The 284,219-nt window shown below is 39.9% G+C and overlaps 18 protein-coding genes, 3 long non-coding RNA genes and 1 pseudogene across 34 annotated transcripts in view; 7 read left to right on the top strand and 15 right to left on the bottom strand.

The window, feature by feature from the left end:
* The window catches only part of LOC137173703 (myelin-associated glycoprotein-like), a 4,556-nt pseudogene extending 3,062 nt beyond the window's left edge, over nt 1-1,494 (bottom strand).
* Nucleotides 1,495-5,684: 4,190 nt separating this feature from the next.
* Nucleotides 5,685-6,583, top strand: LOC137173394 (uncharacterized). The gene is made up of 2 exons (XR_010925174.1): nt 5,685-5,779; nt 5,862-6,583. It is a non-coding gene; the product is annotated as an uncharacterized lncRNA (long non-coding RNA).
* A 1,334-nt stretch (nt 6,584-7,917) lies between these two features.
* Nucleotides 7,918-13,449, bottom strand: LOC137173704 (sialic acid-binding Ig-like lectin 10). Its single transcript, XM_067578686.1, has 8 exons — nt 12,347-13,449; nt 11,913-11,988; nt 11,281-11,661; nt 10,493-10,798; nt 10,138-10,392; nt 9,461-9,554; nt 9,291-9,327; nt 7,918-8,672 (listed from the first exon to the last, which is right to left on the bottom strand). The coding sequence occupies exons 1-8, from the start codon at nt 12,359-12,361 to the stop codon at nt 8,622-8,624; spliced, it is 1,215 nt and encodes a 404-aa protein (XP_067434787.1). The 5' UTR covers nt 12,362-13,449; the 3' UTR covers nt 7,918-8,621.
* A 6,139-nt stretch (nt 13,450-19,588) lies between these two features.
* On the bottom strand, nt 19,589-25,712 carry LOC137173700 (myelin-associated glycoprotein-like). 2 transcript variants are annotated; one of them, XM_067578683.1, is made up of 8 exons: nt 25,644-25,712; nt 25,205-25,280; nt 24,566-24,949; nt 22,871-23,176; nt 22,375-22,647; nt 22,197-22,290; nt 22,027-22,063; nt 19,589-21,404 (listed from the first exon to the last, which is right to left on the bottom strand). In XM_067578683.1, exons 2-8 carry the CDS (start codon nt 25,275-25,277, stop codon nt 21,402-21,404), a joined length of 1,170 nt encoding a protein of 389 aa, XP_067434784.1. In that variant the 5' UTR covers nt 25,278-25,280; nt 25,644-25,712; the 3' UTR covers nt 19,589-21,401. The 2 variants fall into 2 exon arrangements, with proteins under 2 accessions (XP_067434784.1, XP_067434783.1); XM_067578682.1 differs by having other exon boundaries at nt 19,602-21,411.
* A 1,075-nt stretch (nt 25,713-26,787) lies between these two features.
* LOC137173695 (sialic acid-binding Ig-like lectin 12) lies at nt 26,788-40,175 on the bottom strand. Of its 5 annotated transcripts, XR_010925228.1 has the most exons (9): nt 39,790-40,050; nt 39,369-39,444; nt 38,746-39,129; nt 37,953-38,258; nt 37,598-37,852; nt 37,378-37,471; nt 34,149-34,206; nt 32,068-33,829; nt 31,747-31,819 (listed from the first exon to the last, which is right to left on the bottom strand). XR_010925228.1 is itself a non-coding variant. In XM_067578669.1 (8 exons), the coding sequence occupies exons 2-8, from the start codon at nt 39,439-39,441 to the stop codon at nt 27,218-27,220; spliced, it is 1,419 nt and encodes a 472-aa protein (XP_067434770.1). In that variant the 5' UTR covers nt 39,442-39,444; nt 39,790-40,175; the 3' UTR covers nt 26,788-27,217. The 5 variants fall into 5 exon arrangements, 4 of the variants coding, with proteins under 4 accessions (XP_067434770.1, XP_067434772.1, XP_067434771.1 ...); XM_067578669.1 differs by lacking the exons at nt 31,747-31,819; nt 32,068-33,829 and adding an exon at nt 26,788-27,466 and having other exon boundaries at nt 39,790-40,175; XM_067578671.1 differs by lacking the exons at nt 31,747-31,819; nt 32,068-33,829 and adding an exon at nt 26,802-27,466 and having other exon boundaries at nt 37,378-37,468; nt 39,790-40,049.
* A 5,555-nt stretch (nt 40,176-45,730) lies between these two features.
* LOC137173698 (cell adhesion molecule 3-like) lies at nt 45,731-62,025 on the bottom strand. Of its 4 annotated transcripts, XM_067578676.1 has the most exons (8): nt 61,870-62,018; nt 61,443-61,518; nt 53,345-53,722; nt 52,523-52,828; nt 52,168-52,422; nt 51,948-52,038; nt 46,568-46,625; nt 45,731-46,248 (listed from the first exon to the last, which is right to left on the bottom strand). In XM_067578676.1, exons 2-8 carry the CDS (start codon nt 61,513-61,515, stop codon nt 46,030-46,032), a joined length of 1,380 nt encoding a protein of 459 aa, XP_067434777.1. In that variant the 5' UTR covers nt 61,516-61,518; nt 61,870-62,018; the 3' UTR covers nt 45,731-46,029. The 4 variants fall into 4 exon arrangements, with proteins under 4 accessions (XP_067434777.1, XP_067434778.1, XP_067434779.1 ...); XM_067578677.1 differs by lacking the exons at nt 61,443-61,518; nt 61,870-62,018 and adding an exon at nt 53,947-54,017; XM_067578678.1 differs by lacking the exons at nt 45,731-46,248; nt 46,568-46,625; nt 51,948-52,038; ... (1 more) ...; nt 52,523-52,828; nt 53,345-53,722 and adding exons at nt 55,839-57,160; nt 59,404-59,500; nt 59,627-59,881; nt 59,982-60,287; nt 60,881-61,264 and having other exon boundaries at nt 61,870-62,025.
* Nucleotides 62,026-62,168: 143 nt separating this feature from the next.
* LOC137173706 (uncharacterized) lies at nt 62,169-67,667 on the top strand. Its single transcript, XR_010925229.1, has 2 exons — nt 62,169-64,827; nt 65,503-67,667. It is a non-coding gene; the product is annotated as an uncharacterized lncRNA (long non-coding RNA).
* Nucleotides 67,668-68,796: 1,129 nt separating this feature from the next.
* Nucleotides 68,797-77,057, bottom strand: LOC137173808 (cell adhesion molecule 3-like). The gene is made up of 7 exons (XM_067578885.1): nt 76,986-77,057; nt 76,348-76,731; nt 75,438-75,743; nt 75,068-75,337; nt 74,860-74,953; nt 69,798-69,855; nt 68,797-69,479 (listed from the first exon to the last, which is right to left on the bottom strand). Exons 1-7 carry the CDS (start codon nt 77,047-77,049, stop codon nt 69,285-69,287), a joined length of 1,371 nt encoding a protein of 456 aa, XP_067434986.1. The 5' UTR covers nt 77,050-77,057; the 3' UTR covers nt 68,797-69,284.
* Nucleotides 77,058-82,767: 5,710 nt separating this feature from the next.
* LOC137173699 (sialic acid-binding Ig-like lectin 12) lies at nt 82,768-87,272 on the bottom strand. Of its 2 annotated transcripts, none has more exons than XM_067578680.1 (8): nt 87,132-87,272; nt 86,830-86,895; nt 86,214-86,594; nt 85,673-85,978; nt 85,315-85,572; nt 84,882-84,975; nt 84,234-84,273; nt 82,768-83,968 (listed from the first exon to the last, which is right to left on the bottom strand). In XM_067578680.1, the coding sequence occupies exons 2-8, from the start codon at nt 86,870-86,872 to the stop codon at nt 83,744-83,746; spliced, it is 1,347 nt and encodes a 448-aa protein (XP_067434781.1). In that variant the 5' UTR covers nt 86,873-86,895; nt 87,132-87,272; the 3' UTR covers nt 82,768-83,743. The 2 variants fall into 2 exon arrangements, with proteins under 2 accessions (XP_067434781.1, XP_067434782.1); XM_067578681.1 differs by having other exon boundaries at nt 84,882-84,972.
* A 3,492-nt stretch (nt 87,273-90,764) lies between these two features.
* Nucleotides 90,765-96,020, bottom strand: fen1 (flap structure-specific endonuclease 1). Its single transcript, XM_067578601.1, has 12 exons — nt 95,923-96,020; nt 95,339-95,430; nt 94,846-94,948; nt 94,603-94,705; nt 94,144-94,207; nt 93,827-93,936; nt 93,145-93,281; nt 92,485-92,551; nt 92,135-92,266; nt 91,891-92,042; nt 91,235-91,349; nt 90,765-91,070 (listed from the first exon to the last, which is right to left on the bottom strand). Exons 2-12 carry the CDS (start codon nt 95,418-95,420, stop codon nt 90,993-90,995), a joined length of 1,143 nt encoding a protein of 380 aa, XP_067434702.1. The 5' UTR covers nt 95,421-95,430; nt 95,923-96,020; the 3' UTR covers nt 90,765-90,992.
* Nucleotides 96,021-96,157: 137 nt separating this feature from the next.
* tm9sf1 (transmembrane 9 superfamily member 1) lies at nt 96,158-106,014 on the top strand. Its single transcript, XM_067578599.1, has 9 exons — nt 96,158-96,644; nt 98,557-98,768; nt 99,564-99,695; nt 100,434-100,556; nt 100,733-101,091; nt 102,146-102,300; nt 102,571-102,756; nt 103,970-104,243; nt 104,797-106,014. Exons 2-9 carry the CDS (start codon nt 98,562-98,564, stop codon nt 105,188-105,190), a joined length of 1,830 nt encoding a protein of 609 aa, XP_067434700.1. The 5' UTR covers nt 96,158-96,644; nt 98,557-98,561; the 3' UTR covers nt 105,191-106,014.
* A 276-nt stretch (nt 106,015-106,290) lies between these two features.
* On the bottom strand, nt 106,291-109,272 carry nanog (nanog homeobox). Its single transcript, XM_067578600.1, has 4 exons — nt 108,663-109,272; nt 107,628-108,013; nt 107,328-107,471; nt 106,291-106,999 (listed from the first exon to the last, which is right to left on the bottom strand). Exons 1-4 carry the CDS (start codon nt 109,066-109,068, stop codon nt 106,661-106,663), a joined length of 1,275 nt encoding a protein of 424 aa, XP_067434701.1. The 5' UTR covers nt 109,069-109,272; the 3' UTR covers nt 106,291-106,660.
* Nucleotides 108,394-123,183, top strand: ipo4 (importin 4). Of its 2 annotated transcripts, none has more exons than XM_067578597.1 (30): nt 108,394-108,558; nt 113,304-113,390; nt 113,532-113,611; nt 113,731-113,772; nt 113,918-114,047; nt 114,226-114,405; nt 114,641-114,706; nt 114,828-114,929; nt 115,048-115,131; nt 115,252-115,407; nt 115,505-115,558; nt 115,849-115,958; nt 116,141-116,249; nt 116,848-116,977; nt 117,151-117,264; nt 117,621-117,734; nt 117,876-117,999; nt 118,280-118,391; nt 118,483-118,607; nt 118,717-118,794; nt 118,903-118,960; nt 119,901-120,006; nt 120,234-120,427; nt 120,520-120,570; nt 120,713-120,838; nt 121,259-121,485; nt 121,612-121,744; nt 121,857-121,961; nt 122,432-122,501; nt 122,642-123,183. In XM_067578597.1, the coding sequence occupies exons 1-30, from the start codon at nt 108,409-108,411 to the stop codon at nt 122,770-122,772; spliced, it is 3,348 nt and encodes a 1,115-aa protein (XP_067434698.1). In that variant the 5' UTR covers nt 108,394-108,408; the 3' UTR covers nt 122,773-123,183. The 2 variants fall into 2 exon arrangements, with proteins under 2 accessions (XP_067434698.1, XP_067434699.1); XM_067578598.1 differs by lacking the exon at nt 108,394-108,558 and adding an exon at nt 112,582-112,967.
* A 1,022-nt stretch (nt 123,184-124,205) lies between these two features.
* si:ch211-196f5.2 (uncharacterized protein LOC556372 homolog) lies at nt 124,206-124,901 on the bottom strand. Its single transcript, XM_067578602.1, has 3 exons — nt 124,770-124,901; nt 124,570-124,669; nt 124,206-124,481 (listed from the first exon to the last, which is right to left on the bottom strand). Exons 1-3 carry the CDS (start codon nt 124,895-124,897, stop codon nt 124,335-124,337), a joined length of 375 nt encoding a protein of 124 aa, XP_067434703.1. The 5' UTR covers nt 124,898-124,901; the 3' UTR covers nt 124,206-124,334.
* A 3,069-nt stretch (nt 124,902-127,970) lies between these two features.
* rec8b (REC8 meiotic recombination protein b) lies at nt 127,971-140,702 on the bottom strand. The gene is made up of 18 exons (XM_067578337.1): nt 140,509-140,702; nt 140,293-140,361; nt 139,098-139,240; nt 137,782-137,857; nt 137,150-137,267; nt 135,576-135,651; nt 134,763-134,830; nt 133,722-133,803; nt 133,114-133,171; nt 132,539-132,731; nt 131,932-132,066; nt 131,387-131,462; nt 130,786-130,970; nt 130,465-130,504; nt 130,256-130,331; nt 130,050-130,151; nt 128,802-128,908; nt 127,971-128,529 (listed from the first exon to the last, which is right to left on the bottom strand). The coding sequence occupies exons 1-18, from the start codon at nt 140,562-140,564 to the stop codon at nt 128,438-128,440; spliced, it is 1,752 nt and encodes a 583-aa protein (XP_067434438.1). The 5' UTR covers nt 140,565-140,702; the 3' UTR covers nt 127,971-128,437.
* Nucleotides 140,703-142,662: 1,960 nt separating this feature from the next.
* Nucleotides 142,663-161,967, top strand: pdcd6 (programmed cell death 6). Its single transcript, XM_067577968.1, has 6 exons — nt 142,663-142,857; nt 148,359-148,420; nt 156,618-156,662; nt 157,723-157,881; nt 160,386-160,495; nt 161,081-161,967. The coding sequence occupies exons 1-6, from the start codon at nt 142,775-142,777 to the stop codon at nt 161,177-161,179; spliced, it is 558 nt and encodes a 185-aa protein (XP_067434069.1). The 5' UTR covers nt 142,663-142,774; the 3' UTR covers nt 161,180-161,967.
* Nucleotides 161,968-162,112: 145 nt separating this feature from the next.
* Nucleotides 162,113-212,121, top strand: zgc:101569 (uncharacterized protein LOC449822 homolog). 4 transcript variants are annotated; one of them, XM_067578259.1, is made up of 8 exons: nt 162,115-162,484; nt 163,964-164,134; nt 167,465-167,562; nt 168,394-168,538; nt 177,840-177,989; nt 179,682-179,797; nt 180,100-180,235; nt 211,993-212,121. In XM_067578259.1, the coding sequence occupies exons 1-7, from the start codon at nt 162,343-162,345 to the stop codon at nt 180,205-180,207; spliced, it is 930 nt and encodes a 309-aa protein (XP_067434360.1). In that variant the 5' UTR covers nt 162,115-162,342; the 3' UTR covers nt 180,208-180,235; nt 211,993-212,121. The 4 variants fall into 4 exon arrangements, with proteins under 4 accessions (XP_067434361.1, XP_067434360.1, XP_067434359.1 ...); XM_067578258.1 differs by lacking the exon at nt 211,993-212,121 and adding an exon at nt 182,694-182,804; XM_067578260.1 differs by lacking the exon at nt 211,993-212,121 and having other exon boundaries at nt 162,113-162,484; nt 163,970-164,134; nt 180,100-180,307.
* bmp6 (bone morphogenetic protein 6) lies at nt 184,281-229,637 on the top strand. Its single transcript, XM_067578255.1, has 7 exons — nt 184,281-184,689; nt 211,993-212,185; nt 216,665-216,813; nt 216,938-217,135; nt 227,086-227,162; nt 228,284-228,394; nt 228,908-229,637. The coding sequence occupies exons 1-7, from the start codon at nt 184,281-184,283 to the stop codon at nt 229,055-229,057; spliced, it is 1,287 nt and encodes a 428-aa protein (XP_067434356.1). The 3' UTR covers nt 229,058-229,637.
* A 2,749-nt stretch (nt 229,638-232,386) lies between these two features.
* txndc5 (thioredoxin domain containing 5) lies at nt 232,387-240,213 on the bottom strand. The gene is made up of 10 exons (XM_067578256.1): nt 239,795-240,213; nt 238,416-238,568; nt 237,245-237,350; nt 237,039-237,135; nt 236,065-236,180; nt 234,808-234,894; nt 234,356-234,511; nt 233,905-233,987; nt 233,474-233,603; nt 232,387-232,606 (listed from the first exon to the last, which is right to left on the bottom strand). Exons 1-10 carry the CDS (start codon nt 239,977-239,979, stop codon nt 232,484-232,486), a joined length of 1,236 nt encoding a protein of 411 aa, XP_067434357.1. The 5' UTR covers nt 239,980-240,213; the 3' UTR covers nt 232,387-232,483.
* Nucleotides 240,214-241,462: 1,249 nt separating this feature from the next.
* On the bottom strand, nt 241,463-246,538 carry LOC137173204 (uncharacterized). Its single transcript, XR_010925127.1, has 3 exons — nt 244,059-246,538; nt 242,600-242,637; nt 241,463-241,856 (listed from the first exon to the last, which is right to left on the bottom strand). It is a non-coding gene; the product is annotated as an uncharacterized lncRNA (long non-coding RNA).
* A 9,843-nt stretch (nt 246,539-256,381) lies between these two features.
* Nucleotides 256,382-260,284, bottom strand: bloc1s5 (biogenesis of lysosomal organelles complex-1, subunit 5, muted). Its single transcript, XM_067578209.1, has 5 exons — nt 260,056-260,284; nt 259,603-259,685; nt 258,427-258,556; nt 257,838-257,896; nt 256,382-257,369 (listed from the first exon to the last, which is right to left on the bottom strand). The coding sequence occupies exons 1-5, from the start codon at nt 260,072-260,074 to the stop codon at nt 257,196-257,198; spliced, it is 465 nt and encodes a 154-aa protein (XP_067434310.1). The 5' UTR covers nt 260,075-260,284; the 3' UTR covers nt 256,382-257,195.
* Nucleotides 260,285-280,162: 19,878 nt separating this feature from the next.
* eef1e1 (eukaryotic translation elongation factor 1 epsilon 1) overlaps nt 280,163-284,219 on the bottom strand; it is a 7,303-nt gene continuing 3,246 nt past the window's right edge. Inside the window, exons 3-4 of the mRNA XM_067577957.1 lie at nt 283,236-283,331; nt 280,163-281,157 (exon numbers count right to left, since the gene is read on the bottom strand). Coding sequence (XP_067434058.1) covers nt 281,014-281,157; nt 283,236-283,331 — 240 coding nt within the window. The 3' untranslated portion in view covers nt 280,163-281,013. The remainder of the gene's footprint in view (nt 281,158-283,235; nt 283,332-284,219) is intronic.

Genomic DNA, 284,219 nt, shown 5'->3' with positions numbered 1-284,219 from the left:
TGATTCATTTAGACTTTGTCCCTCAATGAATATGGAGGATTTGAAATAACTTGATACTGATTAAATGTATAAATATTCAGATATTATTCAACTGTGAGTCAGGACATTCAAACCAATGACTATGTGTTCACAGGCTGGTTTCTCTCACATTTCACCACAGCTGAGTTTTCTTTGTAGTCTACATCAGATATTTAATTTCACAGTAAAGGTTAGGGCCATGGTGTTTGCTGTTCAGACCAAAGCTGCAACTGATTTCCTTTTTATTCTAAACAACAATATGACTGAAAAAACAAAACTCTCTTACCTTTGACTGTTATTTGAACAGGATCACAAACAGCTGTTGATCTGAATTCATTGCTCTCAATTCTGAAGTATTATTTGTCTGTATATGTTGTGTTTAAACTGGAAAACAGAGTGGTGCAGTTTTTCTGACTCAGGTTTCCAGTAATGTTCATTGGATAGGTGTTAACTGTCTGACTACTTTTAAAAATCACATTTCTTGGATAGTATCCAAATCTGTGGTCATTTTTAATCCACACTCCAAAGGTTGTTCTCCTGCTGTCAAATCCTTGTCTTGGTCGACCACTAAAGTTACACGGGATTTGCAAACAAGATCCACTCAGTGCTTCAATCTTCAGCGGTGCAGTAATGAAGAAGTCTGAATCATCAGGACAAGCAGCCAAAGCACCTGTGAGATCAGAGTCATGATTAACATAAAGTAGAAAAATCTCCATGATGAGATGGTTCATGATACAATAAATACAGTTCAGCAGCTGTATGTTGCATGTTTTCTTGTCCTGTTAACAGTTTTAAAATAAAACATTTGACGTTGCAGTCAGGATGTGAACAGTTGTAAGAAGTTTCTGGTCTTTCTGCTTTGTTTCAGAGTGTAAATGATTTGAGTTAATGTCTCCAAATAAAACTGAGTGAACAAACAGCTCACCTGTAAGAAAGAAGACACTCAGTAACATGTTGTCTGTCAACATCTTTGTAAACAGGGCTGCCATGAATCTCATCACCTGGATTTACAAACATAAAAAATGCAGGAATATTTTCTTCTTTTAACGATTTTATGGCATTTTTATTCATTATATTAAAACTAATTCTTCTCTTAAAATTCACACATTCAAACCAGGGATGTAAATCTGCAGAACTATGAAATATTATATTTAATGTAAATTCTAAATAATACCAAAGTAGTGAGATTATGGTATCTGTTAATGGTAAAATGTTACAGTGATCTTTCATTTCTTAGATGCCATTTCTGCTAAAACAAAGCCCAACAAATAAGATGTTATATCAAATATTTTCCACTCAGTTCATGAGGAGTAACAGAATAATATAATTCTCTGGGTTAAAAAGTTAAGAAGGTCTTACCCAACAAGCCCACATCAAAAACAGAGCAGCAGTAAGATCCTTTGACTGGTGATTTCAAGTGAAATCTTTCAGTTTATTAAGCTGAGCTGTGATGCAACAGACAAACTGACCGACTTCCCTTTTTAGCCTTTGCAATTTAAAACTGAGTTGACTTCCTGTGTTTTAAGACCTACAGAGGAAATTCATTTGAAGTTTACGACAAATACAAACAGTTCTCACCCTTACTGCTAATATGCTGAGTATTTTAACCACATGACTCACTGCAGGTCTATATTCATTAATATGTAGAATATATTATATAAATCACTAAAATGTATTGATTTGAACAGATGATATGTTAACTTCATGTATCGTACACATATACTCAGTTGTTGTTGCTGACTTGTGTGCTGCTGCTCTGCATTACTGGACCGATGAGAAAACCTCAGTGATGAAAATGTTTCTTTCACTTCACATGTGTTTATTTGTGTTATTACAATTTCATCACTAAATAAGTGACACAAGTCAGTTGTAAGTTGTTTCAAAATGTAACTTTTACAGAGCTACCATTGTGCTGGATGACACATTAAATCAGCAGTCAACTACACAGCTGTCATAACCTTTGTATATGTGCTCAAACACAAATGATGATGTAAGTGATGAAAATGGTTTTCTCTTTGACATTGTCTACTTCCTCATAATTAAAATGTTTAAATGTTTTAATTTTAAGTGTTCTTTGTTTTGTTATATACATATTTGGCTCTATGGATGACAATGTCTGTCTGTCGGTCCGTCACTTTGGTCCAGACTCAAATATCTCAACATCTCGTGCATGGATTGGCACAAAACTTTGAACAGACATTCATGGTCCTCAGAGGAGGAATCCTACTGACTTTAATGATCCACTGACTTTTCATCTAACGCCTCAGATCAAAACTTACATTTGTCCAATAATTTGGTTTACAACAAACTGACAAACAACTTTCCCATCAGCCTCAGCTGTTTAGTGCTAATTGGTCAAACTAACATGGTGAACATGGTTAACGATATAATTGCTTGGTATCAGCATGTTAGCATTATCATTATGAGCATGTTAGCATGACATTAGAAGAGCTGCTAGCATGAGTGAGGCTAAATAAAAGAATCATTTGTTTAATCTTCTTGATCATCCAAGTGTGGCCGTATGATGTAGTGGCTCTCCATGCCACCGTGTAGCACTGTGCCAGTTCTTAGCGCGCTGTTGCTGGGTGGCACCAAGCGCACCTATATAGGCAGGTGCCTGATCGCACCTCTTCCTCTCGATCCTCCCTTGGATGATCCTGTTGTGTGGTGGCTGCAGCCTGGCGTGGTGGAGCAGTGTGGGCATTTTGGCGTGTTTGCTTGCCGCCAACGTGCTTCACTGTTATTCAAAGGTAATGCGCTCTGCCAGTGTACCCTCTCCCATTTAAGTGCGCAGTCGGTGCTGTGTGCGCACTGGTAGCGCTGGTGTTTCTGTGTTTGTGCAGTTGGCTGTTGGTGTGGAGGGACTGCTTGGCCCACTCGGGGCCCGGCGTGGTCGCTTCTTGTTTCCCTTGGTGAGTCGGCGTTGTCCGCCTTTCTTATACAACAGTGCGTGTGGCTCTCAGCTGACTGGCATGTTGATTGCTGCCTTGCAGCAAAGCAACGCTACAGGCCAACTTCTCCCTCCTATCGTCGGGGAGGCTGTGCTGGTGCCCGCTGGTAGGTAGTAACCATGAATGGAACTCACCTTAAAATAATCATTCACCAGATTTAATAAAAATCATTTGTGCCCTTTTTTATAGAGGCTGTAGAGGTGCGTGGCTTAGCACTGTCCACCACCCCCTAAATACGGCTGCGGCTTTGATGCTGTCTCCGTTGTGGCTGTTTCAACTATTGTTTCACCGCTGCTGCTTCACAGCTGATGCCCTGCGGCTCAGCTGTCCGGCTGACCGAGCTGCGTGGTGACTCCTGCGTACAGGCCGCTCAGTCTGTACCTTTTTTAGATTGGTCGTTTTCTTGTTTGTATTTTATTTTTCTGACATAATTACTCCCCTTAGTTATTTTCTTTGATTTGTGTTAAGAATGAAAACAATTTGGTTTATTTGGGTGTTTCATTCTGTAAATATTAATTTGGGGCCTATGTAATTGTGTCAGATTGTAGTGTCACCACCAGGGCTTTTGTATTGTTTTGTTTGCTGAATATTAATTTTCTTTCTATTTGACAGGTGCTGGGGACCCAGGCAGCAGTCCACTCCCCCAGTGGTGGGTTTCCTTCGCACTCTCGATTTTGTTCGCTGGTTTGCTTTGTCACAAGTGTTTTTTCTTTTGTTGTGAATTTCCCTGCCTTGGTTTGATCCGTGCTGCCTTGGTAAGCCTCAGCCCTGTCTCCAACCCCTTTTTTTGGTTCGCCTTCCTGTGCCATTAATTCCTGGGTTCCGCTGTGGTGGCTGACATTTTTAACGAATTACCCTTTGATTGTTTTTCTCATATTTTGTTTAATGAAGTATTTTTAATTGAACACGTTCTCTGTTTAAGTGGAATTTATAATTGAACTCTAAAAAAACATTTAACAGAACTCATTGCACGCCTGTATGCTTAATCTTCTTTATTATTGATATGTATAGAATATATCACATGAATTACAATAATGACACAATTAATCAGCTGAAATCATAACAATATTTTTTGCACACAGTTACCACAGTGTCTTTGCTGACTTCTGTGCTGTAATTATGACATTAAGAAATCCGTCATCTGCAGCTATCATCAACCTCTACCTTTGTAAATGTGCTAAAACAAATGACAGAATAAGTGATGAAAAAATGCTTTTCTCCTAAACACTACATGAAAAGCTTCTTGGCAAGAAATCTGAAAGTTCACATTTTAACGGTCATTTCATTTCATTACTAATTAATTGTATTAATAACATGGTCTAATTATGTTTTTCACATATTAAAAACAAAAGAAAAACTACTGGTGCCATGAATCAGTCCAACATTAGTAATGAAGATGTTATGTTGACTCTCAGAAGAGTCACTGTGTTGACATAGTCTGCTTCTACTGTGTCCTGTGGAAATGAAACAGCACAGAGACAGTGGGGTCTTAGTGATTTGTAGTGAATTTACTGCAGCTGAAAGAGTTTTATCATCAGTGAAAAAATCCAAATCAGTTCATTAGCTGGTTGATCAGTAAGTCTCACACAGGACCAAATGAGTCAACACAAAAGCTCCAACTCTAATTTCCTGCCTGTTCATGTAACAAAGTGTTGACTGTAAGGTCGCCTTTGATTCAGCAGATTAATGTGACAAAGATAAACTGTGATGCTAGTTTAGGACAACAAGACTAAGAGTCTACAGCCATGCAAGCTGCTCTGTGAGGCTGTACTTTGACCGTGCTTTAAGCTGACATCAGCATGTTAACATGCTCACCGTGACGATGCTGATGTTTAGAAGGTATAATGTTCACCATGTTCACCATCTTAGTTTAGTATGTTAGCATAACATTTGTGAGTTACTGTAATGGTTTATTAAAACAACACTTGTACTCAGAAGTAGGACAGGATAAGATGACTGGTGATTTCAAGTGAAATCTTTCAGTTTATTAAGCTGAGCTGTGATGCAACAGTCCAACTGACCGACTTGTCTTTTTAGCTTTTGCAATTTAAAACTGAGTCAACTTCCTGTGTTTTAAGACCTACAGAGGAAGTTCATTTGGACTTGAGTGACACAAGTTTACAACAAATACAAACAGTTCTCACCCTTACTGCTAATATCCTGAGTATTTTAACCACATGACTCACTGCAGTTCTATATTCATTAATATGTAGAATATATTATATAAATCACTAAAATGTATTGATTTGAACAGATATGTTAACTTCATGTATCGTACACATATACTCAGTTGTTGTTGCTGACTTGTGTGCTGCTGCTCTGCATTACTGGATCGATGAGAAAACCTCAGTGATGAAAATGTTTCTCTCACTTCACATGTGTTTATTTGTGTTATTACAATTTCATCACTAAATAAGTGACACAAGTCAGTTGTAAGTTGTTTCAAAATGTAACTTTTACAGAGCTACCATTGTGCTGGATGACACATTAAATCAGCAGTCAACTACACAGCTGTCATAACCTTTGTATATGTGCTCAAACACAAATGATGATGTAAGTGATGAAAATGGTTTTCTCTTTGACATTGTCTACTTCCTCATACTTCAAATGTTTAAATGTTTTAATTTTAAGTGTTCTTTGTTTTGTTATATAAATATTTGGCTCTATGGATGACAATGTCTGTCTGTCGGTCCATCACTTTGGTCCAGACTCTCAGCTGACTGGCATGTTGATTGCTGCCTTGCAGCAAAGCAACGCTACAGGCCAACTTCTCCCTCCTATCGTCGGGGAGGCTGTGCTGGTGCCCGCTGGTAGGTAGTAACCATGAATGGAACTCACCTTAAAATAATCATTCACCAGATTTAATAAAAATCATTTGTGCCCCTTTTATAGAGGCTGTAGAGGTGCATGGCTTAGCACTGGCCACCACCCCCTAAATACGGCTGCGGCTTTGATGCTGTCTCCGTTGTGGCTGTTTCAACTATTGTTTCACCGCTGCTGCTTCTCAGCTGATGCCCTGCGGCTCAGCTGTCCGGCTGACTGAGCTGCGTGGTGACAACTGCGTACAGGCCGCTCAGTCTGTACCTTTTTAGATTGGTCGTTTGTGTGTATTTTATTTTACTGACATAATTACTCCCCTTACTTAGTTAGTTTCTTCTTTGATTTGTGTTAAGAATGAAAACAATTTGGTTTATTTGGGTGTTTCATTCTGTAAATATTAATTTGGGGCCTATGTAATTGTGTCAGATTGTAGTGTCACCACCAGGGCTTTTGTATTGTTTTGTTTACTGAATATTAATTTTCTTTCTATTTGACAGGTGCTGGGGACCCAGGCAGCAGTCCACTCCCCCGGTGGTGGGTTTCCTTCGCACTCCCAATTTTGTCTGCTGGTTTGCTTTGTCACGGGTGGTTTTTCTTTTGTTGTGAATTTCCCTGAATTGGTTTGATCCGTGCTGCCTTGGTAAGCCTCAGCCCTGTCTCCAACCACTTTTTTTGGTTCGCCTTCCTGTGCCATTAATTCCTGGGTTCCGCTGTGGTGGCTGACATTTTTAACGAATTACCCTTTGATTGTTTCTTTTTCTCATATTTTGTTTAATAAAGTATTTTTAATTGAACACGTTCTCTACCTAAGTGGAATTTATTATTGAACCTGTGTCTTGCTTATTTGCTTGGAGCTAACTCCCAATTTAATAATTTCCGGGGTGAAATCCCCCCGGTGGCGTTGTCGAGGCAATTTACGGCACCACTCTGCCACACAAGCTTTAATCAGATAAGAGAATATTAGTCTTTTCATCTTAAAATGGGAGACAAAACATGAAAATAGGCAAGAAATCAGCCCAACCTTATACAGATTATTGATGAAGCTGTCTGTATTTTGTGTTGTCAATACAGGAACAAATTGCAGAAAAAAGCATAGTGTGTTCTACTTGCTCTCCTGACAAAAAGATAAAAATTTAGATTAATTTAGCAAGGCTAATCATGGAGTTCATCTTTCCACACTAAATAATACCATTTAATGTCTATCGGCCAAAAAACTGATCCACCAGAATATCATTTTTAATAAGTATCACACAAACAAGTAGAATTAAGAATAAAAAATAATACATAATTTTATTGATAGTGAACATTATATCTTATGTCTCATGATACTTGGATCTCAATCGCTCTGTTGACATTCTGCTTCTACTGTGTCCTGTGGAAATGAAACAACTCATAGTGTCGTTTGTGATCTGCGGATGATGTGCTGCAGCAGATAACGTGCATTCTTGTTTCTTTGTGAACAGAAGCACGTTTTTTTACGGGGCAGTTGTACAGAGCTGTGAATAGTAGGAATGATATATATATATATACAGGTGAATCGCTATAGTAACAGTCATCGGAGTGTGGCGGACTCACTGAATGTCACTTGCAGTTTAATTTTGTTAAGAAAAACTGGAAAAATGAAATGTGAGGTCTGAACCATAAACTGCCTCTTTGTGGTCAACAGTGTCGCCTGGTGGAGAGTGATGAGAACACAACAATAATAAGTGAGGCCCGCAAATACAGTAACACAGTAATCAGAAGTGGCAGATCTAGAAAGTTTTACATGGGGTGGCAACGGAGAAATGTATTTATCACTTCTGCAGGTAAATGGTGACAGAAAATAGGCAAAAACTACTTTACTGAGTGTGTCTTTGTTCTGGAAATGATGTAAACAGAGAGAAAACACACCACAAGGTGTAAAGTGTCTCTCAGTCTTTATCTCTCCCCATCAGCTTCTGTCCCTCTCATTCTTCTTCTGTTTCATTAAAAAGCTTCTGGATATCATCTGATCTTAGAGATTAAAACACTACATACAAACAGTTCAAATGATATCCTGTGAGGAAGGAAGTCAGATATTGTGAAAACTTAAGTTTTCAAATGACAAATTCACTCTAAAAAACGTTTAACAGAACTCATTGCACGCCTGTATGCTTAATCTTCTTTATTATTGATATGTATAGAATATATCACATGAATTACAATAATGACACAATTAATCAGCTGAAATCATAACAAGGTTTTTTGCACACAGTTACCACAGTGTCTTTGCTGACTTCTGTGCTGTAAATGTGACATTAAGAAATCCGTCATCTACAGCTATCATCAACCTTTACCTGTGTAAATGTGCTAAAACAAATGACAGAATAAGTGATAAAAATACTTTTCTCCTAAACACTTCATGAAAAGCTTCTTGGCAAGAAATCTGAAAGTTCACATTTTAACAGTCATTTCTTTTCATTTCATTACTAATTAATTGTATTAATAACATGGTTTAATTATGTTTTTGACATCTTAAAAACAAAAGAAAAATTACTGGTGCCATGAATCAGTCCAATATTAGTAATGAAGATGTTATGTTGACTCTCAGAAGAAAAAAGAAGAAATGCACTGCAGAAACAAAACTACTTTAACATGCTGATGAAGTCTGGGATCATCTTGTTCATCTTTCAAAGCTTATACAAAGTAAGACTATTTCATATTTACTGCCCTGGAGGAAGCAGTTATCTGCCTTCTTGTAAGTGGAACACTAACAAATGCAAATGATGAATAAGCATGTAATACAGAATAGACAATACTGGATATCATGTAATTCTACTGATAATGAACATGTGGTCTTCCTCTCCTCGTGGCTCATGATGACAACTCCATCACCCCGTTGACATAGTCTGCTTCTACTGTGTCCTGTGGAAATGAAACAGCACAGAGACAGTGGGGTCTTAGTGATTTGTAGTGAATTTACTGCAGCTGAAAGAGTTTTATCATCAGTGAAAAAAATCCAAATCAGTTAATTAGCTCGTTGATCAGTAAGTCTCACACAGGACCAAATGAGTCAACACAAAAGCTCCAACTCTAATTTCCTGCCTGTTCATGTAACAAAGTGTTGACTGTAAGATCACCTTTGATTCCGCAGATTAATGTGACAAAGATAAACTGTGATGCTAGTTTAGGACAACAAGACTTAGAGTCTACAGCCATGCGAGCTGCTCTGTGAGGCTGTACTTTGACCGTGCTTTAAGCTGACATCAGCATGTTAACATGCTCACCGTGACGATGCTGATGTTTAGAAGGTATAATGTTCACCATGTTCACCATCTTAGTTTAGTATGTTAGCATAACATTTGTGAGTTACTGTAATGGTTTATTAAAACAACACTTGTACTCAGAAGTAGGACAGGATAAGATAAACACAATGTTTACTGAGTAGATCTCACAGGCAACATACTGTAGCTGTGGTCAGTCAACTGGGAAACATTTTAAGATGGATTTTTGAAAGTCAAGCATATAATTAATTTTTATTACCTTCACTGGTTTGGTGGAGCGTCTTGTTCTGAACCAGCTGGGAAAAAAAGAGATGGAAAGAAGTTTTTTGATTATATTGTGATAATAATGATCTATCTCAAACATCCAAACCACATTTAACATCATACAAATTTGTCTGCAGTTGCAAAGTATCAAAAAGTTTGCCTCACCACTCAAAGATGATCACTGTACTGACCAGTATTACAATTCCCACAGTCTTCAGTATAATGTGGACATCAACCAATTTCCCAGACTTTTCATCTCCTGTAACACGACACCATGGTCACATTCTCCTTAATGGAAAGTGTTAAGTTTCTAAAACATCACAAATTTTAAACAAACATCATTCCTGAGTCTGGAAGACTTGACGTGGAGAGATTTTTGAGTGATGGGAAAAGATTTGTAAAGCGGAAGAAGAATATATCATTGTAAAAGAAGACTCTTTGAGGTGAAAGGTGATGTTATTTGTAAATCACAATGTGTGAAATATGAATTTTCTCTACAAATGCTGCATTTTAACATCATACAGATGCAACAATAATGTGACACCTTATTAATCTTTTTAACAAAATTCTCTTGGCTAATGGAAGATTAGGCTCAGCTGCAACAGCACACTTTGATTGATGACGTTCATGCTCAACAACATCTCATCAGGGCTGTTTTTAAGGAGCCTTCAGTTGTCTTCAGAAAATAAATTTAAATTACGTCTTGAAACATTGAGAATAAGTTTTTACTCTGCTGCCTTGACATCTTTTCCTTCATTCACAGGATATCTGGCAGAACAAGTGATGTGCACCCACTTTTGGAGTCCCACATTAGAGTGGATTCAGTACAGTCTTGCATTTACCTTTAATAGTCAGATGGATCTCTGACGTCTGATTACCAAGATCATTTGTGGCCACACAGTGATAAACTCCTCCATCTGTCACACTGAAGCCGTAAAAGTCTCCTTCAGATACTTTCATGGGTCCATCTTTGCTGATCTTGTACCAGGTGAAGTTGGCAGCAGGTTTGGCTCTGCTGGAGCAGGTCAGGTTCACCCAGCTACATGGTGACACCGAACCTGGTGGACTGATCCTCACTGAAGTGTCTTTGGGAGCATCTGAAGAAAATGTGATTATTTTTATTCATTAAAAATCAGCTGACATCCCATAAATCATCATGTTTTGACAGGATCCAATAACAAACTCTGGTTGCCTTACATGAAACACTGAGAGTCACTTTTTCCTCTGCTGACTTAGCATTTTGTCCTTCATTCACAGAGTAGCTGGAAGAACAGGTGATGTTGTATCCGTCGTGCTTGTCAGACAGAGTGACGGTCGTCTGGATTTTAGTCGTAAAGGTTCGATCTGCGTTTTCCTCTATGTTGTTGTGAGCGTCTTGTTGGAGATTCCAGGTGAGTTTAGGAGGGGAGTGTGGACAGGGAGTGAAAGCTGAGCAGGTTATAGTGACAGACTCCTTCTCCTTCAGCTCACCTGAGATTTCAATTCTGGGGCTCGGAGGAGAATCTGTGGTTTAAATCAAACACAGACTTTACACTACATGTCAGTGTAAGTTATTTTACAGCTAATTTTCATCCATTTGTAAAAAAACACATCATGGGACATGAAACTGTCAGAGGTTGTTGAGTATTGTGAGCATTAATTGAGACAGTAAGTGTCAGAATCAGCAATTTAAGCAAACTAAGACTAATTTAAACTTTGTCCATCAATGAATATGGAGGATTTGAAATAACTTGATACATATTAAATGTATAAATATTCAGGTATTATTCAACTGTGAGTCAGGACATTCAAACCAATGACTATGTGTTCACAGGCTGCTTTCTCTCACATTTCACCACAGCTGAATTTTCTTTGTAGTCTACATCAGATATTTAATTTCACAGTAAAGGTTAGGGCCACGGTGTTTGCTGTTCAGACCAAAGCTGCAACTGATTTCCTTTTTATTCTAAACAACAATATGACTGAAAAAAACAAAATTCTCTTACCTTTGACTGTTATTTGAATAGGACTACAAGGAGCTGTTGATATGAATGGTCTGTTCTCAATTCTGAAGAAGTATTTGTCTGTATACGTTGTCTTTAAACTGGAAAACAGAGTGGTGCAGTTTTTCTGACTCAGGTTTCCAGTAATGTTCATTGGATAGGTGTTAACTGTCTGACTACTGTTGAAAATCAAATTCTCTGGATGGAGTGCAATTCTAGAGTCCTTTTTAATCCACACTCCAAAGGTTGTTCTGCTGCCATCAAATGTTTGTCCCGGTGCAGCACTAAAGTTACACGGGATTTGCAAACAAGATCCACTCAGCGCTTCAATTTTCCACGGCACATTAATAAAGAGGTCTGAATCAGGACAAACAGCCAAAGCACCTGTGAGATCAGAGTCATGATTAACATTAAGTAGAAAAAAAATCTCCATGATGAGATGGTTCATGATACAATAAATACAGTTCAGCAGCTGTATGTTGCATGTTTTCTTGTCCTGTTAACAGTTTTAAAATTTGACGTTGCAGTCAGGATGTGAACAGTTGTAAGAAGTTTCTGGTCTTTCTGCTTTGTTTCAGAGTGTAAATGATTTGAGTTAATGTCTCCAAATAAAACTGAGTGAACAAACAGCTCACCTGTAAGAAAGAAGACACTCAGTAACATGTTGTCTGTCAACATCTTTGTAGACAGGGCTGCCATGAATCTCATCACCTGGATTTACAAACATAAAAATGCAGGAATATTTTCTTCTTTTAACCATTTTATGGAGTTTTTATTCATTATATTAAAACCAATTCTTCTCTTAAAATTAACACATTCAAACCAGGGATGTAAATCTGCAGAACTATGAAATATCATATTTAATGTAAATTCTAAATAATACCAAAGTAGTGAGATTATGGTATCTGTTAATGGTAAAATGTTACAGTGATCTTTCATTTCTTAGATGCCATTTCTGCTAAAACAAAGCCCAACAAATAAGATGTTATATCAAATATTTTCCACTTCAGTTCATGAGGAGTAACAGAATAATATAATTCTCTGGGTTAAAAAGTTAAGAAGGTCTTACCCAACAAGCCCACATCAAAAACAGAGCAGCAGTAAGATCCTTTGACTGGTGATTTCAAGTGAAATCTTTCAGTTTATTAAGCTGAGCTGTAATGAAACAGACAAACTGACCGACTTCCCTTTTTAGCTTTTGCAATTTAAAACTGAGTTGACTTCCTGTGTTTTAAGACCTACAGAGGAAGTTCCTTTGGACCTGAGTGACACGAGTTCATGACAAATAGACAAACAGTTCTCACCCTTACTGCTAATATCCTGAGTATTTTAATCACATGACTCACTGCAGGTCTATATTCAGTATTATGTGGACTATATTATATAAATCATTAAAATAATGTATTGCTTTGAACAGATGATATGTTAACTTCATGTATTGTGCACATATACTCAGTTGTTGTTGCTGACTTGCTTACTAACCAACTTGTCTTTTTAGCTTTTCTAATTTTAAAAGTGAGTTGACTTCCTGTGTTTTAAGACTTACAGAGCAAGTCCATGTGGTTTGTTGTAAAGCTGAAGATCAGCTGACCTGAGGGATGTAAATATCTGACAAATACAAACAGTTCTAACCTTCATTGTTCACATCCTGTGAGTATTTTAACCCATTTGAACAGATGGAAATGTTGACTTCATGTGTTACACATATATTCTAGTTTCCAGTGTTGTTGCTGCTGCTCTGCATTACTGGACTGATGAGAGAACCTCAGTGATGAAAATGCCTCTTTCACCTCACATGGTTCTATTTGTGTAATTACATTTTTTTTCACTAAATAAGTGATAAAATTACATAGTTTGTTAGTTTGAGTTTTTTCAAAATATAATTTTTACAGAGCCACCATTGTGCTGGATTACACATTAAATCAGCAGTCAGCTACACAGCTATCATGACCTTTGTGTGTGCTCAAACACAAATGATAACATGAGTGATGAAAATGGTTTTCTCTTTGATATTGTCTACTTCCTCATAATTTAAAGGTTTTAATTTTGCTCTTTTATGAAAATATTTGGCTCTATGGATGACGATGACTCTGTCTGTCAGTCCATCACTTTGGTCCAGACTCAAACATCTCAACATTTCCTGCATGAATTGGCACAAAACTCTGAACAGACATGGTCCTCGGAGGAGGAATCCTACTGACTTTGTTGATCCACTGACTTTTCATCTAACACCACCATCAGATCAAAATTTAAATTTGTCCAATGATTTGGTTTACAGCGAAATTCCTGCAGAACTTTCCCATCAGCCTCAGCTGTGCTAATTGGTCAAACTAACGTGGTGAACATGGTTAACAATATAATTGCTTGGTATCAGCATGTTAGCATTATCATTATGAGCATGTTAGCATGCTGACATTAGAAGAGCTGCTAGCATGAACGAGGCTAAATAAAAGAATCATTTGGTTTGGCAGTTTTCTTGATCATTCAAGCTTTAATCAAATAAGGGAATATTAGTCTTTTAATCTTAAAATATGGGACAAAACATGAAAAAAAGAAAAATGTATGCAGAAAAAAAGCATACAGTATGTTTTACTTGCTCTCCTGGCAAAAAGGCGGATTTTATACTAAGAAAAGTTTAGATTAAAATATAATTCAGCAAGGGTAATCATATTGTTCATCTTTCCACGCAAAGTAATACCATTTACTACTTATTGGCCAAAAAACTCTGATCCTGCAGAATATACATTTTTATAAGTATCAAACCAACAAGTAGAATTAAAAATAAAAAATAATACATCATTTTATTGATAGTGAACATTATATCTTTCTTGTGTCTCATGATACTTGAATCTTAATTGCTCTGTTGCTCTGTGTCCTGTGGAAATGAAAAAACTCATAAATAGTGGCGTTTGTGATCTGCAGAGAATGTACTGCAGCCAATAACGTGCATTCTTGTTTCTTTGTGAACAGAAGCAAAACGTGGCTGCTTACAGCTGTAGCAAAATACTGCTAAAGCCAGGTTCCTCTGTATGTTCTAGGTCCTTTGCACGTATGATTGCTAGTTTACATCCCACCACTTCTCTTTGACACAACTTCCCTGTTTCATCAGTCACATACAAACGTCATTGCTGACACACTTTTCACCACTTTTAAGCATCAACAGCATCAAATACTGTGAGAAACTAGAGTGTCAAGACAAGTGGTTGCTTTTTTAGTTTCACTTCAGTCTTTTCTCTCAGACTTTATGTTAATGTAGAAAATTGTTTATTATGTATCTATATATGTATCTATTACAGATACATTATTACCGGAACATTTAATTGGCATTAAAGGAACTACATTAAGCTGGTTTAAATCCTATTTATTAGATCAATTTCAGTTTGTACACGTTAACAATGAATCCTCCATGCACATAAAAGTTAGACACAGAGTTCCACAAGGTTCTGTGCTTGGACCAACACTATTCACCATATATATGCTTCCTTCAGGTAATATTATTGGGAAACACTCCATGAATTTTCATTGCTATGCAGATGATACCCAATTATATTTATCAATGAAGCTAAAGAAACTCCAAACATGCCTTAAGGACATAAAGACCTGGATGACCTGCCATTTTCTGCTACTAAACCCAGACAGAACTGAAGTTATTGTTCTTGGCCCTTAACACCTTAGAAACACATTATCTAATGATATAGCTCCTCTAGATGGCATTGTCCTGGCCTCCAACATCACTATTAGGAATCTGGGAGTTATCTTTGATCAGGATATGTCCTTCAACTCCCACATAAAACAAATTTCAAGGACTGCCTTTTTTCACTTACTTAATATTGCAAAAATCAGGCACATCCTTTCTCAAAAAGATGCAGAAAAATTACTCCAGGCATTTGTTACTTCAAGGCTGGATTATTGCAATTCCCTATTATCAGGCTGCCCTAACAAGTCTCTAAAGACTCTCCAGCTGGTCCAAAATGCAGCTGCATGTGTACTGACAAAAACTAGAAAAAGAGATCATATTTCTTCCATTTTAGCTTCGCTGCATTGGCTTCCTGTAAAATCCAGAATAGAATTTATAATCCTTCTCACCTACAAAGCCCTTAATGGTCAGGCACCATCATATCTTAAAAAGCTCATAGTACTCTATTACCCCACTAGAACACTGCGCTCCCAGAATGTAGGCTTACTTGTGGTTCCTACAGTCTCCAAAAGTAGAATGGGAGGCAGAGCCTTTCCATATTAAGGGAATGTAGCCTTAAGTAAAGGTCAGATTAAAAATGTGTACAAGAGATGCAGTAACAACAGGAGCACTGAGATGTAGGAGCCAGAGGTCAAATTATCTTCACCAGGTGACTTTCTTGTTCTTATGTTTATCAATGTTTTAATTACTTCTGAGTATGTGACAGATCTGAGTTGAAATTTGTCACTATGGTTTAAGTCAGGAGGAAGGGAACGATCTAGTGATTTTGATTATTTTGAGTGTTGCCTTTGATGGTGTGTGTGGACAGTAGGGGTGTACCTGAATACAAATACGTTATTCAGCAAAGCACAAATAGTGGGTTTTTCATGAATACTTTTTTCATACAAATATTTTAAGAATTTTTTTTTTTTTCGGAAAAAAAACATGTCAAATACCAGTTCACAGGTAAATTACATTGCTATCTCAGCCTCTCTCCTCTGCTCTGCTGTTACGTCTGTCAGCAGGTCTCATGAGGGGAGTCACATCCACCTGCTACATTTCCTAATTTGGACATCACTCCCGGGGATGGGGTGTTCCCCAGAGAGAAAGCTGAGCTACTGACACACATGAAGTGCTCCCTAGGGACTCTCCATAACCTGTTATTCCCCTTCTCCTTTCCACAATGTTAGGTTGTAAAAAATAGACAATAAATGAAAAGTGCAAAGCAATAATTGCCTTTGAAGTTCCTGCCTACACATTACACTGTATGCATGTTACTCTGTGTTATGGGTATACAAATAGGTAGAGGTCTGTCTGCAAAAAGGTGATTAGTAGAGTTTTAGCTCAGTAGCCAGTGGAGTCATCTTTGATCTGGGAAACTCCAGTTCGAGACCCGGTTGGGACTTCCTTCGTAAGGTAATTTTGAACACTTATTGTAAAATGTTTAATTTCCTAAAATTAAAAGCGTAATTATATCAAAAACAGGATTTTTAAGCCTCTCTCCGCTTTTATTCGAATACAAATACAAATAATTCTGCTGCCTCATCAATATAGATACAAATTCAAATACTGGGCTCTCTGCACATCCTTAGTGTTTTGTGCTAGTTGGCAAAACTAACATGGTGAACATTATAATTTCTTGGCACAATATCTCACCTACCAGTGCAATAAAACTTTGGAGAAATACCTTCACACTAATCAACATTGTCTCTCTTTCAATCCACAACTGAACAAATTATCAAAATGATTAAACAAATTTGTGTTTTGTGACACATTGATGTTGTAACTGCATTTTAGCTGGTTGAAAGGCGAAACCAGGTCTTAGATGTTCAGACTGAATATCACCCAGTTTTCAACTAGAAATCAATGTTGAAATCCTGGTTAGTGCTCACTGGAACATAATTGTAGATTTTTTGTGTCCACATAAAAATGGCCATTACAGTTGAAAAATAACTTATTTCTATGTTTGCATTGGGTGACAAGGCTCAGGGTGCAACTGGATGATGGTTGGTCCTCTCCTATCTCTCACCACATATTTGTGGAGAACCTGGTGCTAAATCACTTTGACGACGTGATTCTGGGTCAGAATTTTGTATGTAGTGGAGCAGCTCCCTTGCTGTGATGCATTGATCTACAAAAGGGCACAAACAGGAGTGGATTTGTCTGGTTAATTCTGATAACCCTGTGCCTCACTTGAAAATACGATCAACAGAGCATAAAAAGGTCCCCATCGAAAACTGCCATAACATTTTATGTAAATATTTTTTTCCACTTTCGCTGAGATAATATTTTTAACCAACTTCGGTCCTGATCATAACTACCAAATATTCATTAATTTTCAGAATGTGAATCCTTTAAATACCAGTTTTTGTGATGATAACACTAATTTTTATTTAAAAAAAACAAAACAAAAAAAAAAAAAACCACAAAAATTGAAATATTGTCTAGGTACTAAACGCAAGTGGGAAAATTGTTTTTTGATTATCACAGTCTGGGATATGCCAATGATTAGCAACGACATTGAAATGTATGCATTATTATTTTTTGTGTAGTATAAGATTAAAGTAGAGAATCTTACCTGTTACCTTATAGTCTATGTGAAGTGTCCTATCACTCTTCAGAGTTTTTACTTTCTAATAGCATATCACCTTATTTTGCTCTAGAAATAAAGCATAAATACAACATCACTTTGAATATTTATTTTTCAAAATTTAACAAAATTCAACATTTAAAAATTTAACAATTCAGAACAGAAATGAATGAGTGAGTGAGTGAGTGTGTGCGTGCATACGTGCATGTGTGTGTGTCACAGGTACGAAATGCATACCTTTGGAGCTGGCTGTATGTATAGATTTAGGTATGACTGCAGCTACATAAACAAACTGATGGTTTGTTTCAACAACAACAGTGTTGCCTGGTGGAGAGGGATGAGAACACAACAATAATAAGTGAGGCCCGCAAATACAGTAGTACAGTAATCAGAAGTGGCAGATCTAGAAAGTTTTACATGGGGTGGCAACGGAGAAATGTATTTATCACTTCTGCAGGTAAATGGTGACAGAAAATAGCCAAAAACTATTTTACTGAGTGTGTCTTTGTTCTGGAAATGATGTAAACAGAGAGAAAACACACCACGAGGTGTAAACTGTCTTTCAGTCTTTATCTCTCCCCATCAGCTTCTGTCCCTCTCATTCTTCTTCTGTTTCATCTTTCTCACTCAGTTCCTCATCCCTCACATTCAGTTCTTCTCCATCTCACTTCTTCTCTGATTTCCTGATCTCTTTCCTCTCTAAGTTTATCATTCTGTCTCTCCTTCCAGTCTCTCCTTCTCCATCTCTTCCTCCTGCCCAGCCTACAGCATTGCTTTTGCAGAAATTGGTGATAAAGCCTCTTTTGCCTTTCCTTTTCATTTTCTGTCAGAGGGCCAGTCCATTTGAACATGACCTGATTATTGAAGTCAAACTTTCATAGAGGAGTTACATTCATTTCTGACTTGATTACTGTTAAACTTCAAACAGAGAAACTCTGACTTCACCTCCAGATGCATCAGCAGCTCTCAGTCGTTCCGTCTGTTGTTTGCAGGCTGACAGTGACTTCCCATAACTGAATGTGAATATGAATTATGGATTTCTTTCTATTTCTTGCTTATGTCAAGACTGTCCTGTTTCAGTACTGTAAGACACAAGCAAGTAATATATATATATAATTTTTTTCCACACTGTTCTATTTAAATTTGTATTTACAGTACTGTGCAAAAGTTTTAGGCACTAAAAGTAAAGTGAGAATGCTTACAAAAATATTTCTATAAATTGTTTTAATTTATCAATTAACTTCTTACAAAGTTGAGTAAACAGCAGAAACCTAAATGAAATCAATATTTGCTGTGAGCAGCTTTGCCTTTAAAACAGCAGCAGTTCTCCTCGGTACATTTTAACACAGTTTTTCATGGTAATTTGCAGGTAGGTTGTTGTAACCATCCTGGAGAAAGAATGTTCTTCTGTGGATTTATTATTTAGGCCGTCTCAGGTGCTTCTTCAAGCAATCCCAGATTGACTCCATGATGTTGAGATCAGGGCTCTGTGGGGGCCATACCATACCATCCGTTGCAGGACTCATCAATCTTCTTGTTGCTGAAAATAGTTCTTAATGACTCTAGCTGTATGCTTGGGGTCATTGTCATGTCATGAATAAATTTGGAACCGATCAGACACCTCCCTGATGGTATTGCATAATGGATAAGAATCTAAACATCTAGGGTGCCTAAAACTTTTGCACAGTACTATACGTTTGGAGTTGATCTCTCAGTAATGGATTTCTTCTTCTTCTGTTATTCTGATTGGTTGTTAAAGAGCCAGCTCTTCACCTGTTAGACTGATGTAATAAAGTGATGATCATCAGAATAACTGCTATTATTGGACATAGCAACAGAAAATCTCCAATATCTGTAATAGCAAAAGGTTGAAAAACTGAAGTTCTGCCAACTCTCAGAACTGAGGACGCCTTTTGGATTAGAGGCAAAAATTCTCAGAGAATCTACATGCCCATTTGCTCTTAACTCAAGGTTTTTGGATATACCATGACCTGGATGACTGAGAACCTTCACAGGCATTCTCAATATCAAATCTGACCTTGTTGTTGTAAAACTGTAAAGAAAATCTGGGGATTTGTGATGATTTTGTTATTTATTGATAAAACATATGAAGGAGTAGAAGACGGTCACTTTGATTTTCCTATTTCAAGTCTGGTCATATGACCAGGTATGCTTTTTAATAGTATTGCAAAAAAAAAAAGAAATACAAAGACAGATATTCAGGACATTGAAAATGACCATCTGATCATAGGTTCGTCTTAGACATTTTGTTTTACAGTAAAGGAGCCAAGAAGTAAAGTTCTCCTCATCAAATGAGTCCACCACTAAACAATGAGGGGAAACATCTAATTTCGTTATTTTGAAGTGAAGTGAGGCAATTTGTGACTTTTGTAGAATTGTAATCAGAGATGTATCAACTTCCCTCTTCAGATAAACCTCTCTCAGTTCACCTTTTTTGGTTAAAAAGCTTCTGGATATCATCTGATCTCAGAGATTAAAACACTATATTCAAAGAGATTACATGCAACTGATATCCTGTGAGGAAGGGAGTCAGATATTGTGAAAATTCAAGTAATCAAATGACAAATTCACTCAATACATGTAACTCAACTCATTGCAAGCCTGTATTTTTAATCTTCTTTATTATTGATATGTATAGAATATATCACATGAATCACAATAATGACACAATTAATCAGCTGAAATCATAACAATGTTTTTTGCACACAGTAACCACAGTGGCTTACTTCTGTGCTGTAAATGTGACATTAAAAAATCCGTCATCTGCAGCTATCATCAACCTTTGTGTAAATGAGCTAAAACAAATGGAGTTTAGCGTAAATTCAGGCAGGAAGACTATCTTTAACCAGTCATTCATTTCCCACTCCTCTCTCTCTCCCCTGCTCCTCCTGCTTTCACATCAGCTGTTTAGGGCGTCACTCCTAGTTATCAAATCAGATTACTCCACAATCTCTAACCACCAATCACGGCTCAGTGGCCAAACTTTAAAATCTGTTTCCAGAGCAATCATCGCGACACTCCTCCGCCTCATCCGCCTCCACAGCCGTGTCCTGGAAGCTCACTCCTCTCCTCTTCATCCCAGATCACCATCGTGCCTTCTCCACTCCATTACTTCAGCACCAGGCCCGAGTTTAACAAAAACCACTACCTACACCGCCAAAATCTACACCTATCCATCACCACCACCACTGTATAGACTCCATTGGGGGGTTATCCTATTCTACTCTTGCATTCATCTCCCCCTTTCATATCCGGTGACATCAGAATCTATCATGCTTGTTCAATAAATGTCACTTACTTTCGTAAAGAAATTGAGTCTCTCCTGATTGAAATGACAGAATAAGTGATAAAAATGCTTTACTCCTAAACACACATGAAACATGAAAAACCGTCTTGGCAAGAAATCTGAAAGTTCTAATATTAACAGTCATTTCATTTCATTACTAATTAATTGTATTAATAACATGGTTTAATTATCTTTTTGACATCTTAAAAACAAAAGAAAAACTACTGGTGCCATGAATGACTCTCAGAAGAAAAAAGAAGAAATGCACTGCAGAAACAAAACCACCTTCACATGCTGATGAAGTCTGGGATCATCTTGTTCATCTTTCAAAGCTTATACAAAGTAAGACTATTTCATATTTACTGCCATGGAGAAAGCAGTTATCTGTCTTCTTGTAAGTGGAACACTAACAAATGCAAATGATGAATAAGCATGTAATACAGAATAGACAATACTGGATATCATGTAATTCTACTGATAATGAACATGTGGTCTTCCTCTCCTCATGGCTCATGATGACAACTCCATCACCCCGTTGACAAAGACTGCTTCTACTGTGTCCTGTAGAAATGAAACAGCACAGAGACAGTGGTCTTAGTGATTTGTAGTGAATTTACTGCAGCTGAAAGAGTTTTATCATCAGTGAAAAAATCCAAATCAGTTAATTAGCTGGTTGATCAATAAGTCTCACACAGGACCAAATGAGTCAACACAAAAGCTCCAACTCTAATTTCCTGCCTGTTCATGTAACAAAGTGTTGACTGTAAGATCACCTTTGATTCAGCAGATTAATGTGACAAAGATAAACTGTGATGCTAGTTTAGGACAACAAGACTAAGAGTCTACAGCCATGCGAGCTGCTCTGTGAGGCTGTACTTTGACCGTGCTTTAAGCTGACATCAGCATGTTAACATGCTCACCGTGATGATGCTGATGTTTAGAAGGTATAATGTTCACCATGTTCACCATCTTAGTTTAGTATGTTAGCATAACATTTGTGAGTTACTGTAATGGTTTATTAAAACAACACTTGTACTCAGAAGTAGGACAGGATAAGATAAACACAATGTTTACTGAGTAGATCTCACAGGCAACATACTGTAGCTGTGGTCAGTCAACTGGGAAACATTTTAAGATGGATTTTTGAAAGTCAAGCATATAATTAATTTTTATTACCTTCACTGGATTGGTGGAGCGTCTTGTTCTGAACCACCTGGGAACAAAGGAGACAGAAAGAAGTTTTTTGTTTATATTGTGATAATAATGATCTATCTCAAACATCCAAACCACATTTAACATCATACAAATTTGTCTGTAGTTGCAAAGTATCAAAAAGTTTGCCTCACCACTCAAAGATGATCACTGTACTGACCAGTATCACAATTCCCACAGTCTTCAGTATAATGTGGACATCAACCAATTTCCCAGACTGTTCATCTCCTGTAACACGACACCATGGTCACATTGTCCTTGATAGAAAATATTATTGATCATAAACGTTACAAACCCTCACTTGTCTGTTACCTTCAAATATGAACTCATATCCAGATGAGAATTGTATATCCACTGAATTTTGACATCCACAATAGTACAACCTGTCTCGATCACTGCTGGTCACATTAAAGCTGTAAACCTGCTGATCATATTTGATCAGCTCCAATCTGCCATCATTGATCATCATCCAGGTAAAGTTAACAACAGGAGGGTTTGCTCTGCAGAAGCAAGTCATGTTCACCATGCTGCCAACTGACCCTGGACTAGTGGGACTGATGACCACCGCAGTGTCCTTGGGAGAATCTGGAAGATTTGACGTAAGACATTTTTGAATAGAGAAAAGATTTGTGAAGTGGAAAAAGAATATAACATCATAAAAGAAGATTCTTTGAGGCCAAAGGCAATGTTATAAGTAAACCACAATGTTTGAAATATTAATTTTCTCTAAAACTGCAACAAAATCAGCTGACATCCCATAAATCATCATGTTTTGACAGGATCCAATAACAAACTCTGGTTGCCTTACATGAAACACTGAGAGTCAGTTTTTCCTCTGCTGACTTAGCATTTTGTCCTTCATTCACAGAGTAGCTGGAAGAACAGGTGATGTTGTATCCGTCGTGCTTGTCAGACAGAGTGATGGTCGTCTGGATTTTAGTCGTGAAGGTTCGATTTGCATTTTCCTCTATTTTGTTGTGAGCGTCTTGTTGGAGATTCCAGGTGAGTTTAGGAGGGGAGTGTGGACAGGGAGTGAAAGCTGAGCAGGTTATAGTGACAGACTCCTTCTCCTTCAGCTCACCTGAGATTTCAATTCTGGGGCTCGGAGGAGAATCTGTGGTTTAAATCAAACACAGACTTTATATTAAAGAATACAGTAAATGTTATAAATTTAGGTCCGAAGGTGTTTTTGACTGTCAACACTTTTAAAGGGAGTAGCAGGAGATTGTCCCAAATGCAGGACGCATGAGGCAGCAGATACTTTAATCCAAATGTAGCAGGCAAAGTAGAACAAAACATAACAAGACTGAACTGAAAACCAGGACTTAAATACAAACTGAACTAATGAAACAACAAGAAACAGGTGGCAAGACACAAGGGAAGGCTGGGAGCTGATATGCTGGGGAAGACACAGGGAGCAAGGCAGGGCTAACGAGACTGATGCAGGGTAGGTATGAAGGGAGATGTGGCAAGAGAAGTAGGTTGGGGGCACAGGAGGAAAAACTCAGGGCAAACAGAAAACCAAAAACACAATTCTCTTATCCAATAAGGCCATCTAAGAATATACATGAATACACTCAAATACAGAATTACACTGTAACCAGCAATCTCTTATTTACAATTAATTAATTTCATAATGATGTAGTTCTTCTCACATGGCACACAAAGGCTGTAAATGCAAATTATTCAAATATACAGAAACAAATGTTAACAAACTCTTCTTTTCATAATGTGTTGAGGATGAGTTAAACAGAGTTCAGCCATTGAACAAACACCTGTCAGTCTCTGGATAAGAAGGTCTGCTAAATGCCCTGAATGTAAATACAGAAGACGTGGAATGAAGTGACTGGTGTATAGATTGCTGCATCCTACTGACCAACTGCCACTCACTCCAGTTCAACAAATGGGGAAAAGGTCTAAGAGCACCGGGTGGACTGGTGGAGGAACATACAGTGTAGCAAGACTGGGATAGAACCACGACAACATTGACACTATTGTATTGCAACTGTTTGGAAAGTTTGGACCAGTTAATGTCAGTGTTAGTTATTTTACAGTGAAACTGAAACTAAAATGTTTCACCCTAATTTTCATCAATTTGTAAAAACCACATCATGGGACATGAAACTGTCAGAGGTTGTTGAGTATTGTGAGCATTCATTGAGACAGTAACTGTCAGAATCAGCAATTTAAGCAAACTAAGACTAATTTAAACTTTGTCCCTCAATGAATATGGAGGAGTGAAAATAAATTGATACTGATTAAATGTATAAATATTCAGGTATTATTCAACTGTGAGTCAGGACATTCAAACCAATGACTATGTGTTCACAGGCTGGTTTCTCTCACATTTCACCACAGCTGAGTTTTCTTTGTAGTCTACATCAGATATTTAATTTCACAGTAAAGGTTAGGGCCATGGTGTTTGCTGTTCAGACCAAAGCTGCAACTGATTTCCTTTTTATTCTAAACAACAATATGACTGAAAAAAAGAAAACTCTCTTACCTTTGACTGTTATTTGAACAGGATCACAAAAAGCTGTTTCGCTGAATGGTCCGTTCTCAATTCTGAAGTAGTATCTGTCTGTATATGTTGTGTTTAAACTGGAAAACAGAGTGGTGCAGTTTTTCTGACTCAGGTTTCCAGTAATGTTCATTGGATAGGTGTTAACTGTCTGACTACTGTTGAAAATCACATTTCTTGGATAGCTTTTAAATCTGTGGTCATTTTTAATCCACACTCCAAAGGTTGTTCTGCTGCCATCAAATGTTTTTCCCGGTGCAGCACCAAAGTTACACGGGATTTGCAAACAAGATCCACTCAGTGCTTCCATCTCCAGCGGTGCAATAATGAAGAGGCCTGAATCATCAGGACAAGCAGCCAAAGCACCTGTGAGATCAGAGTCATGATTAACATAAAGTAGAAAAATCTCCATGATGAGATGGTTCATGATACAATAAATACAGTTCAGCAGCTGAATGTTGCATGTTTTCTTGTCCTGTTAACAGTTTTAAAATAAAACATTTGACGTTGCAGTCAGGATGTGAACAGTTGTAAGAAGTTTCTGGTCTTTCTGCTTTGTTTCAGAGTGTAAATGATTTGAGTTAATGTCTCAAAATAAAACTGAGTGAACAAACAGCTCACCTGTAAGAAAGAAGACACTCAGTAACATGTTGTCTGTCAACATCTTTGTAGACAGGGCTGCCATGAATCTCATCACCTGGATTTACAAACATAAAAATGCAGGAATATTTTCTTCTTTTAATCATTTTATGGAGTTTTTATTCATTATATTAAAACCAATTCGTCTCTTAAAATTCACACATTCAAACCAGGGATGTAAATCTGTACAACTACAACATGAAATCTTATATTTAATGTAAATTCTACATAATACAAAACTGGTGAGATTATGGTATCTGTTAATGGTAAAATGTTGCAGTGAAATACCATTTCTTAGGTGCCATTTCTGCTAAATAAAAAAATTATGGAATATATATGGAAAAACTATTTTCCACTTCAATTTCACGAGGAGTAACAGAATAATATAATTCTCTGGGTTAAAAAGTTAAGAAGGTCTTACCCATCAAGCTCACATCAAAAACAGAGCAGCAGTAAGATCCTTTGACTGGTGATTTCAAGTGAAATCTTTCAGTTTATTAAGCTGAGCTGTAATGCAACAGACCAACTGACCGACTTCCCTTTTTAGCTTTTGCAATTTTAAAGTGAGTTGACTTCCCGTGTTTTAAGACCTACAGAGCAAGTCCATTTGGTTTGTTGTAAAGCTGAAGATCAGCTGACCTGAGTGATGTAAATATGTGTGTGTAAATGTCTTTGTTGATGTTACTATGTTGATTGTTTTGTATCGCTGGGTTGTTTAATCTACTCTGTATATGTATTTTTTATTTTTTTGTTGTTTTTTGTTTAAATGTTTGTAAATGTTCATGTTTTGAGCCTGAGGACCACCTGAAAAACGAGATGGTACATCTCAAGGGATTTATGTGCTTATTACATTTTGAAAAAAATAATATTTTACAAGTACAAACAGTTCACGTCCTGTGAGTATTTTAAATAATTTTAACAGATTAAAATATTGATGAAAATGCTTCTTTCACTTCACATGTTTTTGTTTTATTACAATTTTTTATCGTTGAATAAGTGACACAAGTTAGTTTGTGAGTTCTCTCAAAATATAATTTTTACAGAGCCACCATTATGCTGGATGACACATTAAATCAGCAGTTAGCTACACAGCTATCATAACCTTTGTGTATGTGCTCAAACACAAATGATGATGTAAATGACATTCATGTCCCCTCTCAGGATGAAGTGTAATAATAACTTTGGTGAACCACTGACTTTTCATTCAGTGCCGTCATCAGGTCAAAGTTTCATTTCGTTCTGTACTTTGATTTATAACAAAATACCTGCAGAACTCACCCATCCCATCAGCCTCAGCTGTAATTTGTGTTTAGTACTCATTGGTAAAACTAACAGTCAACATGGTCTTCAATACTACAGTAATCAGTGAATTTGTTGTTGAATTAAGCAAATACAATCAATGATGTGTAAATTAAATGAAATAATTAGAGGAGTAGAAAAGTAGGCTTTTCTACTTTCTGTCATTTGATGTCAGCATACATTATTAGAGCAGACGGTTTCTGTGAGGATCACACCCAAAGCTTTTTCCTGTTACTGGTGATTCAGACCTTTTCACTATAAATTCAGTTCCGTAAAACACAAGGAAGTAGTTGATATCATTTCTTCACTGCACTGGTCTAGTTTCATATGTATGGGTTTTCATTTCAGTGCAATTCAGGACAATTGTTGAATGCATAAAAATATTTTAATCTTCACTTTTGCAAACTTAGACACAAACATTTCAAATTAAACATAATCTTGTACTACAGTGTTAATGTGTGTGCAGACCTGCTTCTGGTGTCTTTTAGTCTCGTTCTCCATTTAGAGCTTTGGGAGTGGAAGTTTTGAGCTTGCTGTCTTTGATCAGTAAACAGTGACAATAATGTTTTTCTGTCCAGGCTCCAGTGTCTTTTTCTATATTAACTGACTAAAAAGAACATTGTGTATAGATAAACATAAAGAAACATTTGATATAAATTCTTCTCAAATGTCTTTCTTTTAACAATAAAACAACTCTCAGTTTTTCTTCATTTGAGCATACAGGACCTTTGGGCCATCAGCAGTCTGTGTTAATCTGTTTGATGGCTCGGACGCTTTGACCTGTGCATACATCATATCCTGCTGCTGTCTGATGTCCTGCACTGAGTCACAGGACGGTTCAGGTTCCAGTCTGAAGAAGTCAATCTCTCGATAATGGATGTCTTCTCTTCCTTCCTTTTCTTTTTCTTTTTCTATTTTACTGGCTGGCTCCTCACCTGTTTGACTCTGCAAAAAATTCACCAAAGAAGAAAAGTTATGAGGAGATGGAGGGGGACCTTCATCTGGATTTGGAAAATGATTCATTCAACCTCTGACTTGGCTCTCACTTATATAAAGCAGATAAGATCAGAACAATCTGCTGTCACTGTTTGCAGCAACAAAACATCTTATATTGTGTCACAAAAGAGCTAAAAGATCAATTGTCCATTCTTTTGTGTGTTGTTCAGTCTTGGAGAGTGAATACTCATAATCTTCTACCACAGCAGGTTGCTAACATGATGTTTTGTCAGATTTGTTGTGTTTTCAAAGTTCAGAATTTTCCCACCTGAGTTTGTTGTGGAGTTGGATTTGTCGACCGGTACCACTTCAAATACACAAGAATGCTGTAAAATAAAGGAAATAATGTAGATATAATAATGTAGAATGTAGAAACATTTTGGTAACACTTGAAATTACAGCCAATATTTACCAATTGTTTAGTAAACAGTATATGAATTTAATATGTACTGTCTGTAAATACAAGTGAAGAAGACCAGAGGTTAGATAATGAAGGGGAAACAAATTTGTGTTTTAAACTTACTTGACAAATTAAACTGTAAGAATTTTTTAGGTACAGCAAAATAATTATTGGATAACAAGACAGGAACAGTGGGGAAAATGGAGTAATAGTGCTTATGTTGCAATCATTTTATGATCATGATCTATTTAAATATGTTTTAAATGTGGAGTAATTACTTTGTTGACATAGTGTATGAGCTATGAAATAGCTGTTTATGTTTTTTTTTAAAGTGATGATAAAATAGTGGGAGCTGTGATGGGATCCAAAGCATAATCCACCTGAAGATTAAAAACTTTATAGACTTTACAAAGTAAAAACAATAGTGTGGCGAGCTATTCATAGATTCAACAAATAAATGTCAGTTTTTCCTACATTTTTACACGTGCTAAATAAAAAACAAAATCTGAGGCCCTAGATGGCCTAATGGTTGAGGTGCGTACCACGCAACCACAACATCTGTGGTTTGACTCCCGGCCACAGGATCCTTGTTGTTATACCTTCAGACTGTATATAAAGATCTTTTCTGTTTGGAGCCAAGATCTTCCAAATAAAGAGTGCAAGGTGTTTCCTTTCAAACTCTGGAAACACGCCCCGCTACCTCAGGCCCAAGCTAACGCTTGCTTTCTGGGAACACACTGGGTACCCCTGGGCTAATGTAAGTTACTTCTGCCAAATTGTGTTAACAGGACATCATGATCAAGAAACATTAAATTTACTGAAATATTGCAACTATAGTCCGATTCAGAGCGAGTCCCAGAGCCAGGGAGAGCAGCAGGTGAATAAACTGTCAATCACACAGCAGACATCAAAGCTACTGTAAGTCTTCAAATCTTATTGATGGAGCAATAATTTCCAAAATGACCACCAGCACACTTATTAGAGGATCTGAATTTAAAGATTGAGACCATAACGACTTGATAAAAAATGATTGACTTAGTATTTCCAGAGAGAAGTTGATGTTTTTTGAATGGGAGGCAGTTGGAGCCAGGTACTTAACCATTGGCTTCAGCCTCAAGATACCGCCTGATCATGCCCCTATTTCTCTCTCCATCTCTCTCCACTGACAGTCAATTAAAGACAAAAGACACCCCCCCCCCCCCCACCCCACCAGATGTGTTTTAAGATATATAATAATACTCTTCTGTTATAGGCCCAAGTAATCTAAACATCAAGGAAAGAGAGTGAGACACTTCACTCTGGTACTTCACTACTTCCTCTTTTCTCAGTTTCTTTCCAAACATGCAGCACAACATCCTGTGGTCTACAGTGACCTCTATTGAGTAAAAAGTAACTGAATACACAACTTCTTCTTTGTCTAATATGTCTAATATGATTTTCCAAATCCAAAAGTTCAATTACCTAATTAAGATCCTTAAAATGACATATACTCCTTATTCTTCATTACATCCAGAATCTATAAATATGCAAATATATATTTTTCATTTCAGAAGTTTAACTGCTGAACACAAGATGTTTCCTGCTTCACTGTAAAGTTCATTCTCAGCACTGGAGGCTTCAAGTCTCCTGATCACACTTGTGTAAGTTGTTTACTGGACCATGATTGGCTCCGATCTAGTTGTGATGTCACCATTCATGCTCGTAGATACACACTTTAAGGATAGCACAGAGAAACTTGAGGAGTTGAAAGTGTCAAACTCTGTACATACAGCACCAGTCATTCAAGTGAAGGGAAATGTGTGTCCAAACTTTTAACTGGTTCATTCTGCACAGTGAAGCTAAAACATCCAACTGAAGTAACAAGAAGAGAAACACATTTTTGAGGAGAGGAAGACTTTAAGTGATGTGATTTTTGTGTCTGGTAGGATTGTTATTATTAAGGGGCAATGAGAACTCTTTCCACTTTTTTCTTTCCACTTTTCACTTTCTGTATCTACAGTTTCATACCTTCCTCTTTTGGTTGCCTGTACAATGAGAGTCATTGTATCATATTGTATGGTGAAGTTTATAATAAGTTTTAAGTTTTTTTTTTTACTAAATCAAAGGTGCCACAAGAGATAAACAGGTTAAGACCTGACAGATCACAAAATCTTCATTTGGAATGTGGCTGCAGCTGAAATTTCAGCCAGAAACTGAGTCATATTAGCTGCTTTAATGTGTGATACTCACCACACACAGACAACCAGGCAGATGAGTACGATGATCCCAATGATTCCTCCAAGAACCGCCCACCGCTGAAAAGATCCATGAGAATCTGGTCCTGCTCATAGACACAAAAGCAATATAAGTGACTAAACAAAAACAAAGGGTGAATGTGGACATATCATAGCTGGTGCAACCACTTCTGGAGTCCCACATTAGAGTGGATTCAGTACAGTCCTGCATTTACCTTTAATAGTCAGATGGATCTCTGACGTCTGATTACCAAGATCATTTGTGGCCACACAGTGATAAACTCCTCCATCTGTCACATTGAAGCTGTAAAAGTCTCCTTCAGATACTTTCATGGGTCCATCTTTGCTGATGTTGAACCAGGTGAAGTTGGCAGCAGGTTTGGCTCTGCTGGAGCAGGTCAGGTTCACCCAGCTACCTGGTGACACCGAACCTGATGGACTGATCCTCACTGAGGTGTCTTTGGGAGCATCTGAAGAAAATGTGATTATTTTTATTCATTAAAAATCAGCTGACATCCCATGAATCATCATGTTTTGACAGGATCCAATAACAAACTCTGGTTGCCTTACATGAAACACTGAGAGTCACTTTTCCCTCTGCTGACTTAGCATTTTGTCCTTCATTCACAGAGTAGCTGGAAGAACAGGTGATGTTGTATCCGTCGTGCTTGTCAGACAGAGTGATGGTCGTCTGGATTTTAGTCGTAAAGGTTCGATTTGCATTTTCCTCTATTTTGTTGTGAGCGTCTTGTTGGAGATTCCAGGTGAGTTTAGGAGGGGAGTGTGGACAGGGAGTGAAAGCTGAGCAGGTTATAGTGACAGACTCCTTCTCCTTCAGCTCACCTGAGATTTCAATTCTGGGGCTCGGAGGAGAATCTGTGGTTTAAATCAAACACAGACTTTACATTAAAGAATACAGTAAATGTTACAGATGTAGGTCAGAAGGTGTTTTTGAAGGCCAACATTAAGAATATTGTATTGCAACTGCTTGTAAATTACAGTTTGGACCAGTTAATGTCAGTGTTATTTATTTTACAGCTAAACTGAAACTAAATTGAATGTTTCCCTCCAATTTTTACCCATTTGTAAAAACCACATTGAGCATTGTGAGCATTCAATGAGATAGTTACTGTCAGAATCAGCAATTTAAGCAAATTATGACTAATTCACTTAAACTTTGTCCCTCAATGAATATGGAGGAGTGGAAATAACTCGATACATGACTGATTTCCTTTTTTTAAATTTTAAACAACAATATGACTGAAAAAAAGAAAACTCTCTTACCTTTGACTGTTATTTGAACAGGATCACAAAAAGCTGTTTCCTTGAATGGCCCGTTCTCAATTCTGAAGTAGTATTTGTCTGTATATGTTGTGTTTAAACTGGAAAACAGAGTGGTGCAGTTTTTCTGACTCAGGTTTCCAGTAATGTTCATTGGATAGGTGTTAACTGTCTGACTACTGTTGAAAATCACATTTCTTGGATAGCTTTTAAATCTGTGGTCATTTTTAATCCACACTCCAAAGGTTGTTCTGCTGCCATCAAATGTTTGTCCCGGTGCAGCACCAAAGTTACACGGGATTTGCAAACAAGATCCACTCAGTGCTTTTATCTCCAGCGGTGCAGTAATGAAGAGGCCTGAATCATCAGGACAAGCAGCCAAAGCACCTGTGAGATCAGAGTCACGATTAACATAAAGTAGAAAAATCTCCATGATGAGATGGTTCGTGATACAATAAATACAGTTCAGCAGCTGTATGTTGCATGTTTTCTTGTCCTGTTAACAGTTTTAAAACTTGACGTTGCAGTCAGGATGTGAACAGTTGTGAGAAGTTTCTGGTCTTTCTGCTTTGTTTCAGAGTGTAAATGATTTGAGTTAATGTCTCAAAATAAAACTGAGTGAACAAACAGCTCACCTGTAAGAAAGAAGACACTCAGTAACATGTTGTCTGTCAACATCTTTGTAGACAGGGCTGCCATGAATCTCATCACCTGGATTTACAAACATAAAAATGCAGGAATATTTTCTTCTTTTAATCATTTTATGGAGTTTTTATTCATTATATTAAAACCAATTCGTCTCTTAAAATTCACACATTCAAACCAGGGATGTAAATCTGTACAACTACAACATGAAATCTTATATTTAATGTAAATTCTACATAATACAAAACTGGTGAAATTATGGTATCTGTTAATGGTAAAATGTTGCAGTGAAATACCATTTCTTAGGTGCCATTTCTGCTAAATAAAAAAATTATGGAATATATATGGAAAAACTATTTTCCACTTCAGTTTCACGAGGAGTAACAGAATAATATAATTCTCTGGGTTAAAAAGTTAAGAAGGTCTTACCCATCAAGCTCACATCAAAAACAGAGCAGCAGTAAGATCCTTTGACTGGTGATTTCAAGTGAAAATTGTTCAATTTATTAAGCTGAACTGTTGTGTAACACATCAACTTCCCTTTTTAGCTTTTGCAATTTTAAAGTGAGTTGACTTCCCGTGTTTTAAGACCTACAGAGCAAGTCCATTTGGTTTGTTGTAAAGCTGAAGATCAGCTGACCTGAGTGATGTAAATATGTGTGTGTAAATGTCTTTGTTGATGTAACCATATTGAATGTTTTGTGTCCTTGAATTGTTTAACCTTTTTTGTATATGTGTTTTTTTGTTGTTGTTGTTGTTGTTTTTTGTTTAAACGTTTGTTAACGTTCATGTTTGAGCCTGAAGTCCCCTTTGAAAATGAGATGGTGCATTTCAGGGGTTTATCTGCTCATCAAATTTGAAAAAAATAATATTTTACAAGTACAAACAGTTCACATCCTGTGAGTATTTTAACCCATTTGACCAGAATAAAATATTGCTGAAAAATGCTTCTTTCACTTCACGTGTTTATTTGTGTTATTACAATTTTTATCATTGAATAAGTGACACAAGTTAGTTTGTGAGTTCTCTCAAAATATAATTTTTACAGAGCCACCATTATGCTGGATGACACATTAAATCAGCAGTTAGCTACACAGCTATCATAACCTTTGTGTATGTGCTCAAACACAAATGATGATGTAAATGACATTCATGTCCCCTCTCAGGATGAAGTGTAATAGTAACTTTGGTGATCCACTGACTTTTCATCTAGTGCCATCATCAGGTCAAAGTTTCATTTCGTCCTGTACTTTGGTTTATAACAAAATACCTGCAGAACTCACCCATCCCATCAGCCTCAGCTGTAATTTGTGTTTAGCGCTCAAAGACAACAGCAGCTGTTGCAGTTGCAGTGGCAGGATGTGAAAGTTTTGAGCTTCCTGTCTTTGATCAGTAAACAGTGACAATAATGTTTTTCTGTCCAGGCTCCAGTGTCTTTTTCTATATTAACTGACTAAAAAGAACATTGTGTATAGATAAAAATAAATAAACATTTGATATAAATTCTTCTCAAATGTCTTTCTTTTAACAATAAAACAACTCTCAGTTTTTCTTCACTTGAGCATACAGGACCTTTGGGCCATCAGCAGTCTGTGTTAATCTGTTTGTTGGCTCAGACACATTGACCTGTGCATACACTGTATCCTGCTGCTGTCTGATGTCCTGCACTGAGTCAGAGGACGGTTCAGGTTCCAGTCTGGAGAAGTCAATCTCTCCATAATGGATGTCTTCTCCGCCTCCACCTGTTTGACTCTGCAAAAAATTTACCAAACAGGAAAAATTATGAGGAGTTGGAGGGGGACGTTCATCTAGATTTGGAAAATGATTCATTCAACCTCTGACTTGGCTCTCACTTATATAAAGCAGATAAGATCAGAACAATCTGCTGTCACTGTATGCAGCAACAAAACATCTTATATTGTGTCATAAAAGAGCTAAAAGATCAATTGTCCATTCTTTTGTGTGTTGTTCAGTCTTGGAGAGTGAATACTCATAATCTTCTACCACAGCAGGTTGCTAACATGATGTTTTGTCACATTTGTTGTGTTTTCAAAGTTCAGAATTTTCCCACCTGAGTTTGTTGTGGAGTTGGATTTGTCGACCGGAAACACTTCAAATACACAAGAATGCTGTAAAATAAAGGAAATAATGTAGATATAATAATGTAGAATGTAGAAACATTTTGGTAACACTTGAAATTACAGCCAATATTTACCAATTGTTTAGTAAACAGTATATGAATTAAATAATTACTGTCTGTAAATACAAGTGAAGAAGACCAGAGTAGATAATGAAGGGGAAACAAATTTGTGTTTTAAACTTACTTGACAAATTAAACTGTAAGAATTTTTTCAGTACAGCAAAATAATTATTGGATAACAAGACAGGAACAGTGGGGAAAATGGAGTAATAGTGCTTATGTTGCAATCATTTTATGATCATGATCTATTTAAATATGTTTTAAATGTGGAGTAATTACTTTGTTGACATAGTGTATGAGCTATGAAATAGCTGTTTATGTTTTTTTTTTTAAGTGATGATAAAATAGTGGGAGCTGTGATGGGATCCAAAGCATAATCCACTTGAAGATTAAAAACTTTATAGACTTTACAAAGTAAAAACAATGGTGTGGCGAGCTATTCATAAATTCAACAAATAAATGTCAGTTTTTTCTACATTTTTACACGTGCTAAATAAAAACAAAATCTGAGGCCCTAGATGGCCTAATGGTTGAGGTGCGTACCACGCAATCACAACATCCGTGGTTTGACTCCCGGCCACAGGATCCTTGTTGCATGTTATACCCTCAGACTGTATATAAAGATCTTTTCTGTTTGGAGCCAAGATCTTCCAAATAAAGAGTGCAAGGTGTTTCCTTTCAAACTCTGGAAACTTGCAAAAGACAGACTGAAACACACCCTTCTTGCTTCCTTAAAGCGAAGTAAGAGGCTTAAGTCTGGGGAAAGATAGGTGAATAAAGTGTGTTATTTTCAGCTTTATTGCTGTTGTTTGTTGTGAAGTTAAATGGACTGAGTCCCGTTATTGCTGCTGATGATACTGAAGTAGTGTTGTTGTTTGCTGCTTGTCTGGTTGTGTTAACCACACTAAACTGATTTGTGTCTATCTAACTGCTTGGACTGCTTTGTGTTAGCTCACCATCATGTGTGAGACTGTGGGTTGCATTTTATTTGTTGAAATCAGACCATGGCCATCAAATAAGTATGTTTTCATGCCACGTCTCTGTGTAAATAAAAGCAAATACCACTTCTCCTCACAATTGCTGAAATCTTTTGTTCTTCGGTGCTTCCACCTCCTTTCCCTCTTACTAACTACACACATACACGCTCCTACAGGCACACACACGTGGTGAGCAGATAACTCTGTACCAGAGCTTAGCCCTGTCCCCAAGTTATCTCATTGTTAGAGACACCTGTTGAGCTGGCAGATGCCATAAACCATTGTCTCTGTTCAAATCTCACAGTCACACCCACCATCTTGACCAGAAATCTCACATGACATAACACCACATGGTTCAGGTCCGCCATCTTGTTCCTCCTCCTTCCTCTCTCATTGATTTTTAATAATTAATAATCATTTTATAACTATTAATTAACTATTAATTATTGCTAATAACCAAACCTGCTCCTAACTGAGTACACTGGTATTATATATGATGTATTATATAAGTTAACTTCACGGGACTAGGTGAGAATGGACTCTTTGGATGTTGCTGAGGTGGCTATGGATATAGCTATGGTAGGCTTGGGAAGACCGGCAGCCGAGAATTTTGATTGTGTGGTCCAGGATTCCTTGTCTGGAAGCGGTTGAAGCGACTCCTACTCGGAAGGAGTGACCAGAGGATAATGAAATTCCTGACTTGGACAGAACTTAGCAGAGATGGTGGTGGAACCAGAAGTGTGTGGCTACGCTGCTGGATTCGGTGGTTAAGAGTGGGTCTTGAGGAGAAGCATGGTGGGTTAGTCTCTGGTTTACGTAAGTATGAATGGGTTCGAAAGGGCTCAGATAAGAGTTTAAACAGAAGAGGAAAATGGGGTGAGAAATGCAGAGCTGGTTTGTTTTGCTTCATTTGAGGTTAAATCTGAGGATGTCGTAGGTTGTAGGTGGATGAGGTGGTGGTGGATTCTGAGCATTGTAAAATAAACTGAGAATGCTAGGAGGAACATAGATTCAAGTGTTGAGTTAATCGATGGGAACGAGCATCCTGCACGGAGGGTTTGGATACAACAGGTGAGGAGGTCTGCTATCAGGGGTAGATGTTTTGTTGCGAGCAGAGGTTCTGTCTTTCTTAAGCCTTTGATTAACATGACGTGTGGGTGAGAAATCGAAGGGGCTGGAGCTCCTGAAAGCAGTTTGATGAAGAAGTTTATATCACTCGGGTACATTTGGATAGTGGATGAAAATGGATCAGAGTCCCCTCTGCTTGCTGCTGCTGAAGCACTGCCCACACACACCAAAATAACACCAAAAATAATCTGGCCCAACCAAATAATCTCAAAACAAGAGAAAACTATATCAATCATTGGAATGAAACTACCAAATCACAAAGAAAATTAGAATTCTATTTGACCCTAAACAGAGAGTACATGGTGGCAGAGTACCTGACTACCATGACTGATAAAGGAAAATATTGACAATGTACAGACTGAGTGGACAAGCCTGGCCATAGAAACATGCTGTTACAGGCAGAACAGGGAAGGCAGGTTGTGTTGACATTTTCAACCTCAAGAGAAGTGGAGACAGAATCTCACTTCCTATTATACAACTGGACTTGGCATGGGCGCTGCCACAGAAAGAGCAGGTATGGGCATGGTATTAAAGATGTGCGGAGCAATAGGAATAGGAGGAAATGGAGTGGGTCCAGAAGAGTGAACATCATGACCCAGGGTTAGACACACCTATATATGAGTGCACAGGTGATTTGGATTAGTGAGAGAGTGGGTCATGGTCTTGTTCCTGAACTTTAGTTATAATAACTCTTTTTGGTAGGATTGTTATTATTAAGGGGCAATGAGAACATGTCTACACAGTATCATAGCTTCTTCTTTCAGGTGTCTGTACAATGAGAGTCAGTGTATCATATTATATGATGAAGTTCAATAATAAACTTTAATTATATAATAAATAAATAATATAATTTAATGAAGTCAAAAGTGCCACAAGAGATAAACAGGTTAAGATCTGCTAGATCACACATCTGCGCCTTCATCTTGAATGTGGCTGCAGCTGAAATTTCAGCCAGAAACTGAATCATGTTAGCTGCTTTAATGTGTGATACTCACCACACACAGACAACCAGGCAGATGAGTACGATGATCCCAATGATTCCTCCAAGAACCGCCCACTGCTGAAAAGATCCATGAGAATCTGGTCCTGCTCATAGACACAAAAGCAATATAAGTGACTAAACAAAAACAAAGGGTGAATGTGGACATATCATAGCTGGTGCAACCACTTCTGAAGTCCCACATTAGAGTGGATTCAGTACAGTCCTGCATTTACCTTTAATAGTCAGATGGATCTCTGACGTCTGATTACCAAGATCATTTGTGGCCACACAGTGATAAACTCCTCCATCTGTCACATTGAAGCTGTAAAAGTCTCCTTCAGATACTTTCATGGGTCCATCTTTGCTGATGTTGAACCAGTTGAAGTTGGCAGCAGGTTTGGCTCTGCTGGAGCAGGTCAGGTTCACCCAGCTACCTGGTGACACCGAACCTGGTGGACTGATCCTCGCTGAGGTGTCTTTGGGAGCATCTGAGGAAAATGTGATTATTTTTATTCCTTAAAAATCAGCTGACATCCCATGAATCATCATGTTTTGACAGGATCCAATAACAAACTCTGGTTGCCTTACATGAAACACTGAGAGTCACTTTTTCCTTTGCCGACTTAGCATTTTGTCCTTCATTCACAGAGTAGCTGGAAGAACAGGTGATGTTGTATCCGTTGTGCTTGTCAGACAGAGTGATGGTCGTCTGGATTTTAGTCGTAAAGGTTCGATCTGCGTTTTCCTCTATTTTGTTGTGAGCGTCTTGTTGGAGATTCCAGGTGAGTTTAGGAGGGGAGTGTGGACAGGGAGTGAAAGCTGAGCAGGTTATAGTGACAGACTCCTTCTCCTTCAGCTCACCTGAGATTTCAATTTTGGGGCTTGGAGGAGAATCTGTGGTTTAAAATCAAAGACAGACTTTACACTACATGTCAGTGTTAGTTATTTTACAGCTAATTTTCATCCATTTGTAAAAAAACACATCATGGGACATGAAACTGTCAGAGGTTGTTGAGTATTGTGAGCATTTATTGAGACAGTAACTGTCAAAATCAGTGTCTTAAACAAACTAAGACTGATTCATTTAGACTTTGTCCATCAATGAATATGGAGGATTTGAAATAACTTGATACTGATTAAATGTATGAATATTCAGGTATTATTCAACTGTGAGTCAGGACATTCAAACCAATGACTATGTGTTCACAGGCTGGTTTCTCTCACATTTCACCACAGCTGAGTTTTCTTTGTAGTCTACATCAGATATTTAATTTCACAGTAAAGGTTAGGGCCATGGTGTTTGCTGCTCAGACCAAAGCTGCAACTGATTTCCTTTTTATTCTAAACAACAATATGACTGAAAAAAAGAAAACTCTCTTACCTTTGACTGTTATTTGAACAGGATCACAAACAGCTGTTTCCTTGAATGGCCCGTTCTCAATTCTGAAGTAGTATTTGTCTGTATATGTTGTGTTTAAACTGGAAAACAGAGTGGTGCAGTTTTTCTGACTCAGGTTTCCAGTAATGTTCATTGGATAGGTGTTAACTGTCTTACTACTGTTGAAAATCACATTTCTTGGATAGCTTTTAAATCTGTGGTCATTTCTAATCCACACTCCAAAGGTTGTTCTCCTGCTGTCAAATTCTTGTCTCGGTCGACCACTAAAGTTACACGGGATTTGCAAACAAGATCCACTCAGTGCTTCTATCTCCAGCGGTGCAGTAATGAAGAGGTGTGAATCATCAGAACTAGCAGCCAAAGCACCTGTGAGATCAGAGTCACGATTAACATAAAGTTGAAAAATCTCCATGATGAGATGGTTCATGATGCAATAAATACAGTTCAGTTTGCATGTTTTCCTGTCCTGTTAACAGTTTTAAAATTTGATGTTGCAGTCAGGATGTGAACAGTTGTAAGAAGTTTCTGGTCTTTCTGCTTTGTTTCAGAGTGTAAATGATTTGAGTTAATGTCTCCAAATAAAACTGAGTGAACAAACAGCTCACCTGTAAGAAAGAAGACACTCAGTAACATGTTGTCTGTCAACATCTTTGTAGACAGGGCTGCCATGAATCTCATCACCTGGATTTACAAACACAACAATGCAGGAATATTTTCTTCTTTTAACCATTTTATATAAAATTTATTTTAAAGCAAATTATCCTCAAATTCACACATTCAAACCAGGGATGTAAATCTGTACAACTATACTATGAAATCTGATATTTAATGTAAATTCTAAATAATACCAAAGTAGTGAGATTATGGTATCTGTTAATGGTAAAATGTTACAATATCCTCTAATCTATGAGGTGCCATTTCTGCTAAACTAAAGCTCAACAAATAAGATATATCAAATATTTTCCACTTCAGTTCACAAGGAGTAACAGAATAATATAACTCTGGATTAAAAAGTTAAGGTCTTACCCAACAAGCTCACATCAAAAACAGAGCAGCAGTAAGATCCTTTGACTGATTTCAAGTGAAAATCCTTCACAGTTTATTAAGCAGAGCTGTAATGAAACATACCAACTTCCCTTTTTAGCTTCTAATTTAAGACCTACAGAGCAAGTCCATTTGGTTTTATTGTAAAGCTGAAGATCAGCTGACCTGAGTGATATAAATATCTGACAAATACAAACAGTTCTCACCCTCACTGCTCACATCCTGTGAGTATTTGAACAGATGGAAATATTGACTTCATGTATTACATATATACTCTAGTTTCCAGTGTTGCTGCTGCTGCTCTTCATTACTGGACTGATGAGAGAACCTCAGTGATGAAGATGCTTCTTTCACTTCACATGTTTTTATATGTGTTATTCTAATTGTTATCATTGAATAAGTGACACAAGTTAGTTTGTGAGTTGTTTCAAAATATAATTGTTACAGAGCCACCATTATGCTGGATGACACATTAAATTAACAGTTAGCTACACAGCTATCATAACCTTTGTGTATGTGCTCAAACACAAATGATGATGTAAATGACATTCATGTCCCCTCTCAGGATGAAGTGTGATAATAACTTTGGTGATCCACTGACTTTTCATCCAGTGCCATCATCAGGCCAAAGTTTCATTTCGTCCTGTACTTTGGTTTATAACAAAATACCTGCAGAACTCACCCATCCCATCAGCCTCAGCTATAATTTGTGTTTAGTACTCATTGGTAAAACTAACAGTCAACATGGTCTATAATACTACAGTAATCAGTGAATTTGTTGTTGAATTAAGCAAATACAATCAATGATGTGTAAATTAAATGAAATAATTAGAGGAGTAGAAAAGTAGGCTTTTCTACTTTCTGTCATTTGATGTCAGCATACATTATTAGAGCAGATGGTTTCTGTGAGAATCACACCCAAAACCTTTTCCTGTTGCTGGTGATTCAGACCTTTTCACTATAAATTCAGTTCTGTAAAACACAAGGAAGTAATTGATATAATTTCTTCCCTACATTGGTCCAGTTTCATATTGTGGCAAGAGAATAGTATATAGGGCACTAACCAGTGTAATCAAAGGAATCCAACTACACCACCCTGGGGGTTTTACCCAGGGACAAATGTTACCTCAGACCAGTACCAATAAGGCAATCAGGTTCGTTATACTACGAGGCAAGACACATGGTTACATCCATCAATAAATCTTTATTTTTAACAATAGCAAAAATTGGTGAAAAAAAAAAGAATAATTAAGCATACCATCCAAACATGTATTAAAAGGGGGGCAGGGGAATTGCTCAGTTGAACATAGCACACAGGAAAGGAGGAACCGCCACCTACAAACACCAACCCCACCACCGTGGGCGCTCAGCTTCTGAAAAATAAAAAGGAATACAAAATCAGTAAAGTGTTCAACCAAACAAACAAACAAAAACACCATGCAGTTGCCCTGATGTTGAAACACTTAACACTAGTTATCAACAGCTATAGAAAAAAGGCCTCCTGCCAGTGGTGTAACAAAAGGAAAGGAAAGAAAAATAAAAAAAATGAACAAACAAATCTAGACTAAAGAAACACTCTCCCAAACAATATCAGTCGGTCAGATGGCCAGAATTGCAGCAGCAGCTTCCAAGTGAAACTGCTAAATACTGACCAAGACCCACAGTCCTGTGATACATAATGAAATATTAAATTAAAACAAAAATGACTACTACCAAAATAAATAAAACTAGCTAGATGTGAGATTGTGACCTGTTATTGACTTTATTTTATTATTGCAGTTATATTTTGGGTTGTCGTGTTTTGAGTTGCATGCATTACAACCTATGTTTGCTTGTTTTGTCTTGGTTTAGTTATGATTATTTATATAAATTTTATTATGGTTTTCTAACTTTTTTTGCATGTATTGTTTTGAATTTTAGTGTGTGTAGTTTGTGTTGATTTCCACATGGCTACATGCCATCAGTAAAACTGAACACACTTGTAAGGAGGTAATCAGCGGGGCGGGAGCACAGATAAGAGTCATCATTGCTGCCGGAGGAGTGAAGGAAGGAAGGAAGCGGGAGTGGAAGACGGGAAAGCACGAGTCTGGAGGGACTACGGCGGAAGGCTGAGGAGGGGGAGCAGCAGTCAACCCTGCCTGCGGTCGCGGTAAAAGCCAGGTGTGGGCGGCTGTGCCGATGGCAATGTGAGTATCTTTCTTTCCCCTTTGCGTACCTAGGGGCGTACCATGGGGGAAGTGGGGAGAGAGAGGGAGAAGGCCCGAGCTGCCTCACCACGGCGAAAAGGGACCATGGGCGGGGTGATGCTCCCCAGCTCCCTAGAGCGCCGTTCTCTTCCAGACGACCAGAGGACGTCCAGGTGAGGGAGTGGAGCCAACGAGCAGTCCGAGGAGCTGAGGAATCGAGTTATTCCCATGGGCGTCGCAGCCGAGGGTGTTGAGGTAACACCCGCACTTTCACAGAAACATAATGCTTTTGTAACTTTGTCTTGTTATGTAATGTGTCAGTTCAGCTAACATTATTGAACATAAATGAAGTAGGCTATCCTAAATGTAAGCCAGGTGGCAAATTTGGTTTTTAGTTACTTCTGTTGTCGTTTTTAAATAGTTATAGACAAAGGTGAGCATTCATATTTTCAGATGTGTAACATCTATCTGTCTTATGGCAATGTGTTGCTTAATGGTAAAGTCTTAACCAAATTAATGTTTATTAGCATGCTAATCACTAATCGTGAGTTAAGCTAATCGCTAATTAGCCACCAGGCTGGGTGGACTTCAGCAAGAATATGTACAATATGTACTGGTCAGAAATGACTCTTACTGATTTGTTACCAGGGTTCAATTTGTTTTGCATCTATAAGTATCCATTTCATTGTAATGGAAGTGTAAGTTTCCTTTCATTTCATGTCTATAAGGTATGTAAGGAAGTAGAATAAAGATACTCTGTGATTATCTTAAATATAATAAGGATAGCTATGCTCCAGTATAGCAATTCATACAAACAACTGGATGTAAGTAGTAAACTGCTATGAGACCCTAAATACATTCTGCTGAGTTGTTACACTTGTTGTTGGGGGGGGGGGGGGGGGGGGGGGAGTTGGTTGCCATGCTCATGTCCCACCCCTAGAACCTCCACACTTTTAAAATCGCTGCTCCACCCCTGGACATCAGGGATACATCCACCATACGTCCACAGAAAGACACGACCCGTCACACTAGGCTCTCTCCGGGGTGGCTTTTTTTTTTTTTTTTACAAACCTCTTCCCTGGTCATATACATACCAATCAGGTAGCGTCTGAAAGCTCAGGGGAGGTGAGAGTTTATGGTGCCTAAGCTGGCTACTACACTCAGGGACCTAGAAACAAAACACCCATTTACTACACGCAACATAATAAAATTGCGGAGCGAGAGAGGAGTGAACCTACTGACACCAGTCCGTGAGAGGGTCATCTCTGAGGGAGGCGAGGACAGCACAGGACCAGCACAGAAACTACTCCCATACCTGCAGCAGTTGCGGAAATCCGGTGAACTGAACGCACCACCTGCGTCAAGGGAGCGCTCAAAAAACAACTACCTTACAGAAGTGCGGGGGGCAAAAAGTTTCCGTGTGCGTGTGTGTTTCTGCGGACACAGACGCACTCCACACGTGCGCACTAATAAACATGGTTGCAGCGTGATAATTTTCCAGAATTGTGAATATTACCGCTGAAGTGTTTTTCTGACCAGCCTTTAAATGCAATAATCTATTATTCCAACCGGACTGCTGGATCATAGTTCATTGTCTCACCGACTCTTCAAACAACACGCCCGCACCAACGCGGCTCCTTATCGTTTTACACAGGACTGTTTTTTTCACCATAAGGGCTTCTTTATTACAAACAATTCCAACATATAAACCTGGAATCTGTGTGTAACAGCTGACCTCTTTATATAAAGTCAATGGTGTTGATGTGTAGCAGAGCACAGAACATTAATTACCGTCAGATCCTGACTTATCCTTTCAATGAAGTTACTGCTGCTGTGCTACGTGCGTAAATGCGCACATCACTCCCTCAATTTAAAGACGCACATATCGTTTCTGTGGCTGTGTGATGCTATAGGTGTTTAATAAGGTCAAAGGAAAGAATGTGACACACAGCAGCTGTGAGCTAAAAACAGAACATCAGTACTAATGTTTCTGCGAAATCCCGGATACATTCAGTGACACCTGAATGATATTGTAGTGAAGTTGGGTTGTAATATTCTGCGACGGTGTTGACAATAAATTAAAGACTATGGGTTTCACCTGATCTGGACTGTTGCCGCTGACAAAGACTCGGTGAGCCGATTGTTCTCAGCTGGCCTTGATTGTGGAGGTGGCGAACTGGTAAAGGGGCTGTCGAGAGAGCGGGAGCGAGTCCTGGGGAGCGGAGCATGTATGTCGCAGGTAGTTTGCCCGGCGAAGCTACTGATACTGCACTCACGGTAGGGGGGCGGGTGCCGTTCGTAGCCGTCTAGGGCTGCCGGCGGCGAAGGCAGATAGGACAGGGGGAGATGTTCCTGTGGTAGGGCTGAGTTTAGTCAGGGACTGGGGAACACTAGGAGTGCCTTGCCGCTTCCCAGCTTTATGTTGGAGCGTCTGACACGCTGTCAGCCGCTCCGCTGTTCCGGTGCTGGACCGACAATTCCCCCACGGGCTCTTGCTGCATATGGGCCGTGTTGGACCAGCGCCATAAGCCTAGACCCCAGGGGAGGGTCTCGTTTGACCGGACAGTTTAAGTTGTCATTTTAAATAAGGACATTTTAAGTGTTTTTGTGTTTAGTTTTGTCTGTTACTGTCCTGGTTTATTCTATGGTTATTTGTGACTTTTTATAGATCTTAAGAGCAGCAGCAGTGTATTGGTGGCAACCGAGGCAAACTGGGGGAAAGATAGCTGATAGGTATGGGGGAGATACATGTCTGTCTCGGCTAGGTTGGTCTGCACGCCCCATAGTGGTGTGAGATCAAGTTTGCCTATTTAGGGTGGAATCGTGTGGTTTTCACTGCGTTAAGTCTAATGTGTTTTCTTAAATGCTTCTTGCAACAGGACGTGTGGGTGTGTGTGTACCCACCTGTCAGCTGTTACAATGTGTTACTTGTGTGGGGTGGTTTTGTGTGCTGTGACACTTAAGGCGGCTGTTTAGCTGGGGGACAGACTGTCTGAGGGGGGTATGTTATAGCTTGGCCAGTATTATCCTCGGTCCATGAAAATGCTATTGTCTGAACTCATTGCTGTAAAATAAAGTCTTTTATATTTATATATATATATATATTGTTGTCAGTGTGCAACTTTCTCAGATCTCTGACACCGGACCATACCGGGGAAAAAGGTGGTGGCAGCAGTAACTTTTCAGCCAGTCCAGTATTAAATGTTCATACCTACAGCCAGGTTTATTACAATATTAATGTAAGATTCAGACATTAATCTGACACGTTTCAGACCTGAGTCACATTAATAGCTGTATTTTGACATTTCAGTAGATTATGTTATAGATGTGAAATACTAGAGAAGTAAAAGAAGCAAAAGGAAGATGTTTTTTGGTTGTGAAGAGCTCTGTTGTAACAGAGTCAACTATGCAGCATATGTATTAAAATTACACAAAATTTGTAAATATTTACATCCTGACGTGCTACTTCTCCAGGGTCAATATGTGGAACATTTAAGACTCAGTTCATTGTACCCCTACATTCACTTTTGATGTCCCCCGCCTTTACCTCTCCCCTTTTCTTGTTGTACTTCATGGGAGAGGTAAGCGACGTTGTGCCCTCCCTTTGAATTACGGGTATAAGTTTGTTTATTAGCTTGGACGTCTTGTGCGGTATGCTAACACATTTCTGTTATTTAATTTGTGTAGGAGCCTGAGTTAGCATCACAATTGACCGGAGGGTTTTTTTTATTTAGGCCTACTTCTGTCGTCAGTTGCCGAAAGAAATGGTTGCCTCCATAGACACCCTGGTCTGAGTCTCTTCCTCATAACACAACGCTAGAAACTATCGGTTAAACTGTCTTAGATCAATAAACAGTGATAATGACATTTTTCTGTCCAGGCTCCAGTGTCTTTTTTTATATTAACTGACTAAAAAGAACATTGTGTATAGATAAACATAAAGAAACATTTGATATGAATTCTTCTCAAATGTCTTCCTTTAAACAATAAAACAACTCAGTTTCTCTTCACTTGAGCATACAGGTCCTTTGGGCTGTCAGCAGTGTGTATTAGCTGTTGGCTCGGACACATTGACCTGTGCATACACTGTATCCAGCTGCTGTCCGCTGTCCTGCGCTGAGTCAGAGGACGGTTTAGATCCCAGTCTGGAGAAGTCAATCTCTCCATAATGGATGTCTTCTCCGCCTCTCTCTACTTTTTCTTCTTCTGTTTTACTGGCTGGCTCTTCAACAGCTGGCTCTTCACCTGTTTGACTCTGCAAAAAATTCACCAAAGAAGAAAAGTTATGAGGAGATGGAGGGGGACCTTCATTTGGATTTGGAAAATGATTAATTCAACCTCTGACTTGGCTCCCACTTATATAAAGCAGTGAAGATCAGAACAATCTGCTGTCACTGTACGCAGCAACAAAACATCTTATATTGTGTCATAAAAGAGCTAAAAGATCAATTGTCCATTCTTTTGTGTGTTGTTCAGTCTTGGAGAGTGAATACTCATAATCTTCTACCACAGCAGGTTGCTAACATGATGTTTTGTCACATTTGTTGTGTTTTCAAAGTTCAGAATTTTCCCACCTGAGTTTGTTGTGGAGTTGGATTTGTCGACCGGTACCACTTCAAATACACAAGAATGCTGTAAAATAAAGGAAAAAATTTAGATATAATAATGTAGAATGTAGAAACATTTTGATAACACTTGAAATTACAGCCAATATTTACTAATTGTTTAGTAAACAGTATATGAATTAAATAATTACTGTCTGTAAATACAAGTGAAGAAGACCAGAGGTTAGATAATGAAGGGGAAACAAATTTGTGTTTTAAACTTACTTGACAAATTAAACTGTAAGAATTTTTTAAGTACAGTAAAATTATTATTGGATAACAAGACAGGAACAGTGGGGAAAATGGAGTAATAGTGCTTATGTTGCAAATAAATTATTTACGCTATTTAAAAATGTTGTAAATTAATAAAATAATGGGAGCTGTGATGGGATCCAAAGTATAATCCACCTGAAGATTAAAAACTTTATAGACTTTACAGTAAAAACAATAGTGTAGCGAGCTATTCATAAATTCAACAAATAAATGTCAGTATCCCCCTAACACACACACGCACACGCAAAAAGGGGACCCGCTTGTAAAAACTTTGTTCCATAGCTACTAGTGGCCCCAAAGTCCAGGAGATACCTTTAAGATCCCCTCCAGATGTGTTTTAAGATATATAATAATACTCTTCTGTTATAGGCCCAAGTAATCTAAACATCAAGGAAAGAGAGTGAGACACTTGACTCTGGTACTTTACTACTTCCTCTTTTCTCAGTTTCTTTCCAAACATGCAGCACAACATCCTGTGGTCTACAGTGACCTCTATTGAGTAAATAGTAACTGAATACACAACTTCTTCTTGAAATAAAAATTTGTCTAATATGTCTAATATGATTTTCCAAATCCAAAAGTTCAATTACCTCATTAAGATCCTTAAAATGACATATACTCCTTATTCTTCATTACATCCAGAATCTATAAATATGCAAATATATATTTTTCATTTCAGAAGTTTAACTGCTGAACACATGATGTTTCCTGCTTCACTGTAAAGTTCATTCTCAGCACTGGAGGCTTCAAGTCTCCTGATCACACTTGTGTAAGTTGTTTACTGGACCATGATTGGCTCCAATCTAGTTGTGATGTCACCATTCATGCTCGTAGATACACACTTTAAGGTTAGCACAGAGAAACTTGAGGAGTTGAAAGTGTCAAACTCTGTACATACAGCACCAGTCAAAAGTTTGGAGACACTTTCTCATTCAAGTGAAGAGAAATGTGTGTCCAAACTTTTAACTGGTGTTGGGCTCATACTCCATGTGCATGAAGAGAAAGGCAGGCCTGCACGCAATCACAAAGCCTGATAACAAAGAAAGGCGCCAAGTCAAACAAAAGAACTCCGAACAGACTTCAACTCCCATCCTGCTCTGCTCAACTCACACCTAGTTGTGAAATCCGGCAGAGTCAAACTCTCGGCTCTCTCCCCTGCTGTGCATCACCGAGAATATAAACACTCCACTCGCCCCTTGAAGTACACCTCCCGCTGCCCACACAGCTGATGAAAGGACATGACTCCTGTACGTACATTAAATGTATGTACAGGACATACATACATTAGTCTGCATGATCTCAACCTCACTGAACGAGTAGAGATTTCTCTAACCGCTGTTGCAACCTAGCGCTCCCTGTTTGCCTGCAGAAGGAAGAAAAGAATTTCTACACGAAGATGTGGATAACTTCTATGCCCTGCTGTTTTCAAACTGAGTCGACTCTGCTGTTTTCTCCGCAACACCCAGACAGAGACAGAGCGAGAGGACAGCTCCGTCAGGAACCGAGCTGGACCCAAAAGACAGACTGAAACACAACCTACTTGCTTCCTTAAAGCGAAGTAAGAGGCTTAAGTCTGGGGAATGATAGGTGAATAAAGTGTGTTATTTTCAGCTTTATTGCTGTTGTTTTTGTGAAGTTAAATGGACTGAGTCCCGTTATTGCTGCTGATGATACTGAAGTAGTGTTGTTGTTTGCTGCTTGTCTGGTTGTGTTAACCACACTAAACTGATTTGTGTCTATCTAACTGCTTGGACTGCTTTGTGTTAGCTCACCATCATGTGTGAGACTGTGGGTTGCATTTTATTTGTTGAAATCAGACCATGGCCATCAAATAAGTATGTTTTCATGCCACGTCTCTGTGTAAATAAAAGCAAATACAACTTCTCCTCACAATTGCTGAAATCTTTTATTCTTTGGTGCTTCTACCTCCTTTTCCTCTTACTAACTACACACATACACGCTCCTACATGCACACACACGTGGTGAGCAGATAACTCTTAGCCCTGTCCCCAAGTTATCTCTTTGTTAGGGACACTTGTTGAGCCGGCAGATGCCATAAACCATTGTCTCTGTTCAAATCTCGCGGTCACTCCCACCATCTTGACCAGAAATCTCACATGACGTAACACCACATGGTTCAGGTCCGCCATCTTGTTCCTTCTCCTTCCTCTCTCATGGCCCCCACCCCCCGCCACACACATACACTCACACATACACATCTGTAAGTGCTGTATATTGTCATGCTGTTTATAACCACTGTCATTTATTGTTGCTTGTGTTCATAGTTGTATGACAGATGTTTATTAATTGAAGAGTTATTGATTTATAATTGATATTGCTAAAGTTAATACATTCTGTTGTGCATTTAAAGAGAAGTTTCCTGTGATTGTTTGCATACATACTGTGATAACAGCTTGTTGATGGAGTCAGTGCTCAAATTCAAACCTTCACTGTTCACCTTATAAATGTTAATGTTTCTCAGATACTGACAATTTTAAGGTGAACACAACTTTTTGAGACTGTTTTCACTGTTTGGTTATTAGTTTATTATCAATTCACACTGACAATTTATTGATTTATAATAATTAATAATCATTTTATAACTATTAATTAACTATTAATTATTGCTAATAACCAAACCTGCTCCTAACTGAGTACACTGGTATTATATATGATGTATTATATAAGTTAACTTCACGGGACTAGGTGAGAATGGACTCTTTGGATGTTGCTGAGGTGGCTATGGATATAGCTATGGTAGGCTTGGGAAGACCGGCGGCCGAGGATTTTGATTGTGTGGTCCAGGATTCCTTGTCTGGAAGTGGTTGAAGCGACTCCTAAGCGGAAGGAGTGACCAGAGGATAATGAAATTCCTGACTTGGACAGAACTTAGCAGAGATGGTGGTGGAACCAGAAGTGTGTGGCTACACTGCTGGATTCGGTGGTTAAGAGTGGGTCTTGAGGAGAAGCATGGTGGGTTAGTCTCTGGTTTACGTAAGTATGAATGAGTTCAAAAGGGCTCAGATAAGAGTTTAAACAGAAGAGGAAAATGGGGTGAGAAATGCAGAGCTGGTTGGTTTTGCTTCGTTTGAGGTTAAATCTGAGGATGTCGTAGGTTGTAGGTGGATGAGGTGGTGGTGGATTCTGAGCATCGTAAAATAAACTGAGAATGCTAGGAGGAACATAGATTCAAGTGTTGAGTCAATCGATGGGAACGAGTATCCTGCACGGAGGGTTTGGATACAACAGGTGAGGAGGTCTGCTATCAGGGGTAGATGTTTTGTTGCGAGCAGAGGTTCTGTCTTTCTTAAGCCTTTGATTAACATGTTGTGTGGTGTATTTTCATTAAATGTCATTGGTGTGCTTAAAGACAATATTAAGCTATGCAGATTGATTTTATAAATTTTATAAACAATAAGTGCTATTGTTTAGAATCCTATTGATGATGTATTTGTAATCTCATGAATCACATTTAATCACGATGTACGTATAGAAGCACGGTAAAAGAATCATAATCATACACTGGAGAAATTTGAGTGTGTTTGTATTACATGTCACTTTGCTTGGGTCTGCATTAAAGTCTTCACCTTTTTTAAAAATACACTCTGGAGGAGATCAAGAAATAAGGATGTAAAGTGACTAGAATAACTAAAAAAATAAAGGCCAGAAGACAACTTGGCAATAATGGTGTAAAATGATCCCCAATACTTATATAAAAAAATTGGACATAACCAGATAGAATTGAATATGCCAGTACATATCCACGACAGCTCAAAACCTGTCTTGAAGAGTTTTGACCAACAACGAGTGACGAAGATAAAATATAATAGTGTAATTGGCCAAAAAATGAGGAGGACGGACGATAGGTGTGAACTATGCCTACCCAAAGGTATAAAAACTACGCCCTGAAGGAAAAAACCTTCAGAGCGACCTGGTTCATCTTGTATGCGCTAATTTGCTCTCCTTTATTGCCGGCATTAAAGAACACTTTGCTGCTTGGACCTCTGACTCCTGATTTTTATCTTCAAAAAGCAGTTTTTGATCAGGTGTTTTCTTCAACTGTCTTCCATCGATTTGACACAACAGTTGACATGTGGGTGAGAAACAGCAATGACATATGCGGTAGCTGGGTGTGAAGGAGCCCCGCACAAGTTGCAAGCCAAGGAAGACCATGCTGCGAACACGTGGCAGTATAGCTCTGGGTTGAGGGCACCCCAGTAGGTGCCCTGGTTGAACTGCTAGAGGCAACCTGTGGCCTGGGATGTGAGAAGAACATGGTATGTATAAAAACTGGCAAACCGCAGAGCCAAATCCGAGATGGTGTATAGGTAGTCATCCAGCTCGGCCCTGCAGTCTGAACAGCAAGATGAAGGGTGCCTGAGCTGGGCTGCACCATGGGGTGTTGAGATCAACCTAGGACTGGTAATAGCATAAGTGGATGGCTGGAGGAGCTGAGCGAGGTCAACATAGGAACCTGACAATATCTGCTGCCTGAAGGAAGATTAAATGGGAAAGGGTCGTGCAGCCAGAGGGGGACGAACAGGCGGAACGGCGGAGGCCAAGGTGAAATCACAGGTGGTCATGATATTTAAGATGTGCGGAGCAATAGGAATAGGAGGAAATGGAGTGGGTCCAGAAGAGTGAACGTCATGACCCAGGGTTAGACACACCTATATATGAGTGCACAGGTGATTTGGATTAGTGAGGCAAAGGTGTTTGAATTAGTGAGAGAGTGGGTCATGGTCTTGTTCCTGAACTTTAGTTATAATAACTCTTTTTGGTAGGATTGTTATTATTAAGGGGCAATGAGAACATGTCTACACAGTATCATAGCTTCTTCTTTCAGGTGTCTGTACAATGAGAGTCAGTGTATCATATTATATGATGAAGTTCAATAATAAACTTTAATGATATAATAAATAAATAATATAATTTAATGAAGTCAAAAGTGCCACAAGAGATAAACAGGTAAATATCTGCTAGATCACACATCTGCGCCTTCATCTTGAATGTGGCTGCAGCTGAAATTTCAGCCAGAAACTGAGTCATATTAGCTACTTTAATGTGTGATACTCACCACACACAGACAACCAGGCAGATGAGTACGATGATCCCAATGATTCCTCCAAGAACCGCCCACCGCTGAAAAGATCCATGAGAATCTGGTCCTGCTCATAGACACAAAAGCAATATAAGTGACTAAACAAAAACAAAGGGTGAATGTGGACATATCATAGCTAGTGCAACCACTTCTGAAGTCCCACATTAGAGTGGATTCAGTACAGTCCTGCATTTACCTTTAATAGTCAGATGGATCTCTGACGTCTGATTACCAAGATCATTTGTGGCCACACAGTGATAAACTCCTCCATCTGTCACATTGAAGCTGTAAAAGTCTCCTTCAGATACTTTCATGGGTCCATCTTTGCTGATGTTGAACCAGGTGAAGTTGGCAGCAGGTTTGGCTCTGCTGGAGCAGGTCAGGTTCACCCAGCTACCTGGTGACACCGAACCTGATGGACTGATCCTCGCTGAGGTGTCTTTGGGAGCATCTGAAGAAAATGTGATTATTTTTATTCATTAAAAATCAGCTGACATCCCATGAATCATCATGTTTTGACAGGATCCAATAACAAACTCTGGTTGCCTTACATGAAACACTGAGAGTCACTTTTTCCTCTGCTGACTTAGCATTTTGTCCTTCATTCACAGAGTAGCTGGAAGAACAGGTGATGTTGTATCCGTCGTGCTTGTCAGACAGAGTGATGGTCGTCTGGATTTTAGTCATAAAGGTTCGATCTGCGTTTTCCTCTATTTTGTTGTGAGCGTCTTGTTGGAGATTCCAGGTGAGTTTAGGGGGGGAGTGTGGACAGGGAGTGAAAGCTGAGCAGGTTATAGTGACAGACTCCTTCTCCTTCAGCTCACCTGAGATTTCAATTCTGGGGCTCGGAGGAGAATCTGTGGATTAAAATCAAACACAGACTTTTCTTTACATGTCAGTGTTAGTTATTTTACAGCTAAACTGAAACAAAATTTTATGTTTCCCCTTAATTTTTATCCATTTGTAAAAACCACATCATGGGACATGAATCTGTCAGAGGTTGTTGAGTATTGTGAGCATTTATTGAGACAGTAACTGTCAAAATCAGTGACTTAAACAAACTAAGACTGATTCATTTAGACTTTGTCCCTCAATGAATATGGAGGATTTGAAATAACTTGATACTGATTAAATGTATAAATATTCAGGTATTATTCAACTGTGAGTCAGGACATTCAAACCAATGACTATGTGTTCACAGGCTGGTTTCTCTCACATTTCACCACAGCTGAGTTTTCTTTGTAGTCTACATCAGATATTTAATTTCACAGTAAAGGTTAGGGCCATGGTGTTTGCTGTTCAGGCCAAAGCTGCAACTGATTTCCTTTTTATTCTAAACAACAATATGACTGGAAAAAAGAAAACTCTCTTACCTTTGACTGTTATTTGAACAGGATCACAAACAGCTGTTGCTATGAATGGTCTGTTCTCAATTCTGAAGAAGTATTTGTCTGTATATGTTGTGTTTAAACTGGAAAACAGAGTGGTGCAGTTTTTCTGACTCAGGTTTCCAGTAATTTTCATTGGATAGGTGTTAACTGTCTGACTACTGTTAAAAATCACATCCTGTGGATAGAGTGCAAATCTGTAGTCATTTTTAATCCACAGTCCAAAGGTTCTGCCATCAAATGTTTGTCCTGGTCCAGCACTAAAGTTACACGGGATTTGCAAACAAGATCCACTCAGTGCTTCTATCTCCAGCGGTGCAGTAATGAAGAGGTGTGAATCATCAGGACAAGCAGCCAAAGCACCTGTGAGATCAGAGTCACGATTAACATTAAGTAGAAAAATCTCCAGTTCAGCAGCTGAATGTTGCATGTTTTCTTGTCCTGTTAATAGTTTTAAACTAAAACATTTGACGTTGCAGTCAGGATGTGAACAGTTGTAAGAAATTTCTGGTCTTTCTGCTTTGTTTCAGAGTGTAAATGATTTGAGTTAATGTCTCCAAATAAAACTGAGTGAACAAACAACTCACTTGTAAGAAAGAAGACACTCAGTAACATGTTGTCTGTCAACATGTTTGTAGACAGGGCTGCCATGAATCTCATCACCTGGATTTACAAACACAACAATGCAGGAATATTTTCTTCTTTTAATCAGTTTTTAATAATCGTGCAATTTATTTTAAAGCAAATTATCCTCAAATTCACACATTCAAACCAGGGATGTAAATCTGCATAACTACACTATGAAATATTATATTTAATGTAAATTCTAAATAATACCAAAGTAGTGAGATTATGGTATCTGTTAATGGTAAAATGTTACCATATCTTCTAATTTATGAGGTGCCATTTCTGCTAAACTAAAGCTCAACAAATAAGATATATCAAATATTTTCCACTTCAGTTCACAAGATGTAACAGAATATTATAACTCTGGGTTAAAAAGTTAAGGTCTTACCCAACAAATTCACATCAAAAACAGAGCAGCAGTAAAATCCTTTGGTAAATTCAAATGAAATCATTTATCGAGCTGTGCTGTAATGAAACATACCAACTTCCCTTTTTAGCTTCTAATTTAAGACTTACAGGGCAAGTCCATTTGGTTTTGCTGTAAAGCTGAAGATCAGCTGACCTGAGTGATATGAATATCTGACAAATACAAACAGTTCTCACCCTCACTGCTCACACCCTGTGAGTATTTGAACAGATGGAAATATTGACTTCATGTATTACATATATACTCTAGTTTCCAGTGTTGCTGCTGCTGCTCTTCATTACTGGACTGATGAGAGAACCTCAGTGATGAAGATGCTTCTTTCACTTCACATGTTTTTATATGTGTTATTCTAATTGTTATCATTGAATAAGTGACACAAGTTAGTTTGTGAGTTGTTTCAAAATATAATTGTTACAGAGCCACCATTATGCTGGATGACACATTAAATTAGCAGTTAGCTACACAGCTATCATAACCTTTGTGTATGTGCTCAAACACAAATGATGATGTAAATGACATTCATGTCCCCTCTCAGGATGAAGTGTGATAATAACTTTGGTGATCCACTGACTTTTCATCTAGTGCCATCATCAGGTCAAAGTTTCATTTCGTCCTGTACTTTGGTTTATAACAAAATACCTGCAGAACTCACCCATCCCATCAGCCTCAGCTATAATTTGTGTTTAGTGCTGATTGGTAAAACTAACAGTCAACATGGTCTTCAATACTACAGTAATCAGTGAATTTGTTGTTGAATTAAGCAAATACAATCAATGATGTGTAAATTAAATGAAATAATTAGAGGAGTAGAAAAGTGGGCTTTTCTACTTTCTGTCATTTGATGTCAGCATACATTATTAGAGCAGACGGTTTCTGTGAGGATCACACCCAAAACCTTTTCCTGTTGCTGGTGATTCAGACCTTTTCACTATAAATTCAGTTCTATAACACACAAGGAAGTAATTGATATCATTTTTCCCTACATTGGTCTATTTTCATATGAAAATTCTTTTGAATGTATTAAACATGTTTTAATCTTCACCTTTGCAAACTTAGACACAAACATTTCAAATTAAACATAATCGTGTACTACAGTGTTAATGTGTGTGCAGACCTGCTTCTGGTGTCTTTTAGTCTCGTTCCCCATTTAGAGCTTTGGGAGTTTTATTTGTGTGTATCTGGTATTATATATAACAAATCAGTCAACAGCAGCTGTGTGAGGTCAGCACACACATATGAACAAGCTGATCATTGACATGAAAAAACCTGCAGGATGAGGAAGTTTTGAGCTTCCTGTCTTTGATCAGATAACAGTGACAATAATTTTTTTCTGTCTAGGCTCCAGTATCTTTTTCTATATTAACTGACTAAAAAGAACATTGTGTATAGATAAACATAAAGAAACATTTGATATGAATTCTTCTCAAATGTCTTTCTTTAAACAATAAAACAACTCTTTTTTCCTTCACTTAAGCATACAGGTCCTGTCGTGGAAATTTTTCATTGTTGCTGAAGAACCACACAGAGACATAAAAAAAGCATCAAACATTGTTACTTGTTGAAGCAGTTGTAGATACTGTACAATCCATCACACCATCAGTAACAATTATACAAATGTCCACACACAAAACACAAAACAAAAATACAGTCATCTTGTATTTTTGGAGAGAAAGCATGTTGTTCAGCTGCCCTTTCCCTAAAGATTGTGCACCCAAACCAGACAGCTTTATACTTCTCCAGAAGCAAAGTTAAAAACAGTCCCTAAATGGACACTTCCACAAACTGTTACACCTTCTTACAAACAACTATGGTCATACGCTGATCCCACATAGACCTCATGGTCAATCAATAATTTCAAACAAAGACATCCTTCAAATGTAGCTTATCTAGGTACCTCATGATCCACAAAGTCTCTAAAACAGTAGGCTTAAGACAAAGATATCTCGAGCTAACCCCAGAGGTCAGCAAACAATCTTGAAATAGAAAGAAGTTCAAGAGTTCAACTAGCCTAGGAGTAGGATTTCTTCACAAACATGTATACCAGAATGACAATGACATTACATCACATTCAGTTAAAAACAAACATTTTTAACATATATACAAAAGATTTATAAAATGATAACCCATTATTCAATTTTCTCTCACAGTCCTTTGGGCTGTTAGCAGTCTGTGTTAAGCTGTTTGTTGGCTCGGACATGTTGACCTGTGCATACACCCCATCCTGCTGCTGTCTGATGTCCTGCGCTGAGTCAAATGACAGTTTAGGTCCCGGTTTGGGGAAGTCAGTCTCTCCGTAATGGATGTCTTCTCCTTTCTCTTCTTTTTCTTCTGTTTTACTGGCTAGCTCTAAACTGGCTGGCTAACTGGCTACAAAAAAATTTTACCAAACAGGAAAAATTATGAGGAGAGGGGAGGGGGAACTTCATCTAGATTTGGAAAATAATTAATTCAACCTCTGACTTGGCTCCCACTTATATAAATCAGATAAGATCAGAACAATCTGCTGTCACTGTATGCAGCAACAAAACATCTTATATTGTGTCACAAAAGACCTAAAGGATCAATTGTCCATTCTTTTGTGTGTTGTTCAGTCTTGGAGAGTGAATACTCATAATCTTCTACCACAGCAGGTTGCTAACATGATGTTTTGTCACATTTGTTGTGTTTTCAAAGTTCAGAATTTTCCCACCCGAGTTTGTTGTGGAGTTGGAATTGTCAACTGGAACCACTTCAAAGACACGAGAATGCTGTAAAATAAAGGAAATAATGTAGATATAATAATGTAGAATGTAGAAAAATTTTGAAAACACTTGAAATTACAGCCAATATTAACTAATTGTTTAGTAAACAGTGAATTTACAGACACTGTTTACTACAGACAGTGAATTTAATTCGCACTGTCTGTAAATACAAGTGAAGAAGACCAGAGTAGATAATGAAGGGGAAACAAATTTGTGTTTTAAACTTACTTGACAAATTAAACTGTAAGAATTTTTTAGGTACAGCAAAATTATTATTGGATAACAAGACAGGAACAGTGGGGAAAATGGAGTAATAGTGCTTATGTTGCAATCATTTTATGATCATGATCTATTTGAATATGTTTTAAATGTGGAGTAATTACTTTGTTGACATAGTGCATGAGCTATGAAATAGCTCTTTATGTTTTGTTTTTTTTAAAGTGATGATAAAATAGTGGGAGCTGTGATGGGATCCAAAGCATAATCCACCTGAAGATTAAAAACTTTATAGACTTTACAAAGTAAAAACAATAGTGTGGCGAGCTATTCATAGATTCAACAAATAAATGTCAGTTTTCTCTTCATTTTTACATGTGCTAAATAAAAAACAAAATCGGAGGCCTTAGATGGCCTAATGGTTGAGGTGCGTACCACGCAACCACAACATCCATGGTTCAACTCCCAGCCGCAGGTTCCTTGTTGCATGTTATACCTTCAGACTGTATATAAAGAAGAATGTGGCGAGGTGTGTAGGTTCGCACTGGAGCCAGTTGGGAGCCCAGAGATGTGGTGCCATTGCCCCTGTGACTGCTATCCCCACTAACAATTCACTTGGGATTCGTGAGTACTAACTGAACTTGCACATGCTTTTTGTTTTCTGCTCATGTCAGAGTGAAGCGGCCATTTAAGTTTTTAGGCCTCACCACACCCCAGCTTCAAATCAGGCCTGCAACAGGGTTAAATTATTGAATAAAGAGGGAAGGTGTGCGTGTGTGTGGGCCCACAGGTAAACATTGAGTGATTTTGGGTTGTGTATGAAATTAAAAAATTTGTTTTTGTTAACATTAACCATATTCGAAGGGTAATTTTCTGTTCAAGAGACATTTGATAGGTAACTATTTTGATTTAAGGTATCTAAAAGGTATATATATATATATATATATATATATATATATATATATATATATATATATATATATATATATATATACATACATACATACATACATACATATATAGTGCTATTTAAAAGTGTACTCATTCTAATTAAAAGAAAGTTAAAAGATACTTTGATTTAAAGAATAGTTAAAAGGTACTTATTCTGATTAAAAGAGGTATAAAGTTATAAAATTGATTTTTGAAATTTAAAGGAAAAGGTTTAAAACTAAAGAAACTTGATATTTCATTTTATACACTTATTTATAACATTTTGAGTATTTTTTTATATTTTATTTTATAAAGAAAGAGTTATCAAATTTTATTATCTCATTTTGTAAATAAATACCTGTATCAGGATTATTGCATTTAAAGTTAGTACAGTTGTGTGGTGTCCATATTAATTTTGTTGAGTAAGATTAGGAATAAAGATTTGTGGTAAAACTCAAAAGAGGCAAGTTGAGGGATAATAATACATATAACAGTTCAGCAATGAACTCAGGCCCTGTCCCATTGTACTACACACTCAAGCATAATTATAACACAGCTACATGGGGCCTGAATTACATAAACATCAAGGAAAGAGAGTGAGACACTTGACTCTGGTACTTTACTACTACCTCTTTTCTCAGTTTCTTACCAAACATGCAGCACAACATCCTGTGGTCTACAGTGACCTCTAGTGAGTAAATAGTAACTGATTACACATCTTCTTGTAATAGTAATTTGTGTCAAATATGTTTTTTCATCACCAAAAGTTCAATTACCTCATTAAGATCCTTAAAATGACATATACTCCTTATTCTTCATTAAATCAGATTCTATGAACATACAAATATATATTTTTCATTTCAGAAGTTTAACTGCTGAAACACAAGATGTTTCCTACTTCACTGTAAAGTTCATTCTCATCACTGGAGGCTTCAAGTCTCCTGATCGCACTTGTGTAAGTTGTTTACTGGACCATGATTGGCTCCAAACTAGTTGTGATATCATCAATCATGCTCGTAGGTACACGCCTAAACTCAGATTTAAGGTGAGCACAGAGAAACTTCAGCCATGTCATGTTAGCTGCTTAAATGTGTGATACTCACCACACACAGACAACCAGGCAGATGAGTACGATGATCCCAAACATTCCTCCAAGAATCGCCCCCCACTGAAAAGATTCATGAGGCATTTCTGGTCCTGCTTATAGACACAAAAGCAATATAAGTGACTAAACAAAAACAAAGGTTGAATTTGGACATATCATAGCTGGTGCAACCACTTATGGAGTCCCATATTAGAGTGCATTCAGTACAGTCCTGCATTTACCTTTAATAGTCAGATGGATCTCTGACGTCTGATTACCAAGATCATTTGTGGCCACACAGTGATAAACTCCTCCATCTGTCACATTGAAGCTGTAAAAGTCTCCTTCAGATACTTTCATGGGTCCATCTTTGCTGATGTTGAACCAGGTGAAGTTGGCAGCAGGTTTGGCTCTGCTGGAGCAGGTCAGGTTCACCCAGCTACCTGGTGACACCGAACCTGATGGACTGATCCTCACTGAGGTGTCTTTGGGAGCATCTGAAGAAAATGTGATTATTTTTATTCATTAAAAATCAGCTGACATCCCATGAATCATCATGTTTTGACAGGATCCAATAACAAACTCTGGTTGCCTTACATGGAACACTGAGAGTCACTTTTTCCTCTGCTGACTTTGCATTTTGTCCTTCATTCACAGAGTAGTTGGAAGAACAGGTGATGTTGTATCCGTCGTGCTTGTCAGACAGAGTGATGGTCGTCTGGATTTTAGTCGTAAAGGTTCGATCTGCGTTTTCCTCTATGTTGTTGCGAGCGTCTTGTTGGAGATTCCAGGTGAGTTTAGGGGGGGAGTGTGGACAGGGAGTGAAAGCTGAGCAGGTTATAGTGACAGACTCCTTCTCCTTCAGCTCACCTGAGATTTCAATTCTGGGGCTCGGAGGAGAATCTGTGGTTTAAATCAAACACAGACTTTACACTACATGTCAGTGTTAGTTATTTTATAGCTAAACTGAAGCAAAATTTTATGTTTCCCCTTAACTTTTACCCACTTGTAAAAACCACATCATGGGACATGAAACTATCAGAGGTTGTTGAGTATTGTGAGCATTCATTGAGACAGTAACTGTCAGAATCTGCAATTTAAATAAACTAAGACTAATTAATTTAGACTTTGTTCCTCAACGGAGGAGTTAAAATAACTCAACACATGACTGATTACCTATTTCATACACAAACAGTAGTGTCTATTACTGTTTAGTTGTGCAGACAATATTAATAAAGATTTCTTCAAATGTATAAATATTCAAGTTTTCAGGTTATTCAACTGTGAGTCAGGACATTCAAACCAATGACTATGTGTTCACAGGCTGGTTTCTCTCACATTTCACCACAGCTGAGTTTTCTTTGTAGTCTGCACCAGATATTTAATTTCACAGTAAAGGTTAGGGCCATGGTGTTTGCTGTTCAGGCCAAAGCTGCAACTGATTTCCTTTTTATTCTAAACAACAATATGACTGAAAAAAAAGAAAACTCTCTTACCTTTGACTGTTATTTGAACAGGATCACAAAAAGCTGTTTCACTGAATGGTCCGTTCTCAATTCTGAAGAAGTATTTGTCTAAATATGTTGTGATTAAACTGGAAAACAGAGTGGTGCAGTCGTTCTGACTCAGGTTTCCAGTAATGTTCATTGGATAGGTGTTAACTGTCTGACCACTGTTGAAAATCACATTTCTTGGATAGCTTTTAAATCTGTGGTCATTTTTAATCCACACTCCAAAGGTTGTTCTGCTGCCATCAAATGTTTTTCCTGGTCCAGCACTAAAGTTACACGGGATTTGCAAACAAGATCCACTCAGTGCTTCTATCTCCAGCGGTGCAGTAATGAAGAGGTGTGAATCATCAGAACAAGCAGCCAAAGCACCTGTGAGATCAGAGTCATGATTAACATAAAGTAGAAAAATCTCCATGATGAGATGGTTCATGATACAATAAATACAGTTCAGCAGCTGAATGTTGCATGTTGTCTTTCTGCTTTGTTTCAGAGTGTAAATGATTTGAGTTAATGTCTCAAAATAAAACTGAGTGAACAAACAGCTCACCTGTAAGAAAGAAGACACTCAGTAACATGTTGTCTGTCAACATCTTTGTAGACAGGGCTGCCATGAATCTCATCACCTGGATTTACAAACACAACAATGCAGGAATATTTTGTTCTTTTAATCATGTTATGGAGTTTTGATTTATTATATTAAAACCAATTAGTCTCTTAAAATTCACTCATTCAAACAAGGGATGTAAATCTGCAGAACTATGAAATATTATATTTAATTTAAATTCTACATAATACCAAAGTAGTGAGATTATGGTATCTGTTAATGATAAAATGGTACAGTGACCTCTCATTTATTAGGTGCCATTTCTACTAAACTAAACAAATAATAGGAAATAAGTTATTATCTCAAATATTTCCCACTTCAGAGGAGTAACAGAATAATATAACTCTGGGTTAAAAAGTTAAGGTCTTACCCAACAAGCTCACATCAAAAACAGCAGTAAGGTCCTTTGGTATATTCAAATGAAATCGTTCAGTTCATTAAGCTGTGCTGTAATGTAACAGACCAACTTCCCTTTTTAGCTTTTGTGATATAAATCAGATTCGACTTCCTGTGTTTGAAGACCCACAGAGCAAGTCCATTTGGTTTTGTTGTAAAACTGAAGATCAGCTGACCCGAGTGATATAAATATTTGACAAATATAAGCAGTTCTCACCCTCACCGCTCACATCTTGTGAGTATTTTAACCCATTTGAACAGATTAAAATATAGACTTCATGTATTACATACATACATTCTATGGGGAACTGGCCAGGGGCCTGTTTCGAAAAGCAGGTTCAGCAAACTCTGAGTCTAACCCTGAACTCTGAGTTGATGAACCCTGAGATGGGAATGCTGCAAAGCCAAAATCAAGGCTAGCGTTTCCTTTTCAATTACTGAATAATTCAGCTGATGTTTATTAAATTTCCTTGAAAAGAAATAAATCCACTCCTAAATCATCAGGCTGTAACAGCACTGCCCCTGTACCCACATAACTTGCATCTACCTCCAGTTTGAAAAGTTTTTTCTGCTGTGGAGCAGAACAGGAGCGTTACAGATGAGTGCTTTAACACTCTCAAAAGCCTTCTGACACTCTGAAGACCACACATATTTGGCCTTAGCCTTTAACAAGTCAGTAAGGGGCACAATAACAGTAGAAAAATTCCCACAAACTAGTCCCAAAAAACGCTCCTTCTTAGTTGTGGGCGGCGCATAGTCATCAATAGCCTGCACTTTTGCACGCACCAGACACACTCTGCCTTGCCCCACCATGTGACCCAAATAAGAAACTGTGGTCTTTGCAAACTCACACTTGGTGAAGATAACAATCAGATGTGCATAAGCCAAGCGGTCAAACAACCTCTCAATGCAGTCAAGATGGATATCCCAATCATCAGAATAGATGACCACATCATCCAGATACACCGAGCAACCTTCCAGTTCTCCAACAAACCTGTTCATCAGGCGCTGAAAGGTTGCTGGCTCATTCCGCAAACCAAAAGGCATCACACTATAAGAATATAACCCTGTGGGTATAATGAACGCAGCAATCTCTTGTGCTTTCTCAGACAATGGAACCTGCCAAACATCAAGTAAGACCATCTGTACGTCCATCTCAACATTGAAGGAAACGGTCCTGGCCAGATGGATCTTCTGGGGTTCCTAACCGCCCAGATGGCGGCCTTTTCTCCCCGCTGAGGTCGAGAGGAGGTTCCAGGTGCACTGGGCCAGTGTTGACGGGCTTAAGAGGAGTTTCCACTCTCTGGCCACTGGGATCCTGGATGAGATTGCTACAAAGGACTGTCATCCAAGGCTGTTTATTGTACCACAGAGCATGCCTGTCAAAAACTGCGTCAAGTTCAAACAGTGTTTCATCAGCAAAAACACCTGGGTTGTGTTTCATGGAGTGCTTTTTGGACTACTGTTGGTACTTGGTATTGCTGTATTGCCTGTATGTGGTGTCTGTCTGGCCAGAGCAATCAACACTGATGGAAAACCACTGGGACACTGAGTGATTGAGCTTGGGACAAATGCTGGCTCATGGCCATTTGACACTCCTACAGTGACTTTTCATCATAACTTACTGGGATATTTTGCAATCTATTCCTCTGTCCTGCGACACGGACGAGCCCAGGTACCAGAGCGAAACACTGATCCAGTGGACAGGTCATCTGCCACCCCATTTCGTAGAATAGCAGGTCTCCTCTTCATGCTGATCCTGCTCTCCAGAGATGTTCAACTAAATCCTGAACCAGTGACCCATGGAGTGCTGCAGAACTTCAATGCTGATTTGTGCCCCAGTGTGTCTGGGACTCCTCTGGTGCCAGTGATGAATGAATAGCAACTTTCTAAGCTGGGCTTCTCCCTTAACAGACTAAACTTTGTTAACACAAGGCATGACGTCTCAATGAATGACTTTTCACTACCAGGCTGTGGAAACCTTGATAGGTCCAGTGTCTCTCTCACAAAACCTGCTACTGACACCACTGTGTGTTAAAACCCTGCAGTGAGGAGGCAGAGGTTATTCAAAACCTTCCAAACTGTCAATCATGCAAAAGTCTTATGGACCCGAAGCTGAAACCAAGGGGGCTATTGAATGGACATTTTAAAATCAGAAGCATTACTGCAAAGAGCAATCAGCTAACTCATCTTGTGTCTGACTCAAATCTGGACTTTCTCTGTCTGACTGAAACATGGTTGAAACAAACAACTCCTGCAAGTGTGTTCACGGTGCCTGGATACCAATGTTTCAGAAGAGACAGACCTGATGGAAGAGGAGGAGGGGTGCTTTTTTTTATGTGAGAGACAACATCAAATGTGAACGTGTGGTTTATAATGTAGGTAACACGTTAGAATATGTTATCCCAGCAAATGTCTTAACATCATAGGTATCTATAGGCCCCCTTCTGCAGATGACACTTTCTGTGATCAACTCACAGAAGTCTTGAAAGAGTGCAATCTCAACAAAGAATTATTACTTATGGGTGATTTTAATGTGAACTGGGAGGATAAAACTAAGAGGAAAAAACTAAAAATGATCAGAGAAATTCCAACTAGAACAACTAGTAAAAGGCCGAACTAGGATTGCAAAATGTTCCAGTACATAAATTGATCTGATATTTACTAACAAACCAGAAAGAATAACTAAAAGTTATAATTGAATCACTGGCTTATCAGATCATAACCCAGGGGCATCGCAGCCGTGGGTGTTAAGGGTGTTGTGACACCCGCACTTTCACAGAAACATAATTCCACCCCCCACCCCCAACTCATCAGGCCAGGGAAGAGTAAACAGTTGAAGTATAGTACAGTTACATTTGTGCATTCAGCAACGCTGCTTCTGTTACTCATTGCTGGCTGTGATAACAGATTAGAGAATAACAGATCAGAGGTATGAAACAGATATTTAACTAGTTAGTAATGTAGAATTTTCTTTTGTAACTTTGTCTGATTATGCAATGTGTCAGTTCAGCTAACATCATTGAACATAAATGAAGTAGGCTATCCTAAATGTAAGCCAGGTGGCAAATTTGGTTTTTGGTTACTTCTGTTGTCATTTTTAAATAGTTATAGACAAAGGTGAGCATGCATATTTAAGATGTGTAACATCTGTCTGTCTTATGGCAATGTGTTGCCTGCCTTATGGTAAAGTCTTAACGACCAAATTAACGTTAATTAGCATGCTAATCGCTAATCGTGAGTTAAACTAATCGCTAATTAGCCACCATGCTAGGCGGACTTCAGCAAGAATAAGTACAAGTTACCTCTGTGTCCAGAATGTAAACTCACATAGTTCATGCTGTTTTAAGCTAAATGTCAAAGGAATATATTGCTTTAGACGTCATAGTTTTTCCTTATGTTAGGGAGTAATGTGTGTTTTGCATTTAATATAAGTTAGAATGAGCTATAGTTTGTATTGTATATTAAAGATAGACCACAGCAATATTACTATTTATTATTGAGCTTAATAAGGGTTCAGATGGTTGTAGCTGTGGCCTGTGAGAGCTAGTTGTTCTCTGCACTCATTAGCCTCAAATCACCTGCTTATGCGATATTCTCCTGTTAGCTTTGAGGTGGACTTCAGGTGAAGAGGGACCGCTTGTTTTCTGTGGCTGTTGGAGAGGAACTGACGCTTGCTGATACAAAACCTCCTGGACAACTTTTGGTATTTCATTTCCCAATTAAAGACAATTAAAGGGCCCCTTTGGATTCCTACTAAAAGAGACTTTTTGAAGATTGAAGACAGTTTAGGTTGCACTAGTCCATGGACTGGTCAGAAATGACTCTTACTGATACTGATTTGTTACCAGGGTTCAATTTGTTTTGCATCTATAAGTATCCATTTCATTTTAATGGAAGCGTAAGTTTCCTTTAATTTCATGTCTATAAGATATGTAAGGAAGTAGAATAAAGATACTCTGTGATTATCTTAAATATAATAAGGATAGCTATGCTCCAACAGCAGTTCATACAAACAACTGTATGTAAGTAGTAAACTGCTATGAGACCCTAAATAAATTCTGCTGAGTTGTTACACTCATATGGTCTCAGTAATTATTAACGGCAGTTAAAACTAGAAGAGACACTGACATGCTGATTTATAAAGGTTTGAGGAACAAAGTTATCCAAGAGCTAAGAGAAGCTAAATCTCGTTTTTATCTCAATATTTTGAATGAGGCAAAAGGCAACAGTAAATTGATCTGGAAAAACATTGATAATCCCACAAGGAGGGACCCAAAATTTCAAATTGGCCTTCACTGTCTCTTTAGCTCTTTCAATCACCCACATCAAAATTGTAAAACTCAGATGAGCCTCTGTGCACTGATCCAAAAACCTTTCAGATGGCGCCTGCACAAACGCTCTCACAATCTTCTCCATAACTTACCAATATTCACAACAAGAGAATAGAGGAATGTAACGTGTTAACCCCCCAGTGCACACAGGAGGAATAGGCAGTCTCCAATCAGAGCTTCCCCACTAGCTGACTGCCTTAAAAACTAGCTACATAACTCCTCCTCCAGAAAACTGGCAACTTACATTCCTATGCCTCAGCAAATATCCACAGTTCATAGATGACAGTTGCAGGATGAAAAACACTTCCCTTCAACCACAAATCAGAAAAATGCGTTCCCAAACTAAACGCCTCGGGTGCATCCCCCAGAGCGCAACAAATTTACCATATAAGGCTACCTACGTAACAGCCAACAGAGGGAATCCCTCACACATCACATCAGTTTCGCATGAGAGCCAAATTAACCGGACTGACACATTCTCTCATGTGACCAAAAGTGCTCAACTAGACTAAGCTTCATAGAAATTAACAAAGACTGATTCACTTAGAAAATAAGAAGGAAAAAACCCACAAAAACTCCCCGCTTTCTATTCACAAAAAACAAACGCTCAACTGTTATGACCGGCTCGCGGACCACAACAAGAGAGGGAGATGCACGCCAAACTCAGCAATAACGAACCGAAATTCAGTAAAGTAAACAACAATAATAACTGCAATGGGGTGTGGAAGTCAGTATCAGTGATGTTTGAAAGTGTATGAATGCCTTGTCTAATGTAAGGTGCATGTTGTCAGTGCAAAACCAAACCAAAGTGGGGAAGGGATCAGAGAACTGGAATCAGGGCAGGTGGTCTTAAGTAATCTCTGGGGCCAGGTGTTCCCAGTTAGTAGTCAGGTGGCATCTCAGCTCCACCCATCCAAGGACCTGCAACACAAAGACACAAACCACAGGACCAAAGGCAACAGGCTCTGGGGCCATCACAGTGACACAAGTTAGTTTGTGAGTTGTTTCAAAATGTAATTTTTACAGAGTCACTGTTGTTCTTGATGACACATTAAATTAGCAGTTAGCTACACAGCTATCATAACCTTTGTGTATGTGCTCAATAGGACTTTAGTCGACTGGTCGATCAGTTGGTCGATATGCTCTCGTCCAACCAAATTCTCATTGGTCGAATAATTGCCGTGTTACTTTCATATGGAGAAAAGTGCTACATCAATAGCCTTCCAGGATTAATCCATTATTTACTGCGGCGGGAGGGACAGACTAACAAATTACCCGTGAAAACGGGAGTGTATTCAAAATAGCCCCGTTGTTTTCAGAACTTTGAACTCGCCAAACCTAATGGAGACTACTAGGTCTAACTGCACTCAACGTTTACCGAGCATTTACTGAACGTACTGAATGTTTACTGAATCAGTGTATCTCCTATAATTAGAACTCCCGCCAAGCCAAAAAATATTTTTTTAATGTCAAAAATAAAGCCAAATATCCATTAATTCATTTGGGAGTCTCTTTGCAGCGCTTTTCCGGTACGTGAGTCTACCTCTGTGTCGTTGCCTGGGAAACTATTGGTCGCGTAACTCCGTTAAGGAATACGGCATTGCATAGTATGTTTGCGTAACGAGTGGGAAAGAGTCAGTGGCAGGAAAGTGACGGTGGATGCGAGTGGAGCAGAGGAAAAGGTTAGAAGTAAGTTGTCAGTCTGGCAGTAAATGTACAGTACAGACTACAGTGTAACAGTTAATAAATGCTAAAAAGTCAAGTCTGTTGTTTCTCCAAGTGCTGGAAAAGTGAAGGGGGTTAGTTCCAAAGTTAGCAACAATGGGTTAGCCTAACCTGAAGACACAAAACAGAGAAATAGAGAATGGAGAAATGTGTGACTGCTGAGTTCACTGTGCACTGTGTTCCGTTACATCCAACCCCCCACCCGTGACTAATTGATTAGTTGACGATTATGTACGATTTCAGTCGACCAAGATTTTCTTTGGCTGACTACAGCTCTAGTGCTCAAACACAAATGATGATGTAAATGACAGTCATGTCCCCTCTCAGGATGAAGTGTAATAATAACTTTGGTGAACCACTGACTTTTCATTCAGTGCCATCATCAGGTCAAAGTTTCATTTCGTCCTGTACTTTGGTTTATAACAAAATACCTGCAGAACTCACCCATCCCATCAGCCTCAGCTGTAATTTGTGTTTAGCGCTCATTGGTAAAACTAACATAGTCAACATGGTCTACAATACTACAATAATCAGTGAATTTGTTGTTGAATTAAGCAAATACAATCAATGATGTGTAAATTAAATGATATAATTAGAGGACTAGAAAAATATGTTTTTCTACTATCTGTCATTTGATGTCAGCATACATTATTAGAGCAGATGGCCTCTGTGAGACCCAAAACCTTTTCCTGTTACTGGTGATTCAGACCTCTTCACTATAAATTCAGTTCTGTAAAACACAAGGAAGTAATTGTTATCATTTCCTCCCTACACTGGTCTATTTTCATATGTATGGGCTTTCATTACAGTGCTATTAATGAAAATTTTTAATTCATAAAAAATGTTTTTATATGTTTTAATCTTCACTTTTGCAAACTTTGACACAAACATTTCAAATTAAACATAATCTTGTACTAAAGTGTTAATAGTGTGCAGACCTGCTTCTGGTGTCTTTTAGTCTCGTTCTCCATTTAGAGCTTTGGGAGTTTTATTTGTGTGTATCTGATATTTGAATAACAAATCAGTCAACAGCAGCTGTGTGAGGTCAGCACACACATGAACAAGTTGATCATCGACATGATAAAACCTGCAGGATGTGAAAGTTTTAAGCTTCCTGTCTGTGATCAGTAAACAGTGACAAAAACATTTTTCTGTCCAGGCTCCAGTGTCTTTTTCTACATTAACTGACTAAAAAGAATATTGTGTATAGATAAAAATAAAGAAACATTTTATATGAATTCTTCTCAAATGGCTTTCTTTAAACAATAAAACAACTCTCAGTTTCTCTTCACTTGAGCATACAGGTCCTTTGGGCTGTCAGCAGTGTGTATTAGCTGTTTGTTGGCTCGGACACTTTGACCTGTGCATACACTGTATCCAGCTGCTGTCCGCTGTCCTGCGCTGAGTCAGAGGACGGTTTAGATCCCAGTTTGGAGAAGTCAATCTCTCCATAATGGATGTCTTCTTCTCCTTTCTCTTCTTTTTCTTCTTCTGTTTTACTGGCTGGCTCTTCACCTGTTTGACTCTGCAAAAAATTTACCAAACAAGAAAAGTTATGAGGAGCTGGAGGGGGACCTTCATCTGGATTTGGAAAATGATTCATTCAACCTCTGACTTGGCTCTCACTTATATAAAGCAGTGAAGATCAGAACAATCTGCTGTCACTGTACGCAGCAACAAAACATCTTATATTGTGTCACAAAAGAGCTAAAAGATCAATTGTCCATTCTTTTGTGTGTTGTTCAGTCTCGGAGAGTGAATACTCATAATCTTCTACCACAGCAGGTTGCAACATGATGTTTTGTCACATTTGTTGTGGTTCCAAAGTTCAGAATTTTCCCACCTGAGTTTGTTGTGGAGTTGGATTTGTCGACCGGAAACACTTCAAATACACAAGAATGCTGTAAAATAAAGGAAATAATGTAGATATAATAATGTAGAATGTAGAAACATTTTGATAACACTTGAAATTACAGCCAATATTTACTAATTGTTTAGTAAACAGCATATGAATTTAATACAAACACAAGTGAAGAAGACCAGAGGTTAGATAATGAAGGGGAAACAAATTTGTGTTTTAAACTTACTTGACCAATTACACTGTAAGAATTTTGTAAGTATAGTAGAATTATTTTTGGGTAACGAGACAGGAACAGTGGAGAAAATGGAGTAATAGTGCTGATATTACAATTAAAGTATTTATGTTATTATTTTATGATCACGATCTATTAAAAATGTTTTAAATGTGGAATAATTACTTTGTTGATATAGTGTATGAGCTATAAAGTAGCTGTTTGTTTTGTTTTTTGATCATTTCTATTTCATGATGTACACTTAACTGGTGCTTTTATAGAGAGTGGCTAAGAATACAGTGCATATTTATAATATAGCTACATGATGTGCTCTCTGGTGGGAAGATCATGTCTTGAGTCCCCAATGTTCAAAATAGCACTACTGTGCTCCTACGTACTGAGCCACCATGTTAGTTTTGTTTTGACCATTGCAACTACAGCCTCTGGAGGGAAGAGCTCATAAGCCAAAAAATGCCCTAATTAAATTGCCCTTTATTTTCTTTTTGGAGAGTGGGCAGTTGACCCTCCTTATCTAATGCCTTTATTATGGATGGTGGGAGGGCTGGGGGGATGGATGGCTACAGTGTGGAGGGGTGTTGGAGCCGGGAATTGAACCCCAGTCTCCCAGGGGAAAGGCTGGGGTTTGTTGTGTGGGGCCTGGGAGCTGGCTGCCTTGCTGGGGTTAGTATGTAGGAGCTGAGAGCTGGTTTTCCTATGGATTGCGCCACATGGTTTGCCTTTCTTTACAAAACAGGTGTGACATATCAATAGTAATTATTGTTCACACACTGTGTGATCACCTGTGTATGAATTGATACTACAAGCTGGACTGAAGTGACAAAAGATCAGAAACTTCAGAGAATCAAGGTAAGCTAAATCTAATATCCTATTTCAGCAAGCATGTTGTGGAAATTGTCTGACAACACTAAACACACATGAAACAATACGCAAAACACTGCTGGGTTGAAGATTAAAAAATATTAACATACAATAAGGAGACAGAACACAAAAATTTGCATCAGTTTGTCTCACCGAACAAAGAGCAAACCTATTATAGTTGCAGAAGGAACAAAGAAGTGATTTGTGAATGGTCAATGTATCAGCTTATATGATTACAGCCAATGGCAAACAGCTATGAGGTATACATTTACATGCCCATGTATGCTAGATAAGAGCAACATCTCCCAAGGACACAGAAAGGCAAGGGCCCTATCTTATATGTAGCCTTTGACCCCTTAACCTGTCCTGTTTACTCCAAGACCCAGGATGTTACCTTATCTGAGCCTAAACCAGATGAAAAGAGAGGAGTGGTCCTCCTAAAACACATTCCCTCTCTCAAGGACATGCACACATTAACAGAGAAAATGATCATCCTTGCACAACTCTGCACATTAAAATGATAAGCCAATCATTTGGTCTTTCATTACCTTTACACTTGACTCTAGCTAAGGACTTTAAAGGTGAAAGGTGGACTATTTTAAATAAATTAATGTGAAAACTTTGTGGGGTTCCCTCACTTTCACCTGATTGTGTGCCAGTGGAGGCTCTTAGTATAGGAGTTGGAGGACAGGCTTATTCAATCTGTTCCACTGTCACCATTATGTCCCTATACTCTGATTGCTCTCATTGGACAATGCATTACTTTGGTGTTTGTAGATGGCTTACTGCTTCATCTGGTGTAGTAAGTGTACCTTAGATCGATGCTACTAACTGATGTCACCATTGCTGGTGATTACATGAATTCACCTGCTGAGGGCAGCCTGATGTGCCTGGCTTGTGTCTTATTTGTCATGTTGCTGATTCCATTCCAGATATTTAAATAATTTTGTTTTCTCATTAAAAATTGTTTGAATGTTTTCTCAATGTCAACATTGTAAACATTGGTAGTTGTACCATAGATTATTAAAATGATGGATGACCACAATATACAATATATGATATTCAATCATTTTTGCCTGACCTGTAGAATACAATATGGTTCTTCATAGAACCCTCAGAAGACAAGAGGGTTCCTGGTGAAACCCTTGAAATATGAAAGGGTTCTTGGTGTAACTCCCTGTGTGGGTTCTAGATGAAACCCTTGAAATATGAAAGGGTTCTCGGTGGAACTCCCTGGGTGGGTTCTAGTTGAAACCCTTAGAAGGTGAAAAGGTTCTGGATAGAACCCCTAGTGGGGGTTCTTTCACAGACGGTTCTAGGTGTAACGCTTTATGTTGGGTTCTAGGTAGAACCTTCTGAAAGGGTTCCAGGTGGAACCTTTAAAAAAGTTGTTGCACCATTTTTTCTGTTTGGAGCTAGAACCTTCCAAATAAGGAGTGCAGGGTGTCTCCTTTCACACTCTGGAAACACGCCCCGCTACCTCGGACCTAAGCTAACGCTAGCTTACTGAGAACACCAAGCAGTGTGCGCCTGGGCTGACGTTAGCGACTTCTGCCAAATTGTGCTAACAGGATATCATGATCAAGAAACATTAAACTTACTGAAATATTGCAACTTAGTCCAATCCAGTTCAAGTCCCAGAGCCGGGGAGAGCAGCAGGTGAGCAAACTGTCAATCACAGCTGTCAATCACACAGCAGACATCAAAGCGACTATAAGTCTTCAAATCTTATTAATGGAGCAATAATTTCCAAATCAACCACCAGCACACTTATCAGAGGACCTGAATTTAAAGATTGAGACCATAATGACTTGTTAAAAAATGATTGACTTAGTATTTCTAGAGAGAAGGTGACACTTTGAATGGGAGTCTATTGGAGCCAGGTACTTAAACATTGGCTTCAGCCTCAAGATACCGCCTGATCATACTCCTATTTCTCTCTCTCCATGTGTCCCATATCCTTACATTGACCTTCCAAATAAAGGCAACACAACTGCGAAATCTTCAGTCAGGCTTTGGGGGGGACCAAGTGATTATGTGGTATAAAATTAAACATACACAGCCAAATAAATAATGTAGGCCAATACAATATGTATACTTTTTTTCATAGATTTACATGTGGTATGAATGTCCAGGTTTATACTGTGAAACAGTTTGGATGAATCCTGAGCTCCATCACAGCTGTTGGGGCATTTTTTATTTTAAATAGCTAAAAGTCCAAACTCTCTCTCCTCTGCAGAGTTTCCTCTGTCCTGTCAAGTAATTACAGTTTTCAGTTTTGCTGTTTAAGTGCTATGTCTGTAGTGACATTACTGCATGCATGGAAGCATTTCCAATATACTGAATGCACCCCCTCTAATCATTAAAGTAAATCATTGAAGGAATAACATTTTGTTGTACAATAAGTTAGTTGTTGTCTGATTGGACAGATATGTCTATTATTATACACAAACAGGAGTTTCAGTGTTACTGTGTTCAGGGACTTGATGGTCAGTTCTTTACGGAGGTGAACTTTGTAATTCCTCAGATACACCTGACATATGCTTACATACTGGTCCATTTAAAGGGTCAGTTCACCCTTTGTTCCCTCTCTTACCTCCGTTTTATTTGTCCAGGTTTGGAGATTTCTGTTTCTGGAATTTTTGCCTTAATGGCAATACTGTGGCTCCTAAACAAACTTTGTTAGTGAGGTTAATATATGTGCTCTCTGCAATTTTTATTATGGACAAACCTCTGTGTTGAAATGTGAAGAAAAGCCGGAAATACTGGAGACAGCCGCAGAAACTGCAGCTGTAAAAATAACTTTGCTGTCTGCATCCTTAAAACATCCGTTGCCTGTGTGCATGTATTATGTGCTGCGCAATATATTTCTCCCCCTCCCTCCGACGCTACAAATAGGCTAAAGTTCCGCACTGTTACATCTGTTAGCTGTCTTTCAGCCTATGGGGGAATCTGATGTTGTGTCATTTACAAATACAGGAGGGGACAAAAGTCTTATGTTTCATATATTGGGGAGGACGTGACCCGCCCATCCTCCGCGGTGATTACACGCTTGCATTGAAAATTATTACTTCATTACTAAGGTCGGAATTGAATTTAAAAAAGGAATATAGGCTACCAGTCACAAAACTGAAACGAAATTGTCACATTGAGAGTGCTTGCTCATACTCACCCTCCTGAATCCCAATTATTGTATGAAAATAAGTGTTAGACATATGCAAGATAGGCATAACATGTTAGGCCTACAAAACTACTACTGTACCAATCATTTTGTCGCTCGGTCGCTTTAAATATTTCTGCCGCAAAGAATTGTGGGACAGATTTATCTCCTTTCGTTTCATAAAGGATTTTCAAGTGTACCCTATGCTAAAGGAGAGCACTAAAGCACCTTTCCTTAAAATTTAGAGAATTCAACCAGCTCTTATTGTGGCTGCCACTTAGATACTTCTGGGTCATTTCACTCAGTCAGGAATCTTTCAGCAAAAAAGACTATTCAACCACAGCCTGGTACTTTACTGTGTCTTCTACAGCGACCTCTAGTGGGTAAATAGTAACTGAATACACAACTTCTTCTTGGAATAATAATTTGTGTCCAATATGTTTTTTCAACACCAAAAGTTCAATTACCTCATTAAGATCCTTAAAATGACATATACTCCTTATTCTTCATTAAATCAGATTCTATGAACATACAAATATATATTTTTCATTTCAGAAGTTTAACTGCTGAACACAAGATGTTTCCTACTTCACTGTAAAGTTCATTCTCATCACTGGAGGCTTCAAGTCTCCTGATCACACTTGTGTAAGTTGTTTACTGGACCATGATTGGCTCCAAACTAGTTGTGATATCATCAATCATGCTCGTAGGTACACGCTTTAAACTCAGATTTAAGGTGAGCACAGAGAAACTTCAGCCATGTCATGTTAGCTGCTTAAATGTGTGATACTCACCACACACAGACAACCAGGCAGATGAGTACGATGATCCCAATGATTCCTCCAAGAATCACCCCCCACTGAAAAGATTCATGAGGCTTTTCTGGTTCTGTTCATAGACACAAAAACAATATAAGTAACTAAACAAAAACAAAGGTTGAATTTGGACATATCATAGCCGGTGCAACCACTTCTGGAGTCCCACATTAGAGTGGATTCAGTACAGTCCTGCATTTACCTTTAATAGTCAGATGGATCTCTGACGTCTGATTACCAAGATCATTTGTGGCCACACAGTAATAAACTCCTCCATCTGTCACATTGAAGCTGTAAAAGTCTCCTTCAGATACTTTCATGGGTCCATCTTTGCTGATGTTGAACCAGGTGAAGTTGGCAGCAGGTTTGGCTCTGCTGGAGCAGGTCAGGTTCACCCAGCTACCTGGTGACACCGAACCTGATGGACTGATCCTCGCTGAGGTGTCTTTGGGAGCATCTGAAGAAAATGTGATTATTTTTATTCCTTAAAAATCAGCTGACATCCCATTAATCATCATGCTTTGACAGGATCCAATAACAAACTCTGGTTGCCTTACATGGAACACTGAGAGTCACTTTTTCCTCTGCTGACTTAGCATTTTGTCCTTCATTCACAGAGTAGTTGGAAGAACAGGTGATGTTGTATCCATCGTGCTTGTCAGACAGAGTGATGGTCGTCTGGATTTTAGTCATAAAGGTTGGATTTGCATTTTCCTCTATTTTGTTGTGAGCGTCTTGTTGGAGATTCCAGGTGAGTTTAGGAGGGGAGTGTGGACAGGGAGTGAAAGCTGAGCAGGTTATAGTGACAGACTCCTTCTCCTTCAGCTCACCTGAGATTTCAATTCTGGGGCTCGGAGGAGAATCTGTGGTTTAAAATCAAACACAGACGTTACGCTACATGTCAGTGTTAGTTATTTTACAAAAAAACTGAAACTAAATTGAATGTTTCACCCTAACTTTCATCAATTTGTAAAAAACACATCATGGGACATGAATCTGTCAGAGGTTGTTGAGTATCGTGAGCATCTATTGAGACAGTAACTGTCAGAATCCGCAGTTTAAGCAAACTAAGACTGGTTCATTTAGACTTTGTGCCTCAATGAATGTGGACACATGACTGATTACCTATTTCTAGCAAAAACAGTAGATGAAGACAATTTTGTAACTATTATTGTATAGTTGTGCAGACAATATTAATAAAGATTTCTTCATATATATATATATATATATATAAATATTCAGATATTATTCAATTGTGAGTCAGGACATTCAAACCAATGACTATGTGTTCGCAGGCTGGTTTCTCTCACATTTCACCACAGCTGAGTTTTCTTTGTAGTCTACATCAGATATTTAATTTCACAGTAAAGGTTAGGGCCATGGTGTTTGCTGTTCAGACCAAAGCTGCAACTGATTTCCTTTTTATTCTAAACAACAATATGACTGGAAAAAAGAAAACTCTCTTACCTTTGACTGTTATTTGAACAGGATCACAAACAGCTGTTGCCCTGAATCCATTGCCCTCAATTCTGAAGTAGTATCTGTCTGTATATGTTGTGTTTAAACTGGAAAACAGAGTGGTGCAGTCATTCTGACTCAGGTTTCCAGTAATGTTCATTGGATAGGTGTTAACTGTCTGACCACTGTTGAAAATCACATTTCTTGGATAGGTTTCAAATCTGTGGTCATTTATAATCCACACCCCAATGGTTGTTCTCCTGCTGTCAAATGTTTGTCCTGGTCCAGCACTAAAGTTACACGGGATTTGCAAACAAGATCCACTCAGTGCTTCAATCTTCAGCGGTGCAGTAATGAAGAGGTCTGAATCATCAGGACAAGCAGCCAAAGCACCTGTGAGATCAGAGTCATGATTAACATAAAGTAGAAAAATCTCCATGATGAGATGGTTCATGATACAATAAATACAGTTCAGCGGCTGTATGTTGCATGTTTTCTTGTCCTGTTAACAATACGAAAATAAAACATTTGACGTTGCAGTCAGGATGTGAACAGTTGTAAGAAGTTTCTGGTCTTTCTGCCTGTTTCAGAGTGTAAATGAATTGAGTTAATGTCTCAAAATAAAACTGAGTGAACAAACAGCTCACCTGTAAGAAAGAAGACACTCAGTAACATGTTGTCTGTCAACATCTTTGTAGACAGGGCTGGCATGAATCTCATCACCTGGATTTACAAACACAATAAAACAGTTACATTAATTTTAAAAAAAAATGATGTTATTGAGCTTCCAAAGCTCAATCATTAGTTGATTACTATAAAAAGTGATGGAGTAGTCACTGATTTTTGAGGTTAAGCTCAAACCAGAACAAATAAAATATTAAATCACGTATTAGCGCAGTTCTTGAAGAATATCAAAATAATGTCACTCCCTGGATTAAACTAAAAAGCAAAAACAGTAGAAAAAAAAAAAAGATTGCCTTACCAATCAAGCTGCATCAAAAATGGGGCAATGAGATTTTACACTAAAAATGGTTCAATTTGAGATGCACTGCAACTGACCAAATGAACTTCCCTCTTGAAATTGACATGAATTTAAATCAACTTCCTATGTCTCAATACTACTGACCACAGAGCAAGTCCGGTTGGTGCGGGCTACTTACTGTATTTGCCATGGACACATAGGCTCTCCAGTTGTCAATTAAACCATTCACATGTGCTCATGTCAAGGCAAATAATACTGTTTTACAAAAGCCAAAAACAGGAAACACTCTTTAATCAAACCCTCAAATCAGATTTGGTCATGTATAATGCACAGTTGTTCATTTTAACTAATGATTTCATACAATGTCCCATTGTTTCAGCTTCCTCCTGCCTGCATGTCAGTCATATGCTCAGTCCTTTTGCTCTTCCTAAATTTGCCAGTCTTCCGCTTCTCTATTGCTAATCTTTTAATGTCAGGTTCCAAAGAAATACAGCAAATGAGTCCAACATTCAAACAAATATAAGCTTTACTGAGATTATCTGAACATATATAGTGGGAGTTTATTTTATGAGAAAAAGTAAAATTATATCAAAAACAGCAATTGGAAAATGACATCATAAAAACTGTTAAAATAGATGGAATAGGAGAATATGACATTGACATCATAATAAATGAACACCTCTGCTCACTCTTTAGTATTAGAGAAGACAATAATTAGATAAAAAGTTACATCAATAACTGGTCAAATAATCTAATTAAACATCCAAGGGCCACTGATTGATTGACATTGATTGTCTTGCCATTTTAGGCAAGATACAGCAACCTCACTGTCAGTGGTGAAAGTAACAGAGTACAATTTTACGTGCAATTTTGAGGTACTTGCACTTTACTTGAGTATTTCAATTTTATGATAGGTTATACTTTTACTCCACTACATTTCAGAGGGAAATATTGAACTTTCTACTCTACTACATTTATCTGAGTCATTTTGATGATCGAGAGCAATTACTTTTGTATGAGTCTACACATTGTTTTCTATATAAATCCTGCATAGTATATACCTTTAGCGATGAAACCAGTGGTTTTCAACCTTTTTGGCTTTTGACGTCTTACAAAAAGCGGTGTGTAGTCAGGGTCACATTTCAGATGTCTATGAGTTGTTAACAGCTCCACCAAATAGTGATTTTTCCCTCTAATCTTCTCACATAGTTTCATTTCAATAAATGATCCACTATTTCACCAAAAATCAAAGATTGGAGAAAAAGTCCAAAAACTGAAAACAGATTTGTGTATCAGAACTTTGTTTTTTCTTCTTTCTTCTCCCATTAATCATCTCACGACCCCTCAGATTTATCTGGTGACCCTTTGGAGCGGCCCGACCCCTAGATTGGCAACCACTGGACTAAACTAGCAAACTGTATTTAAAGTAGTTGAAAATAGCTCCACATCCAGCAGCTACAAAAGTGACATGCTAATTACACACTGATGCTTCAGTATTAATAATCTAATGATGTCATACATAATAATATATCAGTCAGAGGCACCAAACCACTACTTTCACTGCCATACTTTAACTACATCAAGTTGCTAATACTTGCAGGACTTTAACTTGTAATGGAATATTTTTACATTGCTGTATTGGCACTTTTACTTGAGTAAAGGATCTGAATACTTCTTCCACCACTGTTCACTGTCCAGCTAAAATCTAGAGTCGACAACATGGTGAAAACAGCAATGAAAATGATCGGGGGAAAGAAGAATACCCATCCCTCCTTTCTGTCTATGAGGAACAGACAAGCACAGGATACTAAGAGGCCCATCACAAATGTTAAACTCTGAGCATGAACTGTTACTCTCTGGGAGATGCTGTAGAGCCACCAACCATTCCTTTCTCCATAAGACTGCTGAACAAACAACCTGAGTGACTTTTAATCTATCTATTGCACAGTTATTTATTTATATGGACTAGGATGTATACCCAGTGTAATATGGTTTCATGTGTAATACTGACACTTAGTGAGTGCAATACTATTTAACTTGTTTTCCTTAATCGGACATCTAATTTATAGACTTTGCCTCCTTTGCACATCTGTTTTTTTTTTACATTTTCATTGTTTTAATTCTTTCATATATGCTCTGCCACTTTATTTACCTCTAGTTACGTGCTATATTATTTTAGGTATAGTATAAACTCTATGTACTTAGGTACAATAGTGTATTTTCTATGTTTCTGTCCGGTGTCTTGTACACATGGAGATCATGAATCTATATTGTGTGCACCTTGTATTTTATATGCAGCTGTATGCAACACTTGAGCCGGGACAATAAAGTGTATCTTATCTTATCTTATCGTATATTTAAAGAGCTTGTGCAGTTAAGTGATGCCAAAACAATAATCTCTGTCTCTACATGGGTCACAGTGCAGCCCAGTGGTCAAATATTGTATAACCAGTCTGGTCACTGCAGCAGTCTATTTCATGTCCATTGTCATCCTGAAAAAATGTCTTCTAACAAGAAGCAGAAGTACAAACTTCATTATGAACAAAGGACTTCAAAACACGAAATGCAAATACAAAGAACAACCAAAAAGGAAAGCAGATTAATTTGACAGTGCTAAAGAAAGTCTGCTAATAGGTCACATGAAGTAGCTGAACTGCTACTCATATGAAGATAAACAAAAACATACAACACACACACTTCTTCATTCGATGTTTATTATACTTCAGTACAGTTTAGTATAGATCAGATTTTAAAAATGTTGTGGGCTGCATTTTTATATTTGAGTTTTATTTTTCTTATCTCAATAGTATATTTTTGCTGTATTTTCATTTTGTTTATTATTATAATTGAGAATCAAGTGAAGATTACTGTTTAAATTTCTCAATGCCTTGAAAGCACAGGCTAGAAATAGTGTGGCTGTGTTCTAGAAAATGTTTTCCTACAGAAGAAGTTGGATCCTGTCTCCTATTAGTGCTTTTATGCTCTGAAATCTGAATTTTCTATTGTCATTTTGTCTTCCCCGCATACATGAAGCCAGATGGGCATTTCAGCATGTAAACAACCCCACTGGTAGAACAAGTAATACGTTCCTTTACATTACAAGTCTGTCCTGAACAGGGATGGCTGAACTCTTTAGTGCAGGTTGTGTTATTGCAATGACATATGAATTCAGATTATCATGGACTTTAGGGCAGCTTCTCAAATCTAAAGAAACTACAATGTCTTTAAGATTTTTGCCTCTCTTGTATGCAAAAAGGGGCAGGTGTCTAAACAAATGTCCGACTCTTTCATCAGAACTCATAATAGGCCAAAAACAAGAAGTGAGCACACATGAATGACTTCTGTTTGACTTCCTAGCAATCAATCCATTGAGAAGGGGAAACCCTTGCTTGAAACTTTTAAGAGCCACTGATTTTGTATCAAAGTCTCTCTCAGAGGAGCAAATTCTTTGCAATCTGTAAAACTAGTTTAAAGGAAGACCTTCTTTCAATGGTCTTGGGTGAAAACTACTTGTAGTCAATAAAGTGTTCCTGTCAGTGGGTTTGGTGTAAATAGATTGCAGTTTGTGACCATCTTTGATTAATATAACATCTAAAAAGTTGATTCATGTGAAAGGTGAGAGTTGGCCTCAAGCTGTTCAAATACATTTTGATTTCTTCCAGTTTTTCCAAATTACCATTAAACACTAGAAAAATATCATCAATGTAACTGCCTCAAAATTTGATGTATTGATTGTTAGAGTTATCGTTGTATATACAATCCATTTTAGATTTTCTCAAGAACAGATTTGCATACTTGGGGGTCATGCATGATCCCATAGCAGTTCCATGTGTTTGTAGAAAATAGTACTTATCAAAATGAAAGTAATTCTTGGTCAAAACCATCTCAGTTAGCTGAACAACAAAATCTACAGACAACATTTGGTTCCCATCATTGGACAGATAGTATGGCAAAGCATTCAACCTATCCACAAATGGTCACTAAGAAATGGTTCCCATCAATATTTATTTCACCACATTTTTGCAACATGTCAGTAGTGTCTTTAATGTAGGAGGGCAAAGCTTTCACAAGGGTCTTAAAATGTGAATCCACAAAGATAAGTTTTCTGTTAGGGAACCATTACTAAATACAGTGGGTCTGTGAGGTGGATTTACCAATTATTTATGTATTTTTGGGAGTCCATATAACACAGGAATGCCTGGATGTTCAACAGTCAAAAAGATCAAAAATATTTTGATTTTGATTTTCAAGCCCTACAGACAAAACACTTATGTCATTTTGAAATGTTGGATCATAAGAAAGTGGGCGAAAGTACTGTAAATCTCCTAACTGTTGTTTCATTTCCATTTTGTAATCCTCAGTGTTTTGCGTCACCCTTATCAGCTGAATAAATGACAATTGTCTCATCACTCATGAAATCTTTAAGAGCCCTTGATTCCAGGTGAGATAGATTAGGTTTATGGTTTTGAGGGGGTCTACAGAGTGTGGAAGCATCCTGCTCAACTCGTCTGCATTTATTCCACTTTGTGGAGTGAAAGTACTTTTAACTCTAAAGGCATCACAACACAGTCACACAATTTGTAGTCTATGCTTTCAAGGTACTGAGAAAGTGAATTGCAATAAGCAAGGTGGAAACCTGGATCTATTGCTTTTGAAATCTGAAGCTCTTTGGATACATAAATTAAATACACTATCACCACATGGACTGAATGCAGAGCTATACTTGAGGTGTGTCCTTGAAAGCTAACTTAACTGTCATTATTTAGCTTTGATACAATTTGTTGGAAATTATACTGGAACTAGATATTTTTCTTATTCTCTACTTCTTCTTCTGCTTCTTTTGACTGGATTGATTTGTTTGGATTTAATCGCAAGATAGTGCTATAATATATAAAGCAAACACAGGTAACAATACAGTTGACACAGACGATGGCTCAATTAAAGAATGATGTAATTATCAAATATCAGTGGCGGTTTTTAAACTCTGAAATGTTGATATCAGTATCAGCCTTGTAAAAGCCTGTATCCACCGGACTCTACTGGAAATAAATGATTTGGATGGCTGATGGCTGTGTAAACATGTAAGCTAATAGTTAGAGTTAAATCAGATAATAGTGCAACTGTAATTTCCCTTCATTTATCAGGGGCCCACAGGCTGAGTGAAAATAAAGTGAGTGTGAAGTAAAGTTGTTTCATCTTTTTTTAGATTTCTTTGCATTGCAAATAATAGCCCCTCTTTACAAAATGTTGCCACAAAGAAATATGTCCACTGAGAAAAGGGAAGTACAATCTAACTAATTGTTGTGGCTAGCATTTTGACGATACTTCAAACAAAAAACAGTCATAATAATGGTTTAAATTGATCATTTGCATGGTACATAGTATATCGAAGGACATGAAATGGTTGCTGAATTTTATCCCAGATAAAAAAACACACAAGCCACAAGTTCAAATTATAACTATTTTATTTATCTCCCTTAAATAAAAAGTAATAATAGTTCATAGACAGTTATGCCGTGATACTCAATATGTGACTTGCAAACACAATGACAGTTTTTAAAAACATTATTTATTTAAAGTTGTAAACCATCACATTCTTTTAAAGCAACTCCCCTTCTTAAAATTCTTAAAAGGAATGACTAACAACTTCTGCAAAGCTGCACTGAAACGTGAACTCTAAAGAGAATCAGACGTGAAAAATGAGAAGTGAAATCACATGATTTCAACCCACTTAAACCACTGATACAGAAATAAATATCAGTCTCACTTTGACTGCTAAACCAAACCCCAAGACTACCTCGCAATGTCAACAATTCCACTGGGTTTATGTTCAGAAATCAGTTAGATTGCACATGACCTTAAGACAGGAAGCCTGCAGAAATATAACCAATCATATCCTGTGAGTAATCTAGAAGAGGGAGGCAACCTAAACTTATCAATTTTCAAACACCAGATGAGATGAAGCAAATACTTAATACAGTTTTACTCCCTGTTTTATGTGTCATCGCCTTACATTAAAAAAGTCACAACTTGTATAATGTATTTATTGCTACTATCTTTGTTGTTTACAAAAGAAGATGTATTTTCACTAGCTGCATGCCAAACCTGTTATTAAAATGCAATGAATAAATAATTTAAATGCAGAAACAATGCTTCATCTTCACTTTAGCAGCAATTAAAACACAAATGCACATAATTTAGGGGCCTATACACACCACACATACTGCTAAAAGAAAAAAACAGAAAATGTCATTCACTTGAAAAATAATCATGTGGAGGTTTTGAGTTTCTTTGCATTGACCTAATGATAACAACAACAACAACAACAACAACAACAATAATAATAATAATAATAATAATAATAATAATAATAATAATAATAATAATAAAAGGATATTGTATGAATAAGCCATGTAAATACACTTATTTTTTCCTCACTTCAGCATAGATGTCATCAGTCTGTGTTGAGTTTATTGGCTTGGATACTTTGACCTGTGCATACACTGTATCCTGCTGCTGTCCGCTGTGCTGCACTGAGGAACAGGAAGGTTCAAGTCTCCGCTTGGAGAAGTCGATTTCTCCATAACTGATGACTTCTTCTGTTGCTCTGATTGGTTCTTGAAAAGGTGGCCCTTCCCCTGTTAGGCTCTGTGAAAAATGGACCAAATAAGGAACGCTGTGAGGAGCTGGAGGACTGAACTGAACACTTCCTCAAATTCAACTCATTCAACAGTGGAGTGTTCGTGTGTATTGCTAACAGGATGTTTCACAATATTTCCTGTGTTTTTTCATATTTACTTGATAATGAGGAAGCTGTTCAGTCCAGTCTAAATCTTACAAGTACAGTCACTATGAATAGTTTGAAACATGTTCAAAACACAGTTCTGTACTGTACATTTCAGTATTTTCTCACCTGTGTCTGTTGTGAAGTTGAACGTGTTGACTTGAACCACCTGAAAGACATATAATACAATAATACAATAACAATAAATACGTAACAGCAAGTCTATAAAAGTCAATTAAAGTTTGCCAAATGCATAAAGACTCTAATATGATATTTTATGTAACTGGTAAATAAGGTTTCTTCTATTACATTTCAAATCATTACAGATATCCAGTGATGTGCATAATTTAAACACCCATTTATGGGATTGTGTTGTGTGATATTGACAAACTCAAGAAAAAGAGAATAGTGTTACCTACATACAAATGAAAATCTGTTTTCTGCTTGTGGCAGCATGTAGACACAACAATAATGACCCAAATATAGAACCATGGAGAACTACACAAATGAATTTCCAGTAACAGAAAAAGTCCTATTTTGAAGATATGAATTTAAAACAGACTGTGATTCCCTCTGATGTTTAAGACATTCAGTCAAAGTAATATAATAATCAGTGATGTCAAAGTAAAATGTGAAAAATCTAATACTAACAATGAACCAGAAACATTAAAAATAAGTACAGAGTAGAGATAATAGTTTTTGGTGGAATAAATCATTCCATTATATCAATCACACTTAGCTTATGATCTGGATGTCACATTGATTTGAGATACTTACCAAACGACAGCAACCACACTGATGAGTACGATCACTCCAATGATCCCTCCAACAACTGGCTCCCATTGTGTAGAGCTATACAGCTGTTTTCCTTCTACAGAAACAAAACCATTAAAAGTGACGTCAAGTCAGTAATCATGGCTGTCACGCAGCTTTCATGTAAAAGTCACAATTGTCTCATTTTTCCTCCTCTCATCTTCTGTGGATTAAAACTTTCTATCAAGGCTCCTCTCATTCACAAATCTCTGTCCTATTTTCTTGGGCCTGCAATTTATGAAGATGCGATGCTCTCATGTCCTATCGACAACCCTTTTTTTGTAAATATTGTATTTAACTTCCCACTGATCTCTACATTAGTGATTAAAGTTCCTTGTACAACAATAACTACTCCCACAGTATTCCACTATTGGATTCATTACAGTCCTGCATTTACCTTTAATAGTCAGATGGATCCTTGATGACGTCTGATTACCAAGATCATTTGTGGCCACACAGTAATAAACTCCTCCATCTGTCACATTGAAGCTGTAAAAGTCTCCTTCAGATACTTTCATGGGTCCATCTTTGCTGATGTTGAACCAGTTGAAGTTGGCAGCAGGTTTGGCTCTGCTGGAGCAGGTCAGGTTCACCCAGCTACCTGGTGACACCGAACCTGATGGATTGATCCTCACTGAGGTGTCTTTGGGAGCATCTGAAGAAAATGTGATTATTTTTATTCATTAAAAATCAGCTGACATCCCATGAATCATCATGTTTTGACAGGATCCAATAACAAACTCTGGTTGCCTTACATGAAACACTGAGAGTCACTTTTCCCTCTGCTGACTTAGCATTTTGTCCTTCATTCACAGAGTAGCTGGAAGAACAGGTGATGTTGTATCCATCGTCCTTGTCAGAAGGAGTGATGGTCGTCTGGATTTTAGTCGTAAAGGTTCGATCTGCGTTTTCCTCTATTTTGTTGTGAGCGTCTTGTTGGAGATTCCAGGTGAGTTTAGGAGGGGAGTGTGGACAGGGAGTGAAAGCTGAGCAGGTTATAGTGACAGACTCCTTCTCCTTCAGCTCACCTGAGATTTCAATTATGGGGCTCCGAGGAGAATCTGTGGTTTAAAATCAAACACTACACTTTACACTTACACAACTTTACACTAAAGAATACAGTAAATGTCTAAATGTGGCTTTTTCAAGTTTAATGTTGGGCTTTATCGGCCGGTTTGTCAGTGGTCAACATAAAATTTGACCCTCATTGTGAGACATTGAAACATGTCCCAAATTTTAAGATTTTGTCTTCCGTTAAAAAAAAAAAAAAATACAAAGGAGTGAAAACTCTCTTACCTTTGACTGTTATTTGAATAGGACTACAAGGAGCTGTTGCTATGAATGGTCTGTTCTCAATTCTGAAGAAGTATTTGTCTGTATATGTTGTCTTTAAACTGGAAAACAGAGTGGTGCAGTCATTCTGACTCAGGTTTCCAGTAATGTTCATTGGATAGGTGTTAACTGTCTTACTACTGTTGAAAATCACATTCTCTGGATGGAGTGCAAATCTAGAGTCCTTTTTAATCCACACTCCAAAGGTTGTTCTGCTGCCATCAAATGTTTGTCCCGGTGCAGCACTAAAGTTACACGGGATTTGCAAACAAGATCCACTCAGCGCTTCAATTAGCCACGGCACAGTAATGAAGAGGTCTGAATCAGGACAAACAGCCAAAGCACCTGTGAGATCAGGGTCATGATTAACATAAAGTAGAAAAATCTCCATGATGAGATGGTTCATGATGCAATAAATACAGTTCAGCAGCTGTATGTTGCATTTTGGTCTCTTTTATATGACATTTTACTTTTGAGATTAGTTGGAAAGTTGTTCTGTCTGCACTGGTATTTCTGCTAAATAAGGTTAAATGATTTGAGTTAATGTCTCCAAATAAAACTGATTGAACAAACGGCTCACCTGCTAGAAAGAAGACATTCAGTAACACGTTGTCTGTCAACATAGTTACAGCAAGAAACTTGTTCCCTGGATTTGCAAACACAATAAAACTGTTAGTTTTTCAGTTTTTGTTTTTTTACAGCAACACTTTGAAATCAGTTAAAATTTAAAATTTAAATGATACAACTTTGTGTTCATGTTCATGTCAGTTTAAGTAAAACAATTAAACAAACACAAACATAATACATCTTTCAGTGAAGTACATGAAGAACAAGAACAATAACTCTCATCTTTAAGGAGCCAAAAAGTAAAATGTTCCTTACCGAGTGAAATGAGGCAATTTGTGAATTTTGGCAAATTTGCAATGAACAAAGTATCAACTTCCCTGTTCAGCTATACTTCTCTAAGTTCACTTTGTCCGCAAAGCTTCTAAATATCATCTGACCTCAGAGAGTAAAACACTGCATACAAAAAGTTTTCATGTGGCTGATAGCCTGTGAAGAAGGAAGTCAGATATTGTGAAAATATCTGACAAAGGTCCAATTCATTGCAAGCCTTTATGCTTAGTCTTCTTAATTATTTATATGTATAGAATATATCACATGAATCACATTAATGACACAATTAATAAGCTAAAAATATAACATCATGTTTTTTGCACAGTTACCACAGTGTCTTTGCTGACTTCTGCGCTGTAAATGTCACATTAAAAAAATCCATTATCTGCAGCTATCATCAACCTGTAAACGTTCTATAACAAATGACAGAATAAGTGATAAAAATGCTTTTCTCCTAAACACTACATGAAAATCTTCTTGGACAGAAATCTGAAAGTTCTCATTTTAACAGTCTTTTATTTCATTTATTTATGTACAGATCAATATGGAAATAGCAAGCAATGAAAATTAATTACATGGTCCAATTGTATTTTAAAATCTTAAAAACAAAAAAACATAAGCCCCATGAATCACTACTGTACTGTTTGTAGCCACTCCTTAGTTGATAAAAACATGGCAGCAATTCAATTACATCAATTAAAAACTTTGTTGGCATTACATCCAATTGACAAGAGAGATACTATATTAAAATTTTTGGTAAGGGAAACTGGGATGAAGTGGCTGAGGGTGTCTTGTTCTGGGGAATCAGTGAACATCGTACAAGGCATTATATTGACCCTGATAGACTGCACTTTCTCTGTAAAGTAAGTTAAAAAATTTTCACAGTCAGCAGGAGCATTTGGACATTCTGGATTCACCAGTTGATCAATAGTCTTGCATAGAAAAATGTGACTACACTGATCTTCTCATATGAGATTTGTGAAATAGCATGTTCTTGCTTCTTTCATCATCATGTTGTAATGAAGTGGAAAGTCCTTCATTGCCACATAGTAGAACTGAAGAGCGGTTTTCTTCCACCTCCGCTCAGCCTTCCTGCACTCTCTACTCTCATTTATCCAAGGTTGCCACTTACAATTTGCTTTAATTCTGTTTTTAAGGGGCACAACTCTATCCAAAGTTGAAGAGCATAAATAATTCAAGCAGTCAACTAGGTCATTGAGGTGGGGAGTTTTCAGAATTTCCATTGTGTAGTGGCTAAAAATTGCACAAAACTAAGCGGCACTTTGTTCATTAAGACCATGTGTGCACATAACATTGGGTGGAGTAAAACTAATGGACTGCAATTCACAGGTAAAAAAATGTGCATGTGTGGTCAGAAATTAGTATGTCCAGACACCATGCGCAGGGTGAAAATAAATAAAGGGTATGACCACGGTTATGTGCTGGGCCATACACATGTTGTACAAGTTTAAAAGAGTCCATATAATTAAAAAAAAAAATCACAGGCAAGAGCATTGGATGGGTCAGCAATGTGAATGTTAAAATCACCACAGAGAACAACCTTGTCATAATTAATTAATTATAAATAATTAAAAAACTAATAAAAATCCCCTATCTGATTTTGGAACATGTCGTCATCCTCCTCTCCTTGAGGAGAGGAGGATGACTAATGTGTGAAATCATCTGACTAATGATGGCAACTCAATTACCCTGTTGACATAGTCTGCTTCTACTGTGTCCTGTGGAAATGAAACAGCACAGAGACAGTGGGGTGTTAGTGATTTGTAGTTAATTTACTATTGCTGAAAGTGTCCTTCATAAACCTAATTTCAGAAACATTCACACATACAGAAAAAGCTTTAGGATAAAATAATAAAGAATCACTGGACGTGGCCTCACAGTGAGGAGGAAAATGATCAAAATAAAGTGGGAATGCAAATGTTTGACATCATGATTTTCTGTAACACAAGCACAAAGTTATGCTGCTGACTATAAGTCTCATACAGGACCAGCGAAGGCAAGCTCCATGTCAGGGAGGAGTTTTTTCTCTGCTGTTATTGTGTCCCTACTTTCATTCACAGGGCAGCTGGCAGAACAGGTGACGATGATTTATTTAGGTTTTGAAAGAGGCAAGTACCAGACTGAAACATATAAATGATATGATGATTTATTGCCATGAAGTACTGTGCAGACATTCATGTTTCCAAAAGGGTGGCTAACAAAGTTTGGCGATCCCCTGACTTTTCCTCTCATGCCACCATGAGGTAGACATTTTTGGCTTTTAGTGAAATGTCTTGACAACTATTGGTTTGATTGCATGAAATCTGGTACTAACGTTTATGTTTCTCTGTGGTAGAATTGTAATTTAGCTTTTAAAACCTTCTAAACCTGCAAGTACAAACAACACTATTCTTTGAAATTTCACTTTGCCTGCTTTCACAGGCAAATTAGAGATTAATTTCAGCCTCTGAATGAATTTTAGTTATAAATTTAAAAAAAAGTTCATAAGCATATAAATCTTCCAAATAAAACACATGAACTGACCTGATAAAAACAATATGGTCAACATTATGTTCCTCTTTCACACTGTTCTGTCTTTAGATGACTATGCAAACAGATTAGTTTATTTATCAGGGACAACACACATCATGCAGTCATTTGATGAAAAGAGTCAATGCTGTTAAAAGTTTGAGTGAAAATAATTATAATTACACTAATTAAAATGAAGCAATATTCAGGAAAACATTTGTTTCTTGGTGTTTAGTGCAACATACAATTTTCCTCTGAAATTTGGATATCTAGGATACACAGAATTTATATTTTTAAAATGATGTCCTTACTAGCACTAACATTTAATAAAATCCTACAATAAATTACTTTGTTGCAGAAAGCTGTGTACAGTCGCTATGAGAATCCTACTGAAAAGCAACTAATCAACTTCCCCTCTGTATTTAAAAGTTCTCAGCCTTTACCCTTAACCACATCTCTTTTGCACTTCACTCCATTTCACAACAAGCCACACAGATAAACCTCTTTTTCAAAATTCATGTCATCTCATTTAGAGCTTCGCCTACAGCAACAAAACACCATGGGAAACTAAAAATGGTTACCACCATGAGGAAGTTTTCATGCAAGGAAAGTTGAAGAGAAATGCATATATGTGGATTTATGCTGTTTTAAATATAGTAATTAGATGTCCTACATACATGTTTGTATTGTCTGCCAGTGTCAGTACGTACACTCACCTGTATAATCCACAGCTCTAGCATTAATTCTACTTTTTTGTGTTTGTTGACATTGTCAGAAAGGCAATTATTCTACTTTGTTTATTATTGTGGTCATAGTTGCTGGTTGTGGTGTACTGGAGTGCATTTTTAGATTGCAAAGTGTTCCTAATATTAATACAACCCACATAAGGGAGGCAAAATATTAGGAACACTAGTTGCTCCAGATGCAATAGATCACTTTTATTTAACTGTATGCACTGTATGTGTACCACAAATATGAAACCAAATGCTTTATAGGGGAATTATAAAGGTTAGGTTGTAAATATGACTCATGATTGATTTGTCAGTTGTCAATTAAACTCAAATCAAGTCAATCAAAAGGCAAACAACATTTCTTTACAAAAACAATTCAATACTTTTATTCCATAACATAAAACACTTTCACCTTCAGACACTTTTTTTTCTCTTTACATCTACAAAGTCATGTCAACCTCCTATTGTGTTGCAACTACCTCCTGCTTTGCCTGGAACTATATTCTTTTTTGTTCTCTTCATTTAATAGGTTTTATTCATTTTGATAATTAATTCCCAAAGGAATCAAAAGAGCAGTATTTTCAGTCTATTTGCCCTTTCTGAATTTGCCTGGCGTAGCTCCAGTCTTCTGCTTCTTTTTAGCTGATCCTTTAATTTCAGGCTCCTAAGAAAGAATAATAAATAATACAGCCCATGAGTCCAACATTCAAAAAATATTGCTAAAGAAAATTGAACATGTGCAACACCAACTTACGGTGATAAAAGGGTAAAAAAACACAAACAGACTGGATAAAATTGTAAATAAAAATGTAGTTTTCCTGAACGTACCTTCCGTTTGGAGGACAGAGATCCTGTGACAGTGAAGAAAGAGTCCAGTCGTCCTTGTGTGCTGCCCTGCCGGCTCTTTAAAATCTTCTTACAACCATTACGGATCCTGTCCTCACTGCACACAGACACACAAAGCAATGAATCAATAAATGAAAAGTTGCATGTTATCCTACGGACAATGTCATTTTCTTTACTTATGACATAGCTGGTGTGCAAAGGGGTTCACAGTAAAGACACCAACATGAACAACCTCTTGAATGTGCTCTAAACCTCATCTCATATCTAACCAGACTAGGTCAAAACCTAACCTAACTTCATCACCCAGTCTCATAGCATTTGGCCATTAACATCAAGCAAGAAAGCATGCAAGCAAGCCAGCCAACCAGCCAGGGACTTTCGTGTATATAGGGCTGGCCCTGCTGTTGCAGTCCAGCTAAAAAGGTTATGTGCCCAAGTGATGCCAGAATCATTAACTACATGAACAACAGCGTAGCCTTGTGGTCAAAAATTGTATAACCAGTTGGTCTGGTCACACCAACACTGCAAAAACCAACATTATGTCCCTCAGTATTCATCAATCAAAAAAAGAGTTTCTTATTTTGATTGACAGTGATTGACAGATTAACAGCATTACAGTGAGCTTGCTGATATTTCACCTGAATTGTTTCTCACTACACATGAACTGGATCAGTCCCTCATCATCCGGCTCACTCCACTTCAGCTCCACTGTGGAACAATCCACCACTTCTGGCTTCACAAACAAGCCCCTGGCCTCTTTGTATAACCAGTCCTCTGGAGCAGGGTGCTTCTGCATGGAGGTAAGTGAGACAAACACACAAAGACTCAATACCAAATCCGCTTGTTTAACTGGCTTCAGGGTTGCAGTAAGTATTCACTTACATTAGGGTCAATGTTTTCTAGGATTTCCTCGATGCAGCCATGCTGTCTGATCAGGTCGATGGCTCTCTTGGGGCCGATCCCCTTGATGGTGCCACAGTAGTCACAGCCCAGCAGAATACACAGGTCTATGAACTGGGATGAACCACGGAGAGAAGGTGTTACAAGAAAGAACAAAATATACAACAGCACAGTTTATAATTACCAGGAGAGTAATGCGACATTTCTCTTAGATAAACTACACAGTGCAAAATCAGCATGTTAACATCAGAAGAATTGCGTCTTGAATTTTACCCCAGATGAAAAATGACACATGATTATACAGTATAACGTTCTGCAGAATAAAACTTTACCTGATCATTGGTCAGGCCGATGTCCTGCAGGACACGACTATGATGGAACTCTTGGATAGGAAGTTTCCTAAAAAATTTTTTTTTAAAAGAATAAATAATTTGATGTTTTATCAAATGCATACGAAATATATTACCATTAAATTTAATTAATGTGATTTTTTTTTTTTTACAGCATAGGGCACCTTGTCTTCTGTTTCAGGTCTTGATTATACACAATTATCCAAAGTTCAAATTATATAAATAGGACTAGCTGCACTTCATGTTTCAGTTCCTGCTGACACATGCTCAAACAAACAATACTGGCATCACCAAACCTGTTCCGTATGAGATCTTGTATTACTTTAAGAATACAGAGGCGAAAATGTAGGAGATAGTTACACACAATAATTCTCCTATATCATTGAGAGCTGGTAGGACACAGGAACAGCACCGACCCTATTTTGCCCTAAAAACATTTATGAATAATTACACATACTGATTGCAGGTTGCATTTTTGTCATTATCAGGTATAGAAATACGTTAGTTGAATGGTTACAGCAAAAGTTGCACCAGAACCAAAACTGGAACAGCAAAATATCAAGTCACCTCTATTTATACATGTCTGCTACAGAGCCTAACAGTGGAAATCAGTGATGCAGTCACAAAGAAGTGCAACATTACTTTGCTTCGCTGGCAGTGAGGTGTCTGAGCAGGACGTTTGTCCCAAAGGTCAGCCCGTCCATATCCTCTGTTGCTGTGGCATAGACCTTCCCTGCTTTAACCAGAGCGGCACAGCTGGCCTCAGCTTCACATGGAGCCTACAGAAACATATCGCATTACATTTCATCCAATCATTCACCCAGAGCTATCCTGTTATAATGACTGACTCTGCTGACATGTGGAAAATTAAAAAAAAAAAAATCAGTCAACCTTTTACATACTGTAGAGCAGGATCACTTAGAGAACTTCATTGTACATTAACTTCAGATTTACTTAAGCATTTCTCCAGATGTATTGAAGGTAAGGCCATTCATTTTCACATGTCAAACAACAACAATCATTTCTATTCATGGTTGCAAATCACAATTCATGAGCTGTCCAAACTTTCTGGCACAATAAAAAGATAAACCTTTGCCAATTTCTACATCTTTACTGGGCTGACTACATCTGATAAAATGAGTGAGTTATTATTCCTTTACATATAATATATCAGTAATATACAAGAAGATACAGGATAAGATTGACAGAAGACTGAAACATAAGCCAAGTAAAGGATTCTTTTAAAATCAGTTACCAGAGTCACTTGTCAATACAACTGCGGAAATATTACAAAACCCAACAGAAGTTGTGGTAAAGATCTAACCTCAATGTAAGGAACTCCCATCAGGGTCAGCAGCTTCTTGCACTCATCATTATGCTGCTTGGTGACTTTGACCAGACGCTTAGTGAATTTGTCAATGTTCTCTTGTTCACCTAGGTTGAGACAGGAAGTTTTTACAAATATATTAATACATGACCAGTAAAAAGTGTTCATAATCCATACAATAAGCATACATCTTATTATATAAAAAAAACATTCAGATTTGGATCTGGATTTGTTCTGATACATTTGCATAAAAACAGATCCTCATCCCTCACGACTATTATTTAGGAAAACTATGACAAATTAATTAACTGTACCCATTTCCTGGGCTTGTGCGAGCATCTTCTCAGCTTCTGCCCGTCTCTCCACTCTCTTCTCCAGCTGGGGTTAAAGTAAGAGCAAGGACAGTGTGAGACACACAGGACGTGTGTTGCACCTTACCAAATACATAGTTCAACATATAGACATTTAAAATGTCTTTGTGTTTACTGATTTATCAAACAAATTAGAGATTACAAAGACTGACACCATGGTTAAACATGGTAGAGTGATATTTTCTGGAATTTGACCATCATCACACAAAATGCTGATGAATGTTACAGTTTGAACCACACTTGTTTGGTTGACATGTGGACAAGATTGAAAGGTGCAGCGCAAACCACAGCAACACCACACAGCAGATAAAAAATAAACAGAGGTTATCTATCTGATTGCCATTTCCACAATGATAACATGCAGAGAGATAGGCATCAGTTGAAATCAGACAACACACTAACCTCTCCTGACTTCAGCTGTGGGGGTTTGCCATCAAACACGTACACAGGTTTGATGCCGTGCTCCAGCATGCGGATTGTCCGGTAAAACATTCCCATCAGGTGGCTGAGGAAGAGAGCAAGTAAAAAGCATATTTCAGGCCTTCTGCCCACATTGGAGCTACAGTTACTATTCTAGGATCAATCAAAGAACTGCTGTGTCTGTAATGAGTCTCCTACTATGTCTTTGTGGAGGATGTACTGTACCTTGTTGTCTCTCCATCCTCATTCTGCAGCACATTGCCATCCTGTCGCACTGCAATCAGGAACTGGTAGATGCACATGGAGGCATCTATAGCAATTTTCCTCCCTGCAAAAGTTCAGAACAACAGGTAACAAGTTATTTACCATGTGCAAAACAGCCACGGTCATCAAAACAACTAAATTAGGAATAATGCTTTCATCAAACATCTATAACCTTGTTTCTAGATAAGCCTTCATTCATTATTGTATAAAGCAAGGTATGTGAGATTCTTTCATTTCATTATGGGCTGGGGTCTTTCAACTACTGATTCTTTTCAGGTATCTACCCTAAGGTTCAGACCTGCATTCAGTAAAAGAGGCCGATTATGCTGGATTCACCTTCTAATGCAGCAATGACCCAGTTTATCCAAGGGAGATCAATAACCTTTCAATTGATCTCATCCTCATTCTATGCAATCCACATAATCAATATGTAGGAGGAACCTGAACCAGTTACCAAAGTAGTTCTTGATGTCCTGCTCTTTTATGGCTCCAGGCGCCTGGTCAGCAATCAGCTTGGCAAGCCCGTGTATTCCCATTGTGGTAGGTCTGAAAAACAAAGAAATAAGACTCGTCAATTCTCTTTTCACATACACACATCATCCTGACTACCATTTCTAGAGGCCTCTGTAACTGGTACTTATGGCTCTTACGTTAGATTAGGTTAAAGCCTCACGCTGACGTGGAAACAATACACAACAAAAATTTACATTTTGTTTATATATTTGCAGCTTTGCAGCGTGAGATGCACGCCGATTTAAAGACTAGTTACTAGTGATGGGTTGTATATGGTGTAAGCTATATTCTTAAGTGTGTGGATTTACAGTGAAGGATTGTTACACTAAATTGCCAGTTTTCTGGATGAAATTTGGGATGCGGAGCAAAGAACATGTCCTGTAATGTAAGCTAGTAGAGCAGTTAGCTGGATGGACAGACCATAAACAATTAATTCACAGTGTAAATACAGCGCATACCAACTAGTGACATGTCTAAGTTTCAGTATTAACTTAGGTTAAACTGTTATTATTTATACAGACTCACCAGTTAGCCGTTAACGCTACAGTCTGTGTGCTTTCTTGTCCCGGCGTCTCCGGCGCGGGGAAATGCGTCTGTTTCGCGGGCAATCAAATGGCAGGCATTACCTATCAATCTGTCGAGCACTGCATCGTGAAAGACTTTGAAGAGCTGCGCATCGATAGCGCAGGTTTGATTACACCGGTCTGACTTCTAACAAGCAAGTATCTGATTGGTTCATTGAAGGTTGCAGGAAATCCGGTCAACACAGCAGAATAACAGAAGTAGTGATTCAAGCCGTTTAAATGATGGTTTTCGGTGGCAATAAACCACGAATATAAACTACGGTCATTTCAAATTGTCTGTGAAGGGGAATATCACTTGGTGCTAGTAGCAGGTAACGTCGGAGGTGTGTTTTTGTTTTGTTTCTCCGCCCACTCCGGAAAACTCAACCGAGCCGTCGTTATTTTTATTTTTTAAGGTGACGTGGAGTCGCACCCCTTCTTCTACACTGTCTCATGTGTCAATAAAAAGTACTCGGTGTACCCGGAGAAGAACCCAATGAATGTATAATACGTTGATACATTGCATCACCAAGATGTGTCGCTGCAAATCTGTAAATTGAGCTCCAGTATCGACGCATACCGGAGCAGAGAGGAGACTACCGGGGCCTGGAGTCCGAGGAATCCGGCGGACAGACAGGTTTTGTTGGATCTGCAGCATTGGGACTGAAGTGACACAAGATTCAGGTAGAGCAGATTTAGCCAACTTCTTGTCGTTCTGCGTGTCTTCTTCGTCTTTGGATTTGAGAAGTCTTTATGTAGATCAGTTGTTTTCTTTTATATGAATCAGCGAGGCCCCTCATTATAGTCACGTTTCTTTCCACAGAGATAATAAAGCAAATAGATTGTGCCCTGCGTTTTGTGCCACTTTGACACTTGACCTTGCTCTTACTCTAATTGCTGTGAAATGAGCAATCAATCAATCAATCGATCAATCGATCTTTATTTGTATAGCACCTTTCATACAGGTTAGTGTAAAGTTAGTTCAAGGTGCTTCACAAATGACTGATAGAACAAGTGTAGACTGTAAAACCAAAAAAGTAAAACATAAAAATAAAAACAATTTGAGTCCAGTGCACGCAAGAAATTAAAATGGAAATGTAATACAATAATATGTTGTAGTAATAGTAGTAGAATAGTCTGTTTTAGTTGTTACTAATCTCACTAAACATTAGTGCAAATGGTTCATCAAAGCATGACTGTCCTGGCTACAGCTCTCAGTCTGTGCTCTTGTCAGTTTTTTAATTGATTTAATTCTGTGTTAAACTACATCCAAAAACTTGAGAGAGTCTCATCAAATGAGGCTTTGGCACCAAAAAGTTCAGGAGGCCCAGATAAGCTGCTCCAATGCTCCTCTGAGGAGGCATACCAGGAAATCATTTACAAGTGACCAGTTTCTTAAAACCTCCCCCTTTTTTGCTGAAACTCAGTAGGGATCTCACGCAGGACTACTGTGCCAGCATGTAGCTGTTGTATCAGCAGATCTGGTCTGAAAGCAGCTCACTCTCAAAGCTTTATTACAGTGTGATAAGAACATCGCCACCATTCAGAGGTAACTACATATAGAGTTAAATCTGCTGTCACCAGAACATTTTAGAATTTTCGTAGAGGTTAACATTGCAAATCAGGATGATGACGCACAGCAGAGAACAGAAAATGTTATCTAGAATTAAACTGCATTAGCCTTGCTGTGTCATTTGACCAATAATGCAAGATCAGTACTGGCTATTGATCCACTTTCAAAATTGCTCTTTTAATATCTTACCCCAAAGGTGATGATATTCACTTTGCTTTGTAAGATTTAGGACAAGACATGTAACACAATTTGTAAGGCTCAACTGTTTTTAAAGCTTTTAAATACATATTATAGTAAGTCATTCATGTCATTCATTCATTTTTAGTTTAGTTTGCCTACATGCTGCTAGTGTAGAGCTTTTTTTTAATAAAGAAAAGGAGAACAACAGTACTGCACCGTCATACTCTACTGAAACAACATCATTTCAGTCTCAACATGAGGTGTTACAAAACACCTACTAGTAGTAATACACATTAGCATGCAAGTTTTACTATGCTCTTAGTATGCAGTAAGAAATATGCTTTTAATATACCTTTCTGAAATGGATAGCACCATCATACCCAGAAGTCCTGAGGAGACGCCTATTGTGTTAAAACCTAAAATAGACCCTTAAAACAACATCTTTGGGCAACATTCCTTAATTTCTACTGTCACAAACTCATAACAGACAGAAAAAAACAGACAGAGGTTGTTTAATTCCAGACACAAAACCCCTCTGCCCTGATGAAACTGCTACATTGATACATTGTAATTCATGGTGGTTACATAGTGCCTCACAGTTCTGTCTGAGTGTTTCGAAATTTTCTGCTGCGTGTGTTTGAACGTTGAGGGAGTGACGCTGCATAATATTCTCCATTCACACCACTTGACCTATAAATAATCACATATAAGGTGAAACTAGCACAAACATGAGCTTGTACCTCGTCTTGAAATGAAAGGCATATTGTAAGTCCCAGGCCAGACAGTCTAGTTTAAATCACACCTGTGCAAAATGAACTGATGAACTGTCCGTGTTTGCAACAGGGGTCATGCAGTGTGGAATAGTACACCTCCCAGGTGGCTGCCAGAGGACCATGGGCCTGCACTGCGTCTTGATCCTGTGCTTTTTCTCAGGCTGTGTGGTGGGCTACAAGCAGGGGGACAACGTGTCTCTCTATGTAAACAAAGTGGGCCCTTATCATAACCCCCAGGAGACATATCACTACTACACCCTGCCTGTTTGCAGGCCAGAGAAGGTCAGTCTTTGTTCCATTTGACTGCGTATTAATGGGCTGCTGTAATACAGAGAGGAACTGGGGACTATTTTGTCATGCAGAATTTAGACACCAATGCAAGGATGAAACCTGAATAATTTCTTTTAAAAATGCTTTTATCTGAAAAGGACTGTAAGTGTTCCAATGTTCAGACAGAAATAGGATCTTTGAAATGGCATTTATTTCTGTGGCTTGATGTAAAAGAGGATAATGGAGTGGGACCTAAAGTCATGATGGCGTTTACTTTGAGTGTTTTTATATTTGGAGACTTGCTAGAGGAGGCCTTGACGGAATTTCCACAAAATCGATGAACCCATTTTGATTAATGCAGCATGAAAGAATCCTACCCGTTACATAAAAAAAGACACAAAAGATATAATAATACAACGAGGGACACGAGGTAATAACAGAAACTTTCACTTTGTGTGAGCAACTTTAGTGTGGCACCATAATGTTTACTTTAAATTTACTTATTTGTCTGTCTCTCTGCAGTTAATGTTTTACTTTTGAGCGATTACACCTGCCAAGATCATTTGAGTAAAGTTTTTAATTCATGAAGTCATATAGGAAGTTTGACCCAAATATGTAACAGCAGTAACTTATTGCCCACATCTTCAGGATGTTGAACTAACACACCAAGCATGCAGTGACACAGTGTGATTGTAGTCAGGTCTGTTTTTATTTTTCACTCACTGGTAGTATTATATGCTGTTTTGAACTCAAGTTCTGACAGAATTATAACCAGCTAACACTCATATTGTTGCTCTTCTTCTCCAGGTGCATCACAAGTCCCTCAGTCTGGGAGAAGTGTTGGATGGTGACAGAATGGCAGAGTCTTTATATCACATCCGGTTTAAAGAGAACGTAGAGAAGAAAACGCTCTGCCAGCTTACTCTTTCAGAGAAACAGGTATTTATTTACACAAGAACAGAATAGGTTGAACTTAATATTTTGTATACTACCAGACATCCTGTGTTACTTCATAGTACTCTCAGCTCAAACTGTGTGAAAATAACTCTACACGTAGCTTTAATAGATTTAAATAGGAACGTCTGTGTGTAATAAATTGGTCACTGGGTGGTGGATGTTGCAAAGAAAAGGATTTTTGTCCGTTTAATATATCATCACTTCTTTTTTTTTACCTCCTGCTTATATTTTGAGGTAGTTTTGATCATGCAAGCTTTCTTTGTATTCTTCATTTCATACTTTATTTGAAACAAATTGGCAATAAGTTAGTATGATCAGGTTAAAACGTGCAGAATTTTCCCACACGGACAACAATGATCAAATTGAAATTGAAAGTTTTATTTGAACATTGCACGTTTTTGAAGTGTGCTTGATTTTCTCGCCCCAGGCATTGTTTTAAATTGCCATCATGGTGTGTATCAGTTTCAGGATCTGATGCAGTCAGTGTGTGCCGTCACGGCTACCACTTACAGTATAGTGTGTTGAAAAGGTGATGGTGCAGAGCAAGTTTATCGCAGATGTTTTATTGAATTAGGCCCACAACCTAGTGATAAATAAAGCTGTCTTTTATGCATTTGATTTTGTAACTAGTCTAATTAAATAACGCCTTAAAATAACGGTTGCACTGGAAGCTGTAGCCTCGATTATAGTGTGACCCTGGATATGTTTTATGTGTGCTAGGTGGACCAGCTTCGTGAGGCCATCGAGGAGCTGTACTACTTTGAATTTGTCCTGGATGATATTCCAATCTGGGGGTTTGTGGGCTACATAGAGGAGAGCGGCTTCCTGCCTCACAGCCACAAGGTAAACCTTCTACCTCTGAGGGTTCGTTGGACACGTGGAGTCAATTGGATTTACCTCTATGCAAAGTTCCTGTTTCCGTTGAACCACACTCACTGTCACACTTTGTTTTTCATCCTTTTTATCACTCACTTCCTCCTCTTCTGTCTCTCCTTTCTCTTTCCTCTCACCTCCACTAGGTGGGTTTGTGGACACATCTAGACTTCAACATCGAGTACAATGGCGACTCAGTGATCTTTGCCAACGTCTCAGTTAAAGACGTCAAACCCGTTCCCCTGGAGGAAGGAGCGGGAGCAGCGGTGGGTGGAGTCGGGGTGGGCGGAGGAAGCCTTAAGGTCACCCACACCTACAGCGTGCACTGGTTCGATTCCCCTCTGCCTCACTCCCGGAGAGCCGAGCGCCTCCGCGACTACTCGTTCTTCCCCAAAACACTGGAGATCCACTGGCTGTCCATCATTAACTCACTGGTGCTTGTGGTGCTACTGCTGGGCTTCGTCATCATCATCCTCATGCGAGTCCTTAAGAATGACTTCGCCAGGTCAGTTGGCAAGCAGCTCAAGTGGTTATTTCTGTGTTAATGTGCGGGAATCTTTTTGTTTCATGTCTTTAATAAAAAAAAAAGTTATACTAAATGAGGCTAATAAAGACCTCAATCCACCTTCAGTAAGAACAAGCATCACTGTGGGTAATAAAACATTACGGCTATAAAAGGTATTAAAATATCTTAAAGTTACAGTTATTTGAGGTTTTATTTATATCACAATGCAATGACAGATTTCTTTGGGCTAGAGTGCAATATGCATCCTGTCTGCCTCACTTCATAGAATGTCTCTTAATGGTTAGTTTTGTTTGCCAATTTTTTGTCAATCAATTAGACAAGAGAAAATTCATCGACAGCAATTTTAACTGTCGGTGTCATTTATAAATTTGCTGGTTCCAGCTTCTTAAATGTAGGATTTGGTGCTTTTCATTGTTTTATATAATTGTGTTTAAATGTTTTCTGAAAAAATAAGCAAATTGAAGACGTCACCTTGGGTCTGGATCTCTGGTGAATATTCTTTTTCTCAGTTTTCGGAGCAATGGATTCACGTCCAGGTAGCAATTAAAAGGTCTTAAAAAGTTGTTCTTGGTAATAATACTGTGAATTATACAAAAACCTGGGTGCAAATTCAAGGAAGTAGAGCCTGTATATATATAGGTGTTACACATCTTGTTTGGCTTTTAAGACATAAATTGAAGTTTATAGGTTTTAACATTATTATTTCTTGGTGCAGTGTTGCAAATCAGCCCAGTCTTTTCTTTATTCTAATTTCACATCATTTTACAAAAGCCTAGTTGATCTGCTTTCCATGCACATACCAAAGAATTGATAGCCTAATTTGCCATGCCCGTCCCTAGATGGGCCTTTTAGAATACATAAAACGTATCAATAAAATAGATACAGAACACAGCACAAAACACAAGACTCAACAATAAAATGCACAATCACAAACATATGTGTATATTCAAGGGTTGAGTAGTTTTCCTGTAGTGTTTTTGCTTGTTGTATACCAAATAACATCCGGATGAAAAGGCTTTTCCCTTACCTGCAGGTACAATGTGGAGGAGGAGGGGGGCTGTGATGATCTGGACCAGGGAGACAACGGCTGGAAGATCATACACACCGACGTCTTCAGGTTTCCCCCTTACAAAAGCCTGCTGTGTGCTGTGCTGGGAGTGGGGGCTCAGTTCCTTACTCTTGCCACAGGTGATTACTCATTCTCAAATACACACAAAGCCAGCAACACACATGGCTGAAGATGGACACACACACACACACACACACACACACAAAGGTCTGTTAAATTCCAAAACAGTTTTAGGGACAACCATTGTTCTGTTTTCTGAGCAGCAACACTCTTTGTAGAGCATAGATACATAATAGCTAGAAGCCTTATAACAGCATACATATGCAGATTATATGTACAGAGCTCAGATGCAGGAGTCTGATCACCCTAATGTCTCCTCATTGCTGTAGGGATCATTGTCATGGCTTTACTGGGAATGTTCAATGTGCACCGCCACGGCGCCATCAACTCTGCAGCCATTGTCCTATACGCTCTGACCAGCTGCGTGTCAGGCTACGTGTCATGCAGCTTCTACACACAAATCAATGGCCAGCGCTGGGTGTGGAACATCATCCTCACCTCCTCTCTCTTTTCTGGTGAGTCTGATCAGAAAGCTTCATGAAGAGACTTGTTCCCAATAGGACCGTCTCTCCACACTTCACAGAGCCTCAGCATCCTTGAAAAACCATGTTGAATTTTTATACCCATTTATTTCCATCTATCCTACATCTTTTTCTTCCTCATCACAACTCACATTTTTCCTCTTATCATTAGACTTTCCTTCCATGCATTAAAACTGTCATTGCAAATTTAGATAATAAATGTAAAGAAGGATTTTGGCACAAACTGGTGACAAATTACTAATAAATTTGAATGACAGTTTTGCTTTACAAAATGTGTATAAATATCTAGGTTAGGGTCTTTAAGGAGGCAAAGATCGGTATTGCTAAAATGTAACCGAGATTCAACTTTCAAATGAAAACATGTTTAAAGCTGTAGTTATATTGATTGCAATTATATGTCAATATGTAAATTAATTAGGCTTTTTCTCAAGTGACAATGTAACACTACAAGTCTACTCAGTTCATGATTTATTTATTTATCTATAATATATTCACTGCATTCACACTTTGCAGGAGTGCTTTATTCAGGTTCAGGAAGTTGCTTGAAAAACATTGGGCCTCATGCATGAATGTTTTTATTATTTTTCTCATATATTTGTTCTTGTACAAAGCAATGAGAGGAAAAAAAGGAAATCCTACATGGCATTCAACAAACTCTTAACTGCCTGGACTTGTTGTAAATCGCTCATTTCAGCCTGATGATTGCCACCTGTTCATGAGGAGGTGCACCTTTGTGAGATGTGATCATTAGCATAATCCACGTCCCTAAAATCGCCATTTAAGGCTCCACATTGTGTTCCATTTGTGGGTGAATTTCATTCACAAGAAGTTCCCAAAGAGTAAAAACACCACATAGGTTCAAGTCCTGCTTTTAGAAATCAGAAGACATCAGAACAAATTTAGGAGTGACAGTATTATAGTATAATTGTAAGTCAAACAAGTGTTTCTCCCCAGTGAAGAAAAGCAGAGATGATCTATTCATGACACATACAACAGCTCTGGACCACCACCATTTCTTCATACAAGTGCTTCTTGCATGAGGCCCATTGAACCTTCTGGCATTTTGAAACTTTCAGGTGTTATAAATGTCAAGTCATTTCAAGTAATTTTTAGCAACACTCATACCTGGAATGATTAAAACAATGCTTGTCCCACTCTTTGGTCACTTTGTCCTTCATTGCCACAGCTCCTCTGTTCCTGACGTGGAGTGTAGTGAACTCAATCCACTGGTGGAGTGGCTCCACCCAGGCCTTGCCGGCCACCACCGTACTCCTGCTGCTGGGTGCCTGGGTACTGGTTGGCTTCCCCCTCACTGTCATCGGCGGGATCGTGGGAAAGAACCGAGCTGGCAGCTTCCAGGCTCCCTGCCGCACCCGCAACATCCCCCGGCAGATCCCTACACAGCCCTGGTACAAACATGCAGCAGTACACATGGCCATCGGCGGCTTCCTGCCATTCAGGTGAGCTGTCTTCAGGTCTGGAAAAGAGGTGCTTTAATCACGGGGAAATATAATAAGACACAGAGGAGTAAAGGCAGAGGATAAAGTTAATACAGGTGGTGAAAAGACCATTTTTAGGGCTTGCAATGAGGATTTATTCCTATCTCAACAATTGTAATGTAGAAAAGTTTATTGTAAAAATGTAAATATCATTTATGGACCAAAATTTGAATATATTCCTACACTTTTTGGGGTTCTTCTATTCAACTATTGCATTACCATCTATTATTCAGCACTAGAGTGGTTTGGATAATGCATGAAATGTACTATCTTCAAATATTTGCACTTAAAGTGATACTTTTGAGTCATCTTGAATTATAAGTCAGCACTATTATTACATTCATAAGCGGTGGCTGAAATGAGAACTACATTTTCCCGGTGAGATGTGGTTAATCTTTATTTCATCTGCACAGATTTATCTACCCCAGTGGTAAAAAAAAAAGATTGAAAGTGCGGTCTCTTTAAGTCATTTTCTCCACACTAATTCATGCTTTCCATCACTTCTCTCCCTCAGTGCCATCTCAGTGGAGCTGTACTACATCTTTGCCACAGTTTGGGGCAGAGAGCATTACACCCTGTATGGCATCCTGCTGTGCGTCTTCGCCATCCTTCTCTCAGTGGGCGCCTGCATCTCTGTGGCGCTCACCTACTTCCTGCTATCCGGTGAGGATTACCGGTGGTGGTGGCGGAGCGTGCTGAGCACCGGTTCCACTGGCCTCTTCATCTTCGTATACTCTGTTTTCTACTACCGGAACCGATCCTCTATGAGCGGCCTGGTGCAGAGCACTGAGTTCTTCGGCTACTCTCTGCTCACAGCGATGGTCTTCTCGCTGATGCTGGGCAGTGTGTCATTCTGGGCCTCACTGGCATTTATTCGCTACATCTACCGTAGCCTCAAGATGGACTAGGCATGAAATGTGCACACATACATCTCACACACACAGCTCTGACTACACATTTCCTCATAGCACACACGGACAATCTTCATTCTCCTCCTTGCTCTTTCAGTCATACACACACAAACACACACACCTCCTATGGGATTAATGGGAGGAGAAACAGGGGCCTTTACCTTGGGTTGACAGGAGCTAACGATCGAACTTGAAGAGCTGTCATTGCTGGAATAAGGGATCATTGGTTGAATGGATGGGCAGATGAAGGTTGCATTGTGGAGGGGGGTGGTATCTTTAAGGATAAAATGGAATATTACAGTACAAAGGGATGATTGTGTCCCATCAGGAGTGAATGGGTAAAATGTATGATGAGATAACAGTGTGAGTGAATGGGTCTACTCATTGTATGATGCAGACTTGCAATGTGCGACATCATGTGCTCTGGTTCTTACTTCATTGTCTATCAAGGCTTGGTAGGATCTACACAGTCCTTATTTCCTGCATTACACTGGTTACCCACGCAGACAGCTGACTCATACTCCACTTTTGATTGATTATGCAGCAGTGCAAGTGTTATTACTTGCAATTATACTCCCCCACATATATAAAACTGTGGCAGCCTATTCAAATGTAATAGAGAAAGTAATGTTTTGCACTGGCCCTGTCAAGCTCCACATAGCCCTGCAGTGAATAAGAGGAATGATGCCTTGTAGATTGAAGAGATGTTGAATAATGTCGGTGATGGGAGCAATATTGTAATTGTATTCTATGGTCACCATTGACTGTGATTTTGGTTCTGATGTAAATATAGTCTTTTCAATAAATGCTTTTTAATACAATATTGCCAGCACATGACTTTTTTTAAGTTCTTCATATCGGTCTATATACTGTTCAACTTCTTTATAGCCAATTGACATTTACGGCTTGAAAATAATGCAGTTGAACTTCAGGCCACAGCCTTATCAGTGTCGCAGCAGGTGTTTCCAATCAGCTGTCAATCGCAACACAATCATCACATTAACCCCAATTGTGCAGTCAGTCACAGAGAACTCAGTGAACGTATATCAGGATATTACCATGCCCTCAGTGAAACACTCGAAGTAAAACAAGGACAATTTTGCCGAAGTTACTAAGTGAAGCTGTATTTGTAGAAAAAAAATGCATTGAAATGTGTGCAAGATCTATATCAGTACTTCAAATGGTTCCAAAAAACAATGTAATACAAAGAATTCATCCAACTTGGACCCATCTAGTATCACCAAGCACAAAGAACACACCAACATACATTAAATAGTTGCATATAAAAATAAAACTTCAAGATAAAAAAGTAAAACTTTTGAACAGGAGTATGAACAAGGCATATGTACACCCAGCCTGACAAAAAAGCCCCCAGTTACAGTCAGGAAACTTGAAAAAGAAGAATATAAACATGGCTGTTGGGTAACATTTACAGAAAAGCTTATATGCCCATAGCTCCAACAGGTACTACTGGCTGGCATTTTGTACAATGGCTGTATTTAGGGAACCCCGGCTGTTGACAGGCTTTCCATCTTTGCCATCAAAGCTTGTGTCATGGTCAGCGTTGCTGATTGGATTGAATTCATAATGGCTGACGCCTGGGGGCATGGACCAGCCAGCTGCCTGGGGCCTGGGCGGCACTGCATTCTGGGATGTGCTGGAGGACCAGGAGGGATAGCCAGCAGATCCTGCAGTGCTGCCCATAGCAGCCAAATAGAAGGCCAGATTCTGAGGAGCAGTCTTCTTAAAGGCTGCCTCCATCACGTGCTGGTTGTAATGCTCCCTGAGCTGGGGCCTGGCCTCACCCTGAAATACAAACAGGTGGTAGTTAATATCAAAATTACATGATCTCCTGTATCACAGCATATCATCGTTTGTGACAGTGTTTCGTCTCGCCTTTAAGGCCTTAATCAGACTATGGTTAGGCCTCCATTATGGACGCATTGCTCTATGTCCAAGCCGCTGCTTCTCTGTTATTAATAAACAGGACATCTGGGCAGGACAACTATCTGATTCTAAATTCAAAGTCCAAACAGAATATGGTGCAATTAAGAACAAATATGAGTTGCATATGTATGCATGCAACTGCACAATAAATTGTGTAATAATAATTCAAATATTGGGAGATACTTACAGGTGGAATATGTGTGGGGATGTTGGTGAAGATGGTTCCATGAATTGGGCTGCCCTTGTTGGCAGTGTAGCGCTCAGACACCCAGCTGGTGTCTTTCTGGTGCCTCCTTAGCTTCATCCTTCGATTCTGAAACCAAGTCTTCACCTAAACACAGGTCGAAGCAGATCCCGACTGATTAGAAACTGTCCACGAATTCCATTTTTTGAGCTTGTAATTTGAGGTGCTAAAAAGGGGAGGATATGTATGCAACTGTGCATGAAACTCAATTATTGTCCCACACAACCCTCTTTAATGCCTCACCTGTTTGTAGGTCAGCCCTGTGAGGTCTGCCAGGTTCTTCATTTCAGCTGGGGTGAGGTACCTCTGCACACTGAAGCGCTGAACAAGAGCATTCATCTGACTCTCTGAGAAGGCAGTCCGGACCTTCCCTTTAGCGTTATTTACAGTAGTAGTAGTGCTTGGCTTCTTTGGGGCAAGGTAGGGTACATGTAGAGAGGTGGTGTTGTTGGTGCTCTCGTTCCCTGTGACAGCAAAGGTCCGTGACTCCTCCATGAGAGAGCTGGTTACATCCTCGCCGGCATCTGGACTCCTGCTGTTTGCCTCGTCGTCAAGATCTTTCTTCGCCCATGTGGCAGGGTCTGCCTGAGGGAGACTTCCTTCTCTGCTGCTGCCAGAACTCCATGAATCTAAGCAAGGGGGGAACAAGCAGTGACCAGAGTGAGCACAAATCTAGATGGTTAATGTGGACAAAGTAGCTCCTTTTTTTCCAACTGTACATTAGCCATGCCCTGTAACATTGTTTTATTTTCTTTATATTATATTTTGTCTGTGCTCCATACCATGTTATCATGGCCTGAGTCAATGAATTTGAGTTAACATGAGAGAGAGATTAGGATCTTTTCACCACTGCAGTGAATTGCAAGAAATATCTAACATAAATACCAAACAATACAATCAATGAAAAAAATAAGTAAAAAATAAGTAATTACATAAGTACTAAAAAATAAGTACATTTAACATAAGTTCATAGCAGAAAGACAGTAGTGTATTGTTTTGTGCTATTTTCAAATCCTGTCGCGAGATGTCGCTACTGAGCCTTTGCCAGATGCGCTTTCTAAAAATCAGTGGCGGGATATTTGAAAACCCTTTTAAAACCAAAATGGAACCGAATTGGACTTCATGGCCAGTGCTGGAAGAGGAAATGTTCGCTTTTAGCAGCCAACTGGGAGATGTAAGCATTTACACAAAAACGTGATAATGTTTTAAGTTGATACTCAAAAGTTGCAACAATCGCGGAGGACTTTCTCCGCTAAATGAAATGCTAAGTTTGCATACCTGGGGAGGTGTGCGCCTCCGAGTCACTGGTCGAGTCGCTCCCGGCCCGCCTGGCCTCATCAGCCCGCGTATCGTAGGCGGCACGGTGCTGTCCGGCCAGGAGCAGACGGCCTGCCTGGGTGTCACCGAGGTAGACAAGACCGGAGCCCTGGTAGTGACAGTGGCCGTTCACGGCGTGCTGCTCCGGGCTGTGAGGCGGAGACTCTTCCCGGGTCCTGGCGGTGGCGGCGTAGTGGGCCTGGGTCACCCCGGGACTGTAGTTACTCAAATCCGTGACTCCGGCATCGCCCCAACCGGCCAGGTTCCCGTGATTTTGCTCGGGCCCGGGCTGGTACATGAGGCCGTAGGCGTAGGCATGGTAAGCGGGATTGTAGTTGTAACTCACCTGTGTCTTCCAGTCTGTCATTTCTCCGGCAGTTGTCGTGCGTTGATAAAAAAAAAAATGTAAAAACGTTTTGATGCTAAAGTTGCTTAAAATTTAGCAGGACAACACCGAAGAGCTGGGGAGACAAATTAAACCACAAGGACCTACCCGGGCAAAACAAGGAGCGCCAATTAACGCGCAAAACTTGCTGCAGCATCTCAAGGCTGTTTTTAAAGACGTGTGTGGGTGTGGGCAGGGATGTAGGTGGGTGCTTTGATTTGAGCCAATCTCTTTGATTCACCATTCATGGGCAGCAGTAGCGCCATTTCATTGGTCACCTAAGGACCAGTGTGAAGGCTTTAGTGGCATCTAGCGGTGAGGTTGCAGATTGCAACAAGCTGAATACGGTGGCCGCGAAATTGTATACTTCAGGCAAAATAAAGTTATGAAAGAGTTACTAAATGCTACTAAAAGTTCAGTGCTACACAGTGTGACACATGAGTCACCCTGGGGGCCACAAAAATCCCTGATACACTGTGTGACAATTGTTTTGTGGTAATTTGATTAAATGTGGTTTGGTTTGGAGTTATAAATACAAAAGCACAAAATCCCCTGGCATAATAAGAGCCTTTAGGTGGATCCTGCTTTATTACCTGATCTTGAGGCATTATTACCCATTGTGCATATTCCTGAATTAATTTGTGTTAATAAAATTATCACACAGCTCACTTGGAGTAATGTAATATTCCATCATACTGGCTTAAAGCAGCCCAGGGACCCCAAGCAAGATAACATCCAGCCATGGCTTTTGTAATGTTTGATCAACATTCATTGATACTTTTTCAAGAACCTGTTTTATGTCCTTGCATTAAAGTTTATGTAGTCATTACCAATCTTCAGGTTGTAAGAAATCTCATCTTCGAGTCAGGCCTGTCACAGGGTTTATTTAGGGTGAGATCAATATATACTTTGATACTTTGATTATTTTCTAAATTAAATGCTGATCTGTACTGAAAGAGATTTTACACATACAAAAATGAAATCCTCTTAGTCTTCAGATGAGCTGTAACCTCATCTTAAACATACTGTTTATGCAGGAAAAAGACTTTTGCAGCAAAAAATGTTTTATTCCCCCTTCACATCACCCCAACAAAAAGCACATAAGTAATAAAAAATCAAAATATAGATATTATTAAATAATGTTGGAAATAAGCTTAAAATGCTGATGGTAGCACATAGCTTCAGTGCCTCTTAACCCTTGAGTCTGTTGATTTCCCCAATGGCATGATTAATTATGTTTTCAGGAGCTTCAGTCCCAGATCAATAGACTAAATATAGTATCTGGGTCTCAGGCATGAATAGTTTATAAACCACTGATACTTCTTAGTCGGTGTTATTGTTAATGACTGAGAAATCCAAATTTGTATCTAAGGTATTGGGGTAGCTTAATGTCTGAGAAGAGTAATACATACATACCCTTAAAACACACATATGTTTAACTGCACACAGCACAAACATGCAAAGATAGAGCTTGAAATCCCAGCACCCCCCATTCTGTACAGCAGGGTTGGAAATGTTGGGGCAAACTGCTTTTACCTCCATTTGCAATCCTTTTCACAAAGATGATTTAGATTAAGCTGTGTGTTACCTTCAGAATGGATGTTTGTGTTCCCCCTCCTCGGCTGTATTGACATGGTAATGATTCAGTTAGAGGTGAAATGATGTGAGAACAGTAAGCCTAATGGGCACATCAGCATTTCCACTGATCTCTGACTGGACAGGGTGTGTTTGTGTGATCTTGAAGACATACAGGAGGGGGTTGATGGTGTAGGCGTGTATAGGGGGTGAGTGGATAGGTATGCAGAACATTAGCATTGGTATGTGCTGAGAAGACTGATTGGCCTTTGATGACAAGGCTACTGCACTGTATTTTACAGTTTTTGTACTAGGGAATTTGGCATTGGAAAGGCACTACTCATGTTAAAGTATGCTATAGTAACTAGCTGTATAGCTCCTAATAGCTGTAGAAGCCATACATTTGATCATCATAGTTTTTCATCATTCGTTTACGGTTTATTTGCATGTCTACATTGTTTTTGTTTTGCCATTATATGAAATTTGGACATTTTTACCATCGCCACCGCCTTTAGTATACCTTAAAACTGATGCTGAATTAGACCTCTTGCTGTCTGTCTTCAGATGACAAGTTACACAGTGACTTCCATCAGTGTTTCTGCTACTGTCTGAGTGCAGATTAGTCACTGAAGATGTGTTTTCAGTAATGGGTGTTTTTGTAGTGCAGTGTGAGACCATCAGTCTCTCTATTGTTATCTAAAGAGTGTGCAAATGATTTCTCATGGCTACTTTCTCCAGCGCACAGATCACAGAGTCCCACCTTTATCCAATTCACCTTGTCTCCAACAATAAGGCATTCTTTTAGCCCTCCTTCTCTGTGGTTTAATCAGTGTTTTGATTTAAATCAGTGGTGGAAGAAGTATTATTCAGGTCAGGTGAAAGTAGTATTACCACAATGGACAAATATTTGATTACAAGTAAAAGTCCTGCATTCAAAATTGATTTGTAACTAAAGGTATACAAGTATTATCTGCCAAATGTGTCATTATGCAGAATGGCCCCTTTCAGGGTTTTAATTTTACATCACTGGATTATAATTAGTGTTTTGTGTAAGCTATCACTTTAATGCAGTACCTGGTCACATTTAAGACTGATTTTAACTACTTTACAGTACCATTCAAAAGTTTGGAAACACTTAGTGCACATCCTTTTTTTGACTGAAGCTGTAGTGAATGGTGGTTTAATATGTAATAATATATAATATTTTTTAAATCATTGTAACACAACCAATATTGGATTTGGAGTATACGCAGACAGATATTCATATTTGAGAGTTTAAAAAATCTGATAACAGTATGTCAGTTGATATTCTTTTTTATGTATAGGCTAAACATGATATAAACAGTTTTGGTCAGGATCTCTCAAGTGAGTGTTTTTAAAAGACTGAGTGGGACAATTTACAGTAAAAAAAAAACACTTTTCTGTGCTCACTAGTGGACAAATTATGTGATAAAGACTTTGTATCTAAAAGACCTCAAATCTTTGGTATTTCTGTGCAAATACTGAAACAACTGATCGATTAGTCAATCAATTGGCAACAATTTTGATAATTGATTATTCTTTTAAAGATAAGAAAATATGCCCCAAATTCTCTGGTTCCAACTTATGAAAAGTGATGTTTTGCTTATATTGTAGTGAAATGAATATCTTTGGGTTTGGGCTGTTGTTCAGACAGAAGACATTTGAAGACTTCACCTTGGACTCTGGTCAATTGCATTAATCGATTCAGTGAAAAAAGTATAAACAAATCAATCGTTAATTTAAAAAGAGAGTTAGCTTCAGTCGTCTTCTGTACTGCAAGGTGCTGGTTTAGAGTTGTTGCAGCGTGCCCTCCGGTCCAGTATTCGGCGCTCTATCTTTCCGTCAGACTGCAGAAGCCGTTGCTGCAGGCTGCAGGTCCCTTTAACTCAACTCACATGGAACTCTGGCCGGTTCTGCCCCGCGTGCTGGCAGTTGAGGCACCAACGGACCAGACCAGAACTCGAAGCTGTCACACCCGTTTTTCGACGTGACACTTTCATACGTTTCCGACTATTTTAAAGTGTATTTTCACTGTAAACTCGGTAGCTCGGTAGAGAGGTTTTGTTTACATATTTGATGAGTGTGAGTTAGCTGACTTGAGATTTGGGACACCGGTCGCAGCCACACCGAGAAAGGACAACTTGAAGCTATCTAGGTTTATTAGAAGTATTAACGGTCGCAACAGATTCAACTAACGGTGACATCTCTGAAGTGCTGACATGACAGAGGAACTTGAGCAAATTCTTTCACAGCTTACACAGCCTGACAATGCAGTTATCCAGCAGGTAACGCCATAAATAACTTAGTTCAACTTAGAGTTAGCGTTAAATTAACAGTACAGATGACAAGATTGAAAACCAACGGTTAACGGTTATCTTAAGTTAGCTAACTAACGCCAACACAGCTAAGTTAAACGTCTGCTAACTGCCACACCAATTATAGATAGCACCAGGGGCCAGCCTATTCTAACGTTATAAGTTAACTGAAATAACTTAACTCTAATATTTATCTTAAAAAGGTCAAATTAAGACTTGGGTTTGTATTGGTAACCTGTGATTTCTGAAATCCTGTATCTGTGGCAGCCAATCTAACTCAGTGTGATCTCTTTTGTCCCCTTTTAGGCCACAGCCCAGCTGAAACAGGCTTTCAAAGACCCAGCCATAATCCCAGCCCTGTGTGCAGTCATGAGTGGCTCCCAAAACCCCCAGGTATTGTGTGTGTGAGAGAGAGTGGGAAGTGAGAGAATAATGCTGGTTTCATCCTGTGGGATCCCAGTATCATTTCCAGAATGAATGTCCTGTCATCTCTGTAGCTAAACCACATCACATCTTCCTCATTTTGCCTCTTAGATTCGACAGTCAGCTGCGGTGATGCTGAGGCTGAGAGTGAAGAAACACTGGAAGAAGATCAGTCCTAATGATAGAGAGAGGTTTGCTCGTTACTTTTCATTGAAGAATTTCACTCTTTCATAAGACTACACCCAGTTGTTATAGTTGAAAATAAGTTGAAAATGAGTTGTGATGGTGTTGTTTGCTTTTATTCATACAGCCTGAAGGCAGTGGTGTTGCAGGCTTTCATGCAGGAAACAGAGTAAGCCATTCATTCTATACAGTGATAACCTACTTTGTCTTAAATGTCCCAGATTTTGTTTTTTATAGATTAAATTGACACAGACATGATGTTACAGTTCAGTTCTGAATTAATCCAAACTTATCTATATGTTTCTGTGTTGCAGACACACAGTGCAGCACTCACTGTCTCAACTGTGTGCAGTGATGGTCAAACATGAGACACCAGACCGCTGGCCTGCCCTGCTGCAGCTCCTCAATCAATCCACCAAGAGCAGCAATCCCCATGACAGACAGGTGCAGCACCCATGGTGTAGCTAGGAATTTACACAAAAATCATTTACTGTTATCATGTCTTATCTTGTCAGCATGGATTTCAACTTTTGCACATTAAAATAAAAAAATAAATCACACAGTTTGCAAACCACTAATTTAAAAACATATTTGGAATATCAACTGTCTTCTCTCCTACCAGGTTGGCCTCCTGCTGCTGAACAAGGTGATGGAGTCCAACCCTGAGCCTTTTAAGCCTCACTACTGCCAGCTGCTGCAGCTGTTCAGCACTGTGCTGCAGGACCACAACAACCCAACAGCCTTGTACTACTGCATCCTCACCCTCACAGCCATAACTGCATTCACCGGCTCCGAAGAGATGGTGAGCCAGCATTAGTTTTCCCTCTGATATCTGGCAGGAACAGAGTTCCAGATAGTCTGTAGATATTTAAACCATTACAAATGGGATAGGGCCATATTTGTTGATGCATTGCCTAAATCATAAATTAAGTTTAACCCATCTATAGTCTAACCTTTGTAAACTGTGCAACTGGTAAAACGTGGTCGTTGTGAGCATGCAAAGATTTAATGACACCTTTTAACTTGTTGCCCTACAGAATCAGATGCGTTCTATCATCCCAAGTCTGATTGTGGCTCTGAAACACCTCATTAAGGCAGATCAGGTAAACTGTAATTTGTGTATAAAACTTTAAATAAGTTCTGCTATTTTGCTGCCAGTCAAACGTGTTTAACAGTTTGTATAAAACATTTTGTAAATTATTGTCTTTGTCTGCATTTGCACAGGGCCAAGCCAGTGAAGCAATGGAAGTGTTTAATGAGCTCATGGAGAGTGAGGTGTCCATCATTGTGCCTCATGTTGCAGACATGGTTCGCTTCTGCTTAGAGGTGGGAGCTGAACTGTCTTTCTTTCTGTTTTGAGTTATGAACCAGCAAATACTTGTCATCTGACAGTGAGAGTGTCATATATGAGAGTTTTAACAATGTGCGTGTGTGTTTGTGTCAGGTGGGCAGTGACACTGCGCTGACTGACTCTCTGAGAGTGAAAGCCCTCTCTTGCATCGCCTTTCTCATCAAGTTGAAGAGCAAGGTAAAGTCATCCCTCATCTACTATAAACCAATTGCCTTTAATTATCCGTCAGTTTGAAATGAGTATTATATTTAATAATACAGGGTAAGAAAAATCTTTATCTTTCCCTCTATTTTGTAGACTGTGCTGAAGCAGAAGCTGCTGAACCCCATCCTGCAGGCCATTTTCCCTGTGCTGACTGCAGTGCCTCCACCTGGAGAGGAGGACCCAGAGGATGAGGAGGATGACAGTGGTGATGGCACAGACAATGACAATCCCAAACACTGTGCTGCTCAGGTGGGGAAAAGTCAGTCAATTATATTGATGTTCAGTGTGTTCTTGTGTTGTGTACTGTTGCACGTGAGATTTAACTTGTTGAATTGTGTATTTCCAGATTATTGACACGATGGCCCTCCATATGCCTCCAGAGAAACTGTTCCAGCACCTGGTAAGTTATCTGGATGCTGATCTGAAAAATAACAAATATATAATAGTAAATCAAATGACTTACCTTTTTTAGTTTTTTGTTTGGGTACTTATAAATGTTTGAAACTTCAAGCATTTTTGGATGAATAGTTCGGTGTTATTTCTCACAAGGTTTGGCAAAAATGATCATTTCATATTCCACTGAGTTATTTAATTCAGGTTTAAGTAACCCGATGATAGAATCCCAAAGTAACAGCCCTGACTCAGGTACCTGCTTTTTGACTTTGTATTATGTTTTCTCTTGTGCATCAGATGCCTCTCACTCAGTCCTGCCTTGCCAGTGAAAACCCCTATCAGAGGAAGGGAGGCCTGATGTGTCTTGCTGTGTTGGCTGAAGGATGTGCTGATCACATACGCACCAAGTATGTCCAATTGAATTGAAAAAGTTATCTTATGTGTGTGTGTGCATTTCTTTATCATTTATTTTTTCTCATGGCAGATATATTCCATGAGGGGACAAAATCAGATTTTTGCAGTCTGTTGTGTGTCTAATAACGATCCCCAGGTTTTGAGTATGTTCACCTGTCTGTCTTTGTTACTGTAGGATGCTGTCATCAGTGCTGCAGACAGTGTGCCAGAGTCTGTCTGACAGTAATCAGGTGGTGCGCAGTGCCGGCCTCTTTGCCCTTGGACAGTTCTCTGAACATTTACAGGTGAGTCAGGACATCACAGCAACATAAACAATAGTAAATACAGTTGTTGTTTTTTTTTTGCTTGCTTTATTACTTTGAGATCATACTTCTAATGAAAATATTTATTAATGCATTGCGTTTCTGAATATTATTATATTACCAATACTGAGTACCTCAGATTTCATATACCAGGAATACAATGTTTTATACAAGATAGTGTTAAATAACCAAATCACTGCACAATCTACTTTTTAAAAATATTTTTTTAGTTGTGTCTGAAAGTGCTCCCTGTTTACCGTATAGTGCACTGTATTTGATGATTAGTAAGTGTGCAAAAATCTCAACTGACTGCTCACTTTTGAGTGAACGAGTGAGTGATATTTTGGAATTGTGGAAACAGTTAAGTGCCAACTTTTCAAGCTTTGAACTGTGTAGAAGTGCATACAAACTATATCACAATATTTAGATCCTTTGAAATCAACTCCCTTTGAGGAGACCTCTAGAAAACTCTTTTGAATCTACAGAATTACAGAATACAAGAATTCTTATACTTAGGGCTAAAAACTTTTCCCAGTTATCTCTTGTTTACTTACTCTGTTTTTCCACCTCTGCTTCTCAGCCTGAAGTGAGTAAGTACTGTGCAGAGTTGATGCCTTTGCTCCTGGGCTACCTCTCATCCTTGAACCAGGCAAAGGTCGGCCATGTCACTAAGGCTTTTTATGCCCTGGAGAACTTCATGGAGAATCTAGGTACTTATACAGTAGAACCTGCACACATTGCCCACTACAAGAGGATACATGAAACCTCCTGACACACTAATAAACTGATCAATCAACTACAACAAATCCAACTTGTTTTGTGTTGAATGCCACAAACTCAATAACTAGATTCTTTGTCTATTTTTGTCCTTTTCTTTCCACAGGAGCGGATATTGAGCCCTACCTGCCCACCCTGATGGACACTATGTTGTCTGCCCTCAACAGCACTGACAACCTCAAGATAAAAGAACTTGCTGTGTCTGCAATAGGTGCCATAGGTAGGAAACAGCATTTTTACAGGAACATTTTCATGCAAATCTTCTGCTGTACTGTGAAAGATAAAACATCACATCACAGAAACCAAGAAACAATTTATCCTCCTATTTTCAATCTTTCCTATGATTTATTTGTTGTTTGTGATGAAAGCTGTGTTTTTGCTGAAAACTCATTTCGGAAAAGGTTTGGACAACATGACAACATCAATACAATAATTGAGCACACAAATCAGGAGGGCTGAGAGACTGCAGTTTTTCATTTCATTTCAGCAATACACTTGGTGGGCTCGGTTTGCCCATTAAGATGCAAGCTAGCAAAAAGAAATGTTGTTAATACTTGTCCCACTGTGTCTTACCAGCCAATGCTGCCAAGGAGTTGCTGGTGCCCTACTTCCCTCCAGTTATCGAAAGCCTGAAGGGCTTCCTGACTACCACCACAGAGGAAATGAGATCTCTGCAAACTCAGTCCTTGGGTAGGTAAACCCCACAGATTTGATCAAAGGGGGAAAAAATGTTGCTTTACCCTGGTATCTAGCCATAACTTAAAAAATAACATCTGAAAAACTCATCAGCGTGAATGCATTGATGTTGATGTTGTTTGTTGTTGCTGTTAGACACCCTCTCCGTGCTGGCCCGTACCATTGGCAAAGATGTGTTCAGTCCTCTTGCTGCAGAGTGCGTTCGGCTGGGCCTCAACCTCACCGACACCATTGATGACCCCGACCTGAGACGCTGCACGTATGTAACTTATTGTGTGTTTTCTTTTTATGTTTCCACGCAGTAGGGTAGACCGTGTGCATAAACTGTTTAAAAACAACCATATCCGTTTCACTGGGAGAGGTTTCATTTTCATAATTATGAAAAAATCCCTACCTCTTCCTGCATTTACCCTGCCATAGTTGTTTCTCTGTTTTCTTGTGTTATTCATTAATAATAGTACAGAATAGCATAAATCTCCAGATAAATAAAACTTTTACTGTAACCTTTTCTTCACCTCTCTCTGCATTCCCTCTATCAGGTACAGTCTATACTCTGCTGTGTCCACAGTCAGCCCGGACTGCCTGACTCCTCACCTCACTGCCATTACAACAGTCATGCTGCTCGCCCTCAAGTCCAACGAAGGCATCACGGTACAAAACATACCGACAGCACGCTCAAAGCTGCTTTATAGACTATCCACATAACCTTTCACCTTTTCATCTTTCTTTGTCTTCTTTCTAGGCACACCTTGAGGAGGACAAAACATTTGTCCTACTGGATGATGATGACGACGATAACGAAGAAGAAAAAGATGCAGATGATTTTCTGGAAGATGACACTGAGACAGATGTCCATGATGTTGCAGGGTAAGGGGACTCACTCTCACACACACACACACACACACACACGTACATTCAGAATTTCCTTGTTGCGAGCAGGCTACTCTTACTCTGTCAACTTCCACCCATCTCTCAGGTTCACTGTTGAAAATGCTTACATCGATGAGAAGGAGGATGCCTGTGATGCACTGGGAGAAATTGCCTTCAACACCGGGTAATAGAGATGTTTGCAGGAGATCTAGCAATTATATAGTGTAACAATAGATTTTTTTTTAAATATTTTTTTCCACTAACCCTGTGTCGTTGTGTTTTCCCCTGACAGTGCTGTCTTCCAGCCCTTCCTGGAGTCCAGCTTCCAGCAGGTTTACGAGATGAGAGATGTAAGTCACTCTGGCTGACTGGTCAGCCCAATCATCCCTCTCTGTGTAATGAGCTGTGAAGGGCACTTTGTGGTCTGTGTTTGTGCATACATTGTGTCTTGCAGATTTGTGTCTGTTTATAAATAGAAGTGTCTGTAGGCAGATTGACAATGCAAATCTCAAACTCTTCACATGTGTGTTTCTGTGAATTTCTCATTTTTCCCTCTTTTCCACTTGTCTTGATTTGACCATTGGAGATCAAGTTTAGTATATTGTTTAGTTTCCATCTTGCTGGTGGAGCTGCTTTAGAGTATAGATGCTGCTGATGTTTCAGTAAAACACTGTGGTAAATGCAGTCAGATGCGTTAAAGAAGTACCTTATCAAAAGACAGTATAATACAGTCCTTGTCAAGTTCAAATTCAAGTTTAATGAACACAAGCCACCACTCCCTGGCTCGTGTTCCTTCGGTATAAAATAGTTACAAATATTCATTATTGCTCTGTTTTTCTCTCTAAAAATCAGATTTAGCACATTTTATTAGTTTATTTTTAGATAACTGAAATTGTGCAGCTCTCTAGATATGTTTGTAGTGAGTCTACTCTGTTGTTGAGAATTTTCCCCACAAAACTGACCTGTCTCCACCTACTATTTGTATATATATTTTCAAAAAGCTCTTAAATATGTATAAAAGCATATGCAATAAGACACACCTTGCAAACATCTGCATGAATGGCACATAAACTGCTGCTCCAGCCTGGTGCACCATTGGTGTCTTGCCTAACAGTACTTCAGAGGGACAGGTGATTGCTGTCATGGGAACTTAAACTTTCCATTTGTAGGATGCCCTCTCCACTTGTGACACCATTGACCTGTCATTTGTGCTTGCACTTGTTTGCTCTCCCTGCAACACTACCCACTGTGCTAACTTGACACTTTTTTGTACCCTCCCTCCCTCTCCAGTTTCCCCACGAGGATGTCCGCCGGGCAGCGTTCGGAGCCATGGGCCAGTTTTGTCGAGCTCAGCACAAAGTGTGGAATGAGAATCCCAATGAGGCCAACCACCAGGGTAAAGCCTCTCTTCTCCGGAACTCCACACTGCTGTTCATATTTTTAGGAAATCCGGAAAACGTGCAATGCTGCTTTCTGCTGCAGCAGGGATTATTAATGAACAAAATCAAGGGAGATTTAAAAAAAACTGTCTCTAAGTGGATAGACATTATACACACGTCTAAACAATCAGGCCTTTTGTTTTTATTTCTTTCTATTCTGATACATCTTGTGTCTCTCCTCCAGCCCTACTGAAGCTGCTGGATGTGGTGCTCCCTTGTTTCCTGGAAACTGTGCGGACAGATCATGAGCGCCAGGTTGTAATGGGCGTCCTGGAAACTATGAACAATGTCATGAAGTCCTGCAAGGAGGAGGTTTTCAAAAACCCTGCACGCCTCAAGGAGATCAGCTACGTCATCCGTGATGTGCTCAAGAAAAAGGTGAGAGAAGCAGAGACTGATAGGGAGAATAATAAATCTCACATATTTCCCAGGTGAAAGTAAGCATTGTGTTTTTTCTCTTGTCTGTTCAGACTGTATGTCAGGATGGTGGTGGTGATGAAGTTGATGATGAAGACCAACAGGTACACTGATAAGAGTCAAAGAAAAAACATCCACCAAACCACACGCATGAAAATTCCCTGCTTTCTACCGATCATTTCCAAATCATGTCCACACCATGTTGAGGTTACTCTGTGCTTTCTGGTGATGTGCTGTCTGCTGCAGGCAGAGTATGATGCCATGCTCCAAGAGTTTGCCGGTGAGGGAATTCCCCTGTTGGCTTCTTCTGTGCCTGCGGACAGCTTTGCTCCGTTCCTGAACGACCTGTTGCCTCTCATCATGGGCAAAGCTGTGAGTTTGGACCAAGTTTAACAGAAGCCTATTTACTCAAACCCAATAATTTAACAATTTTCTGTTTTGTAGTTATAACAACTCTTGATACTGCAGCAAGGAGGGAATTGCTCTGAACTCTTTACAGCTAGAAGCTTATTTTTAGAGACTGAACTCTGGCTCTAAGATTTGCTAGTTGCTTAAATGTAAAGTGACACTAAATTGCTTGAAAATGTGATTGCTCTAATAATAACGAGCACTTTGTGTCTTAATGTTGTCTATCCATCGGGTTCTTTACATCAATACATCAATAAAGTTTTTTCTTATTAGCTGAATGTGATAGTGGTACAAACATTTTAAATTCAAGTTAAAGACCAACATGTCAGGCCTTTGGTTTTTAGTCAGTATCACACAAATTAATTGTTTTTTTTTCCTCAAAAGAAATCCACATGCACAGTGGCAGACAAGTCCTTTGCTGTTGGTACCATTGGAGAGATCCTGCAGGCTCTCGTGGGCGTGTCCGGGGGCCAGGGAGTGGCAGGCCGACTGTCCAATCGTTTGCTTCCCGTCCTGGTAGCTGGAGTGAGGGACAGTGACCCTGAGGTTCGCAACAACAGCGTGTTCGGGCTGGGATGTCTGGCCCAGGCAGCTGGACCCATCGTAGTATCGTATCCTTCTTACCTGTGTGTGTGTGTGTGTGGGTGTGTGTTTCTGTGAGTGTGTGTGTGTGTCTTAATGCATACAATAATAGATAAACATCACATGAAGCTGTTCCTTAGCAAAGCACGCTCCAGAGACTATCCCATGATGCTGTCTGTGTTTTCCAACCTGCTGGTCAAAGAGTCGGACCTCAGGGTGATCGACAACCTGTGTGCTGCCCTCTGCAGGATGATTATGAGTAATGTGGAGGCCGTCCCTCTGGAGCAGGTACATTTACAGCTTGATCACTCACCTACTTTACAATGATTTTACAGTATTTTACGCTTGTTTTATTTTTAAATTCTGCATCGACTGAATCACATGGTGTGTTCTATGACAGGTTGTGCCTGCTCTGGTGAATCGGCTTCCCCTCAAAGAGGACATGGAGGAGAATAAAACGGTGTTCAGCTGCCTGGCTATGCTCTACACAAACAGTCCTGCTCTGGTACAGTGAAAACTCCATTTACACCTGCTATTAACAACCCCAGTGTGAAGGAATACAGTACATGTTGAGATTCTATCTCTGCTGGCATCCAAGATAGACATAAACAGTAATATTTTCACAAACTTTTGTCTGTCAATGTGTTCTCTTTCTTTTAGGAAACTATTTGCAATTTTGTTTAAATGTCATATTTAGGATTTTTCTGGGTGACGGTTTCTCTGTAAATACTTATCACCTCACGCCTGAGTTCATCTCTCTACATCATCAAGAATTTAGGCAAACTTGTCAATTTAGCTGCAATAAGACATAAAAATGACACCAGCATGTACGAATATAAACCTTTAATTCAAAGCCAACAAACATCACATGCTTTAAATTTGTGGACTCTCAGACAGTGAGTGTATTTGGTCCATGGACTTGGACACCGGTGCTGAACAATGTTAACATATATCTTTTTTTTTTTTCCCTTACAGATTGTGAAGCTAATGAAGCCCATTGTTGCCGCTTCCACTCACGTCCTGGGAAACAAAGACGTCGATAACGGTGAATGTCACAGCTGGAGTCAGGCTGAACTGAATGACTCAATAGTGCTCAAGCTATTTTGGGCGTCTAAATTTACGGAAAATACTCTGCATCACCTTCATTGAGCTTTTAGTAAACTATACTTTGTCTCCTCTCCACAGAAACCCAGAACACTTTGGCCGCGCTGATGAGAGAATTCGCTCAGCACCACTCTGCAGACTTCCAAGCAGCCGTGACTTCACTTCCTGGAGAGCAGCAGGCCACGCTCAGTGCAGCCATCGCAGCCTCGTAGCCCACACATGTCCTTCCACTCTTGGGTGAAAGCCAGCCAAAACAATGAATTTTTATACTGTAGCTGGTAAATGGGACAGTTATTTGTGACTTTTCCCCAAAAAATGATCTAAATACAGCACTTGAACCATTCTGTGACAGTTATTACTACATTCAGCAGTTGTGCTTCTTAGTATTAACTTTTAATTTATTTGCTTATGTGCATGCTATGTTGAAGTTTTATTATTTTAAGAGTTACGGTTACCATCCTGTGTTCCATTGTGTTTTGTTTTCCTGTTATTTGTTTCCTCTCCTGTCAAGTGCTACTATGAATTGCTGCTGTCCCATGTTTGCCACTGTTTGGACAGACTTCTGGCTTTGCTATCCGAGTGTGAAGCAATGAATTTGATCTCCTGATAAATGTTATATTTCATTCCTGTCTCCCAGTGTAAGTCAGTGGACTTTAAACTTCGGAGCCCCATACGTTCTCTTCTAACTGCCTTACCCTGAGATTTATCTGCTACTTACAAAGTAGTTTCTCTAATGGGCCAACACTGCAGCTGTGTGTCTGTGTGAATTCTGGCAAGAACTCAGCCCTCAGAGCTCACTGACTAACTAGACATACTGCACTAATAGGTCACACTCTGTTGTTACTAAAAAAAAAAAAAAACAGCTCTTACTTTCTCAGTACACTCTGTTAATACTCAGCAGCTCAGCCTGTCACATACGCAGCAGATCTTTCACCTGTCTCATCTCTGTTAGTAGCAAACTATACAACACATATTTTTTGATAAGTGCAAGGAAGATTTTTACAAATGCTACAAAAATTTAGCAGATTCTACAATGCTGGCAAATTTCACCCTGCAGTTAACGTCTAGTTGAGCATTTATGTTAGCCTTAAAAAAAAACAAAAAAGGGAAAAAAAAATCCAAATGGCTTGCACTCTTTTTGGATAATTGCTCCTCAGATCTCCCGTTGCTCCTGGGCTTCAGCGATGTTAGGCTGCTGGTTCTCCAGGTCCAGCGCCATAGTCACCTGCACCGGTGCCAGTTCATTCTCCCCTGAAACACACAGTGAAGTCTTTTTAAACACATGCCACATACACCACAGTAGTGTGAGCTGATAATGAGACGGACGAACACATTCATACTGTAACAGCTATGAAAACACAAAAAAAATATCCAGTTTTCACACCAGACGCCTTTTAATTCTATCACTGACTGAGAACATAAATAAAGTCGACCAGATTTTCTCAAAATTTCTGATGAGTTTGAAGGTTTTATTCAGACGCTGATGTAATGGTTTACGATGATCTCATTTCATTGCCTCAGGCTCTGACACGCTGCTGTGATCCACTTCAGCCTGACAGTTCACCCGTATCTGAGAGGTCGCTGCTGACTGCAGCAGGGCTGAGTGACTTTTGAGGCATGGTTGTACAAATACAGAAATATTTCCTCCTTCATTTCCTGATATGAGCCAGATGATGGGAAGAATATGATCAGAGCTGACAGTAACAGCCACACTAGTTATATTAAAATCCTCACAGATGTAACACTTACTGCTGTGTTTTTATATTTAAGTGATTTAAGCTGCAATCAGACCTGAACATCTGCTTTTCCAGGGCAGAATATTCATCCCTGTGCGACAGAAGGAGCGGTCAGTGTGGGCTTCAGTGCTGTACAGGACCTCCTGGAGCTGTTTTTCTCCAGGCTTCTGGGCTTTCACTCGCACCTACGAGACGAAAACAAATATTTTGCTGTCATTTTCCTTCACTTTGCTTCCATTTAAATCAAAACAAAAAATGTCCTTACAACCATACCTCCAGGATGGTGATCTCGTTCTCCTTCAGCTTCCCTGCCTTGTTCTTCACCTGGGTCTTCTTGGTGTCCACCCACACCACCCTCTCCTTCACCTCTGACCTGGAGACACACACACACAGACTTGTAAATCCACCTGAAATAGCTTATTTTTAAAGACCTCCCCTCCGCAAACACACACACCCACTGAGATCAGACTCACTCTTGGATGCCCAGGTCAGCCAGTGTGGTGTCCAGGAATGGGAAGGGCCGGTGTGCTGGGTCGGGCTGCACCTGGATGGGCAGCGTCACCGACATGGGGATGTCCCACTCCAGCTCCACCCGCACCATCTTGCCATGCGGCCCCGGGGAGCCCCTGCCTGTCGGGCTGTCCACTCCTCCATTGGCCTCTCCCTCCTCCGGCAAACTTTTTGTCTCTTCCGCCGCCAGCGTGACTCACTGATCAGTTTCTCAGAAAAAGAAACGTGATGTATTCCTTCCCTCGCTTGTGTGATCTCCGGCCTTATCGCTGTGACCGATGCTCAGTATCTTTGCACCTTTTGTCTGCGGCGGGTGTTGTTGCAGATACTGGGCTCCTCCGCTCTGCTCTCGGGGGGCTTATGATTCAGAGCTCTGCCTCTTCCGATGACAAAAGGCCTCTGGGAAGTGTGAGAGTGTGTGCGCCTAATGCATACAGACGTGTGCTCGGCCCTCCAGGCTGATATAAGCGGCTGGTGTGAATGTGTGTTATGTGTCACTCAGATGTGAGGTTTATTAGCCTGTCAGGGAGGACAGGGGGGTTGATAGACGGATGATGGTGTTTGCTCGGGCCAGGTGTGTGTGTGTGGTTGTAGTCAGTAAATGGATTTTGTAGCACAATGTAGTCATTAAAATCACGTGAAATGAGAATTGAATGCTTTATGACTTTGATACTTTAAAGAGATAAATTTGGCACCAAGTGTCAGCAGGTCACTTCAGGTTCAATGTGGACAACAGATTTATTAGTGTGTGTAATGAGATGCAGTCCACCATATACAAACCTGAACCCATCATCCCTCCTGTGCCCTCTCTCTCATGTCATGTGAAGGGGAGGGTTGATATATGGGCCGTTCACAGTGCAGCGTCAGATTTCCAACATTTGAAAAATGTGCTTTATCTGTAGCTGCTACAAGGGTTATTCCAGGGAAGCTGTTCAGATTGGACCTTATTGGAATTTTAAGGTGTTTGATCATAACCAAATGTAGAATTTTGTATTTCATAGCATGAATATGTTACAACTCAGGGGCAATTTTACCGTTAGGCAAGGTAGGCAACTGCCTGGGGGCCCTAACTTAAAGGGCCCCTGACAGCTATCGATTTATTATGATGCTTAGATATGAAGAATATTGAATTATGTTACTATTCTAACTGTAAATAACTTACAAAAGGCCCCCAGAAAATATGCACCTGTATACAGCTTACTTACCGTTTACTTCTACTTCAGTGGAACACATTGTACTACTAATTTACCTGACAGATAAATATTACTGGTTATGTTGAAGATTCAGTTTTTGTTCAGAAAATATAACAATTCAAATATAACGCATTATTATTAATGAGGGCAGGACTGTGTTTGCCTGAGGCCCCAAATAGCCAAATCCACCCCTGCAGTTAGACCTGCCATAAAACATATTTTGCAAACTCAGGCACTTTTTTTCTTTCTTTTTTTTTTTTTTTTTTAAAGCCTGCAACTGGAAAGATTCAAAGTAATATAAATTCCCTCTCAGGTCAAAGCTAACACTACACTTAGCATGCAGCAAAATAAAAAAGCATATGTAAATACATATATGTATTTCATTAAAAAATGTTTTTTGAGTGACAGGGTGGATGTGTTATGCTTGACGGAGAAGGTTTTGAAAGAAAAATGTACCAAAAAATGTTTCAAAAGAAAATCAAAACTCTTCAAACTCTTAAATGATGTCATTTCCTCTGAGCGATGTCACTTAAAGGAACAGTACATTGGGGGCAGGTGTGAAACTTATGGACACATAAGTCATGCTGTTTTAACTAAGATATGGGGTTTTTTTTCATTTGATGAACACAAACACAGAAAAGTGTGTGAAATGGTCAGAATAGATATGAGAAAATGACTATGGTTTAATGGAAAACAGTTAAATAAAAATTTCAGTTTTATTATTTAATTTTATTTTACTTCATGCTTTAATTACACTTGAATTAGTGTCTTCAGCCATTGAAAATAATATTGTCAGTTTTATGCAGCCTTGTTTTTCCCTTTAAACGTTGGGGACCCAAACTTAACAGATTTCATTGAATGAGTTAGAAGGAGTCGGGACACAAGCATACATGCTGTGGAGTGTATGTGTGTCTCTGTGTGTGTGTGTGTGTGTTCCTGCATAGTACAGATCTTTTCCCACTAAACCAGCACTCTGGACTCAGCGTGTCACATTCCATGGGCAGCCACATTAAATCCTCTCACACAGACAGCAGCTTTACGTCAGCACTGTGGAGGGATAAAGATGATGTAAAGGTTCGGGAATGTAAAGAGTCGAGCGGAGGTTGTCGGCCTGCAGCAGCAGGGACACGGATACTCTCGTGCTGCTTTTAAATCTGACTCTCATATCGACAGGTTCGGACAAGAAAAGGCATTTTTTATCAAAGGCGTTTTATCTCCTGCATTGTCATCTTCAGTGCCAATCACGCTCATGCAGGTAGCTTTTTTTCAGCCTCTCTAACCAGCCTGCTCTCCCAGCAGTGTGTTCTGTCTGTAAACACTGTTGAGTCACAATCACTTTCCACTGTAACCCCAGTTTGTGCCAGAGGTGACTAAACATCCAACAGTTCCTCTGTATATAATAGCTGGAGAAAAGTGATACTGAGTAGAAAACAGCAGGGAAGACTAGTTTTAGATGTATTTTTGTATTGAAACAAGCAGTGGAGAGGACATTTACTGGCTGTAACCAGAATGTATCACAAGAAGTATCAACAAAATTACCATTCCATTATGTTGATGTGAACTGGGATTTCTTCTCTGTGACTGCAGAGCTCGGGCCTCTCAGTCACATCGAGGTGCCACATGGATATGGACTTACTCTTATCTACACATTCGTGGGCTGCCAGAATTTTTCTGATGCTTTTTTTAGGCCAGAACAACAAACGTCGAGCTTCGTGTTGTATGTCATTATTCACCAGGATGAATATTGGTAAACAATACTTACTCACTCACTCAGGATTTTGACTGTGTTCTGTGTCAGGTAAGAGATAAACAAATATAAAAATAGGTTTACAGTGATTCTTAAACAGTCAGTAGTAAAGAATATAATGTTAGTGAATATAACTTCAGTAAAATATCCTCAAATAACAACAGAAATACAAAGTTTCTCAGGTCTGAATATGTTAAGAGCTTGAAAAAAATAAGTCAAGACCATACTGTGCAAAATTTTATTTAAAGTTTAAGTTAAAAATTCACGCAGAATAAAAACGTTTAATTTAAAATCATTAAAAAGGATAAAAAGCCATACACCAGACATAAACTGTGTAATAAACCCTACTCAGTCTAAAACAGTTTAAAACTTCAATGGGTATAAATATTTAAAAATACAATGATATGAACAAATCAGAACCATATTAAAATGGTTAAAAATATTTTAACCATTCCTTAAAACACTGAGAAAAAAATCACAGTAACACAGATCAACGTTTAACAGTTCACATAAAAACATTTAACCCCTGTCGTCTTTTCTTGCAAATTAAATGTACCATGGCAGTGTGAGAATTGATGATCTTGTGTTACTAAGAGGTCACAGGATCAAATTCATTATCCTCATAGAATAAAAAACAGTTAAAATCTATTAGGATTTAATTAACTGAGGGTGTGTGTGTGTGTGTGTGTGTTCAGGCGGTCATCCTGTGTGCTGCGGGGCTTATGGTGATGTGACTGTAGGGTTCAGTCTGTCGTGCAGTCACATGTCTGGCAGACAACAGCTCTGAAGAAGAGAAACATAATAAAATCACTCACTTCTTTCACTAATTGTTAATGTGGAAATCAGAGAAGAAACTCTGTGTTTTCATTGACGGAGGGAGCAAGAATGCAATTACATCTGTAAGTAACAGACAATTCTTACAGTTTCAGATTGTTGAAAATATTCATCCATAAGAACTATGCAATTATTACCCTACAGTATATAATTTCCAAGAGCAGGAACATTCTTTGTTGATGTATTTTACTACATGTAAGAGCAGTCTTTGATTTCCTCACCCAACAGTTTGTAGAGTGTGTGAGCTGCAGTGGTGCGGTCGGCCTCCGGGGGCAGCAGAGAGTCGAAGGTTACTTCTCCAAACCTCTGCAGGCTTGATGAGACCCAGCTGGAAAAAACAAACACTGCATGTCAGGATTCAACCAAGGACTTCTGAAGACTGGTATGGATAAGATCTGGAATTAAGCTTCCAATATCTTGAGTTGATAAAAACTAGCATTAGATAAAACCACAGAGCCAGTATTACTGCTGCTATGAATGCAGCTCCTTTAAAACAGATTCACACAAGTGAATCCAGTCAAAATGTCACATTAGAGGCCAAATCAGGTTCAGGCCTTCCCACACACAACCACTTTAACACTTCAACAACAAATACTGTGCTCAATCAAAAAATCTGCTTCACATCCATTCAATCCAAGTTGGCCGGCTTTCAGATGGTTTCAATACAACCGTTTCAATGTCTGAACCTGGTGGAGGAGTTTCTGACAAGGAAATGTTTCTGTGGCTCGGGCCTGCTTTCTATTTTGAATTTCAAAGCAGATGTTAAACATCTCAGGATGTGTGTCAACCTGTGATGCTGGAGGCTGCAAGTGTATCACCAACCTAAACAGCATCACTGTGAAAGGAGAAAATGACTCTTTGTATTTACTATATATATAAATGTTGTGGCTGCATCTTTTAGACATTTACACCAGGTTGAAAGTCTCAGGCACTGTTTGACTAAACATTAGATTACAGAGAATAAATACATACTAAATGTAACTGACTTCAAGCGTGTTGGGATCGAGCAAACGGGACAGAAATATGCAAACGAGAGCTCAGTGCACTCTTTTACTGCCACACACATCATGGCCGCAGTCTACCTTTATTCAAATACACACTAAATTCAGGGTCACAAACATTCATCTCCTCAGGATGATTCTGGCAACAGTGTTGTAATCTGAGTCTCCAGATCTCAACACAACAGTGCACCGGTGGGATTAAGAGGAACTGGAAGTTTGTGGTATTAATATGGGACCAAATAAATCTGCCTCAGGAGTCAGGACGAATAAAATCCCAAAAGAACGTTTCCAGTATTTAGTAGCTCAAAGAATCAAGCTGTTATGTTTAACCAGCCATTGTCACTGTAGTGAGTTCAAAACGTGCATTCAGAGGCTGTTGATAAGCAGAAAGTAATGTAGAGGAAATTGTGGTTAACCAAGATTTGTGTTTTTAGGCTTATTTGTGCTCTGCACGTGTGTATGAAGTACCTCAGCATGTCCCTGCTCTCTGCATCAGTCTGAGCCTCAGGCATCTCAATGTTTTCCTCTGCTATAGGCTCCATTGGTAGCTGGGCCTCCTCCTGCGGAGACCTGCACACACAAACGCACACACACACACACACACACACACTAAGTGATCTATCTCCTCATCCATCCAGCTGTCCGTCTATCTACTACATCCATCTGAGACTCACCATCTGCTGACTGGAGTGATCACATCGCTTACAGATTTCTCCTCTTTGGACATGTCCAGGACCACATCTAACGCAGCTGTTTATACACACACACACACACACACACAAAAACAAACAGTGAATAACTGGCAGCTTTAAGTCAATAATGTGTTTCATGTGTTGCCAAAACATGTACTGAAATACTAATACAACGACAAAGAAATTCTTACATGAGCCCTCTGCAGGTTGCAGTCCTGACTCACTGGGTATCTAAGAGAGAGAAGCACAGTCTCATGAAATAGGAACGAGGTTTATAATCTAATTTGTCTCACCACTGAACTGAACACTGAGTTGGCAGGCTACCACTGCAGGCTAGCTGGCTCATGGCTAACCCTGATTATTGTAGCTACAGTTTCACAAATACCCTGTTTAGATTGAGTTTGGTAAGAATGTTTATCAGTTTCTCCTCCACAGATTTGATTATGTGGCACCAGGAGAAGTGCAGTAAAAGAACTCCACTCCTCTCAAACTGCACCTCCACTCAGACTCACCTCTTTCATGCTCGAGTGCCTCCTCTTCCTCTCTGTCCTCAGTATTTCTCTGTCCTGCTCTGACTCCCCTCTCACCTCCTCCTCTTCCTCCTCATCCCCCCTCCTCTGTTTTTCCTCACATCCAGGCAGGGTGGCGAGCGAGGCACCCTGTTTCCACAGTGAGAGGAGGTCAGCGTGGAGGAGGGCTGTGGATGGGTCAGAGGGCAGAGTGGTTGTCACACTGACAGGTTTTGGTCAGTATTTTGAATTTTCTGTATCAGAGCCGATGATATAAGTTTGTGAAAAGCCAGTGCAACTTAAGTGAAGTAATCAATACTAATAAAATATTTCAGAGGCTGATAAGAAAAAAATCCATGATGTTTATGGGTTTATGATGACTTATACTCTAAAGCTTCTGAAAAGACAACATGGTAATGCATTTGTTTTTTTTCTTTTTGTTTACCCTCTTTTATTGTTTGCTTGTTAATACTATTTTACAGCCCTTATGTGTATCTGGAATTAAAATGTTCAAGAAGAAAAGTTAAAAAGTAATTGTTTATGTTTATGTAAATAGTTTGGACATTTCACTGGTCAGACGTTAAGTGTGGCACTTGGTACTGACGTCCACAGGGGGCGCTGAAGAGCTGAGCAGGAGAGGCGCGCTTGGTCAAGGAGGGCAAGTCCAGCAACACCTCGGACTGAGAGGAAGAACAAGATATTAGCTGGATGGTGTGGTTTCAAACAGGACTTTTAACTTGCTTCAGAGTAAAGAGTAGATAGAGAGAGAAGCCAATGATAGCGTCTCAGAGGAAATTACAGAAATAACGAAGGAAGGAAGGAAATAAAATCAATGAGCGGTATTCCAGTGGGTTTAGAGAGCAGGAAGAGAGTTGGAGAGTTGGAGTTTAATTAACGGACACCCTCGTGAATAGACACTTTGATGGCAAGACTTTGATTACAGAGTGGCAAAGACTGAAAATTCAATCGTCAGTGTTGGTGAGCCCTTGATCTTATCCAGCTGAACAAGTCAGACTTGTATGTGTGTGTACAAAGCGTGTGTGTGTGTGTGTGTGTGCATAAATGACTGGAATAGTTTAATAACATAAATATTGTACTTTAATCCAGTGAATTAACACAAAGATGTGTGGTTCCAGTGTGCCCCTCTACCAGGTTGACTGTTTGGGCCAGTGGGTTTTCAATCTGCTCCTTCATCGCTCTGTCAGATATCTGGACCTGAGGGTCTGCAAAGACCAGCTGACGCCTACGACCTGCGCCGGGCTTCCTCAGAGGACGAACAACCGCCTGATGATGAGTGAGAAACACACAACTTTAATGTTCACAGTCCTGGACATCACACTCGAGCACACATACTGGAAATTATACATCTATATATTGACACACCCACATGTGTTCTTCATCGCATGTTTCCAAAACAAATCAAGCAGCTCATGAGTGACTTTGTGGAATGTTAATTAAAGTTGTTGACAGCTAACACAACAGCGGACGCTTTGTGTGTCATCTCAGTGTTCCCTACATATCAGAGTTGTGGCAGCAGGTTATAAAGTGATGTCAAAGATGCCCTAGAGGTAGTGAATTTACATGCCTCTGGTAATAATAGGGTGTCTCCAAAAATATGTTTAGAGGTATGTGCGCTCTGAACTACTTGTTGTGAGTACAGCAATTATTATTAAATATTACTGCAAATCTGTCACTTCCTTTTTTTAAATTAACAAACACAAAACTACCTATAGTGACATCCTCATCCGTGTCTCACCTCATTACAGGAACCCTCTGTGGTACTGTCTCCCTCTTTCCCAGATGCCCCAGAGGATGAGGTTGGCATAGCAACCTGCGGTGGGGTCATCTCTAGGGCAACAGCTGCCACGGGAACCTCCACAGGCAGACCCAACTCCTCGTCCAGCAGCCACTCACTGTCCCGCTCTGTTCCTAGCACTGTCTCCTTCAGCCTGGAAACACACACACACGCACACGCACACGCACACGCACACACACGCTTACACTTACATTTCTTACCTACATCAGACATATTTATCTACTGCGTGACAGTTCGTAGTCACAAGTCTTAGCTAAATATACTGATTGACTGATAAATAAATATTTAGTCACTATGGTGTGTTTTAAGTCTCGAAACACTAGAAAGTCACTATTCTTTGTCAATATTTGACCGTTTGTCAACAGACTGTAACGTCTAAAGAGCTCAGGCAAACTGATGGTACCACTATGAAATTAGCTGTGCCCTGAAGGCCCGACTCTGAGCTCTGTGCTGTGTAGTAACTGTCAGTGGGCTAATAGTCATTTTCCAGTTTAAAGTTTCTCCACTAGACTCACTGGTCAATAGAGGACATGGCTCCTTCAAGGTCCCTGCTCCTCTCCGTCTCCTCCACTTCTGTTGAACACAATGTAACATATACACAACACGCAGATACACGTAAACACATCTTCCCCAAAATAAATCTTTCGAGAAACTAGCTTTCCTTGCACAAAATACTTAATAAATCCCTTTTCTACTCCCTTACTGCTGTTTTACTGCAGGAAGTGAAGTGAGAAAAATTGAAACAAACTCCACCCAAATGAACACATGCTGAGGATTTGTCTTAGTTTTTTGTTAAAGCAAGACAGGCTCTCCCAAACTTCAGAGACGTTACCTCTCTATTCTTCCCTGAAATGAAACCATCTCCAGAAAATAAACCTTTTTCTTTCTGGCAGTGAGCGCTCACATAGAGTCAGAATTGCTTTTTTTTTCCAATTACAGTAGCGGCACAAAGAATTTGACCTGGCTGACAGGAGCTGACACATTACAAGAGAGAAACACAATGTGGGATTGAAAAACTAGACACTTTACAGCTTCTGAAATTGAGTACAACTAAATAACTAAAACACTAAGAATACACATGTAGTGGTTATCATACAGGCATGTTTAAGACTGAAACACACACCTCTACGGAACTGGTCTGGTTGATCCATCAGCAAGTCGATCTCTCTGGCTGTGGCTTCAGGAAGTTCATCTCCCTCAAAATACTGATACAAAAAGACATTCGGAGAGACACATGAGACAGAAAGGGACAAAATGAATGAATGAAGAGCTGGGGAATTAAAGTTTGGTCCGTTTAGAGTAATAAATAATGTAAGTAAAGTGATATTAAACACAAATAAAATACAACAATGACAAAAACAGGAGGAGAAATAAAGAAACGACAAAAAAATAATTGAAATGATTTTTGTAGGCAAAGCAGAACTGAACCCGAGGGGCAGACAAGTGGAGGCGGAGGACGACAGAAATGTAAGCCGCGGCTCTGTAAACAAACTGTGAGTACAGGCTCATGTAATTAAGCCAGATCTTATCAAGGCAAGATAGACTTCATCAACTGAAGATGCTTCGGGAGGAGCATTATTAGCCGCTAAGTGACAGAATGAGGAGGCTAATAGTGTTCAGACTTACTGCAGTAAAAACACAGATGCATTTCATGACTAAAGAAATGGATAATAAAGCCCTCCCGTCTTTTAAGCTCTGTGGATATTGAGAGGTGAATTCAGGGCTGCTAGTAAGGCATCAGGAATTTTATTTCCTCATTCCCCTGCACCATTAACTTCATTACATTATATAACACATAGAACATAAATAGTATTTTTTAAGCATTTGAGAAAAACAGTTTCCCACATTTTTTTCTTTTTTAAGCAGTAAAAACCTTCCACAAAGCTCCTACAAGAAAAAAACAAACTATACATCACTGCCACAAATGTACTAGACAGTAAAGAATCTGTACTAACGTTAAAGCTACTTCCTCATCACATAGCATGCTACAAACAGAGACAGGAAAGTCCAACAAGCGAGCAGCTAACTTTTCACAAAGACCTTAAATAAAGATGCTATGGGCACATGGTCCACGTCCCATCTCAATGATTCATCAGGATGCCTGCTGTACCTAAAAATGATGACTGGGATGTTTCCTGTGCATGGACTCTGACAGAGAGTTTACCTCAGCAGTGGTGATGACAAACTGCTCCTTCTCTGTCAGTGTTATGGCCGCTGGAGGTGACCTGAAACCTGGTTTGAAACACAGCGGGAGGAATTAGGAGCCGAGCATGTCTGTAGCAGAAGATGGATGTGAAACTAGCTGAGATTCCCCCGTGTTTGTGGCACTTGAACGATGGCTTTAGGGAGAAATAAAGGCCATGATAATGGTAAAAACAGTCTGGGTCTGGGACTGATGCTTTTTTAAATCAATACGTGCAGATAAAATGAGATTCATTTTCTAAGCATTCATTCAAAATGTTCCTAACTGAAGTGGAAATAGCAACCTTCCTGAGCCAAACGTTTACATTTAAAAGAAAATGCACTTATGTACAATGAACTGACCCATTAATAAAAACCTTTGAGGACAGATTATAAACATATATAGTATATACAGGACATACAACCACCACTGCAAATCAGAATCTGTACTTTACTTAAAAGTAGGTGTCCCATTTCAGGTGATGCCTCTTTTAAACGATGTGGTCTGCATGGGTGTGGCCTAATGAGGAATGAAGGCTAGTAGGTTGAACCTGCTCATCCTCCACAAATGAGACAGTTGAAATGGGACAGAGATAAGTCAGCAGTGGGACAAAGATTTTGGGACATAAACGCAAAAAAGGATCGTGTCCTCCAAAGTTTCTTGGAGCCACTTGAATGCGGCGGCCATATTAACCTGTTCTCGAGTATTTGGTCTGGTAATGTGGACTTAAAGGGAGGCAGCCTCTGAAATGAGACACAGCAACAGTCTTTCAAATGTCTCAATGATCGGCCTCACCCTCTTTGTCAAGTGCGGTGTGGGGACTGGGCACCAGGGAGTGCTGTGAACCCACCTCTTCGATCGCCAACCCTGGCTAAAAATACAGAATTACAAATATTATATAACAAGACCAACACAGAGTTATTTTAACCTCTAATTCCAGAGCAGGACCTGAGCCTGATGAATACTGGCTTTTATTTAAACATGAGGGTGGGATTATTAAAAGCCAAACTGATTCATAAATAATGTTTCCTTTTTTTCTTCTTTTGCCTCTGTTTGCCAAAAGGTTGATTTTACTTGGCTTTGACTTTACATGGACCTCTGTAGTGAATTACTTCATATGGGTGTCTCCCTGATGAGGCCTGTCTGATACCTGATGCAGCTCCATATGTGTAAAATACTGAAATAGCAAACTTAGGAAATAGGAAATTTCATATGAAGTTCCATGATAACACCCAATAAAACATTTACATATTATTGTCACCTTAGCTATGTAGTCTTGTTCTGACATTTTGGCATTTAAAACACTTTTTTACTTTACTTTACAAACACTTTACTGAGCATTTTGCTTTACTCTTCAACACTGATCAAACCACACATGGTATTTCCTGAGAGAATAATCACAAGGAGGACAAAGTTCAGCCATGTCTGCCAGATTTACAGCACCCGGAGAGTTATCAGCCGTGATTTACTTTACCTGAGAGTTACTCAGGACTGTAAGGAGGGGTATCACACATGTGCTGTGTTTAAATGGGAGTGACCTACACTTGTGTACATAAGGCCATGTAACTATGATTCACTCACTTGTAGGAGTTGATGGTTTATCAGCGACTTGACTGTGAGCGTAAAAGGCACAGAAATTGTAGTTTTGTCATTTCTGGGGTTGGTGTCAAAAGACTTACATGGAAAAAAACCTGAGAATTATCATCATGAAAGCATATTTTATCAGGCCAACCTATGTGGCTGTATGGCGGTTACATACCGTACACTGTATGTACTTGTGTTAACATTATATTTGGACTGTAATTAGGACAGTTGAGCATTAGTGCTGAATGAGGTCAGATTAACCCACATACTATCATCTAATTTTATTCTTAGATCACTTTTCTGCTGTTTTGAACATCAAAAGTTTAAGCATTGCTGAGAGAGGAGAGGCAAAGGTCACAAATGGTCTTACATAAGAGACCTTGTCTCATCAGTTGTGTTCTTCAGACGTGAGAATATTTCCACTGGAAACTGCAGTTTGTCCAAGATAGTTATAGTTTTGATCTGTTATATTACAGGTACAGCTTATCTGCTCTGTATATTTAATATTAAGTAAGATTCATTGAGTTACATCAAACTACTATTATAATGTGCTGTGGGAAATTCATCTGTTAGTAACAGTTTTATTTAACACTTATTGTTAAGTGTTATTTAACACAAGTGGCTACTGCTGCTCCAGACAAAAATTATTCACCACATCCATCCAGCCTGCTCATGTTTAGTTTTGTTGTGCTACACTGTACTACAACAACATATGTACAGTTTATGGTTGTACTAGTGTACGTATATATCATCTTTATACACAGTCTATAGTAGATATACAGTACCTGGTGTATTTTATAGGGGCTGGGGAGTTGGTGTGACTCCATGAGGCCGAAGAAGGGATCCTGAGCTCCCTCAACCTCCTCCATCATGTGCAGGCTGTCAGGCACGTCCAAGGCCAGCCTGCCAGATAAAGACAGAGCGAGTGTTACTATTCAAAATATGAAAACATCACACACATGTTCAGTGTTGTACTGGCTAATTCAATGCTATGCTTACTTTAATCTGTGTTGTTCGTTTCACGGATTTATAAAGTAATAAAATATTACTGGTGTAAGATGAACCCACAGCATCTCTAAACTGCAGATTGTAGAAGGCATATTGCATCTGCAGAGACAAGAGCTCATACATTACTGCTCTTCCGTAACATGGCTTATTAAATATTCACAAAGTCATTCACATGAAAGAAGCTCAATTTGTTCATCACTCACTCAATAAAAAAACACTTTCTCCTTTTCAGTCTTTATTCCCCCAAACAATCTCCCTCATAAATAATCCACAAGAAGCTTTTGAGCTCAGACTTCCCCCAAACACATACACCCTCTGCACAGTTCAGCTTAAAAATTTTAGACGCCTCAAGGTACAAAACACTCTTCTACTGCGCATGATCAAGGTGTGTGTATGTTTGTGCGCAGACCTGTCAGACTCAGCCATGTCGATACTTATGCATCCTTTGGAGCGCAGCAGGCGGTCAACGGTTTGTTGAATCTCCTCTGGAAAACAGAAAAAGGCAAGTAAGAATTGTAAGGTTAAAGTTATCACACACACATAATATTAGTAGAGCGATATTACCTGCAGAAGCAAAAGCAGAGGTATAGACATGTAAATCAAGGGTTATACTTTGGTTATGACAAATGTAAAGACAGTGACCATATGACTATTCCACCTCCTCTCATCACAAACGGGGGAGACAATGGAGTGATCGAGGCAACCTCATTGTTAAGGGGTCATAACACCAAGAGTCTTGCTTATAGTCATTTTTAATAAAGTTTCTGGCCTTATTGAAATTCACACCCTAATCTGGACAAACGCAAAACTTTTCTAGTGAAAAAGACCTTTAAAGTTTTATTTCATGATCAAAGCTGTGAATGTCACAGAAAGACACGCTGTGTTGTATGTGACAGCCTTGGGGAAGGTTTCTTTCCTATTTTACTGATGGATGAAATGAAATGCCATTAATGCCTCCAACAACCACTGTAGACGACAGACAGTGTATGCTTTCTTGGCTTCTCTTCCCGCTTATCATCCTGCATTGTGTTTTCCTGTTTCATCAACCATGACAACAGCATGATTGTGAATCTGTTGGATGCAATATCAGTGTCGGGGTGTAATCTAAGACCAGATAAATGGAGACTGTTGAGCTGTGTTTGATGAGAATGCTTTCATCAGACCTATATTGGCTTTTGTATCAGACTTAAACGGGGGGATTTAGGAAACATGCTCAGCGCAGATGTATGATGAAAGCTGTATAGGTTTTATACCAAAACAACATTTCTGAGATGATTTGTCTGTTGTGTTTAGTACAAGTACAACAAATCGCATTTTCACATTTCACCTCATCTCACCTTAGAGAGCTGCCCAACAGGAAATAACTTGTCTTGTTAAACTGAAAATTATGCTGCTTAGTGGCTGAATTTCCTGCAAATCCTGCATGAGTAAGCAGCCAGATCCATTGTTGTAATCCAACTAACTCACTCCTACTCCCTGATTTCTGGTATGTGCTATAAAATTATACTGCTGCAAGAGTAATTTAACATAAGGTACGTGGGTTTTACAATGTGTAGAGAAGCAAGGTCTCTATTTTCTTGTCTCTTCCCCTCACAACCCCCCTATCTCTCTTTCTTACCTTGGAGGAAATTACACTATATTCTGTGTACACAATTGTCACAATTGACAGTAACGACCAATATTGCAATTTTCTCTCTACTTGTTCCACTTTGTCGTTTCTCTCACCGAGCAGGAAGCCACACTGCCTGTGGAAGACTACAACCACGCCATACTGCAGCTGAGACGACAGGTAGAGAGAGAATCGAGGCCTCGGCAGGTTGGGCTGCGGTGCAGGGACCTGAGCTGTCACATAGTCCAAAATGTCTAGGCTGCAAAAATGTAACATAGTGAATTAGAAAATTGTACATCGTATGTCATCACAAACAACCCCCATAACCCCCAAAACACAAAATGTTCAAGTACATAGAGGATAAAACACTATTGTGCTATTTTATACTATTTTAGGTGGTTATATAAAAAGGTCCTAATTTCATGCCAACTCCTTACCACAATGCTGAAGCTAGTTTCTGATTTAACTGCGGATTCTGTTTTTTTCACCACTTATGAAGAGAGAGTGTTACACATAATAGCAAAAAGCCTTGATGCTGTTTAAACCCACTTTCAGATTTGTGAAACCTTTATTTTGCTGATGAAAAATGAAAAAATGGCAATTTCACTGCTTTTTTCCCATCCAGACCACATTAAACCAGATCCAGATCAATCCTATTTGTAAAAAATGGAAAAATGGCGATTTCACTGATATTTCTGGTCAGTCTGAGGAAATGTGGGAGAACAACAGTCATTTTGTTTTTAAATTAAAAATTAGAGGAGTGAGTAGAAAATTTACTCTATAAAGACATTTTGTCATGTATTTCAAAAGGTAAAAATAACTTTTCTACCTTTGTCGTTAAGTGAAAAAGAGGAGCTCTACATGGCCATAACCAATGAATTGGAGAGACGTTAAGGCTTTTGCTGGGATGTCTAACACATCTAATCAGCCGCTCAATATCAATATTTATGTTTCCTCAACTTTCTCCTTAACCCTGAATCAGAAGCGAACTTCAGCATCATCTCTTTACCTTCAAATTCTAGCAGGTGAGAACAACTTTACACCAAATTAAGTAAGTTAGCCCACAGACTGGTTGAGAGCAAGCTGCTGAAATAAAAAATTATCTTAATAACCAGTAGTAGAAGGTTGGTACAGACAAAAATGACATTTGTCTTTGTAAACAACAACAAAAAAGGACAAAAGTCCAAAATATATAATAAAAAATTGAACACATATCCTGTGTGGGCTGCTTTAATCAGACTGATCAGGCTTGCCAGTGACTAAACCAAACAGATAAGTTGATGTTTGTCATTTGGTTGTGGATATTCTTACCATGTTCGCTTGACATTGACTTTGAGAAGCTCTCTGCGAGTGACCCTGATACCTCTGGTGGCTGCTAACCTGGATAGCAAAACACATTTATCCTTGTAAGATTCAGAAATAAATCTATACTTAAACTTTGTAAGCTATCTATCCTGTAGCTGATAGCATCTCGCTGTAGGTTACGTTAGCTATCACAAATTAGCTAAAGAGCTCGGATTAACTCACCAAATTGTGGAAAAGCATCCAGTATGGCGGTGGAGGACATTTGGGTAGTAAAACATTTTCACAGAGTCTAGATATAGCTGATACCTTGGGGAAAAAGGTCGAGGTTTAAGAATTAATCTGATGGAAAGATAATATAAACTCAATAAACTGCACCACGGTTTTCCCGCGTCAAATCGCACTGGACCAATCAGGTTGCGAGATTCATCACATTGAACGTAAACACTTGTGATGCGTTCAAGTAATATAGGAAAAATAAGAAATCAGAGCTTTCAGGTGGTAATAGTATTTTAAGAAGTCGAGGTTTGGAGATGGGCCTGCAAATAATGACACAAATACACTGCAGCATTATTCTATATTTTATACAGTTGTGTCGATAAGTAAAAGTATCAAATTATTCTGATTACTGTAGAAAATTAGCAGTGGTGGAAAGTAACTAATAATAATGATACATTTAATTTAATTTAATTAAATAGTTATTGTTGAAAAGAGAAAACAAAAACAAACAAACAGGATTGAAATGTTGAAATAACATAATAACATAACAACCCTCAGATGGTTAAGAAGGCTGTTCCACAAGTACGTTTACTCATTTTGAGGTACTTGTACTTTACTTGCTATTTCCATTTCATGCTTATTTCTCCTGCCACTACTTTTCTGTGCGAAATATTGCACTTTTCACTCCGCTGCATTTATTTAATGGCTATAGCTACTTGTTACTTTTCAGATTAAGATTTTCCATACAAAACATATGTGTACAAAAGTTTAGAAAATATGATGCATTGGTAGTTATGGGGGTCCAAGCTCCATGTTGACCATATACAATATTACAGTACTGCTTACATGTTACTGCATTAAAAATAATGATATAGTAATATAATAACTGACAGAGACATTTCGCAATGAGTACTTTCACTTTTGATATTTAATTGAATTTAATTTATGTATTCATAAGAACAACACATATTATTTAACATTTCTGCTATTGTGCCAGTAGCCAGCTGGTTAACTTCCAGCTGCAGTCCTTTGGTGAAATGTTCTAATTTTTGGCACATTTTGTTGATAATACTTCTGCTACTTTTACTTAAATAAATGATCAGAATACTTAACCTGTAATATGACACTAATCCACCCGAGGAACACGTTAACCTCTGTAATTTCGGTTCAGGATCATGTATACTCATTCCAACTTTCTGGTTGTAAAATTTAAAGAATTACCTTTCAAATGAGACCAGGGTAATGAACAGTAACATTTTTGTTTTAGGTACATTATTTTCGGGCTTGTGTACAAATTTAGGGTTGCCTGCTAAGAGTTTAATCCATCACTGATTATTAGTTTGTTGTATTCTTGCACATTTTAAATGAGCTTGCTTTACTTTCTCTTAAAGAAATGCAGACAAAACATATTATATTACATTAGTCTATTTAGAACTATTTCATTTAGCAGAATCTGTTCATCTTATTTCTTTCTGTGTAACTTACTGTAACTTTACTCAGAAACAGTTTTTCTTAAAGTTTCCCTCCACTCAAAAATATGTTTTTCTTCTTGTTCCTACAGTTGGATGTTTGAGCCTCACAGTGCAGAATGATGTATGTGCAGACTTTGAAACCAGAGGGCTGTTTTCACATTCATCTGCTGAAAGTGGAAAGTTTCTCTGAGCTCGCTGTCAATCCAATTTTAAGGGGCAGGCCTGGGAGCAGGATTTGTGACATCACAACTAGTTTAGAGCCAGTCCTGGTCCAATATTCAATTTACATTCTCACACACTGAGAATGGATTTTACAGTGAAGTAGGAGACATCTTGTGTATAGTAGTTAAACATTTATCAATGAACAACATTGGTACAGTCATAGCTTCTGTAATTCTAAATGAAGTAGAGGGAGTAGATGTCATTTAAAGGATTTAATTAGATAATTAAACTTTTCTTGTGGGAAAAAACATATCAGACACAAATTATTATTCAAGGTAGAGCATTTTCTATACATCTTAAACATGTCTGGAGGAGTATCTTTAAGAATACTTCTCTGAAAATGGATAAAAATAAAAAAAGACTAAAAAAAGAGCAGCTAATCTTCAGTTTCTATTTTTACTGGGCTGAAAGGAGCTGAGCATGTGACGTCACCCTGCTTGTGGGAGGTGGTGAGTGATTGGCCACTCCTCTCTGAACGTGAACGTCTCACTGACTGAATCTAGGAGAAAACTACGGCAGGAAGAGACACAGTCTTTCCGCTCTTCCTCACACTATTTTGACAAACTCTTCCCTTTAAAATGGCGTACCACAGTCCGTACAGAGCTCCTCCGCACATTAACGCCCCTCCGGACCAGGGCTTTCTGTGGAATATCTTCCAGAGGTGAGTGGGGGGAAAGGCGGGTTGCTTCGCCCCTGTCTGCCCGGCCTGCCTCTTACTCCGCTCCGCATTGACAACCAAAGCTGTCGTTGTGGTAGCGCGGAGAGGAAGGAGAGTGAGGCAGGGTGGTACCGCTGACACAAAATGTTTCATTGACAGCTCGTTTTTCTGTCTTTACTCTGTTGTCTTTTATAACTATTTGAGCTGAGAACAGAGCTCCGTTATTTGTATCTCTCAGTTGTTAGTGGAGCTTCCTGGAAATATAAAATACACAGCCTGGAGTAATTACACGTCACTCATTTGATGACATTGCATTACATTACCTCAGTAGTATCACAGAGCTGTATTTCTATTGGTGGTCAATTGTCCTTACAGACAATCAGCTGGCTCAATCTGTGAACTGTCTTCTATAGCAGTGAGAGTTTCCAAACTGGGGTCCAAGGACCTCCAGGAGTCCTTGAAAGCTTTTTTGTAACCCCTTCAGCAAAAGAGAGACAGCTCAATTCAAAATGTGTCATTTAAAAACAGAGATATCAGAGAAAATATCATGCATGACTTTTTTTTTTTTCACTGCCGCTTGTCTGTTCCTGCACCAAGTGAGCGGAGAAAAATCCTCTCAAGATTGGGTCTCCTAAAGAAAAAAAAAAAAAAGAATCTGACAATTGTGAGTCTATATGACGCAGTGTGTAACTATTTATGGGAGGCTGACATGAATTCATTGCAAATCTGTGCTTCACTGCGATAACATAATCTGTCATGGGTTGTGTTATTTGTCCCCATCTTGGTGTAATAGAATCAGAGGCGGCTTTCAGCTTCTGATAGTCATCAATTACACCATACTCTGAGCCAGAAGTGTGTCAGGCAGCGAAGAAGGTCATAGTAGCAGGCAGAGAAGAAAATAGTTGATATGTTCACTGGTAATAATAACCTATAGAGTTATGTAATACTGCAGAGGATTTTTTCCTGCTGCTTTCTCACAACATTGAGATGCTGCAGGCATTGCAAGGCTTGAAACACTGTTAACGAATTATTTATGGGAGGCGCAAAACCCCTCAGAAAGCAGGATGGATCTACACATTCTGTCTCATATATATATATATATATGTCTGTGGCTGTTCTCTCGCTCTCGTTCACACTCTCATGATCTTTCATTCACTGTCAAGCAGATGGTACCAACTCATGACTATCACATCTGTGTACACATATGGAGTCATCGCAACTGACTCACTCATGACAAAATCACTGGACTTACAAATACAAGCAATATGACTGTCATGAACACACACAGTCATCTCTCACATGGGCATTATGCCGCCTCATCTGCTGCCTCTCTGGTGAATATCTGGCAGAGAGGTGCTGGAATTCCCTTCCGTCGGTCATGTGATCAGAGTCAGTAGAGCACTGTTGATGCGGGAGGAAGGTTTCTCAATCTCTGTGTCACGCACGCACACACACCTACCGATCCATGACTCACCGCGCCGGTGTAGCACTTATTTTTAAAATCCATTCAGCTTAAGTCACACTCTTTTTTTTTTTTTTTTGTCTGTGGAATCATGACTCTGTCTTTTTTTCCGAGTGGATGTGTCACGTCTGTAGAGGAAAGAGAGCCATTCATTCTTCAGGTGTTTTGCATGATGAATGGTGAAGTTAGACTGCAGTCGTGATGTATAGTTGTATAGTTATTTTTAAAATATATTCATTCACATGACTTGACAATGGATGAATCATAACGAAGACATTCTCTCCTTTTTGCCTGCTTTCTAATGAATGATGCTAGTATGACAAAAATGTTTGCACCCAGCCCTTCAAGACTCAACAGTGCAGATTTGTTGCTATGGAAGCACAACAACAAGTTCACCCATTGTCTGCTACTCCTGGGTGAATACTGAACATTTTGGAGAGACAACAAATTCGCAGATGTTAAGTATTAAATTAGAACTTGTAGAAAGGAGATTTAGTTCATTTAGATTAAACGAGCAGTAGTTTACATGCAGTTGAAATGATCACTGAAACATGACCGGAAACAGACCAATGGTGCAATGGACAATTTAAAAAAAAACAGATCAAGAAATTGAAAAATAGAAAAAGCAGCAATGGAACATCAGGATCTCCTTGGAGGGTTTTGTGAATTTAATTTGGAAGTTTCTCTTTTCCGCTGTGGGAGCCACCATGACATCGCCTTACTTGTTGGACGGTTTATGTGGAAAGTCGGGCGGGCTTTGTTCCGCAAGTCATATTCCAACCTGATTGCTTAATAGGAAACAGTGAAACATGGGAAAATCTGAGCAGAATACTCAACTAAACCATAGTGTTTTATGTCGTCCTGCTGTTTTACTTACAGGTTCTGTATTTGACAGAGTGAAGATGGAACGGCCAGATGGTTAACTGTCTGTGCCGCGGGCAAGAGGAGGTTTTAATGATGCTTTCACTTTTTCAGCTCGCTTTATGTAGTAAAGAAGTCTGGTGAGGTAACTTCACCTGAGGGTTAGTGAGTGAGAGTGTGAGCTAGAGGAAAAAGGGGAGGCTGGAGAAAAGGGGAGAGCTTATACTGTACACACACATTTCTTTGAGTTAATCTATCAGTGTTTGGTAAAGGTTGGGTACCCCCACTGCCTGCACCAACCCGCCCACTCCTCACCTTCACTGTGACAAAGCTCTCCTTTATGGAGACACACTGAAAGCTGCTTTTCTCCCCAAAGGAGACCAATCACGTTTCCTTATGTTTGTTTTTATGCCTCAGCACCAGCGACAGCCTTGGTTTGAGGCATTATTTTTTTGTGTTGTCTGTCTGTCCGTCCCATTCTTGTGAACGTGATATCTCATCAACGCCTGGAGGGAATTTCATTACATCTGGCTCAAACGTCCACTTGGACTCAAGGATGAACTGATTCGAATTTGGTGGTCAAAGGTCACTGACCTCAAAAAAACACGTTTTTGGCCATAACTCAAGAATTCATACGCTAAGTTTCACACAAATATTTAATAGGATAAAGTGATGAAGTGATGACATTTTATATCCAAAAGGTCAACGGTCGACTTCGTTGTGACATCATAATGTTCTGCAAAAACCTTTCTGGCCATTATTTAACACTATAAGTCAGGAGCAGAAGGAGAGATTGTGACCATATTTCACATTTGGTCGGATACTAAATCTGTGACACTAATCTTGGGTGCCCACCTTGAAACTGTGGTGATTTTATTAAATTATTTCAAAGTCTTCACTACAAATATTAGGCCTATATGAGTCTGGGCAGACATGGATAAATTGAAACTTGACCGGTTGGCGGAGGCACACAACTGTGAGGCGGTATTTCTAGTTCTTTATTTAGCTGGGGGAAGGTAAAGTGAGGAGTGTACACAGACGTATAGCTGAGCCAATCTCCATGTAGGAGCCACGAAGGCTGCAGACACGGTGATGTGGCCGCACACAAAGTGTCACAGCAAGGAGCGGAAAACCCAGCCCACAAAGTCAGCACTGCTGTGTTTTTTTTTTTTTCCTTTGGGGGGTTCCCCCATCTCCTCCCCTCCCTCTTCTTCTCTGGAATTGAGAGTGTGTTTGTTGAGTGAGCTCTACGTCGACAGGTCGGGCCAGGCAGGTTGCTAAGGAATAGCTGAGTCATTGGATGTTTGACTAAGCCAGATTTCATCACTGTGAAGACCGTTACTTGTGTCACCGACCAGTATGTTCATGTTTTATGTTTCTGCATCTCAGAGAAAGACTCTTGGCTGAGTTAGAGCTGAGTTTTATCGTATATCTATATTTTTTCATTACCTAAAACTGCTAGATGTTGGTCAGGAGACGACAACATGTTCAGGATTTAAGTCCTAGAAGTTGTAAAAGATTATAAAACACCTCACATCACTAATCCACACTGGTGTATTGGCATTTATTTAGCCTCCTAGTAAAGTGGGTGTTTATAGATCCATTTGAGAAGATAAAGCCAAGATCAAGCTAATGGCTCCGTATTTCAGCATAATAATTTGACAGCTCATTCAAACCTTCCTATGATCTAATGTACCCGTAGATACTAAAGTGCTGCTTTCCCAACATCTTTGATGTCTGGCTGTGAGCCAACATCTCCCGAGGATAGGTGTGCACTTTCCTCCACTTCTTCCTTTTAAGACTGACAAAGAGTGAGAAATAAACTCACTTAAAGAAGGAGCTCCCAAATCATTTACACATCAGTAACCCTGATAGTAACCTGATGCACCAGATGGGTCGTTACACAGACTCATCTGAGAAGTCGTCCTTGGAAAGTGTTTGGAAAAAGGGCAGACGCTTTCAAAAAATACTTGGCAGGTGATTGGATGAGCCATCTGTCTATCACCGTTTTACCTTACGAGGCAGCTGGATTTGGCAAGATCACGAGATTATGCGAGAATCCTCGTAGGACGCTGATTGGTCTGAACCACTGGTGGTTCTTGAAGCCTGACAAGATGGATTCTCGCATGATTTTGTGATCTGGATCAAATCCAGCTGCCTCGCAAGATGTAACCCCTATAGGGCTGCAGCTAATAATCATTGTCATTATTGATCAATCTGCTGCGTATTTTCTCAATTAATACATAATGTATGTATTACATAATAATGTGGTTTATAAATTGACAGAAAATAATTAAAAACGACTATTATAATTTTCCAAAGCTCAAGCTGTCATTTTTAAATGCTTGTTTTGTCTGACAAATAGTCCAAAACCCAAAGACATGTAGTTTACTATCATAGAAAACAAAGAACTGTAGCAAATCTTACCTATTTTGAAGCAAATGAACATAATTTTTGGCATTTTTGCTTTGCCTTAATCAACTATCAAAATTGTTGCTGATGTGTGTTCTGTCTATCAACTAAATGATTATTCGACCCACGAGGTGAAAGATACTGTTAAGATAGTCCAGTTGATTTTTTCATCATCATTGGAAGCTCCTTTATTTCTGTCTTTGTTATGAAAGAGAGACAGACATGATGACATGTAATAGAAGGTCCTTGACCAGAAGCGAACATGGAACTTTGCAGTTATGTTCTACGTGTCTTAACCACTACACCACCAGACACCCGCAGCTTTTTTTACGTCACAAGTCCTTTAAAAAAAACCCACTTACCTAAAATATTAGGCTGTTTCTTAGTTTTAGTTTCACTTATCACCTGTCAAAGATGCTCAATCTGATACTATGCATAACACTGGAAAATACCTGTGTGGTTGCCAACATTCAGTTTCACTTTGATGTCTTAGGATTCACATACACACACACACAAACACACACCTACCTACACACATAACCAGCTTGTCTGGCTGGTCTCGGGGGAACTCCGAGCTTACAAACTGCCTTGTGTGTCCCGATCATAGCACTCCATTCATTCTCAGAGGACTGTTGAAATACTAACACGTGCTCAGGGGGATAAAGTTTCAGCTGGCGAGTGCTGATGCCTGCCGCTATTGTGTGTTGGGGTTTGTGCGTGTGTGAAATGGTTAATGCAGGCGGTTTCTAATCTGTGTTTTCCTCCCTAGGGTCGACAAGGACCGGAGTGGGGTGATATCAGACACAGAGCTTCAGCAGGCCTTATCCAATGGTGCGTATCTGTGTCTGACTGTTTCCTCGTGTTCTGCCACTCCCTTTTTTTTATATCTTTCTCATGTGCTCATGCCCTCCTCTGTATCCATCTCTCAGTCTCCTTTCTTTCTCTGCCTTTTACCATCTTTAATACTCCCTCACTGCCTCCTCTTTTTTTTTTGATTTCTCAGTCTCCTCGCTACACACCATTGCTCTCTACCACCCTTTCATTTAAGCAACTGCCAAGCCTAAAGAGAAAATGAACTGGGATTTTATTTTTATCCCAAGTAGCAGATGGAGTGAATGAAAATGAATGGAGTTTTGTTTTTTGTCGCAGTACAACAGAAAAGCAGGTGAAAAGTTTATCAGCGTAGCTTCAAAGAAGTCATCCTCAATATGGCTCAGTATCCCTGAGATGACAGCCAGCTCAGCACTACGGTGCAGAACGGCTGGTGGTTGAAACTGTGGGTGTGGACTTTAAAGGGTGTCGACTTTTGGAAGGTCCCAACATGACGAGCAAAGTGATGAAGTGTTTTTTTCCGTCATAACAGTTGCCCTTAGTGGAGAAATTAAAACCCTAATCAGAGTTCCAGCAAGCGGCATCATGGAAGTAGTTTTGTTTCATTAACGGAACTGATTGTTGACTAAACCTGTTCCCTGAACAGCCATTGTCCAGTCCTAGCCTTAGCAACTGTTACTGGGCAAAGCAGGCCTGTCAAGCTTTGGATTTCTCTGGATGTTGAAGCAGTTTGAATGGAGCATGAAAAAATAGTTTTCTTTTTCTTCTTCAAGAACAAAAGTGTAAGAAATGGGTTAAACAGGGTGTACATGAGCTGCAAACATTAGTATGTCCAGCTAACTAGCTCCTATCTACAGCAGTAATCCAGCATAATTTATCTGCACACTGCATTAGTTTATGGGGATAAAGATTATGTAAAAAAAAAAAAAAAAAAAAAAAACGTTCACAACTAGCACATCCACTGTTGCCTGATATCAGACAGAATCGTCAATTCGTTCCACTCAATTTCCATCTTCAGTCAGAATTAGTCAACTCGGTGGAGTGGGTGGATTCAAAGGTCTGGACTCAAGCAACATCCACTGTGTAGCGTCATGGTGGGAGCTGGTCATGAATGCTACTGAATCAGAGTGTAGGCTAATGTCAGCGGCTCTGTTGCTCTTTTTATGGATTTGTGGAAGTTTACACTCCATAAACTCGCTAAACACATTGGTTAGTCCTCGTCCTAACAGCCTTTCTTCTTGTAACATTAAAAGTGAAACATGTTGTTTTAAAATAGGAACAGGAAAGCATAAATCTTATCTCTGTTTTGCTTGTCCGAGTATGTAAGCTACGCCACGTGTGTCAGAATGAAATGATAATATCAGGACTTTTGTATGGTTCAGTAATTGGTCAGAATGCTGACTTTTTTGTTTTGGACATGCAGCTTTAGCCTTTAGTTTTTACCCCAGTATGTATGCAGCCATCAAGTGCTACAGAGCTTTTAGCCATGTTTGTCATTTCAGCTGACATACTTCTGTATGAAATCAAGAATTCATTGGTTCAAAAATTACCACAAATTTTGAATGATAAATCTACCCCAGCAACAGTAACTAAGGGAGGTGGATTTTAGTGAACGGTCAATTAAAAAATCTTGCAATCCAGCAAGGAGTGTTTTCTGTGCTGCTGAATCAGAGTTCATCTGAGAAAGATTGAAGAGTGAAACAAAAAAATCAGCAGGAAAAGGACCCAGGGATAAAACCTGAGGATTACAGCTTCTGGTGATGGAAGTGCTATCTCTCTTGGTCCCCTGTAGCTCAGGAGGAGGAGGAGGATTCAAACAGGATTAAGGGTTTGGTTCCCACTGGGGCTTTCTCAAAAAAAAAAAAGTATACTTGAGATTCTGAAAGGCAGTTTGAAGAGAGGTGTTGAATAAATGATGCAGGTCATCGTCTTTGCTCAAATCCTGGCAAGTGAAGTCAATACACTTGGTTGGACTGAGATGAGCTGCCAGAGTCTAACAGACTGGTAAAATATCTGTTTTCATGGCCGCACATAACACTGCACCAGCTCCTTGACCTTGCTCTCAATGAGATAGCAGCGCCGAAATACAGTAATGATTAATGAGTTTCCTCAGAAACTGTAGTACAGGTTGATGTTTGTCTTTTCATTAAAATATAATGTGTTCCCCATCAGGTTTATGGCTGAATTGCTCTTTGAAACCTGGGCTGACTTTTTTTTTTGAACAGATTACACCCATCAGGGCACTTCAGAGAGGAAAAAAAGAAGTGTGGAAGCCACCAGCAGCAGCAGCAGCAGCAGCAGTGAAAGAAGCTGTTATCAGGCAGCGCAGTGGCTCAGGCTCAGCATACTGATTAGTGTGTGAGTGTGTGTTTGTGCATGCATGCATGCATGAGCATGTGTGCGATTTTGTCTGCTTTTATGCCAAGGGTCAGTAGGTAGCCTTTTTTGTTTTTACAGCCTTGGCGTGTTTGTGCGCCCTTACGTGTATCAGTATTGTGTGTAGGTGCACCTCGCTGTTCATGTGCGTGCAGTGTACGCCTGTGAACAGCAGGTTTCCCAGTTCAGTCTCCGCCAGTTCATTAGCTTCACTGTTATATGAAACAGAGCCAGTGAAGCTGAAAACATACTGCACTCCATCCTGTCCTGCAGTCCACTCGCTAAAGCCACCAACCCTGCCCCTGTCTGTCTGTCGTCGCTTCATGCTGCTTTTATTTACATCAGTTTCACACCATCAAACAAGCTTTTTCTACCTTTCACTGTTGTCTCTCCAGACCTCCTTTTTTTTATCATCTACCTCTTCGTTTCTCCTCTCCTCTCCTCTTTTACTCCTTGTCCCTCAGTGGAGCAGAGTGCAGAGAGTCCTAGAGGCTGAGGAGGAGGAGGAGGAGGAGGAGGAGGAGGAGGAGGCTTTGCTGTTGCTGTTTACTCCTCTATCCTGCATGTGTTGTTTCTGCATCACATTTTCTCTCTTATTCTTATCTCTCCTCTCAGTGTGCTACCTTCAATCCCTCACTCTTTGCGTCTCTGATATCTGTCAGCCTTCCTTTCTCTCTCCTGCTTCTGTCCTACTTTGCAGAGATGTCCATTATAAAAAGTCCTCTCATCTTTTGCTGAATTTTTACTTTTTTTTTTTTTTTTTTTCAAAGTGGAAAAAACCCGCCAACATGGTGGGTGGGATATTTTCAATTTCTGACCCTGTTTCTCTTTTATCAAGTATGTTGATGTTTGTTGTTACAGTAAGATGATGTCACTTTTTCTATTTTTTCCATGACTTTTTAAGATGGACTTCCTCTTCTCCTCTCCTCCTCTCCTCTCCTCTCTCCTCCTCTCCTCTCCTCTCTCCTCCTCTCCTCTCCTCTCCTCTCCTCTCCTCTCCTATTTAATCTCTCCACATTCCTCAGGAGGATATGGCACAGGCTCAGTGCCTGCCGTGCCCTCTGTGTGTTTGTCCTCTCTCACTCTAACTTTTTCTCTTTGTCTCTCACCCCTTCTCCCTTACTTAGTCCCACTTTTCCTACTCTCTCTTTCTCTCTGTTTATCCTCCCTCTTCTCTTCTCTCTCTCCACCTCTCTCTATCAGTCCTGGGCGTGACAGTGTATCATCCTTGATGAGACACTGATTGGCTCTCTGCCTCTGAAGTGTATGTGCATGTCTGTGTCGTGCGTATGCCTTCAAGCTGCGCCATTTGCTATAAATATGAATTTTTTCTGGCCTCACTTCGCTCAGCAGTGAGTAGACATCACACCAACAAGCCGTCCTGCTCCTCCACTCCCCTGCGCGCACAGATTTATACTCCTACTTGAGTTATTTATTTAAGTGTGTAGGAGCAGTAATAGCGACTAAAATTGCTGACATGATTGAGAGGGCGCACACTTGCTGTGCAGATTGCAGAATTGGCTGAATGGCAGGACTCAAGGAGCTCGTTCAACAACCCTTACCTTTACACTTCTGTATTTGTACCGTTTTGTTAAATCGGTTATACTGGAATCATGTTAGATTGGCAGTGAGTATTGATTTTAGTTTGCCAGTGTGGAGTTTTTCAGTATCTCCTCCCTGTTATCAATCTGCAATTTCAGTCAGAAGCTTTATGCATTTGATGTGTTAGCAAAAAAGCTATTTTTAGCCAATGGTCTGAGGCACCAGTTCTGTTTATGAGTGACCGGATTCCTGGAGTGTAGCCTGCTGGTCTGTGTCACACACATCACTATTGTCCAGCATAAACCACAAAACCAACAGAATGACAAATGAGAATGATCCTTCGTCTAATCTATTGGTTTGGTGACTGATTTTAATGTTTTATGACACATGTGAATGGTTTTGGCTAAATCCTGGTGTTTCCAGATATCGTGTATGTGCTACACAATCTCAGCGGACACAGAAATAAAAAGCAGAAGTTGAAAGTCAGAAGAAAATCCAACGTGTGATGAAGGTGATGACGGTGACTAGGGTTATTTTAAGAATGATGGTAGTCATTTATTTTCATCACCTGGTGGTCTTTTTCAGTTGGACAGGATGTAGCTTGTGTGTGTTTTGGTTAAAATCTTTGAAACTACTTGTGCAGTGTACAGCAGAGTTGTGTGTGAAAGTTTGTGTCCGTATGTGCTTTCATATGTCAAATGTGTACGTACAAGTGTTTCACTGAGCTCCAGCACAGCCGTTATGTGTGTGTGTGTGTGTGTGTGTACACTGTGGTCAGTTTAGCCTGTTTTTCCAGCAGCCTGCCTCTCTCCTCCTCCTCCTCCTCTTCCTCATCCTCCCCCCTTCTCTCTCTCTCTCTCTCTCTCTCTCCACCTCACCACTGGCAGTTGAGCTCACCAGTGAGAGAGCCCAGTGTGCGTACTGGACAGAGGGTGCATTGTCCCGGTCGGCCAACAGGCAAACACACAGATGCACACAAGCATCTTAACCATACTGACCACCTCACACTGGGCAGCCGCAGTCTGTCTGGCATACTTTGGTGACCTCACAGCTAGCTACGGGTGTGAAAAGTGTGTGTGTTAGCAGAAGAATCAGTGTGGCTAGAAAGGTCACAGCTTGTTCTTTGCTCTGTCTTTAGTCATTTTTCTGGTGCCTCTAATGCTTGACCAACATTTATTCAGATGCTTCTAAAGGATTTCTGATGTGTGTTCTCTTCATCTTGAAGATTTAACTTCACTTTGTTCTTCTTAAGTTCCTTAAGTTTCATGATCTTAGAGATAATAGTCAGCGTTACATTTAATTTTTTAGACATTTGTTATTTGATTTCTTACATCAGATCTCAGCTCATATACAGTAACTTGTCTCACATAAGATTTTTTCAACCGTTAAATTAAATGTGTGCTGGCAGTTAGATTAATTTACTTAAAAAAAATCAGGCTCAACGTGCCACCAAATGGATTAAATGAACAGAAGATGTTAATTTTGTATGCTTGTCTGTATAAGAACTGACACGTCATCAGAGGGGGAAAAAAACGCCAAGTATAAAAGCACCACCATCACCAAATTACAATTCATCCAGAGGGAGACATGAATGTCTAAACCAAAGATATTTCTGTAACGACCAAAAGTGGTGGACCAACCAACAGACCGGCATTGTCATCCTTAGTCACGTTGCTAGTGTATTTCAGCGTTGGTGGAAGGATTTACGCCAAAAAGCATTTACAGACCGACTTTTAATGCACACTGGTGATCAGATGTGGTGTAAAGTCTCATTGTGAAAACATGTAACACTACAGTTAGTGAAACACTTTCCAGAGCCACTGTATAGTTATCAATGAAGAAAAGAGTTTTGTTTTACTCAATAAACTTGTAGGAGACATGAGGTTTGACTCATTGACTCCACTGCAGTGAATAAACGTAGCAGTTACTCTGACTTGCTTCCACAAAATTGGTCTCACGTCAATACTTTTATGATACTTTATGTTTGTTGCTTTAGATCAGCACTCCAATAGATAGTGTAGAAATATGGATTCTGGCTCAAACCCCAGCTCCAGTAAGAGCCTCAGGCCTGATCCCAGAACAGCTCCACCCTCAGTCCCAGACAGCCTCTCACATCAATAAACCAAAGCAAGGAAGGGGGAGGAAATGTCTGGTGTCTGAAGCCAAATCTTGTTTTGTACGTCTCTTGTGTCCCAAAATCTTTGTCCAACTCACCAAACTTCTAAACTAATTTCTGCTGCTTTTACAGTCAATTGAACACCTGATATGGATTTTTTCCAAGCGAAATCTAAGTGAAAATAAATAGGCGAGAAAACAGAATCTCCCAAGTTCACTTGAGCTCACAGCCTTTTTTTTTTATTTAGATGAGATTTATTTCAAAGAAAACACCTTATCTAAGCTCTTATGGCTCTTGCTGCAAACTTGCTTACTGCTGGCATTGCTAAACTGCGGAGGGAAATCAAAAATAAGCAGTCAGGAACAGCAGTGTGAAACAGGCTCAACGCTACGCCGACTAGATGGTAAAATTCTGCAGATGCTCCTTTAGGGTCTGCAGATAGAGAAAGGAGGAATCTTAGGTCAGCAAAAGTAGGCTAGCTAGTTCAAGTCACTGCAACAAAAACTTCACTGCAAATGTTATTTTTCTCCTCATCTCTTGTCTCCGCTTTTTTTTTTTTTTTTTTTAAAGCATTTTCTCATCTGGCGATCTCTCATTCACTCTTTATTTCTGGCTTTGAACTGTCGGCCTCTGTAATAAATTGAGTTGGTGAGTCAGCAAGGATTTAGATGCCCTGATAAATCTCAGTGTCTCGAGAGGTGACTGTGTGAAGAAGGCTATAAAGTCTAAACACCCTGCTTACCTAAAGGCCCTATCAGTCTTTTCTGACCATATAAATGGCAGGTTTATTCACATATAATTGAATAGTTTGAAATATAGATGAAAAGTAAACATTTTGTGTGTATCTTAACACTAACATGGACTGTATGGCCAACACAGTGCACTCATATGTTGTCCACTCCCTACTTAATGTAATTTAATGTCATTTGGTGAATGCTTTCTGCTTTTATCCTCCACTCTTGTCAGTGCGTTATTAGTGTGGGTGGCTCCTTCGGGAACGGAACCTGACCCCTGTCCTTCATTTTCTACACTGCTCATTTCTACTCACTAACATAATATTATCCAATACAACAGAGGAAATGATTTACAACTAAAATATTACAGCAGACAGTAACCAGAAGATGGATGATGGATCGTATGCCCTTAATTTTGGCAGGCTTGCACTGGCTGTCTTATTGTTTTAAGATGTCAATCACTAAATGTCTGATGAGACATAGCCGAAGACCAAAAGAATGATCTCTCTTGATCACATCAACAGTAAATGTCTCATTACTTCAAGATTATCAGAGCATCAGAGTAGAGGTGGGCCACCATGCCTGAAACAAATACCATCTCCATTATGATTAATCACCTTTATGAAACAAACATAAACCTTATAAAGGAAAAAGAGCAAAGGTGCTTTTTCACTCAGCAAATGCCACAAATGTAATAGCTACTGACGAAATCAGTGAACTAATTAGCAACTAATCTTGTAACTAAATTTATCACAATGTGATGCATCAAGATCTGGGTGGCTCACCACTTCAGCTACATCATTTAGTGATGGAAACCCTGTCATAGTCTGTGCCAAACACTACGGTGCCGTCTCTTTGTCCCAGAAGCCAACATGGCAAAAATCCAGGTCATTCAGATAATATTAATATTTTTGCTATCACTATATTTATATTAACACAGCCATCATATGTTATCCCAAGATAACAAAGTGATTAATCAATGAGTAAATTATAGTATAGCTCAAGATAACAAGATTATAATTTGTTATTTTAAGATAATAGTCTTAAGAAAATAAATACAGGCACCACAAAATGTATTTATCTTGAGAAAATGTTATGATTAAGCTAAGAAAACAGTTTATTTTCTCACATAATGGCACATTTAAGCTGCGAGCTCAAGACAATGGTTCAAAAAAAACATCACATTACATTAACCACAGCTACTGTCGGCTTCTGTCCTTGGCTTCACAAATCTCTACTGAAAACTTACTAAGCTTACATTCTGTCATGATTGTCACCTGTGGAGCTTTATGACCTACGCAGGTTCTTCTGTCTTTAACTGCTATATAAATAAAGCTATCATAAATATGTTCTGTTCTTTCAACAAATAGCCCACCAGTCTCAGTAGGCTGGTTGTTATTTATTTAACTGGTATTCTTCTGTCTCTCAGGCACATGGACTCCTTTCAACCCAGTGACAGTCCGGTCTATAATATGTAAGTAACTGCTGACGGTGACGCGCCCGGCTCATTTTTACACAACTGACCTTTGTCCTCTAGTCTGTGCAAGTTGTTTATTTGCATCCTCACCATGACAACCGGATAAATTCATTCAGTTTTGAGCAATTTAAGGGCAGAGACAGACTTATCTTTGGCATCGCTGACTGCTGGTCTAGTGGAAACCTGCAGCCATCAATAAAAGGAGGAGAAGGAGAGAGTGTCTGCGAGGAAATGGGAAAGCTTGTCACAAAAGGCAGCTGCTGATTGCCTCAGACTTTAATATTGATCTGTTTACACTCTTAAGATGATTGCCATATGCAGTTGAGGCTAAAAACTTTAAACTCAGCAGTATAGTTGAAGATTAGGTTGGCTGCTTTTTAAATATACTACTGTAAGTCAGGCTGTATCTCAACACACACATTAAACTAAACATATTTTTGTTTATTTGAATTTATCTCCCTTTTAGAATCTGAAATAATGTGGCTAATTAATTTTTTTTTAACTTATTTTCTAACTTCTAAATCATTTAAAGCCCCTGGTACATTTACTTCCATTTTAATCAAAAATATGTTAAAAATGTCTTTCTCAGGGTCTCATATGTACTTTGTTCCTGTGTTTGTTGTGTGAATTGCAGAGTAAATCCCTGTAATTCCATCGCCTCCCCTTCCCACTGTACCATACGCAGTAAATCCATTGTTTAATAGTCCCCCAGCCGAAAGCATATCCTGTGATAACACTCCCTTTGTCAGGAGGTAATTGGATTGAACCGCATGGGGGTGAGGAGCGGAGTATTGGTTGTGGGGATCAAGCGGTTTTCTTTCTGTGTTATAACACAGTCTTATGGACAGGAGTTAGTGAAGTGTGAGCAGTCTCTTTCTGACCCACGCTCCTCACTCCACTGTTCTCCGACAACCCTTTAAAACTACACCATACTGGCTTTCGTGTCACGGGATTAGTCCCAACTTCAATTTCCAGGCTTGTGTGTATGTGTAGCAAACAGTGAATACAATATGAGAAGTAAGACTTTATCCCCGACCCCCTCCCTCTCTCCTTTTAGCCATGTTCGACAGGGAAAACAAAGGCGGGGTGAACTTCAACGAGTTCGCCGGCGTGTGGAAGTACATCACAGACTGGCAGAACATCTTCAGGACCTACGACAGGGACAACTCCGGCTTCATCGATAAGAATGAGCTCAAACAGGCGCTGACTGGATTCGGTGAGCAGCAAAGTATGCTTTGATATATGAATTTGTATGTGGTGGAGGGCTCCGTTGGCGGTCTCTGGGACTGTCCTTACCCTGAGTCAAAAGGTCAGATTTAGTCTTTTCAGTCACTCTGTGTGTGTTTGGATCGACTCATGTAGTACATAATGTAAGAAAGTTTCAGTCTCACCGTCATCCATCTAATATGAAATCAAATCTAAAATCCTCATTCAGTGCACAGTAGCAGTAATGGTTCAGACAGAGCTAACATTATTCCACAGCAAACTACATTTTAGTGAATTTGATTTTTTTTTTAATATCATTTTTATGGTAATGAACCAGAATTTACAGATGAAGAATTGCAACATATTGATGCTGATAGAGGATTAGAGAGCAAACACGTATAGTACATTCAGAAAGTATTCAGACGCCTTCACTTTTTTCACACTTTGTTATGTTTCAGCTTTATGCTAAAATGCAAATTTATTAAAAAGGAAAAACTGAAATATATTGACATAAATATTCAGACCCTTTACTATGACACTTGAAATTTAGCCCAGGTGCCTCCCATTGCTCTTGATCATCTTTGAGATGTTTCTAATCATTGTTTGGAGTCAACCTGTGGAAAATATAATTGATTTGATGTGAGTCATGGCATGATCCTTGCTTTAGGCAGCTTATTTGATTTGATTTGATTTGATTGACATCATTTGGAAAGGCTCACAGCTGACGATGCATATCAGAGCAAAAACAAAGTCATGAGGTCAAAGGAACTGCCTGCAGAGCTCAGAGACAGGATTGTGTCAAGGCACAGATCCGGAAAAGACTACAAAAAAATTGTGTTGCATTGAAGGCTCCCAAGAGCACAGTGGCCTTCATAATTCTTAAAATGGAAGAAGTTTGGAACAAGCGGGACTCTTCCTAGAGCTGGCCACCCAGCCAAGCAATCGAGGGAGAAGGGCCTTGGCAAGAGAGGTGACCAAGAACCCGGTTGTCACTCTGGCTGAGCTCCAGAGATCCTGTGTGGAGATGAGAGAAACTTCCAGAAGGACAACCATCACTGCAACACTCCACCCGTCTGGGCTTTATGGCAGAGTGGCCAGACAGAAGCCTCTCCTCAGTGAATGACACAGGAAAGCCTGCTTGGAGTTTGTAAAAAAGCACCTAAAGGACTCTCAGACCGTGAGAAACAAGATTTTCTGGTCTGATGAAACCAAAATTGAACAGTTTGGCCTCATTCCTAAACATCATGTCTGGAGGAAACCAGGCAACGCTCCTCACCTGCACAATACCATCCCAACAGTGAAGCATGGTGGTGGCAGCATCATGCTGTGGGGGTGTTTTTTAGCAGCAGGGACTGTTCAGGGTTGAGGGAAAGCTGAACAGAGCAAAATACAGAGATATCCTTAATGAAAACCTGGTCCAGAGCGCTCAGGACCTCAGACTAGGCTGAAGGTTCATCCTCCAACAGGACAATGACACTAAGCACACAGCCAAGACAATGCAGGATTGGCTTAGGGACAACTCTGTGAATGTCCTCGAGAAGCCCAGCCACAGCCCTGACTTGAACCCAATCAAATCTCTGGAGAGACCTGAAAATAGCTGTCCACTTACAGTCCCCATCCAACCTGACAGAGCTTGAGAGGATCTGTAGAGAAGAAAAGGCAGAGGCAGAAAATCCCCAAATCCAGGTTTGCAAAGCTTGTCGCATAGTACCCAATAAGACTCGAGGCTGTAATTGCTTCCAAAGGTGCTTTAACTAAGTGCTGAGTAAAGGGTCTGAATACTTATATTAATCAATATTTCAGTTTTTCCTTTTTAATAAAATTTGCAAAAAATTCTAAAATCCTCTTTTTGCTTTGTCATTGTGGGGTATTGAGTGTGGACTTATGAGGGAATAAAATGAATTTAAATGATTTCAGCATAAGGCTGCAACATAACAAAATGTGAAAAAATTGAAGGCGTCTGAATACTTTCTGAATGTAGTGCATTAGCAATATATCACAATATGTTACAGTTTTAGAATAACCTCTTGGATTCACTATGACAGACTGCTGTTGCAGTATATTAACTTTGGGTGAACCGTGGTTGCCTTTTTTATACTGAATGAGGTTTGTGGATTTGTCCTCCGCTAATTAGAGCAACTGTGAAAGCTGCAGGTTTGTGTGGACTAAAATATAACAGAATAGAAGGAATTTAAATCGCCTTATGTGCTACATCAGTGGAAAGTTAAAAAAAAAACACTGTTCAGTCTGTGTTTGACCTCAATGCTTTCTACATTTCTTTACAAATCAATTAAAAAAATCACCATTCAGTTACATTGCAACACATGACCAGACCTCTTTGTACTTGAGACTTTTTGGCCCAGCACTGTGAGGAGCCTCAGCTACTCAGAACAGGGGCTTTGAACTGTAATGAGGTCATGTTTGATTTCTCGAAGGGTGTGTAGGGGTCCATAAACAAGAAGTTTGAGTCTATGTCCAGTATGTAGTTGACGTCCTTTTTGCTGTCGTGTGCAGGCTATCGTCTATCAGATCAGTTCTACTGTACGCTGATAGAGAAGTTCGACCGCCAGAGGAAGCAACAGGTGGCCTTTGATGACTTCATCCAGTGCTGTATTGTACTACAGGTAACAGACAAACTGTATACAATATGATTTATTCTATTTCTTTCCCCCCAGATGTATACGCGTACTGTAAAGGAGTATAGGATGTCCTTTGCTCACATCACAACAAGGCTACTTTTATATTCATAAGATTCACAGAGCAGTTTTTAATTATACACATATGAAAAATACATCACAGCCTTCCCTTTTAGATTATTAATCTTCTAGCGAAGCTCCACTTCAGGCTGTTTGTTCCTTTTCACTAATTTCACACATGCAATTATAGTGGAAGCAGCCATGTGTAACTGCAGCTCTTTCCTAATAGCTAGAGCAGCTCTTCGGGTACAGTATGACAGTCATGTAACAGTGTTTGAAGTGCTTGAAGTGCCTTGGCAGTTTTTATTTATGACATAATATTAAAATAAATGCTGTATATCCATACCATTACACTGCAATATATGGATATCTCTGTTACTGGAGTATTTTCTTGAAACACTGCATATTTAAATTTCTGCATCCGGAGACTTTGGAGCAATGAGAAATTAGTTTATGCAACGATGATTCCTAAATTAAAGTGCAATTAACTATTATTGCTCCTCCTATCCACAGAGGTTGACTGATGTCTTCAGGCGATATGATACAGACCAGGATGGCTGGATCCAGGTTTCATATGAACAGTATCTATCCATGGTCTTCAATATAGTATAACGCACGCGGATCATCACAGAAGAGCACAACTGGACACAACCGTGCCAAAGCTAGAGGCACCTCCCGGATGTCTGCCACAGTGGACACTACAAGATTTTTTTAAACCTCATTTTTAGCCCCAGTCGGGCTGTCTCACACAAATTTATATAATTAATACAATGAAATGAGACAAACCTTTAAGTTTTTACTGAAGACAGCATTTGTTTTGAGGTGAAACTGTAATGCTTGATGTATTTAAAAAAAATCTTGTAGTGTTTTGTTCGACGACCGATATGAACTATGTCTGTGTTGGTGACTCTGGGTTATTATGGACACATCTGTCTTTCTGTCTGTCAGTCTGTCTGTTATTGTCGATAAACTTTTTAATGTCTTAACTTTAATTGATACAATTAAAAAAAAAAAAAAAGAACTCTGTTGAGAGTAAAATGATGCATTGTAAATATGATTTAAGATGCATTGCATGCTTTTCAGGGAAATTTAGCCCCATGTTGAAGCATGCTCTACCTTTCTCTTGTCTTTTTCCTCAGCTCTATTTTGCTCAAAGCCATGTTTACAGATACTGTGAAAGCAGGTGATGTTCTGCTTTGAGATTCACTGACATGCCAGCTTACATGCCATATTTGTATAAACTTATTTTTAACAGCAAATCTTCAAACGTTAGAACATATAATTTTTGGTAGAGGGTAAGCATAACGCCTTTAGTATGGCTTATTTTTTTGTGCATGATGCCTTAAAATGTGTAAAAAAGACACAAAAGAGAAATCTTTTATTAAAAAAAAAGAAAATCATGTGGAGTTTTGCTTTCTTTATTTCCACTTGCAGGTCCACAAAGCTAAGTTACATTGCAGGGGGAGACATTTGACTATCAACTTGGCTCAATGTCGCCCTCTGCTGTATGTTTGTGGTTTTTACCACTGCAATGCACCAATATGTGTCCAGAAGCTTGTGCATTGTTTCTGTTTCAGCACGGGAGTGTAAATGTGTTGCTCCTTCATGTCAGAGCTGCGTTAGTTAGCTTACTTCATGAAGAGTACATTTTACAAATGCTAGTTTTGTGTTGAGACACATTTGAATATCTTTTTTTTTTAATGCCACAGTTCGCACTTTGTCGACTGTTTTGTAAGTTAGAAAGATTCTGGGTTTTTCAAGACTGAGTGTTAACAATGGCTCTGAAACTTTTTCGGACGTGCAGACATGTATCAGCCGCCTTTTCTCCGAGTCAAATCTTCGGACTGTCAGTAAGAGCGAGTTTGGTGGCAGTAAAGTCCTTCAGCACAGCAACGGGAGGTGAAGACACAGGAAAAGGTTTGTGTGGGAAGATGCACTAACATGTTAATGACTGTAGGAGGCAGCAGAGGCTGCAGTGTCAGCACAGACATTTTACACCTGCACCTTTGGCCTCCTGTTATCATCAGTTTTAATGAATACCAGGACTACAGATAGGTCTTCAAAGCAAGATAACATCAATAACATCATTCTGAATTAACACGGAGCACAAAAAGAGGTAAAGTTCATTAAAAAATCCAATAAACTTCCCTTTCCTGACCTGACCAATTTTCATAGTCGAGTTTCACTCATTGTGCAGTTGATAAACCCTTTTCACAGCCAGGTCATTACAGAACACAGGTGTAATTAACGTTAAATGAAGGCTCAGCTCCATTAAATATCCCAGTAAACCCTGCCAATGAGCCTGCTTTCACAATACAAAAGGCCTTGAAACTGGTAAACCTAGATGGAATGCAGATATTAGTGTTAATTATGATTAATGTGATTAATCCCACTTGTTGTTTCCCTGCTATGACCTGTTGTGTGCTGTTGACAAAGGCCTATTGTCACTCTCCTATGGTGGTGACTAACAAATATCTTAATTTTTGATTAATTTAGTCAATTAAATGTCAGAACATAGTGCGTTAACTAAGGTAGCGTCTAAAAATCGCTTGATTAATTTAACCAACACCCCAAAATCATAGAAAAGCAGAAAAACTTCACATTTGACCAGCTAAAATCAGTTTTTTTGGGGTGCTAGATAAATGACAGATAATTACAAAATGATACATTTTCTTGTAAGTGCATCTAAATGACATGACACAGTAACACCACCAATTATGTGATCCTTTAAGCAAAGACTTATTCTCTGTTGCTTTAAAATCAGAGCTGAAGTCATAAAATGTGACTGTGAAATAAAATGGAAACAAATGTTACATGCAGGTATAGTTAAAACGTGGTTCCACTCCCTTGCACACTCAGCACTGTGTGATTATTTGTTTGAGGTGTAGCAGAGTAGAAAGGACTCCTGGGACAAATTGCCTTTTTTCTCCACCCTGCCCTCCCTCACTTGACTGGGTTTTGTTTAGCAGTCTCTCCTCCTTCAGAATAGCCTGTGTGAATGAGGTTAATGCGTCCAGTAGCTTTGTTTTCCTTGCTCCTCTCTCTCGGGCGCAGTTGCCTCTGGCTGCGGCTGACAGTTGGATTCCCCATGATGACCTTAAACAATGTCAGGTCAACTGCCTGCTACAACCTCAAGCCACAACCACTGGCACACTCAGACACACTCATAAACACACACTGAGACACAGAGAGAGCCAGGGCCTCACCTCATCTCTTCCATTGTCTCATTTCGTGTCACTTTCTGTTATCAAGTCTATCCACACCAGACGATTTACGTTCCATCTCCGTCCCTCCTACTGTGAAGTTTTCACTAAATGTCTCTGGGTCAATTTTTTTCTAAATGTTGTGGTCCCTGTCAGTTTCTGTCTGCGCATCCTTCACATTCTCTGTCATTAGCTGCAGGACAGACTGTGGTCTCAGAACGAAGGGGGTCCGTGGTTACCGTGGCGATAAACCGCCCCGAGGTGCGTAATGCGGTGAACCAGGAGACGGCGAGGCGTCTGCTGGAGGAGCTGGAGGCCTTTGACAGTGACCCAGACTTGAACGTGGCTGTCCTGCATGGGAAAGGTAAGAGAATTACAAGGAGTGGAGTGATCCTTTGCTCCATGGAGGGTGATGGGGATTGAATGTCTTGCTCACGGGCACTTCATTCAGATAATTCTTTGATAAAAGGTTTGAACCGGAGTACTGTAGTGTGGGATTGTAGGACTCTAGCCCTGGGCCAACCATCTATCTTAAACATCAGTCTTTTTCCTGAAAGTTCTGTGGTTTCTCCCTCATATTTTCACATTTCAGGATTCCTGCTAGTAATAGGATTTTTTTGGATAATCATAACATCATGATAGGGAAAATCAGAGAATTGGTGAAAGTGTCTTGGAAAGTTTGAGGAATTTTACATAATTTTAGAAAATATATCAGAATGTATTTTACATAATAATCCAGCAGAACATATGTAGAGGACACCAGACTGTTTAGCTCTTTACTATTCATTTTGACAGTCATGGGATTGTCAAGGAATTTCTGAGCTAGTTTTATACCCTCCCCATTTTATCCTTAATCCTTTATGACTTGACCCCACTTCTCTCCATCATCCTCTTCCTCTGCACCTTTTTTTTCCCCCGCTTGTGCTCCTTTGAGTCCTTAGATCTCACCGAAATGCAGAGGTGACCAGACTAGTGCACACCCAGAAAAAACATGCACACCTGTGAGGCGGCCTGCACTGTGTCAGCTGCCCAAAGCCAGGATCATGCCATTGCTCTTAATACCTCTAAAAATAATCATCACACACACTGAATGAACTCCTTCCCTCAGTGGAAATAATGTCTTCAACCTGGATCAACCTTTCTGCTGTATAAAGTGCACCGTGGCCTCAAGAGACACAAGTATACACTTTGTTTTAATGCTACGGTACTTTGCAGCTTGGAACCTCTCCAGATGACTGCTGGTGAGTGCCGCTGATCTCAGCTGTGAACTGAAAACACTGCGTGTTAGAGAGCAGGCCCTAATTAGCTCCCGTTAAATGGGTTAGCAATGAGCAGCACAGTATGTCGTTCCAGCAAAAGTGGCTCTTCTGTGATTCCCACAATGTCTGTAATGTGATTTTAATCATCCCGATGCACATTCCTTTCAGCGGGTTGCCCTGTATTGCTGCTCCGCTATAACCTTCGGTTGGTGATTAGCAGTCTGTCGGTGTTATGAGATGACAAGCAGGGAGGTTTCAGGTTGGATGTAGTGTTTTCCAAAACATAAGGAATCCATTTTGTTCAAATTAGCGCCAACACGATCGCTCTCTCGGCTCTCATTTTTCAGTGTCGAGGTGTTTTTTTTGAACTTGTAAAATTAAGAATAATTGCTTTCTGCAGGTTTTGAATATGCTGCTGCATATTTGGAGTGTTTGGGATTCAGATGTCTGTGGGCGTTTGTGGTCGGGTACAATCTAGATGTCAAGCCAGCTGTGTCACTACAGTTCAGTTGAACTGAGATGAATCCACTTTGAATGTCTGTTAGACGTTTCTTAAACCATAAAAACACATTTTATTGTCCTTATGCCTCATTATATGCAGTTCATCTTGATTTGGAAAACACAAACAAACCCTTTCAAGTCCTAGAACCAAGTCTGTGTTTGTAACATTATCAAGTTACAAAGAGTAAGGGTCATTTCAGCTATATATATTTTATATATATATGTTGTCAGTTTAGTTTGGTTTAAAGTCCATCTGAGATTTCTGCTTCCACCAAAAAAATTGAAATTTAAAGAATCAAATTAAAAAATTCAGCAACAACATCTCTCTCCTGAAACAATGTCCCAATCGCTTTGGGTAATCCACACACGTACTGTGATGTTGGGTGATGAAGACTGGGTGACAGTCAGTGATCCAGTTCATCTTTCAGGTGTTGGATGTGGTTGAGGTCAAGACTTTCTGCAGGTCATTCACATTCTTCCACACAAAACTGGGAAAATATGTCTTTATGGACCTGGCTTTGTGCGCGGGGATATTGTCCTTTTTAAACAGTAAAGGGCCAAAAACACACTGCTCCCACAAAATTGGAAGTCCACTATCGTCTAAATTATCATTGTACAATGTAACATTAAAGGATAGATTCACATTTTGTCAAATGTGTCTATTTTAATAGTCAGGTGTCCATATGAACATTCACAACAGGTTTTGTTTGCTGTAATCATTCCTCCTGTTCTTACTGGCTATTAAGAGAGACAGACAAAACCCACAGTCCTTGTTCTGTTTAAATAAAAAAAGTACTCAAAAGTGTATCTGAAGCTGATATGAAGCTTCAGCAGTCTGATTTGCTTTGCGTTTTCACAGAGAGAGTTTTATTTCAGAGCTGCAGTGAAGTGAAAAAAAACATTCTTGGGTATTAGTTATAACGAGTTTAACACCCTAAATTGCTAGTTTGCTTCACCAGACTGTGTGGGTGTGGTTTAATGAGATTTGATGAATGGGCCTAAGCAACAACCCACTTTTGTCACATTTTGATTTCAACATTGCTAAATACTGATTGAAAATGAAAAACAGACCTAAACCTGTCAACATAGGAATTAAGTACTTTCTTATGAAGAAATAGTTACATAGTCCCTACTAGAAATATGTGTTTATATATGTGTTAATTTGGGAGAATCTGAACCAACAGATTTGGTCTGCCATTCATGGCGTCATCCCTGACATAACTACTTTGCTTTTATGTTTGTAACTCCTGGAAAGAGTTCATGTCTAACTCCTCATCAGTCAGATTATAAGTAAATTGAATCTCTTTCAATTCCTCCTCTCAGTTTACAAAACGCTTAAGAGTCTAAATAAGGTTTTAGGTCTCCTCCATGAAGCTCTCCATAGCTTCTGCTCTTTTCTTCTTAGCAGGAGCTCCGTCACATCACTGCTCCCATAAACAGCATGACACACTGTTTTTCTATAATTGCCCTGCGCTGACCCATAGCTGTAATCAAAGCTCCCAGTCGATGGGTGTTACTGGCACATGTGTTCGTTATAATCATTTGCATTACTGTAACATTACGGAGAGAGGAGGATTTTATGAGTCCCTGCCTGAGCCTGTGACATAGTGTTTGTAGGCCTCTTGGGCAATGTTGTAATCACCACATGAATCCAGTGGAAGAGGCTGTGGTTTGAGTATGTTAGTCTTCCATTAATGAGAATATTGTGTATGTGCACATGTGTGTGAGAGCACATGATGATCTGTGCCTATGCATTAGATTTAGGCTCTTCAGGGAAGAGACGCTTTTGTGTGCCAGCCAGCCCAAAGCAAGCTGCTATCCAAATTGCAGCCCTCGGACTCCAGCTCAACTTGTTGTTTTTTTCATCCTCATCATTTTCCCTTCCTCTCTGACTTTCCAGCTGCCATACTTTGTAATTTTGTGGTCTCTTCCAGGAGGGAATTTCTGCGCTGGTTATGATCTGAAAGAGCTGGCCAATCACACAGCCTCCCTCAAATTGGAGCAAGATGTCACCAAGGGTCCCGGACCGATGGTGAGCGCTGTTTGGGCTGTGTGTGTGTGTGTGTGTGTGTGCTAGTGAGGGTTATATCTATATTTCCTCATGATTTTAGGGAAGGCTAAAGGTTTCCATTAAATATAAACACAGAATATGTGGTCAGTAGTGATTGTGCATATTTTAAGGGTTTTGGAAGACAGGTAATGGTAGAGCTTTTGGTTTAGGGAGTGACGTCGCATCAGTGGAATGCCTTCATAACTATAGATGTGTGTATGCGTGTATGTGTGGTGCGAGCGCAGAAAGCCATAGCTTTTTGACACATTGCTATCACTTGGCGCAAAGTAAGGATCATGACATAAATGATGTACTGTAAGCTATAAAGACTGCAGCCTCCATACAGTCTGTTTGGATTGCATGTTAAGTCTTTGGAATTGAGTGGACCTCCTGTGCAGAAAATTATAGCATTGCATCTCTCACAGGATACACAGTGTTTCATTTGTTCAGCGACAGCCAGAACTTGAATCACTTGTTACTCTTTTGTTTGACAGTTTGAGAAATGAATCAGGAAATAAAATCTGGAAGGTTTTTAGTAGACAAACTTCATGGAAACCATTGAGGCAGAAGGCATGAAATGAATAGTGAAAACTTACATTCACATAGCATGCTTGAAATATACGGTGGATATCAAGAGTCTGTAAATGGTTAAAAATATATATATACTCTATGTTTTCTCCAGGAAGCAGTGTTGCTGCCTTGTTTACAATCTGTATTTCTTCCATGTTGACTTTACTCTGCTCAAACCGTCTGGCTTTGCATGTACTGTGGTGTGTGTTTGTTTTCATGTACTAATCCTGTTATTTCCTCCAGGGTCCGTCCCGTTTGGAGCTGTCCAAACCACTGATAGCAGCAGTCAGTGGCTTTGCTGTGGCTGGAGGGCTGGAACTGGCCTTGCTGGCAGATCTGAGAGTGGTGGAGGAGAGCGCCGTCATGGGGGTGTTCTGTCGCAGGTTTGGTATGTTTAACACCTCATAGTACCCATAGAGTAGTAAGTTCTACCACTACTGCTACATTTACTGTCATCAGTACTCCTGTTATTCCTATGCTATGCTGTGTTATACTAGAACTAGTACTACAACTTCTTTGTTTGCAAGTACTGCTTGTGCCAGCATTGCTACAGTAGTAGTACTCCAGCTATTCATACAATGACAGATAATTAGCATGCTAACAGGGTAAATACTATACCTGCTAAACATCAGCATGTCAGTATGGTTGTTGTTGGTATGTTGACCTTAGCATTTAGCTAAAGGCAATGCTGTGCTTAAGTACAGCCTCAAAGAAGCACGAGCTTGCCTGTTGACTCGAAGTTTTCTTTCCCACACGTCTTTGCTACCACTAATACCACTACAAGTTCTTCTGCTACTTGTATAACTACTGCTATCAGTGTTTCCCCTAGAATTTTTTTCAGGCCCGGTGGTACGCACAGAATAAACCCTGAAGAGATGAGGCACTCACATCACGTCAAGAGTTTCCCAGGCAACGACACAGAGGTTGAGTCACGTTTCAGAACAGTGCCGCACAAAGGCTCCCAAACACAAATGACAATTGATTTCCAAATGAATGGATATTTAGCCTTATTTTTGGCATTACAAAAAAGATTTTTTTGGCCCGGTGGGACCTCTCATTGGCCCGGTGGCCCACCAGGCCTGTACAATTATAGGGGAAACACTGACTATATTGTTCCAATTTTATTCCTTTTACTTTAGATTCCTCTGTTCCATCTGTAACTGATACTATTGATGTCTGCTGCTACACACTACTACTGTCAAAACTACTAGTACTACTAGTACTACTACTGCCACTAAATGTATGGCTAGTAGTAGTAGTGCTACATTCTGGTACTTGCTTAACTGCTACAGCTGTTGAACTATTTAAAGTATAACTGCTTTCAAAATACTTTTCTCTACTACTGCTAGTGCTCCCAGTATAAGTATTACCTCAGTTACTACCACTACTAATATTAGACCTACTAGTACTGCTACTAATACTGTTTCAACTATTACAGATATTACTGTTTACCTTGAAGTTTCTCCTCTACATATATCATGCTCTTACTGTTACTAGCTACTAGCACTAAGACAGATACGCCCTACTTGTTCTTGTTGTTCTACAGTTGTTCTTTTCACATTAGTCACACTGTTTGGAGAGCAGATTCTCTTTTAATGCAGCTGCTGGTGTTGATATTGTCACCCTAACTACGACTACTGGCAGTAGAAATGGGTATAGTTCTGCTGCTGTAGCTGAGCCAGCAGAGGCTGGACTCTGTCTGTTTTGTAGCTCCGTCTGTCTGTGAGTATTTGCTCATCTAATTATAACCACCCATGAAAGTATCTGTGTTTTTCTTTGCATCCAAGCATACATCATCTGTCTCCTAATGCCAGGAAGTCAACACTGTTTCTATTTTTCAACTTTGTTGCTCTGTCCTCTGTTATCACCCCAGCCTCCTCTTGTTTGTGTGTGAGGACAGAGTCATAGCACGATAACACCAGTGACCGTGACCTTTTGGCATCACGGCCAGAGTCTGCTGGGCAGTCTTGATAAGTAGAAGAGGAAGCAACCAACTGCCAGGTTTCCACTGCTGGGCCAAACAGGGCTTACATATTATTTATGTCACACAATTTCCTCATAAACAACATTTTCCTTTTTTGGCGTCTTGTAGCCAACTGGCATAGTTTGCCCGCTGACTCGGCTGTTGTTTTAAAAGAACAAGTAGTACTTTGGATCTTCTGCTGTAAACACTTTAAGCTAATCCTGATCCCAACAAGTCGTGGTCAGCTTTGCTATGTAAAAGAGGCTCGTGTTGGACCATTGCAGCATCTCTCATATAGCTGTCACTGCTTTAGCCATGCTGCCGGAGTACTTAAAATACAAGCATGGTGTTTATAAATACGACTGTCATACTATAATTTACAGGCAGCTCTAGATATAGAGTGTAAACATGCAGTGCTTATCATCCCAGGCCTGTAATTTAACAGGAGAGCATCCTGGCAGTGCCCTTTGTCTGTCTGTCTGTCTGTCCGTCCTCACAGACTGTCTGAGGGCAAGTCAGCACTGCGAGGCCACACTCTAGTCTCTTTAGTGCAATTTCATTGTCATTATTGTAGATGTTACACCACTTTTTCCTCAAATCTTGCATGTTTTTCTACCCATCTAAACTCCCTGTGATCAGTAGATAAGTAGCTTTTTCTTAAATTATCCTTCCATCCTCTAACTATTCTAGTCCTACTTTGAAATAATTTATCAGATAACATATTAATTGATTGATAATAATTAAAAATCACAGTTTATGCCTCATATGAGGAAGTGTAGGACAAACCTTCACCAAAGGGCTGGAAGTCAAACTTTAGTACTTTTTTTTTGGTGCTGAAATGTGTTTGTTCCATTGAATATTTAAAATTGTCCAGTACTGAAAACCAGTCTGTTTTTCACTTTTAAATGCAAGTGTGGTTATTGATTTGTACAATTGGAGACTCCACTCTAGTATGCTGTTTTACCAGAGGTTAAAACATTCAGTGTTAAAAATCTCTCCTAGAGGGATGATCATGTTTGCCATTTATCTTATTTTTTATTATTTATCTTTTATCTTACCATGCAATGATCACTCAAGTTCAAGCTACATATTGGCTGTCTGCCAGAAACAAAATAAATCAGTTAAGAGAAAGTATGATTGAAGAGAGGGATACAGATTAGGGGATACACAGGATGTCAGGGTTGTGATTTTAAAATTTAATTATCAATGCATCTCTGGACACAAACTGACATCTTCCAGGAGAAATCAGAAATATGCACTCTGAGTGATGAAATGTATCCCATGCCTGCATTCAATGTCCTTCATCAGCTCGAAACTATGTTTGGGAAAGAGAAATGAGCATTACTGTGGTTTTGACACATTAAGTCACACATTTCCTCCCAGTAATTAATTCTCCGCCTCTTGATTGCCTCACATCTTGAAGGCTTGTTTGTCAACACATTCGTTTCCTCCAGCTTAGCTGAAACCGCTGTGGTTTTTCAGTCGGATGTGCATTTAGCAGAATAATTATTACTTTGACTGTGGGTTTTCAGCATTTTTATACCCATAGGCTGCGTAGCTGTATGCTGCACTAGCAGCTCTAGTCTTTTAGTGTAGTTTAAACTGTGGTTTGACTGAAGGAACATTAGCAGGATTTAATGAGGCTGCATCCCAGGATGGGACATTTCTCATCAGGACTTGAGTTTAAAAAAATCCAGGTTTTACAGTGGAAAGAAAGACACAGCAGCATGCATTTAAATGTATTTTATTTTCCCAACATTAAACAATTGAAAACCGAACTTCCCTTCCCATTTACATCAAAGGTACCGCTGTTCTGTGGGACGCACGGTTTATTTAAAGATCCTGTGTTTCTTAGCGATTATTTCCTTTTAATGGTTGAATTCTGTAACCATTTTTGGGTCGGGCACAGATGGCAGCAGCCGGAGGGAATCCCTGGTGGCTTTGGAGTCAAAAAAACCCTCAGAGGCTCGCTGTGCCGCTCTGATGTGGGCCAATGGCAACCACAAGGATCTGACAGCTTTCTGGCACGTGATTGGCTGCCGAACCTGTGGCTTCCTCTCTGGGGCCCCTCTATCCCGCCGAGGAGGAAATGAGGAGGAGATGGTTGCGTCACAAGGGTCTGGTATTAGTGTCTACTGCTCGTTGAATTTCGAGAGAACTGAATGAAAAACCTCCACGCTTACTGAATTCCCTGATGTTATTTTGGTTCCTTAAACCAGCAGAACATTACAAAGCTAAAGAGTTGGCACCGGAAAAGGAAACTAAAATAGTTCAGTAATACTTCTTTCAAGGATTTTGGTTCAAATGTTAAAACTAAATCAGGCAAACATGGAGGTTGTTCAGGATCCTCACTACAGTACACTGCCCCACCTATTACACACACCAGCTGACCTACAGCATCCTGCAGTGTCAGCATCTCCTCCCTTTTTTCTCTTTGTCCCAGTTTTGAGTCATCTCTCATACCTAGAGGAGGATAGATGAAGAGCGCCAAAGGAGAAGAAGCCACATGTTGAATAGAAGTAGTACCTTGGTCCAAAGCTGACATAACATCAGCCAATTCAAACACCTGCTCAGTGAGTTTGAAATGGAGTGACATAGTCCAGTGATCACATCATCTCGCTTCAAAACCGGCACTCCTTTTGAAACTTCAGGTTTCTTTTCCATGAAGAGTGAATGCACAGAGCAGTTGTGTGCAGAGAAAGGAATGCAACAAACATAAGTGGATAAATTGATGACAAAATATGTGACTGGTTTGGGGAAGTTACAAATAGCTTCATGTTAGTCCAAAGATAAAGCGTGACAACATCTGTCTTTGCCAAAAATGTGTATTTTTGGACTTGATATGACTTGACTTCAGATTTAGTTACTTTGAGGCAGATTTTGCTCCTGGTGGGATCTGATCATGTTAAAACTATGATGTGATACATAGATTTCTCTTGCTACACATCCTCTGCCATTTTTATGGTTTAATGCCGTGTTTGTAGCCTTGGTGGTCTCTGGTATAATGATGCTTCACAAACTAAAAAACACACAGCCCTGATATTAAAGACATGAAATCAAGTTAATTGAGTAGCACTGATCTTTGACCCAGCCCAACTGAGCTATTTTACTTGATTCCCATTATTTCAAAGCAAGCTTCCGATTAAAGGTCTGCTCTTTTCCCTCCGTTGATTTAGTCTAGAGTTGTCCGGAAATAGTTAATCCACATCAAACTTAATCGCATTACCCTCATGAGAGGCCATTGTAGTGGGTTTTGCTTTGATGTGGTGAGGATACCAGCAGCACCAGCAGCTAACCAGAACACCTCAGTGTGTCGTGTTTCACACTCTGTCCTCAGGTTATTAGTAGCTGTCCGCTGTCCCGTGGAGTGTGGTCTCCTCCGCTGGGACTCGAGTGTCGGGTCCAAAAATGAGAAATTCTCCTATTTTACTTCCCACCATGAGGATCAGCTACAGGCCAGCAGACTTTTAGCTGGTGGGAATTCAGTTTCTTGCACATGGACACTTGAGTCTGTCATTTACTTCTTTTAAATGTTACTTGTTTTTCCAATAATATTTAGCACTTTTAAAGGAAACCATAGTTTAAGTTATATTTATTCTTTGATTGTGAAGATTTAATCCCATAATTCTTTTTTTTTTTTAAATATAGCGTGTGTTGTCATGAACCCATTAAAACGCATCAGTAATACTTTGGTAGCCTGTGTTTCGTTAATAAAACACAAGGACTCTCAGTTTGTGGTGACTCAAATATGATTTATAAGAAACTGAACTGCTATCACAAGTTGTGATAGCAGCACAGATTAGTTCCTTGTAGGTGTTCACTTGTGAATCACAAGAGTTTATATTACACTCTGTACCCAGTAGATATATGCTCTCTCCTCCAGACTTCTCCTACATGTCAGTCAGATAACCTGTGGTGGCCTTATGATACAGGAAGAGAACATCTCTGATATGAAGTTATTAAACAATAGGCTTTGCTGACTCATGTTCAACCATGTTAATAACAAGCCTCAGTCTTGACAATGGGCTTATCTGCTTTGAACAACAAGGGGGAGAGCTCCTTTCCAAATGTTTAGCTCATTATTGAAGACCTAAGGTGATAAATCCAAACTTTTGTGCTGCGGACGCTGACTGATTATCTCGTATCAGGATCACTGCCAAACATTTCCTCCTGAGAAATGATCAGAAGCCACCGCTCTCCGCCTCAGTCAAGCTCTTTTAAGCCAAACATGCCTTTTGAGTTACTTCAAGGAGGTGCTGCCCAACCTCTCAGCTCCCATTCATGTGGGACAAAGCGCAGGTCTGTGTGTTCCTGCAAACAGGACACATCAGAGACAGGACTATCAGAGACAGAGAGAGAGAGAGGAGGGTGAGGGGTGGAGGTGCTGGAGACGAGCTCTGTGGATAGGAAGGGAGATCCTTCCGGTTGCTGATAGCGGTGGTGCCAACAGCAGCACCAAAGACAGACTGGAGGTCAACATGGCTCTTTATCTATCAGCTTTGAGTCAGACTCTGTCTTTCTTGGCTCATTCCAGCTCTTAATGCCTCTCACTGTTTTCTAGCCAGCCTCCAGTCTGTCTGTTGCTCTTCTTTTTTCTTCCTCCACATGTCTTTTGCTGTAATCAAGGAAGATAGTGCCGGAGACAACATAGAGAAGCTCTTTGCAGTGATCGACCCTCCATCGATGATGTATAGAGCAGTGTTAGGGTACGTGTACTGCAGAGGGTACTTCCTTCTACAGCTGCAGGGTTATGTGGAAAGATTAGCTCAACTAATTCGAAACAAAAAGAAATGACAATTTGATTAAAAAATATGTCCACATATTGAATCAGTGGTGTAGAATTTAGTGGCATCTAGTGGAACGGACTTGGCAGAAATGGAATATAACATTCATAAGTATGTTTTAATTAGTGTAGAAGACCATGAAAATAAGAGTCATTGTGTTTTTGTTACCTTAGAATGAACCCTTTATATCTACATCGGGAGCAGGTCCTCGTCCACGGAGGTGTTGCACAGCCATGTTTCTACAGTAGCCCAGACTGGACAAACCAAATACTGGCTCTAGAGAGGGCCTTTTGCGTTTTTAGTGAGTTTCACAGGCACCGCAGGTTCTCCCAAAAAATTGGAAGGGGAGGGTATTCAGTTGTTTCAGTCTGTAACCTCACTGCTAGATGCCACTAAATCCTACACACTGGTCCTTTTAATACCTGAACATTAGAGATTGAGAGTCTTTGAAAAGTTAACAAGTGAGCTAAAAAGTCTAGCTAACACTAAACAGTTAGCTAGTAGGCTAAAAGTAATAGATAAACAATTAGCTAAAAGTATTGGAAAAAATGATTGAAACAGCTGAAAGTGTGAAATTGTTGAATATTTAAACGTAACAGAGAAATGCGGTTGAAAGAAATATCTACAATGGATAAATGGGTGAACTAACAGGTAACTAAAGGTAATGAATAAACAGTCGGAATAGTTTCTCTCACTCCGAGTGGAATGAATGCTAACTGGACCAACCAACCTAAACAATGACAGTTCAATAGTATGAAAAATTATTGTAATCATGTCCACTGTATATATTCTGAATAGTGTTAATAGCATCCAGTTTAAAATCAAATCAAAGGAACACATTTGGAACATGGTGGGTGTTTGAGGGTTGTTTGAGTTCATCTAACAGGGCTGGGGGGTGATCAGACAAAATGGTTGGGAACCACTGGAGTAGAGGCGTGTGTGTGCATGTGTGTGTGCGTGCACGATGCACATACTTGTATTCGAATACCCTTGTGCATGCAAGTGTGTGTAGTTACATGTGGTTCAAGACAAAGCTCCACAGAGCAAAACCCTGACTGTAACACTCTTGATTGTTGTCTCAGTCAATATTGAGAAGACCTTGAATATCAGACACACTCAGACACACACCTGCGCAAGGATCTGGGCTTACTTTACTGCAGAAGGAATTCAGGCGTCATGTATGTTGCTTTTCATCAGCTCTGGTTGTGTAATTTACCCTGAGCGGGTAGAATACACTCCAGTAACAGCGGATGACTGAAAAATCGAGTGAAATCTGGTATTTGTAGACAGTGTAACACCCCCTCCCCCAACTAATCATAGTCTTCTGTCTGTCAGAGCACCATTATATGCTGACTGTCTGAACCTGAACCAGGCCCCTGGATTGGTCACACGTGTATTAACACTGGTATTCCATGTATTCCAATTTAATTTATTTGAACGACATGGACAAAGAGAGTAGCTTGCAGAGAATGAATAGAATCACAGTATTTCCACGACTCCCCGCAGAACGAGAGAGGGGGGAGGAAAAAAAAAACTGAAAGCGAGCATGATGATTTGGGGTTATGAAAACATGTCCGACACATGTGCTCTCAATAAGGGCGGTCAAATAGAATCAGCGACTTGGAGGAATTAGGGAGTCGGGATTGTGGCGTGGAACTTGGGAGTGCTGAACGGTAGAAAGTATGCCAGTTCCAGCTGGTGCTCTTTAGAAATTAGGACAGATGCCAGAAGCTTACCGTACCTTGCAGTCTCTCTGTTCTTGATTCTCTCTCTCTCTCCCTCCCTCTCTTGTCTCACTCTTTCTCTCTGGTGGACACAGTAATAATGCAAATGTGTCCAGTGAGACTGAGGAGGAGTTTTGAGTTTTGACGTACTGACAGAAAGAAAGCAGAGTTACAGTTAAGGAGTAAAATTGTTTCAAAACTTTGTTCCCCTGACAGCTGTAACCTAGATTAATGCCAGCAGTATTTTATGTGTTTGCAAGTGTTTCTTAGGCTGTTTTCACAGCTTTTAAGTAACCCGAGCCAAATACACTGGCACAGTGGCCTACATCTGCTTTCACCTTGTACAGTTAGGTAATTCAAATTTGGTCTTAAATAAAGTTAAATTTAGAAGGACCCCCCCTCCACTCCCCTCATATCCGAGCAAAGGAATTTCCAAATGTGGAGCACCAGTGCAGCAGGCCAAGTGTAGATATTTAAAGTCAGACTGTTCATCAGCGCGTAGGCTTAATATAAGGCTGCAACTTATGATTATTTTCATTATCAGTGAATCTGTCAATCTTTTGTGCAATAAACTGATCAGCAGTTTATTTAATAAAATGTCTGAAAGTAGAGAAAAATGCCCGTCAAACTTCCTTAGAGCGCAAGGCAGCATATTTCACTTGCTTGTTTTGGGAGCGTTGTGGTGGCCTGGTGGTAAAAACACATACCTGATACTGTAATTGCAACGTCTCTCTCTTTCTCTCTCTCTCTCTCTCTCTTTCTCTCACTATATTTCCTGTCTTTCTCCACTTCCTACTATTATTAAAAGGCTAAAATGCTGGAAAAATAAAAAAAAAACACACTTTATCCAAACAACACTCCAGAAGATATTCAATTTGCAATGCTGAAAAACTGAAAGAAAAACTAGAAGCTCAAACCAAAGAATGTTTGGAATTCATGATACCTGAGTTTGAGCTTCTCAGTTTTTTAAAACTAACCAATTCATTTGTCATCATAATTGTTGGTTGATTTTTGTTGCTGATTGACTAAAGGAATACTAGATTAATAGTTATATAATTATATAATTTCAGGCTCTGTGTTAAAGGAGTTTTACATGTGGTGATTGAGTATGAATGCATTAGTTCCAGCTGTTGTGTGGGATGTTTTAGATGCATTGCAGATCACTTTTGAGTGTCTGTCTGAGATATACTTATAACTGAACATCTTGTGTTTTTCCAGGAGTTCCCCTGATCGATGGAGGCACTGTGCGGCTCCCGCGTCTCATTGGTCTATCAAGAGCCTTGGACCTGATTCTGACTGGACGGCCAATCGGAGCACAGGAAGCTCTTGCTTATGGACTGGCTAACAGAGTTGTTCCTGATGGCCAAGGTAGTTAGATTCTGTGTTTATCAGTGCTGTATCATGGATAGGAATAGGCATCGAACCTTAATATGTGGTAACAGGAAAGTGTCCATAGTAGCGATTATATTGATATCAGAATATTGATTATCAGAAGTTACCAATGAATTCTTGGTGAGATTCTATGATCCAAACCCTGAACACTTGATCAACTTTAGACTATATTTTTAAAGTTCCTTATTGAACACTGATATATTGAGCAGTTTATTTTTTTAAAGGATAGTTTCACATTTCTTTCTGCTATTGATCTTCTCATCTAACTGTCAGCAACAAAACAAATAAACGTGTTTCCCCAAATGTTAAACTATTCCTTTTAATATAAAAAAGGGTAGAAACTTGTTCATAATCCCCAAACTAAGGTATCACAAATGACTGTTTTGGTATCAGTACAGAAACACAGCTATCACTTTGGCACAGATATTGAAAAAAAAACGATACCTAGCTCTAGTCCTGGTAGAGCGATTTCAGTGATTTTCATGTTGTCACATAAATTGATGGGTTCAGTCTCATGATCAGAAGGCCAGCATAAAAACACACGTTTGTACAAAATTACATGGTCATCTGTCTGTCAGTTACCTTTTATGCAATGTTTTTGTGTTTTATTTTTTTGGGCAGTCAAATATAGTCTGCTGTTTCTGCTCACAGCAAAAAAACATGTTGTCAAGTGAAGGGTGAAGACAGAAAAAACAATTAAGAAACATTATTTGAATACACCACAGTCCAGAGCAGCATTCAGAACGAGGCAGTTAATAGTGTATTCACAGCATATTGTGGTTAGTATTTTGGGATATTTGATGGCAAATTTTAGAAATGGGGAGATCAGGTATGGGAACTGCTGGAAGTCTGTCTGTATTGGGAATAGAAATCATAATTCATTGTGAAGACCGGTCATGTAGATACCACACAGAAACAGGCCTGAGACCCATTTTCATCCAGGAAACATAGTTTTTAAGAAACTCTCTTGTAGGTAATATCCGACAGAATCATATATAATCATCTGTTCCAGTGAATCTGTTTTCTTTATTTGGCTCCAACATCGCGTTGAAGCTATAACTCACCATTAGCACTAGCATTCAACCAGCAGTCTGAGGATTAGGCTATGCACACATTTCAACGTGGCGTTTCCGCTTTTATATTAATGCACAAACTCTCCCATAGCCTTAAATCCCAAAAAAGCCTTTCCATGTGCTCTTCACGGCTCGATCACCGATTCCCTCCCTTCTCCCCTTAGACGTTAGAAGAAGATTATCTTAATTCTTTTAGGAAGTTCCTCTTCCCACAGTCGAGCCTCGGCCTAATTGGCCTCTCTGAGGGATGATCACTTAGCGCGGGTTTAACATCTGAAGGAGCCGAAGCAGCTCACATACACATATACACACGCAGGGCATCAAAGTGTCCCATCATGAGGCGTCGTTTTTTTTTCCATAGGACTGATCTGGATGTGATCCAGTGCTTTCATGTGGGTGAGGAGGCAGAGTGGCACGGCTGAAGCTCACAGAGGCACAGCAACATGGCGACTAAAATGCAGCATTGAAAAACTGGCGATTTTGTAATAATAGAAGGGTAGAATAGAAATGATATTAAACAGGGGTCTGTGTGTTCATCCTGTGTGTGTGTGTGTGTGTGTGTGTGTGTTGGACTGACCTCATGTTACAACCACAGCTTTACAGGCGGCCCTGCAGTTAGCAGAGCAGATCAGCTCCTTCCCTCAGCAGTGTCTGCGGGCCGACCGCTCCTCAGCTATCCACAGCTGCTACGACGCTCCCTCCTTCACACAGGTACACCTGATGGGGAGACGTAAGCTTCATATGACACACAATAGAATACTGAGACTGATGTAAATTCTTGTTATAATGCAGTTTTTCTTGTGATTTTATGTCCGTAAAATATTTTCTGCATGAGAGATCATTTATTATTTATGGTATATTGTCACGTCTGTATTGTTTTTCCAGCTTTTTCTTGCTTTTTCTCATCTTTTGAAAAGGCAAGCGTCTACTGACATTTGCTCTCTCAAATCACCACCAAAGCTCTCTGATAAACGATAAATAATTATCGGTTACTTCTGTCTCCCTCCTTCCAGGCCATGCAGTATGAGATCGACCACGGAGTACCTGTCATCCAATCAGAAGCTGTCACCGGGGCAACCAGCTTCACCGCCGGAGCAGGGCGAGGAGGGAAATTCTCCTAGGATTTAGTTTGTGAAGTGGTGTTTTCAGGTGATCTAACACGCTGCTGCATCCATGTTCAAAGTCCACAGATGTTTGAGGAATAAACTGAGATCAGTTACATCTCTAAAGATATAACTCTCTTATTTCAACAGTAGAAAAACAAACTAGGTTAATTTATGAGATGTTTTAGAATTTGAACTATCACCTCTAATGGGTTGGGTTGATTTAGTATATTTGATAATGCCAGCTTGTCAATAAAGCCAGCTGTCCATCTGTACTTCATCTTGAGAGGCAGCTGATAAAGGCTTGCATTATATTTTTAGTAGCTATCATTTGTCAAAGTAATGTTACTGCAAACAAGATGCAGAATAGATGGTCAGTGCATTCACTTCATTCAGCTTGTATTATTTGAATTTAAGTAACGTACAAAAATTACTGATTGTATGCAATAGATATATTTTTTGGAGAAAGTGGTAAAATGATATTACACTGTATAGATAAAAATAACTCAATATATCACAGCAAAAATATGTTTCACAGATGAAGACAGATTAAGTCTAATATACGTTTTAATGCCCCTATTTGTGGTGCACATGGCCGGATTCTGATGAGGATTGCGTAGTCGGGTGGGAACAAAGCTATACACCAATAGTTTGGAGCTTTAACATTAAACTTCTTGCAAAACACATAAACAGAAATACAGACAGCTACGTTATTTCTCTCTCGAACAGAACTCAGCTTAAACTTAGCTGATGTTGAATCTAAGAATCACTACATCATCATGGATGTTTTTCATATAAATAGAAGCCTATTATACTGAGTTGTGTTACTTGTGACTGTGAAGTATTGTACATGCTGTTTAAAAAACTGATCTCGAGAGAATCATTCACACATAGCACCTTTTGTGTGAAAAAGTAATCCAACACAAAAGACTAAAAGGGCATCAAAAGCATCCAACCTGCAGCAGCTCGCCATTGTTCTTTTGACTCGTGTGAAAAACACTTGATAACTCGGATAAGTGGCGGCGCACGTGCGTGAGTGTGACCTACCGGCACAGTGTAATTATTGTAGAAGATTCAGCGCTTCGTCAGATCTGCGCCAGGTGTAAGCATTCCTATGGTTTTGGAACACACTTCCCCTTAATTTTGCGTGTTGGAGAGACGTGTGTGTGTGTATCCTGCACACACAAAACTCACACACACACACACACACACACGCAAGTACAAATACAAGACTTGATTCTCTCTGTGTGCAGGTTTGTGTGACCTTTTTGTTTGACAGTTTAATACTCTTTAATAAAAACGTCGAACAGGAAGACCGAAGAAGAATTAAAACCAAGATGTATGATGAGATGTACTGTATATGTGTGTGTGGCTGTGTGTGTGTGTGTGTAAAACAGATAGATACAGACAGACAAAGACCTCATTAGGTCTAGGAGTTGTCCTGTCTAGACAGTGTGATGACAGGACACAGAACCTCTGTTTAATGTTTCCTCCTCCTCCCTCTGCTTCCAAATCACCCAGCATACACACACATCATTTGCTCTACCTCTGGGGATGCACACACACACACACATATATACACACACACAGCTTCAAATGTCAGGCAAAATGTTAAGGACATATAAAAGTATCTGAGTGCTTTTTTTGAAATAATTATCAGCCTTTACTGTATCCGCAGCGTTCAGCCTGTTAATCAGTGTGATAGCACTGGAAAGCAGATGGTTTATGACATATGCTCAAGGTTAATGGTTGAAAATATGGCTTCCAATCTGATTCATACATTATAAAGCGGTAAGAATCACCCATTTCCTTGCATATGTTTATTCACATCCCCTGTATAGTGAGTAAACTTGCTGTTCATAGGATCATTGCCAGAGCCAGAAGTCTTTTTTGGCTGCTTTTTATTGTCAGACTTAGCTAAGCCAAAGTATCTGTGTTATAAATCAGTAATACACTGTCATTCATATAAATGGGAATTTTGAATCCAAGAAAAACTTAAAAACCTGATAAATGACATCCATGAGAGTGCTGGTTCTCTGCCAGCCCAGCACGGTGTCTTAAGCCCTGGTTCTGTTATTTCAGAGTTGGATCAGTCAGTCACCTCTCTAACACACTCACACACTCACTCACTCACTCACTCACACACACACACACGGGCACACAAGTATACACACATGATTTTATGATTTTATCTCAAGCCAGTTTGAAGTCTTTGTGAGTTATTTTCATACTGTGCTGACATGAATTAATATCTGTTTGGCAGAAAACATTTGAAAATCTGAAAAATCTACCCTGCTAAGGTATGCTGTAGAAAACGGTTGGCAGCGATTTTTTTTTTTTTTTGAAAATCTCTACTATGTAATTATGTTTAAGAGTAGTAATAATCTGACTTTTAGTTTAATCAGCGTGAGTGGGTTAGTCTGAAAGCCACCCAGCTGTGTGTATGCGTGTGTTTGGTGGAGGTATGTGTAGCTTTGATGCTGGTTCTCACTCTTCACACACAGATAAGATAGGCTCTGGCAGCAGCAGCAGTAGCAGAGACACAGATATGGACACCTTCGGGCCTTATCGTCAGGACCATCACAGTCTGAAGGGACCATGAAGACATAACACAGGTTAGGGTGAAAGGAATGAAGGGAGGAAGAGGAGGGGGGGGAGAAAGAAAGAAAGAAAGATGTAAAAGAACTTCTTTTCTGGGACGTATAGACATACATAAGCTGTGTGCTGCTAGAAGTAGATATTATCATTTTAAAATATAGATTATACAGGATACACATTTTACTCATTGCATGATTTGTTCGTATTTACAAGGGCAATGACCAAGGTGCAGATGATTTAACCTTTGACTGTTTAGTTAAACGGTTGATTAGATTTCTTAGTGTTTAAAGATGATCAGTCTCCTTTAGGTGCTGTGCGTCATTGCTTGCTGTTTCTCTCTCCATCGTCAGGGGTCGTGCCTCAGCTGGAGAACATTTATTCTGCTTCCGCGGAGTAGAGACACACCGCACCTTTTCTGGATGTGTAAAGATGAAATCCTTTATCCGTGCTTAGTTAGAGCAGATTTGGACATTTTATGAAAGTGTTTTTTTTTTTCTTCTCAAATTAGAGTTGCGGCCTGTTATTTTAAGACACATCTGAAGCGCAACTGTCACAAAGGTGAAAGTGTGACCCAAGATTGTGGAGACAGACACCTGTAGAAATACCTCAAACTACCTAATGCAGCTGACCGCTAAAACGTTACAGCTTATGAATCCTACAATCCAAGTACCAACATGTAGAAATTAAAACAGAAATATCAAGAAGTATGAGCTTATGATGGAGTCATTGTATCACAGAGACTGTAAAAGAATGTAACAGGAAAAGTATGTTGCAATGCACATGCAAAGTAGACAAACCTGACGTTTATATTAGAATAGACAGGCTGTTATTCCGCAGTGAACAAAATATGGAAATATGATGTTAGAGTTGTCCTTGTAGCCTGAAGAGCTCCACCTCTGGCTAAGTGCGCACGGAGTGGGCGGTTTCAATACACACACACGTACACGAGCGCGCACGCATATTATGGACTGCAACCTGCTGATTCCTGTTAGACTCTCATACACAGCCTGTAGGAGTATGTGACCGCCACTCAGACCAGTTCAGTTATTGAAGGAAGGCTTTTGTCGGTGCGCAACTTTGGAAAATCATATATTTTGGAGAGTAAATACACCCGCTTGAGTAAAATGGCTTCTTTCAGAGGAGTTGTTGTTCTTTTCCTGGCGATTGTCACATCAATCGGTGTCTTTTGACCGACTAACTGCAGCGCTCAGAATAAAGTTTCACATGGTGCACTTTATCCTGAAGCAGCAAAGCGCGCTACGGGAATCAGAAATGAAAGCAGGACCGACACTATTCTGCGCATTTTGCTTTAGGAAGTATTTCAAATGGCTTGACACACGAGTCCTTTTTCGCTTTTGATCTGTGGCTGCAACAGATAACAGCGCGCTCGGTCGGACTTTGGTTACCATTACGCACATTTTGCTTTTGGATAGGCGACTGAAGCTCCAAGCCAGACACACTCCGGACTCCGGAGAGCACAGCGGGACAACATCATGACCAGCTGCTGGCTTGCCTTGATCGGATTGTGGTGGAGCGCTTATTACTGCATGTTCCCGGTCGCAGGGAGTAATTATTCACTGGATGGGAACAACGAGGTGCACCCGGGTTTCATCCACCGGCGGCTGCGGACGCACGAGAAGAGGGAGATGCAGAAGGAGATCCTGTCCATCCTCGGGCTTCCTCACAGGCCGAGACCGCATCTGTCACACGGAAAGTACAACTCCGCTCCACTTTTCATGTTGGACTTATACAACACCATATCTAGCGAGGAGAAAAGCCAAGTGGAAGGCATGCTGGACCGATATCAGTCCATGCGGACGACCCAGAGCCCTCCTCTGGCCACATATCAAGAAACCGCCTTTCTAAATGATGCAGATATGGTGATGAGTTTCGTTAATTTAGGTAAGTTACTTGAAATTATCTCTTTTATATTACTAGTTATTTGTGAACTGTTTGTGCATAATTGCGCTACTGTCAGATTCGCCGAGGTGTTGGGGGCAGTGAATGAAGCAGACAGTTTCAATTTGCGAGTTTGACCTAAAGTGTGAACAGGTGTATACAAGCGCAAGGATTGTAAAGTGGGATGAAAACCCACCTGAACTGGCGGAACTATTTTAAATGACCAAATGACGCGAATTTATAGGGACATGATTTTTTTTTTTTAAATGACACGAATTTGGCCTCCTGCTTATCTAAAAAAAAATGTTTTCATATTGAAGCTATGTTGACCTCACCTGTAGCTCATAGTTGACCCACTTTTAAATTTAAAACTCCATCACTGAACACAAGACACTGCGCACAGCAGACATACCATTACGCACGTTCAGTATTGGATCATGAACTAGCTTATTGTCTGAACCACACAGGGGCCGGATTCTCCCTCGTCGTCTCTGTGGGTTTGGGGAAACTGATGAGGTTTGTATTGTTTCGGTGTAATTTATTGTTACACGTCCTCTCTCCGGGTAGATTTGCCCTCCTCGGCTCATTTATAGCCCCGAAATTCTGTGGTCAGTGTTGCTGTGCAATCTACTCCATGATTTATGTCTTCGCGGGGAAAATAGACCTAGTATCCTCAGCAAACCATCAACCACCACCGCTGGTATTTGTATATGAAGGGGCTATTCCTGCCGTTGACCTCCAGCGCAGCGAGTTGCGGTTTCCGTGCGTAAATTGTGTCGCCTTGTTTGTGATATCCAAGCAGATTGTCTTTAATTAGCTGCAGTGACGATAAAGAGGAACACTTTAATCATAACGAGTTTGGAACATAAAAGCCCAAAGCTCTTCCTTCCATTAGCAGCTCCAGTGTTTACTGGGAGACTCTAAACAGAGCGCCTGAAGATAAACAGAGGCGCTGCCAGAGTCAGACGCTGGCGGACAAGGAGGCTTAAATCCGGATTGATTGTCATTCTTCTTGGGAACTAGGGGCATTGTCATAATCCGGCCATGAGAACAGTGGGAATGTATCACTGCTGAGGAATGTAGTCTAGTCTGATGTTTTTTTCTGCCTTTCAGCTGCTCTTGAAAGAGGAAGTCCTTTAAATATTTTACCCCTCACCTTTGTAGACGTTTTAAATACCACACATGGAGAAGAGAATTAGGATTGGAACAGCCCGAGTTAGAAAAAGTAAATGCCTCTCTACTTATTGGTCCTCTGAGTATTGGTGTTGCAACATGTAGTGATGAAAACCAGATATTCAGACAGAGGGAGGCCGTCGTTTTGGTCTCAAATATCGAAGCCCCTCTGTTGGCTTCTGTGTGGGAGTGTGATGGTGGCGGCATGGTGTTTGTGTGTCTGTGGTTTCGGTATTCCTGTGCTGTGTCAGTTTAGGTTTATACTCCTGTGTTGTTGCACATCTGGCGCTCCACTTTGATTAATCACGTCCTGTGCATCTTTTGACGATTCCCTCAGATTTCTGCGGTGACCAGGGGATTAGGTTGCCATCTCCTCCAGTCGTACACAGAGTCCTAACCGCCCTGGAGGAGGGATGGCTTCCTCCCTGAATGTGATTGTAATTAATGTTGGACAGGCCAAGGCTTTCCATCTGCTTTGCAAATAAGGCCTTGCACGACTACCGTGTGTCATCGCCACCCGATTAGTTTTTAATGCGTCTTTAATGTGTCTCGATTAGAGCGGACGGTGTGGAGCGACTCAGAAACTTACAGTAGAAAGAGGCCTGCAACACTCCTGGGTGGTCCTTCTTGTTTCAGAACCATCCTAAAAATCTGGATATCATGTGTGGCCAAAGTGAAACTACAAATTAGAATCAAGATAAATGAAAGGAAGAAAAGCACAGCGGCCAAACAATCCGTCTGAAATGATTTGAAAAATATGGAGCAGGAGACGCAGCTCAAGCCGAGGCACTTATTTGACAAATGTTGCTCATTGAAAGGCACTGCAACAACATAATCTGTTTGTGAGACCAAATCAAAGCGAATATGAAGACAGTGTCTCTGTTTACACTGATGGTCTGATTTAAAACTGGACTCACCTGTTTACATTTGCAAAATCCTCCCTCTGCGTAGATCTAAGAATCTCAGACTTTAAACTGACCCATAGCAAATAAAATGATGACAGTGATTTAAACTTCGGCTCGAACTGATGTCTTTCACAGCCAGCTGCAGCAGTAGCATAGATAGAGAGCTCATTTTCTGGGGGTATTCTCCTGGGGCACGGGTAGATTTAAGAGCCCCTGCGTTACATCCAGTCTCAAGTGCGCTCTCTGCGAACCATATGCCTCTTCACCACCACCCCCCTCCCCCCCCCCACCCCCACCACCCTCCCTCTGCATGATTCATGTAGACCTCTTGTTCAGTCATCTGTTCTCCTAAGCTTTCATCACTTGTTCAGAATGACCCATTGGGAAAAAAAAAAAAAAAAGTGGAGCAAGTGGTGGAAAACTTCAAATTGGGGGACCAGAAGCATATTTTCCAGCTCCCTTTTCATCTTCATTCCTAAAATAGCATGTTCATCACTATTTGCCTTGCAGACGTCCTGCTTTCCACTGAGGTCTAGCGACGTGACACTGTGTGCCATATGACTCATGCTGTGTGACACGCTGCAGCTCCGAACATGTCCTAATGCACAGCGGGGCACTCGAGTAATGGCAACAACCGCTTTTAACTAGAGTGTAGGGCTTGTATACACCTTGTTGCATGTAGATAATGTTTTCTTTGGAACAGACAGACACACTGACTTTAAACATGAAAGTATTTTACATGAGGAAACTATGATAAACTTAGCTTGAACATCCACATGAGTCTACTTAGATTAAATGAAATGAAATTAGTAGTGTATGTGCAGAAACTCCTGAAAATTCTCTCAAAAAAGACACTCTTTGTGTGTTGTTGAAAGTACAAATGTTTCTTTTTTTTTGTATTTATATTTGAGGAGAACTCCATTTGAGATATATTTAGTGGAAAAAAAGGATGACCTACCCATTTCATATGCTGGTCTCTGGTCACAGACCTTCTATAAATCTCTCACAAGGTGATGTATTGTGGATCGAGTGGGGAGACACTGACCAATATTGGCAAAGGTGCATGCCAGTGGAAAACAAATACAAGAGGTCAACGCTCACTCAATTAACGAGGAGTGACTTATTGCTGAACAAATATCCAAAGCCGCTGCGAGGGCTATAATAGCCAGCGGAGGAAAATTAGCTATTCCTATCAGGTTTGGTTTTTGTGGCTGAGCTGTTACCTTGTGGTTATGGTGAGTCAAGGATGCACAGAAATGGCTTTGGTTTCACGGGTCACAGAACAGGAACTCCAAATGTTGTTCCTGTGTCATCTGCATTTAACCGTGATGGGTTCGCTTCGCTGTAGTTCCCCTGTGCCAGCCAGCCATCCAGGCAGGCAGGCAGACAGGTGTGGAGGACTCTCCAAGCTTGGTTTGGCTCAAAGCTCCTGCCGCTTGTTTGCTCTCCCATCCTCCTCTGTTTGTCTGCTGGGTCGTACGAGAGGGAAGATCCTGTAATAATCCAGGAAATCCATTCATGGTTTTAGGGTTGATCTTGTTTTACTTTTCCTACCCTTTCATGATATACAGGTGAGCTTGATCACACCCTTTTTTTAAGTTGGTGGACTAATTTCTCGACTAAAGGCCCCATTTGAAGTCCAGATGCCACATAGATGTATGTGTCTCTGTTAGCCAAATCACAAATCTGATTGCATCCATCGGTTTCCCCGGGCTACACGCCAATCAGTGTTCAAGCCCAGATTGTCGTTTTAATGCACCTGCAGCTGCTTAGTAACTGTAAAAAACACTACAAGAATAACTTAATTTAGCAGTTTATTTACAACAAGAACATGTGGCTTCGTAGCTAACATCCATCCTTTAACTAAACAGGTGGACAAAAGTTGAGCTCTCTAGTCTGCCCAAAACACATGAAGTGGCAGAGTGTAAATGGGGTGTAAGTTATCATGGCACATTTTAAGGCTGTCCCGATGTCTGGAAAGTTAAATCACACATGCCTCATGTAGCAAATTATTTTATGCTTTCTTGCATGTCTGTCATCACGACTACCCTCATTTTCTTCTTTTCCTTCTCCTCTCCCTTTTTGCACACCCCATTGCATGGCTATAGCTGAGCTGTCACTAGCCCTCTTACCTAAGTCAACAGCCAAGTTTTCTACCATCCTACCTCCCACACTTTAAAGGCAAACAAGCCAGAAAGCTTTAAGAAGTGGCTTTTCAGGAGATTAGCCGGGTCCAGACAGCCCTGGGCTTATTCTGAAATGAAGTGCCCTTATTAAACGGCTGTTTTCCTTGTCTTATGATGCCTGGCTGCATTTCTTTGCGCATAAGCCCAGGTAAGCCACTTCCTCTGCAGCGAAACGTGTCCCAGAGCCCCAGCATGATCAAATAATTAGTTGGCTTCGATCAAAGAGTCAATTGTTTGATGCAGAAAGGAGCTTTGGAAACATTTCACTAAACCGTCTTGAAACACTTCCTGCAAAGCCTCAGAGACCAGAAACTGGACCACCCGTCAGTTCACCTCAACTCTAAGCATATCGTAAACAGTATTAGCCAGAAATTGATCGAGGAATTCAGGATATGCTGCAGCGGAATAAAGGATCTTTTCCCGAGACATAAACTTGGCAGTCGAAACCTTCCTACAATGGTGAGAAAAATTACATTAACAAACTACAAACCTCTGTGTTTGTTTTCATGTGTTTACAGTATCAGATATGTTACTGCCGCTACAAGTTCACTTGAGCTTGCAGTGATGTTCAAGAACGGCCCAAGATATACAAATAATTCTGCTTATTGAGTTACAGTGTTTTAAAGTGCTTCCTTTTTCTCATGTTTGGATTGTATTGGTTGTCCGGCTTTCTGGCAAAACACACAGCTGCCTCAAGAAACAAACAGGACTGATGGGGGAAACATTTCTGGTTAACCGGATTATTTCTTTTCCAGTCCGGCTTTATTTCTGTCATAAAAGACAAAGTGTTACAGAACAACTCTACTGTTCATCTGAGCTTGTGTTACTCATGACTTTATTGTCCTCCGCAAGTGGAGGAATGGACTAACCTTTTGTTTGGGGTGTACGCATAGATGGAGATGTACGCACAGACACACTCGGTTGGTCGACACGTAGGTCAGAGATAACCATTTGTAAGAGAGCATTCCATTTACACTTGAAGTCATCTCTGTCACACACTATGCTCTTAACACCCTACCATGGACACACACACACACATATAAATCCTACAACCCCGCGCCCACACACCCTGATGATATCTCTCCCTCTCACGCCATAACTCTCCGACTTGACGAGATGGCGGCTGAGATTGGGGCTAAGTACAGAGATTACGCTTCTTGCCATGTTTTTTTTTTTTTTTTCTTTTTGTCCTCCTTTCTTCTCTCAGCAACTCTCATGTCTTCACTGGACATTCCAGTCCGGAGTGATAGTGGTTTGGGATGGAGGAGTGTGACGAGATAAGGAGGTGAAGTGCGGCGCACTCCCGGCTGGTAACGATCTATGGAACAGAACTGATAACCCTGGCGGAACATCTGATTAAGGCCCGCTTGCTCCCATTTATCACCTCTTGGTGCAGGCATGGAGGAATTTGCTCTGTTTGCTCTACCGTGCCTTGAGGAGGATGGGGCCAGAGCTTCACTTTCCCTTCGCACATCTGTTGTTTTCTCCGTTATCTCTCTGTCTTTACACGTCTCTTTTTTTCTGTCCGTCTTTGCCATGCCTCGTTGTATAGCTGTATTTCATCTTGATGAAACACCTTGATTTTGAACATCAGCTAGAAGGAATCTTGACTTGCTGCACAGTAAAACACACAGCTGATCAAAAACATATTGATGGCCTCCTTTATGAACTCATAAACAGATAGCACATCATATATTGGGTTTCAAATACAGTTTCAAAGGTATTTCTACCCCTGAAACAAGAAAATTCTGGCATGAAATTATTGAAATCTGGCTCAAAATAGTTAAAGGTTTGTACAAAAACATGCATATATATATATCAGTATGTCTCATCATGACTTTTCATCGTGTTCTTGTTGTAGGGATCAGAAAGCCAATTTCAAACTTGTGGTTTTGCATGTTTAGTGATTGTTGTAATGATTTTAAATGATGACCTTATGTTTTGCAATGTGTCCTGTGCAGCCGTACATGTATCAAGTGTTATTCAGTGCATACAGTATGCATGAGTCTTGTATCAATGCGTGTGTGTAGTATGCGTGTAAAAGATGTGTGTGTGTGTGTGTATTTTCTCTCCTGCATCGCTCTCTCCCGCTCGAAGCGCTGTAAACCTGTCAGCCTTTGTCTTGTGTTTAACTGTCTATGAGGAGGCCATGCAGAGGATGTCATTAACCAGGAATTAGTGTTTGTGTGCTTGTGTGAGGCTGTGTTTGTATATATGAAGTTTGTATATGTGAAAGAGAAAGACAAAGAGGGTCAAAGAGAGGCAAAGATGCAAACAAGTGTTCCTCTTTGTTTTGATTCTTGAAGTTTTCCCACATTTCTGCTACAAATAAAACCAAAGCCATAAATTCCACTCACTTGAAAGTTAAAAACACCTGCAGCCTGTAGAAGTCAGGTGGTTATAAGAACAGAACAGAGATGCCCTCACGCAATGAGGATGTATGAACGTGTAGATGCCATAAGTCAACCCAACCGGTCAGAGCAGATGGCTGCCCACCAACAGCCGGGTTCTGCTTGAGGTTTCTACCCGTTAAAGGGGAGTTTTTCCTTACCGCTGTCGCCAAGTGCTTGCTCATGGGGGAATTGTTGGGTCTCTGTAAATTAAAGAGTACGGTCTAGACCTACTCTATGTGAAAAGTGCCCTGAGATGACTTTTGTTGTGATTTGGCGCCATATAAATATAAATTGATTGATTGATTGATTGATTGATAGGTGGCATTATTGCACACAACATGAAGTCTTTAGACTGATGTGACACAGCTGGAAATCACAACAAATAGCAAATCACTAATTTTATATTAACATTTGATCAAATTACTATGTATAATGTGAAAGATGTTGCTCATTGGCACAAACCTACAGAGAATTATCACCGACTGCAGTTCTCAGCTACACTGAGCTTTTTAGAGTCTTTCAGGACATTGTTTTGTTTCAACACCCACATTTTTACTGTTTTGATTCACTGCTCTCATAGCGTTGTTTCTGCTGCAGCAGACAGCATCTGACCAAAACGCAGGTGGGAGAAGTTAGAGAGTGAACATAGATGAGCGTGTAGCTGCTGAAGGCCAGATATTTTTCTCGGGAGCTGGTGGAGACCAAACCAGAGCTAAAAGGCAAGTAAATATTGGATCATTCATCATATTGCCAGAGACTCCAAATGTTGCTCTGTGTCTGCTGGATGTGTAAATAGGCAACTGATTGCTAACATTGCCATATCAACTGTATGAGGTGTGTTTTCAGCTTGTTACGCTGCCCCCAGGTGGCCAAAAAATCAGTTAATGTTGGTTTAAATAAGAACATTTATACTTACTTTTCCCACCCAGTGTTTCTCTGGTCCACACTTGTAACTCAGTACTTTCTTGAAGCTGCTGTTGGTATTTGAGCTGTTTAATTAATTTTGTTTGATTCCAAGTTGCTGTAGAGAGGAAAAAAGGGCTAAACTAAATGGTGAAATCCTATGAAATCAAGCACAGAGCCACTTTTTCCTCCTTAGACGACTCCTTCATTGGAATTCTTTACATTTCTTTGATGATTAATGTGATGCTACACTACATAGTACAGGACACAGCTCTTTTGGTAAACACTGGTAGGTATGCCTTTGGAATTTCTAGCCCGCCCCGGTGTTAAAAAAGGTTGTGAACCTGTGAACCGCTGAACTCAGACTCGGCGTGTCCTTGTGTGCCCACTAAACTCCATCCATTATCATAATGACCCCGTCTTTTGCTCTGCCGGAGAGGCTCGTTCTGGTAATGGAGATGACCACGGCTGTCAGGAATGGCATAAATGTCACGGTAAACATTCCTGCTGTCACATTCTTCTGTGAAGCCACCGAGAAGCCTGCAGGGATTTATCTCTAGTCAATAAAAAAAAAAAAGAGACAGAGGAAGAGAGAGAAAGGAGGGAAGAGAGGAAAGAAAAAAGGCACAACCAGAGGATGCTTGAGGAGTGGGGAAACTCTGGGACAGATGAAAGGTGATTTAAAGCCTCTGGTGACCTTGAAGGAGCAGAGGAAGGAGGAGTGTGTGTATGTGTGTGTTTGTTCTGGGGGCTGCATACACATTTATGTATACATAAATGTCTTTGTGTTTACACGTGTGCGATTTGAAGTTATTTTATAGCCAGAACAGGTAGAAATATGGAAATCCCCTTGAGTGAGACTGTTTTTGTTGTTGCTTTGCTTCTAGTCTCCGGACATGGCTTTAATGTTATGATTGGACATATTGGGCATGTTAAAGGTAATATATCTACTGGTCTATTGTCATTTTTGAGTTTTTTTATCAAAATCTTGTGAAAAAAATTGTCAAAATTTGAACAGTCTGAAAATATCAAAAATGTCTTTATTTGGCCATTTATCCTCACAAATTTGAATTCTCTCTTCTATAAAACACAATGGCAAAATGTTATTTAACAGTGATAAGTGTGTTAGGGTGGAGATTTCCTTTTAGGTCAGGGTCAAGGGTCACGCACTAAAGTCTTTACAAGAAGACAAATACAGACGTGTGTGACTTGGCTTGTGTCTGCACTGATAATTGGTTTGAATGTACTTTTTGGACAACCAGGACTCCCACCTTCTTATACAAGAAGTCTTCATCAAAATACTGGTGTCACAGACAAAGCTACACCCCTCGGCCCCACACATGTTCTCAGGCTGGTCGTCTCTCTAAAGAGGACGTGCCTGAAACAACAACCGCGGGTCCGCAGTGAGAAAAAGGCCCCATGTGAGCGCCGATGCTCCTGACCCTCCTGAGCAAGTAGCCTCCCTTTCAACCTCGCTGCCGCTGACAAATTTACGAGCCCTAGGCTGACCCACGGGCTGACTTTCCAAACATGATACTGACAGGAAAACAGTCGGGAGACGGGAGGGATGGAGGGAGGCAGGGAGGAAGAGTGAGATGAGAAAAAGTTGACGGAGGAAGGAGAGAGGCAAGATATGTATATGCTGCGTTTCCATTCAGTGAATAATAAATGTTTTTCTTCATGTGAAAAATAATTTGATTCGGAGCAACCAAAATGTTTGGTTTTTGAACTATTTCCATTCCACTTTCATAATTCAGCACATCAATCTTTGCAAAAGCTGGTGGAAGGCAATGAAAGAGCTGAGGCCTCCAACTAGAGACATCATCAGAGAAAAAGACATAGAGCGGGAAGAAAATATTAGGATGTGGTTGAGAACTGCAAGTACAGAGAATAAAGATAAGACAGAAGAGACAGGCGAGAAAGAAATAAGATGAAGATAGATAATGGTGTTTGTATCACAGTAATGCTTCCAGAGTTTAGTGGTTTAACTCCCAATGAGGCCACCCATATCAAAAATGTATCCACTCCCAGTGCCGTGAGGCAGTCTGGATAAAAGGATCTTATCACTAAGGATGTGCAAGGGAAACTCTGCCCAGTCCTTCCTCATGTACAGACACTTTCCACACCTCAGACCAGCCAGTCTCTTGGATAGTTTATCTGACTGAGAGTTTACTGCAGTATGAATCCTTCTCTAAGAGGAAGTCTCACATTTTTTTAGTCATGTACATCTCTATGTTTCTACTGTCAGTGCCGTGTCGCACATATTGAACAATATGGTCTGTATGTTAAGAAGTGTTCTTACACTCACACACACGTGTTGTGTATATTGTCTGAGATTAGCTGCTGTCGAAGCCCAGCTGGTGTTCGCTCTGAGAGGAATGTAGCCCTGACATTTATCTAATGAACAGAATAATACAGAATGTCTTTGTGCAGATTATGAAGAGAGGTAGCGCTCGGTCTGTCTCTTTTATTAATAACTTCTCTCTCTCTCTCTCTCTCTTTCTGGTAGTAGGACAGATGAATAGATATTGGTCCAGAACGTCTTGGGCCTTTGCAGTGGACAAATATCTCCTGAGAATCCTGTGATTTGATTTTGATAATTTTCTGGATCTGAGGTTTCAGGCAATTGAAAATTTTAGTTTTGTTGTAAACATTATACAGCATTCATTTGCTGGTGTAAATTTCTAACAGCAACGCATTTATATTCTCAGCATTTTCTTTTAAAATCAAACCTGAGATAAACGACAAACTACTATGGAAGCCGTAGCTTTCCATGTTGTTCAGGGTTTAAAGTTATAATATTAAGGTATAATTCTAGAGTTAATTATTTTTAGATTTTTGTCGTCACTATCAGTATTATTAACTTGCTTGGAAGAAAAAAATGAACAGACTTCCTGGTTTAACTTTGATGTAGCACACTCACTGTAAGAAGCTCAAAATAGAGTGATTTAGATAATCAGGAGAAACTTTTAGCTTTGTTTACAAGCGCCGTGTTCCTCTGGGTCAGATCAGGAAAGTTGTAATGAACCAGAATTATCTTCAAACACGGCTATTAGTCACTGTTCTTCACTGTTTCTTTTTGACAGATCAGATGATTAGGCTATATCAAGAGAAGATGTAAAACCAATCAATAGGATTAAATCTAAAATGACACCCCAAAATAAAGAACATATTACAAAGTAGCAAAATATAATCAAATAGAATTACACACTAATTTCCTCCAAAAACGAATGTGGTTTTGACGATCGCTGTAACTTTTCCCTCCACTTTTTAAGTGCTTTTTTTACAGTTGGTTACAGTTACAGAGCCACCGAACTGACCTCATGTTAAGTGCACTGCATTGTAGATTTAGGAAACAGTGTTTAGGGAAAAGTTCCCACCGGAGATCCCCAACTGAAATAACACACAATTTTGAAAGGTAGTTCAGATGTGCATTTCTGGCTTTCAGTGAAAACTCAAGTGACACAAAAAAAAAGCTGAACTTCTCCACACTTTCCGCTCACCATTATTGTGTTGACATGGTGGACAGATGTATTATTAGAAACATTGATTATTTTTCTGATTTTCCTCAAGGTCCACCTGCTTTTTGAATATCCATGTATCTGGTTACCGTTGCTGTTTTTGGAGCTGTGTCTGTGTGTAAAACAAGCAGTAGGTCTTACATGTAAGTCAGCCCAGGGGGAAGATTGAGGCCGGGCTAGACTGATTTATCAGTGGATCATGTGCTCTGCTTCTAAGCCGCTGAAATGCGTTGTGGTCACCACAGACTTTCCAAAGGGAATCGCACGGAGGCTCAACTGTCTTCATGACAGAGAAAAAGGCAGAGAAAAAAAAAGGCAGACAGAGAGGTGAGGATAGGGAGATATAATGTTGGAGTGGGAAGAAAAGATGTGCAGAGAGGCAGAGAAGGAAGAGAAAGGGAGGTGTTCACAGAGAGAGAAAATAGAGTCCCAAACAGCATCGCGGGGTGAGCTGGCCTTCTACCTTGCGGCTATGGAATGCAAAGCCACCAATATTTTGACTTCTCCTTTGGAAACAGCTGCGTTTCCCTTTTTCAAAGATATTTTTTCCTTATTTATCGGATCCCTCAGGAGAGATCCATCTCCTGGCCCTGACACCGGCTTCCTCCTCTAAATCTGGGACCAGACCGGCCTAGCCCAGACACACGTATACACACACACACACACACACACACACACACACATACACACCTGCTGCCCAAAAGCAGACGTTAACAACAGATCACTATAGCAGGCCTCTTTACTGCCTGTAGTGCTGCACATAGAGACACATGGACACATAAGACACACAGAAATACCTGCAAATATATTCAAATAAAGGGACACACATACAGGGAGGGGCACAAATAAATACCCATAAGGTAATGAGGAGACTGTGGTATACCAAACACACAGAAACATAGACACACGATTGTGTGATCAGTCTGCAGATGGTTTCCCACAAAGCCTGACAGGCCCGTAAAAGGGGATTCTTGACGACCATCATCCCTGCATTGACGCAGAATGAAAAAATGAGGCCTGGTAAAAATTTAAACCCACAGAAATGTTTTGTTTTGCTCAAAATGGACTCCCATCAAAAACCATGGGAGTACATCTCTGTTTACGGAATATTCACTTAGGGCTCAACAGTGGCTGATCTCTACAGCAACCAAGGGAGCTGTTTCTGAGAGGGTCTGTGGTCATGACCCAAGAGGAAAGCAGTAGCCATCATCTGCCATATAAATTGCAGAGAAAATGGAGCTGAACATCAAGGATGGAGAATCATGCAGGAAGAAGGAACAAGATCAGAGGTTTCTTTTTTTTAAATGATCAGACCCCATGTATGCCATGGTTACCAATTTCCCTAATAAATATTGACTTTAATAGCATCTTAGAAAATATTTATGGGTTCACCTGTTATCCTATATTTGGGGATTTCATCTTTTGGTCAAACGGCAGTCAAAAAACACATTAGTTTTAAAAAATGCTGATAGATTTACTGCAATTCAATCCAATTTTATAGCAGAGAGTCATAGATCTTGACAAACCTTCCTCTGCTGGCTTTCCAAAGGTTTTTTCCCCCGTATCCTATGGCAACCAAAGGATACCAAATCCCGGGAATCTGATCCACTGTAAACAACGTATCCTTCAGCGCGTAGTGTATTACAAGATTAATGATTCTGGTTTTGGAATTGTTGTTGTTAGTCACATACATTACACAGCAAAGTGTTTGGTGTCACTGGTTTTGTTTATGAGTGCAGTGTTTGGTTGCGTTTATTTGCTTGTTCATGTCTAAATGAAACAGCCAATGGTTTTTCTGCCAAAACAGCCCCCAAAGAGAACAAGATGTTGGAAAAGGCACAAAATGGACAGACAAACCAAACCCCAGCAGAAAGCATCCGTCCAGTCAGTTTTCAAATTTGCAAAATTAAGTGCATCTGTGCATGCTGTGACCACAACGCAGGACTGAATCCTTATTTTTTTTTCTGTTGCTGAAGTATGTTAAAGTTTACAAAAAACTGATTAAGTGGCTCTTTACTGAGCTTGTATTAAATACAAGTTCAGTATTAAATACAAGTTCAGTAAAGAGCCACTTAATCATTGTGAGAGGAGTGAATGTAATTTGTTTTTTGTAAACAATTTTGCAATCTTTTCTCTGTACTCTTCCCACCACTAACGATTTTTAGAAGTCATATCTGGCTCGTCTGCACACAGAACCAAATCTTGTGTGACCACTGATTTAATTTGAAGTGAAGTGAAGTGTAGGCCATCATTAGTCTGACCAGAGGATGTTGTGACAGCTGCTCCACTGCACAATTACATTTTTATTAACATCCCATAAAATTGAATTTTATGCATTGTTTATTTTCCAGTTCATTTCTTTCCTGATTTCACAGAATTTTCTTGTAAATGTGAAAAAGGTGTTTCACCGTCTTTTGTTGACAGCTGATTGGCTCAAATTAGGGTCCAATGAAACAAACACGTGTTTTTAAAGGGGCTTTTGGGGAAATCCCAACTGGCCATTGATGTCAGTGAATGTGTCTCTGTGCACATTTAGACCTGTAAGTGTTCAGACAGACACAAATAGTGTGTAAAGATTGATTATGGACATTGGCGTAAAAGGTTGAGTGTGTACATGCGCATTTGTCTTGTTAAACCTTTGAAGTCCCTTATCTTTATCTCCAGACCAGTTTCACCAAATTTGCAACATGCAAGCTGTGATTTGCAACATCAGATAATTTTAAAAGTTTTACTTATCAAAACGCAAAACAAACACCATACACGTAACCCATGCGTGAGTGTGCAAGAGCCTTGAAAGACTTGCAAATGTATCTGCAATCCACCATTTGTGATCTGCATGTAAGTAAATGTTCTGACATTTGGTTTGTTTTTGTAATTTCACTATATTTAACAAACTCAGATGACTAAGAAATACAAGATAACAGTGGCCTGAAACAATATCCAGTGTATCAAATCATTTTGTTTTTCTTGTGGTTTTGTTCCGCTGTGCTTGTTGAGTCCTTGATGTTTGTATGAGCTTATTTAATTTTAGAAATCTTTTCTTTGCACTCTTTCATGATGTGGTTCATCTCCAAAGCTATTGAGCTGTAATCTATTTGTGCTGATTTTAACACCCAATTCTCCCCCAAGATAGTAATCAGGACGTTTTCAGTGGTTTTGTCAACAGCTGATGTTGTTACAGATGTGATAGTAAATGGTTGTTTTATTAGTCCTTGTTGTCATATGATGTCAGAGTTGCTCGGCCAATCGTGATCAACACAGTTGCATTGCAAATTTAGATCTGCGCAGAACACTGTGTTACATTACCTTATCGTATGTTATGTTGCCTGTTACTGTATGTTGCCTCCTGTTACAGTACATGACTGTAGTGGACAAGGGGCATAACAAGAATAGAAAAACATGACTATTCACATATCCCCCTACACAAACATTTCTCCGCTCTCACTGCTGCAGAGTCGGTGGCTCCACATCTTAATCCTGAGTAAGAGAGCTTGAAGAGATGGAATAAAATCTCCTATTGACACACAGGTATGACATATCCAGCTACCTGGAGATCAACTAGAGTCTCAACAGAGAGCTGATGACTGCTACCACTCAGCTGTCAGTCCATCGATGGAAAATCCTGATACTACACAGTCCAACAGCCATACCTTGGATATCTATCTGTTAGCAAAGCCCCAGCAGAGGAGCAATTACAGCAAATTATCCGCCTACCCTCGGGCTTAGACACACACACACGCACACACGAACCCACACACATCGCGAAACTAGCTGAAAATCTCAAAATGAAAAAAGATAGATGTGTGTCCAAACCTCATTTTATCATCTCGTATGGAATGCAGCACAGTGATGATAGAGCAAGGGGTGGTGGGAACGAAAATCGCCCAGCCTGTGTGGTTGTGTCTTGAGTTTGCGTGTGTGTCCTGGGACAGTACGCCTGACATTATGTGTCATGGTTTTGGATGGGTCTTTAGAGACTCAAATGGTTTTTCAAGGATTATATGGAGGATGATGGCTGTAGAAAAATGTGATTATATGGTTCAAATGGGGCCTTTGTTCCTGGGGATGCTTGTCCAGTGAGGTCATTATGTACTGTAACCTGTGGGAGGTAATGGAAGAAGAGCCGGCTGGATATCCAGGTCATCGATAAATGTGTGTGTGTGTTTGCTAGAGGAGAAATTACAGCCTGAATCGTCAGGGTCTTAGAAAGTGCTGTCTGTTTTGAGTTATTTGCACATACGCAATGTTTCACAGTCTGAGTGGCTTCAGGGCCCTTGTACTCTGACACAACAAATCAAATGTGAATTTTCTTTTTTTTTTTTTTTCAAAAATTTCAGTGCTAACTACTGTACCAGGTTTTTTTTGTTTATTCCAAACAAACCGGCTTGAAACATAAAACGCATCACTTCCTGCGCACCAGAGGAATTTTCCCAGGAAAGACACCCCACACCTGCTGTTTTGAGCAGTAAACGTGAAAGCTTTCTTGCGCTGGCTGTAGGTTAAATCACTGTTTTTGTAGCGAAACGGATATTTATTTCCATAAAATAGTTACAGATTGTTACTTTAACTTGATTTATGACTAACTTTGAAAATGCACGGCCCGCTGAGCCCTGAACACATTTCTTGGCTGTTCTCAGCTGTCTGTCAGGAACACATAACTGTAATCAGTAATGTACTAAAATCACTGTACTGATTCATGCTGGACACACAGATTAAAACTGTCGGCTGCTGTTCTCTGTTTGCTAATGGGCCTTGACAGCCTGCAAATGGGCTGGTCTCGCTGCCTCATATCTTCGCTATGGACTAATGCTCCTGCCTGGCCCTGAATTCTCACATCACTGACCTCCGGGACTGCGAGTGAACGCTGTGCATCACAAAGTGTGCGTGGGAATATGAGTGTAAACCCTCCCGCCCACCTTTTTCTTGATTGTGTATCTTCGCTTTGACATTTACATTCCTGTCTGCGTGTATGTCATTGCCCATGTTTGTGTGGTAACAAGGCCGTACGCGCATGTGTGTGTACTCCCTTTTGTGAAATGTCTAGAGGTGTGTGTGTGTGTGTGCCTACATGCGTCGGACATAAACTCTCACTCTTGCCAGTGGCCCTTGGCTGGGCCTGTGGCGCTCAGTGTGTCGGCTTTGATGCTGGTTCAAGGGAGAAGATCAGAGCACAGGATGAGTCTCTAAAGACACACACACACACACACACACACACACACCTCTGCTCAAAGCTAATGATGACTCCCAGCGGACCCCCAACCCCTTCGTCCGTACCTCGACCCCAGAAGCTGCCTGACTACAAAGAGCCAAAAAACAGCTCCTGGTGGCAGCCAAGCATAGTGACAACACCTCAGGCAGATCACACTACTAGGGTGTGTGTGTGTGCACGCGTGTGTGCACGCGTGTGCGTACTGTAAGCTTTGAAAAAAATCAACTAATGTCTGTTTTATCGTTCCACCCTGCATCCATGCCAAACGTTTCAGACTTTGAAGTATAAAAGCTGGCTCTAGCCTTTTTTCAGAAAGTGAAGTGTTTACGGCATAAAGTTTTCCGTTTAATGAGATGTTTCTCTTTTTGAATGAAATAGCGGCGATCGCTGAAGAGTTGCGATTGCATCAACGGCAAAAATTTTCCCGAGCAAGTCAATCTGACGGGCCAAACCTTTAATTAGATGGTACTTTGGAGGAATTAACGATGAATAGAAGACATGGAGATATCTGACCTATCCTCTGAAACCATCAAGTCTGAGAGAAAAAACAGACAGATTATGGGCTGTAATTACATAAACACAGATGGATTCTTCTCATGCCTTGGACATCCAGAACATTTTTTTATTGGTTTAGCCCTCCGCAAAGTCTTTAACAATCTTGACAGGTTCTTGGTGTGCAAAAATTTAATTGAAGGGTGTTTGTGAAAATGTCTGCTTTTTGATTTTCTTTCCTTTCCCTCATTCACTTTCATTCTGCGTCTCTCTCTGTCTCAGCCTCTCCTCTCTCTCTCTCTCTCTTCACTGTGATGCATTGTGGGTCATGGGAAATAGTAAATTACAGATTTAATTAGAAAGCAAAGATTTAGTTTTGGCATGTTTTATGCATAAGAGCTTGGTAATGGAGTAGATACTGTAATCTTTGCTGTACTGTAGAGAAAAGTTCAGCTTGTTTTACAGATACACTGGCCTCTTGTTCCCATGTTAGTTCAACAAGGTCAGTGGTTCCTTTCATTAGTAGGACTGCAGTCATCCTATTTCTTCAAGGAGACATCGAGAGGAAAAAAACAAACATTGCCTCCTACAAGAACACTAAACCGGAGCATTAAGTTGTCTTTTAAATCATACTTTTTCACACGCCAAATCTTAACATCAACTGTTTCCTGTTCGAACGTAGAAGAAGTAAACTGTGGGTTGTCTGGTGCATTATGGGATAGCTCTGGGAGGAACAAAGATTGACGAAAACGTGGCTTGCAGGTTTGAATATCCAGGACCGAGCAAAACACATTTTCATCCTCTTGAACAACTCCTTCAAAGCTGCCTAGAGCAATGCACATAACTCTCCAGTGCTCCAGTAGAGATGTTCCCTGAATCTTATTTGATGTGCTGCTGTTGAAATAGGTGCTGTGTGCTCGGGAAATCTTCCCTGACAAGCCTGTAGGCCGCTACGTTCATGCATCTGGACCATAACAAACCTGTACACCTTCCAGATTGCATCAGAGCCGCTTTACTCTGCAGTGAGGACAGGGCCAAGAGTAAAGCTCTCCTACTAGGGGGAAATAAAGAAATAGTTATCTCTGTGATGATTCAGGCTTAGTGGAGCATCTTTGGCTGCCTTTATGCTAACGTTTTACAGAGACATGTATATTCCATATATGCTTTTTTTTGTGTGTATTTTTTCAGAGGAAGAGATCAGAATCTATGTGCATAAGATATTTCTGAATGGCAGCGCTGATGTGAAATTACATGCCCATCCACTTATAATGATCTCAGTGTACTTTTTTAGGACTCTTGAGAAATAAAGTATTTGATCTGTTCAAAGCAAGTTTATGTAACTTTTGAAATGAGAAATTATACGATTCCTCTAAAAAAAATGAAAACGCAACCCACTCAATTTAAAACACACGGTGGTTTTGCAGCCACAGCCTTACTTGGTCTGGTAGCTAATGTTAGCTAATGTTACCATACTTTAAATAGAAACTGTAGTGCTGTGAAACTGACATTGCTAAACCATTTCACTGACTTTATGACTCTTCCTTTTAAAGCAACTAGCTCAAGCATCTTGGGAAATGAAGGGAAATACATTGTACTATTATCTTGTAAAAGCTAATTGTGGCTCCAGTGGCTGCTGTTCAGCATAACGTATGTATCTCGCATTAATGTCCCATGGCACAAAACATCATCGCACTGGTTCAGCATGCAGCTGTCTGAGGTGGAGGGATTTGCATGAATGAATGTTTTATACGTCTGCAACTGTAGGGAGGATGAGAAAATCCAGTTTAAATTGGCAGCAAGAACTAACTTTAGTTGCCTCTTTCTCTCCCAGTCTGTCATCACACTGGTACTTAGTTTAAAAAATCTCACTGACGGATCTAATAAGAGCTCCTTTAAGACCCTGTTATCTGGGTCACAGGTGCTCTTTTCTCTGTAATCTACATTGCAGCACTGGATACCAAAGGTAAAGCCTACAACAGGAAACATATTTTATATACATATATTGCAAATGCAGTATGAGTAGAAATGTAATTCTGAAGGATTTTGGACCAACAGGCCTGACTCTGGGAGTTCTGACAATAAAAAAACCTTAATGCTGCTGCTAAAAAGTTAATTGCTCATTTAGCTTTGAGGCAAAAATCCTTCAATAATCATCTTTTTATAATGGACAGATATTATCTGATGACATAATTACTTTCAAGGAAACCATCCACGATGTTCCCTTTTATTACAGATAGCGGTAATGAAGGTCGAAAAAGCATTCTGGTGAGGGGAGGTGGTCGTTGGTTGTTTTGCTCTGCGGTTGTGGGACGTGTGAGTGAAAGCAGGAGGGATTTGATGCAGGCGGTCGAAAGCCAGCTGTCCCAACGCGGGATTGGCTGGACGGCATCAGGAGTGCGAGCAAAGCGCTGACCACTGACCACAGACAAGTCAGCCTGTTAACCACCACCAGGCCTCTCCTACACAGTCCTGCTTCTTCTGCTTGACGTCGAAGAACACAGCAGTTTTTCTCTAAACTATTTTCTTTTTATTTCCTGTTTATTTTTTTTTAAAATCAGTCTGTCATCCTTCCTTCTCCTACTTATAGCTGCCATCACTTTCTATTTTGTTACTTTTCCATCATACTTCCAAAATTGTTGATCGCATCCTCACAGAATACCAACACAACAATCTTCAGAAATATACACAAGGACTGTCTATATTTCTGTGAACTGTAAACAGGATACAAATAGTGCGAAGAAGTGAAGAGTGCATGGAGAGATGAGATAAATATTAAATGGTTTAAAAAATGATGTTATACTTATAGTAGGTGGTTATTTATAGTATGTACAGTCTGTTCAGATATACAGTAGTGAGTGAAATATATTGCACATTTTGTATTTTAGACTAAAAATAAATATATATAATTTGTAGATACAGTGGGTATTATAGTGTTCCAGGGTTATTGCACAGTGCCGCAGTGAGTTAACTGTTCAGAAGTGTGGCGGCGAGGGGGAAGAAACTGTTCCTGTGTCTGCTGGTTTCGGTGTACAGTGTTCTGTAGCGCCTTCCAGAGGGGAGAAGGTGGAACAGGTTATGTCCAGGGGTGTGAGGGGTCTGCAGTGATTTTTCCCTGCCCGTTTCCTGACTCTGGAGGTGTACAGATCCTGGATGGTGGGCAGGTCGGCACCGATAATCTTTTCCGCAGACCCGACCGTCCGTTGTAGTCTGATCCTGTCCTTTTTGGTGGCCGACCCAAACCAGACAGTGATGGAAGTGCAGAGAGACAGACTCAATGACCGCAGTGTAAAACTGGATCAGGCAGGTTGTATTTCCTGAGCTGGCGCAGGAAGTACATCCTCTGCTGGGCCTTTTTAATCACTGTGTTGATGTTGGACTCCCACTTCAGGTCCTGGGAGATTGTAGGACCCAGAAACCTGAAGGATTCCACAGACGACACGGTGCTGTTGAGTATGGTGAAGGGGGGGGGCAGTGATGAGGGGGCTCCACTGTCCACTGGAGTCCACTGTCATCTCCATAGTTTTGAGCGTTTTCAGCTCCAAGTTATTGTGACTGCACTGGAGTGGAACTGGCGGGTCTCCTGTGCAGTCGTTGGTGTAGAGGGAGAAGAGCAGCGGGGGGAGAGCACACATCCCTGAGGGGCGTCCATACCGACCGCTCAGGTGCTGAATATGATTTCTCCCAGCCTCACCTGCTGCTTCCTGTCTGTCAGGAAGTTTGTGATCCACTGACAGGTGGAGGCGGGCACAGTGAGCTGGTGAGTTCTGGTGGACGGTGTTGAACACCAAGCTCAAGTCCATAAACAGGATCCTTGTGAATGTCCCTGGGGAGTGGAGGTGCTGTAGGATGTAGTGCAGTCTCATGTTGACTGCAGCCTCCATTGACCTTTTAGCCTGGTAGGCAAACTACAGGGGGTCCAGCGGGGGGCCCGTGATGTACTTCAGGATTATTGAATAACTTGCGGTTGCTGTTTTTTTTACTCCCGAGGTTGTGGTTATTAATCACTGACAGATTCATTTTTGTCTCTTCTTCTATATTGTCTGCCTGTTTGTCCACTCATCTGCCCACCTCTCCTTGCACAGACAACCTTCTGGCTCAAAGATTGCTCACTTGTCTTTCTTTCAGCACCTTTTTCCCCTTTTCCTTTCCTTTGGTTCTTAAAGGGGCACGCATCCCAGTTCATAAAAAGCCAGCTTTACATGCTGAAGTTCAAGTCTGTGTTTGCGAGCGTGAACTATGAACTTCAGCTCCACTGGAGTTGTCTTTTTTTTTTTTTTTTCAAATAATGTATAGTCCAGTGACTCTAATGGGAAACGATATACCTGCTGTGTCATAGGCCATTGATTTAAAGCAAGCGTTTAATATTCATGTAATGTATCATATGAGAAAATAATTGCAGATGTGACTTGACTTATTAGCCATTTTTAGGTTGGTTTCCACCAAAAACAGATATTTCTTAGTTTTTATGTTCCATATTTTAAAATATTGAGTGCTAAATATCTAGTAATAGTCACAGGTTATAAAGCAGTTTTCAATTTTAAGACTGTGAATATAAGGACCATATGAATACATGTGATAGTAGAAGATTCCCAAGGTCAGGGTGTGTGTGTGTGTGTGTGTGTGTGTGTGTGTGTGTGTGTGTGTGTGTGTGTGTGTGTGTGGGTTGCCGTAATACCTACAGCAGTAGGAACAGCACAGCAGAGCCAGATGCTGCGCAGGTGGAAACGAGAGAACAGCTCCTATCAAAGCGTCCAAGTGAATCTGCATATCGTCCTTCTCACTCTGTTTCTGTCACTCTCCCTCCGTCTTCCTCCCATTGCCTCCCAGACTCCCGTCTCTTTCCCTTTCTCCCACTGCGTTTGTCCCTTCGGTCTCTCCATCTTCCTCTCTGTGACACTGACTTTGTCTTTCTCCGTCTGGTCTTATCATCTTATCCACTTCTCCCCCTCTCGCTTTGTCCGCCTGTATTATTTTAACTGACACAAAGTTTTTTTGTTTTTTTTTTAATTGACACACAAGTGATGCTTTTTTTGTCTTTTCCATTCAGCCTCCCTAAGAAACCTAATTTGTCTTTCTTTCTTTCTTTCTTTCTTTCTTTCTTTCTTTCTCTCTATTTCTCTTTCTATTTCTATTTCTCTATTTCTTTCTCTATTTCATTCTTTTCTTTCTTCCTCTCTCTTTCATGATTTTTATTTCTCTTTTATTTCTTTCTCTCTCTCAATTCGTCTCTTTCTTTCTTTATCTTTCTCTTTATTTTCTTTATTTCTCTCTCTCACTCTTTTCTTTCTCTCTCTCTCTCTATTTCTTTCTTCCTCTCTTTCATACATTCTACTTCTCTTTCTTTTCTTTATTTATTTCTCTCAATTTCTCTTTTCTTTTTTCCTTCTCACTTTCTCGCTTTCTTTCTCTTTCTCTTTATTTTCTCTCTTTCTCACTCACTCTTCTCTCTCAGTCTCTTCTTTCTTTTGCTTTCTGTCTCTCTGTCTTTCTTTCTCTTTCTTTCTGTCTGTCTTTCTTTCTCTTTCTTTCTTTCTTTCTCTATTTCTTTCTTCCTCTCTCTTTCATACATTCTACTTCTCTTTCTTTTCTTTATTTCTCTCAATTTCTCTTTCTTTCTTTTTCTTTTTATTTTCTCTCTCTTTCTCACTCTCACTCTTCTCTTTCAGTCTCTTCTTTCTTTTACTTTCTGTCTCTCTATCTTTCTTTCTCTTTCTTTCTTTCTTTTTCCTTCATATATCCTTTTTATATCCTCCCTTTGATTACTCACTCTCTCTTTTCGTTTAACTTTCTGTCTCCTGTGTCTTTCTGTTTCTCGTAGCAGATTAAATAACCCAAAGTGTTTGAGTGAATCATCACAGAAAGTCCCTGATAATATCAGCTTTAATCGTTTAGACTAAATAAACATTAACTTTGTCATATTCTATGTTTGGGTGAAAATTCTCATGAACAAAGACGGGTGTGTGGTAATAAAAGGAAGCCATAAACTGCACGTACAGATTATCATTCATGCACATATGACACATTCACACTCTTTTCCTGCAAATTCCATTGTGCACAGTTTGTACCAAATCACTAATATAATCACTTTTTTTCCATCTTTAGAATCACTCTGAATGAATCCCTCCCTGAATCATCCAAATCTAAATCCCTTTTCCCTTCTGTGTGTTCCTGTCTCAAAGCTCACGTCATGGTAGATGAGTACAGAGGTTGTGCTCCCTGTACGCGTCGTGTGAAGACTTTCCTTTGATTTTAGATGTGACTCCTCAGTGGATTTCAATCGAATTTCAAGCTGAGAAGGTGGAGAAGCAGCTGGAATGCAGCTTAACGCTGTGGCTCCCAGGCCGCTTCGCAGAGGACTGCAGTGATAAAGCTTATGATTATGTGAGATGTGAGACTGCAGCTATTTAAATATTTCATAGTTATAATTGTTTGTCTTCATCTGGTAGCTGTTCAAAATAGCTCCCCTCGCTGAGATTTTAAAAAATGATTCATTTGAACTCGAAGCTGCTTGTGACTTGTTGAGGGAGCTCAGGAGAGCCCTGAGATTTTGTTCAGCGAGGAAAATAAACGAAAAGCGTTCTGTGAATTTCATTAAAGTCTCATGAAATAGGTACATACATTTTTCACTTCAGTGAAAGCAGTTTTCTCCCAGACTAGAATCGTTTTCACTCTTCTTATAACATTTTGTCATATTTTACTGGAAATACAAGGAATAAAATGTCACAATAAGAGGAAATGAGTGAACATGTTATTGTCTCCCCATCAAGGCTTTGAACACTCTTGTTGTTGAGCAAGTCTGCGCATGTGCAACTGGCCCTGTACCAGTGACACAACATTTAAAAATGGCTGTCAGAGGAATGTATTATGCTGCTATGACGTCATATCACATAAATTGTAGATATTAGGAATCTCTCACCGCTGCAATATTTCCTATGCAAAAAGAACAACAGAAATATCAACAAATGTGTAAAATGGCAGGAAACCTTTGCTGGCAGTTACATCTCAATAAAATCCAATATTATAAGGTTACTCTAGTGATTTTCTATTTATATTTCTATGAAGTGTGTGGACTATAAGAGACAGTAAAACAAAAGGTCAGAACTGAAGCAGCAGAGGCTGAGATATCCTGAATTTCAGTCCCTAGTATGGGTCAAGCTCCAAAAACACTAGATCCTACATTTCCCACAATGCAACATATAGCATCTTTTCGTTAAAAGCCCATGCCTTTCAAACCCCACCCCTCCAATTTGTAATACCAGCTTTCTGTTACAAATTTTAAGTCTTCAAGCTCAAGCAGAGATAATCTTGATGAGGTCACTATGACATCATCAGGGTAATTTTCTCAAATTTGACAAAGCTCATCCGGCTCTGCTGCTGAAAATATTGAAAAACTTTCACAGGCTTGACAAAGCTCCTCTTCCCGAGCCACAGAAGACATTTTGCATATTAACTGTTTTCACAGGCTGCGTAGCGCTAATCGTGGTGAGTAAACTGAGCATGTGTAAGATCTCTGGAGTGCCCTTTAAGACTAATACATTATATTTAGCTACACTGTAACGGAGGCTGTACGCTGTTTATATCTGGTTTCACTTATTACTGGAACTTGTGTGATTACAGGGCTGCATTCACAGCATAACGATCTCATTTCATCTCCTGATGAAAGTTTACCTTTGCTCGGTAAAATGTTGAGATTGTCAGTACAGTCTGTTAAACACACTCTGTACAGGTGCTTGTTATTTTGTACATCTTACTATTGTATTTTTCAGCAAATGTAATAAATATTTGATACATGCATGTGAAACTCCTCCTGACCTTCTCACCACCTACACGAAGTTTATCAAAGAGCTTTCGTGCCAAAAAGTCAGTAGATTTTTTAAGAGGGAATATAAAATTTCAAGCTGTTGGTCTTCAGGCCCGGGGGTGTTGGAGGGAGTGTTGTAAAGTCATTTAGAGTACCATGACCTCTACTCAAGGCCTACACACACATTCACACTCACATGCACACACACAAAGTTTAGCTGATTTATCTTCCCTTCAACACAAGCCCAGATATCACACACAGTTACTGCAACATCTGTGTGTGTGTATGTGTGTGTGTGTGTGTGAGTGGGCAGCTTGTGGAGTAAGAGGATGAAATGGTCACTGTCACATCTGATAGCAGTCACAGTGTCTCTGTCTGATGTGAATAACATCTCATTCTCTATAGGTGGTTTCCTCTCCTCTTTGAAAAGTGTTTGAAGTACAAAGAAGCCAGATTGGCTGAGTCGCAAACTGAGATGCCTCAATTATCATAATTTGTTTTGACCGAGTTGCAGCAATATGTGGTTCAGGATTGGACTACTCAAGCTCCTCAGAAATGCTATGAAGCTAGACAGACATTCCTTCCCTCCCTGCCTTTTATGCTTGGTTTGTTACTTAAGTTCAGCATTTATGTAACTTGGAAATGTCTTGGGATGAGGGGAGCTTTGACCTTCCTGGGTGTGGGTATAAGGTGGGGCTGGCACTTTTGGGAGAGTCTGATTGGTTCCAGTATTCCCACATCAACACAATTTTCTCTTCAGCTGTGACTTGGGGAACAAAATGTGTCATTGGTCCATTTTGGGCGGGTCCCCACATCATAAAATTACCAGAAAGTTTTAACAAGCCTGGCTCAGGTACAAAAATACATTTTTTTCTTACCTCAGGTTTGGTTCTTCTAAATAAAATATCCATTTAAATAAATTCAAAATGTTGGCCCCTTTACTTTTTTTGACTACTTCAGATATGTAATTTCTTAAATATGTCTGAAACTGCTGGACACACTTAATTATAGAGCCATGTGTTGGGGTAATGTGGGAAGGAGATGTTTCCAGTGGACAGTCTGCAGTCACTTATCTAGTCACAAAGACTCCTCATATTGCTATGGTATATCAAAGGATGAGGGCAACAATGAAAGAGAGACTGAACGTGTATATGAGAAAGAAAATAGTGCGAAAATTAAAATCTTCTGTTCTATTAACAAATGTTTTGGATATAGAGATCTCATTTTTAAAATAAACAATTATTTGGTTTGTTACAATGAGAAAATCTTTACCACTTTCATGTCTGTATGATAAATACACAGCTACAGCCAGCAGATGGTTAGCATAGCTCAGCTTAGCATAACATAAAGACTGGAAACAGGGAGAAACAGCTAGCCTGGTTCTGTCTGAACTAAATCTGCCAACCAGCAGCACCACTAAAGATAGTCTTCCCAGCTTGTTCTGGCATATAACCCCTGTAAAACCACAATTTGCCAATTTTTACATTTCAGACTTTGTGTGGATTAACCATATAATGTGGTAATTGGTAAGCTCTAGAGGTGTTGGTGGGCACATTTTGTTACCTTCAGGCAGAGTTTCAAATAAGCATATTTCCCAAAATGTTGAGCTATTCCTTTAACACACAAATCCTGCAGCTGCAGCCGTAGTAGCAGAAGGCAGAGTAGACAAATGTATGATGATGAATATCTATGTTTGGTCCACTGCAGGTGAAAAACCTAGTCGGTTGCATAAATCCAGTTTTGGTTCCCAGTCAGTCTGCACTCTGTGGTGGTGAAACCACAGCCTGTTGAACCTCTCTGTGCTGAGTGGAAACTGGCATGGAGATGATGATAGTGTATGTATGTTTGTGTGTGTGTGTGGTTGTGTGTAGCATACAAGAAAGTATTTAAATCAGTGAGAGTGTGATGGAGTAAGAATAGTAAGAATGTGTTGATGTGTGTTTTGGGTGCTCAAGCAATTAAGTTAGGCTACTTGTTTTGTGTGTGCTTTGCAGAATATAGCACATATCTGAGGTTTTAGCTACTGTTTATGCCTGCATGGGTATTTCTGTGCACGACCTTCTAATTGCATTCGACATGCCCCTCTTTATTCATTTTCCTCTTCTCGCTCTGTGTGTCCGTCGTCATACTGACTCTGCTGGCCCTTTGCTGTGGGAGAAAAAACCTCCAGCTGAGACAGGAACCGATTCCCCAGAGAGCACATTATCATTATGGCGCATATTGTACTTAAAAGCAGAGGAGGGAGCGCATTTGTTGGTTTTTGTCATTTCACGCTGTCAGAAGTGGTCTCAGAATGTCTCTAGGTTTGCTGCCACTGAAAAAAAAATCATGGGCTTTTGCTTCGGACTGACAATAACAGGGGTTTATTTAGGGAAACTGGAAACCACAAAACCTATTAGACCTTTAAGTATAAATCACATGTGATGGTTTTAAAGGCTTCTATGGTCGATCTCAGCGCAGTGTCTGTGAAAAGAATATCCGCTCATCACTCACTACTGTATATTTACACGGAAACCCTGTTTGTAAATATGTAATTTAATCCTATTTTCTGAAAATCGAAGTATAAATCTAATCAAACTACAAGAACAGTAGTGAGAAATGCAAAAGCATACCAGTGTTTAACTTTGTCTAGAGAGGTATTTTTCTTTCCCCCTGTCTTTCTCTTCAGGGATAACGTTGTGACCGTGTGTGTGTGTGTGTGTGTGTGTGCTTCCATCCCATAGTGGAGTACGACAGAGAGCTCTCTCCGCAGCGGCGTCACCACAAGGAGTTTAAGTTCAACCTCTCGCAGATCCCCGAGGGTGAAGCTATCACCGCAGCCGAGTTCCGACTCTACAAGGAGTGTGTGAGCCGCGCCTTCCGCAATGACACCTTCCTCCTCAAAGTCTACCAGGTGGTCAAGGAGCACCCTGACAGGTAACACACACACACACACACACACACACACACACACACACACACACACACACACACAGTTATAAGCATGTATATTGTACTGTAGCTCCTTGTTTCAGTCCTTCATTGAAGCCAAATACATTAAGTTAGATTATTGTGGCTGCATCCTTATATCAGATGGAAATATTTTTATTTTATACAATTTTTCCTGTAATTCAGAATGATGTATTTGTTATCTCTTAACTCAGAGATCCTAAAAACATGCACAACATGGGTGTACATTGATGCAACATGGATGGACCTGATAGAGTTACACTGGAACTGTGATTTCAAATAATGTATTGCTGAAAAAAAACACACTCAGTCGACTTTTTTCTGGATACTAGAGGGTAAAGAGTATGATTTAAAAAAAAAGTCACCTCTCTATCTTTCTATCATTCTCCCTGTGTGTTACATAGACTCTGGGCTCTCGCTGTGTTTATAATGTAAAATCAAGCAAAACCACGTCTTACAGAAATAGCACAGCTTCAAAATCCTCCCGTCCCCCAAATGAGCACAGCTAATACATGCCAAACATTTACATTACGTCTACAGGGGTAGATAAACATCCAGTAAGATTTCTGAATGATATTTGTGTTTTATCAAGCCCGCCCAGTGAGAACCAATACTAACACGAAGAGAATGTCTGATATATACATCTAATGTTGCCTGGTATATTTTGTTTATCAGTGAACACACATCAAAGTAACTGTGTGCCAGTCTTTCTTCATGTATAAACTGTGAAGCTGTAGATGTATGGAGAGCCATTACGCTTGATTAATATGTTATTTTGTGTTAAGCAACGTCAAGAAACAAAAACACCTTCGGGTGGGGTCTCTAACACCAAATGTTCTCAGACTGCAGTCCCAGGATAAAGCTGATCCACTCTGAAATCCTCGGACTGAACAAGTTTAACACTTTCAGCTATAGATGTTGGCAAAGTATATTTTTCCGTCTGTCAAAAGGTTTCTATGGGTATCAAAAGCTACTTATTTGCTGCATTCCTTTATCCCTACAATGGGTGGTTTGTGCTCTCCAGCCTGGAGGTAAAGCCTTTTATTTTTGGAGATATTTGGAGATTAAAGGGCCCATATATCTCCAATTTCTGTATTATTGTAGGACAGCTTTTCTTACCTTGAAGAAAATTACAGCCTAGATGGTGCGCTATCAGGTGGAGAAAGATTGTCGCCTCTGTGTTTACATTTCATGAGAGTGAATTAAAGGTGCAACATGCATTCAGTTAAAAAAATCAAACTGCTTATTTTACAGTCTCATCTTTAAGATGTATGTTTAATTAACCGCTCTGAAAGTGTCTCCTGAAGATCGATGGGCAACAATATGACAAAAAGTACAGCCTAGAAGTAAACAGTTATTTGCTCTATAAAGGCTTTGCTGTTGTTTTTCTCATTTTCTGCTTTTTTGCAAAACTGTACCTTCGTAATCGCCCAATCAGCGGGGAGCCTATTAACTTTCTTGTGCCCCTCCTTCCCGTAAAAACCTGACTCCTGTTTTGACTCTAAGCCATAATGATAGAGCGCTTAATTAGCCTGACACCCTTTGTACTTTTCATTTGATTGGGGCGGTTTCGCTAACAGCAGGCAAGGAATGTGAGAGACTACAATGCCAAAAATGTGGCAGGCCTGACATCCAATGAGAAAGGGCAGGTTGCTGCGAATGCTGTTTTTACTGACCAAAACCCATTCAGCAGCATTTTGCCAGCCGTTATACTGTAGCTAACAGGATGATTTCATTCCTCTCTTCTCTAATACACATACTTCAACTCCTGCTAGAGGTAATATTACCTTTATTCTCATTCTTAGAGCACAGAGAGCTCTTCCCTGATCTTTTCCCTCCAGATGTCTCACTTACATATTGCTTTTACATTCTTACAAATATGCCTTTTCAGCAGTTTAAAAGATGAAAGCACATTAGCTTTGAGCTACACTCTCTCACATTGCATCACAATTTTAACAACAGCTACTGACAAGACTTATAAAGGAGATTTATTGTAGCAAAAAAACACTACTTTGACCCTTAACCTTATTATTCCAGTTCATTTAAGCAGTCAGTCAATAAGCAGTTTTACAGTAGGCTCTCAGTAGCCTTCGCCCTGCAGGCGGCTCTGTGATGTACCCCCTGCTGTTCTTCGTCAGGCGAACGGTGGCTGTGATGATGAGGCGGAAACATCGGTACGCTGGCTCATGCTGTGACAAACGTGTGAACTTAGCAGTAGGGTGGAGAGCGCGTGTGTGTGTGTGTGTGAGGGAAAACAGGGACTAGAGGCTCATACGGAAGCCGTCAGAAACACTCTCATTAATGACCAATAAAGAGGCGCTGCTGATGCATGACTGCAGGGGCATTCTCCGAACACCTGGATGATTGCGAGGCTTTGATGTCGGTTTGGGAGGAGGGTCTGACCGACCCGATGCTGTGTTATTACTACTGTAATGGGACAGTGGGAGGACAAGCCCTCTTATCACTCACACTCTGTCTTTTCCTCACGTCTCCTCTGCTCTCTTTTCATTTAACACTCTGCATTGGTAATATTCTCTTCCACTGTTTGACATCTTCCATTTTGAAGCCTGATTTCATTCTCACAAAACATTGTAAATGATATTAACATACCTGTAGCCTGATACCAAAGATTTAATTCCTTCCTTTCCCCTGTCCCTCAGAGAGGTGGACCTTATGGTCAAACCTACAGTGGAGAAGAATACAGTGCATTTTCTGTTAAGTGCTGCTATTCATCTTCCTGTCATTTTGTTATGATACTGTTACCCTGATACGAACCAAGAGCTCCTGTGTCTCTCCTGAGTTCTTAAAGAGGTAGATCTCTTTATCTCCGCTCTGAGCTATAATGAGACTATACTGCACAACAACAGAGCAAAATGATCAGACTGAAGCAGAGCAGACACTTTAAATCATGTCCTGTTTCCTCTTTTTTTGTATTTTTCATGTTTTCTGATGTTGGTTCGTATTTTATACACTCCTCCTCTCTCTCTCTCTCTGTAAGTTTTGTGCTTTGCTACATACTTCTCAGATGTGTCTCTCCCTGTACGTTCTCTTCCTCGGTGCTTAATCAAATGTGTATCATTTCTCTGTGTTTCATAAATCCTGTCTTCTTGTCTTTTTAAAAAGTTGGGTTGCAGGATTTTTAACTCTTAATCTACTTTAACTTAACATTTTTGATCATGGGCCAGTTTAAAACTAACCTCTACCCCATGAAAAACAAATTTCCATCACATTTGTAAAAGCCAAATTTACCCATTTTAAGTGAACGGATCAAACCTGGCAGCTCTGTCAGAACTTGATTTAAAAACCTTCAAGTTGTGGCAAACTTAAAGGTCAATGAAGCTCTGGTTAAAAAATAATTTTGAAATCTAAATGGGAAAGAATGATCTCATCAAATCGTGACCATGGCAGTCATGGTGTTGGAAGTCTTACAGGATTGCTTTTTTAAAGAGGTCATATGATGCCCCTTTCCCAGTTTAATATTTTCATTTTTGTGGTCTATTTACAAACATTTGAATGTTTTATGGTCAAAAAGCACCTAGTTACAGCTGTACAAGCCACGGATGCAGCCCCTCTGTCTCATTCAGCCTTAAATGGTTTTGTGTCTGCTCAATGCCCTCTCCTCTGATTGGCTAACTGTTTTCTGAGTGACGCATGACCAGGCCAACCACAGGTACCAGACTGTAGCCTACTGTAGCTAGGTAAAGCCAGGGCTCTGGGTGAAACTCATCGGTAAATTGTGCTGACCACCACTGAGGATAATGTTATCCAACCTATGGAAGGCTGTGCAATGACAAATTTGCTTCTCTCTGCCTCTCCTCTGTTCCGCTCTGTGTGTGTGTGTGGAGGGACTAAGCCCCGCCCCCAGTGAAACACAGAGCAGAGGAGAAGAGAGAAAGTAGTGCAACCATAAATGCCAGCAAAACATGGTAGAGACTCTCACACTGAGCTGAAATGAAACAAGTGCACATAAATTAGGTAAATAACATAAGGCAATGGTAGGGGAAACACTGAGCGAATAGTTGTGACATCACAACCTTAACGACTCGTTTAAAGTCATAGTTTCTGAATATGGGCTGTGTGCATTTCTCCGTGGACTGAGCGTTTTGATACTTTCATAGTATTTATGTAGCACCTAGACCTGCTTTATAATCAAAAAAGAAATGGAAATCACTTTCTACAATAGGTCCCCTTTAAATCAGATAAATTAGATAATTATGTGTTTGTTACGACTGCCAGCAAGCTAATTTCTCTCTTACATTTTATCTTTTTCATTCATACAAATAAATTTGTGGCCCTAATCCTCTTTTGTACATTCACAATTTGTAGCAAAAAACTTTTTTTTTTCCCTCTTTGGCTCTGTACATTTTGATGTTTAACTCAGCAAATAAGAATGTTATCTTTTATCCACGCAAGTTTTCCTTTTTATTTTTTCACATGTTCTCCCAGAGAGGCAGATCTGTTCCTGCTGGAGTCTCGCAGGCTTTGGGCTGCTGAGGAGGGCTGGTTGGAGTTTGACATCACCGCCACCAGCAACCTGTGGGTGATGAGCCCGGTGCACAACCTGGGCCTGCAGGTCAGCGTGGAGACCAGCAGTGGTAAGACATTAGATTATATATTAATTTTAATGCACAATTCACACAGTTTCACATGAAAACAAACATTAATCTGTAGTTCGAAGTAAAAGTCATATAATTTTGAGTGCTGTGTTTTTCGAAACAGGGCAGAGCATCAGCTCCAAAGAGGCAGGGCTCGTTGGACGTGACGGCGCGCTGGAGAAGCAGCCCTTCATGGTGGCGTTCTTTAAGGTCAGCGAAGTGCACATCCGCACCGCCCGCTCCACTGGCGGCAAACGTCGCCAGCAGAACCGCAACCGATCCACCCAACCACAGGATGGATCCAGAGGGCCCAGCCCAGCAGGTCAGTCTGACATCTGCTACACGAACACTGAACCTCAACTGACCTCATCACACCGCGCAACAATGAACACAAGCAGACACAAAAATGACCGCGCCCTAACCTCACTACATCCGTAACTGATGGCTAACCTGTTGAGAGCAGGGGATGGGCAGCATGTGTTTGAAGTATCCCTCTTTGAGAAACTTGATAAATTGAACCTGACTTGTGCTGGATCTCTTTAATCAGCCCCCGTCAGTTGAAAATCCTCGCCCAGGGATGATGTCCAAAATCTTTTTTTTTACTGTAGTTTCTCTGTATGGATTAAGGGTATTACAGTGTATCCCAGAAACTGCATCTTGAACGGTGAATATATTTCTCAGAGCAATATATAAGATGTGTTATTTATGAAGGGGATTTCTGTGGCACCTCTCCAGACAGGCTGAGTTATTGAATGGTGGGTTTGGCTTGAGTGTTTAGCTAAAAAGACTAAAGTAAATGAGGAAAAGATGGAGTATGAGATATATGGGTGGTGTTAGAGAGCATAGAGCAGAAAGGAGTTAAAGAACTGGGGGTCAAACAGGAAAAAAAAGAATATATTATGGTAAAAAGAGGAGAAGCAAGCATGTCAGACTGTTTATTTGATAATATAATAATTCCCAGTAGAGAATTTGGACAATAGAAAATGGCAGAGACACAAAACAGCGCAGTAAATATTAAAGAATTTAAGACGCAGACGGTGAATCATCTTGACAGGTGACCTCATCCTCCTCATCAGTCCCCCACGCTCCTCTTCCTACTCAGCAGATGATGTAATGGGCAGGTATAAGCTTGATGTTATGAGCTCCGCAAATTAAATCAAACCCTAATCCGCCCACCTTTCACCTGCTGTGTAATTCTGGCCAGCCTTTATAGCGCTTAAAGCTAAGCTGCTCCTGTGAGGCTTCATTGTGTGACTGCTACAGCACATAAAGCTTGCGCTCAGTGAGCCTGCCGTTAATATCTGTCTGATCCTTGGCTAATTTGACAGATGAAGCATCACGCTAATATTAAGCCTTCACGCCTCAGAGCTTTGACTCAGAGAAGATCCCTGTGTGCAGCAGTAAATATAGTGTCTCCAGCAGGCAACCACCTCTATATATTTCAAGTATTGGTGATATTTGGTGATAACTTTTCTTACGTCCAGTATATTTTAAAATTCTTGCTTTCTACCATATCTTCACATGACAACTACGGTATGGTTAAGGTGAGAGAAAGACTGGTTGTGGCAAATAAACTTTGGCTAAACTAAGGTTAAGGTTGAGCAACTAAAACTCTTTGTTAGGCTTAATCAAAGATCACGGTTAGGGCTAATAAAAAGGTGAACTTTCCAGCTTGCTACATAAAGGGTACACTATTTTTTGCAGTGGCACTGAATGTTGCCTTTGGAGGTAAATTGTGAGAGGATCATAACATTATGTAACTTCTTCTTACTTTACTTGAATAGTGTACCTTGGATTTATGTCATAGATGTCAGCCTAAAACCTCATAAACTTGATTCTACAAATGGCAAAATAGTTCAAACTGTGTTTAGGAAAGTACACATAACATTGTTAACACAGGACATACAGTAGTATTGCTGTATTTAAATATCTCATATAGAGCTGTGTATTGGCAAACCTTCAGGTAGCCAAAATTGTTTGGCCCAACAGCAGTCTGAATTCGGCACACCTGCTTGTGGGACTCATGTCAGACTTGTGATAAATGACGTGCCAGAATCAGCCCAAGTATATCTGTGCTGATTCCAGAGACTGAGACTCTCTTAAAATTAGTGACGGTGCTGCTAACTGTAGCCGAGGCTCAGCCATAACAGCTCAAGTCTGCGCCCCCAAAACCTAGCCAAATCTGGCAGCCAAACTAGGCCAGAGCCGGCTCACTTTTGGTCGTCCGATGCCAGAACACAGCTTAGTGCGTTGACACACAGCTGCAAACGGCCCGACTTGGCCAGCTACCTGGGAAGCGATTTACCTTTGCTTTGCTTTTTCTGCTCACCCGATTTAATTGCTATACCATCTGCATGGTATACAGAAGTATTTGCTGGACAAGCTGGGTGTGCTCTCTCCACTGCTCCCTGAAAGTCTTTTGCTGAGATTTGTTGGCTTTATTTTCTGTTTGTTCAGTGCATCTCCTTCGACTTCTCAGTAGGTTGCAGCATGCTGCTGTTAACACAAGAGGTTGTAAGTTAAATTCCTGCAGGGCCTTTTCTCAGTAATTGCATTAGATGAAAGCTTTGGCTGACATAACAGAGAACAAAGACTCATAATTTGTTATGCTACAGGACAGTTAGGGTGTACCACATGTTCAGTTTTGGCTCCAGACCTATACTCTCTTCTACCCAGCTGTCACTTTTGGCTTGAGATGTCCTAAGATGTCTTAAGACTTTAAGTCGAGATGTCTTGAAGACACAGTGATACGGGGGTACACGGTGAATCAGGGGGCTAAGGTGTACACCATGTGCTCACAATGTGGGTTCCTGTAACGGATGTCATCCCTGCTTTCCTCCAGTAAAGGAATATTTATGTTAAATGTAAATATATTCATAATTAAAGAAAGAGTTAAATGCCGTTATATAACAGTCTGTCTCTCACTGAACTACTTTTATAAGCAAACTGTTAACACAGCAGGTTGTCTGTAGTCTGTTTTAGTGTCCCAGTCTGTGTCAGGAGGATGAGAAAACCTTCTCTGATGTGAATCTGCTCAAAAATTCTGCTCTAACAAGGACAATCTGTTAAATATGTGTCCTGGAGGATTGGACTTTACATAACCCAAAACATCAAGACCTCTCCGCCTCGCCACTCGGGACGACGGGGAGTGTAAATATTTAGATCCTACACAGGAAGCGGGGAGGCCCCCCTCGCGACAGCCGAGTGTCCGCGGCCAGTGGAGGACTGCTGGGATTGGACGGGATGGGAGGATCCGTGAGGAATTCAGGAGGGCATATGGTTTCAATACCGCATCACTCACTCCAGAGACAGGGAGGAGGACAGGATGGATGGGGAGAGCATCCGTCTTGTGGAGCTCTCATAGGGAGAAACAAAATGTGGATGTTGTCCCCCAGTTTCTGTTTGGCACAGAGCTTCAGTACATCAGTTCAAGCCACTGCAGCTTCACCTAAAAGGAGTATTTCACCGATAATTCACCCTACTTTTTCCGAAAAAACATGAGATCTAAGGCCGGAAGGCAGCAACGTGTTTGTTTTTAATTGCTCTAGTGTGCACTAGCTTTCACACACTGTAGAGGCTTTTTAAAACTTTTTTTCAGCACGAGTTACTTTGCTCTGTGTGTATTCTGAAAATAGATTTTATCCTCTGCCCAAATTGCATACTCCTGACCTGTGTGGTGCAATGATTTTACTACATCTTTTTTATTAGGTTGTCCTCATTTCGAGTGCAACTGACAACTGAAGAACTATTTTTGTCCATTTTCATTTAGATTTTGGTATTTGGCCGCACTGCTTTGCTTTGTCATAAATTCCTAAAACGCCTTTCTCAGTGTGCGAAGGATATAAAACGACCTTTTAACATGGAATCTACATATTCCCAGCTGTATTCCCTGCAAGGCTTTGGGCCTTGTTATTTTCTCATTTTCATAATTTTGCGAGCTGGATTTAAAATGACATGTGATATTAAATACCTTCCAGATGACACAAGAGGACAAATTCGGCCAAATAGATTTCTGCAGCATTAGTTTTTAGATAATGGTGTGATTATATGAGTAATAAATCAGTTTTTTTTTCCACTTTTTACTCACAGTTTTGTTCTAACGTCTTGGTCATTTGTTCAGTTTAGTAGTAATTTACACATTCTCTTAAATTGTGAGTTATGAGAACAATGCATGAATATTTTTGATATTTCCGCCCCCTCTGGGCGTGCCTGATCTGTGCGGAGTGGAAAATACTGCTGTGTACCTTGCCAAAAGAACAATACAACACCTTTAAAGGTAATTTGGGGTTTTGTGGGCGAAGAAGGCCGGGGAGGTAATGGGAGTCAGGTTGGGCTTTGGCTGTGGGGGAAGTTAACAACCATCCGGGGAAGGAATATCACGTCCCAGCAAAGCACAGGCGGCCTGTAATTAGGCCTAGCCAGTCATTAGCTGCGCAGCTAAAAGACTGACCACGCTAACAGTATCGCTTAAAGAATTATAATAACACGGCTCTTGGCCAGCTGTGTTTTTTCATCTGTCTCTTCTCTCCTCCCGCCTCCTCCTCATTCTCCTCACTCCTTCCCCACCCGACCTCCTTTTGTTTACCGTTAGAGTAATTAGACATGGCGGAGCTCCCTCGCAGGGTTTAATAACCTCTGTGATGAAAGACAGGAAGAAAGATAAACTTCAGTAGTAGTGCTTGGAGGGAGGGATGGAGGGAGAGGAGAGGAGAAGGGACAACAGTGACATTCTCTCATGTCTTCATGGGCATTGGGACACTCTCCTTCTGTCTTCCGGGATAAGGACGCAGATTTTATTTTAAACATTGGGCTATACTGTATAACCCAAGTTTTCTGTCACCACCACCTCTATGGGAGTTCATGTAATTGCTACTGTAAAACATGCAATCTTTCCTTGCTCCAAAATGAGTCTTGATTTGAGAAATTGCTGGAGTAAACTATAGAATTACAGTGAGGCGGTTTGAGAGATTGTGGTCTGTTGGGCTTGAAATTACTTTTTAATGTCATATGTCACACACACACACATATATATACACAAACACACACACACACACACTTCATACACGTAACACCCTTGCTATAAAGTCTGAGTTGGCACCATTTGATTCTTGTATTTTCGGAACGACATGTGATAAATATAATTTATAGCCTTTTCCTCCTGACAGAGGTGCTGGTCAAAGTGTTTTCGATGCTTAATGAATGGCAGGTAGTGTAGTGAAGGGTTAATGTCAGCCCGGGACTCATACAGTGTATCGAAAGTCTCAGTGTTAAGGAGCTACAGTGCCTAAGCTCAGTAAGGAGCAGTGTTTCCCCTGCTATTGAATAGACAGGGTGGGGAACCAGCAGTTACGGCCCCACCTCAATGAATTCAATGTGAATTAGTTTCAGTGGAGAGTTTTAGTGTCACATGGTCAAATGGATGTTTGTCTACTAACAGAGAAACATTTCCAGGTTAAACACTGTTAGGTAAGCTGCTGTAAAATGGGAGCAGAGCTCAGTGCCATTCACATTAGCATGTCCTTAAACGAACTCCTGCTTTCCCTCCATTTGATATTCAAATATTTGGTCCCGACGAAGCAGGTGAAACTGGAGTTAATGTCCTTTAGGCGCTGCTGATGCTTAAAGGAATAGTTTGACATTCCAGGAGATACACTTATTTGCTTTCTTGCCCGAGAGTTAGATGAGAAGATTGATACTACTGTCATGTCTGTATGGTAAAAAAAAAGCTACAGCTAGCGGTTGGTTAGCGTAGCTTAGCATAATAGTGGAAGCAGGGGGAAGCAGCCTGTTAAGATTGATAAGAGTCCAGAAAGTCAATACACCTGGTCCAAGAAAGAGTCTGGCACATAACCACCGAATAGAACCACACCTTGTCTTTTTTATACTTTGTTTTTTGTAAGGATTAAACTAACAAGATTTAACCTTTTAATCAGTGAGCTTTAGAGATGCTGGTAGGTGGATTTTGTTACCTTTGGACAGAGCCAGGCTAGCGGTTTCCCTGTGTTTCCGGTCTAAGCTAACCCATTGCTGGCTGTAGCTTAATTTTTACTTAAAAATAAGGTAATTTCCCAACATGTCGAACTATTCCTTTAATAAATGAGTCATAAAACCATCTGAATTATGTAATTTTATATTTTTTGGGCTAACCAACTACGCCTACTAGAATACTCCCAAAGACACTGGAGTGTCATAACAGACTTAGTATAAGTATTAGTACATATTAGTATAATAAGTATAATATGCAGACTACGTTTCTTCCCACCTCAGCTCTCTGTCAGGGAAAGGAAAAAGAAATGAATGGAAGCCTCATGGGAGCCGGAGCTCAGCGGTAGCTGTGTGGCATTAAATTTTTACAGGCAGGAAGGGGAGATGTGGTTTATGGGCACCACAAATCTGGGCCTTTACACTCAATGAAAGCCCACAGTAAATATCAGCTTTATTCCTCTTAAAGAGCCCCACAGACTGTAAATGCAGATGGCTTTAAAGGCCGAGAGGTGCAAGGAAAATGAGTTGTGTGTATGTGTGTGTGTGTGTGTGAGAAAGAGAGGAAAAGGGAATATGTTGTTAAATACCAAAGCTTATATCATACAGCATACAGAAAAGCAAGGTATTATTTTAACATGTGTTGGTATCCACATTTTGTTCATTGTCATTTTCATTGGAAAAAAAAAAAAACTACAGGAAAAATATCTGCTGATTATATAACAATATCTTGATATGTTATGCTAATGTGTTAAACGCTCCTACACACCAATTTTTACTGCAAGTGTGCATGGAGCTTGCTGATGATTCAACTATATGTCTGACCGCACAGAATGCATCCATTTAATCAATTTATTCTGATAAGTAAACAGAGGAATACGCTGTTAATACAAAAGTATTAACAGTAGAAAAATAATTAAGATACAGTCATATCTGATGTCTGCAAACAAATCTAATTGATGCAACACATGTGAGATGATGAGTTGTTTGTTTTTTTTGACCAGGCCAGTAGTTTAAGTGATGAGTGACTTTATTAATGCCTACCAGTGTAGAAACCTGACAAGTGTGCAGGCAGCTCTGCAGCTTCACTCACACTCAACCCTGTGACCTGGAGCTGAATGTCACGCACCATAAACTAGACCTGGATGAGGGAGCAGGGGGTCCCTGGGACTGTGTGTGTAACACGGGTATGTGTAGTTTGAGGCAGTGAGTACAGCACTGAGTACTATATGTTATTCACAGAGAAACACACACAAAGAGAGACATGCTCACCGTCACATACACATAAAGACTGAGCTCTTAAAACTGATCGATGTACGGCTCCGTTGCCCCAGTCGTCACATCATGATTGAGTCTACATGGTCCACATTCCAATAGAGACTTATAAATCTCCACACATTAACTCTGTAAAAGCCCTATTATACTTTTATTACTGTAATGTGTCATTTAAGAGCCATTGTAATTCCTCTCTCAATAAACATCACCTCAAGTTCACATCAGGTCATCCAAGTCATTCAGCCTATCGGCTTTGTTCTTTTCTGGCACTTTTCCTCTGCCCTTGGTTGTTTCCTGTATATAAACACTGTACACACTGCACATGTCTCCTACAATGCATACTAAAAGTGCTTTTTATTTGCTGTTGTAATAATTATAGGAAAAAATCAGTAGGATCCTGCAGCAGCTGGTCTAGAACCAGACTGTTTCCTTGTTTGTGAAGGTCAACACACAGTAAATCTGTTAAATCCAAATGCTCTCTGCTGTTGAAGACTCTGGCAGGTCAGTCAGTCCACAGGGAGGCAGGATGAACACCACATGACCCTGCATTCATGTGTTTACACAAACACACACACACACACAGACGGAGCCGAATATGCATGCCTGAATGCAGAGTGCCCGTGCATCCATAAAAAGATTACACACCGGCAATCGCACACATCATCAACGGTACACACACTGACATAAAATCTTTTAATTCCACATTAGAAGACACTCAGCGAACTGCACTTCCTATCAAAGAGGAAGGAAACCTAAACTGGGGAAACACCTGACTGTATCCGACAGTTATGGCTGACACTTTGACCTCACTCGCTGCCGCCTGTCGTGACCAGTCTCACCTTTCCTTTCCTCTCTCTTACAAAATTAACCTGTTGAATCAAATGACGTATTCACGTTTTGCTGCAATAAAAAGAAAGCGGGAGGATTTATATCACACCTGATCTGCATCTGATTTTTGTGATGACATCTGAAAGGCAAATTTTAAGGAGGTGCGGGTGAAGCAGGTTGAGTTGAACATGATGTGAACAATATTCTCTTTTCTTGCTCTGAGTCTTCCCTGTCTCCTTCCTTTTCTTTCTCTCATGGTTTACTTCAAGCTGAGATGAATCCAAGTGCCAAATTCAACTTGCTCCCTCTCTCTCTGTCTCTCTCTCTCTCTCTGTCTGCCCTTTTTTTTTTTTTTTACATTTGAGATGAATCCAGCTAAAACACCAGGGTCTGGTCATTGCACTCAGTGTGTCTGTTTAATTTGAAATTTGATTTGATGATGAAATCTTAATGCAACAACTAATGCTCCGGTTTAAACACTTTAAATAACAATTCTTCCTTTTAACGAGCAGTAAAGTGGACTTGGCTGCTAAACAGATAAACATCTGGTGGTTTGTGTGTCTGCATGTGTTTTTGTATGAAGGGGATCCTGGAAGTGAATGATAAAGGTAGAGATATAAGTAGCAAACATCAGTGAACCGTGCTGAATGGAAATGTGTTTGTATATACAGTACATTATGTGTGTGTGTGTGTGTGTGTGTGTGTGTGTGTGTTGGCTGCTGTTGGTGAGTTAGTGAGGTGAGTGGCTGGGTGGTGGCTGTGACTTAGTGACAAATCTCCGTCTGCAGTCTGACTCACTCTCTCTGTCTTTTTTTGACACACACACACACACACACACGCAAACTTTTCTGGAAAAAAATCTGATGATGGATACAAGGCTATATATTTTTAATTTGCTTGTCCATATATTATAAAGGTTTTTCTTTCTGTAAAAGCTTTAATTGCAGTAATGTGCAGCTTTTTCCTTTATGCAAACAGTTACTCTGTTTATTGCCTATGAGAAGCAAATAACCATGTTATTTGCTTAGTTTGACAGGATAAGTGGCTGCATTAAACAGGCTAATGATGCAATGAATAACTTTGAAAAGTAGCAAATGAGACAGCCAGTTAGACAAAAAGTCAGAAAGCTGTTCATGCAGCTTGTAAAAGTTATTGTAGCCCAAACAACTTCAGCAGTAACTCTTAGGCTAAACATGGAATCAGAAAGCAATACACAAATGACAACCAGTTACAATTCAAATCACTTGCAGGCTTAGAGCTGAAGGGCCGCTTGGGGCGCTGGGGCCACCGAGAAGCCATGTTTAGTTGATCAGAGTGCTTCACACTTCCTCATGACCTTCTGTTTTGACTGTGAGGATTTCTTGATGTCTGTAAACGGTGCTACTATTCATCACAAGTCTTCCTGGATGAGGCTTTTTTTTTTTATAAATACAGGACTAACTAGTGTTATAGCTCTCTTCCTGTCATTGTCTCTCTCATGGAGGTTTGTGAGGAAAAAAAATAATCAAAACAATAAAATCAATGAGGCAAGACAGAGAGAGTGAGCGAGAGAGAAACACTTGAAACGTCAGTGGAAAGTTGGTGTCACCGTCTTGACTTCAGCGTGGTGACCGATGCCAGCAATGACCTCTCCTCGTCTGTGAAAACCAAACCTATACCTGGGACTGTCTGCCGCCGTCCAACCCGCTGCTGGGCGGCTGCAGAGTGGAACAGAGAAAATTAAGAACAAACTGCAGGGCAGGAGAGTCCATAAACACAGTAACACAGTTGTCACTGTGTCACCACTCGCGATGTTTGACTGCCAATGGATTCAAAACGCATTAGACAGCAGATGAATGTGGAGCACGTACAGCGCAGTGACCACTGTAATGAGAATTTGTGCCTATGCTCTGGTCTACGCCCTCACATGTGTCTCCACCCAGTGTATTACATGAGGCGTATTGTGTTATTCTTCTGCTCTCAGATTCAGAATGTAATGCGTCACATTCACAGGGTTTAATTGGGAATACTTGTAAAAACATTATTTTACACGGGGTAGTTTTTCGCTGAGCGCGTTCGTCCCATCGGTCATGTTGTGAGACACGTTTCACACACCGAGGGGCCACATTTATGCAAACTAGACTAGAAAAATGTTAACTACAGGATACGATTCCCTCCTAAGTCACTGTGTCTGTTCTTCTGTTTCAGATTACAACAGCAGCGACCAGAAGACAGCTTGCAGAAGACACGAACTCTACGTCAGCTTCCGAGAGCTGGGCTGGCAGGTATTAAACATGTTCATATACAGTACGTCATATGCTCAGTATGCTGTCCAAGCACTTCTAAAGCGTTTATAACTGTTTCAAATGGCCCACACAGTCTCTCTTTAGGTATAGCTTTTATATTGCGACCATCATCCACAGACTACATATCTAGAGCACTTTTATTTTAGATTTTTTTTATTAACATTGCATAATAAATTCTCCTTTGTATGTGGTTGACAGCGTCACTTGACCAGTATGCACAAAGTATCAACACCGCTGACTGTAAGACGGTCAGACCGCCAAACAAGGGTGTGCTAAACAGAGAAAATCAATTAAAGTAGCTCAGTGGGAGTAGACTCAAGTTTCACACCGCAGGTTTGTGTGTACGTGAGTGTGTGTGTGTGTGTGTGTGTGTGTGTGTGTGTGTTTACTCAGAGACAGACAGAGGAAGAAATAGAAGAGAGGGGCAGAGTTACGCACATCCTTCCAAACAAGCTGTAAGCTGTTAACACAGCACTGACATCTAGAGGGAGATTGCCAGCACTCTCTCACACACACACACACACACATATACACACACACACACACGCACACACACACGCACACACACACACAGTTGCACAGAGGAAGGAAACTGAGCAGAAAAGAGAGAGAGAGACAGGCAGAGAAGTGAGAAGAGAAAGACAGATAGATATTATTGACACAGACAGGAAAGTACGGACACTTGATAAAAACACGAAAACAAGTTAGAAAGAGGCGAAACACGCAGAGAATTTGTCAGAGTAACAGTAAGACACCGAGAGGAAGGAAGCAGAAGAGAAGTATTGCTTCCCTGAGCGATTCCACAGACATGAGAGTTTGAGCAGGGATTTGTCCTCAGAGACAAGGTTAGCGCTGAATTTCCCAACAGAAGTGAGGTGGGTTACTATAGTAGACAAACAACGCTGCATCGTCACACAACAATTGACGTGATGAGCTACTTATTCAGTTGTTTACAATGATGCAAAGATATTTTCCACTAACGGTTCAATTACACAACCAGACCTGACCTTTCTAGAATTTGGTATTTATAAAGCCTTAATGGGCTTGTCCTTTAAAAATACCAAATAACCCTTTATGTTTACTGCCATGTCTCTCTAAAGGACTGGATCATTGCTCCTGAAGGCTACGCGGCCAACTACTGTGACGGAGAGTGCTCCTTTCCTCTCAACGCCCACATGAACGCCACCAACCACGCCATTGTACAGACACTGGTAAGACCGACCCACCATGTTTATCAAGCTCCAGGTCCAGTCAGTATGTGTTTATGTCTCCGGTCATACAGGGAGACCTTAAAGCAACAAGATAGAAAAGCAGCTGCGAGTACCACAGTCGTATTTAAAAGACAGTACTGTAAATCTTTCCAAATGACTGAGAGATACCTGACAGTAGAATAGTTTATACGCTTGTGTTTATATCATCATTGGACAGCTGTGCATTTTGAGGATGTGTATTAATTCACTGAAACTGTCACTTTTGTATTTGTATTTATGTCCCTCATCTTGTACATGATGAAGTGTTCTCATCTTAAAGCCGACATCTGTGAATGCACAGCTCAGTTTCTAACCGACTAGTAATCCACATGGTATTCAGTATTTTTTCTTCTGCAGTGAGTGTACAATGGTCTGTTTTAAATGTGGATCACGTAGAGTCTAAACAGTTGAATAGAAATGTTTCTGTACGCCAATCACTTGCACCCGTTTAAAGTATTTTCTCTGATTTTTCAGGTGCACCTGATGAACCCCGAGAACGTGCCCAAGCCATGCTGCGCCCCCACCAAGCTCCACGCCATTTCAGTGCTCTACTTTGACGACAACTCCAACGTCATATTAAAGAAATACAAGAACATGGTGGTGCGCGCCTGCGGCTGCCACTGACATCAAGGGCCTTCAGTGCTTTCATTTAAAGTTGGGTTGGCAAAGGGCTGCGAATCCAAGGTGAGGCTGACCTCAACTAGAAACCGGTCTCCCGCCCAAATCCTCAGCCTGCGAGCCTGCACGTCCACCTTAAAAGATCATTTACAATGTTTGATTTCAATAATCTCGGACGAAATTCGAGCAACGCATCTGCCCACGTGAACGTTTGTCTTTGAAAGTTAAAAAAACAACAAAAGGATTTGAACTAAGGGGACCGTTGCAAAAAGGCAACTTCACCCTACTCCAGCGTTGAGCCACCAAGTTGTCTATCACCTTCTCTATCGGTTATGGAGAGGACTTTTCACTTCATGGGTCTGCAAGTGAGTGAATGACTGTGTGTGTGTGGGGAGGAGGGAGTGTTTAAGTTTGTATATTATGTGTTTATGGAAGTGTGTGTATGAGCGCCAATGAGGCTACTGCACCTTCTCCCTCACTGTGAGGGCGAGGGCAAAACTGAACTGTCGTGGGACCAGTCAGAGTGCTGCTTTCTTTCCCTTCTCCTCTCCGACGAAAACAAAAAAAAAAAAACACGGTGGATCAGTTCTCAGAAGAAGCTTGCGTAATTATTGATGAACAATTTCTCTACAGCGCATGACCCTGGGGAGTTGACTCATTATAACAGCACAGAAAAACCAACTGTACTCAGTGAAATACGCATATACATGAGTCAAATCAGTAAAAAAAAAAATGTGATTGGAGTAAGTAGATTCATATTTCCTTCCTCTTCCCTAATGTATTTTCTTCTCAAGCCATATTTGCCTTCCTAAAATATAATATGGACTGAACCAAAGTGACCGCAGGCTATTTTAGCAGTGCACTGCTCCAAATATCCCCTCAGTGTCAATATTTGCTGGGCTCACGCTGAGCTGCGATTCACCAGCCTGGTTCAGCATGATGCATGTTGTGGCTAAACTGATGTTTTTCTCCAAAGAACCGAAGAATACAGCCTTATCCCTCCGACATACCGCAAATGGCCATTTCCATGTTGCTGCACTCACAAAGTTAACAAACGCTTCCACCCCTGACAACCCATCAAGAGATTGTGGAAAAACATTTAGCGAGTCAAAAACAGCCGGCAGGACGGTTTCTGTGCCAGCTGTCTGAAATTAGCCTTTTTGCTTTTTCAACCCTGAGGGTAAACTTGTGTTGAGATTTGTGTCCGGTGGCAACGTCTTTCCAATTGAACATGTTACTGTGAGCCTCGAGTTCAGTGTCTTTGAATGACGTGGAGTCTTTTAGAGAACATATTTTAATGAGAAACTAATACCAATAAGAATCTAAATACCTTATGTGCCTAACCAATCATAAATTACAAAATATACCTCTGGTAAGCTGCTGTTTACATTTGTGATCATGTTTAGACTGTTTTTTTTGTAAATACTTGTACATTCTCAGCTTATTTATTGCACCTTTTATTAAAAAGAAAAATCACATACCTTATTAAGAGACAGATGCAAGAACAAAATGAAAGTACAAACTTATTTTTGAAAAATTTTTTATTATGAAATCTCATGTTACAACTTGCCATTATTCACTCTTTTTTTTGTACAAAATTCATGGGTAGCGCACAACCCATGACTCACAAGGAAAAAAAAAAAAAAAAAAAAAAAAAACTTCTGTCACTGGAGTTCCTTAGACCATGTGCTATCCATAAAAACTTTTACTGACAAAAAGCTGCTTTGTGTGTGATTGTGTACCTGGGTTAGACAATAAATGGTGCCCTGCACCGTGCTGCAAATACTTTTCACATGACCTGGGTCAAAGAGCATTTGCATTGTAAGGGGTATGGCCTGACAGGTGGGTGAAGTTTACTACAACATGATTAATCACAGAAATGTACACTGAAAAGACTTATTAGCATGAATGTAAATGCTATTAGACCCAGTTATGAGTGCAGATTATTTCTTGGCCTTTTGACTGTTTAATTTCCAAACACCAATTAATCTTCTGTGCATGTTGCGTTTGTGTGTTGATGGTTATGATACAGTATATGGGAGACTTTTACAGTAAAAAACAGGAAATTAAAACCAGACAAATATTGGATGTATTTTGGTTGCATTTTTGTAACTTTCTAGATCATTTTAGTGTCTGGTGAGATTTATAGACCAGCAGCAGGAGGATGAAAGACACCAGATGCAGCAGATTCAATTTAAAGTAAGAATAGATGATAGTCAGAAAGGTGATATTAATGCTAGCGAGCCCATGTTAACCTGAGCTACAGTGAAGTTTCCTGTCAGTTTCAATCTCAAGTATTAACACAAAGATTTCTAAGGAGGTTTCCTTCAAAAACACAACACTGTTTGTTTTACTCCCCCAATACTGGCTCCAACTGCCCTCTTCTCTTCCACCTACAGGTTCCCAAATCCTTTAAACACGGACCTGGCCTGAGAAATATAGCACAAAACCTTTACATTCACATTTTTTGTATTACATTTGATGAGATCATGAAAGTACAGTTTTACGGAAACACCAGGCTGCAGCTCTTTCACATGAAACTAATGTTCAGTAATGGAAATATGGGGGCAACATGGTCCAGGCCTGAGACCCTGAACGCTAGGAGGAGTAGAGATAGACGGCTGACTGAGATCACAAGAGTCTTGGTTCCTTTTTCACATTTCTGAGGTGTTACGTTTACCAACTCTATTTATCTTTCGTAAGAAATTCATCTGGTTATTTCCAAAACAGCTAAACTCCTCTTGAGAGAGAAAAAACAAAGTCATGTCTCTGTGCCACGTCAGCCTCCGTCACAACTCCTTCTGGCCTGCGTGGGCGTTTCCCTGAGAGTTAAGTCAGATAGGCCATCACTGGCATGGATAGAAAGTCCCCTCAACTTAACACTCAACTTCACATTAGTGTGATGCAACCTTTACAACTTTTGGAGTGACAGTACCGTAACATTAATGGCTTATGATTTAACAACAGATCCCATGTATAAAATTGAGCATTTTTTAAAAAAGTGGCTACAGAGATTAGGTCAGAGACTACTGATTTTTTTTTTTTTTTTAAACAGGCAGAAACTGGGACATTTGTCCTTCAGTGCAACCCTTTTAATAAACATTTTATTTGTGCGAGGAGTTCTGATCGATTGAGCAGTGCTTGCAAAGTGGTTGTCAGACATGTTACTTCATTTGCAGACCCAACCGATACGAAACAATTCTCCTTTTTTTTTTTAGAAGATTTGAGGTTGGGTTACAGCAATGAAAAATACATTCACATCCCAAACACTCGACTGAATCATTCTGTCCTTGAACACTGGAGAAAAAGAGAGAGAGAGAGAGAGAGGGAGGGGGTTTTTGGCTACTGTAGGACAGAGAGTGGTGTCCCACTGGCCAGATATGCAGTGTGAGTGAGCAGAGTGGTGAAGAGTGAGCGCTGACTGGACTGTTTTTACAGCTCGTCCCTCGCCTGCCTCATCACAAAGTTGTGCAGGCTCTCCAGGTCCCGTCCGCCGTGATGCTCGTCGCCCTGCTCTCCTGCTCTGAAGATGATCAAGGTGGGGTAACCTCGCACCTGAGTACAAACGGAAGAAACGGAGAATAAGAACTTATTCCATGTGCTTTATTCTGGTTCAAAACCACTTACTTCTCTTATCAACTGCTTCTTGGTCAAAGTCCTGTCTATCCACCAAACCTAAGAAAAATGCAGTCATGTTTTTTAAATATGCTAATGAATAAAATAACATCTTCTTTAGTAAAGGTAACTTTTTTCTCTGAAGAGTTAAAAGTACTTTTGTCAGATTTGAAGATGTTAAGTTTTGCATGAGAAGATTGGGTATGTAACACGTTACAACATAACAAATATGGCACATTTTATCACAGTGAATCATCACTAAAGTCTTTGATTATTCCAACTGTGGATCTTGAACTCTGATGCAGCAATTCAGAAAACGTTGCAACTTCGAGTATATTGTATACAGCTACAAATTGGCTTAATGATTGACCACTGGGCTTCAAAATGGCAAACTTTGGATCTTAAGGAAGTTTCAAGACTGCTTTTTAAAGATGCAAACTGACGTGACTTAGCTTTTTATCACTTCATTATAGATATGTTGTAGGTTAGTTTGGCTCACATGAAGACAAAAAGGCTGTGAGTAGCATCTTCACACCTTCTGATCCTAAAACACCGTCAACACTAAATAACGCCCTGAGCTTTCCTCTCAGTAACGTCATTGGAACTCCACATACGTATTAAAGCATGTGGCAGTCGTATTGTTTTATAGTTGTGTGATTAAGATTATCATCTTAGTTCAATTACATCCTGAGGGTTGGTGACATGCTGGTATGTGACACACACACACACAGAGAGTCACAGAGTGTTAGATGTCCAGTTCAGACGGTGTCTCGTTGTATAAATTGTGGATGACATCCACGTACTTACAGAGTACTTATTGCAGAGTGTGCGTTCGACAGTGCAGTCCACTTTGGCTATCTTGACGTCAGTGAGACCAGGAAACTCCTTGCTGGCGAGATCCTCCCATGTTGGTGCGAGGTTCTTACAGTGGCCGCACCTACACAGCGGGATAAGACAGGAATTACATCACGTAGGCTGACTGACTGTGTGAGAGTTACAACAAACTGATGATTTCTATGATTCAGTCTCTTTACATTCAATTCAAACTATTTTGCAGGTAATTTAAAAAAAAAATGTACAAGTAGTAATGTAGGTCAACTCATCTATTTAAGTTTTATTATGTTACTTAATGAAAACATATTGATTCTTCTATTAAAGTCACCTTACAATTTTTATCTGAGTGGGTTAACTGTCACTATTTATAAAGGTATTTGTAAGGTTAAAGATGATTGTCGTACCATGGAGCGTAGAATTTGATGAAGGTGAATCCTTTGGCTACTGTCTCATCAAAGTTGTCCTCCGTTAGGACGTAGACGCTGGACTGCAGAGAGGAAACAAACAGAAAACTCTGATATTAACTTGTGCTGAAATGAGATGACTTCATATTCATTTTGAAAAGGAGCAGCTGAGAGTCCACTTGTTTTGAGCCACGTTCACGCTGACATCATGTAGTTAAAAACAGCATTCACAGTGCTGGGCTTAAACTGTGACGTGGACTTCATCAGGGAAGCCAGATTAACAACAAGAAGCAGGAAGACCGAGAGCACGAACAATAACATGTCAAGTATGACACATACTGATACATTCATCAACACTGTAACTAGACACAACCAACAAGCAAGAAATACATGACGGGAAGAAAACAGGAATTTTGTTTATGACATTCTTCTCTCTGCTGTTCACACTCACCTTAACCTCCTCTTTGGCTGGCTCATCAGTGGGGATCTCGTTTGATTTAACTTCCTCGTGTGGATGCTCCTCCTCCTCAGTGACAGCTGCCTTCAGCTGGTTGTCCACAAAGTCTTTGAAAGAGTCCAGATCTCTTTTTCCTTTGTACTGCTCTGTCTGCGTAAAGACAACACACTCAATACTTTACTGCTGTTCCGATAATTGTGGAGGCTTTTTAATTAATTTCTTGGCATAGTGAGTTATGCTATTATCAAAGTCATCATTATTGTTTTCTTGGGACATCACACATTTCTAAGCACATGCAACAAGTTATTTTTAACTACAACACAATGATGATTGATTTTTATCAAAAAGCGGGTCAGAGGAGGACAGAGTGATGTCTTTGAAGACGTAAAACAGCTGTTCATGCAGAGATCACTTGGGAATGAAGGGTTAGAAACAGTCTTCCATACCTTCTGTCCATTGTAGAAGAAGAGAAGTGTGGGATATCCCCGCACGCCGTTCTCAGAACACACCTCATAGTGCTGTGTGCAGTCCACCTAGACAACCAGTATATGAACATGTGTTATTAAACTAAAGTGAAACGTCAATGCAAATATTGACTCAGCAAATTTGCTTAAGAGGTATTAATGGTTTTTATTAGCCCTGTGTGTGAACAGGTAGCTTCTCAAATTACCAGAATCCGGGTCTATCATACAGATAAGACAGTGAGCGAGCAGGTAGTGTCTTAAAGTAACTGACAATGACGAGTGCAAACAGAGCGCTGCGTCACCTCTGCCACAAACTGTTTGAAAATGTACTGTTTGAAACTCAGACTTTCAGAAAGGCAGCACATGTTACTGGAAGGGAAAAAAATAATACCAGCAAAATTATTGAGTGAATAAATTTAAATTTTTTTAAAAAGGTGCTACATGTAAGAATTGTGAAGCAATTTACATGTATTAATCGCTTTCTATTGCCAATGAGTGAAGAGATTGCAACGTAACTTAAAAAAATGAGACCTTCCCGGACTTTCTTGGTTGCCTATAACTGATTTCTATGTGAAGGACTTCGGCCAGTTTTTCTGCAAAAATCCAAAGGATGTGACGTTTATGCACACTCCCGAGTGACTTGCCTCTCTCCGGCACCAACAAGGTGCAACACTAGCTAACGTTAGCTTAGAAATGGAGTCCACTAACGTCAACAGACGACCAGCATACAACACAACACAGAGTCAGATAAGCTAACATTACTGCAAAGCATGTGAAATATATCATGATATTGTGGTTTTAGCTGGCTAATGTTAGCGCCGCTGCTCGCTCGCGCTGATGGAGTGTGACCTAGCATGCAAACAACAGGATGCTAACTGCAGCTCACTTAATGGTCACTGATATCACTCTGATTCTTACATATTGCACCTTTAATATAAGATTATTTATGAGTAAATGTATTGTAGAAACAACATTTTATTCCATATTTAGCTATTGTTCAACTTTCTCAGGTTTTACATTTACATCACATTGAGCTGCTTCAGTTCAGGTATCTGACTCACTGTCACAGTGTCGTGGCTTATTGGGACACTTGTGCTTTTCCTACTATAGCAAGTCAACAATCTGCTGTGAAAAAGGTGTTTGGCTGACACCTGAATTTGTGTTTTTATAATCATTTTTATCATATTTCATGAATATGCTGTAAATCTGCACACAGTCTGTGCTTTAAAGAGGACCCACCTTTCCTATTTTGACATCATCAGAGTGTTCAAAGCTGGTGGCCAGCTGCTCCCAGGTTGGGGCCATGGCTTTGCAGTGGCCACACCACGGGGCAAAGAACTTAACAAAATGAGCACCTGAGGAAAGAACAGAAAAAAGACATCAGATGTGTTTAATCATCAGGAAACCTAAACACACATGGAACAAAAAAAAAAAAAAAAATACTATAAGTAAACAGAAAGTAAAATGCCTTACAGTGTATACCGGTTACTGCATGGATAATTACACACAAGTGCACAATTCTGTACTTAATTGAGGCTGCAGAAGTGTATGGGTTCAGATTTTTGATCTGATGGAGTAATGTATAAAGTTGATTCCACTACAAACTGAACACAGCCAGCTGTAAATGAAAATATACACCTCTTATACAGACGTTATACACAGCCAATTACACAACGTTTATTGCGGCTCTGTTGCCAAGATGTGAAGGTGGGACCTATAAACACTGTTTTAAAAATGCATATGTCATATCCTGCCTTTTTTTCATCTCCAAACAAGAAAGCATTTATTTTTCTTCAAAACCAAAACATTCAACTCCAGCGGGGCTTAAGAGCCGTAATTTCAACGAGACAATTATCGTGAGCACTGTTTATTTTTGCAAGCGCAGTGAAAATCCAGAAACGTGTAGTGACAGGAGACAAGTGTTACACAGTTGGTTTGCGTTGACTGACGTTGTGGATTGTGGCTCAGGTGTTCGTGTTGAAATGTCAGTTATGTAAATCAAGGCAATGTGGTGTTTCCATTTTCTAATGAGGGATCCAGAAACAAAACTCAGTGTGGTTGAAAACTGAAAACAAGTTTAAAATTGGGACAAAAACAGAAACTTTTTATCTGGTATGACAGGAAGCAGCTGCGCAACTTCACAACATGAAGTTACTGTTCATTTTCCTTTGATGAAGTCATTGTAAACAGAATATCTTCTACTAGAGATTTACCTTTGGCTATGTGGGCCTTAAAGTTGAGAGCAGTGAGCTCATACAAGCCCTGTTTGGGCTCTGGAGCTTTAGGAGGCTCCATCTCACTCTCTGGTTCCTGGAGGAAACACAACAACAAGCAGGTAAGAGCTATGAACAGCACCGTTCCTGCACTGCAACGATCACTGGTTTATTAATGTCAAGTTAACCGAATGATCACCACTTACTGAAGGATCCTCCTGGAGTGTCTTCAGCATCCAGGTCTCCAGAGACTGCAGATCTCTTGGCCCCTGATACTTCACTGCCTCCTGGTCGGGCCTAAACAACTTGAGCCTACACACGGCACAAAAATGTTTTGAATTTAATGAATTATAACACGGCTGATTTAAGTTGTGTGTACTCCAACTCAATGACCCATGCACAGCTTTGTAACTAGTCTATTTAATCATCATTACAAGCTTTAGTTAAACAAGTAGAAGCTCTGTCAATCATTACACACTGACTGCAGCGCTTGCAGTTATGGTATGCAGTCAGCATTGTTCAAGATTTAAGAGGATGACATCAAAGGACGAGTTCACGACTTTTCAACACTGTCTTGAAAAATAGTTAGGAGCCCAAATGAACATTGAATATGTTTTTCTTGCTGTAATCGTTCCTCCTGTTCCTATTCCTTCTTAATGCACTTACAATATAAGTGATGGGGGACAAAATCCACAGTCCTCCTTCTGTGCAAAAATGTATTTAAAAGTTTATCTGAAGCTAATATCAAGCTTCAGCCGTCCAAATGAGTCAAATCAAGTAGATATCTTTCAATGTTACAGTCTTTTTAGTGCCCAAGTTCCTCTTTTTGTTACTATACTTCCACTATAGCTAAAAAGGGAAACACTGTCTGAGGAAACACAAAGGGGGAATCTGATGCTAAAAAGACTGTAAATGTGGCAGATATCTACTTGATATGACCAACTCAGACTGCTGAAGCCTCATATTATAAGTTTCACATCAACTTTTAAATGCATTTTTGCACAAAATGACTGTGTGGGCATACTGTGTCCCCCGTCACTTACACTGAAAGTGCATTAAGAAGGCCTCTGCTAATGGTAAGTATGAACAGGAGGAATGATTATGGCAAGAAAAACCTCTTTCACGGTTCATTTGGGCATCTGACTGTTGTTTCAAGACAGACTTGAAAATTTGTGAACCTCTCCTTTAAGATATTGGCAGAAGTTCCAACCAAATGCATGTTAATGTGTCACTTCATCTGTCGATCAGTGACGAAAAAGACTTCTACACTATTAGCTGCATTTTTATTCAGTCTGACTATATGAACACAGATGAATTACTATGAATAAATGAATTGAAGATTTAAGATACGTCAGCTGGTGTGATTCTAATACTTACGTGGGGTAGCCTCTAACCCCGTGAACATTGGAGCAGAACTTGGTGTCCTGGACGCAGTCGACTTTCACAACATACACAGGGGGATCGTCCATGCTGTTGTATTTGTCTGCCAGTTCGTTCCATGCCGGCTGTAACCTCTGGCAATGGCCGCACCTGGACACAAAAGTGGTAGAAATACTGTCAGTGTGCGACATTAGTTATTCTGAAAGCTTTTTGGTCTGGTGGAATACATCTTTTACCCAAACTCTGTTGAGAGTCTGTGATCCTGGTTCAAAGCTGTCATGTGCACACAACTTCTCTTGCACTCTTTCATGGTTTCTATGGTCAGTTACGTAAATCCATAAGAAATGTGGATGTGCATGCATTAGAGCCCAAGTGATGGGTTTACACTGATATATCAGAGGCATTGTATTCTTAGAAATACCCCGATACAGATGGTGGCCAGCTGCTCAAACATCTGATAAATGCCTCCACTCTCCTCTGAATGACAAAAGAGTAATAAAGGAATATGCTTTCTTCTTTTCAGCTCAAGCCTCCAATTATTTCTGGTACTTAAAACCACATGGAGCTTAGATTTTATGTGACATTTTAAGTAAGAGCAGAGTAACTATTATGCATACCACCCCTTGATGAATATAGACAAACAGAATGTGAATCCATGTCAATGAAAAAGCAAAGAAAAAGTCAGAAATGTGAGCCGAAACCTGTTGATAATACCGCCTTGCTGCAGTAACTGGCTAGAAATCAAATATGCACTGCATGCGAGTGTAAGGTTACATAGAGATTAAGAGATTTTTGAGGTCAGCCTTTGCTGGAGATGAAGATAGAACAACAATGTGAAGAGCTGAACTTTTGATCTCATCTTCAAAGACTATAAATCTCATTTTTTTTTACTACTCTATTGTTACTTTCGTTCACATGAAACTGCAATGAATGAACCGAACTACTCCCTATTTTTATGGAGCATTCCTGCAGCTCCTCAAGGACCTCTGGGGGGTCCGTGAACCCCATTTTTGGAACCACCGACAGTCAATCAGTGCGTGCCACGTAAGCACAACTTCCCAACCTACAACTTTGAATTACATCATTTCTGCCCCATAAACACGCACAACCTTCACAAGCTGCGTTTAATTATAACGTCTCAAGTTTAACATTAAATGGAAAGCTATCCGCTGGCTAGCTGTTAGCATTATTAGCACCGTGACCGCCGTGAAAACTATTCGGCTATGCTAGTTAGCGGCTAACTAGCCGGGTAGCTCTAATCCCACTGTTACAGTCAAGCAACACTTCTGCAACGTATGAGGCGTGTTACAGATAAATGTTGCAGCAAATCCTTTTCTTTAACGTCGTCTATAAAAACTTGGGAAGTGTCCACTTACCATGGGGCGTAAAACATGACAAAGTGGGGTGCAGTAGGCACCGCCTCGTTGAACATTTCCACCGTGTATGTGTGCTTGGCGTGCTCATCTTCATCTGCATCAGTGTCGCAAAACACACCGGCGAACAGTAACGAACAATAAATAAAATACAGCATTAAAGATGTGAAGCTCAGTGCTGAGGCCATGGTGAATCTCTGTCTCTCGGTGGGAAGAGAGTGTCCCTGCTGCTGCTGCTGGTGTTGGAAAAGACGTGCACGCCTCTCTGATCAGCCTCCGCGCACTCTGGATGGGACACATGCATATGAGGTAGCCTGTTAACTACAGCCGGACATGTAAGTTAACATGTTGTGCAGATCTATGGCAGCCCGCAAGCGCTTTGCAACTCTATCCAAGCTGACAGGTTCAAACAAGTGCCAGTCTGTGAAGAAGTATGGAAGCCTGTTTGGTAAAGACGGCGATCTGGAGGAGACATAATAAAGATAAAATCTTGAGAAAACACTGCATATTATTCCAAGTGAATGTAAACACGCATTTGTCCCCGCTGTTGCATGACCTAAATAAAGACAGGCTTAAATAAGGTGGGCCTATTTATTAAATAGAAATATAATTAATTATTTCAAATTGTATTAGTGTTGTGTGTTTATTTGCAGTCTCCAATTCAGTGTCACTCACTGTCCAAAGAGGTTGAGGTCAAAGATTTCACTAGGAAGGAACCCTAACCATACTTTAATGTTGATCACCAAAATACTGAAGTCCTCTGAACACCAGCCTCATTACTTCTGCACGCTGGAGATGAACACAAGTCTATCCTATAATGACCCTGATGGGGGATGTCAGTAGAAAAATAGGATGTTGATGACAGTTTCCACTGATCTCAACATGGTAGGTTGAAAAAATACAGTGCAATTTCCTTAATGCCAACCCAGGAATTAATACATAAATTATTATTTGTGTAAAAGACCGACTACTTTCAATGAATTCTGATTTAACTGCAGTATCATTTGTTTGCATTAAGACATAAAAGCAAAGTGTTATTCAGAGTGGAAACAGCATCTCCTAGAGCAAAAATCTAAGTTTGTTGTTCATTCAAAAAGAGGTTTGGATCACAGTTTGAAACAGAATGAAGCCGTCTAATCCCAGAGAATCACTAATAATAGATAAACACAAAAAATGTGCCATCCAAGGCTTTTAAGTTTGTAATTTTGGGTGAAAGCCTCACCACATTTGTACATTCCCATTTATATTATACATGTAACCTTTTATACACAGGCAGACTTAAGCTTAGCACCATGTTTAAGATGATGAATGTGAGGCTGAACTAAATTCTAATGTAAAATATCTGTTAAAAGAAAGCCAATGAAGTCAGTGAGAAAAATCTCATTAGGATATAATTTAAGAGACATTTAGGAGAGCTTATTCACCTCTAGCAAAAGCCAAATTGGTTGATTATATATGGTCCAATAAGTTACAGTCGACTGCAGCTCTTTGGCAGGCGGTGTAAGTTTCCTTCACACCTAAGGACTGTCTTTCTGGAACAAATCTATTAAGACATCCATGAAAAAATGAAATATGATGAAAATAGACTACGGATCACAAAGTTAACGTTTTGCTTAAATTGTAAAAATATGGGCACCAAAGCTCAGGTGTCACATCCCTGCTGTTGTGGATGACTGATGGACTGTGGGTTTCCTACACCGATGGTCAGATATGAGTCAGAGTTGCCTCCTCATCATTAGTGGAAACGATGCTTGAGAGTGAGAACATTTTAGGCAAATATAATTAATCCAATTTATTACATTGGATAAATAGTGCCTCTCGTGGGGGCTGTAGCCTTGCGTAATGGCGACAGCGTATATAAATTATGCATCTATTCTCACGAAAAAGAGGGTGTTTGTATATGTGTCCCTTCCCAGAGTAGCAAGTACCTGCTGGCTCCTTGGATTGACAACTTTTTGGCAAGTCCTCTCTTCTCCTTTTAATATACTCATGATTTCATGAAACCCAATGGAGACAGCCTTCATGTGTAGTATTTCTCTTTAATCATCTCCCTTTTTCCTTTCATCTGGACAACAGGAAGAGTGGGAAGAGGAAAGGAAGAGGTTACAGCATGGAAACAGACAGAGGTGTCGCCCGGAGCGGCACTGTGGTACCGTATATAACACTATTCCAGACTGTCACAGCTCAGCAGCTCTTTCATAAAAGCCTATTGAATGTCTATATGCTAAAACTGGGTGAAAATGATCCTACCATGCACTGCTAGAAGTCTGCAGTTGGATATATAGATTACAGACGGAGGTGTTTATGAATACTCTTAGTGCATGTGTGTGTGTGTGTCAGTACTTTTTAGGCTACCTGTGTCAGGAGATTGTCCTGCTGTTCCCTAGATGACTGTTGAAAGTCCACTTTTACACACACACACGCACACACACACACACACACACACACAGAGGAGCTCAAGAGTACAGCTATTCAGTGGAGAAGCAATATACTTGTAAGAGACTCCCTCACAGGAGGTAGCCAAATGGTTATTGTGCATGTCACTGCAAAGCCCTGGTTTGAGTCCAGTCAGAGACCTTTGTTGCAGGTCATACCCATCTCTTTCTCCCCCTGTCTCCTGGCTGCCTCTTCACTGCCCACCATGTGATAAAAAAGGCAAAAATGCCCCCCAAAAAAAATCTTAAAAAGAGACTCCCTCACAGAGATCAATACGGTGACCATGAGGCTGACAAGGGGGGCGATCTTTAATCTCTAGCTGTAAAAAATCAAACATACTTTCTCTTTGAAGAACTTCTTAAAATGTCTCACCCTTTGGCTGTGACCTCACTTCACTCGCAGAGAGCAAACTAGAAAAAAAAAAAACAATGGACAAATCCAAAGGGTCAGCCATCTTCACAAGGCCGAATACTTTTTGAATTTTGGGATGGGACAAAAACGGACTTGTTGGCCTTCTCATGTGAGAAATACAACAATGTTTCCACATGTCTAAGTTTCAAGAAAGGCTAATTTTCTCACGTTAGTCAAAGGGTTAAAAAAGTTCACTCACAAGTGCTACTGAGTGAAACTTCTTCATTTCACATCAGAGGTATTTTTGTCTGGACTGTTATGACTGATCCGATCATATTCCTGCTCTGATTTAGTCCACCGTGCTGACATGAAGGTGTCAGCAGTAAGAGGACTCCCACCCACTAAAGTTTATTTGAGCTATTATATCAAAAAATGGTCTTGACACCCACTCGTGACCCGCAGTTCTCGCTACGCTCTCACATTACAGCTGCTGCTCACTCTGTGAAACACAAATGCCTTTATAGTTAATTGGAGGTGAAAAATGATATATGAGATTATTTTCCTTGACTTTTTGCACATGATAAATAACATCTACTACACACAGTCCCGACTCTCCCAGAGGGGCTCTATTGTTTCCATGGCGAGCCAATAACCACACATCACTATTTAATCTCAACATGTCATATAGCTTTGGTAAATATGACCAAATTGCTGCTGACACATTTTACATTTCGCCTGGTGAAGCGGAGGCCACATACTTGTGGGTGTCTACTGGTTACCCATTGTTGATGGCCGGGCACCTTGCCAGGCCAGCTATAGAATGGTGTAATAGGAAAAAAAGAAAGATTAATGGACCCCGAGGACCCGAGGACATTCTGTTTATTTTCTTAATTCCCTTAAGTTAAGAGTGCACGAGTTGGCAGGTGGAAAACAGAGTGAAAGTGAGAACTGAGAATGTGTGTTAAGAAAAAACAGTTCAAGCAATAGTTAGTTATTGTTATGCCGCTAAGTTCACAGAGTGAGCAATAACTCAAGGCAGAGTGCTGAAAACTTTCTTTACGAGGTGTGTCTGTAATCTCTGAATCAGATGAAAATATGTTTTTTTTCATGCTGATCAGGTACAGGCCATAGAGAAGACAAAAAAATCCTAGAGAGGACTATCTTCCCAACCTTGTTTAGTAATAACATCATTAAATTTTTCCCCTGACAGATTTATATACTCTCACAGTACTGTCACTTGTGAACACGGAGATCTCCTTGAAGCAATATGATCATCGTAAAATGTAAATAAATGGCAGAAACAGTGCCTCTCTAACAGCTGTGGACTGCTTTTCACAAACAGTATCCATTTCAAATTGGGGTCTGCTTTTCAACACTGCCAAGGAACACACTGAAAAACCTTTTAAAATGACTTTCTGGAATATTTCAGAGCCTATTTCTGACCAAATCTAATTCTGTCATGTAAACATATGGGAATTACCTTGTTGGACACTCATTATTTCTGTAGAAATGCTTTCAGCGCCATCTTCCCACAACTGGACATCATGTAGGCCAAAGCCAGACGTGTTTCCATTAGGGATACAGAGACTCATGGCAGTATCATATCCGGGACACAGGATGTGACCAACAGAGGAGAACCAATGTCATTTGCAGACAGCTTACGAGAGCCACTGCAGCAGGCACCTGTGCTGGGAAAAGGCAGCAGGGAAAGGGGCTCTCCCACATGATTGGAACAATCCCAGAAAAAAAAACATTAAAGGATGGAAATTGGAAAGCACATTGCCTTTTCATCTGGGTTTCTTAAAAGGGTTAGAGGAAGTTAAGGAGTGTAAGAGAGGAGCAAAAAACAAAGAAAGAGAATGAGGGAAAGGAAAAGTGGAAGAAAGAAAGTGCTAAACAATAAGATTGAAAGTCATTTAGGAAAGTAAGGGGTCAGATAGAGAGAGAATAAGAAGAGAATAACTGAAGGAGGAAGTATGTCAGAGATTGTTATGGTGGTTGTGGATCGCCATGACAACTCTCGCTGTATCTCAAGTGTTTTTATGTTCTACTGCTCTCTGCTGGATCCCGGCGGATGAATCAAGTCGTGCCAAGTCTCCTGAGGTATCTACAGTATTGGAATTACCAACATTTTCCACAAGCCCTGTGTTCTTACAGGGTCAGCTGCTTTCCCTCTGCTGGAAACTCCATGCAGGAGCTGTAAACAGGTTGAACATTGACAGGTGCGACTGCTGTTGTTTGATGAAAAACATGTCTACAAAATGTAACTTGTTAAGCTAGTCACGGACAACCGTGTAAATATTATATTATTCAGATGTTGTTCTTGTATAGGCTTCAACCATCACGAAATTAATCATAAATCATAAATAAATGTCCATGAAAAGTTTTATTTGACTTCAGAAAAGGCGTCGTCTTTTGTCGTCTTTTTCGTCATCTTTTGGTCAAAATTTAAATTTCTCCAAAATGGTTTATGACAAAATATAATCAGCAAATGTTAGCATGCTAACACCCTAAACTAGGATAAACATAACTACTTAACACCTGCATGTTACCGTTGTCATTTTGGTATTTTTCTGATTACATTTCTGGTAAATTTACGACCGCCTACTTTACGGAACAGCTTTCGACTGGGAAGCTTGTAAACATAGGGGTCATATAGTCCCCTGCCTAAAAACACAACACAAAACCATAAAATAAGACCGATTATCAATATGCAGAATGAGGTCAAAATTAATCGCAACCGCTGCAAATATTCACATGCTGCCTGCCACAAGAAGTCAAGTTTCTCGTGGCCAGCCATGTTGATTGATTGCATTTGGCATCATGAGTTGTGGAACGCTTCAAGCTCGGAGTTTTCAACTTGGAAATTTCCGACCTCCGACTTGAATGGAACGTACCCTAAGTACAGCTTCACAGAGCTGATTTTTTTTTTTTGCTATTTACAACACAGATTTTATCAGCAAATCTTTTCTTTCAAAGATGTTTTCCAGCAAGGTCACCTACGAAAAACTTTGATCGTGTTCCCAGTGGAAAGTGTGGAAGTTTTACTGACATTTTTGGCAAAAAAATGCTTTATTGATGAAGTCTCCTTTTATTTGCCTGGGTGACCAGATAGTTCTTCTGGCACCACTGACTTGATTTTTTATGGTGTGTGGCAGAGTTTCCTTTCCTACACCCACACCAGCATCTTCTCTCTACGTATGTTATCACTTACCATTTCACTTACCATTTCTTTTCTTGTCTATGTCACCATGTTTCTAAAAACTGTAAGAAATACCACGCCAACGCACCTTGTTGAACATGTCACCTGAGGTGAGACGTCATAGGTGGTGACAGCACCCACCTCGACTTGGAGGCTGCCTTTCACAGACTCTTCTTGGTCCACAGCCCTTGCTGTAAAAGCCCCACTTCCTGCTGGTAAAGCCATCAGGATATACTGGCCAAAGTGGGAGAGGGGGGTGCATTGGGGCAGAGAGAGAAAGACGGGGAAGGGATGTAGAGGAGGTAGGTAGAGGACAAGGAGTGTGGGAAGAAAAGAAAAGAAGAACAGGGATAGACAAGAAAAATGCAAATTAAATACAGACATGGACATATCACATGAGAAACACAGAGATGGACATCCTGGTGTTTCCACATTACAGACAGAGGGCCTTGTGATTGGCTCTGAACTCTATCACCACACCAACATCTATTGATCACCATATACAACATATTACAGATGACTAATGAACCTTAGAGCCTTTAAAACATCAACATCTTCATCCAATTTTAAAAAGGGTTTAGTAAAGTATTAATAAACCACCCTTAGCATTATCAAATGGCATATGCCACGCAAATTAACACAGCTATATAAATAATAGCAGAGACCTTCTCGAAGCCCACACATTGGAGAGCATCCACCCTGCCAAAGTGTCCTTGAGCAAGACGCTGAGCTCCATGGAGGCTGCTTTGTAGCTGAGCCCGGCTCTGAAATAGAAAACAGAGTTTCCCTCTAAAGATCAATAGAGGATGACATACTGCATGTGCCCAAGAAAACAATAGCTTTGCCTTTACATACATGTTGATCTAAATATCATTGACAACCTACAAATCAAGTGGCTGCCATGAAAGCTTGAAGCTACAAGAAAAGTAGGGCTCTCAAGTGATATTTCAGCAGACAGTATTTCATATGAGGTGAGCCATAAATGTCATCAATAACCAATGAGGCTTCACTTTGCTTGAGCTAAAGCCGTATACAATGACTGCCCGTGGTTTCATTCTTTTTGGATATACTGCAAGGCACTTTAAAATTGCCCCTAGTACCTGCCTTCATTGCGTCAAGGTTTGTTTTTATTTTTCCCCGCTTTTGAAAAAAAAAAAAAAAAAAGAAATTACAGATGCTGTCACCCACTTACTGGTACTCTCGCTTGCTCTCATGGAAAATGTAAAAGGGGCCCAGCCTCGTTGAGGTCAGGCTGACATTGCCAGTGAAAGGTGGCCAAGTCACAAAACAGATGTTTACTGTTTTTCTAAGGATGATTTGTTCTCTGCTCAATATTGACTCCGGTCCAAACATAACCCAGCTCTGTTTAACAGAGCGCTGCGTTAGAGTGGGCAGACTGGGGCACAATGCATGAACCAGGTGTTAATGTTTTATTGTAAATGTGGGTCGTATTGTATGCCTGCTTCATCACTCCGTGGGTACTTTAAGTGAGTTTATGATTCTGACAGGTGTCTGGGTTTGACTGTGCTAAAGCAGGTGTGCAATAAAATGATCTGATGGATCACACATAGGAAAGTGTGCGTGTTGCGCCTGTGTGTGTGTATGTGTGCTCTTAGGTGTGTCAGTGAGTATGAACGAGTTTTGGGAAGCCTTTGTGTGTGTGTGTGTGTGGGTGCAGCCTGCACCTCTGAGCGTCTGCAGAGGCAGTCATGGACCCAGTAAAGGTCTCTCCACAGAAGCCATTAAGCAGTACGTCTGTTGGAATAATGTGTTTGACTTGGCTGCGGGGCAGCAGCAGGTGCTGGGAGGACCGGCCTGGAGCTGCTGCTCACTGCCTGCTTTGATCTGCAGGCCAGGGACCAGTCTTCCCTTCCCGGTGTCTTCCCTCCCATCTCATCTTTGTCTTCCTTCTTCCTTGCCTTTGTTCCTCTTTCTCCCTCTTCCTCTGTTTTTTCTCTCTGTTGTCATTCTTGTCATTAACTTTTTCTGTCTCTCTTTCTCTTAGTGCTTCTCATCTGATTTATCTTCCGCTCTCTTACTTGATTTTCACGTCTTAGCTTATGTCACGCTTTCTCTGTTCAGATGTCTTTTGTTCTGTTTCTTGGTTTATTTTCTGTATCTCTCTCTCCCTCCTTTATTATCCCCATATTTTAGCTGTTAAGAGCTTAGCTGCACTCCAGCCACACATCTGCCAGACCTCAACAACACGGGTGCGGAGCAACGAGTGCAAGTTTGAATTTATGCACTGAATGGATCGTTGAAAGAAAGGTAGTCAGGCTTGGAAGTTGCTAACAAGGAAATTTCACTGATTCATCATGCTGGCAATTTGTTCAGAATGAACAAGTGGAGATGTAAAACTGATGTCTTGCCTTACTTTTAAAGGAAAAGTCCTGTTAACTTAACTTAGCCAGCAAGCCTGGCTCCATCCAGATGCTACCAGCATCTCTAAAGTGCTGTTCAAAAACCAAAGTGACTTCTTGGAGTGTCCACTGGTTGCCTGGCAACCTGTGATGACATGACACAAGGAGGATACTGCACCTGGCCAAGAGAGTGGTATCAATCTTCTTATCTAACTCTGTGTAAGAAACAGATAAGCGTATTTCCTAAAATGTCGAACTACAACTTCACTATAATGTCTGTTCTTTAAGAAGGAATACTTGTTTCACAAAGAGGGATTTCCCTTCACTCATATGTCTCTCCTTGTTCTATCAAAGCTGGTTCAAAATCCAAACTGTTTTGGGATTTCTGTTAAATATTTATCTCCATTATCTGCTGAACGAAAGGCAAAAACCACGCCGAGCCCTGACAAGAGGTCTTGACATGGGCATACAGTAGATGGGTCATAATTTTAGCTCTGGACCCATTCTTCCCTCCGTGTCTTTTTCTCTCAGCCTCAAGGTAAAGCCATTACACTTGAAACGAAGCAGCAGCAAAAGCAGCAGCCCACTTGGGTTCAGAGAGGCAGGGGAGGGAGACGATGAAAAGTAAAGCCCAGGGCCGTCTCGGGGCCCTCAAAGACAGTTGCCTTTATTGAAGGAACCCACTCCCATGCATTCCTCTGCCAAGAGCCGGGGCCTCCCTGGAGAAAGCCGGGATGAGAATCTGACTCACATTCAGATGGGGGCTCATATGCTGGAGCTGCTCCGGGGGTGCAGACGCAAACACACACACACACACACACACACACACACACACACACACACACAGACAAAAATCCCATCTGCACAGAGGCACAAACAAGTATGCGGTCACACACACACACACATTCATGCATGCACCTTGTCCCTCCATCTCCTGCCTCTCTCATTGTTCTGTCAGTCAGGATGGTTTTTTAGCTGTGATCCACAGCAGGGATTCTCTGTTTCCTGAATGGGTAACACACACGCAGGCTTGTAAAGCACAACTGATTGATTTATTGGGTTTCAGGGCCTGAGGTAGGTGGGATATTAGATGCTCCTTGGAGATCTCATCGTGAGATCATTCAGTGAGAGCAAAGGGCCTGCTCTGAACAACAGGGGAGAAATTCCACTGTCTTGGGTCCAGGTTTTCCCAAACTGTCAATGAGACAAAAGTTTTTTTTTAAAGAGTGGCTTAGTTAGCTTTGTGAAATGTTCACTACACAGGGCGCTTGTCTTTTTCTTCCATTACACTTTGGTCCAGCCTCCAAAAAACATTCAAGGATAATCCTGTTTTTAAGACGCCTATCATTTATCATGAACTGAGAGGCATCCAAAAACTTCTTAGAGGAAAATCCCACAGTCATTATGAGCTACAGCCAATTCACATTTGTTATGTTTAGTTTACATTTCTCTCAACCTTTTCACAATGTAGATGTGAGCAATTAGATTTTTAGGACTTACTTTTGTGTGTTTTTTTAAAATAAAAACTGGGCAATTGCAAACTTTCCTTTAAACCTCTTGTTCTGGGTAATGAAAATGAAACGTATTGATGTGACAAAGTTAGTACAAATGTACTTGAAAGTATATTTCCTGACACAGACTTTCATTTCTTTCTGAGGCTCTTAAGCAATTGACTGTGCACTTGGGCTGATAAGTCAGAATTCATCTCATCAAACATCTCGTCCAAATCTGGAAACCATCTGTCACGCCTTTTCTGAGAATGGTGTCCGATTTAATGGACTCGTAGACTATTTGAACTTTTTACAGCGATATCAGTTTTATTTTATAGCATTGCTAACAACGCTGAAACTGAGAATATTCCTTTGGAAAAGCCTCGTGGGTATGGCCTCAGTTTTCACAAAGTTAGCCCCCTCAGCTCATACTTTTTTAGAGAACAATAACATATTTGGAAATTTTGAGCGTTTCAATGTCAGTATTCTGTGTTTTTTACATAAACTGCATCATCTCTGTTACTTAAATCACTATGGACTACAACCACGGTACCAAGGCCTTGAATCGTTCTTTATATTCCCTACCTTTCTCAATAAATAACTGATCAAAAAGCCTCTGAGCAAATGGTTTTCTCATGACCAGCGGATTAGATTTAAATTACCGCTCTGGGAAAAGGATGTAAATCTAGAGTGCAATGAGCTGGCAGGAAGTTTGGTAATGAAGTCAGGTAAATTGACTGTTCAGCTTGTTCTAGCTGGATATCCACTGAGCTGGTCATTTTAAGCGGCTATAATCAACGTTTTTTATATTAACATTGGACAATATGACTACATGTAGGTGTCAGGTCATACAGATCATCTGACTCTTCTTCTCTGCTCTACAGCTTCTTCTTTTTTTTCTGGTTCGCTCTCATCTCATAGTGTCATTTTGTTCACAGTAGGCAGTTGTTTTCAGCAATAAAGCTCAAAAAACCTACTGTATACTATCTGCCAGCACCAAACAGACTAATGGATTAACTAATTGGTGAACATAGTGGAGCATTTGGCAGCTAAAGTGCCAGAGAGGAGACCAAGACAGAGCTAAAAAGAGAGTGAGTATTGGACTTACATTCCCCAGATGGCCACAAACACGACCAAATGAATTCTAAAGTTGCTCCATATCTGCTGGATGTGTAAATAGGCGACTATTTTTCTAAAAAGTTTGCTTAACAACTTAAGAGGTGATGGCTGGCTGCTAATAGCTGCTAATGTGTTCACAGCTTGTTCCCGCTGCCGCCAAGTGGCCAAAAAAAATTGCATTTTGGGCAAGTTCACCTAGTAGATTTTTTGACAATTAAAACATTACTTAAAAAAGAGGACATAACAAAGCATAACAAACTACTTTCTATGGAGTTTCGCATCACTGAAATCACAAAAGTCAAACTGAGATAACGTCAGGAAAATACCTGTCTGGTATGGAAAACAAGGAAAATCAAATCCATTGTAAAGGTATGTGGTTGGCAGTGAAGCCAGACATGTCTCTAAGGTTCAGGAATCTAGACGACAACAAGCTTTGTTGCTGTTGGTGGCCATTGGCCGATGACAGCCCAGCTCAGCGTCCTCTCTGGCTATTGTTTGCCATGTGATTGACTGAGGAAGGTGTTTGTTGTTGCTGGACTCTTATCTGTGTTTCTTGGACCTGGCAGACCTGGAAGGAACACGCCGTCGCTGTATTAGCGAGGCTGTCTGATGAAACTGAACAGACCCAAAACATCACATACAGTTCAGCTAATTAGACGGTCCTCTATTTCACAAAAGATGGCAATGGAGAGTGTGTCTATCAAACAGAGAGAAATCTGGTCTGAGGCAGGCTTTTTGAATGAGCTTAAGAAAATGACTGTTCACTGTACAGAATAAAAACTGACATGTTACAGTGTCAGCCTTCAGTGTGGCAGTATATCAGCGCTTGCTAATAAGGGAGCTCTGGCATTTATAGTGAAAAGTGGGACGTTTAATTTCCAACCCTTTTCTTTTCAATGATTGCTTTTATACGCCACCCAGCGCTCATTTTCTAAGCTGACAGGGTCTGAGACTATCCAGCATGTCTTGAAACCTTCCCTCAGAGAAATATCAATTTCTTAATTTGTTTTACTGAGGCTTTGAGAGCGCTCCCTCTCTTATTTAGCGATCCACTGGGTGAACGTTTGCTATTGCCAAAGAATTCATATTACAACCTGCATTAGCATCCGCTCAGGAACCATCACCGAGTCCCCGGGGTGTTGTTATGCTGGGTTATTAACTTAGAAGCACGGAGCTTTTGTTCATTGGCATTTTCATTTTGGACCCCTCAGTAATTGAGTAACAGGGGCCCATCATGTAACACAAAAGAAATAAAGAGTGAGCATGCAGCGGCTGAAAATTCTCATAAGCTGTCAGGAAAGCTCGGCTGAATGAATACCTCCTCACTTCCCATTGTTCCAACACAAAATACTGAAATTGTTTCCCTGTTAGACCTGCTTTTTCTCATCAGTCGACTGAAATGAAAGGCGATCAGGCCAAAAAGAAAATCTTAGGAAATGCCAAGTTTGCTGTCAGCTTCGTAGAAACTGTAGCAATCATCTGAAGTCATGTGTATTTTATTTGTTTCTTTAAGGAAGTTCAAGCTCCACTTGTATTTAATTAGTTTTCAGCAGTAAAGAGGGGAGAATGGACCCATGAATATCAAGCCACAACATGAGCTGCACAGGAAAACCTCATAAAAGTGTACATTGTACCTTTTCTCCTGATAAAGAGCTAAAGATAAGAATCCATTCATGGCCGGGTTTGTAAATACAATGTATTAACCTAAATAGTCTGTATAGATGTACAAGTGTAAATGGGATTGAAACTTTACCTATAATTAGACAATTTCACAATCACAAATGCAATCCAGTTAAACATCTGTAATGACTGACTTTTATGAAGGTTATAAAGTCCTATATTGGGTCACAGATGAGGGACTTCTTAGTAACTACTCAATAGGATGTATCACTTTACTTGAGGGTATGCAAAAAGAGTAACTAATGTTTAAGTAATCAGTAATGAATGAGCCGTTACTAGTTTTGTGTTAATCAGGAACACCAAGAGTTCAGTATGATCGATTCAGATATACATCAACTAATCATTACCTATTTCATTAATATAGTATCTCCCAGTCTATTCTGTATTCTGTAGTGACTCATCATTATCTATAGTCCAAATAAGGAGTTATTAGGGAAGTACTTATTACAATTAATCAATTATCAGGTCATTCCTGATTTGTTCCTCACTCAATCCTTAGTAACTACGACCAATTTTGTGTACCGTATTGTAAAGTGTTACCGTTGACTCAAGTCTAGGATGTTAAACTGTGCTCCTATTTAAGAATGAGGCTGGTGATTTTCTATAATTTTCCTATTGTCAACAAATCTCATGAGGATACCCAAACCAACAATGAATTGATCCTACTTACAAGTACTGTACTGTGTGTGTATCCAAAGCCTGATATATCTTATTCCTCTGTGCCGCAGACCTCCGTTGTCCAAAAATCTATTAAAAACACGTCAATGAGCCACACTGTTGAACTCGATGACCAACTTGTTCCTTCACCATGAAGAGTACGTTTGTTTGTTTAGACATATCTCCAAAGACTAATAACAGCAATCACGTTGTCAGTCTCCGGAGAGTAGTTCCGTGTAAGGCAGATGCCAAAGTCAAGAGGTTGTGATATGTAGCACAACAAGCTAATGAAGCTATGTAAACGGAAATGCATTCCACACGCAGTGGCGTCTAAAAACATGGTTGTTGTTATTAGTCTTTGGAGCCATTTCCAAACAAATGACCATGTCCGAAATTCTTTGTAGTGAAGTAATATGTCACCCAGTATAGTAAGAAAAATATAGAAAATCACCAGCAATATCCTTTAAGTTGAAATAAAATAATATATTGTTATATAAATTGGTGACTTTTAAACCTCTATCATCTACATGGATTACATGTAGAGTATATAGGGTATATTTTTTGTGGGTTAAGAGAAACAGTCAGACATATCTTACACAGTTCATAAGTGCGTAATCAGTGTCCACTGTATCGTTACTCATAGCTGCACACCACATGTTCTTAGATAAATGTGTAATTGTGCAGACTCACAAGTTTCATTTCCATCAACGTCTGCTCAGCTGCGTGAGAAAGCCCAGAGGGAGAACTGAACGGGGAAAACAAGGTGTGAGCTGCAGGTTACATCAACTTCAACTCCTCCAACGCCTCCTTTGGTTTCCATTTCTGAAGGATGGCCAGGTGATAAAGAAAGTGATCAGCAGTGACCTGGCCGTCTAACTAGGTGAATTACAGTACTAAGATCAGATCCTGTTTTTTAGTAGATATCTTTATTACATGTTATCAGCACTTTCATCCCTTTGATATATTTCATTCTGTTCCAGTGGATGTGGAAAGCTCTTTTTCAGACAGAGCATCAGATTGCATTAACCAACACATCCCTTATCTCTGTCCATTGCCCAATGGGGCTCCAGCTGGGTGCTGCCTGTTTCCTTTACCATTTATGTTGGCACAAGGAACGGCAGCTCCATGGCGCGAGTGCTGCGATCCCTTCAAAACAGGAAGAACACACTGCTCTCCGATGGAAATGGGAGACAAAAAACAAGCCAACGAGGGTGCGGAGACATGATGCAGCAGGCCGCGGAGGATATAAGAGGAGATTTCAGCCAGTGACCAGCCGGTTCCTGCGCATGGAGTCGCGTTACCAGATTGCATGCTCAGAGAACGTTTCTGTGCCAACAGCCCGGGTGCACAGAAGACTTTCCTCTTAATGTTTGACAAATATCTCCTCCATGAACCTCTCTAAAGGGTTCAAATTGCTTTAGTCAATATTATCTGTTTTATATCACTGAAAGAGCTTGAAATACATGCAGGGCAGTGATAGGTTGTTGATCAATGACAGTGACTCAAAAATGACTTGACCAGGTGCTGAGTTTTCTGGCTTTACTTATTTTTCAGTCTGTACTCTGAATTAGAACCAAAATTCCCATGAATGTCGAAACCTGTTGTTGTTGCAATCCCTTGGTTGCAAAGAGACGTTGATCTAAGTCCCAGATTGCTTAATGTCAATTCAGTTTGGCAAAAAGCATGTTATGACTGACAGAAAGTCACGTTGTGTGTATGCGGATGGTGAAGGGTCATTATCAGCTTCACAGCTGATTAAGTCTGGAGCTGCTGGTTACTAGGCATCTATTTTCTTGTTTAAATCTCCAAGCAAAGAGCAGGCCTAACACCAGCCAGAAAAATGTAATTAAGTTTCTACAGAGTAAGCTGTCAAACTCACGTCAAGCAAACCCTGAGCAGATGTCCAAATCACTTCACAAAATTATCTGACTCTAAATCTGACATTATACAGCAAAGTCACAATTCATTATAACAGATATAAATCCTGTACTTGTTAATATCAGGTCCAACATGTAGTTAAGCTTACAGTATGACTCTGTACTCATGAATAGCTAAAACTCATATGACTTAACGGTGACCTTTCGTGTACTCTGACTGTTTTTCTTTCTTTCCAACCAAGCCAAAAAAATAAATAAGGGCAGATGAAAAGGTGCCTTGCTGGCAGAGGTAGGCTACGTTTCCGTATTGTCACTCCTTGTTAGCTGATGATGGGCTGTCTCCACATTGGACAGCTGCGCCCAGTCACCAAGGCAGAGGGATGGCATGCACACAAACACACACATGCAGACGTGCTGTACACAGGGCAGATTGGGCGCTGGCCCTTTGCCTCTAAACATCTGCTGGCATGTCTATGCCCTCTCTGATCTCTGATGACAAGCCAACCACCGTGTCCTGCTCTGACGCCAGTCATCACCGACTCTTTTCTCTCTCACACGCATGTATGCATAGACACAACCAGAGTGTGGCCTTGCATGAGAGCCGCAGGACACAGAGCAGGGGGGACAGGTCACTGCGAGCCAAATGGAAAAAAGCTGCACCTCAGCTTCTGTGAAAGGGGATACAGCACTGAGTTCATTTGCTGTGCTGTCAGATGTGTCAAAATTCTTGCAGAGGGACTCCACTGCTGGCATGTTTTGTTTTATTCTTATTTTTCTAACAGAAAACGTCATTTTACTGATGGATGAGGTGCTGTCCAAACCTGCTTCTTCAGATAACAATGGGACATTTGACAGTTGAGGCGTCAGTGCAGTTTGAAGGAGTTTGTGGTGGGGATGTAGAGGGGGGGTATCATAAATATTTGTTCTATGACGTTGTCTGAGATGAACTCTGTTCTCAGCCATGCCAGGAATGTGCCCAGTGTGCCCACACACATCCATTAACCTGTCCAACCACCCGCCATTGTCTGGAGCAAAAACAAACACTTCATAGAAAGTTCTGTGTCAAACACTGACCTCAGAGGTCCTCAGCTTCAGGGTGAAGACACACACAGATGATTTCACTTCTTTTCTGGTTCATATTACAACTTTTATGCATCATTGTCATTTTAGCATAACTGTCACACTACTTACAAACTGAGTATTTACACAGTGACATGTATCGTTTTGTATGTAAATCAAATAAACAGAAAAGACAAAAAAGAAAATAACACTTGGTTAACATTATGTGGCTTTTATGAACTCTAAGCAAAGTATGACAACCACTGAAAACTGGGGGATATATATATTTTTTATGTGTACATGACACATGTTTGTAATCCTGTCGCTGTATGAAGAAAATTCAAACCAAAAGTCCAAAATCTGATGCATGTGTTTTTTTTATTTAAACAGCAATAAAAATATTAGATTTGTGACTGCTGCTGATCATTTAAAGTGGTTTCAGCAAAGGCCTTTTATAATGAAACTCACTTCACAGACAGTTGGTTTACTTGAAGTTATTGTCAGAGGTCGAATGTTCCAAACACAGGGGAGCTGGTGAGGGATGATTTGCTCTGGAAACGGTTCAGTTTGAGCTCGTTTCAACAACACTCGACCTGGTGCTTTAAACACACCTGCTCGCGGGGGCTTTTCTAACATTAAATGATCTTGCTTTCGATGCATGGAATATCTTTTCTTCGGTGCCAAACTCCAGGCTCCTTTCAACTTGAGGCTGATGCAAATTTATCATCAGCAGCACCCTTCAGGCAGGCATCCATTAAAAATCTTGAAATGTTGAAAACTTCACGGCCAAGGAACAATCAAATGATTGCTTATTTAAAAATGACATATTCCAGACCGTTTGCGTGCCGAGCATATTCCATGTGCTACAGACAAAAAAACTGAGATTTTGATGGCCTGTGAAAATGCCACATTGTTAATCACATTTTCATACTTATGATTTGGAAAATGTTGACTCTTGTGCAGGAGCAGAACCTCTATGTTTTATGCTCTTTTTCTGCCAAGCGCCGAGTACATCAATCAAAGCCAACAGCTTCATTTTGCACATGCAGAGCAGGAATGAAAAACACACGTTTATAGACATGTGCATTGCCTCCATGTCCACAATAAACACAAGTGTTCAAGTCATAAGAAAGGCTGCGTTTGTTCACTCGAGTCCTCACAAACATCAGCTGATTAGAAGGGTGACAACTTGGCCAGCTCCTTCTTCTTTTCACTGTACAGAGTGCTGAGCTGTCCTACGGCCTTGGCGTGCTCCTCATCCACCTCCTCCTTTAATCTCTGCTGCTCCTTCAGAAAGTCTGCCCACTCATCTTTCAAATGCTCCATGTTTGCCTGCAGCTCGGTGCTCTGGAAGGACACAAGAAGACGGGAAGAAGAGAGTTTTAGCAGGTGTCGCACATCGATCTTGATTTGATATTTCTGTAGTTGAAAGCTGAGAGTCTGCAATCGAGTTAGGCTGCTCGACTGATACAACTGGAATTATATAGTTGTAGAAATAACAATAGTTTACTTGAAGGAGAAGTTAAGGACACCTAACTAGACAATAAATAAGAGATTAAGACATTTTTTATGTTTAGACTTTTCACAAGAGTTAACAAGGCAATGTGAGATGTTTGTCTCATTTTTTCTTCACACACTACAGTGAAGAAGCTGGTTTTGTCAGTGAGTCTATGGGACTCATTGTAGAGTCTGTACACTGGGATTCAGGTTAAATGTGCTGCCTGTACACAGAGAGGACACAGTATCATAAATGCCACAACTAAATCTTGGCTGCATGAGGCTATAATAATGTGTCCACCCTCCAGTTGTTTTTACCTGCTGTGCTTCTAGCTCCCTCTGCTGGACTCTCTCTGCCATGTGATTAGCAGCCTCCACTGTGGGAGAAAAGCAAACCAAATACGTTCATCAAATCAACGTACATGCTCTCTAACACAATATAGATATAAAAACTTTGGTAACAGCATAACAGTCAGCAGACAGTCAGGTTGTTGCAACATATTTTGCCTCAAAGGATGTAATTTATAACATGAAATAAAGGAAACGATGCTTTAACCAAGATGCCATCATGGGGATAAAAAATACAGTACAATTATATTAAACATAGTGTAGAATTTAATGTCTTCAAATGTACATACATACATTGTTACAGAAGATACTCGGGCATTAGCATTTATATGAAGTTAACTTAAGAACAGAACAAGATTGTCAGAAGGACAATGACCACATTGTTTTGATGCACAGAATTAAGTGACAGTAAACTGACCGATATGTAAAACATTACAGCAATTCTTTTCTTTTTAAAGATTTGGCAGCAAATAGAAATGTTTGATTCGGGGTGAGATTTAGCATGACATGAACAATTTAAAACAAAGCCTCAGTTGTGATTCTGAGTGAGGAGACTTACATCGTGCAATGACGTCTGACAGCTGCTGGTTCATGTCCTCTAAATTTTCAGGCATCATTTTCTCATTTGCATCCTGCACCATTTTATTGAGGTTCTCCAGCAGCCGACTCTCCCTGTGACCCCGTTTCTCCTGGAGAGCAGCGGAGGAAAGATTAGTGCTGTCACTCAGACACTCACACACCACGTGATTCACTAGAATACTACTGTATACCACTTAAGTCATTAAGTCTAGTGCTTTGTCTTAATATGTTCCTTCCATTTAAATGAGAGAAAATTAAGTGAAATTCTTACCTGCCATTGTCCTTTCAAGAACAACAGTTGATACAGTATTTTTGAAGTATTATAATCACTCCACTAAAATAAAGATGCTATTTGGCTTGCAAATATTTCTGAGTCAATTTGCACTGAGAACAACACACAGCATATTGTAACTTGCAGTTCATTAAATGAGCAACATGGTTAGAACATTATGATACAAACAATTTTTTAATTTATCTGTGACCCCAAATTATGGGACTTGTGCATCACACTAATGGGACAGATTGGTGTTTGCACCACTAGTGTAACTCCCCTCCATCCTCACACAGCCACAGTTTTCTGTTAAGCCATTATCTCTGTATGTATTCATAGCAGGCGTTGTGATGTGGGTCTTATGACATTTGAGTGTTTATAAGAGTTTCTGTCCACGGCTGAAGTTTTCATAATTGTCAAGAAAGAATTTAGTGAGAAAGAGTGAAAGCAATGTGAAATGATTGGATTTAAAAACAAAAAAATACTAGCAAAAAGTCAAATGAATATCAGCCATCACAAAACACCTTTGCATAGACTTCTGTCATCATCCCGACTGTGAGTCATTCTGGAGATGGTCGACGGTCTTATAAATAATATCATGTCATAACATGTGACATCTGTCATGTGCATGACACAAATTACACATAAAAACCCCTAATATACTAGTGTCTTTTTCCATGTTGCCTTCACAGGGACATGTGAGGTTTGGTCATGCTACAGTAAAAACCTGCAGCCCTGGAACTTCAGCAGGGTGGACACATGAAGGACGGGTTGTCACTACTAAGGCCGCTGTGTCACCCTTGTATCAATCAGAACACCATGTTGAATGTGTGCAAAGCATGCGTGTAGCTGTGTGAAGAGCCCAGGTCATGGCGTCACATGTACCTCAAACTCTCTCACAAAGTAGCGGATCTCTGCATTGATGATGGGTCTGTGGTCTAACAGTCGGGACTGGATATCACCCACATCTGCAGGACCAACACATCAAATTAATTTCAGATTAAACAAGGAAGAACACACAGCACAGCAAATTTTTAACATTAATGTATGAAGTATCATGTTTTAAATAAATTACACATGATTTAACCTAAAAAACTGAGTCTCTCATTCATTTTTTAAAACATGCTTGTATTATATATAACAGTTCCTACTATTAATCACAGTCAAATGACATTTTGAACAGCCTCCTATCTATCTATCTATCTATCTATCTATCTATCTATCTATCTATCTATCTATCTCAGATTAATGTGTAACCTAAGATAAGAGCTTTTAAAGGCAAAGAGCGGGGCTAACATGCTTATATTGAGTGTTTTTCCTGGTATGGATTGTACTCACCTTTAGAAATCTTGTCCATTTTCACAAACTGCTAACACGCTATTCAGTAGTGAAATATCACGTTTATTTCCTGCTGAGCACAAAGTGGCAGCAAATAGTGAAAGCGTCCTGATTAACGTAACCTAAATTCTATAATGTGGCACCGTATATTCACATTGAATATTTACAAGCTTTCTAAGCTAATTGTGGTCATGTGAATGGAAGTCAGCTGACTTGAAACATAAATATTTACAACTAGTTCCGGGTACGAGGTCGTGGACTAAACCAAGCTGCTGAAATAGGGGTGTCCCGTTCAGTTTGGTAATAGTTCCTTCCACGGTTTGATCCGTTTATCAGTTTACATTAAATGCTCAGCTCTACGAACCTGCGGTGCGTTCAGGTACGCTGTGTGCTTTGGTGCTTTGAATTCGTATATACGTTTGTATGTTGTGTGTATTTAAAAGACAGACAGTAGACAGACTCGACAGCAGTAGAGCCATCTGTCTATATAGCTCTGGACAGCAGATGTCAGTCTTGCTCTGTGGAGGAAAAAGCTCATTTTCACACATTGCTTTTTAATTAGATAGATAGATAGATAGATAGATAGATAGATAGATAGATAGATAGATAGATAGAGTACTTTATTGACCCCAAAGGGAAATTAAAGTGTCACAGCAGCCACTTGACATAAATCAAAATACAATAACAGGGAGGTAGGTAAAAGAAACAAATGCAATTAAAGCCTAAAATATATAAAATAACTAAATTAACTGACTCAAATATAACAATATATACATTTTTTTTTTAAAAAGTTACAGTTCTTTAATAATAGTGTGAATGTTACTCTTTATAATATGAATATTACTCTAATATATTAGAGAATATCTGTCCATAGTTAGCTAACAGTGTTGAGAATTTAGGCAAGGCAATGTCATTTTTTAAGGCCTATATGGCACATTTCAAATCTAGTAGCAGTTATGAGCTTTACACATTGCATGAAATAAGTAAGACAGAAAAAAACCCCACTCAATTAAAAAACTTAAATGAGCTGATCAATAAATAGTAAAGTGTCAAGCTACAGCTGAGTTAGATAGGCACCAGTATTTAGGGACCTTATTAAGCCTTTACATACAATTAGGGCTGCAACTAACATTAAATCTGCAAACTATTTTATTAATGAATCGATCAATCATTATGTCTTTAAAATGTCAGAAAATAGTGGAAAAGCCCTGTTATAGTTCAGCCCAAGGTAATGTATACAAATTAATACAAACGTTTTATTCAAACAGCACATCATGTATGATACTATACATATACTATCATATATGACAAAGAAAAGCACAAATTCCTCACATTTAAAAAGCTGGGACCTGTGAATATTTGGCTTTTGTTCTTGAAAAATAACAATTTAATTATGAAAATAGTTGCTGATTAATTTCCTGTCAGTCGACTAACCGTTAGAGCATTACATACAATACAATAATTTACCGTAGTAGCTACATGATAGTTTTGAGTTCTGCTGTTATCCTCAAATGATCTTACTGCCAAAGACTTTGTAGGATCCCACAGTCTTATGATACCATAAATCCTTCACAACTATTATACCCAGTGAGAACATTACTAAAAGACTGTAAATAGTGATACCACATGACAAATACACAGTGAAGCATGATCATCTTTACTAGCATTACTTGACTAGTAAGTACAGTCAATGTTTCTTTGAAAAATTGACAACTTGTCTTCAATACAGTGACCACTAGATGGCACCAAATCTCTCATTAGTTTTTAAAATCCAGGGCTGGCAAAGCCCTGGTGACTGAATTATCCCGGATTAGCAAACACTTTATGAAATGCAAATCTATTGGCATAAATGTATTAATAAACACAGGACTCATGGCAAGAGAAAAGTGCATGCAGATATTCAGTCAGAGTGAGAAAAGGCATTGTTTGGGGGCAAACATTGCATATTAGTTATCAGAAGTTTGTTTGTGAACCCTATATTCATTAGGACAGTCATGCTCAGTTAAGAGAAAATCATTAAAGCACCACTTAAGTCCCCCACTGTCCACATTGTTTAGTTAAACAGTTATTACATGCACCATTAGTTTTGATTCGGGCCTATTAAAGAGATTAAATGATTGATCAACAGCCGAGGGATAAAACACGAACCCTTCACTGCAGCCTTGTGTTTGTGTGAAGAAGCACGAGAGGATCTCTGGCAACAAACATGTCAGAACCAGCGAAGGCCTCGGTGACAGGAACGTGCACAGCGTTGCTTTGTTTATTCATGACTCTGCAGGGTGAAATTAAAAACATTAAGATCAACTCTGAGAATGGTAGAGAGGCCTGCAGTATTCATTACCAAATTGAAAGCATAAGAATAGATATTAAAATCATTTTTGAGTTATTTTATGTATACTGTATATATTTTTTTAACTCAGTGGATGACAATGTATTTTAGCAAGTCAAATGTTTTACATGTAATTAAAAACAATCATATTTGTAGAACAATAGTAACACATTAAAACAGATGTATTAGAGTTCTTTATTATAATGAATGTTCAGTTAACATAATGAGTCAAAATAAGCTCTGAAATATTTTTTAGAATTTCTCTTCAAAATGTGACATTTAAACATCTGTAATATGGATTGTTTTGAAATTTTAATGTGGTTTTGCACACAGCAAATTTCTATAAGAAGCATTAATAAGTAAAATTAATTAATAGCCATAGTCTTGATTGTAGAGAGGGAAAAAAAAAGAAGTGCAAACCTCCACTCCTCTAAAACTAATCCTAAGTTGAGACTTCCACAACATTAAAGAATTTGGAGAGCTGAGCCAACATCAACATAACGAGGAAATATCTGTCCTTCTGCATCGTTATCTGCGAGCGTTCTGACGTTAAGCTGCAGTTTGCATGCGAGAGCTCGCTGCATGAGAGCAGATCATGTGTTTTTTTTTTCTGTATTTCTGTCCCACAGGTCTATTAAGTGAATTCTGCTTTTTATTTGACACCCCTGCACAGAGCACAGAGACTTTCTGGGACACTCTCCAAAATTGTCTCAAAAGAGAAAGACAATATTATATAATGAATTAAAACGTATCCACAGTAAATATGTCATCACATAATTCAGTAATATGTATTTTTAGTTGCTGTTGAACATTCAATGAGTCATTTTTAATTCTGTTCAGACTTTAAAGTCTTAATTTAATTCATTTGATTAATAGTTTCTGTTAAATTCAGTTATTATTGATTTCAGATCAGTTCAGTTTATTACAGAGAATATTATTTATTATAATACAGTAATTTGATATAGTGTTATTGTTTAATTACACACTTGATATTATTACAAAATTTAAACTTTTTTTTGAAGAAGTCTGTTAATGAGAAAATCGGAACGAACCAGAAATTAAAAGATGAATTCATCCTTACAAATTGATGACTCGATTCAAATAAGATTTAAAGAATCTTGAATAATCAAGCATACAATCATTTGATTACCGAAGACTCTTTACATATTTTTACAGAGCAAACGCTGTACACAATCAACAAGATACATTCAAATGTATCTATTTTCTCCTGTCATATAAGATACAATATTTCTCCCTCATCTTTTTATTACACTTCCGCTTTTGATCTGTACACAGTATGTAGGTCCAAAGTAGCAGTGTTTTGCCCCCCAGTGTGTACTTGCTCGCCAGCAGCCAGATGATCTCCTGCAGCACTTCCACAAACGGTGCTTCAGCAGTGCAGTGGGAGGTCTGTGAGTGTGGTTTACCAAACATGCCCACTGGCCCTGCGAGCTCGCCCCGGTGACGCTCTTGTCTCTCTGCTCCCCAGCCCAACCACACAGCCCCTGTAACGACGGTGCTCGCATTACCCACTGGGTATAATTATTCTGCATTTTGCTGCTCTTCATTCTCTCTCTCTCTCTCTCTCTCTCATGTTTTCTCTGTCTCTCTCTCTCTCAGCTTGGCTGGGTCTTGACACCGAGGTCCAGGCGGAGGGCCGCGGGGCCCCTGCTTTGTGTTCACAACACGCTGAACGCCACTCACTGCACCGCGGCTCTGAACAGGTGGGGGGCGGTGATGGGAAAGGGGAAGGGGAAGGGAAGGGGGGGGGGGTGTTACTCACTGGATGCCAAGGCCTCTGGGCTGGAGGGGAGGTGGGGGTGGAGGAAGGGTGGTAGGAGAAGACCTGCTGCCCAGCAACCCACCTACCCGCTTCCCTTTCTCTCTGCCCTTCTCTCTCTCTGTATCCACCATCTTCTTTCATTTCTCTCTCTCTTTCTCTCTCTCTCTCTCTCTCTCTCTCTCTCTCTCACTCTCTCTCTCAGTCCCTGGACAGCAAGAAGGTCATTCGTCCTGGCGCCGCCACTCTCATGTCCCTCGTCCTGCTGGAGGCGGGATACTTCAGAGCTGTCCACCATGGAGAAGAGGTGGGGGGGTGAAAGCAGAAAATAGACTGAAAAGTAGGCAGTAAAAAAAAAAAGAAGAAGAGTGGAGTGCAGCAGAAGGTAAAGACCCAAATAAACATACTTAGGGCCCTTACACAGTGGCACTTTACAAGTCACTGTGTAGCGTGACACTATCCCGCTGTCACTCTGTCCCAAGGCCTGATGGGAAGACACAGTGGCGGTACATGGCTTACAGCCTGAAAATCAACATATGTACTCATCATCCTGCGCTTTTCAGGGAAGGAAAGATTTTTTCTCTTTCACAGCAAAACAGAACGAGACCGTGTCAGACGCATCTTGTGATGATGGTGAACTGCCCATTTTCCTCCGAGCTTGAGATCGGCACTCAGACATTTAGGGAGGACTGGGAGTGTGTGTGTGTGTAAGGGGGAGACCAGTGTGTCGGCTGCGATTAGCATTTGTGGCGGGCCCCTGCCGCCATTTCGGGGCTCGTCCTGAAGATTAACAGGAGCCGCACTGTCATTTCTCCCACGGGGGGCTGTCCCCCTGTCCTCTCCCGTCCTAGCACGGGGAGGGATCGCCTCTTTCTCCAAGAGGCAGTGTCGAAGTCGACTGAGGGCAACAGGCTGGGGGGACACTCCAGACTTGTTGAGGCACAGCGTCCTGCAAAGTGCCCACAATCAAAGTGACAGATGTGGGGTGGAGGGAGCGCTGGACGAGGATATCTCTCTGTTTGTGGAGGGCAAAATTGTTTCTCCTGGCTCTAGCATTTCAAACACACATACACACACACACACACATGCACTTAAATAACACAAACACACGCACACACACTCCAACTTGAGCAGAGGAGTAGTGGAGACTGTAAGGTGGAGGGGAAGCATCCGCTCAGCTTCTCTTGATGGTTTTTGAAGTTTTGCTTCAGTGTGTGAGTGTGTGCGTTGGGTGATATTGGACGTGGGACAGAACAGAGGAGAAAGGCAAGGAGTAGGAAAAAAGGGGGTCTGCCCTGGGGTCACACATGCACAAACTCAAACACACACTCATATGGACACACACACACACACACATACACTTCTCAGGCTGCTGTGGCATGTTTGGAGCAGTGCCTCGTCAGATTAGGGCCATGCTGGCTGTGTTTGATGGCCAACCTGGACAGACAAGGCCTGCCAGGCACAAACTGCTCAGGCACATGATGTCAGGGGCGGACACACACACACACACACACACACACACACACACACATGCACACATACACAAAAATTATCCCGCGCCAGACCAAAGAGACAGATGACACCCAGCATGAAGCTAAAGCCAAATCTGTAAGCATCCGCTGCGATCCAGCTGGCTAGCCCTAGGGTACCTGTCTCTGCGAAGTGGAATCAGCGTCACCCCCGTGAGCTGTCAAATTAGCTCACAGGGCTGGAAATGCTGAAGAGATTTGGCCCCTCGTCGTGGAAGAGCAAAAAGAGGGGGGGAAGGGAGGGTGGTATTAAAAAATGTTATTAATTTGTCTTCCTGTTGGGAAAAATGGTTAAACTCCCAACAACATAAATCAGGAAAGGTGGACTTATTAGTGTGAACCTGTGGAGGGGGGAGGCTTAGTAATGAAGAAGCACACAGGACACATGTGTACACACACACACACACACACACACACACACACACTCCGCTTCAACATGAACACACACACGAGCACATACATGCTGATACTAGCAGATGCACATGCTCAGACACAGAAAAATACATGCCTCACGACTTGCACACGCACACATGTATGCACCTTGCGCGTGCTCATTCACACACACACACACACACACACACACACACAGACTCACATACACAGTGCCAGGGGCAAGTTTTCAATTACTGCCAGTGCTAAGCAGTCACCTGGGAGAGATGTACCATGTTTGAGTGGAAAGGCATTTCCTCCATTTTTTTTTTTTTTTTTTTTTTACCTCTTCTTGTCCCAGTTGTAAGACAGCTGTGAATGTCAGGCACATGATCAAAAGTGACATTAAACAAAACATTAAATGTTTCCTCAGTGAACGTTTACATCATGGGAAATTATCATGAAAAGCCTGCCTGAAAAGTGAGATCTGTAACAACTGTTGAATGTGTAAAAAGGTGGATGATTGAAAGGATTATGTAGTCAAAATGAGATCATGCAGTTATTGTAAAAAACTCAATTTAATATATACAGTAAGTAGTGCAGACACATGAAGGAACAGTTAACACTTTAAATAAACTTTTAGACATAAAAACAATACTGAAATCTTTCCAAGTAGTGGCTCTAATCACCACATTATGTGATCTTAAATCTAGTTTATATTATTTTTTTTTAACTTTATTTTACATAACTAAAACTGCACTGCACTGTACTGCCTGCGAGCTAAGCAGTAGAAAGGACTGCTCACTTCTAACAAATAAAAAAATTAAAGGTGGCTGCCTAGTTTTAGCCGTCGTGAAATCCTTCCGGGCCAAACGTGTCCCTACCATGCTGGCACGCTAATAGCCACAGTGGGTTTTCTGTGGGTGAGGTGACACGGACAATAGTGAAGAGGTAGAGACTGCCAACAACAACAACGCTCCCTGGTGTGTGTGACAACATGTTGACCCCTTTGGAAAGCCTGTCCTGCCCTGAGACACACAAGTGTGTGTGTGTGTGTGTGTGTGTGTGTATGTGTGTGTGTATTTGGGCGTTAGGGTGTAAGATGGATCCTGACAGGAGTTTAGCGCTGATGACCACCAGGGTGAGAGATGGCAGCGCTCCTCCTTCGGCGAGATACTGTCAGTCTTCTATGTTTGTATATGAGTGTGTGTGTGTGTCCTTGCTGGTTGAGAAATGGGTTGAAAATAACACACAGCATAAGTTCATGTTTGCGCCCCAAAAATTTCCAACTTGTGGTTTTGAAATTGGCTAGTTTGATCAAAACTATTTGAGAAAAGTTGTCTTTGCAGTCACGAGTGCAGTTCAGTTTGAGTTTGAATCCATCCACTAATACAGACTGTGAAATGCATTGAAAACTCTGGTAAAATCTAAAAACTACAAACTTTCATGCTTAACTATGAGCACACAAACAAACACAATAGTTCCGGAAGGATCAAAGAATAGAGTTTTAAAATTCTGAGAGGCATAAACTTAATTTCTACTTTTCTTCTTTTACTGTGAAATTGTCACCATCGACTTCTAATCTCCTGTCAGTGCTGGAAGTTGTCCAATGTTTTGTGGAGGTCAGTTTATTTGGAGTCAAAGTTATATTTGGTATTGATAAATTAGAAGTGTTAGATTAATCAATTACTAATCGGACATGTACAATTTATCCTGTTCCTATTTTTTTTCTCCTTTTAGTAGCCATGGATTGTGAGTATGTGTGTGTGTGTGTAAAAATTGTGGTGCCGAGCAACCAAAATGGCACTAGAAAAAGCAGAGGTTGTATAATGTTCAAAGACTAGACAATTATATATTAATTCCCTACATCACATATTCTTTTTTAATGGATTGAATAGTATCTCCTATAGAGAGTGATGCATTATGGGTTGTTTGTGGCCTTATTGTTGCAAGGTAGTGCTTTATAGTGTGTATTTTAGAATTAGTTAGTCCTAAAAGTGTTCAGGAAGTCCATTTCATTTCAATGTAATTTGGCTTGTGTAACGTGTTTTACTGTCATGACTAAAATGAAATGGATGACTGAAATGAAATATGCTAACTGCCAGAGAAAATCATATTGGCATTTCCAAGAGCCAGTACTAGACTCTACTGTGATAATCAACATTCCTACTATGTAGTTGACCTTTGGCTGCAAAAACTGGTGGAAAATTAGGGCAGCACAGCCCACTTTGGCTCGAGCGCTCGTCATTGAAAATAATGAGTAATAAACTTGCACATATGGTCCAAAAGCATGACTGGATTACAGTTAGTTACTGAAATACCTGCGTTCACGTTATCTGGTCCTATTTATCACTGCATACCAATAACTAGAAGTTAACAAATGCCACATAAGATGCTCATTGTGTCATTTTTGAATGTTATGGATTACAGCTTTAAGTCTTCTGTATTACCTTTCTCTCCTCTCCTCTCCTCTCCTCTCCTCTCCTCTCCTCTCCTCTCCTCTCCTCTCCTCTCCTCTCCTCTCCTCTCCTCTCCTCTCTTCTCCTTTCCTCTCCTCTCCTGTCTGCTGCTGTTTGTCCCTGGAGGTGCTCTCTTAATGTCTTTGACTAAACTTCAGCCAGTCTTGACAGTTACGGTGCCCCATAGGAGCACAGTTGAGAGGATACCAATATGATTGTAATGGAGGGTTTGCGGGTAAGGTCTATCACACTGTGTCACCTATAAAAAGCACAAAAGCCAACCGGCGGGGTGCATGGCACTTCTGGCTACAAAGATAAAATAAAATAAAATAAAATAAGGTACTCCACTGCTCTATAGACTTCCAAAGCGATGCTGTAGAGAGAGGGGACATTTTCATTTTTGCCTTCCTGTTGTGTCACACTCACCACTGAAGCATTGAAGACTGTGTGGTGTCACATCAGCTGTAGAGGGGATTTCTTTTAAATTAATAAAACTCTTGTGGAAAGTTGACATTACAACATTTTTGTGCCATAACGAAGAAGTTTCAAAAGGGTGCGAGGATAATTTATTATTATGAAATCCACTCCTCTGATGAATGCAGTGCCTTCATTTACAGTAGATCAATTTTGTTCAGATCAAACTGTCTAAGAAATGGATCTAATATGCATTATTGACATTGATCTCTGAAAGTAGAGAAATATTTCCCACTTTTTATTGAAAATGAACATTTAAAATGCACTTATTCATCTCAAAACAATAATATTATTTATGTGTCTGATATAATTAGCCCCAACACAGAACACCTATGTGATAACAGTCCATATCATTAGCGTAGCAATAGCAGAACAGGGTGTGAAATGACATTAGGACAAATAACACACCACATTAACACCATGTCAGCACTTGGCGAGTGTCTTAACTATATTATTCAGATCTATGCATCTGTGTACATTAACTATATGTGTTTGTGATCGAGACATTATCACATGCTCCTGTCCGCGAGGTTAGCGGATGAATGAAAGCTGTAAAGAGGAACATGACAGCTGTGAAAGTCACAAGGGGAGTCCGCCCGCACCATAAAGGAGGCGAAGTTTCCCTCCCTCCGGGTATGACCTGAGAGTATGTATGTGTCACTTTATATGTCTGTGAGGAAACATAATAGCGGTAGTGTATGTATATATGTATCTGACTGTTTGTGCGTGGTTAAAAAAGGAGATACATTCGATATGTGTGTGTGTTTGTGTGTCTGTTTGCATGTGTGTGGCTCATCCTGAAGCCAAATGCCACACACTGGAGTCTATTGTGGAGCCTATCAGCACTCTATCAGCACCCCACATCCTCTGTCCCCTCACCCATCCCTCTGACTCATCAACAGCATCTTTCATTGTCGGCTCACCCTCCCACCTTCATCCCCCCCTCAAGGCAGAGGCAGGCAGTGTGTGTGTGTGTGTGTGACCGTGTGTTTGTATCCTCAGGATTTCACTTCAAAGGCTGGTGGTTTTGGATGGGTCAAAGTTTGTGAAATGCTGAGGCATCTTTGAGATGGATAGATAGTTCGCTGTGTGCGTTTGTGTGTGTGTTTGTGTGTGTGTGTGTGTGTGTAAACTAAGATTAGGGGATCAGGAGATACAGAGATGACTTTGTGTTCTCCTGTCCAAATGTCGATTTCACGCCACCATCGTTTGTGGGCACTTTTTCAAAGAGGCCAGTGATCAGCTGTGTGTCATGTGCTGTTAAATTTAGCCAGAATAAGGAGTGTTTTTTTGTTTTCCCTCAAGATCAAATGCTGTTAACACTGCACTAAAACGCACTGCGCACAAACGCACACAAATCAGTGACTGTCCCTCTGGGTCTCGAACTCAAAGCAGGAACTTAACCCTTTTTTAGGTTATACATTCCCTTAATGAACTTAATCAGTAGCGTCTATCCAACTGTCACCATCAGTCAGTTCGTTGATCCAGCCGTTCACTGACTGCCGTCTTTTGAGATGCGACTGGCATTTGGATTTGTGGGTGTGAATGGAGGCCCCTGGCCCTTCACTTTGACAACAAGGCCCACTGGCTATTGTACTGTACAGAGAGGCTGTAATTCATTTCATGGGACACAGACAGTGAAAATAAAAGCGGCCCTCAACAGCACACTCTGCAATTTGGAGAATTAGCTTGCCTTTCAGCGATCTGTTTGTCTTCTGCTTATCCATGCCTGTCACTGTTAAACACACACACACAACAGGCTGCTTTAAAGAGGAGGGCTACCCCTAAAGCTGAAGGTTTTGGACCTGTGAAACACTCTGACCTGAAACAGTGTTTAGAGTGTTGTAATGGTTTATGTTGCTGTTCCTGCTGGAGAGTTAGCTTTACCTTTCTCACTGATTTTTATTCATTTTAGATTATTGCACCATGAATTAACTTATATGTGGAAAGAATGTGTTGCAGCAGAACTTTATTTATTCAGTGAAATGTCAGTTTTCTTAATGTAATTGTGCGGTTTAAAGCTTGATTTTTGATCACTTCAGGATGGAAAGAAAAAACCTTGCATCAACAAAGCCTGATATCAGCTTGTCAGACAATGAACAATGAATGAATAACACATTTGCAGACATTCCCTTTGTGTGTGTGTGTGTGGGGAGGACTGTTTCTGCCAGATTGCAGCTCCTGCCCTTAGTCCAGTACATAACCAGTCAGCAGTGAAGCCACCATCCTAACACACACACACACACACACACACACACACACATACACACACACAAAAACATGCGTTTCTGGTTCATAATTATGTCCCATCAAGATTAATCAATTAAAGTACTGTTGACTGGCTGTCCTGTTGCTCACTCTAGCTTGTACTGTATGATGTACTGCAATGTATCTCACATCGCATGCATGATGCACACTGTTGGAGCTGTGGGTAAAAAAAAATAAATAAAGATAATTGATTTACCACATTAAATTTATATCAATCACACAATCACAGAGGGATTTTAAAACTTTTGAAACCCTAACCCCTAACTCTCTACTAGTAAGATGTGGATGATGCAAAAGGGCCGCAACAGAGTATCAGAATGAATCAGAAAGATGGTTGTAAGTATTTTTGTGCCAGAAAGTTAAACAATCATCAATCACTACTCATTTGAGATGATGTGAGAAAGGAAGTTAATATGGGAAGTTTTATTAGAGTGACAGTGAAGGGCACTGGGAAGATCAGAGGTGGACATAAGTGCTTTAGTCCTCTGAGTCATGGAGGTGCCCAAGTTTGCAAATTTGTTACTTATATCTTATACACTGTTACTTACACAAACAACATTTATTTTAAATGACTTTATGTCTGTTAGCAGTTGTTTTGAAATAGTTATTATTGGTGGCCTTCACAACCAATGCAGGTAGTATGATGTTCATATTTAAATAAGCAAGGTGGCTGTTTGATGTTTGTACTAACCATACTGTATGTCATACATAGTTATTAAAGAAGTAACCTGCTCAAAGCTGTTGGCAGTGAATGTTTTTAAGATGTACAAACTGAGCAATCTGTCTGATACATTGAAGAAACTCAGCATCATCACATTTCCACCAAATGTATGTCTTCATTTGCACATAAATATACATTTCAAGTAAAAAAAAAAAGGGCTAATCATTATGTTCTCGAAGAATTTTATGAGTAATAATGAAGATACAAAGGTTGTTGTTCTGCTGTTGTAATGTAGATCAAAGTTGGTGGTTTTAGGAAAAAAAATGGAGGTGCAAAGTTTGAAAAGAAATAGGCAAATAAATGTGATTAGATTAATCTTTAAACTGGAAACAGAGGAGCTCAGTCACAACATGTTCAAGAGAAATACTTTTGATCTGTGTTCTTGGATTAATCCCTGCCCAGGGGAAACCGGTGATTCTGGAGGGAGAGTTTACATTTAAATTACTGGAACTTAAGCACTGTCTTAAATTGTCTGCAGATGGACTCTCCTCTCTGGAGTAAAACCTTTTGTTTTTAACATATTGTGCCAGGTCACTTCTACGCCATTCCTCTCTGCCAGCCGTAACCACCAGGCACCGCATCCATATCCTCGTTAAATATAACTGTAGCTGGTTTTCACACAAGAATAATACAGTGAGGGGGGGTCATTAAGGTAACAACTCATATTCAAAGTTAATGACATGAAACCTTGTTTATGTTCTATTAAACTGTCATCAGCCCCCTGTTTTTTTAATCATTAGGGAAATGAGACTGAGAGAAAGTACTGGCAGTAGAGCATTTAACTGCAGGTTTAAATAAATTAGTCATCTCAAATTAAAGCCAAACTATTATAATAATAAAAGATGGGGAATAAAAATTCACTGTCCGGGTGACGTATGCAGATGAGTTGGAGAAATATGCAAATTGAGAGAGTGTTGCTGTTTTTTTTCCCATGGAGGTCAAATTACAGGAAATGGCTGAGGGCAGTGCGCTCTGCTCTCTGCCCACCCAGGAGTCTGTCTGTTAGCTCCTCACTCTCTCTCCTTCCCCTCTCCCACCCCGAAATATCCTCCATGCTTATTTCAAATGCCATCCTCCCTGTGCAGCACTCTTTTTTTTTTTCCCCATTTTTTTTTTTTTTTTTTTCAAAGTATACCCCCCCGTTGCAGGGTTTCAGCTGCAATTACTTTTAGTATCACTTCTCAGTGAGAAGTCAACTTCCCTGGAGGCTTCCTATCAGAACCTATTACAGCAGGGGGGCAGGCTGAAGTTAAGTGGCATGACCTGTGGGTTGGATGGAGCAGGAGGGGGGGATAAATGTATGGCTAATTTGTGGAACATTTGAATAAAGGGATGAGGATCGCGACAGGGTCATACAATGTGACGGCATGGCAAATGAGGAGTCCTTGAATCAACTGAGGCCAAGCGGACTATAACGTGGCATCATTTTATAGTTAAAATGTTTAAATTTGTTAAAATTTTGTGTATTTGTGGGTCTCAGAAAAAGAATTTCTCATATTTTTCAACTACTGCTACAGGCCCGTTTTCTGAACTCATTCAGCTGAGTGGGTCGATCCTCTCCTTCGCTTTTTTGCCTCCTTCACCCTTAATTCACCTCTTACCCCCAGGCCAAAACCATAACCCCATGAATGGGTGCATGACCACACACACACAGATACACACACGCACACACACATACACACACACACAAGCACAAACAGAAAAATGTGAAGAAGCTGCAGCTGAGGTAGATCAGCAGAAGGGGTGAGGAGCGATCGAGGCGGCTAATTCAAGAACAGTCATCTGTGTGTGTATGTGAGTGTGTGTTTGTGTGTGTGTGTGAGAGAGACTTGAGGTGCAATCTTGTGCAATCTCCTTGCCCCGGGTCACACATATGTACTTTAGCACCTACGTGCCGAATCAGCCACCCATCTCTCTGATTGATGAGCTAAATGGCTGCATCTCGTAAAACTCTGGTCTCGCTGCACACCTGGGATCCTTATGCAATCCAAGGTGAGGCTGTGTCTTGCAAGAGATACAGATAGAGATAGAGAGGGAATAAAAATAACTTTGAAGTTCTGTTGGCATAAACACATACATATGGTAAACTGATATATGCCAATTCACAATAGTGATATAAACTCCTTTGAGCCATTATCTGAGGTAAGCGATCAAATTTATGTCTAATTCTGTTGGTATAATGTACTATTTCACAGATGGTGACAAAAGATAAAATCAGAGTATATATACATCCACAAGACCATCAGGTTGGCATCACTAGCCACCTAAAGAAAATGTTAAAGGATGATTCCGGTTTCTTACAACTTCAGACTTTATTTTAAAAACTGGACACGTCATCTTAATCGCTGAGATCTCGGAACATGGCGACATTCCCCCAAAAAGTCTGATGGGTCAAGAAATAAGATGAGATGATCAGACAGGTTGTAAACAAGCCAACAATTGAGTCACTTTATTTGGTGTACACAAACTGTTTGTAGTAAGCCCTTATTGCACAAAAAAGTGTGTGCATGTATAACTATCCCAAGTATAGTAGATCAAAGTTGAACCAGGAGGTTGGTCTGTTGGCTGTAGACTGTGATGGATGTTTGGTTAATTCTTTTATCGTTTGTCTTTGTTGTCTACTCATAATAAGTTTGCTGCAGGCTTTGGTTGCAACTTGTATAATTATCTGTCTGTCTTTCTTCTGACTTTTTGACCTTTTTCAGTGATGTCACCGCATTCTCGGATTTCAGCAATTAACCTGACAATTGCAACGTTATCATACTTCATAGAAACAATGGCCAAAAAACTACGAAAATAAGATCAAAATTTTAATAATAATTTTAATAATAATAATAATTGGAACTGATGACTTGTCAAGTCATCCCCCAACATGGCAAATGTTGAAGTACTAAGCTCCTGAACTACTATAACCAGGAAGTCCTGGCATTCAAAAGATTACACAGTTGAAGTATGAGACTGCCATTTTTTTTTGTATTTTTGTTGTCTACAAATCCTCTAAGAATATTAAAACCAACATTGTTGTTCTCTGGTACCCAGCACCATGCCCACTTGTTCCTACTGAAGATTTAAGTCTTTAAAAACATGTCACAAATATATACTTTCATCTTTTAAAAAAACTAAATAATATCCTAAAACAGCTGGGAACTGTAGTTTTTAGTAAATGTTACTGAAAAGGGAGTGAATAGTGCTTTTTTTGGGGACTATTTTCAGTCGTGTATTTGGATTTGGTGCTCTAATGAGTATTTACAGCAGTAGGATGGTGTACAGTGTCTTCTCACAATTTGTTCAGAATACACACACACTGGCCATGTTCATTGTAAAGAAGGAACATCACCAATGCAACAGTGTAGGTCACTGATGTGTTTTTAATAGTTGAGCACATACATCCCTGCTCCACCAGAGCGAAGACATGTTTCTCTCCTTCATGTCTACAGGGATAACTTTACTGGAAGAACATGTTGTGAAAAACACATGCCCCCCCTCCTTCCTCGTGTCCTTCAGAGCCGCATCCTCGCTCATACGCTCATGTAATTGCAATAGACAATCAGATGCCATCTTTATAGGCGCATGGTACAACTGTCACAGTGTGTAAGGCCACAATAAAGCACGGTTGATAAGTCCTGTCAAAAGAGCTTATGACATGCTAACGCTCCCCTCACCACCACGCGGTGTTGATTGTTCCACTGAATCAGTCAGCCAGAGACGCCCTGCTCTTAGCAGATGTCGAAGCCGATGTGTTTCCCTCTCCTTGACGTTGATAACAAGAATTAATGAAGGGTGGTGGCGGCTGCGTGGTTGTTTGTTGTTGGGCGGGTGGGTGCGGGGGTTGTCCATCTAATATGATTAGAAAACTCAAGGTGACAAAGATGTTGGGAGAGGATGAGGAGGTGATGTGTGCATAACCTAAACGCTTGGCTCTTTTCGCTCATCAAAAAGGGAAAACAGTGACACCTGCTAGCAATGAATGTGTGGCAGCACTGCTTTGATGCTTTTTTTTAGTGAAACTAAGGTGAAACACATCATATTGTGATTCCAGTGATTCCATCTCACCTCCAAATATTGGGAAATTAACTCAGTTTTCCATTTTCTATTGTCTAGTGTTACTTTAAAAAGCAGCTAGAATCATCAGCTCAACAGTTTTTGCCTTTATTTTAAAGTTGGCAGTTGAGGGTGTCAGGAAACATAAGGAGCGATGGGGATGACATGCAGTAAGAGTCCTTCATCATCCCTGGTTAAGAGGCCAAACTTAACTGGGGATGTTGCAGTTATCATACATGGTGACTGTTTAAGTCCTTCCACACTGAGCAATAGCAACAACAGCAATGTTGCAGGTTCATAACTCGTTATACTTTGTGAGATAGCTCTGATAAATCTGTGTCAGACTGCACAGTATCAACTTTGAGGCATATCTGATGATCTTTGGTGGACAAAAGTCTGAATCGTTCATTCGCAGACATGTCCAGAACCAACATTTTGGATGAACAAACCAAGAATTTCACTGTTTTCTGTCATGTTTTTTGATTGTTAACTTTTCTCTTTCATCCCGAATCCCAAATCATCAGTTTATTCATTGTAAATGTGTACATGAACCTACCAGTTGGTACTGTAGGTGCATTTTCTGTAGGATTAATTTGAGGGAGATATTTTCTTGTCCCTTGTCTATGCTTCATTTTCCTCAAATCCTGCCTCTGAAATGCTCAGAGGCTTTGCTGATGTAAGTGGTCGTGATGTAAAATGCCCTTTACTTCAATTATGTCATTATTAATTCTGTATTATTGGGGTTGTGTTTATTCCTGGGCCTGTATACTATTTTCATTGTTTCTCATTTGTTGGTTTTCTTTAGCTTCTTGTGTGAATTGTTTACATAGGCCTCTGTACCCAATGTATCTCTGTGTATTATTATTATGTTAAACCTAATAAAAAAATGGTCACTGGAACAGCCCAAAATCTTGGTGAATAAGGGGCTTTAGAGCATGAAGACCCTCCAGTTCTGCAGATATAATGAAAATATAAACTTTTTCAGTTGAACTTGCAATACTGCTCACTAGTTGATTAAACAGCAAAACCACCAAAGTGCCATTTACTTTAACACTTTTTTTGCTCTGCCCTTTTGTGCTCTGCCGGGGAGAGAAAGCGAGAGGCGACAGCTCCACTTCTTGCCACAGCTTTGTGTTGAGAGATGAAGTCATCAGTAAATCCTGATGATAACCCTACCTTATTGACCCTTGACCTCGCCCTCGCCAGGCGGCGGGCTAAATTGCGCCTTTATTTGGCTGCTGGAAGGGACAGGAGCACAGTTGGTAAAGTGGGTGGGTCTTAAAAGTCTCAATCCAGGGGCACGGTAGAGGGCCACCCATGCCGAGCGCTGCCCCTCTCGCCTTCAGAAGTTGATGGGAAGGTCACCTCTAATTGGTTCCTCTGCCGGGGTTACCTGCTGCGGCCTCATCTCTGCGCCTGGCTTTGACTGCACTCAAGTTTGATCAAGGAGGAACCTGACTGTGAGACCGTACCACACTAGCATTTTTGAGATTTTGCGAGCCACACAAGAGTAGAGAGAGAAACGACTGACACTGTTATTGCATATTTTAGAGTTGGAATAATTTTTGAGCTTAACTTCTAACTTTTTCTGCAATAGGAGCAAGTTTAAATCCTCTGTGCAGTGCTGATGACCAGAGTTTTGAATTTTTGCATGAAAACAAAGTCAGTTAGTGAACCAGACACTGTTTCAATTCATTTAAGATGTTTACAATGTCATAAAAACTGTCATTTAATAAAACAATACATATACTTTGTAATTCAGATTACAGTTCATTTAACTTCAGTTCTGTTTACACGTTTATTTGAAGTTTTTGTGAATTTTTGTAAATTATAACTTCACACTATTTGCATGCAGTGTGAAGAATTTATTCAAAGCTGAACTCTTCTTAGTGAAATGTAAATACTGAAGTATTCCCAAATTAATGGATGTGGTGGCAAATTTAACTGCAGTCAAATGACTTGATGAAAATGTCAGTGAATAAATGAATGTCAAAATCACTTGAAACATCTGCGTTTTACAGAGATGACTGTGTATTAAATAAACTGAGAATGCTTTTTGGAATTTGCCATTTTACCTGATTGAATGACGTTTTATTTGAACAATTTGATTATTTAATTTTTTCTGTTGCCATCTCTCATCAACTAAATGAATTACTATCAGCTACTCCTAATGAATTTCATCTACTGAATTTCCAAAAAAATATATTTTTAATTGGATTTTATCAAAATACTGACTACATAAATGTTGTTACTTCAACCCTTCATACCCATTTTGATTAATTTAGATTCTTTGTTTAGTTTCTGTAACATCTTAATCTGACTGACTCTTGTAGTTCTACCTGCTTTAATTTAAAAAACGTGTTCATGGGAACAATAAGATAAAAGTGGATGTTTGCATTGGAGTATTTTGGCAACGAGTATTTTGGCAACAAAATAAAGCGCTCATTGGTTTATGACTTGCGTGCACCGTAACCATGGCATCATCACAAACACAAATGAATTTAGAACAATTTGTCCAGCTGCAACTTTTGTGGGCAAAGCCTGATTATTTACACCTCAAAAATAAGTGCAAGTGGCTGATGGTGCACATTTGAAACAACATTCCAACTGAATGTTAACATAACTGAGGACAAGGGCTTCTTTAACGGCAGCCCACACCATAAAACTACCCCATCTAGTCACAAGGCTCGCTCAAATGACTGCGAGCTGTTTTTTGCCTTCACACAACACTTTCCACAAACACACAGCGAGCTGTATTAAGCGTAGCTTTATCCAACAATAGCTCTGTTTTCTTGCTTCTACGCACAAACAAATTCTTGGAGATTATGAAAAGTGCACACTGAATAATCTGCAAAGAAGTCAGGGGTCATGAGCTGCGTATCCCTTTGATTTATTGGCACAGGATGAGCATCATGGTGACATCATATAAAACCACTGCAGCTTTAAGCAAGAGACATAAAAGAGAAGCGGATGAAAGACCCTTTTCACAGCAGACATTTTGACTTGTCAAAGCAGGAAAAGCACAGGTGTAAATAATAACATTAATGACGGCGTGTCCCAGTAAGCCATGTCAATGAGTGAGCATGCACAATACCAGAGCCCTGGAACTGGCTCACCTAAATATAATGCAGCCCACATTAATGTTATTAACTTTTCCTGATTTGACAATGCAAAATGTCTGCTGGGTCGATGATAGTGGAGGAAACTAAAAACGTGTCTGAAATGGGAGCATTTAAACAGAATAACTGCCAGCAAACACTGATGCAAAGACAAAAGCATCCAGTATTATGTGAAGTTGCCACAGTCTACAAGAGATGCATCATTTAGCTTCATGCTAAACTTGTTGGACATACTTGCAGAAAAAAAAGCAATGAAAATCAGAAAACTGTACTGCCTATGATCAATAAGTTGTATTCCTTCCTCTAATCCTATTTTTTCCATTTATTATTATGTTCATTAAGGTTCTGCCACCACAGCCATGACGTTGCCCGACGACGGTGCTAATAGCAAACATCCAGCCAGCAGCAGTAAGGCTTTCGGAGGCACGGATCATTGTTCACGTCACAAAAAGATCCCTCGGCCTCTGGGTGCTCTTTTCTTTCTCTGTAGCCTCCCTCCCCTCCCTCGCTCGCTCGCTCGTTCGCTGCCTTCCTCCGTCCTTCTCTCTCCAGTAGCCCCGTGGGAGTGTGAGGGTTGAAATGACACACAGTGGCTGACTGTCGCCCAGGGGCCTGGGTTCTGGCCTTGGCTGGCTGGATCTGTGTGGCAGCTGGTGAGCCCGCTGCCCTCTCCGTGGCCTGCAGCATCAACAGTGGTGGTAGTGGGACTGATTGGAGCCTCACTCTGATCTCTGACTCTGGGGCTGACGCTCAACTGCTCACTGCTGCCCACACGACTGGTGGTGAGGAAGTGGCACAGAGAGCGGGGATGTAATCAGGATCGCACACACAGAAAACTGTCCAGTGAAATGTCTGAGAGTTGGATGTGAAAAAGATAAAATCCTGAGGAAAAAAAAAAAAAAAAAGCCCAAAACAAAACCACCACTGCTCTGATAGAGATGAGAGACTTTATGCAGGGAGATGGCAGTAGTGGCAGAACAATATGGACTCAGCAGTGACTGTAGCCATTATAGGGTCATGATGTTGAAATAGCAATCGCATTTATTTGAACAAACTGTTGTGAGGAAATGCATTGACACGGCATGAAGGATGCTGCTTTTCCTAAGGACATAATGCACTGCACTGTAGTTAAATAACATCTCAGCAAGGCTTCTTAAACCCTGTAATACTAGTCATCCTGTGTTCAAGGCTCAAATTAAACAAAGAATTACCATTTAAGGACCATTTATAAATAAAAACACATTTGAGCTAGCAGCACTTGTTTTTCACTTCATCGCAACCTGTACAGCCTTCGCCCGGAATACAACAACCACACAAATGTAGACTTCCAAAACTCCCGCCAGAATTACCAACATAAAAAAAAAAACCACAACATAAAACACAGATGTAGCTGTGACTCAGAATTGCTCCCTGGTCTTTGTATGACGGTTAAGACACCAAACTTCTTATAAATAGTGTTAGAATGATTGAGATGTTAACAGATAACGGCTCCTTCCTCCCTCCGTTCCCAGCCTTTGTCAACAGCCAATGGTAATGGGTAATACTATTAAAAACATTTTTCAAAAAATATGAGCTGAACTAGATTTGTTTTTCTTCACTGACTTTTCTGCTTTTAAAAAATCCAATGAGGAAAAAAAAAAGAGTTGATCTGAAAACACTAAATCTCTCAAATAACTGAAATAACGTTCAGGCATGTAAGCGGGACAAAACATAAAGGCAGGAATAAAGATCCAAAACAGGAATAAAAGGAGATCTGTGTGGAAACATCCTCAAATTGTAAAGATGGAGATTTGATTTAATTTGCTCAGGTCTGGTCCGAAGGACACAAGAGCTTATGATGAATCAGGCTGAGTCGGGTCGGGTCGGCTCTCAGTGGTGTCTGCTGGTGTAAATTCTGTTCCTGAGCACAGCTACTGGAGGAAGGTGGTGTCGGACACCAGGATAGTGCTGGATGTGGTCGAACCACCGCGTCACATTCACGTACTGCTCCTTTTCCTGGATGGCCAAGTCCACCTGGATGAGAGGAAAGCAGAGATTAGCTGCTGAATGTTGATACTGGTAAATCCAATTTATACTGTATATACAGTATATACGACTATGTGAAAAACGGAAGTTATCTTGTTTTAGTAATTTATGTAATTAAACAATTCCAGTGTTACCAGTATACTGCTGTTACACAAAATTATGTTTATTATGTTCTCACTTTGCAATTTTGTTTTCTAATTTCTTGTTAAATTCTGGATACTTTCACCTCTTCAGGCCTCATTTAAACATACATTTAAAAAGACATTTAAAATTTAACAACCGGACAAATCAGTCCAACTGATCACAACTCACGTCCACACTGAAACCTGTGACATGGAGTCACAAGTAAACAATGTAATCAAATATTTTTTAAGAAAACAAAATTCCAAATTCTGATTCCAACTTCTCAAATGTGAATATTTTCTGGTTTACCCCGACAGTAAACTGAATATCTTTGTGTTGTGGACAAAACAAGACATTTTGAGAATGTCACCTTGGGCTATGGGAAACAGTGATAGACATTTTCACCATTTTCTGACATTTTATGGACCAAAATCAATTTATTGAGAAAATAATCGACAGATTAATCGATACTAGAATTGTTAGTTGCAGCCCTAAAACAATTCAGGCTGGAAACTATTGATTTAGATTGATTTAAATTTTCCTAAAATGTAAAAAATTAATAAGATCAGCCACCTGACCGACAGAGAGAAAAAAAAAATCTATGAATCTATGAAAAAAAGATGAAGTAAATGGGTTGTTCTTACTGCCTTTGCTAACTAAACTGATATCACAACCAATAAATGAATCAATGGCACAGCAAACATGGTGCATGATGGGAAGATCATAAACTGACTATGGAGCACAAGTTATTGAAGTGGTCTTGGAATGGACATTTTTGACAAGTTTGTGTTAAACAGCCGCATTTTCTTCTTAATTTCTATGACAAAAAATGCATTCTAGCTGAATTAATCAGAATGTCCTTGGAAGAGAAATCTTATCATGCATGTGCTGTTTCATTATCTAATTAATTGGAAAGTGGAACCCCCCCCCACGCAGACAACAATCCAGCCTAGAACCATTCGAGCGTCAGTCAGGTTTAATGTTTGTGTAATGTTGTTTTCCATGAATTGAACATCAGGACAGGCTGTGGTTAAGGGTTGGGTCATCTGACCCTTTGTCCCTGAGGTTAAAAACCACACTGATTGCAAACCAAAGTGACGCTCCTCTGCCTGGTGGCGGGGGCAACCTTCCATCTCCGCCACAACTACTGACATCTCTCAACATGTGATCGCTCCCTCCCTCCGTCTCATTCTGTCTTCCTCATCTCTGAACTCACTCTTATCTTTTTTTTTTTTTTTTTTTAAATCACGGAAGGCGTAGCAAACTTACTTGTCCCTGGTCTGGGGCTAAAGACATCACTTTGTGCCACATCACTTTATTTCTCTGAAGTGAAGTGAGAATGTGTTTATAACCCGTGTGTTTATTGCCAACTTGTTCTTGGTGCCCTTTGGCCATATGACTGGTCTAATAGTGTCTTATGCACTGTGACAAATTGCTTATTAAAGTTGCGGTTTGACTGAAGTGAGCGTTGATATGGAGGGAAAGACATGGATGAAGAGATGGATAGAAGGATGGGTAGTGAGACACAGTAAATCAATACAATTTACCTTGAACATGCACTCCAAGGGAACTTTCAAAAACTGAATTTTAAGTCAGTTTTTCTAAAAAGTTTGCTGTCTTTATGTTTTAAAGATCCGGTTGGCGTGGCAAAGTTTAGTTTCAGTTCATTATCAGTTACAAAAATGTTTTCAATGAGTGAGTACTCCATCGAAATAAAACTGTGTTAGATAGACAGAGAAATATAGATGTTGAAAAGATAACCCTGACCATAACCTTCACGTGTCCCAATGTTTTTACCTTAAAACCTACAATGAACTAAGGTCATCAAATATCTTGAAATTTCTTTTCACTGTATTGTGTCACTTGAAACTCAGTAGACTTGTCAGTGACACATTACAGTTTCAGTTATAATAACTCAGTACGTGAGAGAAAAGGTAACTTACTATCATTGGATGAATCCCACTGTACATGAATGTATCAGCGATGGTGAACTGGTTGCCAGCCAGGAACACCTTGTCTTGCAGGTAGAGGTTGAGGTCCTGTAAGAGAAAAATTCAACAATATAACCGCTAATGCTAATGAGGTCATTACTTAAGATAATTTATGCATTATGGTAAGCATTTCTGTGTAAACACATTTGTCTTAACATGACAGATGAATATATTATACGTTAGGGAAGAAATCTGCATTTACAGGAATCACTAATGAAGCCTCCTTTTGTGGATAGTAAAGTGAGTATTCAGCTGTGTCAAAGAAGAATTTTACATGTATATAAAAATTATTAGTTTTTACAAAATTTCCACTGTCTAAATGGAGACTACAGGCCTAAAGGGAGGCATGACAGCAGGTTCGTTAACCTATATATCTGTGGGTGCGTGAGGTACACGCATGAGTCTGGATCGTGGCTTGCGTGTGTGTGTGTGCTGTGCTATGTGGATAGGAATAATATGTAACCTGAGGGGGTATGGCATCTCTCCCCATGACTAGCGACTTAGCACAGATGCTGTACAAAACAGGCTATTTGTTTATTCTGCTACCAAATGACTACAACTCTCGCTTGTAAATCTAATGAAGCTGTCCTAAACTTGGGCAGCGTGATGTGTGTTTCTCAGTCCATGTCTGTGTGTGCAAAGTCGTGCATGGAAGTGCTGGTCCCAGGGGAAGGGACCATCTTTAGCACTTGTACATTGTGCGAAGGGAACACTCCACGCACACAGAGCATCTTGGGGGCAAATGGAGTTATTGTGCGGCAAGAGTGGGTGATGCCAAACAAGGCATGAAGACTGCAGACTTCTTCCCCTTCCACAATCAGATCCCTGCTTTTCTTAGCCTACAGCGATGGAGCTGAAGCCCAGTCGAGCATCAGAGGAGAGGCAGTGCTCCTGCTACCCCTACCCAGCACATGGAGCTCCAGACTTAGGTTCTTC

The sequence above is a fragment of the Thunnus thynnus genome, chromosome 21 (genome assembly GCF_963924715.1).
Source record: "Thunnus thynnus chromosome 21, fThuThy2.1, whole genome shotgun sequence".
NCBI classification, from domain to species: Eukaryota; Metazoa; Chordata; class Actinopteri; order Scombriformes; family Scombridae; genus Thunnus; species Thunnus thynnus.
Note: the sequence above shows the minus strand (reverse complement) of the source record. Positions and strands in the feature narration are given on the sequence as shown.

Excerpts from the sequence above, each read along its gene's own strand:
- LOC137173704 (XM_067578686.1), bottom strand. Across the intron at positions 10,799-11,280 it reads TATTCAAATAACAGTCAAAG|ATTCTCCTCCGAGCCCCAGA; the intron begins GTAAGAGAATTT and ends TTTAAACCACAG. Across the intron at positions 9,555-10,137 it reads GATCCATCTGACTATTAAAG|GAGATGAAAAGTCTGGGAAA; the intron begins GTAAATGCAAGA and ends GTCGTGTTACAG.
- LOC137173700 (XM_067578682.1), bottom strand. The coding sequence starts at position 25,277 with ATGAGATTCATGGCAGCCCTGTCTACAAAGATGTTGACAGACAACATG. Across the intron at positions 23,177-24,565 it reads TGTTCAAATAACAGTCAAAG|ATTCTCCTCCGAGCCCCAGA; the intron begins GTAAGAGAGTTT and ends TTTAAACCACAG. Across the intron at positions 22,064-22,196 it reads ACAGTGATCATCTTTGAGTG|GTGGTTCAGAACAAGACGCT; the intron begins GTGAGGCAAACT and ends CTTTGTTCCCAG.
- LOC137173695 (XM_067578669.1), bottom strand. The coding sequence starts at position 39,441 with ATGAGATTCATGGCAGCCCTGTCTACAAAGATGTTGACAGACAACATG. Across the intron at positions 37,853-37,952 it reads AGTGACTCTCAGTGTTTCAT|ATGCTCCCAAAGACACCTCA; the intron begins GTAAGGCAACCA and ends CATTTTCCTCAG. Across the intron at positions 37,472-37,597 it reads GATCCATCTGACTATTAAAG|CAGGACCAGATTCTCATGGA; the intron begins GTAAATGCAGGA and ends TGTGTCTATGAG.
- LOC137173698 (XM_067578676.1), bottom strand. The coding sequence starts at position 61,515 with ATGAGATTCATGGCAGCCCTGTCTACAAAGATGTTGACAGACAACATG. Across the intron at positions 52,829-53,344 it reads TGTTCAAATAACAGTCAAAG|ATTCTCCTCCGAGCCCCAGA; the intron begins GTAAGAGAGTTT and ends TTTAATCCACAG. Across the intron at positions 52,423-52,522 it reads AGTGACTCTCAGTGTTTCAT|ATGCTCCCAAAGACACCTCA; the intron begins GTAAGGCAACCA and ends CATTTTCTTCAG.
- LOC137173808 (XM_067578885.1), bottom strand. The coding sequence starts at position 77,049 with ATGCCAGCCCTGTCTACAAAGATGTTGACAGACAACATGTTACTGAGT. Across the intron at positions 69,856-74,859 it reads TGCCTGGTTGTCTGTGTGTG|CATTCTTGTGTATTTGAAGT; the intron begins GTGAGTATCACA and ends TTTATTTTACAG. Across the intron at positions 69,480-69,797 it reads CAACTCCACAACAAACTCAG|AGTCAAACAGGTGAAGAGCC; the intron begins GTGGGAAAATTC and ends AATTTTTTGCAG.
- LOC137173699 (XM_067578680.1), bottom strand. The coding sequence starts at position 86,872 with ATGTTGACAGACAACGTGTTACTGAATGTCTTCTTTCTAGCAG. Across the intron at positions 85,573-85,672 it reads AGTGACTCTCAGTGTTTCAT|ATGCTCCCAAAGACACCTCA; the intron begins GTAAGGCAACCA and ends CATTTTCTTCAG. Across the intron at positions 84,274-84,881 it reads AGTGTGGTTGCTGTCGTTTG|GTGGTTCAAGTCAACACGTT; the intron begins GTAAGTATCTCA and ends TATGTCTTTCAG.
- fen1 (XM_067578601.1), bottom strand. The coding sequence starts at position 95,420 with ATGGGAATACACGGGCTTGCCAAGCTGATTGCTGACCAGGCGCCTGGA. Across the intron at positions 93,282-93,826 it reads TGGGAGTTCCTTACATTGAG|GCTCCATGTGAAGCTGAGGC; the intron begins GTTAGATCTTTA and ends ATGTTTCTGTAG. Across the intron at positions 91,071-91,234 it reads CTCTGTCCTCCAAACGGAAG|GAGCCTGAAATTAAAGGATC; the intron begins GTACGTTCAGGA and ends ATTCTTTCTTAG.
- tm9sf1 (XM_067578599.1), top strand. The coding sequence starts at position 98,562 with ATGCAGTGTGGAATAGTACACCTCCCAGGTGGCTGCCAGAGGACCATG. Across the intron at positions 99,696-100,433 it reads TTACTCTTTCAGAGAAACAG|GTGGACCAGCTTCGTGAGGC; the intron begins GTATTTATTTAC and ends TATGTGTGCTAG. Across the intron at positions 102,757-103,969 it reads CACCTCCTCTCTCTTTTCTG|CTCCTCTGTTCCTGACGTGG; the intron begins GTGAGTCTGATC and ends TCATTGCCACAG.
- ipo4 (XM_067578597.1), top strand. The coding sequence starts at position 108,409 with ATGTCGCTACTGAGCCTTTGCCAGATGCGCTTTCTAAAAATCAGTGGC. Across the intron at positions 113,391-113,531 it reads GTGGCTCCCAAAACCCCCAG|ATTCGACAGTCAGCTGCGGT; the intron begins GTATTGTGTGTG and ends TTTGCCTCTTAG. Across the intron at positions 120,007-120,233 it reads CAATGAGGCCAACCACCAGG|CCCTACTGAAGCTGCTGGAT; the intron begins GTAAAGCCTCTC and ends TCTCTCCTCCAG.
- nanog (XM_067578600.1), bottom strand. The coding sequence starts at position 109,068 with ATGACAGACTGGAAGACACAGGTGAGTTACAACTACAATCCCGCTTAC. Across the intron at positions 107,472-107,627 it reads CAGGGCTGACCTACAAACAG|GTGAAGACTTGGTTTCAGAA; the intron begins GTGAGGCATTAA and ends ACCTGTGTTTAG. Across the intron at positions 107,000-107,327 it reads TCCCCACACATATTCCACCT|GGTGAGGCCAGGCCCCAGCT; the intron begins GTAAGTATCTCC and ends TTTGTATTTCAG.
- si:ch211-196f5.2 (XM_067578602.1), bottom strand. The coding sequence starts at position 124,897 with ATGGTGCGGGTGGAGCTGGAGTGGGACATCCCCATGTCGGTGACGCTG. Across the intron at positions 124,670-124,769 it reads GCTGACCTGGGCATCCAAGA|GTCAGAGGTGAAGGAGAGGG; the intron begins GTGAGTCTGATC and ends GTGTGTCTCCAG. Across the intron at positions 124,482-124,569 it reads ACGAGATCACCATCCTGGAG|GTGCGAGTGAAAGCCCAGAA; the intron begins GTATGGTTGTAA and ends TTCGTCTCGTAG.
- rec8b (XM_067578337.1), bottom strand. The coding sequence starts at position 140,564 with ATGTTTTACTACCCAAATGTCCTCCACCGCCATACTGGATGCTTTTCC. Across the intron at positions 139,241-140,292 it reads GTCAATGTCAAGCGAACATG|CCTAGACATTTTGGACTATG; the intron begins GTAAGAATATCC and ends ACATTTTTGCAG. Across the intron at positions 130,332-130,464 it reads GCAACCTGCAGAGGGCTCAT|CTGCGTTAGATGTGGTCCTG; the intron begins GTAAGAATTTCT and ends GTGTATAAACAG.
- pdcd6 (XM_067577968.1), top strand. The coding sequence starts at position 142,775 with ATGGCGTACCACAGTCCGTACAGAGCTCCTCCGCACATTAACGCCCCT. Across the intron at positions 157,882-160,385 it reads ACAGGCGCTGACTGGATTCG|GCTATCGTCTATCAGATCAG; the intron begins GTGAGCAGCAAA and ends TGTCGTGTGCAG. Across the intron at positions 160,496-161,080 it reads AGTGCTGTATTGTACTACAG|AGGTTGACTGATGTCTTCAG; the intron begins GTAACAGACAAA and ends TCCTATCCACAG.
- zgc:101569 (XM_067578259.1), top strand. The coding sequence starts at position 162,343 with ATGGCTCTGAAACTTTTTCGGACGTGCAGACATGTATCAGCCGCCTTT. Across the intron at positions 162,485-163,963 it reads AGGTGAAGACACAGGAAAAG|CTGCAGGACAGACTGTGGTC; the intron begins GTTTGTGTGGGA and ends CTCTGTCATTAG. Across the intron at positions 167,563-168,393 it reads CCAAGGGTCCCGGACCGATG|GGTCCGTCCCGTTTGGAGCT; the intron begins GTGAGCGCTGTT and ends TATTTCCTCCAG.
- bmp6 (XM_067578255.1), top strand. The coding sequence starts at position 184,281 with ATGACCAGCTGCTGGCTTGCCTTGATCGGATTGTGGTGGAGCGCTTAT. Across the intron at positions 212,186-216,664 it reads GTCAAGGAGCACCCTGACAG|AGAGGCAGATCTGTTCCTGC; the intron begins GTAACACACACA and ends ATGTTCTCCCAG. Across the intron at positions 216,814-216,937 it reads CAGCGTGGAGACCAGCAGTG|GGCAGAGCATCAGCTCCAAA; the intron begins GTAAGACATTAG and ends TTTTCGAAACAG.
- txndc5 (XM_067578256.1), bottom strand. The coding sequence starts at position 239,979 with ATGGCCTCAGCACTGAGCTTCACATCTTTAATGCTGTATTTTATTTAT. Across the intron at positions 238,569-239,794 it reads GTCATGTTTTACGCCCCATG|GTGCGGCCATTGCCAGAGGT; the intron begins GTAAGTGGACAC and ends TTTTGTGTCCAG. Across the intron at positions 237,136-237,244 it reads CACTCCAGGAGGATCCTTCA|GAACCAGAGAGTGAGATGGA; the intron begins GTAAGTGGTGAT and ends TGTTTCCTCCAG.
- bloc1s5 (XM_067578209.1), bottom strand. Across the intron at positions 258,557-259,602 it reads ACTTTGTGAGAGAGTTTGAG|GAGAAACGGGGTCACAGGGA; the intron begins GTACATGTGACG and ends GCTGCTCTCCAG. Across the intron at positions 257,897-258,426 it reads GTCAGACGTCATTGCACGAT|TGGAGGCTGCTAATCACATG; the intron begins GTAAGTCTCCTC and ends TTTCTCCCACAG.